General features: G+C 45.4%; 2 protein-coding genes, 2 non-coding genes and 1 pseudogene across 4 annotated transcripts; 1 reads left to right on the forward strand and 4 right to left on the reverse strand.

Moving 5' to 3' along the window:
• Nucleotides 1–22,787: 22,787 nt before the first annotated feature.
• On the reverse strand, nt 22,788–23,367 carry LOC142449248 (CGG triplet repeat-binding protein 1-like). The gene has a single exon (XM_075550877.1). The coding sequence runs from the start codon at nt 23,343–23,345 to the stop codon at nt 22,788–22,790; it is 558 nt and encodes a 185-aa protein (XP_075406992.1). The 5' UTR covers nt 23,346–23,367.
• Nucleotides 23,368–38,448: 15,081 nt separating this feature from the next.
• LOC142449348 (U1 spliceosomal RNA) lies at nt 38,449–38,610 on the reverse strand. The gene has a single exon (XR_012784547.1). It is a non-coding gene; the product is annotated as a U1 spliceosomal RNA (small nuclear RNA).
• A 4,511-nt stretch (nt 38,611–43,121) lies between these two features.
• Nucleotides 43,122–177,860, forward strand: SHQ1 (SHQ1, H/ACA ribonucleoprotein assembly factor). The gene is made up of 11 exons (XM_075549886.1): nt 43,122–43,382; nt 52,121–52,185; nt 54,191–54,313; nt 55,545–55,705; nt 62,060–62,172; nt 74,270–74,397; nt 85,855–86,009; nt 89,859–89,912; nt 92,849–92,972; nt 112,692–112,812; nt 176,451–177,860. Exons 1-11 carry the CDS (start codon nt 43,240–43,242, stop codon nt 176,989–176,991), a joined length of 1,728 nt encoding a protein of 575 aa, XP_075406001.1. The 5' UTR covers nt 43,122–43,239; the 3' UTR covers nt 176,992–177,860.
• Nucleotides 95,472–95,578, reverse strand: LOC142449477 (U6 spliceosomal RNA). Its single transcript, XR_012784637.1, has one exon. It is a non-coding gene; the product is annotated as a U6 spliceosomal RNA (small nuclear RNA).
• LOC142448517 (proSAAS pseudogene) lies at nt 157,316–158,004 on the reverse strand (annotated as a pseudogene).
• Nucleotides 177,861–288,358: the final 110,498 nt, after the last annotated feature.

Genomic DNA, 288,358 nt, shown 5'->3' on the forward strand with positions numbered 1-288,358 from the left:
CCAAATACCCGCTAGGTAACGTAGATAGTTCAAGTGCCCGCTAGTTAACCTACATAGTCCAAGGGCCCGGTAGTTAACCTAGATAGTCCAACTGCCCGCTAGGTAACCTAGATCGTCCAAGTGTCCTGTAGTTAACCTACATAGTCCAAGTGCCCGCTAGGTAACCTAGATAGTCCACGTGCCCGCTAGTAACCTAGATCGTCCAAGTGCCCGCTAGTTAACCTAGATCGTCCAAGAGCCCGCTAGTTAACCTACATAGTCCAAGTGCCCGCTAGGTAACCTAGAAAGTCCAAGTGTCCGCTAGTTTACCTACATTGTCTTAGTGCCCTTTAGGTAACCTAGATAATCCAAGTGCCCGTTAGGTAACTTAGATAGTCCAAGTGCCCCCTAGGTAACCTAGATCGTCCCAGTGCCCGCTAGGTAACCTACATAGTCCAAGTGCCCGCTACGTAACCTAGTTAATCCAAGTGCCCGATAGGTAACTTACAAGGTCCAAGGGCCCGCTCAGTAACCTAGATAGTCCAAGTGCCCACTAGTTAACCTAAATTGTCCAAGGGCCCGCTATTTAACCTGCATAGTCCAAGGGCCCACTAGTTAACCTTGATAGTCCAAGTGCCCGCTAGTTAACTTAGATAGTCCAAGGGCCCTCTAGTTAACCTACATAGTCCAAGGGCCCGCTAGTTAACCTAGATAGTCCAAGTGCCCGCTAGTTAACCTAGATAGTCCAAGTGCCCGTTAGGTAACCTAGATAGTTCAAGTGCCCGCTAGGTAACCTACATAGTCCAAGTGCCCGTTAGTTAACCTAGATAGTCCAAGTGCCCTCTAGGGAACGTCCATAGTCCATGTGCCCGTTAGGGAACCTAGATAGTCCAAGGGCCTGCTAGTTAACCTACATAGTCCAAGTGCCCGCTAGGTAACTTAGATAGTCCAAATGCCCGCTAGGAACCTACATAGTCCAAGTTCCTGCTAGTTAACCTACATAGTCCAAGTGCCCGCTAGGGAACCTACATAGTCCAAGTGCCCGCTAAGGAACCTACAGAGTCCAAGTGCCCGCTAGGGAACCTACATAGTCCAATTGCCTGTTAGGGAACCTAGATAGTCCAAGTGCCCGCTAGGGAAGCTACATATTCCAAGTGCCCGCTAGGGAACCTACATAGTCCAAGTGCCCGCTAGGGAACCTAGATAGTCCAACAGCCCGCTCGGTAACATACATATTCCAAATACCCGCTAGGTAACGTAGATAGTTCAAGTGCCCGCTAGTTAACCTACATAGTCCAAGGGCCCGGTAGTTAACCTAGATAGTCCAACTGCCCGCTAGGTAACCTAGATCGTCCAAGTGTCCTGTAGTTAACCTACATAGTCCAAGTGCCCGCTAGGTAACCTAGATAGTCCACGTGCCCGCTAGTAACCTAGATCGTCCAAGTGCCCGCTAGTTAACCTAGATCGTCCAAGAGCCCGCTAGTTAACCTACATAGTCCAAGTGCCCGCTAGGTAACCTAGAAAGTCCAAGTGTCCGCTAGTTTACCTACATTGTCTTAGTGCCCTTTAGGTAACCTAGATAATCCAAGTGCCCGTTAGGTAACTTAGATAGTCCAAGTGCCCCCTAGGTAACCTAGATCGTCCCAGTGCCCGCTAGGTAACCTACATAGTCCAAGTGCCCGCTACGTAACCTAGTTAATCCAAGTGCCCGATAGGTAACTTACAAGGTCCAAGGGCCCGCTCAGTAACCTAGATAGTCCAAGTGCCCACTAGTTAACCTAAATTGTCCAAGGGCCCGCTATTTAACCTGCATAGTCCAAGGGCCCACTAGTTAACCTTGATAGTCCAAGTGCCCGCTAGTTAACTTAGATAGTCCAAGGGCCCTCTAGTTAACCTACAGAGTCCAAGGGCCCGCTAGTTAACCTAGATAGTCCAAGTGCCCGCTAGTTAACCTACATAGTCAAAGGGCCCGCTAGTTAACCTAGATAGTCCAACTGCCCGCTAGTTAACCTAGATCGTCCAAGTGTCCTCTAGTTAACCTACATAGTCCAAGTGCCCAGTAGGTAACCTAGATAGTCCACGTGCCCGTTAGGTAACCTAGATAGTCCATGTGCCCGCTAGTTAACCTACATAGTCCAAGGGCCTGCTAGTTAACCTAGATAGTCCAAGTGCCCACTAGTTAACCTACATAGTCCAAGGGCCCGCTAGTTAAACTAGATAGTCCAACTGTCCGGTAGTTAACCTACATTGTCCTAGTGCCCGCTAGTTAACCTACATTGTCCTAGTGCCCTTTAGGTAACCTAGATAATCCAAGTGCCCGTTAGGTAACTTAGATAGTCCAAGTGCCCCCTAGGTAACCTAGATAATCCCAGTGCCCGCTAGGTAACCTACATAGTCCAAGTGCCCGCTACGTAACCTAGATAGTCCAAGTGCCCGTTAGGTAACCCACAAGGTCCAAGGGCCAGCTAGGTAACATAGATAGTCCAAGTGCCCGCTAGGTAACCTACATAGTCAAAGTGCCCGCTAGGTAACCTATATAGTCCAAGTACCCGTTAGGTAACCTAGATAGTTCAAGGGCCTGCTTGTTAACGTACATAGTCTAAGGGCCCGCTTGTTAACCTAGATAGTCCAAGTGCCCGCTAGGTAACCTAGATCGTCCAAGTGCCCGCTAGTTAACCTAGATAGTCCAAGGGCCCGCTAGTTAACCTAGATAATTCAAGTGCCCGCTAATTAACCTAGATCGTCCAAGAGTCTGCTAGTTAACCTAGATCTTCCAAGGGCCCGCTAGTTAACCTACATAGTCCATGGGCCCGCTAGTTAACCTACATCGTCCAAGTGTCAGCTTTTTAACCTACATAGTCCAATTGCCCGCTAGTTAACCTAGATAGTCCAAGTGCCCGTTAGTTAACCTAGATAGTTCAAGTGCCCGCTAGGTAACCTACATAGTCCAAGTGCCCGTTAGTTAACCTAGATAGTCCAAGTGCCCGCTAGGGAACTTATGTAGTCCATGTGCCCGCTAGGGAACCTTGATAGTCCAAGTGCCCGCTAGGGAACCTACACAGTCCAAGTGCCCGTTAGGGAACCTAGATAGTCCAAGGGCCTGCTAGTTAACCTACATAGTCCAAGTGCCCGCTAGGTAACTTAGATAGTCCAAATGCCCGCTAGGTAACCTACATAGTCCAAGTTCCCGCTAGTTAACCTACATAGTCCAAGTGCCCGCTAAGGAACCTACAGAGTCCAAGTGCCCGCTAGGGAACCTACATAGTCCAAGTGCCCGTTAGGGAACCTAGATAGTCTAAGTGCCCGCTAGGGAAGCTACATATTCCAAGTGCCCGCTAGGGAACCTACATAGTCCAAGTGTCCGTTAGTTAACCTAGATAGTCCAAGTGCCCGATAGGCAACCTAGATAGTCCAACAGCCCGCTAGGTAACATACATATTCCAAATACCCGCTAGGTAACGTAGATAGTTCAAGTGCCCGCTAGTTAACCTACATAGTCTAAGGCCCGGTAGTTAACCTAGATAGTCCAACTGCCCGCTAGGTAACCTAGATCGTCCAAGTGTCCTCTAGTTAACCTACATAGTCCAAGTGCCCGCTAGGTAACCTAGATAGTCCACGTGCCCGCTAGTAACCTAGATCGTCCAAGTGCCCGCTAGTTAACCTAGATCGTCCAAGAGCCCGCTAGTTAACCTACATAGTCCAAGTGCCCGTTAGGTAACCTAGATAGTCCATGGGCCCGTTAGGTAACCTAGATAGTCCAAATGCCCACTAGTTAACCTACATAGTCCAATTGCCCGCTATGTAACCTAGATAGTCCAAGTGCCCGCTAGGTAACCTACATAGTCCAAGTGCCCGCTAGGTAACCTACATAGTCCAAGTGCCCGCTAGGTAACCTGTATAGTCCAAGTGCCTGCTAGGTAACCTAGATAGTCCAAGTGCCCGCTAGTTAACCTACATAGTCCAAGAGCCCGCTAGTTAACCTAGATAATCCAAGTGCCGGCTAGTTAACCTACATAGTCCAAGGGCCCGCTAGTTAACCCAAATAGTCCAAGTGCCCGCTAGTTAACCTATATTGTCCAAGTGCGTGCTAGTTAACCTAGATAGTCCAAGTGCCGGCAAACTGACCTAGATAGTCCAAGTGCCCGTTAGGTAACCTAGATAGTTCAAGTGCCCGTTAGCTAATCTAGATAGTCCAAGTGCCCGTTAGGTTAACTAGATAGTTTAAGTGCCTGTTAGTTAACCTAGATAGTCCAAGTGCCTGTTAGTTAACCCATAGAGTCCAAGTGCCTGTTATTAACCCATAGAGTCCAAGTGACTGTTAAGTTAACCCATATAGTCCAAGTGACTGTTAGTTAACCTATGTAGTCCAAGTTGGTAGTTCTTCCAGTTACCACAAACAAACAATGTATTTGGGTTCAAAGTTCCTTAATCCTTAGTAAAGTGGGTTGAATAGTGTCTCCCCAATTCTCTACCTGGAACCACAAAATGTGACTTTATTTGGAAACAAAGTATTTACAGTTGTAATTAGTTGAGAATTTTAAGCCATAATCACCCTGGATTTAGACATCAGCTCCAATAATCAGGGTCTTTATCAGAAGCAGGGACACAGAGAGATGTGTACACAGGAAGGAGGCTGGGGAGGCTGCAATTGCAGTTACGCTGCTTCAAGTGCAGGAATGCCAGAAGCCACCAGAAAATGGAAGAGATGCGGAAGGAGCCTCCCTCCAAACCTTTGTGGGTAGCATGGCCCTGTCAGTACCTGGCTTTTGAACTTCTGACCTCTAAGAGAATAGATTTCTTTTATACTAAGCTACCTAGTTTGTGGCTACTTGCTATGGCATGCCTAGGTTCAATACATAGGTTCAAAAAATTAACACAGAAACAAAAACAACCCAAGGATCTTAGTTCTTGGTCTGATAATAAAAGCCATAGAACATGTAAGAAAATAAGCTACGACAGGCAAGGATAAGCATGAAAAGCAAACTACAGAAAACCTGACAGCCCGCTGCCATGACATCAGTTTTTATTTTTAAAACGTTTTATTAGGGGCTCATACAACTCTTATCACAATTCATACGTACATCAATTGTGTAAAGCACATTTGTACATTCATTGCCCTCATCATTTTCAAAGGATTTGCTCTCCACTTAAGCCCTTGACATCAGGTCCTCTTTTTTCCCCCTCCCTCCATACTCCCCCCTCCCTCATGAGCCCTTGATAATTTATTAATTATTATTTGTCATAGCCTGCCCTGTCCGACGTCTCCCTTCACCCACTTTTCGGTTTTCCATCCCCCAGGGAGGAGGTCACACGTAGATCCTTGTAATCGGTTCACTCTTTCCAACCCACTCTCCCTTTACCCTCCCAGTATCGCAACTCACAACCCTGGTCCTGAAGGGATCATCCGCCCTGGATTCCCTGTGCCTCCAGCTCCTATCTGCACCAGTGTACATCCTCTGGTCTAGCCAGATTGCAAGGTAGAATTCAGATCATGATAGTGAGGAGGGTGTGGGGAGGAAGCATTTAGGAACTAGAGGAAAGCTGTATTGTTCATTGGTGCTACATTGCACCCTGACTGACTCATCTCCTCCCCTTGACCCCTCTGCAAGGGGATCTCCAGTGGCCGACAAATGGGCTTTGGGTCTCCACTCTGCACTCCCCCCCTTCATTCACTATGGTAAGATTTCTTTGTCCTGATGATGCCTTATACCTAATCCCTTCGACACCTTGTGATCACACAGGCTGGTGTGCTTCTTCCATGTGGGCTTTGTTGTTTCTGAGCTAGCTGGCCACTTATTTACCTTCAAGTCTTTAAGACCCCAGACATTATAGCTTTTGATAGCTGGGCACCATCCGTTCCTTTGCCACATTAGCTTGTACACCTGTTTGTCCTCAGCAATCGTATCATGGAGGTGTGCACCCAATGATATGATTTTTTGTTCTTTGATGCCTGATAACTGATCCCTTCGGAACCTCATGATCACACAGACTGGTGTGTTCTTCCATGTGGGCTTTGTTGCTTCTGAGCTAGGTGGCCGCTTGTTTATCTTCAAGCCTTTAAGACCCCAGACGCTATATCTTTTGATAACAGGGCACCATCAGCTTTCTTCACCACATTTGCTTATTTACCTGCTTTGTCTTCAGCGGCTGTGTCAGGAGGGTGAACATCAAAGAATACCAATTTAATAGAAGTATTCTTGTATTGAGGGAGTACTTGAGTGGAGGCCCAATGTCCTTCTGCCACCTTAATTGTAAACCTATAAATATAGGCACATAGCTCTATTCCCCATCCTCATATATATATTTGCATATGTACATGTCTTTGTCGAGACCTCTATAAATGACCTTTGCCTCCTTGCTCTTTCCTCTATTTCCCTTGACTTTCCTCTTGTTCCACTATCATGCTCAGTCTTCATTTGGGTTTCAATAATTCCTGTTGGTTACTTACCCTTGATCATGTCCTACCAAGCCTCCCACACCCTCCTCACCACCGATTTGGATCACTTGTTGTTCCCTTGTCCCTGGGTTTGTTAACACCACTACTTTCTCACCTACCTCCCCCTTTCCCATGTCCCCCTGGGACTGTCGATCCGTTGTTTTCTCCTCCAGATTGTTCATCCAGCCTATCTTATTTAGACAGACTTGCAGAGATAATAACATGCACAAAAACAAGACAGCAAAACCAAGCAATATACAACAAAACAACAAGAAACCACTGACAAAAAAAAACACAAGAAAGAAAAGCTTGTAGTTATTTCAAGGATAATTTGTTGGCCTTTAGGAGTGTTTTCCAGTCCAGTCTGTTGGGGCACCACGCCCTGGCCCCAAAGCCCACCTTCAGCATTCCCTGGGGACCTTGCTGCTCCATTCCCTTGCTGTTCTGCTGCACTCCCCCAATGCTTTGCCTCCATGTGGTGGGATCAATTCCCACACTGATGACATCAGTTCTGACTCACACCCGCCTTGTAGGGTTTATGAGGCTGTCCATCTTTATGGGAGCAGACAGCTTAGCCTTTCTCCCATGTAGCAGCTGATCCGGAGGTCAACAGGACTATGCTTAAACTACAGAAAGCAACATAAAAGTATGATGGGTTTGAAATGGTTTGTTATTAGTTGCTGTTGAGTCAGCTCTGACTAACAGTCACACTCTGTACTGCAGAAGGAAATGCTGCCTGGCCCTTGACATTGTGGTTCAGTTTCAGCACTCTCTTGAAGGACTGAGGTCCTCAGGGAAAAACCTTGATGCAGCCTCGTGCAGTTTCCCATGGGCTTAGGGTAAGGTACAGCATTGATACCATCCATGGAGTCTAGGGCAGGAGTACAAAGGTATGCCTGCTTTATGTTGAAACATATGTTCAATGTGTATATTTGTATATAAATATCATTTCAGCATTTATACAAATGCATTACAAATCAAACTGTTTTTGTCATTGAGTTGGTCTGACTCAGCAGCCGAATGTACAACAGAACACACACACCACTGCCTGGTCTTATGCCATCCTCACAATCTGTCCTGTGGTTGAGCTATGACTGTCAACCAGACACTCCTCAGTAAGGGTAGGGGTGGAGCCCAGCTTAGCAATTAGGACACCTCCTTGGTGTCAGAAGCCATTCCCGATAAGAGAGAGACCAAGAAGAGTTGACTCTTCTTTAGCCCTCCACTTTCTACTGGAGCTGGGTCTTACGTCTGGTTCTTTGAACTCCTGTTGCATTGCCTGCCCCAGGAGCCATCACGGGACTTCTGATTCATTAGACTGACTTCAGATCTCCGCAGCCACCACCTGTGCCTCTGTTGTCTCCACTTTGTCACCATGCTTCCTGGTCATCTAGCTTCTGCTAGTCATGAGAAACATGGCGTGAACCAGACTGGACGTCACCTATTTGTACACCTGTGTAAGTCATTCCTTGATATAAATCTGTATACAACACACACAAGCAGCACTGGTTTTACGCTTCAGAGAACCCAATCTAACTCAGTCATTGTTGTCAAGCCACCTCCATGAAGATCTTCCTTCGTTTCACTGACCCTGTAATTTACCAAACATGCTGTCCTTTTCCGGGGACTAGTCTCACTTGGTAACATGTCTAAAGTATATGAGGCAGATACCACTAACTTTACTTCCAAGAAGCACCTGGCTGTACTTTTTATAAGACAGATTTGTTCATTCTTCTGGTAGTTCATAGTGTGTTAAATATTCTTCTCAACATCAGAATTCTTTTATTTTTATTTAATTTAATCATTTTATTGGGGCTTGTACAGCTCTCATCACAATCCATACATACATCCATTGTGTCAAGCACATTTGTATGTTTGTTGCCATCATCATTCTCAAAACATTCACTTTCTACTGAGCCCTTGGTATCAGCTCCTCATTTTCCCCCTCCCTCCCCACCTGCCCTCCCTCATGAACCCTTGATAATTTAGAAACTGTTATTATCTTGTCATGTCTGACACTCTCCAACATCTCCCTCAACATCAGAATTCAAGTGTATCAAATCTTCTTTGATCTTCCTTATACATTGTTCAGCTTTCACATGAAAGTGGCATGCCTTAGATTAGGATCACATTAGTTCGCAAAGTGCGATCCTTCACCCTACCACTCTAAAGAGGTCTTTTGCAGCAGATTGGTACTACATCATTTGATTTCTTCACTGCTGTTTCCATGGGCACTTATGGTAGTTACAAGCGGAATGAAATCCTTGATGGATTCAATATTTTTCCATTTATTATAACTTTATCAGTTCAGTTTCTGAGTATTTCTCAAGATGAGTGAACTGAAGGAAAAAAAGTCTCAAGTTGCAACACTGCAGGATTCAAAGGACATGGGCAATAAACATCAAAAGAAGATGGGAAGTTTTAAAGCAAAGCTGATATCAAGGAGTTCAAGAAGAAAGAGAATGTTTTGAAACTGATTAATGATATAATATTTGCATTATCTCCCAATAAAGTGGTTTTAAAGTAATAGGAAAAAGAAGAGGGGAAGATTCACTGTAGTAAAAAGACTTGGTCAATAAGTCAACCATTTCAGAAGGCTGCTTATCAAGGACTGGTAGTATTGAAGGAAGGTATTCAAGCTACACTAAAGGATTCAGCGACACAAGGCTTTGGAATCTCCTGGAATACCAACTGAGAAACGTCAACAAGTAGATGTTGTGCTGGAAACATTCACTTGTTTATGTCAAGCAATTTGGAAGTGACCTGACCAACTGGCTGGAAGAAGTCCATATTAATGCTCATTCCAAAGAAGGATGGTATAGTGGAATGCGGACATGATGGAATGATATTGATATCACACACAATTAAAATTTTGCTGGAGATGATTTTAAAATATTTGTCGCATTGCGAGCAGTACATTGACAGGGCACTGGCAGCTATTCTGGCCAGATTTAGAGGAGGATGTTGAACGAAGGACAAAGCAGGGTCCAATTGCCTTTATGGGGAACACCGAGGGAGGAGGCATGGACTAACCTTGGAAATAGACCCAGGGTTGTTTAACTTGGAAATTATGGGGTCTTGGTCACCTAGATTGCTTTAAAGCTATGGGTGGGTGCTTTACCAGGACACCACCTAAGGAGGGCTAGAGCCCCAGACTAAAAGGTAATGTCGAGTAAATTCTGACTCATGGGTGACCTCATGTGTGTCAGAGAGGAATTGTGCTCCATAGGGTATTAAAAATCATTTTATTGGGGGCTTGTGCAATTCTTATCACAATCCATCCATACATCCATCCATCGTGTCAAGCACATCTGTTGCCCCCATAGGGTTTTTAATGGCTGATTTTTTGGAAATAGAAATAGGCCCGTCTTCTGAGGCACCTGTGCTGAGCTTGGGCCTTCAACCTTTGAGTAGCAGCCAATGGTATTCATTATTCACACCAGCTGTAGGCTTCAGGGCATAGCAGGATCCTGAACAACAATGAGATCCCTCACCCAGGGCATAAAGACGGAGTAGGTTCCTGTGCCTTTAAGGAAGGACCTTAGCCAAAATTGGAATGAACTAGCTCCCAGACCTCTGGGTGACACAAATGGTTTGCTCTCAGCTACTAACCAAAAGGTTTGTTTGAGTCCAGGTAGTGGCACTGTGAAGAAAGCCCTGGAAACTTGCTTCTGGGAAGATTCTGGCCCATGATGCTCAGGTCCACCCTGTAACACAGGAGGTCACTCTGAATTGGGACGAACTTGCTGGCAGCAGCTTTGGACTTATATAGAGACCAGGTGTGTGTGTGTATGCCTCAGCAGCATGAAACATCGCAGTGCCTGAGGATCACAGAGGAGGAGTGTTTCTACAGGTCCCTGTCAGAGAGATGCCCCTCAGAAGCAGGTGGCCTCCCTTCACCCTCCTCAACACCAGGATTCTCTGAAAAGTTCCTAAACATAAAATGGCATCCTGTGAAGCATTAGGGAAGTGAAACCCTAACCTCCTGAACTTCTCCCAAAGAGACCGAGAAAATCTCTGAGAGTCACTGAGTTTATCCTGAATTGACTAGCAAACTGCAGTAAGAGAGAGAAATTAAGTTCAGATCAGGGAAATCAAAGTTTATTTTTGCACACAGTCTTGAAGCTTGAAACTCCATACCTAATCTAGGGCATGGTGGTGCTATTTAAGCACTTCACATTCTCAAGATCAGTCTCCTTTTTGGAACGGCCTCACTGGTACCTCCTGCTCCCATCACCTCCTGGACTGAATTCAAGCCTGAATAGAACCCCTGGAGGGATGACGACAGCTGGGAAGGGGATGAGGAAGGCAGGGGATGAGGAGACAGGGATTATGTATCCTGGAGAAAGGCCACCTGATGTTTCCTTCAACCAGAAATTCTCCAAGTGTCCATTAAGAAATGATATGTGTATTAAAATACATGAATTCTATCAAAATTCCCAGAACACACATTATGTTAACTAAAACTAGGCATCCTGTGATTTTTTTATTTGAAACTGAATAATATGAAACCAGATAAGTTGAAGGAAGGCCTGCAATGTATTCTGTGGCAATGCACGAGGAGCCCTGGTGATGCCCTTAGTTCAGCAGTGGGCTGATAAACATAAGGTCAGCGGTTCAAACCCACCGTTGGCTCCACTAGAGAAAAGAGCCCTGTTGTGTAGGGTTACGTTACTGGGAGTTGGAAACAAAGGCAGTGGGCTCAGCTCAGTGAGCTATAGTAATTTCAACAGGGTGAGGCTGGCACATTGAAATAGTTTGCCCAAATGGGGAAACTTTTGGCTAATTTTTACTAATGTGCTGTAAAAAACTTTTTAAATCAGTGAGGAACTTTGGGTTTGAGATAAACACACACCAACATGTATTCGAGAAGAACTAAAACAAAAAAACCTTAAGTGAACAGAAGACAATAGAAGTGGACTGTTTTGTACTTTCAAGTTTGGAGGGAGTTTTCTTCTCTGTTCATCTTTCCGTGGTGGTCGGAGGGGAAGTTTACAGAACAAATTGAGCTTTCCGTCAACAATTCGCCCACCTTTAGTTTGAGTCCACTGAAGTATCACAGCATTCTTCCCGCTTCTTCCCCATAGTCACTCTGTCCGTTTGTCCTTCCTTCCTGTCCCTGCCTGCCTTCCAACAAAACCTGAACAAAGGCTGCCTGCTGGTTCTCTCATGGCTGATAGTTCAAAGGCGTGTACACCCTAGTGTCATGGTCCACTTTAAAGGCCTGTTTGTCATTTATCTGAAAGTTGGACCATGGGGCTGAGTTCACTTCCAAGTCTGCAGGACCATCATCCCCGGTTTCACCAGTCTCTATCGGACCTGTAGGTCTGGTCCTTTCTAGTGTTTGCATTATGCTCCATAAGCTCCCTACTCTGACCAGGATCTCGTATTGTGAGCAGTTTCAAAGTGGCCAGCAGTGCTCCCCAGAGACCATCTTCTTTTTCTGGTCTCAGGTTGGTGGGCTTCACCTGGTCCATTCGCCCGTTGTACCTATTGTTCCTTGGGTTGTTTATTTCCTCTGCTCCATATGGGGAGACATCCGTAGTTTCATCCTAAGTGACTTCTCACACCCTTCAAGATCCCAGTCACACTCAACAGAGAGGCTGGAGAACATCGTGCACAGTGTTAGGCTAACTGACTTCGATGTGCTCTGAAATGATGGCCCAGGAGTTCATTCCCTCCAGGTGTTTGGTTATGGCTAAGAAGTTGGCTTAACTTTGCCACCTGTACGCTATACTATACACCTGGTTACATTTGTAGCACATACAAACGTGGGCAGACCGTATAGTCTGTTAAACCTGTCTGAGCTCATGGTGTACTCCCATGAGTCAGCCGTACTCATTTAGCTTGAGTGTCTGTCTGGGTATCTACTTGAAGATTATGATTGTTGCTGCTATTGGAGGCGGGGCGATAGCATTTACCACTGTCTTTAGCTCTTGTCCTTCCAGGGTCTTCCTTTACTTTGAACATTTTGCCCATCGGCCTTTCCCCTGACCCAAGTTCATTTGCGTCTACCCTCACTTTCCCTCCCACCCTGGTCAACTTCGGAGGAGGTTTCTTTTTATGTATAATCATTTTCTGGGCTTTTTACAGTAGTGTCTCCTACAGTGTTTGTCCTTTTGTGCTTGACTAATTTTGCTCACCGTAGCATTCTGTGGGTTTCCTCACATTATGAGTTTTTCTACAGATAACTTATTCTTGAACATTTCCTAGTATTCAGCTGTGTGTGTGCACTGTAGTTTGTTTATCCAGTCGTCTGTGATGGGCACAATCGTTTTGCTATTGTGAATGATGCTGCCGTTTGTGTCATGACGGTTACTTCTCAACGATATATACTGAGACGGAGAGCCGGGAGACGGCACTTGAGGTGGAGCTATGCTGTTTAGTTCCTGTATTAGGTAACTGGACAGTAATGGGTACAGAGGACCTGGGATCAGAGAATTGACTAGAACTAGAGCAGACCACCAGTTACGTGCCAAAGGGACCAATGTGACCTCTACCTCTCCCTTGGACGTGAGAAGGCAAGCACCACCAACGTCCTGGGCATGGCCCAAACCTCATCCTGGCAACCCCCCTTCCCAGCTGAGGATGTGCAGAGCACCAGCTGTTTTACTGAATCTTCCTTTGATGAACACCAATCAGTTACCACTCCAGAAGACCCTAATAAAAAAACCCTAGCCCAGGATTCAGGGAGCCACCTTGGCAATACACAGGTATGCTCCTTTGTTGGAACATCTAAAGTTTCTTTCCCTTTGAACTACGTTGTGTCTCTACAGCCACATGGAGCCAGGCCTGAGAGACGAAGGTAGCAATGCCCAGTAGTAGTGCTGGGGCAAACAGCCTTTCCATGTCCCACAGTGGTTGTATCATTTTGTAGCTTGACCAGAAGTTGATGAGGGTTCTAATCTCTCTACACCCTCACCACAGTTTGTTCCCTTCTGCTTTTGGAACCTTTGCTATTAATGGTGAATGACATGGTTAGCTATGAACCACAAGATCAGCAGTTTGAGCCCAGTGGCTGCTCTGAGGGAGAAAGATGAGGCTTTCTGAGAAAAATGCTAGCCATGGATATGAGAGTCTTCAAAAAGTTCGTGGAAACGTGAAACGAAAAGATGCAACCTTCTTTCTCGATGTAAACTCCACCAGATTGCAAGCACTTTTTGAAGTGATTAGACCAGACATTTAGTCCATCTCCAAAGGAGCGCGGCTCCTGGGTCTTCCCCCATGGCAGTGCAGTCCATCATCATGACTGACTGAAGAAAATGGGCCCCAGTAAGATCTTATTTTTTAATTAGGGAACAAAACGATTGCAATTCCCGACTGTAATGTGGATGCCTAATGATTTCCCACAGAAACTGGCTTGATGGGAGGGATGAGGGGGAGTATGCTGTGGCAGAGAAGGAGCTCCGTGGAAGTTTCCCAGGCCCTTTCCTGCTAACGCTCTGGCTAACTTTCTCAAAACATCCTTGTAGTAAGCACATGTTGTCATTCTTGGGTTCTTCAGAAAGTCAACAAGCACAATGCTTCGAGGATCCCACAGAACTGCTGTCATGCCCGTGCTGGCGATCGTCAGTCCACCTTTGCTGTGACCGGGCCACCGTGCACTGCTTGGTCGCCATTGCTTGCATTGCGATTTGTCTTCCAGATCATACTGGGAAAGGCAGGTTTCATCTCAGGTTACAATTCTTCAGAGAAATGCCTCCAGATTTTCATCTTGCCAGTTTAACATTTCAATGGAACACCCTGTATTTATCTGCTGCGGATTGGGCACAACCGTTTTGGCACCCAAACTGAAAAAAAATGTTGAGCAAACTGAAAAAAAATTTTTTAAATCATTTTATTGAGGGCTCGTACAATTCTTATCACAATCCATCCATCCATCCATTGTGTCAAGCACATTTGTTGCCATCATCATTCTCAAAACACCTGCTTTCCACTTGAGCCCTGATATCAGCTCTTCGTTTTCCCCTCCCCCCTACTCCCCTCCCTCATGAACCCTTGATAATTTATAAATTATTATTGTTTTGTCATATCCTACACTATCCGATGTCTCCCTTCACCCACTTTTATGTTGCCTGTCCCCCAGGTAGGGGCTTATATGTAGATCTTTGTAATTGGTTCCCCCTTTCTATCCCACCTTCCGTCCACCATCCCTGTATTACCACTCTCACCACTGGTCCTGAGGGGCTTATCTGTCCTGGATTCCCTGTGTTTCAAGTTCCTATCTGTACCAGTGTATATCCTCTGGTCTAGCCAGATTTGTAAGGTATAATTGGGATCATGATAGTAGGCGGGGGTGGGGAGTCGGGGAAGGAAGCATTTAAGAACTAGAGGAAAGTTGTATGTTTCATTGTTGCTACACCACACCCTGACTGGCTTGTCTCCTTCCTGAGACTCGTCAGTTGCCTACAGATGGGCTCTGAACTCCCCCTCATTCACAGTGATGAGACTTTTTGTTCTTTGATGCCTTGTACTTCATTCCTTTGACAACTCTTGATCACAAACGTTGGTGTGCTTCTTCCATGTGGGCTTTGTTGTCTCAGATCTAGATGGCTGCTTGTTTATCTTTAAGCCTTTAAGATCCCATATGCTATGTCTTTTAATAGCTAGGCACCATCAGCTTTCTTCACCACATTTGAGTATGCACCCATTTGTCTTCAGCAATTGTGTCAGGAAGGTGAGCATCATGGAATGCCACTTTAATAGAACAAAGTATTCTTGCATTGAGGGAGTACTTGAATGGAGGCCCAATGTCCATCTGCTACCTTAATACTAAACCTATAAATATATGAACATAGATCTATTTACATATATATATTTCCATATGAACATGCATTTATTTAGACCTCTATAACTGTCCTTCGCTTCATAGCTCTTTCCTCTATTTCTTTTTACTTTTCTCTTGTCCTACTATCATGTTCAGCCTTCACTAGGGTTTCAGTAATTCCTCTCGGTTACATTACCCTTGGTCATGCCCTACTAGGCCTTTTACACCCTCCTCACCACCGATTTGGATCACTTGTTCACTTATCCCTGGGTTTGTTAACACCACTTAATTTCTCCCCAACTCCCCTTCTCCCATATCCCCCCTGGAACTGTCAGTCCCGTTGCTTTCTCCTCCAGATTGTTCATCCAGCCTATCTTATTTAGATAGACCTGCAGAGATAATAACATGCACAAAAACAAGACAGAGCAAAACAAAACAACAACACCCACAAGCCAATGACAAAAACAAAACACAGCAACAAGAAAGAAAAGCTTGTAGTTAGTTTAAGGACTATTTGTTGGCCTTTCCAGTTGAGTCTGATGGGGCACCAAGCCCTGGCCCCAAGTCTATTTTTGGCATTCCCTGGGGACTTCGTTGCTCTGTTTCCCTTGCTATTCTGTTCCACACCCTGGTGTGGTGGGATCAAACTGGGCGCAATTCCCACACTGTGTCTCCAGTGTTGTCCCCTGTAGGGCTATGGGTCAGGGAGGGATGTCGTGTCTCATAGTGGGACCGGCCAAATGGTCTTCTCTGTGGTTTGGTTGCTCTGAGAGGGAATATCGTCCTCAAGGCTTGGTGGGCCAGGATGTGCTCCATTCTCCCTCCCCCTTCATTTGCTCCCATGTGCTCTGATAAGACATGTCCTTCTCCCGGAGCTGCAGATTCAGTGCTGTCCTCTGAAATACATTCTTCTTGGGGGAGGGGCCAGTGTGGCTATGCGCACAATTTGGAGTGAGTTGTCTGTTATGTTAATGAGGCAGGATTGAGGTAGTATATATCTTGAGTTTCCACCTTACTAACTGCTGTGATTTAAATCACCACCCTTAGTTTCCTTGGCAGTTGGATCTGAAAATTAGCGATCATCTTTGATACCTGCGTTAAAACATGAATTAATTTTCTGTTTTAAACTATTCCCTTAATAAGCAAACCACCAGCTTCCCGCTTAATGAGAAAAGCAGGAGCTTGGGGTCACAGAACTGCCTGAGACTAGACCTGGCCTCTCTACTATGCACAGAAGTGATCAGGTACCCTGTATCCTCTACCTAACCTTCTGATACCAGAAGGCAAAAACAACACCTCGAATCAAAGGCCAGGATATGGGCAAGATGCCCTTTTCGTGACTCCCTCTTCTTTTTGAGCGAACATGTGCAGAAGACTAGTGGTTAGTTGTCCTACAACAAACCCCAATCGTACAGCAGTTTTCTTAATAAAAGACCCCTGACCCAAGCCTTGGGGAGCCAAATTAGACCCCTTTTTGCTTTCTGTTGGTTTGCATACTGAGTAGGTTTAACAAATTTTGTTCTCTTGTACAGGATCCTGCATCTTGCTTGCCTTTTGTCTGACCTTCAGTTCTTGGGACTCAAACCAGTGGCCTACTGCCTGGCTGTGTTGGGCAGGGTTCTCTAGAGAGACAAACCAGATTGCTAGTAATTATATATAAATATATTTATAAAGATAGATATATAATACAATAAATGAACCGCTAAATTATATACAGATAGATAATACAAGAAATTAACAGTTAAATTATAAGGCAGTGAGACACTAGCCGTCCTTTAAGGCTTGAGAGCCGCCAGTTGCCAGACCCCTTCTGTAGAGAGAGCTGGGCTATATATAGCCAGGCAGCAAAAGCAAGGCAGGTCCCCAACTGTCATCAACTGTCGGTCCCCAGCTCCAGAGATGAACATTCCAATCGTGTGGGCTTAAAGGGACCTCAACTTACAGAGACACAGTGCACAGGCTAGGCATCCCACAGGTAGTGTACCTCTTTAAATTGAGGCACAGAACAAACAAGGCGAGGCTCACCGAGCCATTTATCCCTCTGCCCTTCAGTTAATCCTACTTGTGTTTATCGGCCAGGTTGGCACAATAAACTATCGCACTGCCTAAATTCACCAGCTTCGACAGCCTTATAAATTAACAGCCTGAATTGGCATGAAGGAGGAGAATCTTCAAGACTGCAGTCTGAGTTTTGGATTTGGGGTTTGCCAGCCTCTACAACTACGTGAGCCATTCCCTTTATTGTGCTTGAGTTCTGTGAGACATCGCAGTAAATGACAGAACCCTAGGAGGTGAGTGGAGACTTTGGGGTGCTGTTACTGTTAGACTGCTAAATGCAAGGTCATCGTTTCAAACCCACCAGTTAGCCCCTGGGAGAAAGATGAGGCTCCTGTAAAGACTGATAGCCTCAGCAGTGCTCTCTAGGGTGGTTACCAACCGGAACCAACCTGGTGGTAGTGTTTTGGATTTTCTTTTGGGGAGCAGGGCTGTGGTGAGGGAGAATACAGAAAGGAGGGGTAGTGGTTGGGAGCAGGGATGATAAAAAGGTGTAGCATTTTTGAAAAGTCAGTCATTTGGACTCTCTAACTTAACCTCACCTTACAGACACCAGCCTCATGCTAATCTTTCTGAAAGAAGTTTTAGTTGCAATGTGTCTTAGTGATTTTCTCTCTCAACCTATCCTATTTGGGGTGTGTTCAGCTTTTTGAGGCATATCTTCTTAACTTTCACGATATTAAGGAAGTTTTCTTCCAACAAATCTATAATTTTTTGGTTCTTTTTTGTATAGTCTTATTCTAGACTTATAATCACATGTAAGTTAATTCTTCTTGATAGCGTGCCACATAAACTTCAATATATTTTCATTCTGTTTTGTTCCTTTTTTCCTGATTGTTCTTCTAACAGATTACTGTCAAGAGATTTGTCTTCAATTTTGATAACTCTGTTTTCTATTGATTTAATTCTATTTCTTTGTCCTTCCAATGCTTTATCTAATTATTAAGTTTTAATATTAATATTCTAGATTTCCATGTGTTATTTCATATGGTTTCTAATTTTCATTGGTTTTGTCCATATGCCCTGGCATTCCAGAATCCTCCTAGAGCTTTGTCTGTGCTTTGTTTGTGGTTTCCTCTCTCACTTACTTTGCTGAAAGTACATAAGTATACTCTCCTGAAGCAGAGTATAATCTGATCAAGTAGTTTCTGTAGCATTTCTTCTTCTAGAAGACTTCCTGGCTCTGTGCTGTGATTACCTGATGTTGCAGTCACTTATCCTATTTTATGTGTGTGAGATTTGAAATTGCCTGTTGTTTACAAAACATTGTGTTCTATTAATTCGTGGATCGTGTGTTGGTTTGGTTCACTCTCCTTTTTATGTTGTTTTAATATATCCGGGCAACCGGACAGGTGTGCTGCTCTGTTTGCTTGTTTGTCAACACTGGGGTGGCACTACTGGGGTTAGCACTACTGACCACAGGCAGGATGGGATATGGGGCACCTTTCTATAGTTTTTAGACAGCAAGGAAGGATGTAGGAAAAAAGCAAGAGAGAAAAAAAGGAAAAAGTGGGGGTGGGTGGGTGGGGGAGCGAAACAGAGGAAAAAGAGACAAAACAGAGGCACAGTACTGGTGTGATGCGATCAGAAGCAGTGCCCCTGGAATGCGGTGGTCACTCTGTAGGGACGGGCACCATGCTCTAAACGTGTGGGGACAGTGCTGCTGACAGCAGAGGCAGGAGTGGGCGGGAATCTGCTCAGCAGTATTAAAGTATCTGCTCAGCAGTGGATGTGGGTAAGTTGGTGTTGGTGGGCGAAGATGAAAAAGAGAAAAACAAGCAATGAAGAACTGGGGAGAGAAAGCTTGAGCACGAGCACAGGCGATGCCATACCTCTGACTGTGGCTCATGGATGTGGGTGCCAGGGCAGTCCTGGGTGAGAGGCCCTGGCTCTGTGGCTCTGACCCCAAGCCCTGCTTGCACTACTTCCAAGTGGCTCCAGTGTTCTTATTAGCCTACCGATGCCTCCTTTTTTGCTGTTCATTCAATCTTTTCCTCTCCTTAGTATTTGATGTACTTCTTTGTCCATTCCTTTATTATTTTTTTATATTAAAGTTATTTTTTTTCATTGTTTTATTATGGGCTCCTACAACTCTTATCACAATCCATACATACATCAATTGTGTAAAGCACATTTGTACATTCATTGCCCTCATCATTCTCAAAACATTTGCTCTCCACCCAAGCCCCTGGCATCAGCTCCTCATTTTCCCCTTCCCTCCCCGCTCCCTCTTCCCTCATGAGCCCTTGATAATTTATAAATTATTATTTTGTCATATCTTGACATGCCTGAAGTCTCCCTTCACCCACTTTTCTGTTGCCCATCCCCCAGGGAGAAGGTCATATGTAGATCCTTGTAATCAGTTCCCCCTTTCCAATCCACCTTCCCTCCACCCTCCCGGTACCACCACTCTCACCACTGGTTCTGAAGGGATCATCCGCCCTGGATTACCTGTGTTTCCAGTTCCTATCTCTACCAGTGTACATCCTCTAGTCTAGCCAGATTTGTAAGGTAAAATTGGGATCATGATAATGGGTGGGGAGGAACCATTTAGGAACTAGAGGAAAGTTGTATGTTTCATAGATGCTACATCGCACCCTGACTGGCTCGTCTCCTCCCTGAGACCCTGCTGTAAGGAGATGTCCAGTGGCCTACAAATGGGCTTTGGGTCTTCACTCCACACTCACCCCCCTCATTCACAATGATATGATCTTTTGTTCTGGTGATGCCTGAACCTGATCCCTTCGACAACTCGTGATCACACAGGCTGGTGTGCTTCTTCCATGTGGGCTTTGTTGCTTCTGATCTAGATGGTCTCTTGTTTACCTTCAAGCCTTTAAGACCCAGATGCTATATCTTTTGATAGCTGGGCACAATCAGCTTTCTTCACCACATTTGAGTATGCACCCAATTTTCTTCAGCGATTGTGTCAGGAAGGTGAGCATCATGGAATGCCAATTTAATAGAACAAAGTATTCTTGCATTGAGGGAGTACTTGATTGGAAGCCCAATGCTCATCTGCTACCTTAATACTAAACCTATAAATATATGCACATAAGTCTATTTCCCCACCCTCATATATTAATATACTTACATATATACATGGCTTTATGTAGACCTGTATAAATGCCCTTTGCCTCCTAGCTCTTTCCTCTATTTCCTTTGACTTTCCTCTTGTCCCACTATCATGCTCAGTTTTCATTTGGGTCTCAGTAATTCCTCTTGGTTACTTTACCCTTGATCACGCCCTACCAGGCCTCTTACACCCTCCTCACCACCAATTTGGATCACTTGTGATTCCCTTGCCCCTGGATTTGTTAACACCACTACCTTTCCCCCACATCCCCCATCCCATGTTCTTTGTCCATTCCCTTGAAGGTCTAGGCTCCTTGACATCCATTTCATTTTCACTGGATTTGTTGAGTCTTTGTTGTAGAGCAGTGGTTCTCAACTTGTGGGTCAAGACCCCTTTGGGGGTCAAATGACCCTTTCACAGGGGTCACCTAAGACCATTAGAAAACACATTGTGATTAATAAAATAGCAAAATTACAGTTATGAAGCAGCAATGAAATAATTATGGTTGGGGGTCACCACCACATGAGGAACTGTCTTAAAGGGCCACGGCATGAGAAAGGTTGCAAACCACTGCTGTAGGTGGTCTGGGTACCTCGTCAGCCACCTGGCATGCTCCTCCTAGGGAGAGTGTTTCTAAGCATAACAGCTGTCAGTTTAACTGCTAATGGCAGACACAGTGAATACGTTTTTTATTAGGTTCCATTAAGTCAACTCCTACCCATAGCAGCCCCATGCACAACAGAATGAAGCACTGTACAGTCCTGCACCATCCTCATCATTGTTCTTATGCCTGAATCCATTGTTACCTCCAGAGAGTCAATCCATCTCCTTGAGAGTCTTCCGCCCCCCTCCCCCCACTTTACCGAGCAAGATGTCCTTCTCCAGGGAATGGTTTCTAAAATACATCCAAGGGAGGTAAGATGAAGTCTTAACATCCTTGCCTCTGAGGAGCATCCTGCACTTACTTTCTCAAGACACATTGTTCTGTCTTGTTAGCAGTCCATCATACTTTCAACCTTCTCCAGCACCCTAATTCAAATACATCGATACTTCTTTGGTCTTCCTGACTCAATATTTTTTATTTTCACATGAATGTGAAGCAATGGAAAATACCATGGCTTGGGACAGTCTCACCTCAGTCCTTAAAATGTCATCTTTACTTTTCACTACTCTAAAGGTTCTTGGGCAGCAGATTTACTTGGGTTGTTTGATCTTTGATGGCTGCTGCTTCCATGAGCATTGATTGTGGATCCAGGCAAGAGAAAATGCTTGACAACTTCAACCTTTTCTCTGTTTATCATGATGTTACCTTTTTGACTGGTTTTGAAGATTTTAGTCTCCTTCACATTGAATCATAATCTATACTTGGAGGTTGCAATCTTTAATCTTCCTCAGCAAGTGCTTCAATTCCTCCTCACTTTCAGCAAACAATGTTGTGTCATCTACATTTTGCAGGTTGTTAATAAGCCTTCCTCCAATCTTGATGCCTCATTCTTCTTCATATAAGCCATCTTCTTTGATTATTTGCTCAGCAAACATATCAAACAAATATGAGGGAATACAATCTTGATGCCCACCTTTCCTGATTGTAAACCAGGCAGTATGCCCTTGTTTTGTGGGCACAACTGCCTCTTATCCATGTACAAGTTCAGAATGAGCACAATGAAGTGTTCTGGAATTCCCATATTTCTCAAAATAATCCATAGTTTGCTATGATGAACACAATCAATTGCCTTTGTGTAGCCAATAAAACTCAAATAAACATTTTTCTGGTGTTCTCTGCTTTCAGTCAAGATCCATGTGACATCAGAATGATATCCCTGTTCCAAGTCCTCATCCGAATCCACCCTCTTCCCTGTCAATGTACTACTTACTGCAATAATGGTTGGATGAGCCTCAGCAAAATTTTACTTGCATGTGATATCAATAATATTGCTCTGTAGTTTGAGCATGCTGTTGGGTTACCTTTCTTTGGAATAGGCACAAATATGCATCTCTTCCTGTCAGTAGCCTAGTAACTGTCTTCTAAATTTCTTGGCATAAACAAGTGATTGTTTCCAGTGCTTCATCAGCTTGCTGAAACATTTTAATTGGTATTCTGTCAATGCCTGGAGCCTGATTTTTGCTTATACATTCAGTACTGCTTGAACTTCTTCCTTCAGCACCGGTGGTTCTTGCTCATAAGTATTGGCATTATATAAATAACTTATATTGCTTTGGTGGTGTAATGGTAATGCATTGGGATACTAACCACAAGGCCAGCAATTCAAAACCACCAGCTGCTCCACGGCAGAAAGATGAGACTTTCTATTGCCGTAAAGAGTTACAGTCTGAGAAGCCCACAGGAGCAGCCCTTCCCTGTCCCATAGGGCACCGTGAGTCACTGAGAATTCACTTGATGGCAGTGAATAATGCAACAAAATGTTACTGAGAAGACTTTTCATAGCAACATTAGCTTTTTTTAACACATAACTTTAATACTCCGCATTCTTAATCTTGATTATAATGGTGGTAACCTCCTGGTCAACAATCTCATCTCGTGAGTTGAGGAGTTGATTCTCATTCTCACATCCGTCAGGCAGAGATGCTCTTCTCAGCTGGTCTGACTTGGGTATGGAGCTTCCATTCTTCACAAGGTGGGACAGGAAAGCACGAACAGCTGGGTGGTCAGCCTTCTCCAGTGGGATGTTGGCTTCCAGGCACATTTTCACAAAGTCCTGGATAACACTGACTTTCCCTGTTTGTGCAGTACTGTTGCACTGAAGCGATGCACTCCGAGGCCTCTGCTTCTTTCTCACATTCTGTTCTTCAAATTCTGCCTTCCTCTTAGTATGAGTCTTGGACTTGAGGTGGTCACTAATGGCAGACTTGCGAACATGATTCAGAACCACATTGCAAGAAGTGCAGAAGAGTTTTCCTCCATCTTCAGGCAGCTCACCTCCGAACTCAGTGACGCGATCCAAGGGAGTCACATACAAAGCAGTCTTAGAACGGTTTCCAGCAGGTGGGGCTGTTACTACCAATCGTTCCATTCTGACTTTGAATAAGGATCCCAATTAGCTTCCTGTTGTTTTCTCCTTGATATTTATAACTGAAGGAAGGGTCTCCTAGCAAAACCAGAGACGCACCAAACCCTGGAACTTTCCGCGTGTTCTCATCCGGAGACGCCTCCAGATCAGTTTTTCAACAAGTGGTGGTGGGGAAATAGTTTCTGGGCTTGCACCCTGTTTTCCCTGCGATACCGGAAAGTCATGCCTTTACGTAGGATCGGGGTTGCAGCTAGGGGAAGTGGACCAGACGCGGCTGGAAAGGAAAGAAGAGAGCCAACGAGCAATCAGCGACGAAGGAGGCCTGGTCATAGTTGCCTTAGTCGTAATTGTCAAAGCCACCGCTGCCGATGCCCAAACGAGCCCCGCAGCGGCCGCCGTGTCCCCAGCCGCGCCCTGTCCTTCTGCACCGCCTATGGCAGTGGCCGGAACATTAACTTTAAGAGAAGTTCCCCCCAAAGTATGTATAGTTTAGTCTTTTTATTATAAAGGAAGAAGCATGTACAGGCATGATTGTCGAGAAAGGGGCAATGTTAACAGTGTTATCTCTAAGTGATGAATTTATTTTCTTTCCCCACGTCTTTGTATGTTTTATTTGAACAAAAATCCCCTTTAAAAACGGAAAACTTCTACTACACATGACCTAAGCAATCATTTTTAATTTGAAAACTTAATGGGGGGAAGGACTGGGGAGGGATGGGAAAATGAGGAGCTGATATCAAGGGCTCAAGTAGAAAGCAAATGTTTTGAGAATGATGAGGGTAACAAATGTACAAATGTGCTCGACACAATGGATGTTTGTATGGATTGTGATAAGAGTAGCACGGGCCCCAATAAAATGATTTTTAAAAACTTATGGAAGGAGTCTTATGGTCATCTAATTGATTCTATCAAATAGGGACTCTATAGAACAGAGCAGAACTTCTCCACAGGGTTTCCAAAGCTGTAAATTCTATGGAAACAGACTTGCACAATTTTCTTCTGCAGGGCAGCGACTGGGATCAAATTATTGACATTTTGATTAGCAACTGAGCATTTTAACCATTGTGCCACCAGGTCTCCTCAAACAGTAGAAGCAGCCAAATGTCTACCAACAGGTGAATGGAAACATGAAATACGGTATATCTAAGAGTACTAGTGATGCATTGGGTTAAGCACTGGGCTGCTAACTGCAAGGTCAGCAATTCAAACCCATCAGCTGCCTCACAGGAAAGATCAGGCTGTCTACTCTCATAAAGATTTAGAATCTCAGAAACCCTTGGGAATAGGGTGACCCCAAAGGCTCTCTAATGAGTCAGAATTAATTTGATAACAATGGGTTTTTTTCCCCATCCGATATTCTGCAGTAAAATGAATGACATAGTAAATCATGGATGACTCTTAAAAACATGTTATTGTGCCTATCTAAATAAGATAGACTGTATAAACAATCTGGAGGAGAAAACAATGGGACCAATGGTGGGGGCGTCACAGGAGAGGGGAAAGCGGGGGGAAGAGAAAGGGGTGCCACCAAACCCAGGGACAAGGGAATAACAAGTGATCTAAAATTGATGGCTAGGAGGGCATAGGATACCTGGTGGAGCTTGATCAAAGACAATGTAGCCAAAAGGAATTATTGAAACCCAAATAAAGCCAAACTTGATAGTGGGACAAGAGGAAAGTAAAAAGAAATATATGAAAGAATCAGGAGGCAAAGGACATTTATAGAGGTCTAAATAAAGGCATGTGCATATGTAAATATATTTATATATAATGATAGGGAAATAGATCTATGTACATATATTTATATGTTAAGTATTAAGGCAACAAACGAACATTGGGCTTCCACTCAAGTGCACCCTTAACACAAGAATACTTTGTTCTAATAACCTGGCAGTCTGTGATGCTCACTTTCCCTGACATGATCGCTGAAGAAAAAATGGGTGCATAAGTAAATGTGAAGAAAGCTGATGGTGCTCGGCTATCAAAAGATATAACATCTGGGGTTTTAAAGGTTTGAAGATAAACAAGTGCTCATCTAGCTGAAAAGCAACAAAGCCCACATGGAAGAACCACACCAGTCTGTGTGATCATGGGGTGTCAATGGGATCAGGTATCAGGCATCAAAGATCCAGAACAAAAAAAATCATATCAATGTGAATGAGGGGGAGGGTGGAGTGGAGACCCAAAACCCATCTGTAGACAATTGGATATCCCCTTACAGAAGGGTCCCAAGGAAGAGACAAGTCATTCAGGGTGCAGTATAGCACCAATGAAACACAACTTTCCTCCAGTTCTTTAATACTTCCTCCCCCCCACTATCATGATCCCAATTCTACCTTACAAATCCAGCTAGAAAGAGCATGTACACTGGTACAGATAAGATCTGGACACACAGGGAATCCAGGATAGATAAATCCCTCAGGACCAATAATGAGAATATCGATACCATGAGGGTAAGGGAAAACTGTGTGTGTGTGTGGGGGGGGGGGTATAGGGGGAACTGATCACAACGATCTACATATAACCCCCTCCCTGGGGGACAGACAACAGAAAAGTGGGTGAAGGGAGACAGCGATCAGTGTACGACATGGAAAACAATAATTTATAATTTATCAAGGGTTCGTGAGGGAGGGAGGGCAAAAAATGAGGAGCTGATGCCAAGGGCACATGTAGAAAGCAAATGTTTCAAAAATGATGATGGCAACAAATGTACAAATGTGCTTGACACAATTTATGTAGATATTATTGTGATGCAAGCTGTATGAGCCCCCAATAAAATGATTTATAATTTAAAAAAAAACACCTTTCCTCTAGTTCTTTAATGCTTCCTCCCCCACCCCCATCATGATTCTAATTCTACCTTACAACTCTGGCTAGACCAGAGCGTGTATACTGGTCCAGATAAGAGCCCACAACACAGGGAATCCAGGACAGATAACCCCCTCAGGACCAATAATGAGAATAGCGATACCAGGATGGTAAGGGGAAGGTGGGGGAGAAAGGGGAAGCAGATCACAATGATCTACATATATTGCCCTCCCAGGGGGATGGACAATAGAAAAGTCAATGAAGGGAGACAGCGGTCAGTGGAAGACATGAAAAAAATAATTTATATATTACCAAGGGTTATATATTTATATATTACCAAGGGGGAAGGGAAAAATGAGCCACCACCAAGTGCTCAAATAGAAAAAAAAAATTTGAAAATGATGATGGCAATAAATGTACAAATGTGCTAGCACAATGGATGTATGTATGGATTGTGATAAGAGCTGTAAGAGCCTCTAATAAAATGATTTTTAAAATGATTACATGAATAGTAATGAGTACAAGGAAGAAGAAAATGTTCTAGAATTGATTTTGGTGATATTTCTATAACTCTGCTGGATATGATTGAATTGTATGACGTGGATGAGGTGCCAATAAAACTGTGAAGAAAGAAAGCCTGCTATTGAAAGAGGCCAGGTACAAAATAGCACATATTATATGATTCTATTTTCAAAGTATATATGAATCACTGTATGACTCCAGAAAAAGCAAATCAACAGAGAAAGAAAATAGTTCTTGTCTAAGACAGAGGGTGGGAACAAGGATGAACTGTAAACAGACAGGGAAGTCTTAATGGGGTGATAGAAACAGCCTAAATCTGGATTATGGCGATGGTTGCCCCATTGGAGGCTGAAACTCACAGACTTGTGCATATAAAATGAGGTAACTCTCATGAAATAAATTATACCTTGAGTCAATACAAAGCTAGTGGAAGACTTAAGTTTTGAGGCGCTTACCATTATGCAAGGAGGTAGTAAAGAATGATGAATGTCGTCCTCACGCACTGCCTTGAGTGGATTCTGACTGACAGCCATCCTATAGCACAGGGTGGACAGACATGGCCCTGTGGGTTTCCCAGACTGTAAGTCTTTACACATATAGAAAGCCTTGTTTTTCTCCAGAGGAGCAGCGGGTAGTTTTGAACTGCTGACCTTGTGGTGAGCAGCCCAATGCGTACTACAAATGCAGAAACCTGGCTTTGAACATTATGGTGTCTGTAGTGTTATATAGGATGGGTAGCCAGAGCATTTTTTATGCTGGCAAGAACATTTATCTGGAGTTGAGAACAGAACAGTTGCCCTGCTTCCTGCGGGTATCTGGAAGGAAGAGACCACACTATAACCCTGTTGCCAACCAGCTAGGCAACTGTGCCCAAACCCCTTCATTTTCTAGGGTTCCATTTCCTTTATCAGTAAAAGACGTGCGTTCTACTAGATGGTGTACAGTCCTGCTCCGCTGTGGAATTATTTTCCCTGACCTTCAATGACCTTAACTGGTACCCCACTCCTTTCCAATCCTGTTGTCTGCTGCTTTTGTTCTTGTATCTTTCACATCAGATAGGGAGACCTGGCTGCACCCTGCTTATCTGCACTTTTTCTCTTCTGAGCATTTACTCAGGGCCCAGGCTTTCTTATCAGAAATGAGACTCTCTCTGGCCTTTCCAACGTCCCAGCATATCTCCATCTCTGGAGCTCTGGCATGTGTTTGCACACTCCTTGTCTTCGCTGCTTTTCCATGTATCAGTTACTGAATGACAAAGCTCTCCCAAAGCTCTTAAAACAGGGATTGCATGAATCATCTTAAAGGCGATTTGACCATGGGCGAGAGGGACTGTTCTAAAATTGATGTGGGGGTGATTGTACAATTCCCCCATGTTTGAACTATTGAATTATGTGATATGTAAATCACTTGCCAATGAAACTGTTGGAAAAATAAATAAATGAATAAATATTTCTTGCTTGTTCCATTAAAAAAAAAACACCCCAAACAGTGGCCATTTATTATGCTCACAATTTGGGCGGTTAGGAATTAGGGCAGGAATGGCAGGAGTGGTCTGTCTCTTCTCTGATATAACGGAGGCCTCAGATTGAGGGCCGAGGGACCCACAGCACTAGAGATGCCTGGGGTAGGGTTGGGTTGGGGACCGAAATCTGCAGCTGTGGCTCTTACTGTCAGCTAGATCTGTGTGGCATCTGCTAGGACTCACATGTCCAGAAAGGCTCCCTCACTGACATGAAAGGTACCTGGGAGGGGCTGACCAAGCATCTCTCGCTCTTCACACCATCCTTCCATTTGACTGGCTGGCACTTCCCTGCCGCATGCTGACTTCGGGGTACTTGCACGGATTATTTGGTGACTGGCAGATGTTCCAAGAGGATGAGGTAGAAGCTGTCTGGCCTGTTACCATCTCCCATTCAGAAATCCCGCTGTGCCACTTCTGCTGCATCCTATTGGCTCCGTGGGGTCAGCCCAGATCCACTGTGGGAGGGGACTACCCTAATGGGTGAGTACTGGCTTATTGTGGGAGGGGCTATCATTGGGAATGGGCCATCACCATACCTGCTCCTCTTTCTGTTTTCCTTCCAAACTAAATTCCATTTTGAAGTTAGGAACGATTTCACTCTTCTGTCTACACAGCATCAGGATCAGAAACCCCTGCTTTGTTGACAGTGGGTTGGAGGCAGCAGCTGCTCAGCGGGGTTTCCATCCAAAACCATGGCACTAGGGCGATCCCTCAGCTTCTCCAAGCTCACGTTTCCTCATCTATAAAATAGTCGTAATAGCGCTTTTCTCACAGAATGGGAATGGGGATGTTATATTGACTTTATTTAACCAGTTAGCAAAATGGATAACATAAAATAAGCAATCAATAAATAACCAGCTATTATTGTTGATTCTATACACCGGTTTATATAGCGCTGTAGAGCAGTGTTGCCCAGAGGAAAGGCAAGGACCCGAGCATTATTTTCCAGAGTTAAAAAAACAAAAGCAAACATGTATTCTAGGGACTGCTTTCATAGAGGCACAAAGAAGTCTCAAACTTCTGATGCTAAGAAGGCATGTTTCAATTTCCTCCTTGTTTTTCATGTCTTATTTAAAGTGAGGATACGCCTAATTAACAACCAAAACAAAAGGGGCTGCTAGATATAGAATGACCATGAGTAACACATATAAATAAGCAAAATCAATAACAAAACATTGGTAAGAAACGGAAATGATCAATATTTGGCAAAGAGTTAACAGGCTTCAGCAGAGGTCCAGTCTAAGACAGAGTCGGCTTTGATCCATGTCCCCAAATCCATCATTGAAAACCCTCCAGGGACCACATGCAGTGGGTCCCATTGTGCCTGGGTTGCCATGAGGTGGGGCAACAACTCAAAGCTGAAGGAGTGTTGACAAAGAATATGCAAATACTTGATTGGAGAATGGGACAAAGCAAAAGAAAAGACTGAAGGCAGATGCCTGGCCCAGCTATGTTTGAGCACATGTGGCTGGTAATGATGGTATAATTACTACCTGTGTTTTAAAGAGTACGTCACTGAGATGATTTGCCTTTATTTAGGAATTCTCCTGGGGATACAATATGACACAAGCCAGAGATGCTATTTTAATCTTACCGAGAAGCACTGGTAATGAGTTTATAGTACATATAATCAACAAAAAGGAACCTCATCTTTCAAATTGCAGTAAACCCCACTTTTTCCAACTCAGCGTGTATAGAGCTTCAGTTCTTGAGTCTGTAAGGGTTGTTTTGCATTTACTATAAGATTGGTTTGCTGCTGGGTGGCTGTCATAATCAGAAAGCATTCAAGAAGATAAAGAACTTCAGGGCCGTGTTTTCAAAATATGGGCAACCTCATGCCTTGGGATTTGTTGGACAGGAAAGGATGCTACTGAAAAATAAAGTGTCGAGTTAATATGACAAAATTCAGTATTGAGAGGGAGCTCAGCATTCCAGTCTATTTGAAGGGCAGCCTGGTGGCATTTGATGGTACATTAGATGGGGTTCCTGGAAACAGAGCTAAGAAGGAGTGTCGTGTGTAGACAATTTGGGTAGATGCTCTTAAGAGATACACCTTCCGGAGGGGAGGGCAGAAGGAAAAGCTGACTCCCAATGCCCGGGCAATTGAAGTGTCTGTCACTTTTTAAGGGTACTCTGATGCTGGGGTGTCTGGCTGAGTTGTCGCATACTGAGACAAGGGCCAGTCCTTGGCATCCAGCATCAGGCCTCTGAGAGGGGTCATAAGGCCGTTGCATGAATACTTTCTTTAGGTGGGTCAGCCCAAGGCTATGAGGGGGCACCCTGTGTGGTGACAGTTAAAGAAGTCCATATATACAGCTTTTCCTAACAGCTGTACCACTCAATCTAATCTCTGACATCAGCTGCTCCTCCTCCCCTCAGTAATATCCCCGGCATATTTGTTGTTATTAGGTGCTGTGGAGTCAGTTCCAACCCATAGCGGCCCTCTGTACAACAGAATGGAACACTCCTCCATCCCGCACCGTCCCCACAATTGTTCTTATGTCGGAGCCCATTCTTACAGCCACTGTTGTCAATCGATCTCACTGCGGTTGCCCTTCTACTTTACCAAGCATGATGTCCTTTTCTCCTGATATCATGTCCAGAGTATGTGAGATGAAGTCATCCTGCTTCTAAGGAACATTCTGGCTAGACTTCTTCCAAGACACATGTGTTCTTCCAGCAGTCTGTGGCACTTTCAATATCCTTCACCAAAGCATACTTAGATGCAGCAGTTCTTCAGTCTCCTTTCTTCAATGTCAAACGTTCATATGGATATGAGGCAGATGGAAAAGCCATGTGCCTTAGTTGGCAAAGTCACATGTTTGCTTTCCAACACTTTAAAGAGGTCTGTGCAGCAGATTTATCCAATGTAATGTGTCATTCCATCTCTCGACTGTTGTTTCTATGAACATATTAGGGTTCTGGACTTCACATCTGATTGTCAAGGAAAGGGCTCACGGATTTGTGGAAGCTGGCAAGTCCCAAACCATGGATCAAATGGTTGGTCTGGAAGGTTTTCCTCACTCACTTGATTTCAGATGCTGACAATCTGGCAAGTCAGATGACAGGCTTTGGATTCACAAGAATGCTGACGATGGCGAAATACGCAGCTGTCTCAAGTCCCAAGAACTGAAGGTCAAACGAGGATGAAGCAGATGTAGGATCCAGAGCAAGAGAGCAAACTTTGTGCAAGCATTCGTACACAGTGGATGCAAATCACACCCCAAGGAAGCTAAGAGTGGTGACTTGAGCCATATCTTTCAGTAAAGTGGTGTCTCAAATCATATTCCCCCTTAATCCTGTTTCCTTAACATAATGGACAATCACTCCAAATGAGGACCATGACCACAAGCAGGACAGAGGCAGGACTCACGATACATCACAACGTTGAGGACTAGGGTGAAAAGGCCGTATTACGGAATTCCCTGTAGCACAACAGTTCTCAAGGGCAATTCCTCGTGAGGAACACAGCTGCGGGGTACCAGCAGTCAATATTCTCAGCACCAAGCGGGCAATCTGGGTCTTCTGATGTTGGCTGTCATCCACAGACCTCCTTTAGGTGAGATAGAACCGACACATAATTGAGTGCCTAAATCCTAATTATACACTCATGCAGTCTCCTCAGATTAAAATCTAGACCAAGATTTTCAGCACCCAGTAGGGTTCCTTGTGCCCCTCCTAACCCCTCATCCATAACCACCCCACAAAAATCATGAGTTGTCACATTAATTAGTTTCACTGATCTTTGAGTGTTATATAAATGGAAACATTCTAGAGTATACTCTTTGGGGGCTGGCTCCTTTGATTTTACATGCCTGGGTGATTACTTTATGTTGTTGAATATACTAGTAGTTCATTCCTTTTATTGCTTTGTAGCATTTAATAGTAAAATTAATTTGCCCATTCTATGTGGGGGGAGGTCAGATGCTTACACACATCTTCCCTGAAGGCAGTCGCTGCCAGACTGCAGTCTCCCCACACCATAGGGGTGGGCCAGCTCCCTGCTGCTGGAGACAATGGATTACTTCTACCTGAAGCTTGGAACCATTAGCTTGGTTCCTGTAGATGGAGTTCACACCCTACTGATAATGATCTCTATCAGTTGAGCCAGGGAACAGGCCAAACCAGCTCTGTGACATCCAAAGCTGGACTGCCCATCTTGCCACATGTATACCCCCAATCCCTCCTCTTCCTATTACGTGGATACCCCTAGATCACCCCCTCCCATTACTGTATTACCTATAGCACAACCCCTTCCTGTGATGTATGTCTTCACCTGTAATTAGGGGGCTTGCATGTTCCCAAAGAATATAAAAGCCTTGGTCAGCATTAAAGATTCTCTCTATCCCTCCACTTGGACCACCAAGCCGGGCTGAGGTGAGCATGCTACTATGAATCGTGTCTGACTCCATTTATTTCAATATTTCTCTTCTATCTCTCATGCTCTCTATGACTTTACTGTCATCTTTACTTACTATCGCTGTACAATTGCGCCTACCGGACTCATAATGATGTGTTGGGGGCTGGCTTCCCCTGACAATTCTACACGCAATAAATATTTGAACATATCCAGTTTGAGCTATTATAAAGAATGTGTCTGTGAACTTTCTTATACGTGTCTCTGGGTGAACGTCTCCACTCACGTCTGTGATATATCAAGGAGAGGAACTGGAGGGTCCTAGGAGTACTGGTGCCACCGTGATTCCGTTTTGGACTGCTAAATACAAGGTCAGCAGTGAGAAAACTCCAGCTGCTCTGAGGGAGAAAGATGAAGCGTTACAGTCTCAGAAACTCAAAGGGGGCAGTTCTCTGCTTTACAGGGATGCTATGGGTAGAATTGCCTGGATGGCAGCGAGTTTTGTTTTTGGTTTGGAGAGTATCAGGATTGGAGGGAGACTCATGGTCAATCTGCAACATGCAGGTGGCACAAGCCTGTTTGCTGAAAGAGCTGTGGACTTAGAGTACTTACTGATGAAGATCAAAGGCTATAGCTTCAGTGTGGATTACAGCTCAGTAGAAAGCAAACCAAAATCCTCATCACTGGATCAATAAGCAATATCATGATCAATATAAAAATATTCCATGTTTTAAGGATTTTGTTTTACTTGCATCCAGACTCAACACTCATGCAAGAAGCAGTCAAGAGAAATCAAGGGATGTATTGAATTAGTCAAATCTTCTGCAAAAACCTCTTTAAAGTATTAAAAAGTGAGGATGTCACCTTGAAGACTAAGGTGTGTCTGGCTTAAGCCAGGGTATTTGCATTCACCTCATATGCATTTGTCAGCTGGACAATAAATAAGGAAGACTGAAGAAGAATTGAGGTATTTGAATTATGGTGTTTTTGGAGAAGATTGAAAAGAGCCTGGCTTGCCAGAAGAACAAACAGATCTGTCTTCTAAGAAGCAGGGAGGACAAGACTGATGCACTTTGAACATGTTCTCAGAAGGGTCCAGTCCCTGGTAAAGCAGAGGTTCAGTCAAAAAAAGTAAAGGAAGACAGTGAGATGAGATGATGCACTGACTGTGACAATGAGCTCAAATATCGCCAGGCCATCTTTTGTTCTCACTCTGTGTAGGTACCGACTCAGTAGCACCTCCCACTAATAACAGCACACACCAGGTCCTGGTGGCATGTTGATTAAGTGCTTGGCTGCTAACCTAAAGGTGAGCTGTTAGAATGCACCCATCAGCTGCTCAGCAGAAGGCAGACCTAGCCGTCTGCTCCTGTAAAGAGGTCCAGCTTTTGATACCCTCTGGGCGGTTCGACTCCGTCCTTTACTTCTGCTGAGTTGGAACTGACTTAACCACAAGGACTAAGTAAGAGGGCAGACAAGGGAGTTTCAAAGAGTTTATGGAAGAATTCCATTTTCCCACAACCTTTTTGAAACTCCCTAGTCCCTCTCTGCTTGGTACAGCAGAGGGTCAGTGAAACAGAGGAAAACCTTCGCCAAGATGGATGGACTGACACCCTGGCACAACAAGGACTCAAAATGACAGCAATGGAGAGGGTGGCGTCGGACTGGGCTCTGCTCTGTCCCATGGTCCACAGGGCACTCTGAGCGGGAACTGAGGCAGTGGCAGTAACAATTGCACATAGTTCGCTTTAGTAGGTGTCGCCAAACAATTGATCAGGATGGTTGTACCAGTCAGAATCAACTTGGTGGTAGGGAGGTGATTTTATTTTTTTAATATCACACACTTTGAAGAAAACAGAGGGGCATATAAATAATTTCTATAGGAGGGAGTGGAAATATGATGGTCACTGTCAAGAAGCAGATTAGTTTGGCTAAGGATGACTATATTAGGCTAGGTTCTCTAGAGAAGCCAAGCAGTGACATTTATATGTATTACATATAGAAAGAAATTGATCAAGAAACAGCTCATGCGGTTGTAGAAGCAGGTTCAGTCCAGCCCAGTTCCAGTCAGTGGGTCAGGCAGTATGCTGGAGTTCTTTCTTGACTCATTTAGCTGCAGGGGCTGATGGGCCAGGAAACCGGAGGACAAAGCAGGAAGACCACAAACTGGTAGGTGCTGAGCTGAATGAAAGCCAGTTTGGTCAAATGAATCCAAGATCAGCAGTCCCTTGATGCCTTCTGGGATCAGCAGGTGGTATGACGGGAGCTTGACAAACCACATACAGGAATCAGATCCAGCAGAAGTGAGCTAGCTTCCCCATAGTGTTCAGCTATACTAAGAGTAGACCATACCCTGAATGACAAACCCCAACCAAACGTGTTGCCATTGATTCAATACCGACTCATAGCGACCCTCTAGGGCAGGGTAGAGCTGCCACTGTGAGTTTCTGAGACTCTAACTCTTTACAGGACTACAACACCCTGTCTTTTTCCCAGTGAGTGGCTGGTGGTTTTGAACTGCTGACCTGGCATTTAGCAGCCCAACCTGTAACTACTGGGCCACCAGGGCTCCACACCTCGAGTGAAACCTCTCCTTAATAGTGTCAATACTGTAACCAGATACATAGATAGTGCTATGCCCTATTCTTCCTACAAGTGTGTGGCTGCTTATTGAAAGATACCTTCATAGAGTGGACCAGACTCTGTTAGGTCACATCATGGAAAAATCCTGGCCCAGTGTGTTAGTCTGGGTAGACTAGAGAAACAAATCCATGGACACACATATGTGTATATGAAAGAGATTTATGTATAAGAACAATTGAACATTGAGAAAACATCCTTGCCCAGTCCAGATCAAGTCCATAAGTCCGATATTAGCCCATATGTCCAATATCAATCTATAAAGTCCTTTTCAGACTCACAAAACACATGCAATGAATTCAAGTGCAGGGCGATCACAAGCCAGTGGGTAGAAAGTCTTTGGGTCCAGTGGCATTGTTAGCATCTCATTGCTGGCAGGGTCTCTCTGTGGCTTTCCCGTCTTTGGAGGTCTGGTTGTGTCCATGTGGCTTGTCTTCTGCATTGTCTCCCAGGGAGTAGCAGAGAGAGAGAGGTGTCTTCCGCCTTCAAGGAGGAAGTACCAGATTTCCCAGAATTCTCAGGAGAAGGCCATGCCCACAGGAGTCTCATTGGCTATCTCCAAATTGATAGCCTAGACTCCACCCCTACACTCTTAATCCTTAAATTGACACCAGATTAGGTGACTACCACACTCAGCCAGGTTTACATAAAACCTTTCATAATGAGTAAACTATAAGTAAAATTTAAAAAAATCAACCCAGGCAGTCTGTTATGACAGAGGTTTGGAAGCATAGGATTCATTGAGGGAAGTTTTCTGGAGAAACCTATATGGCTGGTCATGAAGGAAGAGGGGAAAAAGGGGAGAGCCAAGCAAGGACGCGCATTCAGGTAAAAACTAGCTTTGGCTCCATCCCACAAGGAATTCTGCAGCACAAACCACCGGACAGATCATTCTCCCTTTGGAGGCAGTCTGCTGTTCCCCAAAGCAGCCAGGCATGGTTGTAGGCCTGGACAGGTTTGGTCGTTATTTCTTGGAGGCTCTCATCAATTTCGGCAGTGATTCTCAAGCCTAGGTGACTGTGTGATCTGCTTTCCCCCAGTTGTCCTGCCCAGGACAATTGGCACAGTCTGGACACGTTGGTGGCCGCTACAACAGAGCCTTTGAGAGGATAGAGTGCAGGCATGCTCTAAATGAAGCCGCCTGCCCTGTGGGAGCACCGCCACGGCCAGACCAAAACACCTGAGTGGAAAAACCCAAGGTTAGTGCTCTTCTCTGAAGAAGGGTTCCTCAGCGATCTATGAACAACATGGTTGTCCCTGACAATAGCTTTCCTGGTTCTATAAAGCACATTTAAGTAATGTTGAAACAGTGCATTCTGCAGACACCCTTTAGATATAAATACTTTTTGATATTAAACAATGAAACAAGCATTCTAGGTTAGCACTATTAGGTGAACCTGCATTTTATCTAATTTAATATGGATTTAACTTACAATTTATGTGGCTAATTCTTGGTTAAACCACCTTGAAATGCTATCACAAAACTTACCAGGACTAACTGTTGCCATTTTTATTTTCTTCAGAGGTTTATTGAGTTTGGGTTAAGACTGGCAATGGACTCAATCCTATCTGAAATATCCCTTTAAAAAACAAAATGGAAAACAAACACCCTCCACCCTGGAGCTGACTCTGACTCATAGCAGCCTGTGGGACAGACTAGAACTGCTCCTTACAGTTTCCAAGCTGCAAATTTTGACCGGAGCAGACAGCTTCATTTTTCTCCCATGGAGTCGCTGGTGGGCTGGCAATGCTGACTGCAGTTTAGCAGAGCAGCGCCTAACCCACTGCGCCACCCTGTTCTGGTAGAAAAGTTTCATTCTCACAACCCTAATTGAATGGGTTGAAGGATGAGGACAAACATTTTTTAAAATCTCGTTGTCATGATTGGGTGCTGTTGAGTCATAGCAACCTGATGCACAGAAGAAGAAACTCGCCTGGCCCTGTGCCATTCTTACACACCTTACGATGTTTGAGCTCAGTTTTATAGCTGTGGGGTCAAGCTGTTCTGTTGAGTCATCTTCTGTTTTGCTGACTCAGCCAAGATGAAGTCCTTCTCGGGTTACTGGTCCCTTTTGATAACATGTCCAAAGTATGTAAAATGAAACCTTGCCATCCTCGTTGCTAAGGACCATTCTGGTTGTACTCAATTTTGTTCAGAAGCGAACAAAACGCCATCCTGAAGTATCCCAGTGTCAGCTGCCAATGACTTGACTCTGACTCATGGTGCCCCGTGTGTGGCGGGAGTGAACTGTGCTCCATGGGGTTTTTGGTGACTGAATTTTCAGAACGTGGTTGTCAAGTCATTCTTCTGAGGTAGTAGACCAGAATCTCCAGCCTTTCAGTTAGCCATGGAACATGTGAACCATTTTTACCACCCTAGATTGATGGGCTTAAATAGGAGGGGAGTTAAGAGACATGGGACCCAGTTTATGGGTGTGATAGAAACGAGAGGAACCCCGAGACTGTAGCCCTTAGACACCTTTCAACTCTGGAACTGAGCGCACCCTGAGAGGTCGCCTTGGAGACAAACAATAGACAAGATGGACCATGAACAATGACAACACGAGGAGTTAGCCCCTCAGAATGAGCTATGATCTAAGGCAAAAAGGGACAATTTTTGCCCTAAAACAAAGTTCAGGATGCAGGAAAAAGCAGGAGAGAAGGACACATAGAAACAAGGAACTGTGGGAGGAACTGGGAAGAATGTTGTTAAATTGCGGGGCTTGCAACTAATATCATAAACTAAAACATGTATAATTTGTAGAGTGGGAAACCAATGTGCTCTGTAAACTTGTACCCAAACCACAGCAAGATGTGTGTGTGGGAAAGAAGACATCGGAGTGATTCCTGCTGTCAGATTCGTCTGCCGTGTCTACATCCTGATAGGATCATTCCTGAAGCCTCCTCTACAACTCTGAACGTACCTGTAATTATCCATTAATTTGGCCAAGCCTTCTTAGAAAAAGTTTGTTTATGGCTTGGAATTGCAATACTCTCAAGGTGTTTGGTACTATTGTATTTACTATTGTTATATAAAATAATTTCCTTCGTGATTCAAAATGTGCCGTGTAGCTTGTATCTAATTCTATATTTTTATTATAGTTCTGTCATTTATATTGATGCTTCTACTATTAGCTTTCTTTATTTTTTCTTACAATGAATCATTACCTCACTCACCAATCCTAATAAATAAGAAGGGCCGCCTCTGGTTAAATTCCTTGTTTTTGTTTTTTTGGGTTTTTTTGGTGGTGGCTGTTAAGGGGAGAGCGCGAACACAGTCTCACTACCATAAATTCTGCAGTGGAGTTTCCCACATTTGGGGAAATCGCAGGGGTCAGCACATCCGGCGTGCAGTGGATAAGCCTCACCCTGGGAAAACCACCTTCGTGATCATGGTCTCTCCCCTGCCAGGTAAGTATTGGTTAAAATTCTTGTGATTAAAAAATAGAATCAGATGAAAATGTGGTAATACTACATTAAATGGAGATATAGAAAATATAGAGTATGATTCCCCTTATACTTAAAAACTATTTTTATGGACAGAGTAAGAATCTTTAAAAAAACAATGTGCCCAAATATAATCTTATATTAACAGTATTTCAGGTGTAGTCTTCAAGCTCCGTGGAAGATGCCATAACCCCACAAAGTGGGTTAGAGAATGAACTAGTTAGAAACCATGGTTAAGTTAAAACTGTGAGAGTATACCATCTATAGCATGCCCTCTTCTGGAAACATGGGGCATTTCACCAGGAGAGGACTTTTCGAATCATGGAACTGCCACACCAGGCCAAACTTGGAATTGCTCTAGAAACTAATTTTAACTATTTAATGTTTGACCCTCGAAGATAACAATTAGTTTTGTCAGAGCAGACGAGGGGCTAATTTGACAGAGTATATCTGTCGTCAGTAAGTCCGTGAGGCTCTCCAGCTTCCTTAGCCCGCAAACCTAAACGTGGTCGGAGTGGCTTAAAGAAAAAGGAAAGTGAAACTGAAATGGACTTGGAGTCTTGTGACCAACAAGTTGCCTTCAAACAATAATACACACATACACACACAAAGTTGGTGATGGAAAAATCCTATATGTAGATATATTTTTAAATCCTATTTGCACAACACTGAAAGGTCATTCAAAAGTAAGCCTGATGGAAATGGAACAATAACAAAATATAGTTGCTGCATTTTTGAAGGACTTAAAGATGAAAAATCTTGTGAAAATTGTCATTGTTTTTCCTCCAAAAGTTTTTATCATGAAGTATTGAAATAATGTTTTTATTTTAAAGCAGTATCTGTAGTGAGAAACATGAATTCTAGTCACACCTGTGAATCAATATAGCTATGTCTCAAAAACATACCATGTAATAAACGCACATTTCCAAGTTACAACTATAGAGCGATTCACCTATGCATACAAAACCATAAAGTTTGCAGTGTATTTAGAAATATATAGATAATTAATTATCAAAAGGCCTGCAGAGAGAGCAAAAGGGCTTATTTTGGGGGAAGCAGGAAGGAGAATAAAGTTGGATAGCAGTCAAAGGAAATTAAAATTATCAGTATTTTTTAAAAAAAGAAGAATGAATTTGTGATGTGCAATTCAACACTGACTAAAAATACAAAAATAAGTGGAACTACTGTTTGAAAGGAATCCTGGAAACGCAAAGGTTAAACACGCATGGCCAAGTGAACTCCAGGGGATTTTAACTCCTTAGCTATGGGAAGAAGAGGCTCTCCACTCCCATAGAGAGTTACAGTCTCAGAAACCCACAGGGGCAGCTGCACCCTGCCGGCAGGGTGCCTGTGAGTGGGAATCCCCTGGAGGGCAGGGAGCCTTTAGTTTGAACCGCTCTGCAGGAGGAAGCTGTGGCAGTGGGGTTCCAAAGCAGCACGGCTTTGGCCTCAGCCACTCTATAAGGTTTCAGAGACAACAACCTTTAGGGAAATGGTTGGTTGAATCTTCCTCCAGTGGCGTGGATGGTGGATTTGAACCATAGATCTGGAGTTAGCAGTCCCAATGCTTAACCCACTGTGCCACCAGAGAACCTTTTGTAAAGATTACATTCTTGGAAAGCCTTTGGGGGCAGTTTTACTTTGTACTAGAGCAGTGGTTCTCAACCTTCTTAATGCCACGGCCCTTTCATACAGTTCCTCATGTTATGGTGACCCCCAACCATAAAATTATTTTCCTTCTACTTCATCACTGTCCTTTTGCTACTGTTATGAATCGGGCGACCCCTGTGAAGGGGTTGTTCCACCCCCAAAGGGGTTGCCACCCAAAGGGTAAGAACCACTGTGCTATAGGGTGGCTCAGGGGCCTTGGTGGTGAAGTGGTTAAGCTTTGGGCTGCAGTTGGAAACCACCTGTCTTCCTCAGGAGAAAGACCAGGCTTTCTACTCCTGTAAAGAGTTACAGTCTTGGGAACCCACAAGGGACAGTTCTAACCTGCCCTATAAGGCTCACGAGAGGTCAGCATAGAGTTGATGGCAGTGAGTTTGCTTGTTTTTATTAGGGTGGCTATCAGTGAGAATCAACTCCAATGCAAGAGGCACTTGTTTGTAATTTTTTTAAAACCAGTCCTGTTATGTGTTTTTGTGATGGAGCCGATGCAATATATATTCCTTATAAATCACAGCATCAGTGAACCATATTATCTGTTGCCCAATACATAATAAAATATCTATGAAGGGCATAGGTCCAGTTTGTAAAGTGGTCTTGATTAGTGTTTAATTGTGGGTAGCATAGCACCAGTTGTGGTTAATTCTCTGGCATTAATAATTTTACAATATTAATGCATGTGACCTACAGAAATGAATTCCCATATGGATGTAAAGATTCTAGAGAATCTAATTCAGAATGATTTAACCAAAGGCCTATTTCCAAGCCCATTTGGAAGGCCTTACTAGTTCCAAGTTTGCAGCAACTCATTGTCAGTCAGTGCCCATTATAGCTAAAGAGCTGAGTGGTTTGGTTTGGTAAGGTCTAAAGCAGGTAGACCTGAGCAGGAACACCTCCGAATGTGAGATTAACAGGTAAATAGTAAAGGGAGCCCACCCTGTAGTAATTTAGAACCTCAGCGCAGAGTTTCAGTTTCATTTCCATTGCACACCACTAGCTGGGTGGCTGTAAGCCATGGGCGCACGACACTCTGCCGGGGGTGAATGAATTCATCAGAGTGGATTTGGTTTAGGGCATGTGTGCAGTAAGCATTCAAAGCATCCCAGCACATTGTGCCCCAGAGCTCCAATGGGGAAAGAGCAGGTTTAGAAAAGGAGAGGGAGGGAGGACCAGGCTAAAAGGTACTTGTGGGGAAGAATGGTAAAGACAAGCAGGAGACAGCTGGGAAGAGTAGGGGAAGCACATAAAGAGGGGGACACAGCCCAGAGAAACAAGGACAGAAACTGGGATCCTTTCTCAAGTGTAAGAGTGAGAAAAGGGACAGGGTGAAGAATACAGAAGGATCCAAATTCATCAATGCAGCTGTAAGACGGCTCAAGAGGCAGAAGTTCTGGGTTCTGATTATTGTAAGCTGCACAGCACAGATTGCTTGACTCTGGGGTCCGGTTTCCCTCCCAATTTGTTGTGCAGGCTAAATAGAATGAGTGGAATAAATGTTTTGTAAGAAAGGAAACTATTAAATAAGGGTTGAAGAAGAGGTGATAAACTTACAGATAACTGCAGAGAAGGGAGCCCAAAGGAGAATTATTGACATGGCAGGTAAGCACTAAGGAAAACAGTAAAGCCGTGGTTCTCAACCTTTGTGACTTGACCCCTTTGGGGGTCAAACCACCCTTTCACAGGGGTCGCCTAAGACCATCCGAAAACATCGCTCCTCTGTCAGTCTCCAGGCGGGTCCGCCCACATGTAGATACCCGGCATGAAGACTGGTACCCATGCTACACCATGCTTCAAGAGAAAATTTCATTTATTTGTAATTAGAAAGAAATATTTCACAATATACAATTACAGATGTTTTTGTGATTAATCACTAGGCGCTCGTGATGTTCAATTTGTAACAATGAAAATACAGCCTGCATATCAGATACTTACATTACGATTCATAACAGTAGCAAAATTAGTTATGGAGTCACAACGAAAATAAATTTATGGTGGGGGATCACCACCACATGAGGGACTGTATGAAAGGGTCGCGGCGTGGGGAAGGTTGAGAACCACTGCTGTAGCGAGACAGGTGAACAAAACCCTCACTGAATATATCTGTGCCCACAACTGAACCATTCTCTAAGACATAAATTCAGATGAAAACATGGCCAGTAGCAATTGGGGGCATGCGGCATGAGACCCAGCAATCCCTAGGCATTTTCTCCAACAGATGGAAAGCAGTTGCTAAACAGGGACCTGGGCATCGATGTTGGCTCCAGCACCACTCACGACAGCTGAAAGGCGGTGCCAGAGAAATGCCCAGCAGCAGACAGTGGACACGCGGTGTGGTACGCACCTACAGTCTACTAGGACCCAACCCGAAAGGAGAAATGAAATCCCAACACACATGGTTCAACATGGATGGATCTTGGGAACGTTATAATAAGTGAGATCAGTTAGCAAGATGAGAACAATTACAGTCTTGGGAACCCACCGGGCCAGTTCTAACTAAGGCTCGCGATGGGCCAGCATCTCAGAAGAGCTAGCTGAATCTAGAGAAGTTATGTAACTTTCCCATGGTTTTACAGCTGGAATTCTGCTCCGTGCGAAGCCAATACTGTTGGAAATACTCTCCAAAGCGGGCACTTGTTCAGGTGCTCCGATAACACGCATGCGCGGTTCAATTCCTGCGCCGCAACGCCACTCGCCAGGCCCGGCGGTTCGGGAAGCTCCGCCTCTTTCCCAATAGCGTCCCGTCTCCATGGAGATCGGCGTGAGGCGGGCCTGGCTGTCTGACGCAGAGGCACTTCCTCTCCGGCCCGGAAGTGGCGTGGTAATGGGACAGCCCGCGGCGTGTTTAGAATTCGTGTGGAACTTGTGGCGTTGAGAGCGTGGTCGACACCGGCGGCAGCCACGTGCGCCCGACCGGGACTTCCGAACCGCGCGCGGAGATGCTGACCCCCGCCTTTGACCTCAGCCAGGACCCCGACTTCCTGACCATTGCCATTCGCGTGCCCTATGCCCGGGTCTCGGAATTTGACGTCTACTTCGAGGGCAGCGACTTCAAGTTCTACGCCAAGCCGTACTTCCTCAGGTCAGTTCTGAGGGGCTGCCGGTGGCAAGAGCGACATTTGGGGGTTCACTCGTGCATTTATTTGAAGACTGCTTGTTGGGGGAATATGGAAGGGCGGGGGAGCAACGGCTCGCAGTTCTTGATTCAATCAATAGCCGACTCCGGGTTTCCGCAGCTGCTTTTCAGTGCCCAGGAAGCGACCTGTGTAAGGCGCGTGTGGTCTTAGATAAAGCTCCTTCCGTAATCACCACATTAAAGAGATTTAGGAGCCACTTGAATTTGCTGCCTTTCTAGTTTCGGCCTGACGCCCTAGTTTTCGGTTCCGTGATCATTTTTTGCGTTGTGCGTTGGCCCTGCCTGGTGCCTGCTGAGGCGCTCCCCGACTCCTCGCCCACCCGCTCTCAGTCCGGCTGACGTTTGCTCAGTTTAGTTCTGCTTCCTTTTCTCTCCAGGGAGAACCATAGTAGTAAGAACAGTGGTAACTAAAGCCGATCACCTTCAGTGAGGTAGGCACGGCCTCGCTTAACGTTGATGTTGATCCTGAATACGTGTGTGAAGCACATTTGTACATTTATTGCCCTCATCATTCTGAAAGCATTTGCTTTTTATTTGAGCCCTTGGTATCAACTCTTCATTTCCCCCCTCCCTTCTCACTCCCCCCTTCCCTCTTGAACCCTTGTTAATTTATATATTATTATTATTTTGTCTTGTCTTACACTGTCTGACGCCCCTTCACCCACTTTTCTGTTGCCCACCCCCCAGGAAGGGGGTTATATGTAGATCGTTGTAATCAGTTCCCCCTTTCTATCCCACTTTTCTCCCACCCTCCCGGTAACCCCACTCTTACCACTGGTTCTGAAGGGATCATCCGCTCTGGATTCCCCGTGTTTTCAGTTGCTATCTGTACCAGTGTACATCCTCTGGTCTAGCCAGATTTATAAGGTAGAATTGGGATCATGACTGAATACTCTTGTAATACCGACAAACCTCTCTTGTCAGTGGAGTTCCCTCACCGGGCCTGAACGCCTTTGCTTAGTTTTTCATTCTAGCTTAATCAACCTACCCGAGTATATTATACTTTCCTATTCCTGCACTCATTCATCCCTTTAATTTATTCATTGAAGGAGCCTTGGAGACACTATTTGGTAAAGGCTGAAAACCACCAGCCATTCTGCAGGAGAAAGATGAGGCTGTCTGCTTCTGGAAAGATTTATAGCCTTGGACACTTTTCTTATCTCAGAGTTGCTGAGTTGAAATGGACTTGATATCGTGGGTGGATTCCTGTACCCATTCGTCCTTTAGATGTATTTATTGAGCACACAATGTATGACAAACTGTCCTTCGTATTGGGATATATCAATGAACAAGACTAACTCCTATATCTCATGTGATTTAAATTCTAATGGATGGAAACAAACAAACATAAAGCTCTAAGTTATAGTAAGTGCTGTGAAGGGAAAGAAGACAGCTTACTGAAAGACTGAAAAGGATCCATGCTTTGTCCTTATTGCCCACAAGAAAGATGAGGCAGCCTGCTACTGAAAAAATTTACAGTCTGCGCCCAGACTGACTCCCTGGCAGTGGATTGTGGTTGCTTTCATACCCAGGGAACGTGCTCTTGAAGCCAAGCCATGAGGAATGGATTAGCCCTGCACTGTCCTCACAATTGTTGTTATGTTTGAGCAGATTGTCACAGTGACTGTGCCAGTCCATTTTATTGGGGTCTTCCACATTTTTGCTGACCCTTCCCCAGCATGATGTTCAGGGAATAGACTCAATTGATAACATGTCCACAGTGAGTGAAATGACGCCTTATCTGGCAGTCCACGGTGTACTTGCGATTCTTTTCAGTTCTTTGGTTTTTCTTATTCATCATCCAGCTTGATATACATATAAGATGATTGAGAATACCACGGGTCAGGTGGAACTTAGTCCTCAGAGTGATATATTTGTTCTTTTATACTTTAAGGAAGTCTTGTGCACCAGATTTGCCCAGTGCAGTGCATTGTTTGACTTCTTGATTGCTGCTTCCATAATAATTGACTTTGGATCCAGGTACAATTCAATTCTTGATAACTTCCTTTTGTTTCATTGTTTATCTGTTGGTCTTTCTGCGAGGATTTTTGTTTTCTTTGCATTGAGTTGCAATCCATACCCTAGGCTGTAGTCTTTGATCCTCACCATGAAGAGTTCTCATTTTTAGCAAGCAAGGTTATAGCATTTGTATATCACAGGTTAAAGAGTCTTCTTCCATATCCTCGTGCCATGTTCTGATTCATTTACCTCAGCTTCTCAGATTATTAGTTCAGTATGAAGATTTTTGTAAATATGGTGAAAGGATATAAACCTCTCTGTACCTTTCATGGTTTTAAAACATTCAGTATCCCAATTAAAGTATTTCAACAAATGGATGCAGTGCTGGAAGCATTCAGTAGTCTATGCCAAGACTTTGGGAAGGCCTAGCCAACTGACTGGAAGAGATCCATATTTGTCCCCTTTCCAAAGAGAGGTGCCCCCAAAGAATGTGTCAATTATTAAGCAGTATCATATCACTTGGAAATAAAATTTTGCTAAAGATAATTTTTAAAGGCTTGCAGCAGTACATTGACAGAGGTTCTGGCTGCATTTGGAAGAGGACATGGAACAAGGGATATCACTGCTGAAAGTGGAGTGCACCGAATGCAGTTTCGTATGCTTTATTGATTATGCAAAGGCATTTGACTGCGTGCATGCTAACACACTATGGAGAGCATTGAGAAGGGAATACTATGGTATGAAATGATAAAGATGTTTGCTGGGGTTATAGCCACTCACCATACTTATTCAAACCGTGTGCTGAGCAGATCGTCTGAGAAGCTGGACTCCATGAGGAAGAACAGCATCAGGATTGCAGGAAGACTCGTTAATAATCTGACATGCAGATGACACCACCTTGTTTGCTGAAAGCAAAGCGAACGTGGAAACATTTGCGGAGGCAGCTTTCAGTATAGATTACCACTCAGTGTAAACAAAACAGAAACAAGAAAACAAATCCTCACAACTGGCTTCATAAGCAATGTGATAAGTGGAGGAAAGATCGAAATTGTTAAGGATTTCATTTTGCTTCAATCCACAATCAGCACTCTTTGAAGCAGCAGTCAAGAAATGAAACAACATGCTGTCTTTGACTGGCCTGCTGCAAAACACCCCTTTACACTGTTCAAGATGTCACTTTGAGGATAAAGATGTGACCGACTCACGCCAGAGCAGTTCAGTTGCCTCATAAGCAATGAATGAGGACAGCGGAAGAAGAATTGGTGTTTGTGCATGATGGTCTTAGTGAAGAAGAGTGGCTGTGTCCGTCAGGGCTCCTTCCAGCTGGCACAGAAGCCGAAAACCACAGAATGTGTAATGTTAACCATGTCAGAAGAAGCAGCAGATCTGTCTTGGAAGAAGTACAGCTGGAATATTCCTTAGGAGCGAGGTGGTGGGCCTTTTGTGTAATGTAATTTGGCCATGTGATCAGTTGGGACCAGTTTTTTAAGAAGGCCATCATTCTTCAGCGAAAACGAGTCTGACCGTCAATGAGTTGAACGGACAGTGCTTGCAGAGTGGGTTCAAACAGCAGTGATGGTGAGGTGGCGCAGGGCAGGGCAGTGCTTCATTTGGTTGTACTTTGGGTTGTTAAAAGCTGGCACCAATTCATTGGCACCTAATAGTAGCACCAATGCACTGTGTTGGTCAAAACAGTCCCAGAAGCTGGCTGAACTTTTGGCTAGCTGACAGAGACCCCATGTTTGAGAGGAATGTCAACATCAGTGTTGTAAGAAGAGCATGTGAGAGGGCCCATCTTTTTTTTTGGGGGGGGGGCATCTTTTAAAACTACTTTGCTGTGGTATACCAAGGAAGACGAAAACTTGGTCCTCTCTGAGGAATTCCTAGTCTTCACAGGAGAGGTGTGTCTGCTAGCAAATATGATTTCACTGTTGATTTTATATATGTAAAGAGTTTAGGAGAGGGAAGTTGGTGATATTACACATTATGTGACTTTTCACCTTCTATGCCACGCGTCAGGCCCTGTGGTGGTACAGTGGGTTAATGTTGAGCTGAGAATGGCAGGATCTGCGGTTTCAACCTACCACCCACTCCAAAGGAGAAGAATGAAGCTTTCTGCAGCCACAAAGGCCTTTAGTCTCAGAAACTCTATGGAGCAGTTAATTCTGCTCCGTTATGAATTGGAACTGATTCTGAGACTGTGAGTTGTGGGGGTTCTTTGCATTAAGTTCTTTGCAGTATCATTGAATTCTCACAGCATTTTTTCCTCACAGCAAAACTTGCATAGGTATTTTTGCTGCTGTCATTTTGGTTTTATATACAATATAAATCTTGAAGAAGTTCATTACCTTGTTCAAAGAAAGTTACACAGCTGAAAAATGGCAGAACTGGTTCTCAGTCCAGATTTTGTTACAACATTCTCATGCAGAGCCACCCTCCTAAATTAATGTGACCACAGACTGCTTACATCTTAGTTTGGAACATACGAGGGGGTACCCCCAAAACCTGAAGGAAAAAAAGACTCCACTGGGCGGAGCTTTCATAGTATGCAATTTTCCTTCTAGGTGAGCATTGAACAACTGACTCTGAGTTAGTTCACCCAGTGGTGTCGCCTGGGAAAGTTCTCTGTGGTCCCAGTGAAATTTTTCATAAAAGCAGTTTCACTCAAACTTCATTTTGTGATGGTGGATTTAAGAGAAGAGTGTGTGGCTGTGACATTTTGTTTTCTGCTTGGGAAAAATGCTGCAGAAACTGTTGTGATGTTGAACACAGCTTACAAGGACAGCACTATGTGAAAAACTTAAGTGTATGAGTGGTTTTCTCATTTCAAAAAAGGTGACATGTCAATTGATGACAAACTCTTTCTGGATGTCCGTCAACTTCCTGAGGAGACGAAAATGTCAACTCATAGTGCATTTGGATTTAATTCCACTCCATCAGGTCAGACTTAATCAGGCTTTCTATTTAGAGGTTCTTTAACAATGGCATAACAGTGAGCTACAAAAAAAAAAAAAAGGCCTGATTTGTGTCAGATGGGGGATTCTTTTTGCTACCATGACAATGCACCTGCTAACATAGCCACTTTAGTGCCTCAGTTTTTAGCAAATAATAGCATGTCTGTCTTGTCCCACACACCCGACTCACCTGATCTTGCTCCACGTGACTTTTTATTTCTGCAATGAAGAGGGATTTGAAAGGAGAGTGATGTGATGACGTAGAAGAGGTGAAGAAAAAATGAGGGAGGTGCTGTCAGCCATCCAAACAGATGAGTTTGAAAATGTTTCCAAGAATGGAATTGCAGGGGGAGAAACGATGACACTGGGGGAGCAGGGCCCTAATCCACCCAGGGGAAGAGTATTGGTTATGTCTTCACAGAATTGGGAGAGTGCATGCAGACCCCACCATGGGACACCAAACCTTGAGGGCAACATATCCACATGGTGCAACGCATGAACAGAGTGGGCTACAGGGCTGGACCCAATCAGAGCGAAACTGACCCCCTCCCTAGAAGTATGTGCTACAGAGGACAACACTAAACTGGCCTGCCACACCCACACTGAAGCAAACCAAAAAGGAAAGAGAGAGAGAGAGAGAGGTTTTAGACTCCATATCGATACACTAAACCCTTAGGATGATGTCCCTGCACAGAGCTGCTAGGGCTGACAACATGGCATTCTGTGATGCTCACTCTCCCAGCACGATTGTTAAAGACAAAATGGGTGCACAAGAAAATGTGTAGTAAGCTGATGGTGCTTGGGGATCAAAAGATAAAGTGCCTGGGGTCTTAAAGGCTTGAAGTTAAACAAGTGGCCATCTGGCAGAGAAGCAATAAGCTCACACAGAAGAAGCATACCAGCCTGTGTGATCATGAGGTGTCCAAGGAATTAGGTAACAGGCATCAGAAGACTCAAACAAACAAACATTGTTGAGAATGAGGGGGGTTGGAGCAGAGACCCTACACCCATCTGTAGACAATGGAGCAGCCCTTCACAAAAGGATCACAAGGAAGGGATGAGTCAACCAGGGTGCAGTATAGCACCTATGAAACACAATATTCCTCTGGTTCCTTGAGGCTTCCTCACCTCCCACTATCATGACCCCAGTCCTGCCTTTCACTGTGGCCTAGGCTGGAGCATGTACACAGGTACAGATAAGAGATAAGAGCTCAGGACACAGGGACTCAAGGTCAGATAAACTCAGCAACAGAAATGGAAGGAAGACAGCGGTCGGTGTAAATATGAAATTAATAATAATTTACAATTTATCAAGAGGTCATGAGGTAAAAAGAGCTGAATCTCAAGGGTTCAAATAGAAGGTAAATGTTTAGAAAATAATGATGGCAACATATGTACAAATATGTTTGATACAATTGATACATGGATTGATACATGGTTTGATACAGTTGATACATGGATTGTTATAAGAGCTGTAAGAGCCCCCAATAAAATGATCTTAAAAAAAAGAATGGAATTGCAGATTTGTCAAATGTTTTAAGTATGATGGAGAGTACTTTGAAAGTGATAAAGGTTGCTTTGTAAAAAATTTTTAAATTCTTTTTTTGTGTACTCCTTCATACACTGCCATTCAAGGAACTGTTAGACTCAAAGGCAGTAGCCTGGGAAGCAGTGACACTTTTGGGGTCTGCCAGTTTGGGGCTTATTGGAATAGAAAGCAAAGGGGAGAGGGACAGGAAGCAACACTGTGATCATGTAGAATGGAACAGTGTGGATCTGGTCGCCACGCTGATGAGTTTAAATTAGCTAGTCAATGTCATGCAGCCAGAGAAGCTTTTGGGGGGCCTCATTGGAAGACTGAAAGTTGGAATATCAGTTTATTTCCTTTATTTCCTTTAGCATGAAAGAGAGACCAATTCTATGTTTATAGTAATGAGAATTGAGATAAACAAAAGTTTTACTTTCTTTTTAACTAGTAATTTGTCCGATATAGGCAATTGATTTTGTTGTTTCTTTGTATCCACTCTTTTTTTAAGCTTTGAGTTGTGTCTAGTTTTAAACTTTCTATTTGTTTATTACTTCAACAGGCAATTTGTGAACTTTTACTCAAGGGCTTCAAAAAGCTTCTGGGGAAATGGAAAGATCATGGTTTTTCCCATGACTTTTTTTGAAGCCCCTTCATATGTGAGCACCTGCTCTTTAGGAAAGGGAGTGATAAGTAACATTTATTATGACTTTTCTTTTTGACCATCTGTTATTAGTGACTAGGGAGTCTTGGTCCAGAGAAGATTTGCACATGGAAACCCTGTGCAGGGCCACTATGAGTTGGGATCGACTTTATTCTAGTGGGCTTGGTTTTTGGTTTGGTTTGGTGGCTCCGGGGGCTGGGGGATGGGGTCGGTGTGGGGCTGCTAACGGAAAGGTCAGTTCAAACCCACCAACCACTTTACAGGAGGAAGAGGAGGTTGTCTGTTCTTGTAAAGATTGGCACGACGGTTCCCAAACATATTGCCTACCACCCAGTTTTTAGGCTAAAAATTACTCAGCATCCCTAGAAATTTGATGTTTTTATACTGTTTCCCAGAATCCAGGATAGTGTAGATTTCTGCTTTTGCAACCCCTCTGGATCATTCCAGCACCTGCCAGGGGGCGGTATCCGCCACACTGGGAGACTGATTTAGTCTTGGAAACCAAATGCAGGGTCTCCATTAGTTGGAACTGAACTCGACAGTGGTTGATTGGTGAGGAGTATTCAAGGTCCCTAAACAAAGCAAACCAAACTCAATGCTGTCTAGTCAATTTGCACTCAGCCACCCTACAGACTAGGGAAGGGCGTACTGCCCCTGTGGGTTTCTGAGGTAAATCTTTACAGGAGCAGGCAGCCTCATCTTTCTCCCTTGGAGCATCTAGTACTTTCCAACAGCTGTTTTTGTTGTTGTTATTGTTAGCTGCCACTACACCTCCAGGACGCCTGTTGAATGTGGTGAAAAGTTGGACCCCATCCTGCAGAGGAATCAACTTTCACACTCTGCTCTTGAGTCGATGCTGACTCATAGTGACTCCATAGGGACAGGGTGGAACTGCGCCTCTGAGTTTCTGACACTGTAACTGTTTGCAGAGTAACATTATGGGATTAGAAAGTCTCATTTTCCCCCATGGTGAGGCAGGTGGTTTTGAACTGCTGACCTTGCAGTTCACCGCCCGATGTGTAACCACTATGCCATCAGGGCTTCTAGACCAGTGGTTCTCAACCTTCCTTATGCCGTAACCCTTTAATACAGTTCTTCATGTTGTGGTGATCCCCAACCATAACATTTATTTTTGTTGCAACTTCATCACTGTCATTTTGCTATTGTTATGAATCGGCAACCCCTGTGAAAGGGTCATTTGACCCCCAAAGGGGTCGCAACCACAGGTTGAGAACCGCTGTAATAGACAAAAGAAAAGGACTGGCAATCTATTTCCATAAAGATTATAGGCATCAGTTCTACAGAGCAGCTCTGTTCAGCTGCGCATGGATCTCCATGAGTTGGAATTGATTTCAACCAGCTAACTAACAAGAGGGAAATTTTCAAAAGAAAGATGAACCATCTCTGATTCTCTTCACCTGGGAAAAGAATCAGTTATTTATCCTGTCGTCTATGGGACAAAAGTGCTGGGGGATTTTCGTTGTATGGTTTATAGATTCTCATTGGTAAAAAATGTATTCTGTCCATCACTTTGGTGCTTTTTAATTTAAAGACTTCATAAGGCTTTACTTTAAATCTGCAGATTAACCCTTCCTGGAAGAATTGTAGAAAATGGAAGCGAGCGAGGATCTTACGATGCAGATAAAGGTATTATGCTTGGAATGTTCTATGTTTTTTTTCTTCAGGTTAGATTAACTATATAATAAAATGTTGAAAGATAAACAATGGAGACAGTTTCTTAATATCGAGTCAGTTATTCATAGATTTCTTGACAAAGTGCTTTTCACAGGCTTTTAAACATACTTCACTGTATTTCTCAAAGCAAAGTTAGTGAAATATTCCAGTTCTATTTTTCAAGCAATTTTATTTCCCACTTCCCCTCCATGAAGAGATATTTAAGAGTGAATGCTGAGATGTATAAGGCAACTGATGATAAAACTTGTGGTTGATTTATAAACGATTGATAGGAATTTTTATTTTAGAATTTCAAACTTTAGGTTACAAAGCATGTGGTGAGGGAGGACCTGTCCACAGACGGCCTTTAGCTGACTGAAATGCCCTGTTGTAATGGACAGAATCCTCTTTTTTTTTTAACCCTCTTTATTGTGAATTAGCTGAAGGCTTACAGAGGAGACGATAGTTTTACCTTCAGTACTTCCTGCACATTCTGGTTGAATTCATCATTGCAATCACTGTACCATCACACCCCTCATTTCGAATGGCCGTGTCACAGTTTATTTGTTCTTTATGGAAAGCCTCAGTTTCCCTTTGCCACTAGATCTAGAATGGAAGACCTCGTGTGGTTTTGTGTCATTTACTCAGTGAATATTTACTGACCTCTGTGAACTAGGACGGGGACAGAATGTAGGATGAGTTAAATGACAAAGTTCTAGCCCATAATGCCATGTAACTACCGTGATAAAGAAGTGTAATGAAACTGTCTTTGAAGGTAGTAAGCCTGCCTTTAATTGCAGATAGGCTCCATATGGAAAGAAAGTTATTACATTTTAAAAGTATGCAGAGGTTTAGGAAGATTGTATATGTGGAAATATTTGGGTTGAGTTATATTTGACATACTAGGATATAGTACAGGATTAATGAAAGATTTTAAAATGTAGTAGTAGTAAATAATGTTAATAAGTTTGCAGGGCAGCCTATGATAAACCCAAGCAAGGAAAGAAAAAGGATTACAGATAGATTTTGAGTCTTCCTTGGATGACTTTGAAGAGCCTGGTGGCATTCCAAGGTACGTGTTGAACTACTAACCTCAAAGACTGTGGTTCAAACCCACTAGTGCTCCTGTGGGAGAAAGATGAGACCCTTTACTCTGGTAAAGATTTACAGCTTTGGAAACCCTATATAGGGTTGATATGAATTGGAATTAACTTGATCTCAGTGGGTTTGTGGGGTTCTTTTGGGGGGACTTGTGCGTTTTAAAAATTGTTGTTAGATGCTCGGCTGTTTGAGTTCTTAAAGAAAGCCATAATTTCCTTAAGATTTTATATATTTAAAAACTGCTATTATCCTGACTCCTAGCAACCATATGTGATAGGGTAGAATTGTCCTGTAGAGTCTGCTTGGCTGCCGTCTTTATGAGACCAGCTGGTGGGTTTGAACGGTCCACTTTTGGGTTAGCAGCTGAGTGCCTCATCGTGCCACCAGGCCACCTCTTGATTGGGAGTTTTAGAAGTCTTGGCCTTGATTTTCAACTTTACCAGTTGACTCCAGTGACATCATAAATGATTCTTCAGTTTTAATGGAATGCTTTCTTGTAGAGGAGATAGCTGGATCAGTGTTTTTGAAGATACTGCTTTGTGCTTTTTTCTATCTAAAGTTTTAGTTACTAAATCTCCAAAGAAGGAAGAGCTCCCATGGTGTCATGAGTTACGCATTCGGGAGAAAGGCTTTCCACTTACGGAGGTAAAGACTTAGAGACTCAGAAGCCCCCAAGGACACAGCTCCCTTGTGTGGAGTCACTGTGAATCGAATCCACTCAATGGCAATGGTGCATGAGCTTAAATCTATGTTGAAGGCATAAATTTGGAACTTTGTGAATTAGAATTATGTTTTATCAAGATGTATTTCATAGATACATGAGCAAAACCTTTGAATATTTGAATCTATCTGAGCATAAAACAAATTTATTTTTAAGGAATTTTTACCATTCAGCTGCCCAAAGAAACTCCCGGTCAGCATTTTGAGGGACTGAACCTGCTGACTGCTCTCCTAGCACCCAGAAAATCCAGGACTGCAAAAGCACTTGTGGAAGAGATAGGTATGTTTGCAGCTGGAAGGAAAGAAAGATGAAAGAAATGCTTGGAAAGCTGTGGGTTTGTGGGGCAAAGGAATGTTGTGAATTGGAAAGTGGAAAAAAATTTTAAGGTGCCCAAAATCAAGTGGTAGACACATTTGAACATATCTTATTTGAAGGAATATAATTTAAAGGCATAAGGAATCCTATTGAGCTAGCTGGTCAGTCCCATTCTTTGACCAAGAACAATGTCTGTGTCTTTGGCAAAATATTTACCTATTAAGCTAAGATCAGAAGTGTACAGTTCAAGAGGTTAAAAAAAATGACATCCCCCAACCCTGGGATCTGCCCGCTGCTTCTACCCACTTATTTCCTCACTCCTCTCCAAGGCCATCCTGTCCTGCATTTTTCCTGTTGTGAATTGTAGGTATGCTTTTTACCGTATGTGTTCTTTGGGTCTTTATTTCTCTGAGCTTATCTGTCTTAGTTGCATCTAGTGCTGGGTAGCAGGAACACCACAGTGGGTGTCTTTAACAAAGTACAAGTATTTTCTTTCATAGTTCAGGAGGCTGGCAGTGCCCTAGCTCTAAGGCAAGACTCTGTTGGCTCACAGTTTAGGGGGAAGGTCTTTGTCTCTTTCAGCCTCTGTGGCCCCCTCCTTGGAGAGCGAGACATCTCCATGTACGTTGGCATTCATCTGAGTTAGGAGCTACACAGGGCAGGGACCCTGTACCTAAGGATGTGCTCTGTGCCCAGCTCTTCTTTCTTTCAGCTAGTAGGCACTTCTCCCACTTGCAGAATGTACCCCAGGGGGATTGCCTTCTCGTCAGGTCAAGACTGTGATGGATGAAGGGCATTACATCCCATCTTAGCATTTACAACAGATTGGCTCATTTGCATTATTGGGGTGGGTCGTTACTTAACTGCCAAACCACCGAGGGTCATGGCCCAGCCAAGTTGACATGTATTTGGGGGCTACTATTCAGTCCATGACTTTCTTCATATTGTAGCCAGCGGAGGTCCATTGGCTCATTGCTGTGGAGTGTTTCATTATGTAGCTCTATCACATTTATCGACACTCCACCCTTCCTGGGCATTTGTGTGGCTTCCAATTTTTTTGCTATTTTGACTCATGATGCTATGTTCTCGTTTCTGATTTTGGTGCTCATGTGCAGGCATTGGGTTTGCTGCTGCTCTCGTGGGTAGTGCCTAAGAAGGGCAGCACTTCTCTCTAACATAGTGTTTCTGTGTGGAGGTGCTGCGGAGGTTTCTGAGGAAGGAGTGGAAGATGCCAATGAAGAGCTTGACTGGGAAATTGACCAGTCCCCTTATGAGGAGGTGTCAGAAGGGGCCGTGGACCCGCAGTGCCACTATGGATTTGGCAACTTACGGTCCGGCGTGTTTCAGCGGTTACAGGTATGCTATTTTTCTAACGTGGCGCCGTCAAACCGTGCATGTTAAAATTCTGTTATCTTTTCACTTCATTTTTCAACAGACTTTTTGAAGTGCCCTCATTCAGGCATTTACCCTTTGGATCACTGCCAATTTTAATTCTGCACATAATTTGGAAGTTAGCCTAATCTTTTAATTTTTAATGGTACCTTTTTTAACATCATTTCGTCTAAAATGAAAACATTAATCGCCGGTTCATACTGTTTTGGAGGTGATATGAGGGGATGCATCAGAGCATGGGCTCAGCTCCTCACACCATCGTCGCATTGATGTTTGTTCCTGCCCTGCTCTCACGGCTCTGGCTGGTCTCTCTTCCTGCTCTCTCACATGTGTGCTTACTGCCGTTTACACTCACTTTGTTTAGTGCCCTGGACACGGAATTTTGAAGAAGATAACCCCTAACTCCTCACACTTGCTGGAAAGCTCTCTATTTTTTCCTTCTGAAAAATGAAGACCATGTGATTACAGAATGCAATTTATGGCTCTCTGTTTTATATAGAAGCGAGACAATTTCCTGTGAGAATGAAATTGTGTTTTTGAACTTGGTGGACAGAGGGCACTGTTGACTTGCTGGAGGTTGGGTGTAACCCTGGCTTCATCCTCACTTGTACAGAATATGAATGACACTGCCTTTTCACGATTCCTCAAATGATTTAGGAATCCACACTCCCTTGGAGGCTGTAGGAGGATTGAAATGAATGAAGTGGATAGGGATTTTGTATGTTCTTTTGTATACATATAATTGCATAAAAGACACACATCCTCTGCAATGTTGTGTGATTAAGGTGTGCTCCAAGTGCTGACTTGGAGCCTTAGTTATAGTTAGCTAACAGAAATGCAAGAGGTTGGTGTTGACTTGAAGGCAGCTAGTGTAGTTAGAAGAATTAGAATAACTATTATAAAAGAGCTTTGAGACCATCTCTTCTAATTTAAAGTAATGCTTTTTAAAAAATCTGTATTTTGTTACAAATACAGAGGTTTTGTAGCTCTCTCGTTGGATAAAATATCTATTGTGTTTTATTGGCTATTCAGAAATTATTTTTAGTTTTATAGCCTTTTTCCTCCTCAAATGAAAAATAAGTTTTGGATTATTTGATGATAAACTCTCAAAACCAAGCTCACTGCCACTGAGTCATGCCAACTCATGTAAACCCTGTGGAACCTGGTTGAACTGCCCCTGTGGGTTCTCAAAGTAACACTTTTTGGGAGTAGGAAGCCTGGGTTTGTCCTGCCGAGTGGCTGTGGTTTCCAACTGCTGACCTTGCAGTGAGCAGCCCAGCAACTATGCCACCAGCGCTCCTTTGATGAGAAAAGCCATACATGGTCATTATAAACTCATTAAAAAGAAGCTAAAAAATCATTCATAATTCTAGTTTACAGTTGTCTTAAGTAACTTAACCCTTTAGGAGGGAAGGAAATAACCTTTTGTGTCCCCTTTCCCCCTAAACTTCTACACAAGGTATGTTGAAACAAATTTGCTCTCTGCCCGGCCCCTCCCCCTTTCTTACCTGACCTTGCTGCCAGCCTGCAGGGTGCCCTTGGAGAGTTGCCCTGGCTTCACGACAAGCTGGAGTCTCTGGGCGCCAGCCCAGTGAGCTGTAGGGACCACTCACTGCTGCCAGCTGCCACAGGCTGTCTGGCTTGCTGGCCCCCCCTCTCCTGGCTGCACCAGGGAACTGGGGAGCGTTGTGTCCAGGCGCCTGCTGGCCAGCTCTGCACAAGGCTCTTTGTCTTCCCTCTGGTGCCTTGCTGTTTCTGCTGTTGCTGCTGCTTTGTGGTGTCAGCGTGAGGTGGTGACCCAGCATACAGCAGGACAGAATGCTCCCTGGTCCTGTGTGTCCCCACAGTTGGTTGTGGATTGGTTGTGGATTGGACTGCTGTGACTGACAGGATTCTCATTGGCTGCTTTTCAGGAGTAGCCTTTCCCCTTGTATGTCTTAGTCTGGAAGCTCCTTGGAAACTTGTGTACCGTAGTACTACACAACCTGTGTACTGACATACAGATGCCTTGAGGGCTGCACATGAGCTGCCTTGCCCGGGAATCGAACCTGCACTCTTGCATCTTGTTTTGGTTGGACACTAGTCTAAATCCTTAATAGCGCTGTAGGATACGGTACAACTGCCCCGTGCGGTTTCCCAGGCTGTTTCCTGATCATTATAGGGAAGATCACAGACTTTTCCCCACGTGGGGTGACTGGGAGGATCAGACTGGCCCACTGTTGAACCCGCCTCCTTTCTCCTGCCGGGAAAGCATGCAGAAACCCCATTTAAACTGGGAGCACTTCTACTTGGGATTATCCATCTTTGAATAGCTCTAATAACTTTTAGCCACAGCAGTGCTAGGAAAAGAACTTCCTTTGTTCCTGTTGTGGAAGCTGAGCATTTCTTGTCCTGTTTTCTTCCTTTGGTTGGTTGTTGCCTTAGAGAGAGATGTACACCCCATGCTAACTGTGCTTTTTAGCGTGTTCCAGTTGTGCTCCAGCGTCCAGTTTGAACAGGGCACTAAATATGGCTGGCTTAGTACAAGCCCGGGTGCGGGGTCGTGTTCACATGCTGTTCTGTTCACAGTCTGTGTGAAGGCCCTAAGTCTAGAAGAAGGGGAAGAGAAGGCAGGAAAGAAAGAGAGCCAGGTTGTTATTGCTCACTTCTCAGCCCGGGGAGCGCAGGGGCCTTTTCTTGTGTGTTTCACTGCATCTCTGGTACCCAGAACAGGGCCCAGCACACACCAGGCACCACGGTGCTGGGGATACAGTGGGAAGACAGATGGACAAGATGCCTGCCCTCAGGGAATCCATGCTCCGGTGGGGAGATGAGGGGTCATTGTGCAAAGGAACCCAGTGAAGGCAAAGTGGGTGGTGTGGGTGACTGGCGAGTGTTCCTATCTAGGGGGCCACAGAAAATGGCTTAGTGGAAGTGGCATTTGCACTGAGTCTTAGACCAATACAGAGGCTCAGAGTTGGGACTGAATTAGCATGTTCAAGAAACGGAAAAAAGTCCAGTGTGTGACTCATATGTATTTGAGCCCCAAAAAGAAGGACAAACATTAGTTTATGCTAGGCTTTTATTATGTATGTATCTGTCTGATTTTTCCTATTAGCATAAACCCCAACCAAACCTGTTGCTACTGAGTTGATTCCAATTCACAGTAAGCCCCTGGGGCAAGTCTGTGGGCTTCACAGAAGCAGACGGCTGTATCTGTCCCGTCAGAGAAGGGAAACTCAGATCTATTTTCAGTAATAAGATAGAAAAGTGAAAAGACTGCAATCTAGCAAAGGCAGAAAACTTGCAAGATCTTGTCAAAACGAGGCAGTCCCGTTGACTTTCTCTTCTCAGAGGGTCCGTTGTACTACTTGAAGGACCTGGACTTTAGTTGGGATGAGACATTTTTGTCTTTTTGCAGCTCTTTTGCTTGAATGGGGTGTCTTTATCCCAGCTCCTCCCTTCCTAATTCAACAGAGCTCCTAAATTGTAGTGGTTTTATGTTCAGCTGGGGTGAGGCCTGCAGTGAGGCATTGGTGTTCTGGCAGTGAACTCGCTGCCTCTTTGCCGGAGACCTGGTTCACTTCCCAGCCAGTGCACCTTTCTTGCAGCGGTGGCTGGTGTGTGACTTTGATGCTGAGCAGGTTCCAGGAGAGCTTCCAGACTAAGACCAGGAAGAAAACCCTTGGCATAGATTGCTTGCTTAAATGCTGGTAGTAAGAGTAGGATTTGAAGAAAGAAAAAAGTTTTAGGAAGTTTTGTATTGTTTAAGTTTACGTCATAATTCTCTCTGACTAAGAGAGTAAAGATCTTGTGGTATTCTAGAAAGTTTTCCTAAAACACATGGACTGTATAGGAAAGTTACATATTAATATGTTGAGATAGTTAGTTTATTGTGCCAGCCAGGAAGCTGTATACGCTCTGAACCAGCGGGTAATATGTGGTGCTGTGTCTCCAATAGCCAGGATTCATGGGGCCAGGAACCAAGGGGTGGAAGCTGGGGTGGCACCACTCACTATTACTCCTAGTGAACCACTTGCAGCACTTTTGCTTCCTGTCCCAGCAACCCTGTGTTCCTCAGACCTGGAGGTCCTGGTCCCGAAGGGAGGAATTCTCCCACTTGGAAACACAGCACGGATTCCACTGAACTGGCAGCTGAGAATGCCCCTTGGCCTCTTTGGGCTTCTCATGCCTTTGGATCAACAGGTCAGGAAGGGTGTCACTGTACTAAGTGGTGTGATTGATCCTGATTACCGAGGAGAAATTGAACTGGTGTTACATAATGGAGGTAAAGAAGAATATGTCTGGAATCCAGGAGATCCCATAGGCCGACTCTTAGTACTACCATGCCCTGTGATTAAAGTAAATGGTAAATTACAGCAACCCAATCCTGACAGGACTTATAATGACCCAGACCCCTCAGGAATGAAGATCTGGTCGCCCCACCAGGCAAACAACCATGGCCAGCTGAGTTGCTGGCTGAGGGCAAAGGTAATACAGGATGGGTAGTAGAAGGTAGTTCTACCTATCAATTATGACCATGTGATCAATTGCAAAAGTGAGGTTTGTAATTGTCAGTGTATTTTCTTTTTATGTGCTTATTGCATATCTTTCCTTTGTTCAGTTATGATATATCAGGTACAATTGGACTCTGTGTTTCATTTATATGTATGATAGATGATTGATGATAAGTATAAGTGTGATTTCATCAATGTCTGGAAATTATATAAGTATGTATGGGTAAAGAATTGTGTACAGGTGCCAGGTTGGCAAGGGATGGATTGAGATAGTTTATTGTGCCAGCCTGGCCAATAAACACATGTGGGATTAGTTAAAGGGCAGAGAGATAAATGGCTCGGTGAGCCTTGCCTTTCTTGTCTCTCACTCTTTGATCATCAGACTGGTCAGTGTGCGGCTGCCTTGCTTGTTCTGTACTTCAATTTGCAAGCTACACTACCTGTGGGACACCTAACCTGTGAACTGTGTCACTGTAATTTGAGGTCCCTTTAAGACTTGCCTCGCCAGAGAACTGGAATGTACATCTCTGGAGCTGGGGACTGATGGTTAGTGACCTGGCTGACAGTTGGTGACTTGTCTTGCTGTTTGCTACCTGTGCTGGGATAGCCTAGCTCTCTCTACAGAGGGCTACCTGACGGCCCTCAAGACATGAAGGACTGCCAGTGTCTCACAACTCTCTCACGGGAGTGAGTTGCACTGAACCATTTGTACTGCTTTATAATTTAACTGTTCATTTCTTGTATTATATATCTATCTCTCTGTATATAATTTAACAGTTCATTTCTTGTGTTATCTATCTATCTTTATATATATATATAATTATCAGCAATAAGGTTTTATCTCTCTAGAGAACCCTGTCTAACACATTTGCATACCCCTTGGCAGCAATTTCAGTGTTAGATTGTTTAATAGCTTTCAAAGGGGAAGCCATGTATATCAAAACTAACCTTGGAAATCCTTCACTCAGCTACTACAGTAGAATGTACATGGTTTTGTGTAGCTAGTTTCATGGGGTAATTATTATTTGAGGCTTGCTAAGACAGACTATTGAGGAACCCTGGTAGCCAAGTAGGTTACATATTGAGCTGCTAGCCACAAGGGCAGCAGTTCAAAACCACCAGCTGCTCCACAGGAAACAGATGAGGCTTTCTACTCCTCTGAAGAGTTGCAGTCTTGGAAATCTAAAGCGGCAGTCCTACCCTGTCCTGTAGGGTCACTGAGTCAGGATTGATGCAATGGCAGTTGAGTTTGAGTTTTTAAGAAGACAAACTATTAAGAAAACATGAAACCCGCTAGCATCGAGTTGCTTTCAACTCCTAGTGATCCTGTAAATCTTAGGGGGTTTACAGACAGACTCATTTTTCTCCCTCAGAGCTGTGCTTGGGTTTGAACCCCTGACCTGTGGTTAGCAGCTTAGCACTACCATTGCTTTGTAGGAAGAAACAAAAGGAAAGCCTCTATGTAAGTGATCGCTATTCAAACCCAGTTTGTCTTTAGTAGTTTCCACCTCTCTTCAGAAAGCGTGGAATGACTCGCAAGTAAATGTTCCTGCTTACTTGGGAGGGTCATGCCCGTCTGTTTCTGATGTTGAAGCTTTTCTAGCCTTACTGTATGCTCATTGCTTGGTTTGTTTGTTATAAAAATTAACTGAGGTGATTTATACGACAGCCTCCAAGTGGGTTTGGCGAGTAGTAAGTGGTTCCTCTCGTGGCTTACCAATCAATTTCATCCTCCCTGTATTTTGGCATTGTGTACACTGTTTGGTTTTCAAAGACTAAAGTGGGAGCTAGTCATGGTTCTTTCTTCTCTGGGTGTTCTTAGGATGAATTGAGTGATGTTATCGATCTTAAGGACCCAGATTCTACACCTGCAGCTGAAAGAAGACAGAAGCGCCTGGCTGCTGAGCTGGCCAAATTTGATGCTGATCATTACCTGTGAGTATTGAGTGCTGCCAGGTGCACCACATATACTCGTGTCTAAGCCGAGGTTTTCCAGCACATATTTAGTGCAGTTTTTGTTGTAAAATTAGGTGCCTTGGCTGATATTCGAGTTGGCTTATACTCGAGTATCTATAGTAAATAATTTACTTGAAATTTCTCATTTTGAAGAGAATGAGTATCTTTTCAAACTATTCTGTGTGTGTGCTTTTGAACTCTGGAAATTCTGAGTGCTGACTCTAAACAGTGGTTCTAAACCTGTGGGTTAAGAACAGTAGCAAAGTTACAGTGATGAAGTAGTAATGAAAATAATTTTATGGTGGGGGTCACCACAACACGAGGAGCTGTATGAAAGGGTTGTGGCATGAGGAAGGTTGAGGACCACCACTTTCTGACGACCCTGCAACAACTGGGCAGTACCTGGGCGGTCTTGCAGTTGCCCCTCGCAGCACCAGCTCTCTCTGAACAGCCCATGGCAGTGGGGAGCAGTCACTCTGTCGTGCTGTGCACGGCGATTAGAATTGCTCTGAGGTGGTGTTGAGTGGGTTCTGACTCCGTGTCCTTGAGCACAACAGAAGAAAACTCCACTGGTCCTGCGCCGTCCTCACAGTCACTGCTGTGCCTGAGCCCGTTGTGGTGGCCACCCGGCCCGTCCATCTCCTTGAGGGCCTTCCCTCTGTATGCCAAGAGTGATGTCCTTCTCTAGGGGCTGGTTTCCCCTGACAACTTGTCCAAAGTATGTGAGATGAGAATTAAAATTAGGTTTTCCTGAACACCCCCAAAACCCTGATGGCATGAGATGTCATGACTTGCAGGGAGCAGTTAGGTAACTTTAAAACATGCAATGTATTGAATTAACATAATCTATTATGCATTACATGTGGCTGTTACATTTATGGATGGGAATGTGTTACACAACTTATTTGTTTAAGAGGCTTAGGTGATTACTGGACAGATAAATAATCACTTGGGGAGATCATGATATTTGTCATCAGCCAGGATAATGACATCTTCCACAGAGGCAATTGTCAGCTGGGCCTCTAGATCCCCCGGTTATCTTCCTAAGCACTGGGCCAACAGTTTCTCTACTCTTAGAGCGCTAATGGCCCTCTTTCTCCACCTTTCTAGTTGTATACTGCTTTCTGCTGATGAGGCATCTCTTGTGAGTATTTAATTTAGTTTTCACAACTGAGGAGGAGAGGAGGGTAAGGGGCTGGCCCAAGTTCACACTACTACTAAGTGGCTTGGGCAGGACTGGAAAGTTTTTCCATCCACTATTTCGTATTCCCTCCTCACACGCACTATTTAAGTTTGACTGCTGCTGCCCTTGGATTCGCATTCTATCTTCTGTGACACAGTAGGGTACTAATTGGAATGGCAGAAATATATCTTGTGATGTGGAAATGCATTGAGTGAAGTATAATGATAAATGGTTGAACTATTCAACATCCTAAAGGGAGCTGGGTAAGAGCAGGCCATGGAATGTTTTGGAGGACATCTGAAAGATTCAGCTCCCTTTACATCGACATTTCTAATTACCTTTATCTCTCCAATTGTGGCTTTAAAGGTCCACTGAAGAGTAATTTGAAGAAACCCATTTAAAACCATGCTGAATATTTAAAGTGGAAAGTTTATTGTTGGCAAATTTCTTAGGCAAGCATTAAAAACAGAAGAAGCTTTACAAGGCTGAAATTTCAAGTGGGAGGGAGCGTAACTAGAAGTGCCTGTCTCCTCTCCCCTTTAAAAAAGTCATCTTACTGGGGACTCGTACAACTCTTATCACAATCCAGACATACGTTCATTGCGTCAAGCACATTTGTACATTTGTTGCCATCATTTTTCTCAAAACATTTTCTTTCTACTTGAGCCCTTGATGTCAGCTCCTCATTTTCCTTCCTCTCACGAACCCTTGATAATTTATATGTTATTATATATCATGTCTTACACTGACTGTCTCCCTTCACCCACTTTTCTGTTGTCCATCCCCCAGGGAGGGGGTTATATGTAGATCCTTGTGATTGATTTCTCTTGTCTCTTTTTAAAACGAGAAGGATAACTAAATGGCCTGCAAGAATTAGAAAATTAGAATTTATAGTGGGAAATGTGATATCATAAATAGCCTTATTTGTCTCTATCTTTTGAGTTTCTTTATTCAGAAGCCGTTTTCTTTAATAGTATGTGTGGCATGTTCTTTCCATTTCTCAATAAATTGTTGTTCTTACATGCATGGTTTAAATTTTTAGCCAAATTTAGTCATGGGCTAAATTAGGAAAGTAGAGTTATGAGGTAAAAGTTCTTTGTGATCTTTTTCTTTTCTTTCTTTTTTTGTAGCAATACAATTTTAGCTAATTGTAATTTTTGTGATACTTATTCATTACTCATCATGTATACTAGCTGAGTGACTCATCCAAATGTGTTAATATTAAGTTAAGCATCAGTAAAGTTCTAAATTTTTAATTAAAATTGTTTTAGTTCAAAGCCTTTTCTGTTTTTAATGGTTAACACACTGGAAGAAAAGGCATATGTTAAATACTTTATTATCTGCAATGCCAGTAATAAATTGAGTGTGTAATGCGTTTGTACACCTAAATGTAATAGTCATCTGTAATATATAATTAATGTAATATATTATGTGCTTTTACAGTATTTGACTTCTCTCTCCAAGTCATCATGTCTCATGCTGTCAGAGTTATTTTTGTGTTTAAGAAAAACTAATTTTAATTTTCGCCTAAAGCAGTTACTACTACTACCACCCATTGCTATGGGGTTGATGCCTTTTCACAGTGACTGTGTGGAACAGAACAGAGAGAATGCCGCCTCCTAGAGTGTCCAAGCCTGTAATCATTACAGAAATAGATTGCTGCATCTTCTCCTGCAGAATGGCTGGCAGATTCCATCCACTCACCTTTCATTTGGCACCGAGCACTTCAACCACTGTGCCACCAGGTCTTTTTGAACACATTTAGAGAGGTAAATTGTGTAGAAAATTAGTGTATTTCAAGTGGCCAGTGAGGGCTATTACAGCCTTCCCTCAAAGGCTCTGATTAGTATTTTTTAAAATCCTCAGTTGTAAAATGAATACTCTCTAGTTTTTTAGGGATGAGGTTAATGGTGGTGATGTACAAGGGTGTACCCCAAAAAGCCCAGGAAAGAGCGCTGCTGGGTGGAGCTAGATATCAATCATCAAGTAACTTGCTCTGCGTTAGTGCACCCAGTGGCGTCGACTCGGAAAGTTCTCTCTGGTCACAGTGAATGTTTTTGTAAAAGCAATTTCTCTGGAACCTCTTTTTTTTTTTTTTTTTTGGTGGTGGCTGATTTAAGAGAACAGTTTGCGTCTGTGCAACTTTGTGTCCTGCTTGAGAAAAAAATGCCACAGAAATTGTTGTGATGTTGAACACAGCTCACAAGGACAGTGCTATCAAATATACAAGTGGTTTTCTTGTTTCAAAAAAAGTGCAATGTTGATTGATGACAAACCTTGTTTGGGACATCAGTCAACTTCCCAAACAGAAAAAAATATTGACCTGTAGTACACTTGGAGTTCATTCCACCAGGTCAGACTTAATCAAGCTTTCTATTTAGAAGTTTTGAAAAGATAGCATAACAGTGGGCGACATAAAAGACCTGATTTGTGGCAGACGGGGACTGGTTTTGCCACCACGGCAGTGCACTTGATCATGCAGCCAACTCAGTGAACCACTTTTGAGCAAAAACCAGCATGCCTCTCTTGCCCCAGGCACCTAACTCACCTGACTTCACTCCTTGCAGCTTCTTTTTGTTTCCACGAATGCAGATTGACAGGAATGGACAGTGATTTGATGACGTAGAAGAGGTGAAGAAAAAAACAAGGGAGGTGCTCACGTCAGCCATCCAAACAGATGAGTTTAAAAAATGTTTCCAAGAACAGAATTTCAGATTTGACAAATGTATTAAGTGTAATGGAGAGTATTTTGAAGGTGATAAGGTTGTTTTGTAAAAAAATTTAAATACATAGCTTTGGATAAAAATGCCTGTTTTTTTAGGGAGGGGGTGCCTCCTCATATTCTACAGCCCAATACAGTGCTGGCCATGTAATAGACCGGGTGATTCACAAGCATTCGTTTTGACCATCTATTGCTTGCCATTTAGAATTCCTTTGGGGTATTATTTTTTACCCCTAAGTATGTTGAAGGCATCTTGAAACATTCTGTGATGATGATCCTTCATCTTTTTGCTTCAGATAACCAAGCTTGCATATATTTCCCCTTCCCAATCAAATTGTGCTTTTACCTGAACCAATTCATAAAATCTCACCTATTTTGGAGGAAGAAAACTAGAAGCATTGATTCAGCATTGTAAGTTATTTGTGACATAGGAATGGGGGCACCGTTTTAAGACGTGTTGATTTTTCGTTTCCATAAATTTGGGAGAGACAGGATATGCTGCTCAGGCTATCGGTGCCCTTTAGAAACTTGCTCACTTCTTAGGGCTAAAAGTGGCCCAGATTCCTTACAGGCCGTGGTCACTGCAATGTACGTTCTTTTCAGTTAGACCCGGTAGCGCCGTGGGTTCCGTGAGCACTCGGCTGCTAACCACGTTCTGGCAGTTCAAACCCAGCCGCCTCTTCATGGGAGAAAGATGAGACTGCCTGCCAGAGCCACGGTTTACGGTCTTGGAGCCCTAAAGAGGCCTCCCACTCTCTCCTGTAGGGTCACTGAGTCAGAATGGACCTCCAGTAGTGGGCATTTTTACTCTCCACTGAAAAGAAGGGTTTTTTTTCCACCAGTGTACCGTCAGATTTACTGGCCGTTGGCACACTATTTTCTTGGCTTAGAATATTCTCTTGCTCCACTTTTCTGGTTAATTGTTAAATATTTTTCAGCTGTTGACTTAGATATCACCTCCTCCAGGAACTTGGCCATCCCCCCCAGTTTTATTTTATCCGAGAATCTGGGAGTGCCTGGCATGGCACTATGCTCTCGTCCTTGCTGATTCTCCCATGCCCACGAGGCCACGACGGCCTCTTGAGTTACCTTCAACATGGAGCATGGAACATGGCCTGAAGTGAACAGACTATATAGTGCTTGTGCGATTTCCCCACCCCCTTGTAACAATAGTTTGTGGTGATTTGGCTGAAAGCTGACAGAAAAAAATTGGTTTTCCATTCAACAATTGATAGATATTTTGTCCTTTTCTCCTCTTATTACTTATCTTTCTTTCAGCTCCTTTCCTAGAAGAAGTTCACAGTCGAATGTCTAGTAGACGCTCACGAAGTTTCCCTACAGTGAGGAGCGTGGGCTAAGGGCATAGACACGTTGTTAGATTAGTCTCCATAGCCCCTGCTTCCTCTTCGTCCCCTACACCTCGTTCTGTGACAGCGATCGTGACTGAGAAACACCATTTCAAGATACTCACTATTCTGCGTTGCCCAATATATATTTCCTACCCTCCAGCATAAAAATGAAGTAAATATTACTGGTGAAGAGCTTGGGTTATGGAATAAGACTTAGAACTAGATTCAAATCCTGGCCACACTCTGCTGTTTCTCTGATCTTAGGGTACATACATTTTCTGAGGCTGTTTCTACCCCTGTGGATGAGCATGTTAACAACCCCTGCCCCATGGTAGTGACCGGAGTTTCAGAAAAACAGCAGGTTAAAAGCCTTCGCACAGAATCTGGCGTGTACAAACACTTCCCTGAAGTATCTGTGATCCTTCTAATTTTAAAAGTATTAAGTTAATTACACATTCCCCCCTTAAACATCTCAGTGGAAAGGGGCGAAAGTATTAAGGTCATAAAACTATCAGCTAGAAATTCAATTAATTAGAAACAATGGATTCCTTGAGTCCCAATTAACTGAAAAGTTACTGTAAATGAATTTCACCACGAGCTATATTTTTTGTCACTTGGTTCCTACGAAACTTATTTCTTGCATTGCATGTTGATAATTTAGCTTAATGTCTGAGTAAATGTCCTCCATGAGGTATATTTTGAATCTAGCTGTTATTTTTTGCGGCTAAAGCTGCAAGTAAAATATAGAAAGATTAGTTTTCTGTTCTTTACATAGGTTGCTCCCCCCATCCCACACGTCGCCATAGTTTAAAATTCAGAAACTGTTAAGGTCAGGATAGTTAAATGAAACAGGTTGTATTTTGGTTAAAAAAAAAGATGAGTAATGTGTGTGTGTTTGTGTGCGTGCGCGCACGTGCGCCTGCGCCACCTTCTGACTTCTTTTGTAGATATGCAGCAACCTGGACTTCATGTTCCTGTGCTTCTCTCTCTTTCCTGATGGCAGTGATGGCTGGCATGAGAAGGGCTGGTGCTACATGCAGTCGGTTAATCAGTGGGCTGCTAACTTACAGAAAGGGCAGCCGTTTAAGCCCACTAGCCTGTGGTAGAAGGAGTTAATCCTGTGTCTCCTATTTAAAAAAAAATCATTTTATTGGGGGCACATACAACTCTTACCACAATCCATACATACATACATCTTGTCAAGCACATTTGTATGTTTGTTGCCCTCATCATTCTCAAAACATTTTTTTTCTACTTGAGCCCTTGATATCAGCTCCTCATTTTCCCCCTTCATCCCCCACCCTCCCTCTCTCATGAACCCTTGATAATTTACAAATTATTATTTTTTCATGTCTTACACTGATCTACCAAGACTGTAACTCTTTTTTTAAAATCATTTTTTGGGGGCTCATACAGCTCTTATGTAACATTCCATACATAAATTCTATCAAGCATATTTGTACATGTTGCCTGCCATTATCATTTTGTGAGCACTTACTTTCTTTTAAAAATCATTTTATTGTGGGTTCATGCAACTCATCACAATCCATACATACATCCATTGTGTCAAGCACATTTGTACATTTGTTGCCATGATCATTCTCAAAACTTTCTTTCTTGGTATCGGCTCCTCATTTTTTTCTCCTCCCTCCCCACTCCCCTTCCTTAAGAACCCTTGATAATTTATGAATTATTAAAATTTTGTCATGTATTACACTGTCTGACATCTCTCATCACCCATGTTTTTGTTGTCCGTCCCCCAGGGAGGGGGTTATATGTAGATCCTTATGATCAGTTCACCTTTCTACCCCTCTCTCCCCTTCACCTACTGGTATTGCTACTCTCATTATTGGTCCTGAGTGGATTTATCTGTCCTGGATTCCCTGTGTTTCCAGTTCTAATCTGTACCATTGTACATGCTCTGGTCTAGCTGAATTTGTAAGGTAGAATTGAGATCATGATAGTGGGGGGGAGGAAGCATTGAAGAACTAGAGGAAAGTTGTATGTTTCATTGGTGCTATACTACACCCTGACTGGCTCATTTTCTCCTCCTGACCCTTCTGTAAGGGAATGTCAAGTTGCCTACAGATGGATCTTGGGTCTCCAATCTGCACTCTCCCTCATTCACAATGATACGATTTTTTGTTCTTTGATGCTTGATACCTGATCCCATTGACACCTCGTGATCACACAGGCTGGTGTGCTTCTTCCGTGTAGGCTTTGTTGCTTCTGAACTAGATGGCCGCTTGTTTTATCTTCAAACCGTTAAGAACCCCATATGCTATGTCTTTTGAAAGCAGGGCACCATCAGCTTTCTTCACCACATTTGCTTATGCACCTGCTAAGTCTTCAGTGATTGTGTCGGGAAGGTGAGCATGATGGAATGCTAGTTTAATAGAACAAAGTATTCTTGCATTGAGGGAGGGCTTGAGTGGAGGCTCAATGTCCATCTGCTGTCTTAATAACAAACCTATAAATATATGCACACAGATCTATTTCCCCATCATATATATATATATATATATATATATATATATATATATATATGCCTTTATTTAGACCTCTATAAATGCCCTTTGGCTCCTAGTTCTTTCCTCTATTTCCTTGTACTTTCCTCTTGTCCCACTATCATGCTCAGCCTTCATTTTGGGTTTCAGTAACTCCTCTCTGTTACATTGCCCTTGGTCAAGACCTACCAGGCCTCCTACACCCTCTTTGCCTTTGATTTTGGATCACTTGTTCTTCCCTTGTCCCTGGGTTTGTTAACTTCCATTTCCTTCTCCCACCCCTCTGTTCCCCTCTCTGTGTTCCACCCGCTCCAAAACCGTTGGTCCTGTTGTTCTCTCCTCCAGATTGTTTATCCCACCTATCTTCTCTAGATAGACCCGCAGAGATAATAATATGCACAAAAAACAAGACAGAGCAAACAAACACAAAAAACCAATGACACACAAAAAAGAAAAGCCTATAAAATAGTTCAAGGTGTGTTTGTTGACCTTTAGGAGTGTTTTCCAGTCAAGTCTGATGGGGTGCCACACGCTGGCACCAAAGTCTATTTTTGGTATTCCCTGGGGACTTCCTTGCTCTGTTCCCCTTGTTCTGTTGCACACCCTTATCATTTAGCCTCAGTGTGTTAGGGTCAGATCGGGCACAATACCCGCACTGTCTCCAGTGTTATCCCCAATAGGTTATGGGTCAGTGAGGGGTGTCGTGTCTTGTAGTGGGGTCGGCCATATGGTCCTCTCTGTGCATTGGCTGCTCTGAGCAGGGATATCGTCCTCAGGTTTGCTGGGCCAGGATGTGCTCCATTCTCTCTTCCTCCCCCTTCATTGGCTCCTGTGTGCTCTGATCAGATATGTCTCTCACCCTGGGCTGTAGCTTCAGTGCTGTTCTCTGAAGTAAATTCTTCTGGGAGAGGGGGGCTGTCCACATAGTTGGGATTGGGGCCAGGCCCTCAAACCTCTCTATTGATTCCCTGCTTTGTGCTGGCATGTTGCATTCACATCTTGGAGCACTGGGTTGAAGTGTGGTCCCTCTTTCCCTGTGGAGGAGATGTAAACAGTACCCTCCCCTTGGGTGGGCTAGTGCCCTGTTCCTCGCTACCTTTTTGGGTATTTTTCTTTTCCCCTCCTACTTAGTTGGCTACCATATGTACCCCTGGATTGGGTCTGGCCCCTGCCATACTACCTGGACCTCACCCCAGGAATGTTTGTAAACAGTAGCTTATTTCCCTATGCCCCTTTTGCATTTTTTTAAAGCTTAGCTGACTCATGTTGTCCTTGTTCTTTTGTGCTTGACTTACTTCTCTTAGCATGAATTCCTCCAGTTCTTCCCATGCGGCGATGTGCTTCATGTGTTCATCACTGCTTTTTAACGATGGGTAGTACTCCATTGTATGTGTGTACCAGTTTTTTAATCCACCTGTCAGTTTATGGAAATTTGGGTTGTTTCCAACTCCTTGCAATTGTAAACTGTGCTGCAATGAACATTGGAGCACAGATGTCTGGCTGTGGTTTGTTTCTTGCCTGTTGTGGGTATATGCCCAGTAGGGGGGTTGCTGGGTCATTTGGTAGCTCAATTACCATCTGTTTTAGATATTGCCAAATTGATTTCCAAAATGACTCTATATATCTGCAGGTCCACCAGCAGTGGATGAGAGTTCCTATCTCACCACAGCCCTCCAACACATGTTGCTTTCTGATTTTTTGAATTGGGCTATCTTTAAGGGTGTTAGGTAGTATCTCATTATTGTTTTAATTTGTATTTCTCTTATGGCTAGTGATCAGGAACATTTTCTCATATGTTTATTGGCCTTTCAGATTTGTGCCCTGTGAAACTTCTGTTCAGGTCCTTTATCCTTTATCCACCTCCTCAGTGGGCAATTAGTTTTTTTCTTTTTGGAAGCTAGTAGAGTATTACAGATTTTAGTAATAAGACTTTTGTCTGATGTGTCGTTGTTAAAGATGTTTTCCCAGTCTGTGGGCTCTCTTATTACTCTCTTGGTGAATTATTTCGGTGTACACACGTGTTATATCTTCAGTATACCCCACTTGTCAATTTGTGCCTCCTCTGTATCTGTATCCTTCCCTATCCATTAGCCTATGTATTCCCTGTGCCAATGTTCTCAGGTTTGTCCCAGTTCCCTCATTGATGGCCCTAATAGTTTGGTGTTGTACATCGAGGTCTGTGATCCACCTTGAGTTTATTCTTATGCATGGAGTGAGGTGAGAGTCTTGCTTCATTTTTCTGCAGCTAGCTATCCATTTTTTCCTGCCCCACTTGTTGAAGAGGGCATCTGCTTCCCATTGAATATTTTTGGGGTCCTTATCAAAGATCAGTTGTCTGTATGCTGATATTATTTCTGGGTTTTCAGTTCTATTCCATTGGTCTGAGTATCTGTCATTATCCCAATACCATGTGGTTTTGACCACTGTGGCTGTATAGTATGCACTAAAGTCAGTGGGAAAGCAAGCCCTCCCACTGTGTCCTTTTTCTTGAGGAGTTCTCTGTTAGTTCTGGGCTTCTTTGGTCTTCCTCCCTCTCCATATGAGGTTGGTAGTCAGTTTTTCCATTTCTTTGAAGAAAGATGAGGGTAATTGTATCAGGATTGCATTAAACTTATATAGTGCCTTGGGCAGAACTGACATCTTTACTATATTGAGCCTTCCAATCCATGAGCATGGGATATTCTTCCATTTGTTGAGGTCACTCTTGATTTCTTGTAATAGTGTTCTGTAGAGTTCCTCATATAAATATTTGGTTATTTTAGGTATATCCCCAGATATTTCAATTTGTGCTTGGCTGTTGTGAAGGGTACCACCTTTTTTACCCCCTCTTCTGTGGTCTTTTCTAATGTATATAGCAGTCTGATAGACTTCTGGTTTTTGATCTTGTATCCTGCCACTCTGCCATATTCCTCTATGATTTGCAGTATTCCCCTTGTGGAGCTTTTGGGATATTCCATATATAAAATCATATCTGTGAATAACAATAGTTTTACCTCTTCCTTCCCCAGGTGAATCCCTTTGATGTATTTTCTTTGCCTTAAGCTGTTAGCTAAAACCTCCAGCATGATGTTAAATAAGAGTGGGGACAAAGGGCATCTTTGTCTGGCCCTGTGTCTGGTATTTCACTAATACTTTATACCTAACTTCATACTTAAAGGGCCCTGGTGACCCTGTAGGATAAGCTTTGAGTTGCTAATTACCAACTCAAACCTACCGGCTGCTTCCTGGGAGAAAGAGGAGTCTGCTTTCATAAAAATCTGTAGCATCATCAGTGTAGGTGATCACCAGCGGGATGATTGATAGTGTTCTATAACATAAAATGACAATGATGTCTCAGGTGAACCAGAGACATGTATAAACTATGGATGCATGACTACATTTTCAGCTTGCACTTAATTCTAGCCCTAATCTAAGAACAATTAGTTTTTATGACATGGCCCTGCTTGATGCTCACCCTCCTGAAGAGATCACTGAAGATACGGGTGCTAAAGCAAAGTGTGGTGAAGAAACCACATGGTTCCTGACCATCAGAAAGAATAGTGTCTGGGATCTTAAAAACCTGTTTTTAAATAAGCAACTATTGCTGTGAGGTGTCAACCAAGTCCATGTGGAAGAAATACACAAGCCTGTGTGATCCAAGGATTGTAAATGATATAATCCAATTCTAAAGGAGGGAATGGTATAAGAGCTGAAATTGTAAACACCTTTATTTGCAGAAGGCTTTGGATGACAGTGGAAGCTGCAAACCCATTTGCAGGGTCTACTCATGCATTAAATCTATGGTGAATATCCTCTGATCATAGTTGAGGGTGTGAATAGCCAGACAAGAGAGCATTGTAAAGTCAGTTATGGCAGACATAGTTAGGTTAAAAGGTAATATCTTACCAGTTGATTTCTCTTTTGACCTATTTCAAAGCTGTTTTGGTTTTCAGAAAATGTTTTTATGTATATGAAATCCAGGATAGATAAATCTATACATATAGTAACTGGATTATTGATTGCTTGGAGGTAGGGCAGGGGACATTGGGGGAAATGGAGAACCAATAACGATGAGTACAAGAATGAAGAAAACATTATAAAACTGATTGTGGTGATGATTGTACAACTCTTCTTTATGTGACTGAACTATTAGGTGGTATGATATGTGAGTTGTATGCTAATAAAACTATTAGGGGCAAAAAAAGAGCCTCAGAATTCCCTAGTTTTGGTGTTTGATTGTAGTATGAATATGATGAGTTGAGATAAATTCTTAAGAAATGAGAATCATGCTAAGCATATAGCCCACTCAGTGTGTTTTCCTCCTCCGCCTTTCCAGAGCTGACTTTTTTGAAGACGAGGCAGTTGGACAGGTTTTGAAGTATAAGCCTTGGTGGACTGATACCTATTCAACGATGATGGCTTCTGCAGGGAAGGAGCAGGAGCAAGACGGTCATGGTGCACTAGGTAAGAGACTCACCTGACTCATTTTAAAGACTCCGGAGTTCCAAGTTTACTTCCCCTTATTTAGCCAGCATACAGCAGTGATCACCTCATAAAATGATCACCTGGTTTGGACTTGGTCATTTTGGAAATGCCATTCTCTGGCACACTGTTTCTGGGAAATTCTTTTCCTTTTTTGCGGGGACTACATTTAGGGATAGGTGCAGTTATTGAATGCTCTTGGGAGATTTGCGCATTCCTCCATGGTAAGGACTTTTGCGTATTAGTAATAATGGGGGGAACCCATCTCATTTGCTTTGCTTGCTTAATAAATTTGCATTGTCCTCTCCACAATTGCCTTTCTGAGGAAGCAAGGATAATTATCAACAGAGCTTCAGAGAGAGCAGGTGGACCAACTTTTACTGGTGAAAGCTGAGCTGGGGCTTTTCTGAGCCACAGAGCTGACTGTATCATGTTTATCATTATGTGAAATATCACCCAAAGATTCCTTTCTAAGATGTTTATGTTATTACCACCCCCTCTAAGCATGAGGCTGTTGGATCAGACTTATAAATGAAAAATATAAAAGGTTCAGAGAGATAGGAAGACCTACACTTTCTGTCATTGTATTTGTATGCCTTTAGATACTGATGCAGTTTCAGTTTTTAAGTGAAAGTGTGCACACACTGAGACACATGTGCACGCACACATGCTTTCTGAAGGGTATTAGAGAGTCTCCTTCAGATCTCTCCACTCCAAATTCCTCTTCCTAAACGGCTACTGCTAACACGTCTGAGTTACTTTTCAATGCTTATTGTTGTCATTAGCTGCCCTTGAGTTGGCTCCGGGCCCATGGGGGCCCCATGCTGCTTGGTCCTGTGTCACACCTGTGATTGGCTTTGGGTCAGACTTTGTTTGTTGACTGCTTTTGCGCAGAGAGATCCCGGTTGATGGCCACCAGCTGGCACTGGAGCCCTCACAGCGTTGCAGTGGAAATCACACCGTGGCTGGCCATCGACCACTCCCATCAGAGCATCTGCAGCTTCTCTTTTGCACAGCTCTCTGTTGATTCTCTGCACTGCAGTGAGCACTCTTTCAACAAGTTTTCATCTTTTGTGTGTGAATTCCCCAGGACTGCAATGCCTCCAAAGGCTTGCTTGGCTTGTCTGCTGTCTTCAGTATCCGGCTAGTGCCTGCTATATGATGCCCAACCACCTCACTGCCCTGGGGTGGATTCCCCTCAAGACAACCCATAGCGCACTAGCAGAACTGCCCTGCATGTTCTGCGGCTCTCAGTCTTCATGTCAGAAGAAAGCCTCATCTTTCTCCCAGGTGCTCGTGATAGGTAGTCAACAGATATTTATGCAGTAAATAAATACTGTGATACACCGTCTGTGTGGTTAGACTTGCCATCGCCTAGATCATCCAGAAAGTAAATCAGCTCTAAGGTAAAGAAAAAACTCAATTATGACTTATATTTGTTTCCACCAGAACGTGCATTTTATTCCTGATTCCAGTTTAATAACTTTCCAGCGACTTCACACATTATCTACAACATGTTTAGGTGTAGAGTGGTATAAAAAGCTTATTCATTCTTGAAGTCATCCATGATATCAACCTGGCTGAATCAGTTTCCCCACAGTTTCTAGGGTAATCGGTTTTTTGCAGTTTGAGTGCAAGTTTACAGAGGAAATTAGTTTTCTGTTCAGCAGTTTATACTTCAGTATTTAGTTTTGTGACACTGATTACAATCCCTCACTGTAATAAGCCCTTCCCTACTCCCTCTCGGGTTGTTTCTGTCCATCCTCCTTTCCTGTCTCTTCTTGCCTTTTGGGCGTTGTTTTGGGCCATTGCTATGCTTCTGGTGTATTGCTCTTTGGTGCTCTGTTCTTGTTACAGGACTCTCAGTTGTTTGACTGAAGGTGAGTGCCCTGAAGTGGGTGCAGGATCAGTTTTGTCTCAGGAGGTGGTGTGGGAGGGAATTGGTGACTGTGTAGTTGAGGTTTCCATCCACCAGGGTGAGCTAGCTGCCCTACAAATCAAGTTAGAGCTGGAGGTAGGTCTCATTTTTGCTTTTTCATATTATCGCTCTTGCTGCTGGTTCTCTGGGCATCATTTTAACAGGATATAGAGCCACTCTGTCTCTTTGCCCACTCCTGACCTGCCATCTGCTGTGGCATACCTCCAGACTGCTGCTTTAGAAACTGCTAGTGAAACGATGTTAGTGATTCTTTCTAGTAATCCGCCTGAGAAGCAGCATGGGCACATGATCTAAGGTAGAACTACTTGCGATCTGTAGCGGACAGAACCCACTGCTGTCAAGGACAGAGCACCGCCCATACTGGTTCCAAGGCAGTAATGTCAATGGACACTGGCTGCCACCTCTTTCTCCCATGAACTGGCCGGTGAGTCCAACCACTGGCCTTTTGGTTAGCACAGCAAGTGCTTAGGCACTGCGCCATTAGGGCTTCTGTATGGGCAGTGTATGACTCAACTAAACGCCTGCCATGAGTTGATTCTGACTCACAGCGACCCTATGGGGTTTCTGAGACTGTAGACCTCTCTGGGAGTAGACGGCCAGCTCTTTCTCGTGCAGAGGGGATGGTGGGTTTGAACTGCTTGCCTTGTGGTTAGCAGTTCAGTGCTTATTCCACAAAGCAAGCACAGTTCCTTGAGATATGGCTAAGTATAGGCTATTAGCTAAACATGGCACTCAGTTCAGCTCCTTGCTGTGCCACAGACTAGTGTGTGATCTCACAGCTCCTGTGCGACGCTGTAGAAATCCCGTAATGCCGACTGTGTAGAGCAATTGTTGTGAGGATTTAATGAGGTGCTGTACTTAAAATCCCAAGCATATTGTAAACTCAGTGGTCAGAGAGCCAGACCTCAAAGGGCTTCTCTGTGAAATTACAATTCTTTACAATTTCTAGTGAAATTTCTTTCTTTTTTTCAGTGAAATTTCTTAATGAAAATTTTCTTTTTTTTCTTGTTCAAATATTTGAGACACCCAGAATTGAAGGAATAAATTGAAGTGTGCTGAAGGATAAAATACATATTCCCAGAATAAGATATGAGAGAACAGGAATAAGCCATAAAACCCCCCTTTCCCCCAGGAGCATGATGCTACTGCATCTTCTCTTTTCCTGGTTCTCCCTTGCCTTCCACTTAGAGCAGAGCAGAGTGGTCTCTTTTCACGCTCACATGGGGCCTACCGATGTCATAGCGCGGGGGAAGGGTGAGTTTTAATTCCTCCTTCGTCATAACCTATTAGCCTGGTTTGCTTTGAGTTCCAGACTCTTTAGGTGGTGAATTTTAGTCCCTATCTTTGCCTCCGATAGGACTCTTGTCATTTTCACCACAGCCCTGTGCTGTAACCCCAAGACTTTTATGAACATCTCCGCCTTCTTACAATCTTACTTTGCTCCCACAGGCTTGTAAATGGAAGTGCTAACTGCTGCACTCCCACAGAGCTCTAGAGGGGGCTGGCCACATTCCCCAGGCTGTCTGTCTGTCAGTGGTTAATCTCAGCCCCAGAATTTGGGCACTTGACTGCTTGTATGACACCACGCAGCATTTAGAATCAGTGAACTTGCGAATAGGGATATCCTGCTTGGCACCACTGAGCCCCTCTGTGTTTGTGGAGGAGTTGTCAGTGTCAGCTCTGAAAGTTGAAGCTCGATGATGGGGTTCACTGAAGATGTAAATGCAACACGTGGCCTCAGGCTCAAGTGCACACTGGCAGAGATTTGCATTATTCTGAGGGGACCCTGGGTGGGAATGGCTTGTTGACCCAGAGAAGACAGGAATGTGTGTGTAGGAATATGTAAAAGTAGCCCAACTGGAAAATACTCAGGAAAGAGGAAGACCTCTGACTGACCCTTTGGCATTCTGCTGGGAGCCCCTTTGACGTCCGTGAGGTGCTGATGAAATTTTAATGTTGCACGGTGGTCCTGGGCCATTTGATTCAGTGCGAGGGCAACAGCTTCCTTCCCCAATGAATTGCATGTTCAGCTGGCTTTTGTGTCACTGTGGATTATTTTCAGAAATATAATTAACTGAAATGTGTACTACATAGCAAAGCTGCTTTGTAGTGTAGCTAAGTCATACAAACGCTTGTCAAATGTTATTCAGGGGGGCAGTCACCCAAGGCTTGTTGATGCTGCATTGCTGCATATTTCCAGGACTGCTCCTCTGTTAGACCTGGATGGTGCACAGACCTCCTGAGGCCGCCAGGACGGTGGTGGTGCCATTGACCGCTCTAACACAAAGGCCGTGGGAGCTCTGACTTTGGGCTCTTGGGTTGTTGTGGGTTCTTTATACTTCCTCTGTGTCTTCGCTCATATTCAGATTCGGACTCTGTGTATAAGCAATGAACAAAGTAGGCAAAACAGCACACAAGACCCCTCAGCAAAGAGTGATGGCAGTCTAAAGAAAAGCCCAGTGCAGACGAGGCCATTCAAGCCTGCTCTCCCCGGGCTTCAGCCATCACACATAACCTTACATTCACAGGTCCACAATGTAACATCACCTCCTGCCCTCTCCGATCAGCCTTTACACATCATTCAGTGTGAGAGTGGAGGAATAGACACAAGCTGATGTGTTGTTAAATGGCTATAGGCTCACTTCCTTGGTGATCTACAATTATGGAGAAGCAGAGATCATTATTAGTCAGCTAGGATATAAACCCTTTACTCTGGTGAGAAAATATCATCAGGAACACCTGGCACTACCCTATTAGCTAAATTAATGAACATCTCAAAAGTATGCCGAAGGGAATAGTCTGTCTCTAAACCTTCTTGCTAAATACAAGGGGCAGGGGGCCTTTAAAATACCTTGTCAGGTGTAGTTCATGCCTTGAGAATGCTATTGATCTGCTTCCTTAAAGTGCATCACTTAAGAGTGGACTGAAAGCCTCTGCTTAAATTTAGGGATCTTCAGGTGAGCCTTAAAGAGACAATCAACACCTTCTGTCCCGATAACTTCATTGTTCCATGTCAGCCTTTATTTGGTAGGCCAGCAAATTAAAAGCATTCTTACAACTATTTGTTATTTTGCTGAGGTTTGTCCAAAACATTTCTGTGTACTTTTTTATAGGATTTCTTATGAAAAACAGTCATGTAAATGTAGTTTTAAAATTTATTTTAACACTAGTTTATTTTAGTGAACAAAGGAAATTAGTGTATGCCAGGTTGTTTTCCCCCAGGTGCACAAACGGCCTGGGGGCCATATCTGACGTCTTCCAGCCCCAAAGCTGATTGCTGTAAGGTAGACAGAGGGCAGACATGCCTCCACCCTCCATCCTGTTTGACCGTAGTCAGTCTCCTGCGGTGGGTCCACATTCATTGCAGTGGCCACACAGAGCTCACAGTCTGTACTCACAGTGCAGGTGAGAAATGCTCAAGATATAGATGTCCAGTCAAGCCAGTTCCTACTCTGCCGTGCCCCCAGGCAGGCCTCTCTCAGCCTCTGGGCTTAACCTCTGCCCCCTCCTGCAATGTTACAAAGCTCTTTTAGGACTGGCCAATAAGTGCCCCAAAGGCGTGCCAACTCCTCCATAAGCCTCAGCCTGAAGGCACTCGCTCCAGTTCCTTTGGGCTGCTAACCCAGCTGCCCCAATTATGTGCTCGGAGGCAACTGCTCCACAAGCCAGTCTCTTGCCCCAGAACACTCAGCTTCAGTTGCTCTGTGGGCTGGGGAATCTACCAGTCTGTCTCCTGCAGAACCTGGTTCTCTGCCACTCCTGTGGTGTCAAAACTCTTCTAGAGTAAGTAGAGCACGGTCTTGGAGTCCAAGACCACTCCCAGTCTTGCTGGTAGTGAGGTTTCTTTTCTCTAACCCCGCCTCCCTCCCTGCAATGAATCATATAATCGGATCAGTATATTAATGAACCTACTTTTTATCCAGACCCATCATGAAAGTTCTTCTGTGAAAGTAACAAAGAAAGCGTTTGCTGGGTGTGTCTTCTTATCTAGTTTCCCTTGGGCTGGGGATGTGAACCCAGCAGTGGTTGTCATGTGATGGAGAAGCTGATGCCTCACCAGCCCAGGGTCAGGATAGTGGTATGAAAATCTTTATTTATGCCATGTATTTTGGGGGCTTTTTGTTATAGCAACTTTGTCTATCATTGCTTAAATAGGATTTGTAATTCTAAAAGCTAGGGCGAATGAAGTGGCAACTATTTTGATTTTACTTTGATCTGGTAAGGGTAAGCATGGGGCTGCTAACCCCAAGGTCAGCAGTTCAAACCAACCGAGTGCTCTGTGGTAGAAATATGAGACTATTTGCTTCTGTGAAGATTTCTGCCCTTGGAAACTTTTTACAGGGTTTCTGAATCAAAATTAACTCATTGGCATAGGGCTTGGTTTGGGGTTTTGAAACATTAGAACTGGTAGCTGCATGCTCCTGTGTTGGTCTAGAGATACAGATGCATAGACACTCTTGTGTATAAGAAAGAGCTTTATATAACATTAAGAAAACATCCAAGCCCAGTCCAGATCAATTCCATAAGTCTGATATTGACCCATATGTCTGATCCCAATCTATAAAGTCCTTTTCAGACTCAACAAACACATACAATGATGCCGATCACAGGCCATTGGGTGGGAAATCTTGTGGATCCAGTGGTGTTGTAAATATCTCAGCACTGGCAGGCGTCTCTATGTGACTCCTCCAGCTCACGCACTAGGGTAGCTCTATGTGTCTTGTCAGCACCAATATCTCCCAGGGAGTCAGCGTCTGTCCCTCCTCCAGCAAGCTATTTATCTCCTTTGTGCCTTCCAATGAAGTCATTAAGCTGAGACCAGATTGATAGGCTGACTAAACTCCACCCGTCACTCATAAGTCTCAAATTGACAACAGATTATGTAACTACCACAGACCACTGAATTTGTTTCTTTCGTCTCTCTAGACTAACACACTCCTTATACTGAACATTAAGTTGTTTTTTGAAAGTAGTTATCTCATAAGGCATGGAAGGAAAATAATTGACAGGAACTATGTTGAAATTGCACTCTTAACTGCCATCAAGTCAATTCCAACGCTTAATGCTGCTATCGGGCAGGGTAGAATTGCCTTTGTGGCTTTCGAGGACTGACACTCCTGGAGTAGAAAGCCACATCTTTCTCCTGAGGAGTAGCTGGTGGTTTTGAACTGCTAACCTTGTTGTTACTAGTCCAAGGGGTAACCCATTATGCCAGTTACACCAGGACTTCTGTTGTACTGGGTGTGGGGGGGGGATGGGTTATTTAAACCAGTGTTTTCCAAAGTGTGTGATACTGCCCACTCGGTATGTGTGGGGGGTGTCTTGGAACAATCCAGGGGGCTGTAAAAGTAGACACCTGTCCTTTGTCTTGGGTTATACGGTATAGTACAAAAGTTTTTAAATGCTAGGGATCACTGAGTAATTTTTCCTGAAAAGGGGCAGTAGGACAAACACGTTTGCTACTCTGTGATTTAAGCTATGATGGCACAATTAACTGTTCATTTGAATAAGTGGAAATCTTAAAACATGACAAAATAACTTTCAGATGTATTAAAAACATAAATGTAAGAAATGAATCCAAAAAGCTTAAGACAATCTAAGAGACTTCATGTGCAGTCCAAGGACGGGCTATACATCTCGACTGTGTAGCATGTATGCTGTCGTCGTTGTTGGGGCCGTCCAGTTGGCTTTGACTCACAGTGGCCTTCTGCACAGCAGAACGAAATGAAACACTGCTGGTGCTGTGCTAGGCTCACAATTGTTCTACTAGAACCCATGGTAGCAGCCTTCCTCTCTTTGCTGACCCTCCACTTTACCAAACAGGAGGAGTCGCTCCTGATAACATGTCCAAAATACTGAAAACAAAGCCTCACCATCCCCACAAGAGAGAGAGGTTTGTTCTTCGGGCAGAGTGGGATACTTTCAGCCTGCAGAGACACCAGTCCTCAGGTCAGCCTATTTGTGTGCAGCTTTCCTGGGCATCAGAGGCAGTTGAAAATCCCTGGCTTGGGCGTGGTGTGCCTTAGCCTCCCAGGGGCAGCTCTGCTCTTTAACACGGTGCATGTTGGGTGCCGCAGGTTTGCCCAGTGCTCTTTCTGTGAGCATGATGGTGGGTCCAGTAAAGTGAAATCCTTGGCAGCGTCAGGCTTTTCTCCATTTATCATGAGGATCTTGGTTTTCTTTATATTGACTCGTAATCGATGCTGATCCTCATCTTTAAATGTTTTAACTCCTAAAATATATAAATAAAAAGTTTTAACTCCTTTTTATTTCAGTTGTCAAAGTTGTGTCATCTCCATTTCACAGACTGTTAATGAGACTTCCTTAATCTGGAAGCTGCTACATTCTTGTTTGTAGTTCAGCTTGTTGGATTAGTTGCTGGGTACATAGATTGCATATATATATGGTGAAAGGATACAACTGTGACACACACACACCTTGTCTAATTTTAAACCATGCACTATTCTCTTGTCCTCTTGTCTTGAATGCCCGTTGCTTTGCCCCTGTCCAGGTTCTTCATGAGCACAATGCAGTGTTCTAGAATTCCCATTCTTCTCAGAGGGATCCCTAGTTTGTTGTGATCTTCATGCACTGGCAGTGAAACACTAGGAAACATCTTCCTGGTGTTCTGCTTTCAGCCAAGATCCACCTGACGTCAGCAACTAGCTCCCCATCGATATGCCCTAACAGATGTTTTAAAATTATCTTCAGCAAAATTTTTCTTGCTTGTGATATTAGTGATAGTGTATGATAACGTCTACGTTCTGTTGGGTTCCCTTCCTTTGGAATGGGCATAGCATGGATCTCTTTCTGTAGCATGGCCAGTGGTCCTCCACATTTCTTGGCATAAATTAGTGAGTGCTTTTAGGGCTGCATCAGTTTGTTGAAACATTTCATTCGGTGTTCTGACAATTCCTGGAGCCTTGTTTTGGCGAATGAATGCCTTTAATGCAGCTTAGACTTCTTCTCTCAGTAGAAGACTCCTTGATTCTTGGTCGTATTCTACCCCTTAAAATGGTTGCATGTTGACCAATCCTCCTTGTTCTGGCCTTTGATGCTTCCTGCATGATTTAATATTTTGTCCTTAGAATCCTTCCATAATGCAACTTGAAGCTTAAATTATTTTCTTCAGTTCTTTCAGCTTGAGATCTGTGGAGCATCTTAGTACCTTTTGGTTTTCAAACTGCTTGTCTTCACATTTCATTATAATGCTTTGTCGTTTTAAACTGTCCTTCGGCAGTTTACGTTCAATTTTTTTACTTCATCATTTTTAAAAATTTGCTTTCCCTACCCTACATTCAAGAGCAGGTTTTAGATTCTCTTCTAGCACCTACTTTGGGCTTTTTTTTGGGGGGGGGGTGGTGTGTGTGTGTGTGTGTGTGTGTGTGTGTATGTATAGTCATTGAATTCAAGGATGGAGAGAGAAAAAGAAAGCAGAAAAAATAATACTCAGTTCCATGAAAAGTAAATACTTAAATGGAAAAAGATTTCACAAAATCAAAATGGTATATGTGGAGAGATGAATTTGGTTCAGATCTGTCATATACAAACGCTCTCACAAATTGAAAGAATGGGTAAAAGAGATTGAAATGTGTTATTCACAGGAAATCAAATTTTGATTGCCAACAAACAGATGCAATAATGTTCAAAGCCTAGATGCTGGAGAAATACTAATTGAAGTTACAATGATAAGTCACTGTACAGTTTCTGTTATCGGCTGCAAACAAATGCTCACAAATTTAGCACCTCAACACAACATACGTTGATGTGGCAACTGTGTTTGTGACTGGGACACCCAGGCCTAGCTGCAGTCTATGTATTGGCAACTGCGTTGCTTTCTGGGACACTCAGGTGCTGTTGCAAGCTCACATGATTGTTGGCAGCCTTCTGTTCCTTTGACTAGAACTAAGGAAGACCTGTACTTTCTTGCTGCTTGCTATCAGCTGGGCCCACTCTCAGATCTGATCCCTCCCCAGTTCCCTGTCACCGGCCTCTCACAACAGGGCAGCTGATTTATTCAAAGCCGGCAGGCAAATCTCTGGCTGCCGTCAATGAACACAGTAGCACAATTATGGGAGTGCCGGGCCCGTCACCTTTGCCCTCTTCTATCAGGAACAAGTCCCAGGCCCAACCTCCGCCCAGTGACATAGCTCCTTTGGGACCGTCTTTGCATTGGGCAACCTGGAGGCCACCATCAGGTTCCTTCCGTCACACTGCAAGTTATTGGCAGAGAATATGACGTGTACTGGGAGGATGGGGTAGGGTGTGTGTGTAAGAGAGAAAAGATGTGTCTCACGGCTTGCGCTTTGGATATTATTCATGATTGTTCAAAAGGACGCTGCAGGGCTGGTTCTCCGTGAGTGTGAATCGACTTGATAGCATTGGGTTTGGTTAGAAGTGAGAATCATCATGGCCTTTAAGTGAGGCAAATGTACTTTTTGTCTCAATGAAGCGCTTTTAGGAATCTGTTCTATGACAATCAAGCCTCTGGTGTCCAAGGATCTAAGCCAGGGCATTTACTGCAGCAGGATTAGCAGTGGAGGACATTGTGAGCTAAGTGAGTGCCTGTTGGTGGCGGGAGTGGTTAGACACAGCAAGGTGCACCGTGGAACTTAGAAAAACTCATCTAATTACTAACTGACCTGGCGGGATTTGCGAGCGTGAGCGAGGTAGGCTAGATGCAGAAAAGTCACCTAATTCTTATGAGGGGAAAGGTAGACACTCCCTCATATTTACATGTGTATGTCTGTATTGGGTTATATAAATGTGGCAGATATGCATATATTATATAAATGTGGCAGGTACACATGTTATATAAATATTATATAAATGTGGCAGGTACACATTTAAAAATGTTTATGGGAATGTTCCATTATCTTCTAATTGCATTTTCCTGAGCTTTTTGAATGCTCCACATAGATAGGAAGGTTTTAACTTGGGGGAGGCTGTTGATGAAGATGACAGTGGGGAGAGAGTCCAAGCAAAGGAAGACAGGACAGGCAGGCTGTGTTGATACGAGGCACCCTATCCCCACTAGTCTAATGTGGGCGATGTGGTTGCACTTATGTGCAAGTTTGCATCTATGTATACAGAATATTGAAAAATAAAGATTATTCTTAATATTGATCAGTATATGGGACTATTCTCTCTGTGAATGTGTTCAGAGTTATTTACTTAACTATGGTTATTTTCCCCCAAGACATATTAATTATCTAAATTGTAATATTAATAACTGGCATTTAGATGCCTTAAACACAGAAAACTATCAAAAATAAAGAGAGAAGGGCTGGAAAGTAAGGGAAAGTTGTTTAGAAATTTGCTCTTTATTTAGTCGACAAGGGTTAGAGCCCCTACCCTCACTGTGGGGTCTAGTTAAAAGTTGCTTACATATCTGGAGTTAAATAGAAAATTTATCCATATTCTACTTTTGACAAACTTTGCATGCTGGGATTTTACAAAGTTGAATGAAATATCTAATGTGTAAAAGCATTTTCTTCTAGTGTTCTTTTCTGAAGATGAGAAATATCAACTACGGAAATTTATCAATAAATCCTACCTGCTGGATCAGAGTGCCCACCGGCAAGTGTACTATAGCTTGACTGACATTCTTCTGGCCTATTGCTACGAAACGCGCGTCACGGAGGGAGAAAAGAACGTAAGTGCACACGTGCCCGTTCCAGCACCACGTCTGTACGGTGATGGCGTCTGCTGTCTGGGAGCAAAACCTGCTGTGATTAGTTATTTAAAGAACACTTCAGGCACTGGGGCAGGTGTGTGTTGGTGGCAGGTAGGAGCATGAAAGCATGGTGCATGTGTGGTCTCTTTCTGTTCTTTGTTGGCATTCATTTCTACCAAGTGAGGAAGTTAAAGGATGCAAGGTGAGTAGAGAATCTCTCTTTGAGGAGTCCTGGGGGCACGGTGGTTAAGTGGACAACTGCTAACTGAAAGGGCAGCAGTTTGAAGTCCCCACTCGTTCCATGAGATGGAGACGTGGCAGTGTGCTTTTGTAAAGATGCACAGCCTTGGCAGCCCCATGGGGCTAGGTCTACTTTGTCCTAGAGGATGCCAGTGAGCCAGTGGTCTCCATGGCAACAAGATCTAGAAATCACCAGTTTTGAAAATGACCTTTTAAAATAACATAGGTTTTGCCATATCACTTCTAAAACCACACTTGATTTTGTAAACAAAGGGCTGCATTTGTTTCTCAGCTACATCACTGATCCAGATACAGGAGGACTGGGAAACCAAGTGGTCTTTCCAGTTTCTGTACATCCTCATGTGTTTATAATTGTCCGAGCTCAAGGAATCGTTATTAATTAATTCATTTACTACCTGACCATATTCTTCCTTTAAAAAAGAGTAGGCAAATAGTTCATGTTATTGTATTTGGCCATCAGAACTAACCTCTTTTCAAAGGTGTTGCTTCTCAGTCTTGTGTTAATGTGCATATGTACATCTATGCATGTGCATGCTCCCATCGCATCAGGCCATATCTGTATTACTGACTGCTTCCTCATCCACCATCGTAACCGTAGCATAGTGGTACAATGAGAGTTTGAGATGAGCCACATCCATTGTTGTTATTCTGAGAGTTTCTAGGGGACTCTGGGTCTTGAGAGGTTGAATTTGTCTCCCCAATGAGTTGAATAAGCGTCTCAGTACAGCAAGGGCATCTTAGGGCCTAAACATGCAGCTGTCTTCTCCTTTCATCTTTTAAAGGTACCGCCACTAGAAAGAACATGTTTCTCAGAAATAAAGTTTTTGCTTGGAAAAACAAAAACAAGGATTGCGAGTGCTTAGTTATACTTGATAGAATATACCATGTGACTCAGATTTGCATGCTCAAGATCCATGCATTTACCTATTCCTACATGCCTTTTCTGAAAGACCAAATGCAACTGTTAAGTGCCGCAGATAGCACTTCGACATTCGCTTTGATAAATTTTTTATTTTATTTATCATTTTATTGGGGGGCTCCTACAAATTCCATAACAATCCATCGTTCGGTTTTATCAAGCACACTTGCGCATATGCTGCCATCAACACTTCCAAAACATTTTCTTTCAACTTGAGCCCCTGGCACCAGCTCTTTTTTCCTCTCCCACCCGTGTGAGTTCTTGATCAAGTATATATTATTTCATGTCTTACTCTCTCCATTGTCTCCCTTCACCCAGATTTCTTCTATTCATCTCCCTGGGGGTGGGCTATGTATTCAACCTTGTGATAGGTTCCCCCTTTCTCACCTTCCTGCCCTCAGCAACCCCCTACCCTCGCTACTCCCACTACTGTTCCTGGGGGCTCATGTTCCTGCATCCCCTGTGTCCATGGCTCTTGTCTGTACCAGTGTGTGCACTCTGGCCTAGCCGGATTTGTAAGGCAGAACTGGGTCATTGTGGGGGGTGGGGGACAGGGAGGAAGCATTCAGGAACCAGAGGAATGATGCGTGTTTCATCAGTGCTACACTGCACCCTGGTTGAATCGTCTCCTTCTTGTAACCCTTCTGTGGGGGGACGTCTAATTGTCTACAGCTGGGCTTTGAGTCTCTACTCCAACCCTCCCGCCCCCATTCACATCAATATAATTGGTTGTTTAGGATCTTTTGATAGCATACCTGATCTGGTCGACGCCTCATGTTCACACAGGCTGGTGTGCTTCTTCCATGTGGACTTATTTGCTTCCCTGCTAGAGAGCAGCTTATTTAACTTCAAGCTTTTAAGAACTCAGATGCTATATCTTTTGATAGCCGGGCATCATCCACTTTCTTCCCCTCATTTGGTTATGTACTCATTTTGTCTTCAGTGATAATGTCAGTATGGTATCAAAGAGTGCAAGGTTATTAGAGGACAGTGTTCTTGTGTTTAGGGATGCCTTGAGTAGAGGCCTGAAGTCTGCCTGTTATCTTAATATGTTAGCATATAAATAGATATGTACATTGACCTCTATCCCTTTCTTTATAAATTAATATATTTACATACATACATGCCTATAGCTATACCTCCATAAATAGCTTTTGCTCTATTTCCTTTCACCTTTCTCCTGTCCCACTATCATACTTACCTTCCACTGGCTCTCAGTAATTCCTCTTAGATACATTGCACTTGACCAAACCCCACCAGGCCTCCATGCCATCATTTTAGATCTCATGTTGTTTCCTCATCCCTGAGTTTGTTGGTTCCCTGCTTCAGTCCTCTCCCAGGTCCCCCCAGGACTGCTGGTTTCATTGTCTTCTTCTCGGGATTGTTTGTCCTGCCTATCTTATATAGATAGACATAGGTGAAAGGAAGAAAAAGTCCCGATAGTTTCAGGTGTGTCTGCTGGCCCTTATGAGTGCTTTCCAGTTGGGTCTGATGAGTTCCATGTCCTGTCCCCTGAGTCAGAAGTCTATTTTCAGGATTCCTTGGGGACCTTGTTACTTTGCTCCCCTTGCTGCCCAGTTGCACTCCCTTTGAGTTTCACCCTGTTGTGCATGGGGCAGACCAGGCACACGTTCCACACCGTGTCGCTAGTGCTGTGTCCTACAGTGCTCTGGGTCAGTGAGGAAGCAGAGTGTCTCCTGGTGGGGCCGGCCCTATGGTCTTCTCTGTGCGTTGGCTGCTCTGAGCAGGGATGTCATCCCCTGGGGCTTGGTGGGCCATGATGAGGTCCACTCTCTCTTTCCCTCTTAGTTTGCACCCTTGTGGTTTTAACAGACCTGCCACTCTTCCGTGTTGTCCTCTGTATTACATTCTTCTGGGGAGGGGGATCAACATAGCCCGGCTTGGTCCCAGCCCCATTGTCCTCTCTGTTGGTTTGCTGCTCCATGCAATATGCTCCTCTCAAGCCGTGGCGCTCCAGGATGCGGTCTGGACCCTCTTTCCCTTTCCTCAGGGATGGCCATGATCTCAGCAGCCAGGTCTGAGCAGAGAGAGGGAGGACAGGACGGAAGGAGAGAGCATATCTGCTTTGATTCTTTGGATAGATTATTTTGCTTGAGACCATTTGGGAAACTAATAACTTATCTAAGAAGGACAGAAATTGAGCAATTGGCACTCTGATTTTAAAGTTTCAAAGCTTCTTATTATTTGCTCTTTAGTTCTGGTGCTCTTGTCAGTCAAACAGCTTCATTTGATAAAACTCCAAGGAGCTCTGACAGAAACTTGCCTCTGATAGCCTCTGTACCAGGAACTCACTTCCATTAAGTGTAGTCCCATAGCAACCCTGTGGGACGGGCATAACTGCCCCTGTGGGCTTCCGAGACTATAGCTCTTCATGGAAATAAACAGCCTCCTCTTTCTCTGGAGGAGTGGCTGGTGCTTTCGGGGTGGTTAGCAGTCCAGTGCTAAACCCACTCTGCGACCAGGATCCCTCAGCAGCAGGAAAGTGTGTGTTTGTGTACAGACTTGAGTACTTCTTAGTTTCGGCATGTGTCAGGGCTGCGCAGATATTCTCTGAGTGACTGGGTGTATGTATGTTCTCCTTCAGCAGTGCTACTTCTAACATGACTGCTCTTTCCAACACAACCCAGGTTGAATCTGCGTGGAACATCAGAAAGCTGAGTTCTACACTGTGCTGGTTCGAGGTATGATTTTCATTTACAATTGTTTAGATTTTATTTGCTCCTTAAGTTATTCTTGTGTCATTGTTAGTCCCTTTTGGGTAGTTCAAGAAATTCTATGATTTTCTAAAAGGAGAATTTTGTAATACTAGAATTCTCATTCCATTATTCTAATCTTAGCATGCTGGTAAAGCCAGGCTTAGTATTTTGGAAGCTGGGGAGGACCATGCAGTTGGGGGATGAGTGGAGGATGGATATTGGTAGTGTGTTTGTATGCAGAGCTCCAGGATGGGAATCACACTGATGTGATAACATTACTGGCCACTGCTTACTGTGGAGGGCTAAGCTAAACATTTCACAAATAAAAGGAGGCTTCAGAACATTTGTGGGAAAATGGAATAAAAAGATAATAGAATTATTTAACCAACTTTTAGAAGCTCCCTCCTATTACCTTCTTTGGAGCTCTAGTGGCAAAGGGGGTTAAGTGATGGGCTGACAGCCAGTGTCAGGAGAACCACAGTTGTCAGCAACTGCTGGCACTAGTTAGCAGCCCCAAGCCAGTAGCCACTGTGCAGTAGAAAGGTGAGTCTGTCTGCTCCCAGAGAAATTCCCAGTCTCGGAAACCCTGGGGAGCAGTTCTACTTCCTGTAGAGCTGCTGTGAGCTGGAATCAATCAGTGGTGGTGGGCTTGGCTCTCATCCTGGTTTTTTAAAGTTGATCACCATGACTTTCTCTGTAGTCAGTCATGGTCTGGAAGTTCCACCCAAACTTGTCCTGCCTCATAGCAACCTGTGAGGGTTTTTTCAAAATAAAACATTGATTTAAGTTGTTGCTAAATTCTGCCATCAGTTACAACTAATTTTTCTTTCTGCTTTTAATGTCAAGTGCAGTACATTTTAAGTTGTCAAAATCACAGTTGTTCCTTGACATCACTTTGTTCAAGTAATAGTTAAAAATTAAGTGACTGAAAAAATTCTTCTGCAGTGAGATTCTTGCAGTCTCCCGGGGAGCTGGTTAGAAAGCCAGTCCCACCATAGAGCCACTGACTGAGAGCCAGATCTTCAGGTGGTCCATGTGCACTCTGGGGTGGAGAAGCCTGTTCTCTGGCTCTCATTTGGAACTTACAGATGGCTGTAAGCATCTAATATCGGACACTGTTTTTAAATAGCTTTAATAGCTTATTTTGCAAACAAAGTAGTTGGTGGTTAGATAATTTCATTGATCAGTTTTACAAAGCTGACATGAAAATTCACCAGGTTATAGTTTTACTTTGAAGCATATATTGCCCTTGAGGTCATTTAGCATTGGTGGCCATGTTAATATCAATAGCTTATGTGTCAAAACCCCACCAAGCCTGCGCCATTGAGTTGATTCCGACTCATAGAAATCCTATGTGAGTTTTCACGACTATAAGTCTTTGTGGGGGCAAACGAGCCTCATCATTTTCCTGCGGAGTTTGAATCACTGACTGCAGTGGGGTAGGTGCTGGACTGTTAATGGCGAGCTTGGTAGTTGAAACCCAGTAGCCAATCAATGCTTAATTCACAAAGCCACACATGTTAAAGTCTGTACATATTTAGGTTTTTTAAAGTTCATAATTCTTTTTAGATAAACACTTTTGTGCTAAATATTGTGTTAATGATGACTACACATGAGAATTATGCCGCTCTTTTAGTTTTAATTTTATTTTCAAGTTTTATACAAACCCAAAGCAAACTCATTATCATTGAGTCGATTCTGACTCATGGTAACACTATAGGACAGGGTAGGACTGCTCTTGTGGGCTTCCGAGAGCTGAGAGCCCCATCGTCCTCCTTGGAGCGTCAGCCGGTTTTGAATCACTAACCTTGTGGTGAGAGGCCCAGTGCATGACCACTGACCCCCAGGGCTCCTCACGTTCTCCACATGAGGGCTTCAAAATGCTCAAGGGAAAATGAAATAAAAGAGAATGGAATTTTTCCATAAATTCTTAAATCCCTCTCATAAACCAGTTAGTGTTATGCTTATCATGAAAAGAATGTTAGCATGATTTTGTTGTAAATGGCCTTTCTCTAGAGCCCTGGTGGCGTAGTAGTCGATGCTTCACTGAACTGTATGGTCAGTGGTTTGAGCTCACCACGCTGTGCAGGACAGAGTGGTGGCAGTCTGTGTCTGTCAAGAGTGCTGTCTTTGCAGACCCTACCCTGCGCACCTGTTCTGCCCTACTGTGGGACCAGCTCCAGGGCAGGGGGCAAGGGTTTTCCGTGCATGGTAAATTCGTTGTCAGGTTGATACCATTCAAAATCCAACTTTTTATTGTTATTGTTTAGAAGTCAATAGAGAGATGATAAAAAAAAGAATGTTTCTCCTTGATGTGTAAAAGAACATTTTTAATAAATATCATGCATTACTCATGTCCATAACAACACCAAAAAAGGTGGTGAGCTATTGTCCCTGAAAAGTTCAACATCCTTCATCTGCCGGGTCCTGAATATTCTTAAATGGCATGAACATAAAACATAGATAATTTTAAAATGTTCGTGATGTGACTCTGTATTATATTAATGCCATGTGCTCTAGATTCTTATTTGTTATCCTTTAAAGATTAGAAAATTTATTTTTGCTGTATATGTTATGTTTTAAGGAGCATTTGTAATCTGCTGCTGTAAACAAAAAATCCGTGACTGTTGAGTCCATTCCAGCTCTTAGCAACCCCATATACGGTTTCCCAGGCGATAAGCCTTTATGGGACCAGGTAGCCCCGCCCCTCTATCGAGGAAAGACGAGGGGTTTGAATTGCTGGCTGTGGCCAGTAGCTCACCATCTAACCTACGGTGCCACCAGGCTCCCTTTTCAGGATTTTAAGATTCTCTCCTGCTTGGTTGCCTGCTGACCCCCAAATAGTTTCTATTTCCTTGTGTCCATGTAGTTGTATAATGTATTTTATGCACAAGATTACTTACTGAAATGGTCCTTCACAGACTTGGACGGACATTCATGAAATCCTGGTGTCCTTCGGGAGAAGGGTGCTGTGCTACCCACTTTACCGCCATTTCAAGCTGGTGCTGAAGGCCTGCAGAGACACAGTGAAGATACTCCAGCTCGGTAAGTCATTGCTGCGCTTGCTTGTGAGAGGGAGAAGGCAATAAGCTCTGAGTGTATGAAGTAGAAATGATCTGTTCAAAACCCCAGCATCCCCCCAGGCCAAGCTATGTAGAGGGAATAGTCTCACGGTAGAGGTACAGGATCACCGAACGGGGTGGCACTTTTCTGACAGTCTGTGATAGCAAGCGCAGTGGTCCAGGCCAGTGTGTAGTGCGGTGTATTGCCTCAGTCTGTATTTCCAGAATGCCTATCGCTTTCTACATGCCAAATAGAGGACTGTGGGGGAGAGGAAGAAATTAAGTCCATGGCATGCCCTTGTGAAGTTTACAGTTTCATGGGGGAGACAGATGATAAATAGACACGTCATTCCAAGATACTCATTGTGACGTTATGAGACCAGGTAGAACTGCCTTTGGAGGTGTCCAAGGCTGCAGTTGTTTATGGGAGGAGAAACTGGTCTTTCTCCCAGGAGTTGGAATTTATTCGATGGCAGTGAGCTTGGTTTTTTTAGTTTATTCTGAGAGAGAGATGAAAGTGCACTGGAGAAGTTGTGATGCTGGGATCACTCAGGAGGAGTCACCTAATTATTGAGATGCAGGATATCAGAAAAACTTTCCCCAAAAGTGAACCTATACCCCGGCCTATTGGCTATCCAGAAGTCCAAGCTGGAAAGACAAGAAGGTGCTCGCTTAAAGGAGGAGGGAAATTCCAGGTGCTGAAACAAAATCCAGAGTGCCCTAATAGCATCAGTGGGACTAGTTTTCATTTCCAAGATAATGGCTTTGGAGGAGACACCATCCATTTGTGTGACTCAGTCTGGCACATTGATTATTATTATTTTCAATCATTTTATTTGGGGCTCATACCGCTGTTATCACAAACTGTACGTATATCCAGTGTGTCAAGCACATTTGTACATATGTTGCCATCATCATTTTCTAAAGATTTTCTTTCTACTTGAGCCCTTGGTATCAGCTCATTTTTTTCTCCTACTCTCCCCTACCCTCGCTCCCTCATGAACCCTTGATGATTTATAAATTGTTATTATTTTTTCATGTCTTACATTGACTGATGTCTCCCGTCACCCACTTTTCTTTTGTCCATCCCCCTGGGTTACATGTAGATCATCATGATTGGTTACCCCTTCTCCCCCCGCCCCTCCCCCTACCTTCCTCTTCCCTTCCTGGTATAGCTACTGTCATTATTAGTCCTGAGGGGTTTATCTGTCCTGTATTCCCTGTGTTGTGAGTTCTTATCTGTACCAGTATACATGCTCTGGTCTAGCTGAATTTGTAAGGTAGAATTGGGGTCATTATAGTTTAGGGGAGGAGGCATTAAAGAACACTAGATGAAAGTTGTATGTTTTGTTGGTGCTATATTGCACCCTGACTAGTCTCTTCCTTTTGACCCTTCTGTAAGGGGACATCTATTAGTCTACAGATAGGCTTTGGGGCTCCACTCTGCACCCCACTTTATTCATATTGATGAATGGGTCTTTAATGCCTGATATCTGATTCCATCGACACCTCATGGTCACATAGACTCGTGTGCTTCTTCCATGTGGACTTTGTTGCTTCTCAGCTAAATGGCCGCTTGTTTACCTTCGAGCCTTTAAGACCCCAGATGCGATATCTTTTGATAGCCGGGCACCATCAACTTTCTTCACCACATTTGCTTAGCATCCATTTTGGCTTCAGCGAACGTATCGGGAAGGTTCTTGCATTGAGGGAGTACTTGAGTAGAGCCCTAATATCTGTCTGCTACCTTGACACTTAACATATAAATTTATGTACATAGCTCTATTCCCTATCGTTATATATAAATATGTTTACATATGTACATGTCTGTACCTCCTAGTTCTTTCCTCTATTTTCTTTTACTTTCCTCTTGTCCCACTATCATGTTTGGCCTTCATTTAGGTTTCAGTAATTACTCTCAGCTACATTGCCTTTGATCAAGCCCCACCAGGTATTCTACACCCTCCTCACTATCAATTTTAGATCACTTGTTGTTCCCTTGTCCCTGGGTTGGTTAACACCCCTTCCTTTCCCCTACCTACCCCTCTCTGGTGTCCCCCTCCCAACCATCGATCCTATTGTTTTCTCCTCTGAATTGTTTATCCCACCTATCTTATCTAGATAGACCAGCAGAAACAATAATAAGCACAAAAATAAGACAGAGCAAAACACAGTGACAAAAGAAAACAAACAAATAAAACCCCCAAAACAACAATGAAATCAACAACAACAAAAAAAGCCTATAACTAGTTCCAGGTCTGCTTGTTGACCTTTAGGGGTTTTTTTCTGGTTGAGTCTGATAGGGTGCCACACTCTGGCCCCAAAGTCTATTTTCGTCATTCCCTGGGAACTTCATTTCTTTGCTCCCCTTGCTGCTCTGTTCCTTGCCTTTAGCATTTTGCCCCGGTGTGGTGGGATTAGATTAAGGGGTCAGATCCCTCCCTGTGTCTCCAGTGTTGTCCCCCATAACGCTGTGGGTAAAAAAAATAAGGAATGCTTCATGAATTTGCATGTCATCCTTGAGCAGAGGCCATGCTGATCTTCTCTGTCTCGTTCCAATTTTAGTATATGTGCTGCTGAAACAAGCACTGGAAAATTGATCTAAAGTCACTTTTAATACTTTGTGGTCATTTCTTACAGTCCCCCATGGGGGAGTCTCCTCATCCTTTTGTCCTGCTATCTGCATGCTGTGGTGCCTACTTTTTCAGACAGCAGGGGAAGAAGAAGGAAAGAAAGTAGAGTCTTCCTTCTATGGCCAGCTGGCTTCCTTGACTTAAAGGGAAAATCATATTCTTAATTTTATCTTGTTTTGAGTGTAGCCTGTATGCTTCTAGTCATCTTGTCCTTGGGAGAAGTCATGTTTGAAGAAGCTTCTATAACACCTAACCAAAATACTGCCATGAGTCACTGTTGAGTCATAGCGCCCACTCAGGGGCCGACTGCCTTGTGAGTTTCTGAGCCTGTCACTCTTGGGAGGAGAAGGAGCACTGTCTTTTGCCTGCAGAGAGGTTGCTGGTTTAGAACTGCACATCTTGTCCTTCACAGCCTGGCATCTAGCTTACTACGCCACCAGGGTGCCATTAAAGTTGACATTAATTATAAAATGTAATACCATTTTATTCATCCAGCTGGTGGGACTAGCTCTTTTTTGATTTGAGGGGACTGTACATTGTGGGCCAAAAGAACATCCACCATTGAGAGATCTGCCTTCTCAGACAGTGGGAATCGGTGGCTCTGTTACTTGATACGCTATTTCTTCTTGCCTTCCACTCAAGATCCTTCGGGAATTACTGATGCTACGTTGAAAAATCAGTCTACTGCACACCTGGAAGAATAACCAGTTACACACGACAATTAATCCCTTGTTTTAAGTCATGCTGGATTATCTGGGCATTATTCATAGACGGAGAGAGTGGGAATGTAATTGGTGACTGTCCTGTTACATAATGGCTACCTGAGGGCAAGCTGTCAAATGGTGGCAACTCACCTATGTAGGCAGGGGCACGTGTGTACAAAGGACAATTAGCTTCTTTTTATTCTGGGAAATAAGTAGTTCCCTAGATTTTTATTGGAAAGGTGATCAGTTCTGTGATTGTACAACCAAAAGTAAATTTGATTGCCTTGATTTACATGTTAATCAGTTGCTCAAACAGTTTTATCTAGTAGGTCAAAAATGAAACTTAGGCTTTTCATCATTATCAGTCTTACAAGATGTTGCCTTCTCAGCTGTGTTCAGAGAGAACCCGTAAACTGGAGGCCTGTCAGCGGGAAAGGAGCCTGGGCATTCTGTTAGTCCTGTGCAGTGTGTCTAGTAGCGAACAGTGCTGAGACACAGGGCTGGAATTCACGCCAGCAGCAGCAGGTGACAAGTCGGAGTGTGCCTTGTAGCTTGTGTTTGTGCAGGTGGATGGCACAGGGATGTCGTTAGTGGCACTGATGAGTCTTGTTTGTTTGCAGCCCCCCCCCCCACACACACACACACACAGTAGTTGGGACAGATTCCATTTGGCATGTAATGGTTTCCAAGAATGAATTTGTGCCTACTTATCATTCAAAATGCAACCACAGTGGCCACACTTTTATTTTAAAGGTCAGCATAGAGCTCTCCTAGTTGAAAGTAATGAGGCACTTTCAAGAAATAATTGGTCTTACATTCAACAAGTTTCCAAACCAAAGTAAGAATGCATCTGAGTCTGTAAGATATATCTTTAGTGTTGCTTGACTAAGATCTGCATTTTCAACAAGCCATGAGTTTGCTGTACACTAGCTTTTACAAGAATTTCTTCCGTAGCCCTTGGCCTATTTTTCATTTTGCCTTCCCTCCTTCAGGAGAGGCTGCGCATTTATCTCTCACTGTTGCTATATTCAAACTCCTTCAAGGTTAGGAAACCCTGCTTGTCCCTATTTCATATTCTAGTGCTTAGCCAAGACCTTGCACATGGAATTGCTGTCCCTGGACCAAGTATCCTGGAGCATATGAATGTATCCCCCCCTTTTTTTCCCTATGGTTTCTGTCTTGTAAGCAACATTCACACCTTCTGCTTGTTCCCATCTTTGGAGACTGGGTGGAATCCTTCGTGGAAGGGTCACTCACCATTGAAAATGAACAAGGAAGGGATAGAGCAACTTTTCCTAAAACAGCTTCAGAAGTTTTCTTCTATTTAGGAATGACATCGTGTATTACCTAGTTATACATTTTTTATACTAGGCACCACATTTGTTTTTATAGTAATCGCTACATTCTACTGATCTTTATAAAGGCATCCCTCACACAGTTTCCATATTCTTGTTTAACTTTCTTATAAGACGGATTCATAATACATATTTTGTCCTTTGAGATCTTCATTGGAAATGGGTCAGAAATAATCTTTTTTTAACAGTTCTTTTGGAATATAATCCACATATCATTACAATTTAGTAATACAACCACATAAAGAATAGGTGTACAGTCATCACCACAGTTCGTTTTAGAACATTTTCTTTATTCTTGTATTCATCATTATTAGCTCCCCATTCCCCCGCAAACACCCATGCCATACCAAGGAACCATTAATGCAGTTGCTGTCTCTATAGATTAACCTATCCTGGATTTTATATACAGAAAAACCTTTAAAAAGAAAAAAACCTAAGGACTAGCAACAATACAAAGTAAAGCACATAAAAACCTCAATCAAAAAGAACAAAGTATTGAAAACTAGAACAAATTTAAAATACATCATAAGGGACATCAAATGATACAGTGTTAAATTTTAACCTAACTGCATGTGTTTGACTTGGTTGACTGGAGAAACAAATCCAGTGACATATATGTTTAAGAAAGAGCTTTATTTCATGAAGTAATTACATACCCAGAAAGCATCCCGGCCCAGTCCAACTCAAGTCCACAAGTCCAGTACTAGTCCATTAGTCCCTCTGCAGATTCATGCAGCCACATGCAATGATCCTAAATTCAAGATCACAGGCCAGTGGTACAGAGGTTATGTGGATTCATTGAAGGGATGTGGTCAATTGGAAACATGGCAGGACACTTGAAACTCTCAGGGTGGTCACCAGAGCTCTAGCAAGCAGGAAGGAGGAGTGGCAGAGTAAGGAGAAGGTACCCAGAATACTCCTTATGAGAAGGCCTCACCCCCAAGGACACAGCATCAGGCTGTGAGCTGATTGACAGGCCTGACTCCTCCCCTAGCCAGAAGTGTCTAGTTGATATAAACTCATCTAAGTACTGCATATTACACTGCGTCTGCAATGACCCTCTTTCTAATGCATTGTGCATGAGTGCCAGGCTGTTCACTTTGCTGGTCCGTGGTCAGAGGGGATTCACCAGAGGCTTCATCTGTGTGTATATCCCCTGTCTTTATTTTTTTAATGGAAACAACTTATATGGGTCAAAAGGGAGATGAAATGATATTACATTTTAACCTAGCTATGTCTATCATAATTGACTTTGTAATGCTGTCTGTCTGATAACAGGGCTATTCCCATCCCTCAACTATGATGGATCCTGCAAATGGATTTTGGGCTTACACTGTCATCCATAGCCAAGCTCTGATACCATTCCCTCCCTTGGATTTGGATTATATTATTTACAATCCTTGGGTCACATAGGCTGATGTGCTTCTTCCATGTACACTTAGTTGATGCTCCACTTAGATTGCTGCTTGTCTGAAGACGTCTTTAAGACCTCAGATGCTACTCCTTCTGATAGCCATGCACCATGTAGTTTCTTCACTATACTTTACTACTGTAGCACCCATGTCTTCAGTGATGGTGGTGGTGGTGGTAGGGAGGCAGGGAGGGCGCATTAAGCAGAGCTATGTTATAAGTACTAATTGTTCTTAGCTTGGTGCTAGAATTAAGTTCAAGCCCCAAACCCGGTCAGACAATCAGCAGCTGATGGAGCCTGGATTTGACTTCAGGTCTGTGTGACCCAAAGCCACTGCTACTGTAGGTATCGGAATCGTTTCAGATGGAATTCTATGAGGTCTGTGATTGGCTTGAAAATAAAATATGGTGGCCTGGGGGAAAGTCTGTAGGATGCAAGTGAACTCGGCTGGCCACAAGTTGATAATTGCTAAAGCTGAGTGATGAAAACATGAGAGAATTATACTGTTCTCGCTTATTTTTAGATATGTTGTAAAACACTTTGAATAAAGTTTCACTAAAAAAAAATAAGACAACTATGTTATATTTCTGTGTTCTAAATTTAATTTTACTCATCATCTTGTGGAAAACATTGTAATTGTTCTTCTGACTGTTGTATGAAACATTTTTTGGGGAGAGGGGCTCATAAAAAGTAGACACTTGAAATTAGTTTTTTTGTTTTGCTTTGTTTTCTGTTTAAAAAACTATTATATTGGGGGCTCAGTCAACTCTTATCACAATCCATCCATACATCCATTATATCAAGCACGTCTGTACATTTGTTGCCATCATCACTTTCAAAACATTTTCTTTCTGCTTGAGCCTTTGGTATCAGCTCCTCATTTTTCCTCTCCCTCCCTCATGAACCCTTGATAATTTATAAATTTTTTTCTTGTCTTACATTGACCAATGATGTCTCTTTCACCTACTTTTCTGTTGTCCTTCCCCCAGGGAGGGGGTTATATGTAGATCATTATGATCGGTTTCCCCTTCTTCCCCCCACCTTCCCCTTCCCCTCCTGGTATCGCTACTCTCAATATCAGTCCTGAGGGGTTTGTCTGTCCTGAATTCCCTGTTTCCAGCTCTTACCTGTACCTGTTTACATGTTCTTGTCTAGCCAGATTTGTAAGGTAGAATTGGGGTCATGATATTGGGGGGGGGGGGAGAAAACATTAAAGAACTAGAGGAAAGTTGTTTGTTTTTATAGTGCTATACTGCACTCTGACTGGCTCGTCTCTTCCTTGTGACCTGTTGCCATGCCCTTAGTATTTTGCCTTGGAGTGGTGGGGTCAGATTGGGCACAATTCCTGCACGGTGCCTCCAGTGTTGTCCCTCGAAGTGCTATGGGTCAGTGAGGGATGTTGTGTCTTGTGGTGGGTTCAACCCTATAGTCCTCTCTCTGCATTGGCTGCTCTGAGCAAGAATGTTATCTTTGGGGTTTGGTGGGCCAGGATGTGCTCCACTTCTTCCCTTCTCTCTTTGTTTGCTGCAGTGTGCTCTCTGATCAGACATGCCCCTCTTCCTGACTGTACCTTCATTGCTATCCTCTGAAGTGAATTCTTCTGGGGGAAGGAGGGTGTCCACAGAGTTGGGATTGGGGCCCACTACATTGCATTCATGTCTTGGCACACCGGATTGAAGTCTGGTCCCTCTCTCCCTCTCCTGTTTTCCTATTAAGGCTAATAGAAACCTCACTTTATACAGACATTTGAAGTCTTCTGAGTAGCAGATAGATGGAAGGCCCTGATCGAAGAAGTAGCTTTCAGGGGACTAGTTACTGTCACTGATTAAAAACTAGTTTGACTTAAGATCATTAATAGCAAGGTTGTTGGTTCAAACCCACCAGCTACTCCTCAGGAGAAAAATGAGGGCAGTGTGCTACCATACAGATTTCTAGACTCTGAAACCTTATGTGGGGTGTTTGTGAGTTGGAATTGACTCGCTGCAGTGGTTCGGATGTGTCTGAGCAATGATGACTACTGTGGTTTGTGTCGAGGCTGGTATGAGAGGAGGATTACAGGAAGAGGATTTCTAGAGGGTAGGAGGGGCTGGATTTCAGAGAAGCTACCGTGTTGTGCTAAAGAAATTGGGTCTTACTCAGTGAGGAGCCACCAAGAGTTTGACGTTGAGGAAGGAGAAACTTGTGAAATCAGAGTAACCTGAGAGCAGCCAGTAGGAAAGATTCATTGAAGAGGATGAGGTACCGGCTGGGAGAAGAGAGGCGACTATTATTCCTGCCCGAGACCAGGTGCCCGCACACAGGCAAGAGATTGAAACAGACCGGTCACCCAGTGACCGAGATAACATGCACACAAACAAGACAGCAAACCCAAGCAACAATATATAACAAAACAACAACCCACTGACAAAGAACAAAATAAAACACAGCAAGAAAGAAAAGCTTGTAGTTAGTTCAAGGATAGTTTGTTGGCCTTTAGGAGTGTTTTCCAGTCCAGTCGTTTGGGACACCACGCTCTGGCCCCAAAGTCCACCTTCAGCGTTCCCTGGGGACCTCGCCGCTCCATTCTCTTGCTGTTCTGTTGCTACCCCTTAGTGTTTTGCCTCGGTGTGGTGGGATCAGATTGGGTGCAATTCCCACACTGTGTCTCCAGTGTTGTCCCCTGTAGGGCTATGGGTCAGTGAGGGATGTCATGTCTTGTAATGGGGCTGGCTATGTGGTCCTCTCTGTGGACTGGCTGCTCTAATTGGGAACATCGCCCTCAAGGCCTGGTGGGCCAGGATGTGCTCCACTCTCTCCTACTCCCCCTTCATTTGCTCCGTGTGTTCCTATCATTCATATTCCTCTCCCGGAGCTGCAGATTCAATGCTGTCCTTTGAAATGAAATCTTCTCAGGGGAGGGGCAGGTGTCCACGTAGTAGTTGGGATTGGGGCCGGCCCCTCAGACCTCTTCACTGGTTCCCTACTCCACACCGGAATGTTGCATTCACACCTTGGAGTACTGTGTTGAAGTCTGGTCGCTCCTTCCCTGTGGAGATATAAACAATACCCTCCCCTTGGGTGGGTTAGTGCCCTGTGCCCCCACTACGCATTTCTTTTTTATTATTTATATTTTGTCTTTTTAGTTGTCTGCCATCTCCTTTTTAGTTGTCTGCCATGTGAAGCCCTGTATTTGGTCTGGTCCCTGACATATTACCTGGTCCTTACCCCAGGAATGTTTGTTTACAGTAGCTTTTTCCCTATGCCCCTTTTGCATACCTCAGCGGACTCCTGAGAAAGGAAGAGAGGCTCATGAATGATACGCTGGCATCAAATTTACAACATCTAGAGCTGAGTCAGCAGGACAATCTCACTAATAGCAAAAGAAATTATAAAAATCAGGGCTGAGATTCAGGAGAGTGAAAATAAGAAAACTAAGGATCTTAATTTTATAATAAAAAATTCATATAGTCTTCCATATAAATTGGGAGCTCTGGTGGCACCGTGTTAGGTGTTGGGCTGTGATCACGCAGTCGGTAGTTTGAAACCACCAGTAGCTCTGAGGAGAAAGACTGGGATTTCTCTTCCTGTAAATAGTCACAGGCTCGGAAGCCCAAAGGCTTCCTGACAGTAGCCATGAGTCAGTATTGACTCGTTCGCAGTGAGTCACCACCCCAATATAGATTAAATTTACACATAGTTAAAGATATCTAATCATTTTTAGTGAATTGTATTTACACTGGAGGTTTGGTGTTGCTGTCTGGTACGTACTGGACAGCTAACCACAAGGTCTATGGTTCAGAGTTCCCAGCTACTCTGTGGGAGAAGGCTATCTACTCCCATAAAAATGGACAGCCTTACAACCCTCTGTAGAGCTGCTGTGGGCTGGAATGGACTCGATGACAGTGGTTTTGCATTGAATAGGTGCCAATAGCTGGAGTTGATAGGTGATACTTCTGTCCCATGCAGAGATACCTCAGAAGACAGGTATGATCTGCTTCCTCAGGACCACAACCTGAGGGAGTAGTTCTACTCTGTACGCACAGAGCCGCCGTGAGTCAGGACTGACTGATGGCAACAAGTATACTATTTGAACTACTGTCATTCCAGACCTACCTGGCAGCACCATGGAAGAAAGGCCTGGCAATTTGCTTCCATAAAGATTGTAGCCAAGAAAATTTATGAGGCAGTTCTATTCTGTAATTCATGGGGTCTCCGTGAGTCAGAATGGAGTTGATGGCAGTCTTCTCTCAGTGTCTGAGGGGAATTGGTTCCTTTAATAAAACAGCCTAGCATTTGCATATAACCCGTAGACATCCTCTGTGTACTTAAATCATCTCTAGATTACTTCTAAGGGCTAATACAGGATGCATCGATATCAGTAGTGCTTCAGCTGTCCTCTTAGCCTTTGAGGGAGAGCTCGACCACTCCTCAGGGGCCATTTTCTGGCAGAAACAAAGGGCGTATGTAACACAAGTAGAGAGCGCACAGCGCCTAGTCAGCAGAACCACAGAGCCAAACTCACTGCCGTTGAGCCGATGCCTACTCACGGTGACCCTGTAGGACACGGTAGAACTGCCCTGTGGATTTCTGAGACTGTGACCCTTTTCAGGAGTAGACAGCTGCAACAGGGGGTGCTGTTGCTACATCACTTCACGTGTGTGTGGGTTCAATAACGTGCTCTGCACAGGGTGACTTTTGGGAACTTTCTGGAATTCCTCTTTCCCCCCTGAATATTTTTGATCTGGATGGTTGAGTCTGCACTTGCAGAGAGGCAACTCCATTGCTGAAATGAAGAGAAGCATGTTCAGTTCTCCCGTTAGCCGTGAACAAGTCCTGTCCCTGTAGTGCAGCGAGGGTTTCACAAGGGTCTGGTGCCTTCACCTCTTGCCTTGTCATTCTTATCAGTGTTTCACATCACTGAAAGGGGCACGTAAGTCAGGTAGAATGTTTTGAGTTCTCTTTTGATGAAGTCAAATGAGGTAACTTAGCACATACTTACACTATTTCTTCGTTTTACTTAATTCACAGTTTTTGTTTGCTGATTAGAAACTGAACGGGTTCTAATGCATTGATCAGAACTATTAATATTATCCATTGTCTATTGAGGAAAAACTGTATAATAGTCTTAGGTAAATCCAAAAGTTTTCTTTTAAATTGAACTACATGCTGTATATTCTTAAGGTAGAGAGTTTGAATCAAAATTTTACCCATAGGATTGTGTGATGTATTAGATGTCTATGGCTAAAAAAAAAAAAAATCTTGTAGATTTAGATTGCGGCTGTTTTCTTTGGTTAAAAAATCATTTTAGTGGGGGCTCATACAATTCTTATCACTATCCATACATACATACATCCATTGTGTCAAGCTTATATGTACATTTGTTGCCATCATCATTCTCAAAATATCTGCCTTCCACTTGAGCCCTTAATATCAGCTGCTCGTTTTCTCCCTCCCTCCCCACTCCCCTCACCTCATGAACCCTTCATAATTCATAAATTATTACTTTGTCATATGTTACACCGTCCGATGTCTCCCCTGCCCTCTTCTCTGCTGTCCATCCCCCAGGGAGGAGGCTATACGTAGATTCTTGTAGTCAGTTCCCCCTTTCAATCCCACGTTCCCTCCACCCTCCAGGCATCGCCACTCTCACCACTGGTCCTGGAGGAGTCATCTGTCCTGGATTCCCTGTGTTTCCAGTTGCTCTCTGTACCAATGTACACCCTCTGGTCTAGCCAGATATGTAAGGTAGAATTGGGATCATGATAGTGGGGGGGCGGGGAGTATTTAAGAACTAGAGGAAAGTTAAATGTTTAATCATTGCTACCCAGCACCCTGACTGGCTCATCTCCTCCCCACAACCCTTAAGTAAGGGAGTGTCCGGTTGCCTACTGATGGGCTTTGAATCTCCACTTTGCACTCACACATTCACAATGATAAGATTTTTTGTTCCTTGATGCTTGATAGGTCCCTTCGACAGCTCGTGGTCACACAGGCTGGTGTGTTTCTTCCATGTGGGCTTTGTTGCTTCTGAACTAGATGGCTACTTGTTTATCTTCAAGCCTCCAAGACCCCAGATGCTATATCTTTTGACAGCCGGGAACCATCAGCTTTCTTCACCACATTTGCTTATGCACACGTTTGTCTTCACTGATTGTATCAGGAAGGTGGGCACCCACTAATATGATTTTTAGTTCTTTGATGTCTGATAACTGATCCCTTCTACACCTTGTGGTCAGACAGGCTGGTGTGCTTCTTCCATGTGGGCTTTGATGCTTCTCAGCTAGATGGCCGCTTGTTTATCTTCAAACCTTTAAGACCCCAGGTGCTATATCTTTTGTTAGTCTGGCACGATTAGCTTTCTTCACCACATTTGTTTATGTACACGTTTGTCTTCAGTGATTGTATTAAATTAATTTATAAGGTATCACTTCTGAAATAGTCTAGCCAGATATCTGCTGTTATTTTTTTAAGATGATAACAATGTTGGCTTATGCTTTACCAATAAAAGACTAAGCAGTGTTCATTTTTGGGTATTTTGAATAACCGCCTCTACTTTTTTTGACTTCTTGTCTTGTGTAGCTTAAACCTGTAAAGGGCAGAACTGGATATCCAGAGAACTAAAGCCCTTAGCAGCTATGCTGCCGCAAAGGTGGAGAGAGTGAGCAAGTTACATTATTGCCCTGTGTTGGTGTATAACCAGCAAGAACACCCACTGTTCTTATAATCCCCTAGAAATGGGAGCCACTGCTTAAGTGCTTCTAACCGTGATGTGGTCTGCTAGGGAGGGCTTGTTGCTCAGCCTGGTTTGCTAATAGAATGATTTTCAAACAGCCAATTGATTCTCATTTAGAACAGCTCAATCTTGTCCTTGTCTTAAGAGGTATTGGCCAAGATGCCACATCTGTCCAGTGCAGGCAAGCACACTCTTCTGATTTACCTTTTCTTTCAAGGAAAGTTAGGTGCAAGTGGTTTATTTTACTTACATACATACGTACATACATACGTGCATCACTCTATCTCTGAGTGGTGCTGGTGGTTTGCGATCAGGTGCTCACCTAAAAGTTGGTGATATGAACCCACATGCCACTGCTGCTCAAGAACGACCTGGCAGTGCTTCCACAAGCATTACACCGAAGAATACGCGGTCCAGCTGTGAGACTCTGCTTCACACAGACGGGGTCACGGGGGCTGGAATCAGCTCCATTATAGCAGGTCTAAAAGGAAGCCAGAGAATGAGTTGGCTTTAGTGTGACTAGAGGTTGAATTAAATACTGTTTACTTTCTACCTCCTTGTACCTATCATTCATATTTCCTTCATGTGGTGGACATTGGACAGGCATTTTCCCCGAGGCTAACATCTTCATGGCACGTGTCTTTCACAAGCCAGGACTCTAGCTTTACAGTGCCTTTATGAGTGACTGGGAGAGCTTGGAAAAAAGACACCTTTTTTTCCATGGACAGTTAGGTCATAGGGAATCCCTAACTCTGGGACTGAACATCCTAGAGAGGCACTAACCTGTTAGCCCCTTCCTGCAGTGAAAATTGTTACCGTGGTTACAGTGCAGGGAGGAGCCTTCTTATCTGCCCTCTCCCCCCACTGTTCATGTTCCACCAGGCAGTTCACTGCCTGAAATTGGTCACTTTTCTGCAGTGCCTTTGAGCAGAAATAGGTCTTGGATTTAAGCCCTAGCCGTGCTTTATGCCCTTATGATATGTGAAGAGCCTTTGAGGCCGCTGGTCGTGTGACAGCCAGAAGCACTGTTAGTGTAAGTGCTTGACAACCCGATTGAGCTGTCAGTACAGTGAGCCTGGGGGAGAAAAGCTTGGTGCTCTGCGTCTTCTGTAGCCTGTGATGTGGTAATCATCTATGGTGATTTACTCAGAACAAAAGAGATCAAATCGGACCTGCGGGTAACAACACAAATCGTTGGTGAAGGGTAGCTTGAATGTATTTTTTGTTCTTTCTTATCAACTGCCAGTTTTGCCAGATTTGTCACATAGCATACTGTGAAAGTTGTTTGAATAAGGCTTACAATTAAAACAGAACTTTGGAGGAAATCTCCTGACTTTCCCTTTCAAAACTGCCAGTTGTTAGGTGCCACAGAGGGACCCCCACTGCACACCTGGAGGAAGCACCCACTCACAATTGGTCTTATGCCTGACCTCCTTGTTGCGCCATGGTACCAGTCATCTTCTGGAGACCCTTCCTCTTTTCTCGCTGCCCTGAGGGCCGTCCTCTACTTTATCAACACGATGTCCCTCACCAGGGACTGGTCGCCTTATCACATGTCCAAATGAAGTCTCACCATCTCCTCTAAGGAGCATTCTGACCCAATTTCTTCTGAGACAGATTTGCTTGGCCTTTCAGCAGTCTGTGGGACTTTCAATATTCTCTGGCACCACAATTCAAATGCATTGATTCTTCTTCAGTCTTGCTTATTCAATGTCCAACTTTCACAAGCATATGAGGTGATCGAAAATACCATGGCTTGAGTCAGGTTCCCCTTAGTTCTCCAAGTAACATGTAACATCCTTGCTTTTCACTGCTCCAAGGAGGCCTTGTGCAGCAGATTTATCTAATGCAACAGATCTTTCGATCTTTGGACTGCTGCTTCCATGAGCATTGATTGTGGATCCAAGCAAGACAGAATCTTTGACAACGTCAACCTTTTCTCCATTTATCATGATGTTATTGATAAGTTGTAAGAATCCTATTGATAAGTTGTAAGAATCTGTGTCTTCTTGGCTTTGAGTTGGAATCCTCACTGCAGGCTGCAATCCCTGCTCTTCATCAGCTGGTGCTTCAAGGCCTCCTCACTTTGAGCAGCAAGGTTGTATCTGCATATGCTAGGTTATTATTAAGCCTTCCTCCAATCCTGAGGGCGCATTCTTCAAAACTGCCTTGCATATGATTTTTAAAAATTAATTGATCTAAATATTGGTAACATTCACTTGTCAAAATTTAGGATCGGCTATATATGTATGTCTTAACTTTTTGTTAAACAAAACCAATGTTTATTGTAGACAATTTGGAAAGAGTAATTGCCAAGAAGAATGAATAGCCAATTGTAAGTTCACATGTAATGTGTGAAACACTCATGTGAGGGGCTTCAAAATGTTAATGGGAAAATCTCAATATTTTTCTGTTCCTGTTTCCATGAACTTTTTGATGCCCCTTCAAACATGTTCTGTGAACGCTATTAATATCATTTGCGTGTATATAAGTTTAGTATTTGTTGTTTTTTCCCCTTTATGTATGTGGTCTTTTTTTAAAAAAGAAAATTGTTCAATAAAATGACTATAAATTGGTGAAAAGAAAACGGATTATTTTCCATGGACAGATCATAGAGAATTCCTAACTCTGAGACTGAACATCCTAGAGAGGCGCTAACCTGTTAGCTCCTTCCTGCAGTGAAAATAGTTACCGTGGTTACGGTGCAGGGAGCCTTCTTGTCTACTCCCCCCACTGTTCATGTTCCACCAGGCAGTTCACTGCCTGAAATTGGTCACTTTTCTGCAGTGCCTTTGAGCAGAAATAAGTCTCGGATTTAAGCCTTAGCCTTGTTTTATGTCCATATGAGACATAAACCTTCCTCTAGTTCACAATAAGTAAAAAGGAAATAGCTCAAAATATGCAAATATACTTTAATCCTTTTAAGAAACCATATTTGCTGCTTGATGTTTCTTTTTGCACTAGTTTTGTGACAGTAGGAAAAGTTGGTTTGCCCGTGGCCCTTAGTGATAGTGCAGCCTCACCATTAGGATTTTCTGCTCAATGAATCTACACAAATATGTTTGAGCTGGACCCTCACAGAAAGTTCATGGAAAGATGGAATGAAAATAATGGAATTTGTCCACAAATTTGTTGAAGCTCCTTGTTGTATGTGACCTTAATTAACTCCATGTAGTTTTCATTAAAAAAAAAATCTGTCTTCTATCGATTGCTACCATCAACACCTGAGTTTAGGCCTTGAACTCAGTGCTGACCGGTTGCCTTAGTCCTGTTCCCCCCTCTCCCCCTCCCCTCCCTCCTCCCCACCTCGCCTTTTGCGGTCTGATTTGTACCAGAATCACCTGCTCATTCTCCCTAATTCCCTACAGGAACCATCTGCTCAACCAAATGGCTTCCTTGTTTCCCCCCAAACCTACCATTTTGAGGGCCCTCTATTCCTTTTCCTACTGTTCTCCTGCTGGGTGTACATAGCCTTGCAACACTCCCTAGTTTACTGGCCTTGAGGCTCGGCTCCAAGTCCTGTGTTTTCTGTTAGCCTGCTTTGCTTCTGTGAATAAGATTTGTGGGCTTGAGAGACAGGATTCTTGGGAGTCACTCTATAGAGATGTTAATAGGTGGTGATAAATGAATGGTCTGTTTTTCCGTTTGAAGAGCTATGGTTGACTTCTGAAACTTTGGGCTGATGGTTATCAAACAACTAAGCTCCTTCCTTCCCATGTACACCCACCCACACAGAGAGAGGAAAGGAAGCATGGGGGATGGAGGGGAAGAGACAGACAAACAGACATTGGCAAATCCTTGATAATTTTCTTCACTGTTGCTATTAAAATTTTTTTAAAAAACTCTTACAAGTTAATGTTAGTTCTTCTTTATTTTTCCCCTTTTGGATAACCTGGCTAACTTGCTTTTATCAATTCCGTGAATTTTGATTATATTTCCGCCTCCTGTCTCAAGCTGTGCCTTCAGTATTAACCCAAACCAGGGGCTTTTGAGGTGGTTTTGACTCATGGCAACCCCAAGTGTCTGAGTGGAACCATGCTCTACAGAAGGATTCATGGTTGGTTTTTTTCCCCAGAAATTATCACGGGGACTTTTTCTGAGGTGCCTCTGGGTGGACTCGAATTTCACTCGTGTGCTAGCATTCGAGAGGAGTAGGTGTTAGCACCATCCTGGGACTCTGGCCTTCAGCATTACTAATGTAATCAAAAGATGCCCTGGCGTGGGAGCACTGACCCTACTCCTTTGACACACTTCACCCGCCCGGGCCACGGTGCTGCCACAGCTCTGACCGTGACTGAGCAAAGTGCAGTTTTTAGACCTTCTAAGAATCCACTCCATGCAGTGAGTGAGTGAATGAATACTTATTTTCTTTAACCAACCTATTCTGAACAATCTAGTACCAGAGTTTTTAGTGTTATTTCCCCTTCTGTATCGAAGGAAGCCTCATAGTTTTAAAAAGCTAAAAAAAGACATGTTCCTTGCTTTCAAGGGCTTCCTTTGTACTCACGGCTTGAATAATCAATGCTGTTATAGAGACTTGCATGGTAGATAGCCACTGGAAACTGCCAGACCGGAATTTATATGCCCTTCTCCCCCTCCCCCCAATTCCCTGGCATCATGATTTGCTGAGTTTCCTCCCCACTTTCTTCCTTTGCAGGTTTTAGAAAAGGAGTCTCAGGACTCTGGAAGTCAGCCTAGGACTTCCTGAAGGGATGAAGCCTTGAGCTGGGAGTCTGTTAGGTGGAAGGGAGACAGAAAGGCATTCCAGGTGAGGGGACCGGTTGAGCAAAGGCAGGGAAACAAGTCCCTAGCGAGCCTGGGAACTTTAGCAAGTAGAGCTTTGCAGAACCGTGCAGGACTGAGGCGGGGAGTTGATGTCAGAGAGTTAGGGGAGAGAGAGTCTGGGATCAAACAAGGAAGAAGAACCTTGTAATCTAGGCCTGAGATGGTGACAATATGAGCAGGTACTCAGGCCATGGCTCACAAAGGACAGGTCCAAGGAAAATTCATCACACCTTGATGTGTGAGGGTGTGGGGTGAGACATTGCAAAACTCTCTGCTGGGTGATTAGCATACCATTTGTTCATTTGTAAAATTAAATGGAATGGACTGTCAGCTACCATTGGCACTCTGCTGCTGCCCTTTCTAGTCTTCTTTTCAAGTGTTAATAGTGGTCAATGTGGAGTGAAGCAGTTTGAGGACCCTGAGATGCCATTATTGAGTTTATAAGGCTCATATCACATTGTCAGAAAGTCAGGTGGGAAATGCCAGCGCCTATCCAGCGCCTCCATGAAGTCAGGCTATAGTACTGTCATGCTTCCCGGCTCTAAAGATGAGAATGAATCTGCTAGACTGAAAATGTTCTGTTTCACACATCAGAGGAGGTGGTGCTACTATACATTGAGCCATTTTCCCCATAGGTCATACATTTCAAGGAATGGCAGGAAGTTTGGAACTTCTCCAATCTGGTTCTACAGTTGTGAAAACTTCCTTTTGTAGATTCTGTATGGGATTAAAATTAGGTATGTTAACAACCAGGAGGAAGTAATTGGGTTAAATAAGACTTCGATACATGGCTTTTTTCCCAAGTGGTGGTTATTTGTTGAATTACATTTGAAGTAGTCCTCTGACTTTTTAAAGATTTTCATCTTAGTTGTCTTCATTTTTTAAGGTGTAAAAATTTGTTAGCACTAGATAATTTTTTAATGAACAATGTTAACATAGATGTAAGGATGTTTGAAAAGGATAACATCCAATCTTCAATGTTGTTTTTTTAAATGTAAAATATATATATGACACAAAATTAGCAAGTTTTTAAAATCATTTTATTGGGGGCTGGTACAGTTAGCAATTTTAGCCAGTTTTCGTTTCATGTATGATGTACATACAGTACAGCGGACTGTTACAGCCACTGGGTTGTGCAGACATCACAGTACTCTGTTCCCCAAAGCGTCACATCACCCACACGTAGACTCAGTCTCCCTGTATTCCTTGAGCAACAGCTTCCCATTCTGCCTCCGCCCTGGTAACTACTAGTACACGTTAGTCTGCACTTGCCTACTCCCAGGAGTGGGATCATGCAAAATGTGCCCTTTTGTGTCCGGCTTATCGCAGTCAGCATAATGGTCTCCCGGCTCATCCATTTTAGTCGGATATGCTAAAACTTCTTCTCTCGTACGGGTGCATAGTATTCTAGTGTATGTACATACCACCTTTCGTTTCTCCGGTTATATGGTGCCTGCCTTTTGCCTATTGTGAATAGTGCTGCAGTAAACATTGGGGTACAAATAGCTGTTTGAGCTTCAGCTTTCAAGCATTTGGGGTATATAGCTAGGAAGAGAATTGCCAGGTAAAGTATTTATAAGGTTTTCAGGATTGGGCAGGATTAAGCAGTGTTTTATTCTTGTGTACATAATGTTGCTATGAATTGGAACCAAATTGTCTTGAAGGTACCTAGCAATAAGATCGAATTGAATTATGAAATATATATATATATGCTTATATATAAAATGTAATTAAAATTAAGATGCATTTGAATATTCTTACAATCCTTGCATCTAATTAGGGAAAAAGCCCCTTCTATTGTTTAAAGCACCTGTAGTTGTGCTTCATAGTGTTTTATGGTGATCACAATTGATCAGCTGTAGTATAATCTTCCGAGTAGAAATATTATTTTTCATTCACAGTTCTTAATAAAGTAGTAAGGGGATTTGAACCTAGTTGACTGATAGATTTTCATGTACTAAAGAAATATTAACATTTTATTAAAAAATTAAAGCTGTGAGCTGCTTTAAATACATTACCACTCAAGAGTAGGAACTTCTCAGTTTAGGTAACTCAGATGGTCTTTTCTTAACGATAACTTGCTGTTTTTAAATTTCCTTCAGGTAAAAGTGCAGTTTTAAAGTGTCTTCTGGATATTCACAAAATTTTCCAGGAAAACGACCCCGCGTATATTCTAAATGACCTCTACATCTCAGACTACTGTGTGTGGATTCAGAAAGCCAAGTAAGTTTTCAGTTGCTTCTGACTTTTTAGATGTCGCAGTGCAGGGAGATGAGCACCTCCCCAGGAGGAGGAAGGATATCAAGGAATCTGGGAAACCTACATAGCTCGCTGCCAGATATGAAGAAGTAACTAAGTCAACATGGGAAGGGTGGTATATTTGCTGAGAAGGGGGTGCATGCAGCACATGGAGAAAATGTAATTTTAATAGAAAAAATTGATACAGCTCAGCAAATTAGCCTTTTAAAAATTATTTTATTGGAGGCTCTTACAGTTCTTATCACAATCCATGCATACATCCATTGTGTCAAGCACATTTGTACATATGCTTCCATCATAATTTTCAAAACATTTTCTTTCTACTTGAGCTCAGTAGACAAATTGTCCTATAACAAAGTCGTGAGTATTCTTTGCTGTTACTCTGTTGCTTAAGGCTGAGGGTGCAAACTCATGCCTGTCATTTACGTGTGTGTGTGTGTGTGTGTGTGTGTGTGTGTGAAGGTGACAGGACACAAACCTAATCAGCATGAGAGCTGTGCACTGGCTGGCTGACCACTGGCCTGGAGTCCATTGTTCAAAGACCAAGAAGCCGAACCATCCGAGCACAATTGTGTGACTCTTGTACATCTGTCTCCAGCAATCTCATGCTCCCACAGATGGGCCCCTAGCATTTGGTATGCAAAAATTTAAAATGCATTTGCTTTTGTCTCACTCAAGGAAACAGATTAACTAGTAAGTTTAAAATGCAGGGGATTTTATTTTATGAAGGAGTTCTGTTGATTTGAATCTTACTCGACATGGCCAAATTATCCTTTTCAGTAGCAAGAGACTTTTAATTGAGAACATATAAACAGATCTCTGTAGTTCAAGGATTCGTAGCTGCTGAAGTAGAAAATGATGCCGTAGTATCAATGGATATTTAGAAGAAACAAAATTAGGATACGCTCTTACTGTTCACATAGTTGGTAAATTGGTGCTTTCGGTATGGTTTTAATGCCAACTTTGAGTGAACCACATTACAGGATTTATTTTCGATTTCTGTTCCTGGAGAGGCAATTATATCGCGGAGAAAACTGAGGAAAAACGTAAGGCGACGCCTCTTGTGCGGCATGTTATTAAAGACTGTAAAGGTAATGCTTAAGGCGGCAGCATTGGTGTTGGAAATCTAGACTCAGCCAGATGGAAAACTGCATCCTTATTCCCTGAGGTCAGAATGGTGTGTCCTCCAATCCTGGGGTCACATGGGAGGGAATGAGTCCAGTCTGAACCCCCCACAGCAGGGCGAACCAAGAAAGGAACACAACAGATCAGCAGTGGGAGCAAAGCAAAGCCACAGAGCCCCTTAGGAGCCCCCATAATAGACTTCAGGCTAGGAGGGGCAGTTCCTGGAATCCGCATTATCTATGCTTTTTCATTTTTTTCCAGTTAGTTATTTTTATATGTATATATTTATCTTTTTATTTTCTTTTTGTATTGTCTACATTATTGTTGGTTTGCCTATATATATAAGATAAGCATGGGAAACAAGCTCCAGGAGAAAGAACTGGACCCAAGGTTCTGGAGGGACTTAGGAAGAGGAGGAGGCAGGGGGAAGGGAGTGGTGAGCAAACAATGCCATAGACAGGGGAACAACTAGAGAATTAATATCAACAGCAGCAATCTAGACGAGAGGAAGTACTAAGAGGCAAAAGAAGGGCGAGCATGAGAATGAAAAAGGAGAAAAGGAAACAGGAAGATGTAGGAAGCAAGACTGGAAAGAGGTATAAACATAAGTGTGTCCTTATATAAACTTAAATTCATAAAAATAGAGGTATTTGCATAGGTACATATATTTATATGGAAATCTATTGAGGAAGTGGATGGACTTTGGGCCTCTGCTCAAACCCTCCCTCAATGCAAGAATACTTTGTTCTGACAACCTGGCATTCTGTGATGCTCACCCTCCCAGCACGATCATTGAAGACAAAAGGGGTGCACAAGCAAATGGGGTGAAGAAAACTGATGGTTCCTGGTGATCAAAAGATATAGCATCTGGGGTCTTAAAGGCTTGAAGTTAAACAAGTGGCCATCTAGCAGAGAAGCAACAAGCCCACATGCAAGAAGCACATCAGCCTGTGTGATCATGAGGTGTTAATGGTATCAGATAACAGGTGTCAGAAGACCCCAAACAACCAAAACGTATTATTTTTTAAGTTACATAGATTTATTTTTTTCAATGACACTCTCCTTCTTTAAGTTTTTCAGAGTAGTGACATTGTTTTAATGCTGGTCTTAGTTTAAGGGCCAAAGATTTCCTCACCATATCAGTCTTCATAGCAGCAGAACCTTCCCATCAATTTCATGATGCCGGAAGAGGTCCATCGGGAGGGCTGTGGTCTGAGGATCTGTTTGTCCTAGAGATTGTATCACTTAGTTCACAGACCAACTTGAAAGGTTCTGAGTCTGTTTGTTTCCTGGGTAACGTCCAACTATACAACATAGAGACCCAGGTTTCCTTTGTATTTGCATCCCGTTCACTTCGTAGTGACCACTTTTGGCAAAAAAAAAAAATTGTCCCCAACTATTTGAATTTGAAGCACTTGGCTCAGACGAGTTACGTTCTGAGTGTTTGAAGTTGGCGTGTTTACAGGACTTCTGACAGGATTCACGAGTGTGCTGCATCCGCCGATGAGTTCACGCATTCTTCTGGAAGCATTTCTTCTTTGGGCCTGCCATTTTCTCGCGGCATCAAAGGCTGTTCTTTGCAGAAAGAACACGCTTGTTTGGACAAACTTGGGAGATACCTACCGGAAGATCAAAAAGTATAAGTTGCTAAGGAGCTCACTTGCTGCGTGTCCTTGCTGATAGACATCACTATTTTACATGTCCCACAAGTGGTGCCCTCATCACCTGGCAGACTGCTAGGACGCCACACATGCTTCAGTGTCGTCGTCCACTCACCGAGACCCGGGTTCAACAGAGCACACCGAGCACAGCGCCTGCAGGCCCTGCGGCCTCCTCCCAGTGGTTCTTTCGTCGAGCCCGTTATCACGGTCACTGTGTCGGTCCTTCTGCTTGAAGGGCTTCCTCCTTTTTCTTGTCCTTCTCGTTTAGCAAGCTCGGTGCTCTTCTCCTGGGACTCTTCTCTCCCGTCAGGCAAAGTCGGGCCATCCTTGCTTCAAGGAGCATTTTGGCTATACCTCTTCCGACACAGATCTGTTTGTTCTTTTGGCAGTCTCTAATGGTTGCGGTGTTTATCACCAGTCCTGTGATCAAATGCATTAAGTATTCTTCGGTGCTCCTTGTTCATGTCCAAGGGGAAATTGTTTTTGACAGTGAGAGAGGCCTGATAATGACCACATCAGTTTGGGCTCATAGACCCTTCTCCGTGAATGAAATAGATTTTGAATCCTCTGCTGTTCATAAGTTTCCAGTGACTGTGATCCCCCGGAAGTGGACAGCCTATTCCTTTTGGAAATTGTTCTTAGGCTGGAAGCTCTGCTGCAGCCTGTTCACCGTGTGTGACCCTGCTTGTCCCTGAAATACCAGTGACCTAGCTGCCAGTGTTGCAGCAACATGGAAGCCACCCCGATGAGCGGTGGGTTGAAGTTCTGGACAGGTGCTAACTTCTCACTGGAAAGAATGCACTCTAGTGTGTTGTCACTTTATGACTTGACCATGTGACCTCAGCAAGTGTTGACTCCTTTTCCATGAACGTTAATTGTGGACCAAAGTGAAGTGAAATCCTGACAGTTTCGATCTTATCTCCATTGATTAGTGCTGAGGATTTTCATTTTACTTCAGCCTAATCCATACTGAAGACTTTGCGTGGTGAATTAGGTGGAGCCCCAGGGCTCTCTCTATTCAGTGGGCGAATGACTTTGCTCAGAGAAGAATGCCTGTGGGCCCTGCACATACCTCAAGAGGATGTTGCTGTAATTCCACAGCACTATTTGAGCCAGGGACTGCTTAAAGAACAAACAGATCTGCCTTGTTAGGAGAAGTAAACCCAGAATGGGACTGCTGCTTAAAGGCGAGGAGAGTGAGACTTTGTCTCATGTACTTTGGACATGTTGCCATGGGAGATCAGTCCCTGGAAAAGGAGATCATACTTGAGAAAGGAGAGGGGCAGCAAAGAGGAGGAAGACTTTCAACAAGAGGGACTGACACTGGCTACAAAGAAGGGCTTGAACGGAGCAACAGTTGTGGGAAGGCCCTGGACTGGGCAGTGTTTCATCCTACGGGACTGCAGGGTCACTGCAAGGTGGAGCCGACTGGACAGCAGTTTGAGCACAGCTGTGGGAGAGCCCCTGGCACCTGCCATGACCCGTGTCATCAGTCTTAATAAATCTTGAGTGTCAAAGGTGATTTCAGATATTGGTTAAATTCACCATGCAAATCAATGGTTTTCAGGCCATTTATGTGGTTTTCTGCTTTAAAAAAAAGCTTTGTAGAACATCACTACTCTAAGAAAGGGTGGAATGCTAAGTCTTACATTAGCTGCTAATGATTATCATAAGAAATTTCAAGAAACCATTGTGCATAATTTCAAGTATGTTAAAGCTCTCTTGAATTGAAATTCATGGTAAGGTGCTTATTCCAGCATGTCAAGTTGCTCTTTAGTTTTACTGTTTATTTTTAATTAAATCCACAAATTCATCCTGGATGGAAGTGAGTTTTATCTCCATAAGAAAAGATTACTACATGCCAGTCTCCATTCACTTGCATCCATTCAGTGTGGTTTCATATAGAAAGGATTTACTTAATGGTTCGTTTCCTTATCACCGGTAGTTCAGCAGTGCCCACTGGGGACTGAAGCTCTTCATTAGACTTCGCTTACAAGAAATGTGCCAATAAATCATAGGATTACGGATGTTCCTACTCATTAAAGACTGAAAAATTCCTTTGTGAAGATATGAATGCTTTCTAGAACTATAACTTTGCTTTTGCTTACTGAGAAAACTGGCAAAAATCATTCTAAACTTGACCATTAAAGCTCCATGTGTTGCTTTTTGTTTAGTGGTGGTGGTGGTTCTTGTTTGCTTTGTCTTGTTTAATTTCTATCCCACTTCGCTTTGGATTTTAAAGAAATTAGCTTTTAATTTTAGAATAGGTTTAATTTACAGAAAAATTGTGACAATAGTACAGGGATCCCATTTACCCCACACCCACTTTTCCCTTTTATTAACACCTGTGGAATGGTACTTTTGCTACAATTAGTCAATATTGATCTATTGTTAATAATTAAAAACCAGAGTTCCAGGTTTCCTTTGTTTTTACCTAATGCCTCTTTTCTGTTCTAGGATCCCATCCAGGAGCCCATGTTTTATATTTTGCCTAAGAACCCAAACCCATAATGCTGTTTCTAGAGCAATTTGATTGTTTCAAGAGCTTAAATGCTATTGGACAGCAAAACAAAACCAAAAAATCCCACTCCCATTGAGCCTATTCCAACTCATGGTGACTCTTCCAGGATTCCTGAGCTTGTAAACCTTTAGAAGAGCAGACAGCTTCCTCTTTCTCCCACAGAAAGGCTGACCGTCTCCCACAGAATTGACCACCATCGAGTCAATGCTGATTCAAAGAGACCTTTGTGAGTTTCTGAGATTGTAACTGTTATGGAAGTAGAAAACCCAGCTTTTCTCCCAAGGAGCTTCTGGTGGTTTTGAATGGCCAACCATGGGGATCACAGCCCAATGCGTAACCACTAGACCACCAAGGCTCCCATGGAAAGGCAGTGACATAAAATACTAAACATGAAGCTCAAGCCCCACTGCCATTGGTCAGTCATTCCCACTCCTAGCAACCCCATAGGGTAGAATAGAACCGCACCTTTGGGTTTCCAAGACTATACATCATCTTCCCCTGAGGAGCGGCTGGTAGGTTTGAATAGCTGACTGAGCAGCTCGCAGTCCAACACGTTACCCATTTTACCACCAGGGCTCCTGTGACATGTTTGAGAATTTTTATGAAATTTGAAAACATAATTCATCTAATCAGTGATATTTTTATGTTGGACATCATGAATATGATATGTTAGTAAAAATAACTTAAGAAAATAAATTGAGTAAGGCTTGATCACATACATATGGACATATATGTGTGAGTTTATCTAGATAGAGGAAGTTACAGGAAAGGTACAAATGCTTCTTTTCAGAGGTTAATGTTTCCCTAGGTGAACAGGGAGCTCCTAAGTGGAAGAGACTGCCTTCATCCCAGAGCATTGTGCGCCTCCAGCCCATTTTACAGCTGTGCCTGCGAGGTTCAGGTTGCCTCTGTTCTTCCCAGTTCTCATCCCTGGTACTCGGCCGTAGATTTCTTGTTTGTTGGTGTTGTGGCTTTTGACAGTGTATAACTTGTTTTGGGGGAGCTTTGGTGCAATGACTTCAGCTTATTCCAAAGTCGGCAGCTCACATCCGCCGTTGTCTCTGTAGGAGAACACTGGCAGTCTGCTACCTTGGAAACCCCAGGGAGCAGTTCGACTATCCTAGAGGGTCACTGAGTTACACTTGGCTGGGTGGCAGTAGATTCAGTTTTCTTTTTTGGTTTAATTAGCTACTATATGAGCAAATGAGCAAATGGACATTTCCCTCCCACCTCCTGGTCATAAGTGCTTTTGTACCTCAAAACCCTGGCCTCTTTAGAGGAGATGCACAGGATCAAGTGAATTTGGGTGGCGATTGATTTTGTCAGGTTTTGTAAGCCAGTGTTCTCTTGCTTCACATAGAATTTCTACAGCACACAACAACAATGAACTATAATCACTGGAAGGAAAGTCATAGGATGCCTTGCAGGGCTCAATCAAGGGCAATGTAGCAGCGAGGAATTACTAAGAATGAAGGCTGAACATGATGGTGGGACAAGAAGAAAGTAAAAGGAAAGGGAGGAAAGAACCAGGAAACAAAGGACATTTATAGAGGCCTAAATACAGGCATATACATATGTAAATACATATATAATGAGAGGGGAATAGATGTCTGTAGTCATATCTATATGTTAAGAAGGTTAAAAAAAAAGAATTAAGGTTGCAGATGCACATTGAGTCTCTACTCAAGTGCTCCCTTAACACAAGTACACTTTTTTCTAACAATCCGGCATTCTGTGAAGCTCACCTTCCTGACTCAATTGCTGAAGACAAAATGGGTGTATAAGCAAATGTGGCAAAGAAAGCTGATGGTGCCCGGCTATCAAAAGATATAGCATCTGGGGTCTTAAAGGCTTGAAGATAAACAAGTGGCCATCTAGCTGAGAAGTAGCAAAGTCCACATGGAAGAAGCACACCAGCTTGTGTGATCATGAGGTGTTGATTGGATCAGGCATCTAAGACCCAGAACAAAACCATACCCAAGGTGAATGGGTGGGTGGGGGCATGGAGTGGAGACCCAATGCCCATCTGTAGACAATTGGATATCACCTCACCTAGGGGTCACAGGGAAGAGAGGATCCAGTCAGGGTGCAGTATAGCACCGATGAGACATACAACTTCCTCTAGTTCTTTGGTGCTTCCTTCACCCCACTATCATGACCTCAGTTCTGCCATACAAATTGGATTAGACCAGAATATGTACACTGCTACAGATAAGCGCCCACAACACAGGAATCCAGGATAAACCCCTCAGGGCCTACAAGGAGAGTAGAGATACCATGAGGATTAGGGGAGGGTGGGGGTAGAATGAGGGGGTGGATCACAAGGATCAGCCTAGAACCCCTCCCAGGGGGACGAATAACAGAAAAGTGGGTGAGGGGCGATGGAGGACAATGTAAGATATGGAAAAAATTATAATATATCAAGGATTTGTGAGGGAGGGTGGGCGGGGAAGGGAGGGGGAAGAGATGGGGAGGGGATATCAGAGGCTCAAGTGGGAGGAGTGCTTTGAAAATGATGGGGGCAGATGTGCAAATGTGCTTGACACACTGGAGGAATGTATGGATTGTGCTAAGAGATCTAAGAGCCCCCAATAGAAGTATTAAAAAAAATTTCCACAGCACTTGGATTGTCTTAACATCTTATTTAGAGAAGGGGCTTCTCTTGATTAATGTGGGGTGTGTGTGGTTATCGAACTTTGAGAGTGCTCTCTGTCAGGCGAGCTTTGTCAAGAGCACCTTTGAATGGAGTCACATGAAGGCTTTTTAAAGCACTGACAACTTCAAGTACAATTTCCTTTTTCTTCTGCCTATTATGATTGAAACCCAATCCTTGTTATAACATAATTATCTCAACTGAAGCCAGCAGGGAGTTGCTGCCTTCATGTGAGGGGTGCGAAGTCCCCTAAATAAATAGAGGATTAATTACATTCACAGCATGTTGCGAAGGTGATGAGACTGATTGTGATCATTTGGCTTTTCTCATTTCCTGCTCCGACTACTTTCTTGAATAAATAGAAGCTGGGAAAGTAATAAATAGAGCTGCAGTGCTCTACTGGACGCAGGGCAGGAATGATGCTGGTAACGATCTCCCTGAGGTTTATTCCAGATTTCAAGTGATTTATACTACATTTATTTTAGATACTTTTATCATTGATTTTCCTTTGACTGTTCTCAACTAAAACAGCTTTCCAGCAAATGGTTTGCATTTCAGAAAACACAGATATTAGAATTTGACAATATCTTTTTAGATGACTGTATCCCAGCAACATTCAGCTTCATCTTTCAATGTTTTCATTTGGAGTGGCCTTTTGTTTCCACCTAACTACTGAACTTGAACTGTGAACTGAAGACATTGTGAGCTGCTCTGGGTTAGGTGCCCATCTCACAGGAGTGTTTTGCTTTTGTTTAAACCTCAGATGATAAATTAGTACTCTCAGGAAGCTAATCATGTTTTCAATTTTTGTGTTATGCTTCTCCCAAAAAAGTTTTGTCTTATGCTTCTAGTATTCCCAAATTGTGATTTTGGTCTGTACATTTATTCTCCAAAGGTGCTACTGTAGTGGGCTCCAAAGTGTTCTCTGTGCTCACCCTAGGGAGCATGCAAAACAATCTAGGGTCTAGGAAGACCAGAATAGGCCTCTCATCAATGTTTAAGAAGTCCTGGTTTCGCAGTGGGTTAAGCGTTGGACTTCTAACCTCAAGGTCATGGTTCAAGCCTGCTAGCTGCTCTGTGGGAGAAAGGTGAGTGTGTCTGCTCCCATAGAGATTTACAGTTTCAGAAACAGTATGGAGTAGTTTTCTGAGGTTGCTGTGAGTCAGAATTGACTCAGGGTAGTGAAAAGGTTTGTTTGCTTGTTTGGTAACTATTTTATTTTATTTAGAAGAAAAAGATTAAGCTTAGTTAATATTTAATACATGCGTTGATGGCTGCAGTGAACAGTTTAGGAGGCCATTATCTGACCTCCTCTGGCTTCCCTATTGCCCTGAGGCCATGGGCAAGCATGTTTCACCTTCCATTCTTTAGTCTGACACCAGCTAGTCCTCCCACAATCCTCTTCTGTTCTTAGGTTAATCTTTGGTTGCAGTGGCCACACATCGCACATACAATTAAGGGGGTTTATTAAAGAAGTTAACAAGCTAATACAAATGAGGATCAAACAGTAAGGGTACAGTCATTGGTCTATAGCAACCTTCTCATCCCATAGCCAAGTCTCTGGTCTTCAACCTCTCAGCCCCATAGTCCCGTGATTTCTACCGCCATGGACCACGAAGCCTGCCTGTTGCTGTGTCCTGTCTCACAGTCACATAGTCTTGGTCCAGATGAGATGAAGATACCCTAGAGCCTCAGTGCCACTCCTCTGAATCCCTGCCCTACAATCTCTGGTGCCTCTGGTCTTGACCCCTGCCACTTCAGACAGATCTTGAAAGTGCTCTTAAGATGGTCCTGGGTTTCTCTCTCTTTCCAATATATGGTGCTTATACACAGAGGGATGGCGTTGAGATGTGCCTTTTGTCTTCAGCAGACCATACCCTCAAGGAAACAAAGAGTGATTTGGTTCACACCCTCTACTTCCACTGAGTATTAGCAACGCTAAAGGACAGGGCAGAACTGCCTTTGTGAGTTTCTGAGATGGTAACTTTATGGGAGTACTAAGTCCTGTCTTTCTTCCACAGAGTGGCTGGTGCTGTGAACTTTGGGCCTTGTGGTTAACCCAGTGCATAACTACTGTGCCACCAAAGTTTATAGAGACTTAGTCCCACCTTAATCCTGCCCCCATTAAAGTAGCCAAAACCTTCCTCCCAAATGGGATGATAACCAGATGTATAGAGTCCAGACTTAGAACAATTGTATAGGGAATGATGGCTTGAAGGGCTGTATTAATGATCTGTATCTCAGTGGCTAAAGGCCTTGTTTTGTTGGTGTTTACCTACAACTTTCAGTGATGGAAGCTGAGTCAGAAGTCGAGAGGCCAGTGCTTCATGGAGCAACCAGCCTTGCTTCACAAGGAGGCACATGCACTTGTTCCCAAGGGCTGCATTATGGCAGGAGAAGCTTTCTCTCGGGACTTTGGGGTTTTGATTAGGCCAAGAACATAGAAATTGTTGTGGCATCTGTGCAAATGTGCTTGACACACTGGATGAATGTATGGATTGTGCTAAAAGAGCTAAGAGCCCCCAATAAAAGTCTTTAAAAAAATTTCCACAGCACTTGGATTGTCTTAACATCTTATTCAGAAAAGGGGCTTCTGTTGATTAGGCCAAGAACATAGAAATTCAATTTCTGTAGCTTGAGGTTTTATGGCAGATATAAAATGTTCACTTCTTGCTTTCAGTTGCATTTCCCATTTGCCTTGGGAAGAGAAAGAAGCTTTACTTCTGAATGTAGGGCCTTTGTCCGGATGGCAGGACATATTTCTTTTGCACACCAACTTGGCTTTATTTGTTCTTGGTTTGAGGGAGTCTTAGAATTTCTTTTATAACACTACAGAAAGAAAACCAACTATCCTTTTAAGGAAGAAAATGAAATGTGATATGGCCAACCGTATGTATAGGAGTGAAGCACATACAGGATTAAGCTCATGATGTATGATCCCAGGAGGGATTTTCTGATGTCATTGCTAACTAATGATCCATGGGAAAACGACAAAGAAATCGAGATTGTGATAGGCCTGGAGGGCAAAGGTCCACTTGGTACCCCTGTACTTAACAAAGGGCTGGACATGCATTCAGTATGTAATACACCTTGGTGGACTGAATGTTTTCTTTCTAATTCAGTAAAAAGCTTCAAATGAAGATAAGTGACTTTTTACTTTGTCTATACAATGCTATAGGAGCCCTGGTGGCATAGTGGGTTACAAATTGGACTGCTAGCTGCAAGGTCATTAGTTCAAAACCACTAAATACTCCTTGGGAAAAAAGATGAGGCTTTCTACTCCTGTGAAGAGGTACTGTCTCAGAAACCCACAGGGGCAACTCTGCCTGCCCAATAGGGTTGCTGTGAGTCAGAATCGGCTCGATGGCAGTGAGTTATACAATGCTGAACAGACCTCTTTAGAGCTTTCCTGTTTCCCCTACGCTTCTTCTTGTTCTGGTCCCCAAACAAGGACGTGCACTTGTATATGCAGACATTCGATATCCAGATAAATAACTAGGAAACATAGAACTTGAGAAAGTCAAAATGGGGTGTGTGAGAGAGGGAGAAGCGTGTGGAGGTTTGGATGCTTGGATTGGTAGGTGTTTGGATCACTTACATATCACCTGCTGAATGTTGAGCAATATTGCAGCTGAGTGAGCAGCTTCCTTGGGGAGGCTCAAAACTGGCCATCCCAGGACCTGCACCCAGGTGCTGCCACCATGTTTATGGATAAAAGTGTGAGCTAGTTGAGAAGGAAGAAGGTACTTCAACCTTCAGAAACATTTCTCCAGGTCACCATCCTCTCCAAGTTAAACACCTGAGCCGAAGTAGCTAAAGGCTAATGCGCATAGCTGTTCAGTATTAATTGTATTTCCCATAACAGTGTTTTAGTTCAGGCCACGTTTATCTGAAAATGCATGATTATAAGAATATTTTTGTTGTATTTGATTTAGGGGATAAAATAGGTTTAGATTTTGATGGAATCCAAGATTCAGTGAGCAGTCATTATATTTGGTTGTAGAAATAAGATCATGGTCACCATTTCTGTCATCAAGAATCCATTCGTTTGCAGGGGAGATTGGAAGTAGTCATTTAGGAGGTGACAGTACTATACTTTCTATCATGAAAAATCATAACTGGAGAGCTAAATGGAAAAGCAGGGCATGCTGAACGGGCTTAATCACATTAAAATATGTGTATTCACAGACGAAACCCTAGAAGGAAGTAGTACATTGATGACTTTTCCTGTGGTTTGTGGAGCAGGGCAGCTTTTCTAGACCTTACTTTTCCCCCGTACTTTTAATAGTAGGCATATATTTTAGCCCCTACCCCCTCCCAACAACAACAACATATTTTAAGAAATCACAGGGGTACCAATGCTTGTTACAATTTTTTTTTCTCAAGTGGAACAAAATATTGTAGGTGTGAATGTAATGCCAACAATATGTACTCACTTGAGGATCAAATAAAGGAATCGACAAATGAAAAAGGAAGCCCTTATCCCCTGAATTGGGAGAAATATACCTAATCATTAGATAATTCACGAGTGCTTACTTGAGTTTAGCACCTAAGTACAATCGTCATGTGCCTCGGGAAGGGTAGTGGTGCCTCCGCGGTAGAATTCTTGCCTTCCAATGCATGTGGGAGACTGACGTTCTGTCCAGGCCACTGCCTGGTCAGGGTGGAGATTTTGTATGTGGTTCTGAGCTTAAACAGAGATCAGTAGCCCTTCCAGGGAGAAAGGCCTGGCCATCTGCTTCTGAAAATCAGCCTGCGAATTGATCAGCTGATCGCAGTGATTAGGTCTCAAGCTCAATTGTGGGCCTGGCAAAGGGCCAAGCAGATTTTCATTGCCTTGTGCACGGGGTCACCATGAGTTGGGAGATGACTTGATGGCAGCTAACAACAGAAGTGACATTATTTTAAAATTTGGAGTTCTCTTATTCTTATTGTTGCACATTTATTTATTTCTAGAAATCTCTATGGTGCATTTGTCCTCAGTTTTACAGCACATCACATGATAGAATCCTGTCACAGCATATGTGTCCCCTGTTTCATTGAACTGCTGTTGTCTTCTAATGGATGAGAGCATCACTTTACATGCAGATGTAGAGTTTCGTGGTGTGCTTTAAATGGCAGTGTCAAGTGTGAACCGCCTTGTTCTGACAACCTTGATTTCCCAGACTCTCTCCCAACCATAACCCCAGGCCATATGCACACTTAAGAGTTGTCCACAGGGAAGGTTATTTTTGATAACCTCACTAGAGCCCAAAGGTACTTTTTTCATGCAAACAGTAATGCCCTGCTTGTATCGTTTCACGTACTCTCGTACCATTGCAAGGGAAGCTTGCCAGCCAGTGTAAATTTTGTGTACATCCTTAGAATATTCAAGTGCTTCAGGAAGATAACAAATAGAGTTTGATTTTAACTTGAAGTTTAAAACTACAGTTGCCAGCATACTTCCTATTTGTTTTAATGGACACAATATGTATAAGGATCTCACTTACCCTAGCTAGAGCTGCCTAATAAAAATTTGGCAAAAAATTTCCCTGATTAGTCCTAGAAACCAAGCTTTCAGATCACAAGGAACTGTGAGTTCTTACTGTTGGACTAATGCAGCAGAAGCTTTATTGTAATCCATGATTTCAGGTCAACATCTAATATTTTCACATGGTAAACCCTTTTATCTGACCTTTTAAAGATCCAGCGTTGCTTGCTTCAAGGTTGTTTGCAGATAGTTTTGCTTTTGCTGTAAACAGAAGCTTCACCAGTCTGCCCATAATCTATGCACACCTTTCAAACCCCCTGAACATCAGACCAACAGCTCCTGTTCAGGCCCAGGGAGTGAGAGAGACTGCCAAGGGTTTGACTTACGTGTATGTCCTATCTTTTGATTGGCTTGTTATCCTAAGTGGTTGTGGTGGCTTTGAAATTGTGACTGTTTTAGATTTGAGCATTCATCTAGTCAATAGAGTTGCGAGTTCCTACCCTGGGCAAGGTTCAGTGCTGAGTTACCGGGTCTGGTGCTCCTGCCCTCTTGGAATTTAGGATCTGGTGGAACAGAGATTAATCACAGACATTTAAGTAAACTTGAAACCATAAAAAGTGCTGCAACATTGTGAATGAGGGGGAGTGCAGATTGGGGACCCAAAGCTCATCTGTAGGCAACTGGAAATTCCCTTACAGAAGGGTTGTGGGGAGGAGATGAGCCAGTCAGGGTGCAGTATAGCAATGATGAAACATCTTTCCTCTAGTTCACCCTACCCCAACTTTCCTCTAGTTCACCCTACCCCACCCCCACTATCATGACCCCAAGTCTACCTTACAAATCTGGCTAGACTAGAGGATGTACACTGTACAGATAGCAACTGAAAACACATGGAATCCATGACAGAAGATCCCTTCAGGACCAGTGTTGAGAGTGGTGATACCGGAAGGGTGGAGGGAAAGTGGGGTAGAAAAGGGGAACAGATTACAAGGATCTACATAAAACCTCCTCCCTGGGGGACTGACAAGAGAAAAGTGGGTGAAGGGAGATGTCGGACAGTGTAAGATATGACAAAATAACAATAATTTATAAATTATCAAGGGTTCATGAGGGAGAGGGGGGTGGGGAGGGAGGGGGAAAATGAGCTGATGGCAAAGGCTCAAGTCGAAAGCATATGCTTTGAGAATGATGAGGGCAACAAATATACAAATGTGCTTGACACGATGCATGTATGGATAGTGGTAAGAGTCATACGAGCCCCCAATAAAATGATTTTTAAAAATAGGGCTGCAAAAGAAAGGCTTCATGTTGCTCTGACATCCGTGGTTAGAAAGCAGTCGGAGAAACCTGCTCAGAAGCTTCCTCTGGGAAAGGTTCGCTCCCAGGACTGAAGTCCCAGTGGGAATTACCCTGGGGGCCGGGGTGGACTTGTAACCGGCCTGCCTCATAAGCAGTCACTCGGAATTGACTTCATGCCGTGAGGTTTGCATTTGCCCAGGGGTGAAGTCCTGTGGCAGGAAGGGATTTTGCGCATGGTTCAGGGAATGGGAAGGCCAGGGTGGCCCAACCCATAAAGGATGTGTGCCTCTGAGGGGGTTGGGGTGCAGCTGTTGATTCAGGCAGGGCTGTATGCGTCCATGAAGAGCAGTGGGAAGCCATGCTAGGGTTTATAGCTGACAACAGTCATGGGACTGCTGTGTGACGAGCTAGAGAGACCATTTTGAAAATCATCAGAAGTTTCCATGTAAGGAGTGAGTATGGCTGCCGTTAGGACAATAGGTTTTGGAGTTAAACTTGATTTGGGGAATGTTGAGGATTAAATGATACTCCTAAAATGTACTGTACACTCGAAGCCCGAGAACGTGTGGAGAAAGGCCTGGTGGTGCAGAGACTAAGCATGGGGCTGCTAACTGCAAGGTCAGCAGTTCAACCCACCAGAGGGGCCATGGGAGAAAGAACGGTAGTGGATCCTGCTTCTGGGAAACTTGCAGCCTCGGAAACCTTTGGCCTGTTCTCCTTTGTCCTACGGAGTCAGTATTGACTGGTCAGCAATGGGTTCTGGGGTTTATACCTGTGGGTGCAATCCTGACTGGGATGGTGCTTTCTGTGTGACGCTGACGAGGCCGTGTCAGTGTAGCGTGCATTTTAAAAGAACAGAGTAAGACGAATGGAGGATACAGAAATACCAGATGGAGTGCTCTGAGGGAACACCAAGAAGCAGAAACCAGGATTTCTCTTGCGCCGACAGAGAAAGCTTTCTCCTAGACTGGGAATCCTGAACTCACACTTCTAGTCTTTGAACTTGAGAAAAGAAATTCCTTTTCATGCAGCCGCTCACTAGTGGTCTTTCTGATATAGCAGTGCAAAGAAGGGACCCAGTCCTGTACATAACCCTAAATTTAATGTTCAGTTCTGCTTGTTTTGGAACTTTGTCAGTGGAGTCATCCTACATTCATTCCTCTGTGTCGCCTCTTTCACACACGCACACACACATTTTAAAGATTTATTCATAATGATACATAGTATAGCTCAGTCATTTTTTCTGTTGTGCATTATTCCATTGTGTGCATATGCTAAAATTTCTTTAACTCTTGTAGATTGTACTGTAGATGGTTTCTAGCTTGGCCTATGAGGAAAATGCTGCTCAAAACACAGTGTTCGTGTTTCCTAGGGCACTATGAAACAGTGTTAGCTCTGTACATTAGAATGAAATTACCGGAGTCTAGAGACCGGCTGTAGGTTAAGCTTTGCTAGGTCATGCCAGACTGTTTTCCAAGGTGGTTGTGACAGTTTGTTTCAATATACATACGTCCTATCAGCAGGTATGACTATTTCCTTTGTTCTACCAATGATCTTACATTGTATGCGTTTTAAGATTTGATCTTCTGAAAACCAAACCAACCAGCCAGCCAAAACCCACTGCCATGGCATCACTTCTCATTCCCACAGTGGCCCTGTGGGACAGAGTAGAGCACTCCTTAGGGTTCCATGGCTGCTAGTCTACAGGAGAGGAGAGAACCTCATCTTTGCCCACAAAGCCGCTGCTGGGTTTGCAGCTCACTGAACACCAGGGTTCCTTTGGTCATCTGAAAGGGTGCGAGGCACTTTGCCCTAGCACGTTAACTTGCATTTGCTTGATCACTGATGAAGTCAAGCACCTTTTAAATCTGCCTCTGAGCCATTGCTGGTTCCTTTTCTGTGAAATCTGTGTTTGTTATTCAGTAATGCTACCTTTTCTGTTTGGTTTATAGTGTTCTTTTAATATTCTAGATAGCAGTACTTAATTGAGCCAATACAAGGGTGTGGGAATCTGCCTTAAAATGAGCACATAGTTGGTTGGCTCCCCAGAGAAGCAGGCGTTTCTCCTTCCTGTGGCATCCAGTCCCTCTCATACCTTCTCCTAATGGTGAATGGGCATGGGAGGAGGGTTTTATCCCCCGAGCCTGGATTCAAAATGCTTGCCATAAGCCTGAATTTTTTGTTTGGCTACTTTAATATTGTCATTAAATTTGCCTTGACATCTTTCAATGTATAGAAAATAACCATGTTGTCCCTGCGGTTCTTTTTAATTTAATACATAAAACAAAAGGGGGAAATGTGGGAAACTAACAAATGTCATTCCCACAGATTTTCCCCCAACAGCGATGCTGCCTTAATGTGAGTAGATGGTTGATTGTCTCCCTGTAGAAGCAGACATTCTTTGATTATCTCCTCCCACCGAAGCACCCATCCCATCTCATTGCCTTTCCCCAATGCAGGTATTAAGTTTCCTCACCTGAGCTTAGAGACTGTACTGCGATTACCACCCACATCATGACATATGTAACTACTGAATATGCTTGTTTTTTTTAACATCTTTTTTTAACATATTTTTATTAGGGGCTCATACAACTCTTATTACAATCCATCCATCCATACATACATCAATTGTATAAAGCACATTTGTACATTCATTGTCCTCATTTTTCTCAAAATTTTGCTTTCCACCTAAGCCCCTGGCATCAGCTCCTCATTTTTCCCCTCCCCCGCTCCCCCTCTCTCATGAGCCCTTTATAATTTATAAATTATTATTTTGTCATATCTTGCCCTGTCTGACGTCTCCCTTCATCCACTTTTCTGTTGTCCATCCCCCAGGGAGGAGGTCACATGTAGATCTTGTAATAGGTTCCCCCTTTCCAACTCACCCTCCCTTCACCCTCCCAGTATTGCCACTCACACCACTGGTTCTGAAGGGATCGTCTGCTCTGGATTCCCTGTGTTTCCAGTTCCTATCTGTACCAGTGTATGTCCTCTGGTCTAGCCAGACTTGTAAGGTAGAATTGGGATCATGATGGGGGGAGGGCAGGAAGCATTTAGAAACTAGTATGTTTTATTGTTGCTACATCACACCCTGACTGGCTTGTCTCCTCCCCGAGACCCTTCTGTAAGGGGATGTCCAGTGGCCTACAAATGGGCTTTGGGTCTCCACTCCGCACTCCCCCCCTCATTCACTATGATAAGATTATTTTTGTTCTGATGATGCCTGTTACCTGATCCCTTCGACACTTTGTGATCGCACAGGCTGGTGTACTTCTTCCATGTGGGTGTTGTTGCTTCTGAGCTAGATAGCTGCTTGTTTGCCTTCAAGTCTTTAAGACCCCAGACACTATATCTTTTGATAGCCGAGCACCATCCGCTTTTTATGCACCCATTTGTCTTCAGCAATCATATCATGAAGGTGAGCACACAATGATATGATTTTTTTCTTTGATGTCTGATAACTGATACCTCTGGCACCTCGTGATCACACAGGTTGGTGTGCTTCTTCCATGTGGCTTTGTTGCTTCTGAGCTAGATGGCTGCTTGTTTGCCTTCAAACCTTTAAGATTCCAGACACTATATCTTTTGATAGCCGGGAACCATCAGCTTTCTTCACCACATTTGTTTCTGCACCCATTTGTCTTTAGCGATTGTATCATAGAAATGAGCACACAATGATAAGATTTTTTGCTCTTTGATGCCTGATAACTGATCCCTTCGGCACCTCGTGATCGCACAGGCTGGTGTGTTCTTCCATGTGGGCTTTGTTGCTTCTGAGCTAGATGGCCGCTTGTTTACCTTCAAGCCTGTAAGACCCCAGACGCTATGTCTTTTGATAGCTGGGCACCATCAGCTTTCTTCACCACATTTTCTTGTTCACCCGCTTTGTCTTCAGCAGATGTTTCAGGAAGGTGAGCATCATAGAATGCCAATTTAATAGAAAAGACTATTCTTGCATTGAGGGAGTACATGAGTAGAGGCCCAATGGTCCTGCTACCTTTAATACTAAACCTATAAATATAGGCACATAGATCTATTTCCCCATCCTCATATATAAATATATAAATACATTTGCATATGTACATGCCTTTATTAAAACCTCTAAATGCCCTTTGCCTCCTAACTTTTCCTCTATTTCCTTTGACTTTCCTCCTGTCCCACTATCATACTCAGTCTTCATTTGGGTTTCAATAATTCCTCTTGGTTACATTACCCTACCAGGCCTCCCACACCCTCCTCACAACTGATTTGGATCACTTGTTGTTCCCTTGTCCCTGGGTTTGTTAACACCACTACTTTACCCCCTACCTCCCCTTCTCCCATGTCCCTCTGGGACTGTTGGTCCTGTTGGTTTCTCCTCCAGATTGTTCATCCAGCCTATCTTATTTAGACAGACCTGTGGAGATAATAACATGCACAAAAACAAGACAGAGCAAAACCAAGCAACAATATACAACAAAACAACAACAATAACAAGCCAATGACAAAAAACAAAAACACAACAAGAAAGAAAAGCTTGTAGTTAGTTCAAGGACTGTTTGTTGGCCTTTAGAAGTGTTTCCCAGTCCAGTCTGTTGGGGCACAATGCCCTGGCCCCAAAGTCCACCTTCAGCATTCCCTGGGGACCTCGCCACTCCATTCCTTTGCTGTTCTGTTGCTACCCCTTAGTGTTTTGCCTCCGTGTGGTGGGATCAGATTGGGTGCAATTCCCACACTGTGTCTCCAGTGTTGTTCCTTGTAGGGCTATGGGTCAGTGAAGGCCATCTGGTCCTCTCTGTGGACTGGCTGCTCTAATCTGGAACATCTTCCTCAAGGCCTGATGGGCCAGGATGTGCTCCACTCTCTCCTACTTCCCCTTTATCTGCTCCCGTGTGCTCCGATCAGATATGTCCCTTTCCCGGAGCTGCGGATTCAATGCTGTCCTTTGAAATGAATTCTTTTCAGGGGAGGGGCAGGTGTCCACATAGTAGTTGGGATTGGGGCCGGCCCCTCATACCTCTCCACTGGTTCCCTACTCCATGCCGGCGTGTTGTTAATGCATGTCTAAGCTACCTATAAAGTCCCCCCAAATTAAAGACACTCTCTCCTCTGGCCTGCGCCTCTCTCCTCTGGTCTCCATCCTCCTCTAACCCCTGCCCTCTTGTTCTCCTTGTCAACGCTAAGCACTGACCTGGCTGGTGAGATCATTGCCATCCAGGAGGTGAGCATGTTACCATGAAATGTGTTTGACTCTTTATTTTACCTTCTGCTATAGCTCTCTTATTCCCTATGACTTTACTAAAATCTCTATTTTTTTAACTGTAAAATTGCACTTATTGGGCCTGTAATAGTGTGAGGGCCTGGTTTCCCCCACAAAGGGGCTTTAGAAAGTTCATGGAGAATCACAATTAAAATAATTTTGCTACAAACTTTCTGAAGCCCCCTCCCAAGTTGCAAATATTTTCATTCAGTATGTAATTTTTCTTTTTCAGTTGTCTTCTAGTGCTGTCATCAGCAGAATTGTAAAATGCCATGTTGTAGAACTTATCGATATGTTCCTTTGTGGGTTGTGATTTTTGTTACTTGTTTCAGAAAGGTTTTTTTTAAAGACTTTCGGTGGCATGAAGATGTTCTTCTATCTCTAGTGTCTCCTAAAAGCTTTATTCTTTTGCCTTTAGCATTTAGTCCACCTGGAAATTCTTCTTTTTTTAATGGTATGAGATGGGGGATCCAGTTTCCTTTCTCCCCATCAGGATAACCTTTACCTCACTCCATGTAGTCAACAGTCCATCTTCTCCCATAGCTCCTCCAGTGCTCGTTCCTTCATCAACCAAGCTCACACACACACACACACACACACACACACACACACACAGAGCCATGTCTGTGTTGGGGGCTCGGTACTTGGTTCCACTGATTTTCTAGTCTATCACGTGCCAATGCCATACTGCCTTAATTACTGTAGTTTTCTATGTTAGAATTAGCTCATCAGGTTCCATGAAAAACATTTGATTGGGATTGCTTTTTATCTGTCAATCCATTTGGAGATACTGAAAGCATTTAGTCTAAGAACATAGTATAATTGAATTTAGGATTTCTTTAATGTTTTTCAAGAAAAGTTTATGATAGTTTTTATAAAGAGTTTCTGTCTATTAGAATTGGTATCTTTAACAATAAAAACAAATTTCCAAACTGCTTGTTCAGGTGTATAGAAATACAGTTTACTTTTTAATGTTGATTTTGTATTCTCTTACCTTCCTGTTATTAATGCTTATGTGTGGAGTCTCTTCATTTTTCTCTACAGCCATTAGAAACTGCAAATCAGGACAGTTTGGATTCTATAGTACCACTGCTTATAGTCTGCATTTCTTTTTTCTCATCATACTTCACTGGCTAGGCAGTCTAGTACAATGCTAAGTAGATCATGGTGTTAGTGTATCTAGCCCTATCTTGTCCCTTATCTTCAAGGAAATTCTTCCAAAAGTTCACTTTTGCTCAGTCAGCATAGCTTCATCTGGCTTGTCATCAGGAATGTCTCACAGGGAGTGTGGGTCTGGCCTCCAGTGAGCTATTTATCTCCTTAGCACCTCCAAATGAGGTCTTCAAGTTGAAACATGATTAACAAGCTAAACTCCACCCCTTCACACTTAACAGTCTGAAGTTGACAGCAGATTATGTAACTACCATACAAGATACGATTTAAACAATGCAAAAAGTTTTCAAGTTTAAAATAGGATATTAATGAAAATTGCCCACATGCTAGACAAAATACGTCTTAACAAATTCCAAAAGAATAGTATAATACTCTCAGCAATACAATTAAGTTTTGAAATAAACAATAAAAAGACATAAAAATACACATACCCCCCCAAAAAAATCCACATACCTAAAAAAGGATACTTCTAAACATTTAATAAGAAACATCAGGAAATATTTAGAATGGAATAATCAAGAAGATTCAGTCCTACATTCCAAGATTTGTGAGACACACAGAGAACAAGTACATAGAGGGGAGTAGATAGTGTTAAATGAAACCAAGAGCTAAGTTACAGAGTTAAGTATCTACATAATAGCAAATGCCCAAGGTGCAGGAGAAATAAGACAGATAATAGCAGAGAATGAAGCATAAAACAAGTAAAAACAAAAACAAGGGCCAAATATTGGCTCTTTGACAAAACTAAACTAATCCACCCTCTTGAAAGATTAAGCAAAAGAAAATAAAAAGCACAAGTATTATGAATGTGAAATAAAGCAATTAGAGATATTGTAAAGAATATATCAGGCAAGAAAATATTAAAACTGGCATTATTCCAAAAAAGTTTTAAAGTTTAGAGAAAACGAGCAATTTGCTAAAATAATAGCTATGACCTATTGAAATAAACTCAAGGAGAAATGGAGAACAAGAACAGTCCTATAACCTTTGGAAAATCTGCATCTATAGTTTAAAGTCTTCCCTTAAAGAAAACAACCATCATGACTTTTAATGTAAATTCCACTGACAATTCAAGGAAGCAGAACATTTCAATCTCATGTAAACTGCTTCAGAGAACAGTTTGTGTGGCTTTTGACAAATCATTTAGCTCTTTGTGCAGCCTCCCTCAGTGGCATTAATAGATTGCACTTGGCTAGCAACCCAACCACAGAAGGAACAAGTGTAGCTATTGTGTTAGGCTGGGTTGGATAGAGAAAGAAAATCCAGAGACACTGAATTATGTGTAAGAGAGAGCTTTATATCACAGAGTATTTGTATCTTAAGAAAACCTCCCATCCGCTGTCTCCTTTCACCCATGTTTCTGTTCAGTGGATGGTCTAAGATAATGAAAATTATAATTTATCAATGGGGGTATGAAGGTAGGAGAATGAGGGAAGGAGGAAAAAAGAGAAGCTGCTGATACCAAGGGCTCAAGTAGAAATAAATGTTTTAAAAAATGACATTGGCAACATGTGTACAAATGTGCTTGATACAATTGATGTGTGGATTGTTTTAAGAGCTGTAAGAACCCTGGGTTGGTCTGGGTACTTTAGAGAAACAAATCCACAGAAACTCATGTATAAGAGAGTGTTTTATATAAAGGGTAAGTGCACATCAAGAAAACATCCAACCCAGTGCTGCCCAAGCCCACAAGTCCAACATTAACTCATATATCCAACACCAATCTACAAAGTCCTCCTCCGTCTCGCAAAACAGACACAATGATGCCACCTGCAGGAGGAAAACTGAGTCAGTGATTGTGTAAACATCTCAGCACTGGCAGGCGTCTCTATACAAGTGCACCAGCACCCAGGGCTGCATCTTGGTAGGTCTATGTGGCTTCTCCTCAGGGATGTCTTGCAGGAAGTGAGCCTTGCCAGCTAAATCAGGGAACTGATTAAGGCAGCTGCACCCTGGTCCGACCATCAGAAGGCAAGAGATTGAAGAACTAGAAAGGCAAGGCTCACTGAGCCATTTATCCCTCCACCCTTCAATTATAACCCCACATGTGTTTATCGGCCAGGTTGGCACAATAAACTAACTACCTCAAACCCCCAATAAAATGATTTATAAAAAAAGAAAAAGAAGACATCCCAGCTCAGTCCAGATCAAGTTCATAAGTCCAATATTAGCCCATAAGTCTACCACTAGTCCATAAATTCCTCTTTAGACTCATGTAGCCACTTGCAATAATGCCACATGCAGGAAGAGCATAGGCTGGTGGGTAAATAGTTGGTGGATCCAGTGGCAGTGGAAGTATTTCCAGGGCTCTGGCTGCCATCAGCATGGTTACATGTAGCTTGTCAACAGGAATGTCTAACAGAGAAAAAGTGCATCCTGTCTCCAGGGAAGAAGAATGTAGATTCCCAGAATTCTCATGAGACGGCCACACCCAAAAGGAGGCGTCATTAGACTGTGACCTGATTGACAGACTAGACTCCATCCTTTCACTCTTAATATCCTCAAGTTGACATGAGATTATGTAACTACCACAGCTATCTATTTCTGTAAATCTTATAGCCAATTCAACTGTAATACATTGTGTCTGTCTAGAGGGACACCTAAACAAATAAACATGCTTCTGTTAGGTATAAGATGAGGGTGTGTGCAAATCAGATGAGCTAGCACATGCAATACATGTTTGTTTAACAATAACGAGCCATAAAGCTCTACTGAAGCAACACTTGATTAACAATAGCAATGGCTGAACTGGGCAGCTGGTCCGTAGCAATAGTTTCTAAGAGTCCCTGTATCATGCACATGGCTGACCTTCTTGCTGGTAACAGAAAGGTCTGTGGTTGGAGTCCACCAGGAGGCTCCCTGGAAGAAAGGCCTAGAAGTGTCCTTAACAATCAGCCATTGAAAACCCCGTGGGGCACACATCCACTCTGACACATGTGGGCTCGCCGTGAGTCCGCATCCACTTTATGACAACCAGCTTCATAAGCTAACTCGTGCTTGGGCCCCCCCCCGTAATCAACTCTCATGGGAGTGGCAGTCAGGAAATCAAAGGGCATAAGGCTTCGGGAAGATCTGCTGCAGAAGACTTCCTTCAGGTGTTAAAGAGCAAAGGTGTTACTTTAAGGACTGATGTAAGCCTAACCCAAGGTGTGTTCTGTTGGACATAAGGTCGCTGTGGCGTCAGAACCGCCTCAACAGTACCTACCAGCAATAGTTATGGACTGCTCGCTCGCTGTGAGCCGGGCACTTCTCTCTCCTGGTCTCTTTTCTCCATGTGGTTGTAAGTTACATCCCATTTTATCAGCCCAGGTTGCATGATGGAAGTGGTGGCTCCCGAGAAGTTAAACGTCCTCCAAAACTAAACTCAGCAGCTCACAGTGACATTATAGCACAGGGTAAAACTGCCCCTTCAGGTTTCCAAGGCTGTAAATCTCTTTTGGAGACAAAAGCTTCATATTTGGCTGGTGGTTTTGAGCTGTAGACCTTGTGTTTAGTAGCCCAAGTTGTAGCCCACTGTGCCACCATGGCTCATGTATGTAACTTCAGAGCCTAAGCTTTTTACTGCCTTGCTGTGGCCAGTCCACTGCCCTTTGACATACAGATCATATGCCTTGCTGAAGAGCAAGGCACCTTCTGTTGATGGAATACCCAGCATGGTCTCTGTCATTGAGCATTAAGTCTGGTTGGGGAAACAAGATAAGCAGACGACATAATTAGTGGTGAACTTGCCCCATTCTTAGTGATACAATTATAAGAAAGGTCATTATCAAAAGAAGGGGGTAGCTTGGAGTAGTTGTAAGGCTTAGTGGACTAGGCGTCCTGACTAAGATGGATAGGATTTGCTGAGGTATAAGAAGGGAAGGGAACAGATCGTGTCAACTACTTGGTGCAGATCCCCAAAGTGCGATTGTCATGGCTCTGAAGCGGTGAGAAGCAGTATGGGCTGGGGTACATGGAACATGTCAGAGAGTTGGGAGATGGAAATAAGTCCCTACAATGTGAAAGTTGCAAATGAGCGGCCCTTGGGTCACATTTGGCAATTAATGGGTTTTTAGAACATTTGAATTAGTTCTCAACACTTAAAATTTGGAAAGTTTTATGCTGCCCTTGGGATTGTGAAATTCTGAAGTTGCTGGTCCTACCTCCCACGTGGTAACCATGGGCTGGAGCTGGGGCCAGCTGCCTCCATTATGCAGGACGAGTACTCTCCCATCTGCCACAGACTCACCTCTGCCGGGCTTCTGAGGGCAACAGGGCTGGTGACCTTGCCTTAATGGTTAAGGCTCTGATCCTGGATCAAAGGATTACATGCTTTCTTTCAGACAAGCTGCAGCTCCGTGCATGCAGGAGCCAGGCTTTCCTTGTCCACAGCTGCATTGCTTGTCGTTCGGTGCTGGCAAGTCTGTTCTGACCTTCACCAACCCTGTGTACAACAGCAGGAGACACTGCCAGGGCCTGTGCCAGCCTCCCAATTCTTGCTGTGTCTGAGTGAGCCCATTGTTGCAGCCACTGTGTCAATGTCCACCTTCTTGAAGGCCTTCCTCTTTTTTACTGACCCTCTGACTTTACCAAGTGTGCTGACCTTCTCCAGGAACTGGCCTCACCTGACACCTCTCCAGAGTGTGTGAGACAACATCTGGCTATCCTCAGTTCTAAGGAACCTTCTGCTTGTGCTTCTTCCTAAACAGATTTGTTTCTTCTTCTGGCAGTGCATGGTTTACTCAGTATTCTTTGCCAGCTCCATAATTTAATGGTATTAATTTTGGGGGGTTTTCCTTATTCAAGCACTTACTGATAAAAATCAAGGACTACAGCCTTTAGTGTGGATTACACCTTAACATAAAATAAAAGCCTCATGACTGGACCAATAAGCAACACTGTGAGTGTGTTAGGCTGAGTTGTCTAGAGAAACTACACTGGTTATATATATATGAACTTTAAAAAAATCACTTTATTAGGGGCTCATACAACTCTTTTTACAATCTGTACATATATCATTTGTGTCTAGCACATTTGTACATATGTTGCCATCATCATTCTCAATATATATATGGACTTTTTATCTAGTAGGCATCCCAGTTCAGTTCAAGTCAAGTCCATGGACCCAATGCTAGCTGGAGCTTTCTCCAGACTCACATAGCTGCAGACTGATGATGTGTAAAGGTAAAGCGGAAGCAGGGAGATCACAGGACTGTGGGTGCAGAGTTGTGTGGATCCAAGGTCAGTGGAAATATGGCAGGGTGCTGAAAGCTCCCAGGGTCGGTGACCCACATGGGGCTACCTCTGGAGACAGATGCAGAATCCAAGCAAGCAGGAGACCAAGAGCAAAAGTGACAGAAGTTCTCACTGTCTCTCTAATAAAAAGGGTACACCCTCAGGAGGCATCACCAGGCTACTCGATTCACAGGTTCGACTCTGCCCTGACTTCCACACAGGTACCATCAGGTTGGCATAAAATCTGACCACCACAATGAAGAACAAAAGAAAGATTGAAGTTGAAGGGGTTCATTTTACTTGTGTCCATAATCAACAGCCATGAAGGCAGTGGTGAAGAAATCAAACAGCATTGGGAAAATCTGCAAAAAGCAAAGATGTCACTTTGAGGATTAACATTTGCCTGACCCATATAGAAGGTGGACAATGAATCAGGAAAACTGAAGAGTTGTTGATTGTTTTATTGCTAGGGCCTAACAAAATACCCAGAAAATTGTGGGCATTGAGTAAAGGGGGCCTGAAAAACTAAGAAAACGGGGAGCAAGGTACCAGTAGCACCTGGATGGCGGCAGTGACCACATGATCATGGAGTCAGTTTTAGAAGCTACAGAAGAAGGCTCTAGAAAGCCGTGGGGAACACAGATGGAGGTGCACATCAACCAACCTGCTGGCTCGTTTGAAACTCTATCCTGCAGGCAAACTGTGGATAACCATTAAGCATCAAATTGGCTGCTTATAAAGCAGGGGGGAAATCTGTATGCATTTGTATCAAGGAGAGACCTGCTGTTCATGCATTGCTGTTTCCAGCTCCACTTACAGATGCTGACAGGCAACCCTGTTGGCCTCTTCGGACACACTGGGCACAACAATAGGAATGGAAACGGCAGAAGGAAGGCTGAAGGACCACACTTACTTGCATCACTCAGCAGGACAGCAGCTTGACAAAGATCACAGGCAGAGCTTCAGGCTCTGTGTGTTTGAGTAAAAACCTGTAACACTGAATTGCTATCCACTGGGGTGATGGTGCTTCTTCCTGTTGGCTGACAGTCGTTCTCCTGCACGCTTTCGCCCAGTTCCTGTTTTGTTTACTTTCCTGCCTTTGTTCTGCAGTTGGTATTCCACTAGGCCCTTCTGCCTGCACCTTGCCTGCGGGAGCACCCGGGAAGAAGAAAGTCAAACGGCTTCTCCCTTCAGGCTCCATGCTCGGAAAATCAAAGCCGAGCTGAGGCCCTTCTTCTCCGCCTGCAGCAGGGTCAGCGACTTGTGTAATGTTTTCCCTGTCAGCTCATCTTGGCTGATTCCTGGTGTTTTTGAGCAAGGGATTATCCTAGTGGCTGCCTTTTTAAGCTGGTGGAATCCGCGGCTATGATCAAGACCAGGAGTTGCGCTCCCTGTCAACAGCATTCTCTGCTTTCCGATCAACTGCTCCTTGGGCTGGATTCCTCTCAGCCGAGCGAGGTGGCTCCCAAACCCCCTGTCCAGATGCCCTGCTCAAGATCTTTTGCTCCATACGGGAACACTGCTGTGATCAAGCTGTAATTGAGCTTTTTCATCATGTTCTTGTCAACAGACTTGGTCCTAACAGCTGGCTAACTGTGAGGGCTTACGATAGCCACTGCATTTCTCTACCCACTAAAATAATATCTTTGAGCTACTTTTTATTTTTAGTAATCCGTCATTTTTCTAGTTAGTAATTTGGGTCTGATTGGGATGTTTTGGCAACTCTTCAGTTCTAAATTTAGAAGTGGTTTTTTTTTGGCCAAGAAGTCTTGAGGATACAGTGAACATAGCATTTTAAAGAGATGACCCACCAACTAGTCTCTAGTGCTGGTTTTGACAGGGTGCCATCTTCCAGCAGCAGTCTACCTTTCCTGTAGTTAATGCACTGCCACAGAGTGGATTCTGATGCATAGCAAGTCTCTAGGTAGTTCTACTCTTGTGGCTTCCTGAGATTCTATACGTATATGAGAATTGATGTCCACAACCTTTTAAGACTGAGAGCAAGGTTTTGTCATAAGTAGCAACATGGAATTTGCTTAAAATTAAAATAAGAAATATATTGAAAGTCAAATAAATCTCAAACTTGGACAATATCTGAGACTGAAAGCCAGCTCTTTTAAATGGTGAAGCTGTGAGAACATTCTTATAAGGGAGAACAAAGAACCTGAAGTACACAACTACTTGATTGGTAGTTACAAATGTAGATTGTTACAAGGTGGAACTTCCTGAAATGGGGCCTGATAAAGAAGTCCTGATATATAGTATCTTTCTTAAATGTGTCTTCGTATGGTAATTTCAAGGGCAGATGATAAGTGGAGTAACTTCATAATTCCCAAACATTCCTTCCTCAGAATCCGCCTGCTCAAGCAAAACTTTTCTCGGGGGTATTGACATGGGAGATTTAGATAAGGGCCATCACCAAGGTCTTAAAGACACTGTTGCTACTTTCTTATCACAGAAGAAAAACATTTTCTTAGCTATCATATGAAATCTTTCCAAAAGATGGTAGTTCCTAGCGTGAAGTAGATCTAGCAGAAGGGATTCAGACCCAGACCTCAAGCCGGCCACTTCAGATTTTACCAGGCACCTCAGTTTTCTGTTCTTTTTTTTTTTTTGAGTGAGTGAGTGTGAGTGAGTGAGTGAGTATGTGTGAGTGAGAATGAGTGAGCGCTAGTGAGTGTGAGAGTGAGAACTAGTGAGTGTGTGAGAGTGAGAGTGAGTTAGTGAGTGAGTGAAAGAGTGAGTGAGAGAGTAGTACCTCAGTTTTCATTTCTCCTACACATTCCCTCCTTTTGACTAAGGTATTGAGAGAAATTCTAGGATCAGTTTCTGACCACAATTCTGAAAGATGGCTTTCTTCTTCATGGACTTCAAGCAGATGATTATTCTGAATGTCTGCTCATTTAACAAACCTTTAAGATGCCAGGTGCTGTGCATATGAAGAGGTATATGGGCACCACCCGGCATCTTCATGCTATTACTTTAGCTTCTTGATTCTGTTATTTGAGGGTTAGTGTTGGGCAAGCCACATTAAAGGAATAACCCGGAATTTGATTCTTATTTCAAGAATGGGCTCAAGTCTTCTATCTGAAATAGAATTATTTAATATTTACATCATTCTTACCATGGTCATTTAACTTGGTCCCCTGGATAATGGTATTTATCAAAAATTTCATACTGCATGTAATAGTTCCTTTAAAAGGTCATGGGAGTCATCTTAGGAGGACCTGTCTGATGCCTTGTTTTACTTCTGCTGGACTGTATCCACGTGCAGCAGAAGGTGTTGCTAACTGCACAGACTCTTCCTGTTGTCTCTGAAGGAAATCAAGGTTAATTCAATTACTAAGTGAAATTTTAACTAAAGAACTTGAGGGTGTCTGTTGAACTTTGATGTGACTGGGAAGTTTATCACTGATTGTAGAATCGTAGCAGATAAACTAGAGTAGATTTTTTGAGTTCAGGAATACCGACAAGGGGTAAGGGGTCTCAAATGCCCATCCATCTCTAGGTCCAACTGTTTTGGGGTTATTATTAGATCTTATAACATTTTATTTTGTGATAAATAAGGATATTCATGTCATTGGTCCAATACACATTTTCATCATAGGAACAGATATCTAGAAGGACTCCTAGGAGACAGAATGTATATATTGATCTATCATATTTCTAACATCCAAGCAAGATAAAGCCCAGGTTTAGTACTTGTCATTTGGATTTGGGTTGGTAGTGGTTGGGTATCTCGATCCTTCACATAAAAATATGTACTCTTGTGGGGCACATATGCCAGTTCCAGAGCGTTGATTTCAGAAAGGCTTGGTTTGACTTCTTTTTCCAGGCCAGTTTTCTGTCAAGTTATTACAAATAGGCAGACATCTTAACCTTGCCAATTCCACATTTGGATACAAAAAGGTTTCTTTCCCTGTAGGCATGCTGTTAAATTTTATGTAAAAGCTGTTTTCCCAAATCTGGGAGGTATATTATGTGAAGCGTAAGTGCTCATTTTCACAATTTGAAGTGTTTAAAGCTGCTTCAGAACAATTCTTTAATCTGGGTTAGAATGAGACCTGGGGCTTGGTGTTGAACTAACAATCTGGAGGGAGTGTCTGGGGGTGGGGGGTGATACTACAGTTCCACACATATGGCTTGCCTAAAGGTAATAATAAAGTTGATATTAATTGTGGGGAGAGTAATATAGTTTAGTACAAAAGAAGGTAATGGACCTCAGTGGAGCTGGTCATAGAGTATCCCTCATGATAATAAGAGCTGAAAGGTCCAGGCTTTAAATATGACCCATCAACAAATAAAATCATGTCCAAAATTTGATAATGAGATTTCTTGTTAACTTGCCTAGGGACAAAAGCTGTATTGTGAGATTGAAGCAGTAATGAAGTGGACAGTCAATATCATTAAATAGAGGTAAGAATGTAGTTGAATTTAGAGAGGCGTGTAACTGAACATAAGAAGCTACCAAAGAAGTTAGTATGCTGGCTGATAGATATTGAGTTAAAGTTGAATTTAAGATAGCTGACACTACATGAGTAGCTTTATTGGCATAGTAGGGTACACACTGGGCTGCTAACTGTAAGGTCAGTAGTTTGAAACCACCTGTTGCTCTGCCACAGAAAAATGAGGCTTTCTAGTCCCATAAAGATTTACAGTTGGAGGATCGAAGATAAACAAGTGGCCATCTGGTTCAGATGCAACAAAGCCAACATGGAAGAAACACACCAGCCTGTGTGACCACACGCTGTCTAAGGGACCAGGTATCAAGCATCAAGGAACAAAAAATCATACCATTGTAAATGTGTGAGTGCAGAGTGGAGACTCAAAGCCCATCAGCAGCCAACTGGACACCCCCTTACTGAAGGGTTGTGGGAAGGAGATGAGCCAGTCAGGGTGCAGGGTAGTAATGAAGAAACATATAACTTTCCTCTAGTTCTTAAATACTTCCTTCCCTCCACTATCATAATCCCAATTCTACCTTACAAATCTGGCTACACCAGAGCATGTATATTGGTACAGATAGCAAGTGGAAACACAGGGAATCCAGGACAGATGACTCCTCCAGGACCAGTGGTGAGAGTGGCGATGCCTAGAGGGTGGAGGGAACGTGGGATAGAAAGGGGGAACTGATTACAAGAATCTACTTATAGCCTCCTCCCTGGGGTATGGACAGCAGAGAAGAGGGCAGAGGGAGACGTCAGACAGTGTAATATATGACAAAATAATAATAATATATGAATGATGAAGGGTTCATGGAAAGGGGGAGTGGGGAGGGAGGGGGAAAATGAGCAACAGATATTAAGGGCTCAAGTAGAAGGCAAATGTTTTGAGAATGATGGCAACAAATGTACATATATGCTTGACACAATGGATGCATGTGTGGATAGTGATAAGAATTGTATGAACCCCAATAAAATGATTTTAAAAAAATTTACAGTCTCCAAAACCTACAGAGACAGCTGTACTCTATCTTAGAAGGTTGCCAGGAGTCAGAATGGACTCAATGGCAGTATTTAGACACTACATGAGGCGCATTGATTTCAAGAAATTCCGTAAAATGGAGTGCTGTGATTTTAACCAGCTAGCAGTTGCAGCTAGTGCCTTATCAAAGAAAGTGGTTGCCAGAGGAGCTGAAGGACGTGCATACAGGGACCATTGTCACAGAGGCAACAGTAAGATTGTAAAACTCTGACATTGGAACTCCTTAATTTGTTTGACTTGTTTAGAAATAGTGTCTTGTGAGGACACAAACTTGCTATCTGGATGCTTTGTTTTTTAACCTTTCAAGGTACCAATTACAAAATCCTTCCTTTGGGTCCATTTAATTTGGGATCCCTTGTCTTCTACATGATTCCACTGAAATTTTAACTTATTTAAAACAAATGAGCTGTGTACTGTCCGTTGATCTTCTAAATCCCCTTGCATAACAGTGGTCAGTATCCAAGACTAGTCTAAGGCCATAATGTTTAACTGTACATGCAGCAGGAATCCCTGAGAGGACTATGAAACCCTGGATGTGGCACCCCCCCCCCCCCCGAGCTTAAGTATTTGAAACCGTAAATATGCATAAACTTTAGAGAAAGAAAGGGAATAGGCAGGCCACTGTCTGCTCAGCTTGAGAAAAATGAGGCTTTAATTTGGTAATGAAGCCACCGAAGTGCTCAGAGAACGAGCAGAAAGGGAAAGCAATGTGAAAACATAGATGAAATATCTCTTAAAGAGCTTTCTTCACAACAGTGGAAGCTGTTTCAGAAACCTTGCCTCAAGTGAACCCTGGAAGTTCAAGGAATTGGATTGACCCAAGGGGTCTGGGCATGATACTGGAAGACTGGATCATGACTTTTTACAAATATGTTATTGGGAGCTCTTACAGATATTATAACAATCCATAATTCAATTGGATCAAGCCTCATTGTACAGTTACTGCCACCATCATTTCAAAACATTTTTTCTTTCTTGAACTCTTTGATATAAGCTCCACTTTATCCCTTTTCCCCCACCCTTGTTATTATATTATGTATTATTATTGTTGCCTTATCTTACACCATCCATTGTATGTGTTCGCCCACCAGTGTATCTGTTCACCTACAATTCTGTTATTCATTCCCCTCCAGTGGGGATATACAGTCATCATTGCTGTATGCATGCCCCCCCCCCCGTACCCTCAGGGAATCATTACTCCCAGTTTTATTTCTGAAGGGTTTATCTAGCTTGGATTTCATGCATCAAACAATCTTAATTATACAAATGAACATTCGCTGGTATAACAAGATTAATGGGTAAAAGTGAGACCATCATAGTAAGGGGAGGGAGAATATTAAAAACTAGAGGATAGTTACATGTTTCATCAGTGTTATACTGCACCATATGTCATCCCTTCCATGGCTTGGAGGGACTGTTCGATTATTTTGCCAGGTGGGTTTTGGGTCTCCACTTTGTCTCCACTCCTTCACATCAATTTGATTGCTTGTTTTTGAATTGCTGATACCTATTCCTGTCAACACCTTATAATCACATAGGCTGGTGTGCTTCTTCCGTGTGGGCTTTGTTGCTTCTCTACCAGATGGGTACTTGTTTAACTTCAGACCTTTAAGACCTCAGACACTATCATTTAATAGCCGGGCACCATCAGCTTTCTTAACCACATTAGCTAATGCACCCATTTTGTCTTCAGTGATCGTGTTAAAAAGGTATCTTGTAGTGCCACATTATTAGAACAAACCATTCTTTTACTGAGGTAAGATTTGAGTAGAGGCCCAAAGTGCATCTGTTCCTTATGGTGTGTGTGTGTATAGATAGATAGATAGATAGATAGATAGATAGATAGATAGATAGATAGATAGACCTCTCTTTATATCTTTGATATTTACATATCTATATTTATACCTATACTTATAAGTTTTACTTTTTTGTTCTTACCTCTTTTTCTCGTTTCTTTCCTCCTGCCCCACTATCATGTTTGCCCATTGTTCACCTCTCGGTAATTCTCTTGGATACATTTTATTTGATCAAATACCACCAGGAATGCTATATACTCTTCATCTATTTTAGATGGGATCATGACTTTTGAAGTATACTGAAGATAAGATGCCTTTGTGTCCTGCTGAGCACACCAGAATCTGCTGTTATAAAATCTGCTCAAAGTTAAAGTGGTTTATTGAAAGTAAAAGATAGTTTGAACTGGGTAAAGATTGAATTACAGGGTAAAGCCAGCCTTTCAGAATGGTGGCGCTACTGAGCCATTCTTCAAGGGGAAGGACAGAGAGCTTGAACTACTTGTTAGTTACACACTAAGATCATCACAAGGTCGGAATTCCTGACATGCGTGTTTAGAAAGTGGCTTCCTTAAATGAGGGCTCAGAAGGCAATATTGGCTCTCAGTACATAGGAGGGTGCTCAGGATATTCATGGAAACGTAGAACTAAAAGATAGTGGAATTTTTCATGAACTTTTTAAGCCCCTCATTTGTGTCCTTAAATTGGTATGGCATGGTCATTGCAAGGGTATGAGACCAATGGGTGAGTTACCAAGTCAGTTATATCATAACTACCAAACATTCCTTCCTTAGAAACAGCCTGCACAAGCAGAACGTTTTTGTGGTGAGTTAGACAAGGTCAGCACCAAGGTCCCTTCTCAGAAACAGTGTTTCTCCGTTCTTAACTTACTAACTTGGTAACACTTGCTGAGGTGCCTCCTTACAGCTTCACAGAAGATATTGGTTGCTATGGCAGAAGCAGAATGAGTAAAAGAAGATCAGACCCAGACCTCCAGCTAGCCATTTCAATTCCACCAAGCACCTCCACTTCAAATCCCTACACAGATTGGATACTAGTATTGTATCAGTGGCCAGAAGTTCAAGGCGGGAAGAAATGGAACCAGTGAAAATGGAAAATAAAGCGAGGACCCAGGCATCTAGAAATAGTTCCTGTTGTCATCTTTTAGTTTCCCTAAACACTCTTAAAAATGTGAGCACCTTCCACCTTTTAAACACTTTTTTAAGCTTAACTTTTAAATTATTTAGTATACTAATTTATTGTCTACATTTTCCTACACAGAAATATAAGCTCCTCGAGAACAGGAATCTTACCTGTTTTGTTGACTGGGCTTTCAGTAAATATCTGTTAAATGAGTGAATCAATGAAAATAATGTAAACCGGAAGGTAGAAGTTACTCATGGGAGGTTAGTGGCATAGATGAGATAAGGAATGGGTGGAGGTTAGGGTAGGCAGGTGAGCAGTGGCCAGAGAAGGATGTAGAGGCAGGAATTTAGACCCGATCTGAGTAAAGGGCATCTAGAAGTTGGAGATGGTGCACAAGAATGCAGCTAGTGAGCAGCAATCCCACCTCTGTAGAGTCAGGGTCGTGAGCAGGAGTACACAAGAGCAGCCAAGGAGGAAATGTGTGAGCCCAAGAACCACGAGAGAGGGCTCCCTGCATCCTTTTACATAGAGCCAACATTGGTGAGTGAGTGCAAGGTAGAGTTTCGTGTACATGTTCTGGGTGTGAAAGGAATGAGGCAGAGACCAACTGCCCCTTACAGAATATGTGAAGTGCTGTCTAATGCTTAGACTAGACCTCAAGAGGTGACCGGGGAGGGAGTCGGACCTCACACCACTCCCACCCTCAATAGATATTTGATCAGATTGAGAGGCAACAACATTCAGAGTTAAAAATCTGGTAAGTGGTAATAATCACTTCATCATTACATGTATTTCTCTTGTGCACACAGATTCTCTGGAGATCTTGTTAAAATGCAAGTTCAGAGGGGTGTGGGTATGTTTTGAGATATTCTGCAGGTCTTATAAGAACCCTTGTGATATTGTTGCTGGTGGTTTTGGGATTACATTTTGAGTAGCAAACTTTATGATTAAGGCGAGAATGAATATTTGGTGTGATGTGTGCTTGTCATCCAGGCAGCTGACTTGTGATGACCAATATGTATGCACCATCTTCATTAGAATTAATGTTTGACTCCATTGTTGCAAGTAATGTGTCCGCCTGTCTCGTTGAAGATATCCTGTTTTTTCAACCTTTTCTGGCCTTTGATCTTTGCAGATGGCTTATCCACGATTTATAGATCACCCAGAAATTGTTATTTAAGGATGTTCTGTAAACAAATGCTTTTCATGTAAAATTTAAGAGAACATAGTAACATTTGAGAGAACATAGTCAGCATTGTGTTTCTTCGTTTTAATGATCTATAGTTGAGCTCTTATCAAAACTGTTGTCAAGTCTGGCCTTCAATTCCAAGGCTTTCTGAGGGGGTCATTGACTACCACCAGGCCTCAACAAAAGAGTTAGTTGGTTCTCTGCTTTTGAGAAGGTTGAGGTATGTTCACTGAGCCACAAGTTAAGCTGATCCTATCAGAGCTCTGAATCAGGACTAAAAGATGTCTGTTCTTATGGTAAGGACCAGGTAACTGTGTCTGGACCAGTACCTAAGTGACCTACTGCATTTAAAAAATATATAGTCATGGTAGATTGGGGTGGGGGGACTGGGTGTGGGAAGGAGTCCACCCCACAAACCATGAACATTTTGGAATTTGGTCTACTAGGCAAGATCTCTTATAAATAGATGCTCTTAATTGTATCTTTTCTGCCACATTCCAAGAAATTATTCCTAGTGGATTGTGGTCAGTCAGTCAGTAATATGCCCATAGAACCTGGGGATGTGGCCAGCTACCTAAAGGTCCTGGAAGCCTATATTCTAGTTGCACAGTTCTGTTGTCACAACTTTCATCCTTACTAGCCCTTACAGATGTCTCTGTTTTGATGACTTCTTATCTAGGAAATCTGTCTTTTCCTCTCCTCAGGAGCCCTGTTATGGTTAAAAGCCCAAGTTGTGGTTATGCGTTGGGTTGCCAACCACAAGGTCAGTAGTTCAAATCCACAAGCTTCTCCTGGGGAGAAATATGAGGCTTCCTACTCTTCTAAAGAGTTATAGTCTCAGAAACTCACAGGGGCAGTTCTACTCTGCCCATTGGCTTGCTATGAGTTGGCATGGCCACAGTAGCAGTGGGTTTTTGTTTTCCCTACTCTCCAGCACCACTTCAAGCCTGAATGGACTGCCCCTCTTCCCTGGTGTCATGGTCAGACCTCGGTTACGTCGTAGACCAGTGATTCTCAAACTGGGTTGTGACCCCCATTGGGGGTCGAATGATCCTTTCACAGGGGTTGCCCAATTTATAACAGTAGCAAAATTACAGTTATGAAGTAGCAATGAAAGCAATTTTTATGGTTGGGGGTCACCACCACATGAGGAACTGTGTGAAAAGGCGGTGGCATTTGGAAGGTTAGGAGCCACTTTATAGACAAACTGAACATTGGTATAGGAACCAACCCAACAAAGTGTGTTTCCTCTCAAAGAATTTTATCTTTGAAAAAAGTTTTTTTCATGCATTGAAACCGTCAACTTGGGAAAAGTAAGACTTTGGTGGATCTCTTACTCTCATTTTATAATTCATTTAAAAGTATATGTGGGACAGTCTTCTCAGTACCCAGGGTTCCTCAAGGCCCTAAGCTGGCCCTGCTCAGGTCATCCTCTGCTCATCTTTCTCAGAGACTTCTTCCATTGTGCCCTCATTGGTCCTGGCCCCGCACGGATGGAATGGTGTGGTCCTTATGATCAGAGTTTGTTTATGGTCACCATCATGTCCTCTCAGCCTAGCGCACAACAGGTGATCAAAAAGCATTTGTTGGAAGACTCTCATTGGACCTGAAACTTAGTCAAATTGCTCCTGGCTCTGGTCCACAACCCCTTTACCACCATCCTGATGTCCAGAAAGTTCTAAGGAAATTATTTTCAAGGCAACTGGTAGCACAACGTAACTGACCTAAGTGTATATGGTAACTTGAGGCTATATACAGTCTTTGTTTATCCCACTTGGAGTGATCAGTCATACATTTTGCTATAGAACTAGTCATTAGTATAATAGATTGCAGGATGCTGCAGGTGATAGTAGATAATATGTGGTTTATGTCCAAAATTACCTTTCTAAACAGGCAAAAGGCCCCCCAAGCCCTAGAGTTTTAAAACTCAGCATTTTCAAGGGTTTCGGATAAGGTATTGTTGACCTATAATAGAATTTAGTGATTTTCTATGGAAATGTTATTTGAGGAAATTGAGGGTTTAGAAGAAAATTAGCCAGAGGCAAAATGGTTACAGTGTCAGACTGCTGAGGGATTAAGCAGGAGACTCTGGTGGCCTGACTCCCCAGACAGAGCAGAGTAGAGCCCCTGGGGAAGCTTGCAGAGTGTGGTGAGCAGTACTCTTCTATGACTAAAAATCACACCCACATTTATGCCATGAAGTCAATACCGATCTTAGCCACCCCCCAGGACAGCGCAGAACTGCCCCGGTGGGTTTGTGACACTGTAACTCTCTATGATAGTAAAAAGCTCATCTTTCCCCTTTGGGGAGCCGCTATTGTTTTTAAACTCCTGACCTTCTGGTTAGCACGGGGTAACCCAATATGCCACCAGGACTCCACCTCTTTTATGACTAGGAAGCATAAATAATGAAAATTAATCATTATAAAATTTTCATTATAAAATTTTAAAAACTATTTCCTTAGATTCACGTGCTGGTATCAGCGGGTGAGGGGTAAAGTTAGTTGAAAAGGTTTCTAGAATTTCAAAATTTATTTAAAGAGTATGACCATACTTAACCAACTATTGTTCATAGAGAAATGTGTTGGTAAAACATGCTTTTCGGTTTAAAAGGAGAAAGAACAAATGTGTTAGTCTGGGTGGACTAGAGAAACAAACCCATAGACACTCGTGTCTGTCTAAGAAATAACTATATACAAGAGCACCTGAGTATTGAGAAAACATCCCAGTCCAGATCAAGTCCATAAGTCCACTATTAGCCCATATGGTCGATACCAATCTATAAAGTCCTCTTCAGACTCACAAAACATATGCAATGATGCCAGGTGCAGAAAGATCACAGGCCACTGTGTGGGAAGTCTTGTGGATCCAGTGGCATTGTAACATATCAGTGCTGGCAGGGGTTTCCACGTGGCATCTCCAGCTCCAGAGGTCTGACTCCATCAGCCTCTCTCCATGTGTCATCTCCACAGAGATGTCTTGCAGGGAGTGAGTGAGTGAGTGAGTGAGTGAGTGAGTGAGTGAGTGAGTGAGTGAGTGAGTGAGTGAGTGAGTGAGTGAGTTAGAGACAGACAGTCTCCCACCTCCAAGTAGGAAATGCAGGAACCCCAGAATCCTCAGGAGAAGCCCTCATTGGCTAGATCCTGATTGACAGGCTAGACTCCACCACTACACTCTTAATCCTCAAATTGACACCAGATTATGTAATCACCACAACAACTTCTAAGAATCTAAGTAAAATGATCCCAAACAGCTGGCATTTATGCCACCCCCCACCCACAAAGTTTTCAGCTTTAAGAACGATGGTAATAATGAAATGCCTGAGCATTTGATATACCAACCCAAACCAAACCTGCTGCCATCTAGTCAATTCCAACTCTCCGCAACCTTGTAGAACAGAGGCTGACCGGCCTCAATAACATCACAATCAATTTCCAAACATACTTTTTCTTCCTGGACTCCTTGGCATTGTCTCCCTTTTGGCACCCGCCCCCCTCCCTCCACCCCCCATCCTTATTTGACTTGCTATCTGTATAGGTTTATCAGTTCTGGGGGTCATTTACCAAAAACCAGAAAACCATATAACTTCAAGGGAATGACCCCTGATGACATAACACCTCTGAGATACTCCCTAATATGAACAAACAAAAACAAAACAATGTCCGTCACGGATTTGCCAGAATAATACACATCTCAATGCAGCATGTAGGACCTTGATGTAACAAAGCCATGCTTGTCGGCCTACCAGCAGGTCGAGAATCCCGGTACAGCTGTCTTCCACTTCCTCACACACCATTTTCTTTTCGAATTAAGTCTGCAGGTTACAAGTGTGTCTGAGGAAGAATCCAGTTTACTCAGTGGAGCATGCTGTACGAAAGACATTCCCTGCCTACTGCCCCCAAAAGCATTTTCAGTCATTCTTGCCCCCCACTGGAGGTTGATCCTGCTTCTTTTCCAACCAACAGACATGCATTTGTGTTTCCCCAGCCGTGATGTTCCCTTTCCCATCCCTCTGATAGGGCTGTCTGCCTGTCAGGGGCACCTCATCATAGATTTACATGGCAGCCACTCAGTAGACAACATCCCCTTCCCCTCCCTCAACCTTTGATCCCATGAGGTGTCCTCTGGCCAAGTGACTTTTAAAATACCTACGTAGAGTGATGATGTGGTTCATTGGCACCAGTCAGGCTCTCGACCAGACTGTCTGATGCCCCAGGCAGCAGACTCGATGCCCTCCAAGCCTGAGCTTGTGCCCATTCTGCTGCTTGTTACAGCAGCGGACTCAGACAGTGTTTGTCCTTTTGTGGTTGCCTACACTCAGCATAATGTCTTCCAGATCCCTCCACATCTTGAGGTGTTTCATGGTTTCACCGCTGTGTTTTAGGCATGTGTAGTACTCCATTCCGTGTATATATCAGAATTTTTTTATCCAGTCTTCTACTGATGGAAATTTACCAGTAGGTGGTTTCCAGCTTCTTGCTACTGTGAACTGTGCTGCAGTGAACATGAGGAAGCAAACATCTGTTTGTGATGTTTCTTATTTCTTTTGGGTGGTATTACTGGATCATATAGTATTTCAATTACCATCTGTTTTAGGGATCACCATCTTGCCTTTCACAGTGGCTGTACATAATTAAAAGCCCATCAGCAGTGGTTTAGAGTTCCAATTCCACCACATCCTCTGCAGCATTGTTGTTCTCAGTTTTTTAAAAATTATTTGGCTGCAGTTAGGAGTATGAGATGGTATCTCATGTTTTTGTACTTGTATTTCCCAGTGGAGGAGCATTCCTTCATGTGTTTGTTAGCCATTCAGTGTCATTCTTTGTGAATCGTCTGTCAGGTCTTTCGCTCACCTTCTCAGGGTTATTGTTTTGTTGTTGTTGTAGCCTTGTAAAATACTGTAGATGTTAGTAATTAGTCCTTAGTCTGCTGTGTCACTACTAAATATCTTTTCCCAGTCTGGGGCCTCTCTTTACTCTCTAATGAAGTCTCTCTCTATATACAAATGTTTATTTGAGTAGGTCCCATTCATCTGTTTTGTCTTCCACGGAGTTTGTTTCCTTTGTTATCTCTGATAGCCTGTGTATTCCCTGCACCAGGGCACTTAGATTTGTCCCAATTTTCTCATTGATGATCCTCATAATTTTGGGATTTACATCTAGGTCTTCGATCCACCTTGAGTTTGTTTCTGTGCATGCAGTGAGATATGGGTCTTATTTCATTCTTCTGCAGGTGGATATCCAGTTTTTTCAGCACTATTTATTGAAGAGGGCATCTGCCTCTCATTTAATGCTTATGGGGCCTTTGTCAAAAATCGTTGTCTGTATGGGGATGATTTTATTTTTGTTTTTTTTTCCTGATCCGTTGTTCCATGTGTCTGTCATCATACCAGTACCGGGCTGTTTTGACAACTGTGGCTGCAGAGTAGGTTTTGAGGTCAGGTGGTGTAAGACTATATACTTTGTTCTTCTTTTTGAGGAGTTCTTTACATACCTTGGGCTTCTTCCTTCTCCATATGGAGTTGGTAATTAGTTTTTTCCATTTCTTTAATGAATGATGCTGGAATTTGGATTGGGATCCCACTGGATTTGTAGATTGCTGTAGGCAGTCTTGACATTTTCACAATATTGAATCTTCCGATCTACAAACACAGGTTATTCTTCCTTCAATTTGTGTAGATCCCATTTTGTTTCTTGTAGTGATGTTTTGTAGTTTTTTTCCGTACAAGTCTTTTGGGTTTTTGGTTAGGTTTATTCCTACGTAGTTCAGATTTTGCATGGCTATTGGGAATGGTATTGTTTCCTTGATATCTTTTTCGGTATTCACATCACTGGTGTATAGTAATCCAACTGATTTTTGCTTGTTGATCTTGTATCCTGCTACTCTATTAAACTCCTTAATTGTTTCCAGCAATCCTATTGTAGACACCTTAGGATTCTCAAAATAATATCTTGTGTAACTAGCGAAAGTTTTACTTCTTCTTAACCCAATTATACTCCCTTGATTTGTTGCCATTGTCTTATGGTACTGGCTAGGACTTACAACACAATGTTGAATAAAAATGGGAATAAGAGACATCCTTGTTGGGTTCTTTTATTCTGTGGAAATACTTTCAGCTTTTCTTCATTAAGTGTAATATCAGCTATTGGTTTTCATGTATGGCCTTTATTTATTTATTTTGACTAAAAACATTTTAATTTTATTTCATTAAAAAATAATTTTATTGGGGGCTCATACATACTGCAAGGGGATGTCCAATTTCCCACAGATGGGTGCTGGGTCCCTACTCTGCACTCCCCCTCTATCACAATGCTATGATATTGGCCAAGATTTTGTTGAGGATTTTAGCATCTATGTTCATGAGAGATATTCATTTGTAGTTCTCTATCCTTGTGGAGTCTTTGCCCGGTTTTGGTATCAGTCATGCTGGCTTCACAGAGTCAGTTGGGAATTTTGTTATCCTTTTCCATGTTAGGGAAGTATTTATTTGTGTGGGATTGGTTTCAGCTCTCCTCTAATACTTGGTAGAGTTCTCCTGTGAAGCCATATGAACTGGGGATTTTTTTAGTTGTGAGTTTCTTGATAACCTTATCTGTTTCTTCTTTTGCTATGGATCTGGTCAAGTTCTTAATGTTCATATGTATTAATTTGAGGAGAGAGTGATTATATATTTGTCTGTGCCATCCATATTATTGAATGTTTTTGTATCCAATATTCATAATATTGACTTATTAACCTTTTTATTTCATTAGGGTCTGTTTTGACTTCCCCTGTTTCATTCCTAATTCTTGATATTATTGTCTGCTCCTTCTTTTTCCTTTGTTAAGTTTGCTATTGGTTTGTCAATTTTGATCTTTTCAAAGAACCAACTTTTTGCTTTGTTGATTTTTCCCCTTCCCCCCCCCAGATCATTTATATCTGCTTTTAGTTTTCATGAGTTGTTCTGCTATTGGAAGGATTATGCTGTTGACTCTTTAATTGTTGGAGGTTTTGATGTTGAACATGATTCCTTGTTTTTCATGTATGTATTGATTGCAATAAAAGTGACCTCTGATAACTGCTTTTGCTGTTTCCCATAGGTTTTGATATTTGTGTTAGGTTTTGATATTTGTGTTATCACTCAGTTTCTAGGAAATTCCTAATTTCCTCTCTTATTTGGGCTATTATCCAGGCTTTTTAGACTGGGTTTAATGTGTTGTTGAGGCTCCAAGTGTTGGTCTTTGTTTTTTTATTTTTTCTATTGTTGATTTTCAGCTTTACGGTGGTCAGAGAAAATGGATCGAATGATCTCTAAGTGTTTGAATTTTCTCAAGCTTGCCTTATGACCCAGAATGTGGTCTATTTTGGAATATGAGTCATGCATATTGGAGAAGAATGTGGGGTTTGTTGGTTTGTTTGGTTTTTTTGCTGTTTTTGTTTGTTTCTTTATTGAGTTTTTTACCTTTTGATCTTTGAAAGTGGTATAATGAAATCACCTATTATAATTGTTGATCTGATGATCTCTCTTTGGGGATTTGTTTGATGAATTTCAGGGGTCCTTAGTTGGGCACATAAAAGTTTATTACGGTTGTGAGCCCTTGGCTTATTGATAACCTTGAGCATTATGTAACGCCCATTCGTGTCTTTTGTTATATCATGTACTTTGAGGTCTATTTTGTTAGAGATTAATATTGCCACCACTGCTTTTTTAAAATTGCCATTAGTAATTTTTTTGCCATCCTTTGACTCTTAGTGCCTTTTTGTCTATGAGTTTGAGATGTTCCTCTTAAAGACAGCAGATTGATGGAGCTTGTTGTCTAATCCAGTCTGCTACTCTTTGTCTTTTGATTGGTGTATTTAGTCCATTGACATTCAGTTCAATGAAATCTAAATGTAGATTAGAAGCAGTCATCTTGTATTATTTGTGTTTGATATTTCCCTTTCTTCCCCTTTTCTATATTTCCCTTTCTTCCCCTTTTCTAGAGTGGTGTGTGTGTGTGTGTGTGTGTGTGTGTGTGTGGTGTGTTCTTGTCATTGTTTCTCTACTAGATATATAATGTTTTGAGTTCTGTTTTCAGTATGTTCTTGAGTGCTGCAGTTGATGGTTTTCTGTCCATAAAGAATGGAAAATGTTTTTTGTAATGCTGGTTTTGTTTTTACAAATTCTCTAATGTTTCCTTATTTGAGAAAAAATTCATTTCTCCTTCATATTTGATGGAGAGCATTGCTGCATAAAGGATTCTTGGATTGTAATTGTTGCCTTTTAACATTCAGAATATGATGCTCCAATTTATTTTCTGCATGGTCTCTGCAGAGAAGTCTGAGCTTATTCTTAACTACTTACCTTTATTATTATTATTTTTTTGCTTCATATCATATTTATTGTGGGGCCAGTTGATAGGAATCTTGAGATTAAGGGGCAGCAGACAGTAGCTGGGGTCGCAGCAGTTGAGAAGAAGCATTCTGTGTGTCAGAGGCGAGGTGGGTAGTTCTGGGTTACAGGGCTCCTGGCATTCCAGCATTACTCAGGGTGCCAAGAGACAGCATCCAGGCGCCTGGGCACAGGAGTCTCCAGGCGTTTCACCCACAACAGTGCACCCAGCACACCCTCAGGTTTCACCTCAGGGCCCAGATCCTGGTCTGCTGCGCGGCTGAGGCGGCAAGAGGCTGCCACGGTCTCAATGTCCCGGCTTCCCATGAGGAGCCGCCCCAGCAAGTACCTCGGCAGCTCGGGATCCACATCGGGGTCTCATTGCTGGTGTCCTCGGCGTCCTGCAGGGCCCTCGTTGTAGGCTGGGGTCCGAGTTTTGAGCACAGACCCGGGGGCGGGGCCAGGGCGGGGACCAAGTGAGTGTGGAGCAGGGCACACCCAAGCTGGTCATTGTCCAAGCCCAGCGCCGCGGGTGCCGTCTGAGGAGCACCCAAGAGCTGCTGCAGCTGCGCCTTGATGCGTGCCCACTCCTGCCATTCAGCCTCTCGCAGGTGGGCCTGCTCCAGCTCTGGCATCACCCCTGCCACCTTCTTCCGGTTTAGTGCCCGATGGAAGCGGTGGGGAGCCCTAGTTTCAGATATGGGAGGCAAGGGGCGCCCAGGCTTGGGGCTCCTTCACCAGCCTCGCACCAAGAGCAGGGGGTGGCCAAAGTAGACCCAACAGCAGCAGCACCAAGAGGCCTATGCCCCCGGCCCGCAGAGCAGCAATGACCCTGCCATGCTGCCCCAACGAGCCAGCTCCGGTTGGGCAGACTGGCTGACAACTGCACTGCACCTCGACTAGCCAGCAAGGCTGGGGTCCTCTGCAGCTGCGCGCTCACAGGAACCTTATCCTCTACTACCCCTCCCCTGTTGCCACTCCACACAGGTGCAGCTCTGGTCTCTCAATTGTTTACCTTTATATGTGACTACTCTTTTCTCTCTAGCTGTTCTCAGGATCCTTTCCTTTTCCTTGAAGTTGCATAATTTGACTACTGTCTGTCTTGATGTGTTTTTGCGTGGGGGGCTTAATGTATTTGTTCTTTGCTTAAATGGTTATCGTCTCCTCCTTTGTGATATTGGGGAAATGTTCTTCCAAGAATTCCCTTACTATTTTAACTGTAGACCTAATTGTTTCTGCCTGCTCAGGCACCCCAATAATTTGAATATTATTTTGCTTCATGATATCCCACATCTCCTCAGGCTTTCTTCAGATTCTCTTGCTTTTTTGTTTGATTGTTTCTCTCGTTTACTGAATTATGCTTCATTGTCTTCGAGTTTGCGGATTCCGTTTTCCATTTCTTCCATTCTATTGGTCCAATCTTGTATTTTGTTTTTTATTTCTGCCATGTCATTTTTTAGCTCCTGAATTTCCTTTGGGTGTGTTTTCATCTGTTTTCAAGATAGATCACCTAATCTCTTTTTTGCATTCCCTATCTGGCAATTCAAGGACTTCTACTTCTTTGTATTCCATTGTGCTTGGCATATCTTCAGTTGTTGACTTTTGTTTTAATTGATTTTTTTTGTGGTAGCTATTGATGGCTGTTATTTGAGCCACATATTGGTTGAGCTGTAGGTGATATATAGGCTTATGGATTGTGTGCTGGTGGTGGTGGGTGATGCGGATTGGCTCTAGGTTAGAGGGTCAGATAGATGCTGAAATCATATTGTTTGTTGATGAGGAGGGAATGATAGTTGGCTGGATAGGAGGAATAGGATATAGGTGCTCCAGAGTAGGTTTTAAGTGGTGGTATTCATAGGAAGCCTTACTGTTAAGTATAGTGATAAGTTGGAAAGGCGGGTAATACTAGATGTGATGTTACTTGTTAGGTTATAAGAGAGCATGTGTTACTGTGGTAAAGGTAGCAAGGTCTTGAGGGTAATGGTGGTTGGGGTAGGTGAGGGGTATATTAAATCTACCAGAGTCACTTATCAACCCTGTATGTTACATAGGGTGAGTGTAGCCCTTCTACTGTGTTCATACAGAAGGCTCTTTCATTGTGGGTTTCTGCATAAATCAGTACTATCACTCCTTGTGTCTCCCCAAGGTGGACATAGACTATTGGAGTGGGACCCAAGGTGCAGTGTGAGGAGGGACTTCCAATCAGGGGGAGGTCCTACTGTGTCCCATTGTCTGCCAGTTGCCTAGATAGGGGAGGGGAAGCCACCGAGAAACCTGGGAATGCTTGGTTGCAGGAAAGAATTTTGTGGATTTTTTTTTTCCCCCAAAGAGAATAGGGACAAACCTAATAAGCTCTTGGAGCCCACTGAAAGTTCCAAGTTGTATTCCTGTCTTACGGGGCCAGATTCCTGTTGATTTAACTGGGGGTTTCCATCTTTGGAGTGCCGCACTCTAACTAGGAGGGGAGGGAGCAGGGCTCTGGTAAGGGATTACAGCTGTGAAGCTCTAGTCAGTGGTCCACTTTGGCCTCTAGCAACCAGAGCCTCCAGTGGCCTGAGAGGATGTGGGGCCTTGGCATTCTTTCTTGGGATATTTCACTGTGCTGGTGAGTCACAGAACTAGGGGAGAGGGGAGGAGACTGACAGATGGCACCCCACTGACCGTGCTATGTTAGGCACAGGCAGGTATCATGAGAAGGGAATGTCAATGCTGTGGCAAGTTCTGCTGAGCTCTCCATGGGCAAAAATCAGAGAGGGAGGTGTGAAATAAACTCTGGGATGCTGAGAGTCTAGGTCTCGTGTCTAATTTCCCAGAGTTTCCCCCCTCATCAGTTGGTCTCCTGGTCACACAACGGGATCTCTAGGAGAATAATTCTCTGTTGTACCATCTTCTCAGGAAAAAAAAAAAATATATATATATATACATATATATATACACACACACACTCAGCTTCCCTACCTAAGGGGAGATAGTTAATAGCTGCCCTTATTAAATCAGTGAGCTGATCTGATTGTCATCTCATGGGGCCATTATGTAGAAGATGAGCAGGTATGCCCCAGGAGATGGCTAGTTAGCATAGTGGCAGGTGCTCCCTTCTCTCTCATTGTGAAGCGGAAGGTCTTAGAAGCTTGCAAGTGGCCATCCCAGGCAAACAGTTCATCTCTAATGGCTTGGAGTAGCAGAGGAAGAGAGAGTTGGGAACAGCAGGAGGATGTGGAATGTGTGGCCATTTGCCTCCATGAGTAACTGTCTCCTTTGCCATAGGACCAGAAGAACTGGACAGTGCCTGGCTTCCATTACTGAACAATTTGATTAAAGAGTCCCTAGCAGAATCCTTCTCAAAAAGGGAGAAATACAGAACAGGATTTAAAATTCTTTGAAATTTGAATTCTTCAAAAATTCTTCAGGCTTCTGAAAGCCATGAAGTTTGGATGAACCCTGAAACTACTGATCTGGGATCATTTTTAAACTTTAAATTGTCAAAATCAAGTAGTAGTTTAGTTTAACAGATAAAAAAGTACCTGCCCTGAGCATCCTGCCCTGTGAGGTAGTTACTGTACCAACCTGGCCAATACACACATGTGGGGTTAATTGAAGGGCGGGAGGGATAAATGGCTCTGTGAACCTTGCCATTCTAGTTCTCAGGTCTCATGCTTTCTGATGGTCGGACCAGGGTGCCTTAGCCCTGCTTCAGCTGGCAAGATTGACTTCCTGCAAGACATCCCTGAGGAGAAGCCACATGAACATAGCCCGATGCAGCCCTGGGTGCTGGAGCACCCATATAGAGACCCCTGCCAGGGCTGTGATGCTTGCACACTGACTCGGCTTTCCTCCTGCAGTCAGCATCATAGCGTCTGTTTTGTGAGATGAAGGAGGGCTTTGTGGATTGGTGTCAGACTTATGGGTTAATGTTGGACTTGTGGGCTTGGGCAGCACTGGGTTGGGATGTTTTCTTAATGCACTTAACCTTTATATAAAACTCTCTCCTATACATGAGTTTCTTTGGATTTGTTTCTTTAAAGTACCCAGACTAACACTCCCTGTAAGACCTATCTTTATGGGATTAAATTAATGGTAACAATTCAAGAGATGAGAGAGAAATTTAGCAGGCAGTGAGTTTCTGTTAATGAGGGTCGAACAATTCAAAGGGAGAGTGGGACTGGTTCTACCACTTGAAGAATGTCCTCGTGGTCACTGTGTAGAAACCAGTGAAACTGGTGCGAGTTGTGCTATGTGTACCTACACAGCAACAACAAAATAAATGTAATTATATATTTTAAAATATAATCAAAATGAGCAAAATTATATGTAATTCTGTATATAAGTTTATACACATACATATGATACTCAAGGAGCTATTTGTACATAGCCATGCCCTGTTCTGTCCATTTTCTCCCTAGTGAAGCAAACATTCCAAATGTTCTTTAGAGAACACATGAACCATGGTATAGAGTACGGGAAGAGAGGCAGAGATAGAGTGTTGTCAGCCACTCAATAATTCCAGAAAACTCAAGCCAGTAAGCAGCTAGTTCATTGCTTTCATTCATTTTTATAATATTGGATTGGCATTAAGAAACCATTGATTGATTCTGGCTTAATGGATTCATGTCATTGTGATAACCATTTAGGAAGACATTTCATTATGTCTCCTAATAGTGACTAGATAAATATTCTGCATTATTTAAGTTTTTGACTCCCATCACAATGTAGATAGGCATGCTTTAACCTCAGTATATCACAATGTAGTAAAAACATGACCAATACTTACTTTCCGCTCCCAATGTTGTGAAATCAATAATTTCCAAACTTTCTATGGTGTAGCTATGGACAAAAATTTAATTTAGAGGCAGCACGCAGAAATAAACACATTAAACCTCTTGACTTAGTCTTACACTTAGTGTATGGCAGGAATTTTGAACTTGTTCATATGCATGTTGTTTTCAAGATGGGAAAGTGGAGACAAAGGGGCATATTTGAAAATTTAGCCAGCACTACCTCTTCTTTCAACCTGAAAACTACCCTGCTTTTTCTAAGGTAACGATTGCTCTCTACTTATCCAGAGTACACGAAAAAGAAAGAAACAAAGACTCAAACTAGCAGCTACTTACTGGAGTAATAGTCTACATTTTAGATACCCCACACTTATTTGATGTATTACCTCTTTTCAAGAAAAAAAATTCCCAAAACTTAGCCCCCTGGCAACTAAAACCTTTTGTACTATAGCCCATAATCCAAGATAAAGTATAGACATGTTTTTGCAGCCCCCTCCCCTTTGGTCCCATGCCACCAGGGGGCAGTATCACCACTTCGGGAAACACTGGTCTATGAACCACATAGCCTCACCTATCCTGAGATTAAAGAATTAAATGGTGCATGGCAGCTACTCTTAAGTGTTCTCATCAGAACCACACTAGATGAACCCTGATAGAATGGGGGAAAATATGGAACATAGAACTTCAAATTCCGTAAAAAAATGAAATAACCAACAAAACTCTAAACCTATTAGACTGGTTGAGACCAGAGGACATCCTGACACTATTGTCCTGAGATACCGTTCAAACTGTGAACTGAAATGGACCCCTGAAGTCACCTGGTAGCTAAATAACAAATTCAGTCCAAATGTGTATCTCCTGTGGGTACTAAGCTTCTTTTTAAAAAAATCACTGCAAGGAAACCAACAGTTACAACAATTCCTTTAAAACAAAGATGAGAACAACCTGGCATTCTGTGACAGGATCACTGAAGACAAAATGGGTGCATAAGCAAATGTGGTAAAGAAAGCTGATGGTGCCTGACTATCAAGAGATATAATGTCTGAGGTCTTAAAGGCTTGAAGTTAAACAAGTGACCATCTAGCAGAGAAGCAACAAACCCACATGGAAGAAGCTCACCAGCCTATGTGATTAAGAGGTGTTGACAGGATCAGGTAACAAGCATCAGAAGACCCAAACCAAACAAACAAAAAACATACATTGTTGAGAACAAGGGGCGGGGGTTCAGAACAGAGACCCTAAACCCATTTGTAAGACAATGGGATATACCCTCACAGAAGGGTCACAAGGAAGGGATGAGTCAACCTTGGTGGAGTATAGCACCAATGAAACACAATATTCTTCTGGTTCTTTTAGGCTTCCTCACCTCCCACTATCATGATCCCAATCCTGGCTTTCAATTCTGACTAGACCAGAGCATGTATACAGGTACAGATAAGAGCTCATGACACACAGAATCCAGGTCGGATAAACCCCTCAGAAATAGAAATGGAATAGCGATACCAAGAGGGTAGATGGAAGGTGGGGGAAGGAGAGGAGATAAGGGGAAAATGATTGCAATGATCGGCACATAACCCACCCCCCTCTTGCCAAGAGAGATGAACAACAGAAATGTGGGTGAAGGGAGACAGTGGTTGGTGTAAGAGATGAAAATAATAATAAAATTTATCAAGGGGTCATGCGGGTGGGAGGGTTGGGGAGGAATGTTTAGAAAATAATGATGGCAGCATATGTACAAATATGCTTGATACAACTGATGTATAGATTGTTATAAGATCTGTGAGAGCCCCCCAATAAAATTATCTTTTAAAAAACAAAGCATGGACGAGGATGTGAAGAGCCATACACACTAGATGAATGGAAAGGGAACATCTAGGATGGAAAGTGTGAGATTGCCCCTGGCATTGTGAAGAATGTGACCAGTGTCACTAGGCAACGTGTGCAGACCTAGTTGAATTGGAGCCCAGCTTTTCACTGAAAACAATACATTATTGCTCCCAACAAAAACAAGCAGACAGACCATCAAAATGTACGTGACACAGGCCCACAATAGGAGCCCTAGGTGTAGGAGGGTAGAGGGCGAAGGGCAGAGCACCTCAGCTGATGGGTCATGGAACCCCAGGTGGCCTCCAGGTGAACACAGATATTAACCCCCATCAGCCTCAGGGATGAGCATTTTTCCTTCTGTGTCTTGCTAGCAAATGTCATTTTCTGTGTGTTCTTTGGCATGACACAGCGTGAGAAGCACTGCTCTAGATAGATTGCCTGCCCACAGTCTGCCTGAGGTGCCTTGTTAGCTGAGTCGGAGCCAGGCTGCTGAGATTTGAGGGAAGAAGAAACCAGGGCAAAAGCCTTGGACGCTTGGCTGAGTCGGTGGTCCCAGAGGCAGGGAGAAGGCCGTGGAGCTGGAGCTCAGAGACCTAGGCATGGATGCTCAGTAGGAGCTTCATCATTAGTAGGGAGTTTGGGTTTTATTCTGAGTATTCTGGGAAGCCATCACAGATTTTTAGACGGGAGTATCATGAACATAATACAGAAAAGTGAAACCAAAGCCTTTCAGTGCATCAAGAAACACACGGATCCAATTCCCCATATCGTGTGAAGGAACTTCTGCTTGCAGTGTTGCTAATATTTTGGTGGTGGTGGCTGTTTACTTGTAAAATCAGGGATGCTACACATGAAATGCCTTCTCGTTTCTGTTCATCTCTAAGATCTTGGTCGCAGTACGCCCTTCCTTTTGTGGCAAAGTCTTCTTCATCTTATTGATTGATTTCCACTTAGTTTAATTGACTCTAAAGAGCCACTGGTTAGTGAAAACACTAACCCCTATCTTTAAACAACATTGTTGGCTTTTCCACATAGAGGAAATGTAGTCATGTTGGAGCCATTCAAGCTCAGCATACCCAAGGTTGTGCTTCACGGAATCATGACAGAGCTGACAGTGAGGCTTGCCTTAGATCGGAAGTGCCCGTCTCCCAGTCGTCTTTCCTGCCCTGCTGGGGCTGCTCTTGTTTCTCTGCTTGACCACTTACTTGGCTTTGACCAGATGTTATTTATTTCCTGCTTTGTGCCAGAACCTATTTAAAGCATTTCTCTCTCTCTCTCTCTCTCTCTCTCTCTCTCTCTCTCTCTCTCTCTCTCTCTCTCTCTCTCTCTCTCTGTGTGTGTGTCATGCCGTGCCGTGCCGTGCCGTGCGTGTGTGGTGGTGTAGGTTACTTATAATGTAGCAAGGTCAGCAGTTCTAACCCAGCAGCTGCTCCAAGGGAGAAAGCTGTAAAGATTTACAGTCTTGGAAACCTTTCTTTTCTGCCCTATAGGATCGCTGAGTTGGGATTGATGCAATGGCAGTGGCTTAAGGTTTGGTTTGATGTATGTCTGTGTATTTATGTGAATGAGCAGTAGAGGTTACAAAGGGGGAAAAGGAATCAAAATTAAAAGGAGAAAAGGATCTCCAGATACATGCTGTAATGCTGGGTGGGCCCCAAAGGAAAATTCGCCAGCGGCCATTGTGGAAGGGACATATTCTGGTTGCACAGATCAGGAGGCTTGTGGGCTGTGGCCTGGAACAGCCTTGGGATTACAGTGAAGCACATTTTATTGACAGCCGTGTGTGTGTGTGTGTGTGTGCGTGTGTGTGTGTGTGTGCGTGCGTGCGTGCGTGTGTGTGTGTGTGTGTGTGAAGGAGAAGGAAAAGATAGGAAGATAGAAGAGGGCTGGGGAGAGAGTACAAAGAGGGATGGCAAAGCTATGAGGTCCACATTTCCGACTTGATTTGGCCCAAGGTAAATGTAAGTGTTTCAAAGATGTCATAGGTTGTATTGCTTTTGAACTGCTTTTCATGAACACTGAACCTTTCTTAACCTACGTATCACTCCCCGACCTTGCCATTTCTCAGAAGGATGTTGGTAAATAATACCGTCTCCAGATTTGTGTAAGACTTCACCTACAGAGACATTCTCTTTACTATGTAACTTTGCTATAGCAACTTGAGATTTTAAAAGTATACATATATATATATTTTAACATAAAGTCATCCTTTTGCTCTAAGATTGTGTGTGTGTGTGATAGCAGTGGGGAGAAACAAAGAGGGCAGGACAGGCTGTTCTCCAAAGTTACTGTTGATGTCCTAGCCTCCTGTCTCCTTACCCTCCTCAGATGCTCACCCCCCACCCCCCGGCTCTATAAGAGAAGAGATTTTAATGTGTATCTTTTTAGATATAAGACCCAGTAAATCAATGGAAGAAAAAATCATGGAAAATAGAATTGATTAAATAGTAGAAAATTTCCACAAGCTTTTTAAAGTCCTTTCATATATTTGTCAACCCAAAAAAAAGTGCATATTTAACTTTGTTGAACTGCCCTTTGAAATTTCTCTTCTGCTCTTTGACTTCATCATTTCTCCCATCTCCCATTCTACGAGCAAGTTTCAGAGGCTCTTGACATTCCCTTTGGTCTTTTCCTTCTCCCCTGCCTTTGCTTTTTTTTTCATGGATGATGTTCTTGATGTCATTCCACAACTCATCTGTTCTGGAGGGATAGACTCAAGGTCGTATTTTGGCTCTCATGCACTTGTTTGGATTTTCTTCAGCTTCAACTTGAGCAATTGATGATCTGTTCGGTTCCTGGCCTTATTTTAGCTGCTGATATTGCACTTCTCCACCTGTGTCCACATGCGTCATCACCTTTTTTATTGTTGAAAAATAGGTATTTGTGGTGAAGAAGTCATTGGTCTTACAAAATTCTATCATGTGATCTCCAGCTTCATTTCTTTCACCTGGACCATATTTTCCACTTCCTTCCTTTTTGTCTTCAACTTTTGCATTCCAACCATCAATAATTGTCGATGCATCTTGATTGTATGCTTGATCAATTTTAGACAAAAGACGGTAGAATTCTTTAATTTCCTCATCACTAGCTTTAGTGGTTGGTGCATAAATTGAAATCAGTTTTATTGATTGGATTTCCTTGTTTGTAGACAAATAATTATTCTATCACAAAAAGCATTGTACTTAAGCTAGATCTTGAAATTGTCTTTTTGACGATGAATGCAACATCATGTCTTTTGAGTCTGTCATTCCCGGCATAATAAACCATATGATTTTCTGATTCAGAATGACTGATACATGCCCAGTTCAGCTCACTAAACCAGGCAATATTGGTATTTACGGGTTCATTTTATTTTTAATGACTTCTGACTTTCCTAGACTTATATTTGTACATTCCAAGTTCCAATTATTAATTGATGTTTTAACTATTTCTTCTCATTTTGAATCATGCCTCATCAGCAAATGAGTGTTCTGAAGGCTTTACCCTCTACAATCTTTCCTTCATCCAGATCACTATGTTGTCAATTCTAGTTTGAGACTGCTGGTAGCTCTTCCTTTGTCATGTTTTGAGTGCCTTTCAACTTGAGGGGCTCATTTTGTGCCCTTCTCTCTGACGGTGTTTGCCTCCTGCTCAGGCTTTCAGTAACTGACCGTGTTTCAGTGCTATGATAAGGTTCTCAGGGGCTAATTCCTCAGAAGTGGACAGCCTATTGCTTCTTTGTGGTCTGTTCTGGAAGCTCAGCTGAAACCTGTTTACTTTGGGGTGGTCCTGCTGGTACTTGAAATGCCAATGACATAGAATTCAACATCACAGTAACACACGAGCTACCACAGCATGGCAAGCTGACAGATAAGTGGTGGAAAATACTTATGGTTGACTAATTTTTATTAAAAGAGTAGGTCTATTATTATTTTTATCGCAATATACATTATGAAGGGCTAGCACCCCCCAAGACAAAACAAAAAACCTCCACTCGGTGGAGCTTTTGTAATATGCATTTTTCCTGCTAGGTGAGCACCGAGGAATGGACGAAAATGTCAACACATGGTGCATTTGGAGTTTGTTGCACCAGGTCAGACTGTTAATCAAGCTTTCTATTTAGAGGTTCTGAAAAGCTTGCATAACAGTGTGCAACAAAAAAAAGACCTGATTTGTGGCAGATGGGACTGGTTTTGCCACCACGACAACGCACCTGCTCACACAGCCATCTCAGTGAGCCAGTTTTTAGCAAAACAGCATGCCTTTCTTGCCCCATGCATCTTACTTACCTTACCTCACTCCCTGCAGCTTCTTTTTGTTTCCACAAATGAAGTGGGACAGGACAGTGATTTGATGACATAGAAGAGGTGATGAAAATGAGGGACATGCTGTCAGTCATCCAAACAGATGAGTTTTTTAAATGTTTCCAAGAATAGAATCACAAATTTGACAAATATATTAAATGTAATGGAGAGTACTTTGAAGGTGAAAAGGTGGTTTTTAAAAAAATTAATACATAGCTTGGGGGTGGGGGATTCCAGGTTTTGGGGGTACCCTCTTGTATAACATTTCAAGAAGAGAAGACGTATATTCTTCCAGGGACGTTTGTGAAACGGCCGATGTCGTATTCTTAAAGACTGGTTTAGCATGAACTGTTTCTAGCTTGAAGGAGCTGCAGTGGTGCTGCTCGGGAAGTGTGCAGACCTGCTCTTCGGGAGAAAGGCGCGGTGTTTGCTCTTAGAAGGCACAGCCTCAGAAACCCTGGATAGGCTCGCGAGTGGTCAGAATGGACTCCTCGGCAGTGGGTTTGGTTTCTTCTCTTCAGCTTCCTCACACTGTATTTTTCCTGTCCTCACTGCATCCCAGGTAAGTTGAAGTCCCCACGGAAGTCTTCGCTGCCTTTTTCAAAGTTTGAATGATTTCTGTTGCCCTTACGACAACTGCTCAGACATAGTGAAATGGAGCAACCTTTGGAGCAAGGAACCCGCTCGCTTAGATCTATCTCCAACTCGTGCGTTTTAAGTGGCCCACATTTAGGTACTTCATCAAAGCCAGCCAATCACAATAACGCCATCTGTAAAATGAAGCTTGGAAGAGGTCATTTCCATGCTTCTTGCAAATTCAACCGCTGGTGGGCTTCTCTAGTCCAAACACCTATACGAAGGGGCTTCCAAAAGTTCATGAAAAAAATCCCATTGTCTTTCATTCTGTTTTTCCACAAACTATTTGGAGCCCCCGGGCATGCCCCATGCAGGGCATTCTTGTTTCTGAGTAGTAGTTATTGGAGTTCTTGAACCTACAAAATTACAAAGAGGAGTGACATTCGTCAAAGCTAAACCTTGCAAATGATGAAACCACCCAATACGTTTAATCTCCATTCCAGCGAATTGTTTGCTTGCTGGCCTCCTCTCTGCTTCGCCCGGTGGTGGTTGTGTGGCTTGGCCTCTTGTTAGTTGTTGCTGTTGCACCCAGCCCCCCATCACGTCTTTAGCTGTCAAGTGGAGGTCAGCTCATCAGGCAGCCTATGGACGAGAATAGAATAGCACTGCCTCCCGGGGTCCCCAAGCCGCGGAACCTCTGTGGGAGCACTAGCAGCCGGCGTTTAAGCTCTGCGCCACCAGGACTCGGGTATTCTTCAAGAAAAAGAAGTTACATCGCGAAATGACAAAAATAAAGAATGATACAGGATTGTATGAAGACAATGAGAATAAAATGGGGAGCCAGGCTGGGCTCCGAAAGGCAGCACTGACAGGCAATGAGGCCTGGAAGTGGAAGACCATTTGTCAATTATAAAAGCCCGCATTGTGCATATAAAAGAAATTATTTGACATCACATGACTAAAGCCCTTGGGAAAACTAATAATGCCATTGATTATTTTCTGTCAAAATTATCCTCTATGATTCTGCCTCAAAAGTCCACTTTGAAGTGATGGATGTCCTAAGTTGTTGTAATATAATTTTATTAGAACTATTATAATTACAATTGATGCTTGCTTCTTTATTCTGAAATTTACTACATAGTTAAAGTTATAGCCTAAATACAGTTAACATTGTAAACTATTTTATATGGTTACATTTGTAGTTTGTGGTTTTGCTTCAATGTGATGTCTTAGCCCTTTATCTATTGTTAAATTTGCCTCTATTTTGTTTATTTACTCTAAGTGACTTTTTCTAGTCATCGCTATCTCCCATTAATGGATATTTCTATTATCTATTTGTTTCAGATATAGAGGGTTTTCAGAAAATCCCTCTACTGGTGTCCATGGACTTTGAATTGACTCTGAGTCTTCCTCCACTCGGTCCTCATTGATATGTTGGGTACAGGCTGACAATAGAATTTCCGTTGGGTAATTTTTAGAAATACATCGTCAGGCTTTTCTTCCCCTGTCCTAGTCTCAAAGCTCTGGTGAACCCTGTCCACCACTAGAGATGGACTGGTATTTGGAATACTGATGGCATGACTTCCCAGCATCATGGGAACACTTAAGCCACCACAATGGGACAAGCTGACACACACGTCTGTGGACTACAGGTCTTTTTCATTGGCGAGGCCTACAAGATGACATAAAATTTAGTTAGAAATTGGGAGAAAAGTTATTTCATTGGCCCAAATTAAATATGCTTTAAATAACTTTTATCCTGTCATCTTTTCTATATTAATATCATAGTTTCTTTTTTAAAAACTGAAATTTCAATGTGAATTAAGAAGGGGAGTGTCATATTTCAGACCATTAACTGTGCATTCAACAGTTCAAATCACTCATCAGTCTCCTCTGCTCATATTACTATAGTAGCTTCTTGCTCAAAGAGAGAAAATTCTGTTTCTTTAATGGCCGAGCTAGAAATGGTATTCACTTTTAGGACATAACAGCAGATACTCTGTGTTCTTGTGTGCATCAACGAACATTTTTCTCATGGAAGTCTCAGGGACGATTGAAACTCCTGCATAAATAATTACAGGCCGTTTTCGTCTTAGACTTCTTGAGAAAAGCAGCTGGGGATGTGTCCACACCAGTCTTTCTGCCCATGGCCTGGTTTCTTAGTGAATTTATAGATTGATAACCATTTATGCCACACATTCAACTCCAATACCCAAGGGGAAAAATCCACCCTTGAATATTCATCTGTAAATGAATTTAAGGATTGTCTGACCCAAGTCCTTCTCTTTGTAAATGAGGAAACGAATGCCCAGGGAAGGGGAGGGAACTTCTCCCGGCCACAGAGGTAGGCATTGCCAAATAAGACTTGGCCCTGTTTATACTCAGAAAATTATTCATAAAGTGTGATTCCCAGTCCCCCCAAGTGATCTCACCTTGAATCTTCTTTCCATGAGCCCTGAAGAAGCTGCATAGATTCACTCAATCCACTGAAGGATAATGTATTGAGATTAGGATATTGTGTGATACAAAAGGTCTGCAATAACTACTTACTGGGTCAATATATAAATGAATATACAACTCAAAAGCCAAGCAGATATTTAAGGTTGGGTGGTATCTGTGATTTCCCCTGTCCTCTGTGTTTGTGTGCGTGTTTATACATACATGAGACTTGCAAATATCACTTAACACCCAGCGCCGGTTATCTCATTTTCCTACTCATTGGTAAGATCTTCGCAAGTAAGCATCTCATTTTTTAAGTCCCTGCATCTGGCCAAAGTCTAGTCAATAGTAGCTGCTTGGTGGAGATGCGGGGCTGGAGGGATGGATGGTTAGCTGGATTGAAGAACTGACAGAGAGATGATATTAGGTGATATTTGTGAAATATTCTATGCCACCACATTTCCCATAGAAACTGTCATGTTTCTGCTGTGTCTAGCATTGAAAGTGAACGATACTGAACAATACTGCACTGTCAAAGCCCCCTGCCCAAACCAACCAACCAAACGAAAGCTCCTGCGTAAAGCTGTGGCGTTCCCTTTTAGAGCATGCTTTCTAGATGTGTTTTGGGCAGAGGATCCTGAAGTTTGGGACCAATTCTTTCCAATCGAGACATGTGCTCATTCTGTGTCATCATCATCAGTGCCCTTTCAGAAGGAAGCCTGGCCCCAGAGAGAAGCTGAGATGGTGTGTGAGTGAGTGTGTGCCCGTTGGCATTATCTTTGGGGACTACGTGCCAAACTGGTCAGTGTACTACTCCTTCATCGTTTGGAATGTGTCTTGAATGCCTCCCTGGAGTCAGTTGCTGACTCTAGTGTCAGCATGTCATGCCTTACCTGTTAGCAGGTTTGGGCAGAGGAAATGAAACCTAGTCAGTTACTCTGAGATTTAGAGTAGACCTGCCATTGCAGGAAGTGGTGAGAGTTGATTGATAGTTTGAGACCAACTCTGCAGTGAAAAACAGGATGTGTGTTCTGTATTTCCACTCAGCTTTCTTCTTCCGGCACTTCAGGCCTCCCTCCGCACTTCGTTTCGGCTGCTTCATAAGGTTCCTCTCCCCCATCTCCCACCCCTTTTTAACTCAGTCACCGATATAAGATGATGAAGCGGATTTTATGCCGGCTCAGGTAAAATTTTCATTACAGTTGCTCTTTCATGGTGGTCGTATTTACATTGATTTGTCAGATGAAATCTTTAATTTAAAAATCCTCTAAATAGGATATTATCTCACCTATATAAACTGAACAAAAGGGTTTTAAAAAAAATTCCTTTTAAACTGCATAGTAGGATTATACTTTAATAATGTTGTAAGAAAAATGTTATCGTTTTATTAAACTATGACATTAGTATGATCTCATTGTCATATCTCCTAAGTGCTCGGTCACTTCACTTTGCAATGAGTACCTTAAGAGGGCTCTTCACTTAGATACGGACTGTAAGTACGACAGGTGAACTGGGCAGGGTGTATTCTTTGAGTGTATTAAAATGTACTTGGTTTTTGTAAGCCCTCTTGCTAAATAACAATGCCACACGACAGGGCTTTCTGACATGATCTAGCCTGGTTTATTTTGAGCGTGGCCGTGAAAAACCACTAACTACTTTAAATGAGGTGCTTTCTGAAATGGTAAGGTCATTGCAGGGCTAGCTTCTAGAATTAACAAGGAAAGAGACAGACTTAGCCAATTCTGATGGCAGTTGTTAAAATCACCAAGGGGACTTTTTCACAGTACAATTCTGCCTCCCCCACCCTTGACTAGGGGACAATTTCCTTTTTGTGTACACAGTGGGCACTGTGTAAGATGAGTTAATTAGAACAAATCCAACTTTGGTACTTCAGACTATCGAGTCACATTGTACAGCAATGATACTTGGGATATGTTAAGCACTTTTTTCCCCCTTGCATTTTTTGAGGGGTGAGTTTCAAATGCTTCTTCTATGAGCTTGTAGTTTCTCTCAAAACTTGAATATTAATTTTGGAAAGTAGCCAACTTCTGGTCATAGAGGTGGACAGTAAGAAATGTAAGGATGAGGCAGACAGTACCGCTACTAGAATCCCAGTTCATCCATGTGCTGCTCTCTCCCAAACCCAGTGTGGCTGCTGCTGACAAAGCTCTCAGTAACACGCCTGTCCGCGTCTCGTCATGGTGTCTTCCACACGAACGGGACTCTGCCACAGACGTCTTCCCAAATCCCAGAAGCTTTGAAACAAGTTTACGGAAATGCTGCCCTGCATCAAACAGGAGTGTCGTGAGGTGGACCGGGCATTTTAAGGAGGAGCTAGGAGATGGAAAGTGGCCGAGCTGGACAAATGAAGAAACTGTGCCAAAGTCCCAGAGCTGTGGGACAGGACTGTGGAATTACTGTGAATGCCATAGCTACGGAAGCTGGGGTCTCTCGTGCTTCGTGTTTTCAATTGTATGCGAGCATCTTGGCTTCAGCGAGCTTTGGAGTTAATTGGGGCCAAACATTGCATGAAGCACAGCTGGTTCAAAGAGCTGATCTTTCTATCAGTCCACTAAGCAAGATAGAAACTAACAAGGGCAGTTTTATGGGACACATTAGAACGGGCGGAATCTTACTAATTTGATACAGAAAACAAGTTCCATCCAACCAGCAGCTTCCAGGGGGGTCTGCTGGACCAGGTAAGTCCAAGGCAAAGAGTCGGCCCGGAAGGTGAGGTGACTGTTTTCTGGGATCCCAAAGGGGTTGTCTTGGTAGTTTTTCTCAAAAAGACACAGGATTGTCATGAGGGTTTATTAGGAAATTTTAGGGAAATTGAAAACTACATTGATGAGAAAAAGGCCAGGAAGTTGTGCTGAGGAATGATTTCTCTGTCATTACAATGCACCCTCTCTTCTTGAAGGGTACAACAGCTGTCCTGGGAGAATCATACCCCATCCACCCTAGGGACCCTGATCGTTCCCCGTCAATCATCATTTCGTTGCCCAAACTCAAAGAGCATTGGAAAGGAATGTGGTTTGGGTCCCTGGAGGATGCCCAAAATGCCTTTTTGACATGGTGTAAGTCAAAGAACACACAATGCCTCCAGAAAGGGTTAGAGCGGTGGTGGGTATATCGAGAAATACTGACGTCACATCTTGAAATTTTTGTTTCATGTTAATTTGAATGCTGTTTTACTTACCTTCATGGACTTCATTTGATGAAGGCAGTGCCATTAATGAGGATAACGAATGAATGTATAATTTTTATGTTGTCTTTATTACATAAGCTTGCCACTGTAATTATAGTGTCATTCTAAGAGTGGGAAACATTTTCCTGAAGGATAAACACTCAGCTGATAATAAGCACGACTTCCTGTTTGAGCCATATGGCTCATCCTTCCCACTTTCTCTTCCCAAAGGACTGCCTGGTACAGCTGACAACTTTAAAGCCCCGCGTATGTACATGCATGCATTCTGAAAAGCGGCAACATTGCCAGGGCACTGGATTTCCAAATTTATATGGTTGTAAAAGAGTACAATGCATGTATACTAGTCAATAACAAAGACCCAAATAGTTTCAACTTCAGAATTGACTTGATAGCAGTGGGTGGGTTTTACTAATTACTTGCTTGTTTGGAAGAGACTGCATAAAGCTCAAATTGTCAGTGCGTTTGTTGTTGCTAAACAGTATATCTGGATAACCCACAGAGAGCTTTGGTCTTGGTATAAACTCATTGCGATCAAGTCCATTCCAACTCATGGTGACCCTGTAGAAGCAGGTAAAACTGTCCCTGTGAGTTTCCAAGACTGGGAAACTCTTTATGGGATTAGAAAGCCCCGTCTGCCCCAACCCCTCTGAACAGCTGGTGGTTTCAAACTTCTGACCTTGCAGTTAGCAGCCCAACGTGTTGTCAGTATGCTACCAGGGCTTTTTAGGAATTCTTGGTCTAGCTCTAAATACTCCTTTGTGTAAATACACCATTTATTACTTAGCTAGTCCCATACTGATAAACACTTGGCTGTCTCCAATTGCTGGCATTAAAAACAATGCCTTTGTAAATAAGCTTGGACATACATCATGTAGCAAGCATATGTGCTCACCAGTTGCTCTTGAGATGATTCTGACTTATGCTGATGCTTGGGGGCATATACATTTTCAGTTGGGAAAGTATGGACACAATCCTCCCTTATGTGGGGGGATCTCTTTCATCTCCAAGGTATGAAAGTGCCTTGCTTCCTGTACATCTTTGCTCACAGAGTTAGCGAGTGTGTTTTCTTACCAACCTCACAGATGAAAACTGCGTGGGCAGTATGAGTTTAATTCGCATCTCTCTTATTTGACTGAATCAAGTATCTTTTCATGGAGGTAAAATTCGCCTTTTGTGTTTCCTTTTGTGGCAATTGGCTTGCTTTTCTTCTTGGTTGTTGTCTATATTTTAGGAATGATGCCTTGGCCTGTGATACAAGTTGCAAATATTTTTAACAGTTTTACATTTGTCGCTTGACTTCTCTCACTCCTCATCTCTGCCCACAATGCCCCACAGTTGATTTTATTTCCTTGGACTTCTCCATCGTTTAACTGGTGGCTTCCGGATTTTCAGTCCTTGTCGGGAAGAGGACGTTCCTCATTGCAGGCTCAGAAAGGAGTTCTCCAGTGGTTGCTGGTAGTACTTCAGTGGCTTCTTGTTTACATTTGTACCTTGATTCATTTGGAATCTATCCTAGTGTAGCATGGAAAGTATAGATCTAACTTAACTTTGTTATTTTTTAAGGCAATACAAAAATAATGTCTTTCAGAAAAATTAATATTAGTCCAAAGAAAATGGAATTTAAAGATGCCCCAAATGTACAACTTTTCCAAAATACTGTACCACATCCTGATAGCAACCACCAGGCCTCCCCTGAGTGAATTATCTCCTGCTTCAGGGGTCTGCTGTTTGTGGCAGCAGCTCACAGAGCTCACCAAGTGTTAAGGAAAATACCCCTGTCGTGATGGGTGCTGGCTGGTCTCAAATCCAAAGTTCAGAAGTCCATCTGGAGGATTCGCCCCATCCACAGGACTAGGGAAGCCGGTAAAGTCACACCATGTAACAGACTGCCACTCAAGTCCCATGAACCAACAGTCAGGTAGACAGAGGCAAACCAGATGCAGTGTCCCAAGGATACACCCCCTTCTTGCTGGTAGTGAGCAGATTCGTTATTTCATTTTATACCCAGCCAGAAGACCATCACAATTAGCCCTGTTAACAGACACTCCCAACCAAGGCATGTAATTCAGTCATTGTCTGCCCCCACTGCTTACCCAGGCCTAGCAGGAAAACAGTGCTGTCCTCAGGCCATTGAATGAACAATCCTAACATGAAAAATGTTTGTATTCATTTTTTCCAAGGTCCAGAAAATTGGCAGCTCTTGCAGAAGCCTTAAAGAAGGAATCCCTTACAAAGGCTGAGCTGGGATTAGAACTGGAAGAACTGGAACAAGCAGCGCTTCTTGTCCAGGAGGAAGAAGCTGTGTTAGCAACAGCTGGCTCCATCTCCAGGCAGCAGGCAACTTGCTCCAGTGATTCAGAGGCAAGTGATTCGGAGGAATCAGACAGTACCAGTACCTCATCCTCTGGAAGCCAAGACTCCGAGTCAGACCTAGATGAGAGCCAAGAGAATCAACCCACGACAGAGGATTGCTTGCAGCATCCTCTTCTTGAAGGAGGCAGTGCCTTGCTGTCTGATGAAGGTGGGCTCTGCAGAGGCTTGGGCCTCCTGATGCTGGAGAACTCTCCAGAGAAGTCGTCGGCAACTTCTCACGCCCCTCTGATAGAGGAGCTTGGAGAGCAGCTGAGAACCACAGTGCAGGGTTCTCAGCTCGCAGGCTCGGGTTCTGCAACCCCCAGCAGTGCCCAGGACAGAGACAACCAGCAGACACCAGCTCAATGACTCCAAAGCGTTCTGGTGGCCCTGTGGGCTAATCATCCGGCTGCTAACACGGATGTCGGTGGTTAGAGCCTATTTACTGACCGCTCCTCAAGAGGAAGGTGAGGCTGTCTGCCCTATAAAGATGGACGGCCTGGGAGACCCTGTGAAGCAGTTCTGCTCTGTCCTGTGGGGCGCTTTGAGTTGGAATTGACATGGCAGCAATGAATTGTGGTCTTACTCATTGTCAAGAATTAATATCTGATTCAGTTTCATCTGTGCATTAGAATTCCTAGTTTTTACTCTGTCCTTATTTTGGTATATACAATATTGGTTTTGGTCAGCTAATGTTTATACCTTTTGCTTCACTTGTTGCAGCTTTCAAAGTCAAAATCTAAATTATTTTTACCAAGATAAAACAAAGTATTCTACTAAAGTGATTAATATGTAAAATATGAAAATTATAGGTCTGACAGAACCTCTAGAATGTGGAGTCCATTAACATTTATAAGGATTTTCCAGGATATCCTTGACCTAGAATGTACTTCACATGTGTGCATTACTGTTATCCCAAGGGCAGTCATCACCACGGTCAAGATGATGGGCTCACCCTCAGTGCCCAGGGGACACGGATCGCCTTCCTGTCATAAGCTGAAGTTGCATTTTCTAGAGTTTGACCTAAGTTGAATCGTGTAATGTATATACTCTTTCTTGTCAGCCTTATTCTACCAAGAATAATTATTTTGAAATTCATCCCTTCATCAAGAGGATTTAGGTTTGTTTGATTGCTACATAGTATCTCATTGAATAGATTTCTCCATTCACCTGTTTATGGACATATACATTTGGGTGGTTTCCAGTGTTTGCCTCTTATAAATAAAATTCTTATGAAACATTTGTGTACAAATCTTTGTGTTGACAGGTCAATGCCTAAGAGTTAAATAACTGAGTCATCTGGTAGATCTCATATTTTACTGTCAAATCTTACCATTCAACTTTCCCCCTAATATCAGTGCAGGAGCATTTTAGTTCCTTCATAACCTGACCACCACTTGGTATGGTCAGTCATTTTAATTTCTACCATTCTAATAAGGATGTGGTGCAATTAATTAAATGTTGCATTGCTAACCAAAAAGGTCAGTGGCTCAAACCCACCAGCTGCTTTGCAGGAGAAAGATTGGTCTGGTCAGTTCTGACCCATAGCCGACCTTATGCACAACAGAGGGAAACACTGTCTGGTCCTGGGCCATCCTCACAATTGTTCTTTTGCTTGAGCCCATTGTTGCCGCCCCAGTGTCAATCCATATCCTCTTTCACTGCTCCCCTACTTTACTAAGCATGATATCCTTTTCCAGGGACTAGTCTCACCGACAACATGTCCAAAGTATGTAAGACAAAGTCTCATCATCCTTTGCCTCTAAGGAGCACTCTGGCTGTACTTCTTCCAAGACAGATCGGTTTGTCCTTTTAGCAGCCCGTGGGAACTCTCAATATTCTTAACCAGCACCACAATTCAAATGCATCAATTCTTCTTCTGTCTTCCTTCTTCAATTCAACTTTCACATGCATATGAGACTATAGAAAAAGCACATGAGGCAATTTACCGAATGCAGTGTGCCTTTTGATCTCTTGACTGCTGCTTCAAGAGCATTAACTGTGGATTCAGGCAAAACAAAATCCTTGACAACTTTGACCTTCAGTCAGTTTATCATGAAGCTACCTATTGGACCAGTTGTGGGGATTTGGGTAGTCTTTACATTGAGTCATGATCCAAAATGAAGGCTGCATGTTTGATCTTCTTCAGCAAGTACTTCAGCTCCTCACTCACAGCAAGCAGGATTGTGTCACGTGCATGTCTCAGGTTGTTCACCGGCCTTCCTCCAATCCTGATGCTGCATTCTTCTTCACATGGTCCAGCTTGTGTGATTGTTTGCTTGGCATACAGACTGAACAGGTATGGTGAGAGGATACAGCCCTTTTGCACACCTTTCCTGATTTTAAACCATGCAGGATTCCTTGGTTCCATTCTCATAACTGCTTCTGATCCCTGTACAAGCGCTGCATGAATACACTGAAGGGTTTGGGGATTCCCATTCTTATCAAGGCTACCAAAGTTTGTATTAATCCCCATGGTCGAATGCTTTTGCGTATTCAATAAAGCATGAGGAAACGATGGTGACAGTGACTGGGTTAGTGTCTCTAGGAGGGACGACGGGAGGTTGGGAGGACATTGGAAGCTGATGAGGACAAGATGGAAGAAACTGTTCTATAACTGATTGTGGTGGTGATTGGACAACTCTATTTGAATCGTGTGATAGGGGACTTGCATGCCAATAAAACTTTTAAGGGGGAAAAAGCCAAACATAAACATCTTTCTGATATTTCTGCTTTTAGCCAAGATCCATCTGATATCAGAATATCTTATTCCATGACTTCTTCTGAACCTGGCATGAACTGCTGAAAACTTCCTGTAAATGTACTACTGCAAACATCATTGGATGATCTTCAGCAAACTTTTACTTGCATGTGGTATTATATTTTTCTATTATTTGCCCATTCTGTTGGGTCACCTTTCTTTGAAATGGGCACAAATCTGGATCTCTTCCAGTCAGTTGGCTAAGTAAGCTGTCTTCTAAATTTCCTGGCATAAAGGAGTAAGTGCTTCCAGTGTGAGATAGTTTATTGTGCCAGCCTGGCCGATAAACACAAATGGGATTAATTGAAGGGCGGAGAGATAAATAGCTCGGTGAGCCTCGCCTTTCTTGTCTCTCGCTCTTTGATCATTGGACCAGTGTGCAGCTACCTTGCTTGTTCTGTGCCCTAATTTACTAGGCTCCACTACCTGTGGGATGCCTAGCCGGTGGACTGTGTCGCAGTAAGTTGATGTCCCTTTAAGACCACACGCTTGAAATGTACATCTCTGGAGCTGGGGACTGACGGTTGGTGACCTGGCTAACAGTTGGCGACCTGCCTTGCTGTTTGCTGCCTGTACTTATATAGCCTAGCTCTCTCTCTCTCTACAGAGGACTACCTGGCGGCCCTTGAAGGACTGCCAGTGTCTCACAGCTCTCTCAGGAGAGTGAGTTGCACTGAGCCATTTGTACTGCTTTATAATTTAACTGATAATTTCTTGTATTATATATCTATCTAGGTGTATATAATTTAATAGTTCATTTCTTGTGTTATCTATCTTTATATATATATAAAATTACAAGCAATCTGGTTTCGTCTCTAGAGAACCCTGTCTAACACACAGTGCTTCATCAGTCCGTTGAAAACATTTCAATTGGTAGTCCATCAATTCCTGGAGTCTTGATTTTGGCTGTTACTTTCAGTGCAGCGTGGATGTCTTCCTTCAGCACCGTTGGCTCTTTCTTACATGCTTCCTCCTGTAAGGGTGTAATCTCAACGAGTTCTTTTTGATACAGTGACTGCATATTCTTTTGGTACTTCCTGTATCAGTCAATATTCTGCCCATAGACTCAATACTGCAACTCAAGACTTGAAAATTTCCAGTTTAAGGTAGGGTGAGCATGTCCTTTCCTTTTGACTTTTTCACTCTAGGGCTGTACACATTTCATTATAATATTTTACTTTGTCTTCTCAAGCTGCCCTGTGAATTTTTTTGTTCAGCTCTTTGATTTCATCACTGTTTTCCATGTGCCTGAGGTACTCTGAATACGAGAACGTTTCAGTCTCGTCTGCAATCCACTTTGACTTTTTGTTTTCCCCCTTTCCTGTCTTTTTAAAGACCTGTTGCTTTCTTCATGAATGATGCTCTTGAATCCTCCCATAGTTCATCAGGTTTTCTGTCATGAGTGTTCAGTGCAGCAAATCTGCTCTTGAGATGCTCTCGAAATTCACGTGGGATGGACTCAAGGTTATATTTTGGCTCTAGTGGACGTCTTTTAATTTTCTTACACTTTAACCTGAATTTGCATATGAGCAATTGGTGGTCTGGTCTACAGTCAGCTCCTAGCTCCTGATATCAAGCTTCTCCATCATCTCTGCCCACAGATATAGTCCGTTTGATACTTATATGTTCCATCTGGAGAAATCCATGTGTATAGTCATCTTCATTTTGTATAAAATATTTTTGACAAAAAGTTGTTGATCTTGCAAAAATTCTATCATGTCATCTCTAGCTTCAGTTCTATCACCAAGACATTTTTCTAACTTCTGCTCCTTTCTTTGTTTCCAACTTTTGCATTCTAATGGCCAATGATCATCAGTGCATCTTGATTGCCTGTTTGATCAATTTCCAATGGAGGTTCTTGGTAGAATTCTTAAATTTCTTTCTGACTAGCTTTCCTGTTTGGTACATACATTTGAATAATAGTTGTCTTGACTAGATTTTGTTGAAGGTGGATCAATATAATCCTATCACAGACAGCATTGTACTTGAAGATAGATCTTGTAATGTCCTTTTGTATAATGAATGCAATGCTATGATTCTTGATTGTATCATTCCCAGTAGAGTAAACCATATAATTTCCTGACTCAAAATAGCCTATGCCAGTCCATTTCAGCCCACTAGCACATAGAATATCTATATGTGTTCCATTTCATTTTTGGTGATTTCTAGTTTTCCTAGATTAATATTTCTTACATTTTAAGTTCTTCTTTAGTCTATTTATACAGTGGTTTCTTCCTACACTCCGTGGTGTCCATCAGCAAATGAAGATCCTGAAGGCTCCATTCCCACAGGCTTCACTTCATTTCCATCACCGAGTTTCACTGCACTTGAGAATGCAGCTCCTCCTCAATCACATTGAGTGCCTCTGCAGACAGGCCCATCCTCTGGCACTACCTCCAACACTGTTCTGCTCCCATTCGTTGTGCTTTGGTGTTGTATCTTAGACACCTTTACAGAACCCATGCTCCTTTGGTACTACAGTTATGTTACTGGGAAATGGTTGGAACCCAAGATCACAAATATTTCCCCCAGCTTTTTCTTCCAGAACGTTATAGTTTTAGGCTTTATTACTAGGTCTGTGATCGATTTTGTTATGTGTTGAGTACACTGTGAGGTGTAAGTGGAGATTAATGTTCTTTTTCATATGAATGTTCTGATGTCATTTGTTGAAAAATGCCCTTTATACATCGAGTTGCCTTTGAACTTTAATCAAAACCCAATTTTGATCAAAAGCCATATTTTTGTGGGTTTATTGTTAGACATTCTATTGCTTTGGTCTCTGTGCCTATCCTTTTTCCCTTTGGATCAGATAAGTTTGGAGAGAATTGACACCTTAATGATAATTGAGTGTTCCAGCCCATACATGTGTTCTAGCCCTCCATTTATTTAGATCTTTAATTCTCTAAACAATGCTTTGCAGATTTCAGTGTAGATTTCTTTTACATCTTTTATATCAGGTTTATCTGGAGTCATTGTTTGATGCAATTATGCAATTACAGAAATCATTGGTTTTTATGAATGATGGTCACTTATCTTTGGTCTTGTGAACACCATGTGTGTCGTTTCCTCTGGCTGCTTTTAAAGTATTACCTCAATCACAAGTGTTGAACCATTTGTTTGTGAAGTACCTTCATGTCATTTTCTTCATATTTCTTGTGTTTGGAGTTTGCTGGGATTCTTGAATTTTTACATTTATAGTCCTCTAAAATGTGGGAGTCTTAAACCACCTTCATTTTCTTTTTACTGATAATTACATATAATTTTATTCTATAGAAAAATTTAAAATAAATTCTACATGGCAAAAAAGACCATCTGCAGTGTTAAAAGGAAATAACATTGGCAACTCTGATAATAGACATAGAGCTAATTTCCCTATTTTGTAGAGTTTCTAGAAATAGATAAGGAAAAATCTAATCCAATATTAACAGAAAAAGAAGATTCTCTCCAGGTATGGTCAGAGAAAGCTCTTCCAAGATTTATGTTCAAGTAAAAAACCAAAAAAAAACCAACAAACCAACCCAGCAAGCATATAGGGTATGCTGCATTTTTGTACAAAATAGGAAAGTCAGACACATACCTGTTTATATATGTAGCCTATGTCTTTACATATATGTGTAATTAAACATTAACTTTTATTGACATGTAATATGTATATCATATAATTCAATAGCTTAAACATTAAAAAGTTATGTGATCTTCGTAATCAATTTTAGAACATTTTCTTGTGCTCATTATTACTAGCTTCCCATTTACCCCAACCTCCCTGCCATACCCTCAGGAACTACGAATCCAGTTACTGTCTCTCTAGATTTATCTAGCCTGGATTTCATATAAGGAAACACGTGAGCCTTTTTAGTTCCTCTTGCCTCGATCCTGACTCATGGCAGCCCATGTGTGCATGGTAGAACCACATGACAGTCTGGGTTGGTATCAACTGATTTTTCTCCTCATTTAGAATACTGGTGTTTTTCTGCTGCCTTCAATGCCCTGTAGCCTTGGGTTATATGGATGCTACTTATTGTGACCGTCATGATGTCGGGAGCTGCATACGTGCTCGAATCCACGCCCCTTTGTGTGGAGCTGCAGTGAAGTTACTTGGAAATCGTTGGAACGGCCTAGGTCTTGCTTTTGTTATCTGTTAGGTCTGCAACAGGAGTCCATGTACTGAGACAAGATCTCTGGAGCACTGGGCCATGGCCATGAGAGTTGAGTTGCTCCTGTCTAGCTGCAGTAGTAGGTGCTGTACCGGGCCCTGTGTGAGGGCTGAGTTCTGGGGTGCTTCCCCTGCCTCAGGTAGTTGCCTCCTCTCAGTAATTTCTGTCTGGGTTCTCCAGGAGGCTTCTCTCTGCAGCGCTCTCCTCTCTGGCTCTCTGCTCCGTGAACTCTAGTTGCCATGGATGCCCCAAGCCCTCAGCTGAGCCCTGAGCTTAGAGCCTGACAGGTTCTGCACAGCCTGGAAGGGCCTTAGAAGCAGAAAGTAGGGCCATCATAGGTGCTCACCTGGTTTGTTCCCCATCCCTCTGTATCCTGGTCTTTTGTAGCCTGTGGTCCAGGGACTTGAAAACCGTTGAGGGCACGTGCCCAGGGAGCAGGGTGTGTGTCTTATTTTTCTACCGCTGAATCTTCAGGGCCTCTTCTCTGTGCTCCATCAAGAATGGTTGAATGAGTGAACAAATGAATTAAAGCCAGTTTTCACAGGGGAGGGAATGAAATGAAACGGGTTAAATAGTAATTTCAGTAGCATTTTATTTCAAGAAAGGTGTTTCATGTACAAAGTTTGTGTGCGTTAGAATTTCCAATGTAGATTCCAGTTTGTATGAGTGTGTTGTTCGGGGCGCCTCTGCCATCTGGCAGGTGCGTTCACACCGGGCACTCACTCAGCTTCTTCAAAATATGCAGCACCTTGCCTCATGCTCAAGAAGAGGTCGAACCCGTGCAGCCAGTGCAAAGCTACGCCTCCTTAAGCCATCTTTACCTGCAGCCCATTTCAGGGAGCTCTGGGGTCCCCTGCCTCTACGTCCACCCAACACAACGTTGACCAAATCCACTCGTCTAGGAGGGCGCTTCAAAATGTTCATTGAAAAATGGAATGAAATTATAATGGAATTTCCCCTGAACTTTTAAAAAGTCCTGTTAAGATGTTAGAGCCCTGGAGGTTTTCTTAGGAATCACTGTGATGGACTTAGCTTGAGTAGAAAACCTTATTACACCCTTAAAGAAGAAGCCAGTGTGGGCCTTCTCAAACAACCTGGAAGCAAACCCAAACCACCGCCACAGAGTGGATTCCAACTCATAGTGACCCTGCGGGGCAAGGTAGAACTGCCCCTGTGACACTCTGAGACTGTTGTCTTTACAGCAGAGAAAGCCTGGTCTTTCTGAGAAGCGACTAGTTTTGAACTCCAGAGCTTGTGGTTTGGTAGCCTAACGCAGACCCATTATGCCACCAAGGCTGACCCCACAAAATAAAAACCAAACTCACTGTCATCGAGTCACTACTGACTCATGGTGACCCCCTGTGGGTTTCCAGGACTGTGACAGTTGGCGGGAGCAGAAAGCCTGGTCTTTCTCCCGTGGCGCTGCCGAGGGTTCCAACTGCAGATGGCAGCCCAGCTAGCTTGTAACCACTCCACGACCAGGGCAGCCGCACTCCCGAGGCTGGTGTGCACACAGACAATGTGTGGAAGCCCTCGGATTCCAGGCTCCCCGGCCACAGTGTTTCCCTTACCCCCTTTGTTCAGGGTGCTAAGGCTGTATTATATCACATCGCTTGGTTTAAGGTGAGTGAAGAACATTCTACCTGGTCTGTCCCCCAAAACAGGGCCAAAGGTATGCTGCCTTTTGTTTGCTCAAACCAACACCTGCCAAGCAACTTCGGGATCTCCTGTACCAGTCGGGAGGAGCCCTGTGGTGCAAAGGTACACTACCCCAAAGGTTGGAATGCATGCGCCGCTCCAGAAGAGACAGGACCTGGTGATCGGATCCAGTAGATTTCAGTGTAACAAACAGTTCTGTCATATGGCGTCACTGTGAGCCACAATCCCCTTGATGGCACCATTTCAGTTTCCCAAGCACCCTCGCTGATGGGAGAAACATTGGTTGGCGAAGAACAGGGAGGAGCCCTGGGTGATTGCCCAGTCTCAGCACAGGGGGATGGACCCTGGCTTTGGGCGTAAGTTCAGCACCTTGGCACAGTTGAGGCGGGTCCCCAAGAGGCATGCCAGCCTCTGACCCTTTTTAGACTTCTTGAACTCCAGACCAGAACACTACTTTTCCTGAAAGTTATGTGTGGGTTTAGAAGGCTGTTCAAAATAGACTGTTTATAACAACTGGTGAGCAGCACACTAACAGAAGGAGTCATCCCTGCTATCTGACTTCCCAGAACCTAACGGGAATGGATTCAACCTCCTGGGCAACAGGTTGCTGGGGGAGCTGGGACTCTGAAGGTGTGAGTCAGCGCTGGTAATCACTTCAGAGCATGTTAGTGGTAAAAGTCTACACAGGTCAGCAGATTAGATAGCGATATTAATTATATCTGCGAATCACAGTATGGCCTCATCTTCTGAGTTTGCATAACCATTGACCTATTTTTCTCGGTCCCCTCTCTCCTATTATCCTTGAAGAATAATGCCAGGCTTAGCTGTGGGCACGCTGCATTGAGGTGCCTGTAAGTAGGCTGGTATCATCTTTCACTGGCACGAGATTAATTTACAAACGAGCCAGGGCTCTCCCCACGGCAATCGAAATAGGCTGAACAGCTGGGGGATGCCTTTCACACCTGCTGATGAGAACTCCATTTGGTCTGTAGGGATCAAGTTCAGTTACCAAGAGTTGAGCAGGAGGAGAGAAAAGGCCACACTCTGTCCACTCTAAGGTTGTCTAAGAACTAGCCTGCTGGAGCAGTGGTCCCTGGGCATCTGTTTGTTGTGGGGAGGTGTGTAGGTGTGATAACTGGAACGTGACCCAGTTAACTAATGGTGCCCACAGCAGACTCCTCTCAGAGAAATAGAAATGAGTTAACAATATAGGAACAAAAGTGTAAAAACTGTACCAAAGCTTCAGAACATATTAATTATGAAAGATTGCAAGATGCAGAACTGCCCCGGGGTATAAAATCGTCTGTATGTTCTGTGCCAGGTAAATTCACGCTTCATCCCTCCAAACCGCCCCGACTGTTCAGTCAGCCCTCGCCATGAAAGCAAATCAAATATTGTGAATGTCTCCTTAACATCATTTCATCTCAGCTCTCAAGGGAATTTTTGTTTGTGGCTGGGCTTCCTTTCCTGTCCATGTTCTGAAGGTATTACACACAGTTTCAATCCATCACGAATGGGGGAGCATTGATTAGACGTGATTTAAGGCAGCGAATGATACACGCAGCTGGGAAATTGATTCATGCCTCTCAAGTGACCGGGGCACAGCCAGCCACAGTTGACACAACTCTGGTCTCAGGCTGGAGAAAACAAACAGGGAAACACATGTCAACCAGATAAATGGCTTTGCTGTTGGGAGCTCTCGGAGGAGTCCATTTGTTTCGGAGATAAGGCAGAAGGCTCTCCAAAGCCACCCGGAGATAAGCTGGAGGAAAGAGATGAATGTGGAATCGGATGTCTCCGCGCTGGAAAAAATAAAAGGGGAGATGAGGCGTACCTGCGGGAGAGCTCTTGCGATGTGGGTCTGCAGGGTGGTGTGTGTGTGTGTGTGTGTGTGTGTGTGTGTGTGTGTGTGTGTGTGTGTGTGTCCCCTCAGACCTGCTGGGAGCGGCGGTTTTGCCTTTACCGAGTGCGGTCAAGGCGCAGACCAGGCGCGTGCAAGTGTGCTCAGGCCTCGCTGCCCTTGGCGCCCGTCCCCAAGCTCCCGTGGGAGTGTGCGCTCAGGAAGCAGCAGCAGCAGAAGGGCTGGCTTAAGAGCCACTTCCCCCCAGCTGGCCCGCAGTCAACCCCCAACTCAGGGGCTCCTCTGCCGTCTGTCTTCCGGAGTGCCTGGCCCACAAGACACGGTGAAGTAGTCGTCCCTGTGCGGGGTGCCCCTCGGGCGCTGTGGCTCCCCAGCGCACGTTCACACCCGCCAGACTAGCTTTCCTCCCTTTCCATTAGGCAGCCTGGATTTCCATTTCACCCCTCCTTCGATTCTCAACTCCCGTCCGTGAAGAACAGCCCTCTCTTCAGAACGCCTACAACGCGTGACAGTCTCCTCCGGCCTCTGCTCTCTCTGTGGCTGGGGACACGGATGTGTCCTCTCTCCTTTCCGAGAGCACCAACGTGGGTGGGTTATGCTTCGATTCTGCACTGCGATCAGCGCCCATCACAATGCTTTAGCCACTGAGCGCTTTCCAGTGCCACCTGTTGAAAGAAAACCTAAGCACCTAACCAAAAAACTGGACAACGCAATGGCTTAAGTGAACACAGGCTCTGAAGCCCTTGCTCTTTACTATGTAGGGATCCCTGGTTCCCGACAAGACCGAGTGTTTTCTTAGTACAAGTCTCAATTCCCTTGTTACTCAAAATATTCAAAGTGATGCCAGCCTGCATTCTCACCCGCAGATCCTCCAGGCCATTCCGTCTCCTCCTCTGGCAGCCCGCGGTCCTCAGGTCCCGGTGTAATGAGCTCGCTCGCTCGCAGGGATTTTCTCTCTTTCCTCTGCCTGTCCGCCCAGTCCTGTTAAGGCCCTGCGTGCCAGGCTCCGATCCTCTGATCATGAGAAGGTTTGCTCTGGGCAGTGCTCCTGACAGGAGGCTCCCTCCTGCTGGGAAAGCCTGGGATTCAAAGACTCGCCACAGGGAAGAACAATTCCAACAAGGCTATTCCTGAGGGCAGCAGATGCCAGATTCTGTACTTGGAATTGCGTGAAATTAAAACTGGGAAAAATTGAAACACAAAATGCTGGAGACGGTGCAGCGAGGGCTGTTGTCGCAGATGCAGCTTCTCCAAACGACCGCTCTTCTCCTGCGCCATCACTTCAAGAAGTCTGTTAAGATTAGAAAGTAAAACTTCCTTTAGAAAAAAAAGCTGGACACACATGCTTCATGAAAAACTCCTCTCACCAGAGGCCCACAGTTACCGTTCCAGCACCTGCATGTCCAGTCCTGATTCCCCTGGTTCTGTGTGTGTATACACCCACGTATTTTTAAAGCAAAATTGGAAGTCTGTACCCCAAAAGAGTAAACTTTATGCCACTTGTTTTTCCTTCCTAAACACAACTCCCCGAGTATACTCATTTTATTGAAAGCTTCCCAAGATGTAACCTTTCCTACTGCTGAGCTGTAAATTTGATTATTTATCAGAATATTTGGGTTGTGGGTCCGAGATTCACTTTGGCAGCAGGCTTGTTTTAAAATCACCACACCCTTGACTAAGGAGCCCGGGTGGTGCAGTGGGTAAGTGCCTGGCTGCTAACCAAAAGGTTAGTGCTTCCAATCCACCTGCTACTCTGTGGGAGAAAGGAACAGACGTCTGGAATCACAGGCGGTAGTTCTGCTCTGTCCGATTGGCTCACTGTGAGGGGAATTTGCTCAATGGCAATGGGCTATATACCCTTTGAAAAGAGACTGGACTTTTTAGACCCCTGGGGGGTACAGTTGGCTATTGGACTGGACTGCTAACTGAAAAGTTGGCATCTTGGAAGAAAGGCCTGGTAATCCGCTTCTGAAATTCAGCCATTCAAAGCCGTATAGGCGTAGTCCTACTCTGACAAACAGGAGGTTGCCATGTGCTGGCGCCGACTTAACTGCACTGGTTTGTATTTTTCTATCATTTCTGAACCATTGCTTTGCCAAGCCCTGAGCTGGGCTTCTCCCGTCCTACACCTTTCCATCAGTTTTCCTACAGGCCCGAACCTGCCAGTGGAGGCGGCTTTCATGATGTTTAAACCATGTGGCTATACCCTGAGCTGCCTGGATCCAGATTGACCTTGATCCAAGGGCAGGCTGAGAGATGGGCTGGTTCAAAAAGTCTTAATTAATCCAGGAGCTCTGAATTGAGTCTATTTGACCATTTGAGAAGAATTTTAAAATGACTAAGCAGCCTGCCCCCTCAGAGATGGGAATCTCTGAGGGTGTCTAAACAAGCACGAGCCATCAGATCTGTGTCCTCAGAAACTTGGGATTGGGCAATGTGGAGAGTCGGGCCTTTGGCGGTGGGATACTCTGAGAGCAGTCTCAAAGGTGACTTGGAATCAGGAAGGAGAAGAAATGTGAGAAGCACCTATGTAGTGGAGAAGAGATGGGAGACACCACCTTACTACAGAAAGGGGAGTGGGTGGGACAGCAGGATGCAGACAAAGGAATTAAGTCATATCAATCCCTGGACTGAGGAGTCACACCTCTACCCGAGTTCCTAAAGCGGCCTACATCCTTCTTCCACCCTTCCACGAAGCCCAGTCTCTCAAAACTTGACTCTCAACCTGCGCTTCCTTTTGGGGTTCAGAGGGATACTCGTTTCTCTTTCTGATGATTTATCCCAAGGGCTTTTCTTAGAAATATCAGGAAACCTGACAGAATTAAGAGGATTTGTTAGCTCATGAGCAGGAAAGTCTACTCAGAGGAGACTTCAGGAGCGGCATGATCCAGCTGCTTAGTAATGTGGCCAAAGCCCGTATTACATCCTTATTCTACTCTCCTCAATGTTAGCTTCCCCCAGTGGCACAGTGGATACATGTTGGGCTGCTAACCGCAAGGTTAGAGTTGGAAACCACCCGGCAGGAGAAAGATGAGGTTTTCTATTCCCAGGAAGAGTTACATTCCTGGAAACATCCATCGGTGGGTTTACCCTCACTAGGAGTTAGAATTGAATCGACAATGAATTTGTTTGTTTTTGAGGTGGCTTAAAGCAAGAGGGATTTTTTTTTTTCTCCAGTTGTGAAGGCTAGAAATCCTGGATTTTCTGATACCAAATCAGTTCCATGACCCCTCTGCTAGGTCCTGGTGACTGCTGGCAATCGGTGGCATTTATTGGCTGCTAGCTCTGTCACTACAAGCTGTTGTCACCTGGCCTCCACCTGGCCTTTGTGAAAAGTTACCTGCCATAGCATTTAGGACCCAGTCTAATCCAGGATGGCTTCCTTGTAACTCACAACATCTGCAACGTCCCTCTTTCCAAAAGATGCCACATTCATCGGTTCCAGGTGGGCAGGGGTCAGGGAGGGACACTATTCAACCCAGGATGACAAGGAAAAGTGCTGTCCCCTTCTCACCAACCCCCTTGGGGTAGCTGTGGGGGTGCACTAGTCTGCTCTCCATTCGAGGAGAGCTGCGACAAGGAGAGTATTGACCTGGTAGATTCTAGATGCCACCGTTCTAATCCGTGGCCTACTACGTGAACTCAGCTTACCCCAAGCTGCTCAGGGCCAAACACCGGTCTCTCTACGTCCTGGAGCTGAGCCATCCTGCCCAAAGTGGGGCCCTTCCAATAGGCGGCCTTTTTGGGGGGTTCCTATCGACCCTCTGGCTTTCTCAGAGTAGTACCTCAGCCTCGGGCTCTCCTTTCTCAACCTTTCCCTCACCTGTGTCCTTTTGCAGGGTCAGTCCGCAGAGTTTAGGGCCCTCCCCACTCCTGTCCTCTCCCCTTTATCCCTCACGGACAGGGGTTAGATGCTGTTGAATTGACACCAGTTTATGGTGACTCTGTGCCCCACAAAATCTGGCAAATTACTCAAGGGACACAAGCTGCCAGGTCCTGTGATGTTTGGATCGTTGTTGATTGTGATTTGGATGATTGTTTTCACTGTCTGGTTCGCAGGCCTTTCTTCCTAGTCTCTTAGTCTGGAAACCCCACTGAAACCTGTTTAGCATCACAGGCTCACTCTGACACGGGGTGGCTGTGTGTGTGAGACGCCTTGCTCAGGAACCGAATCGTGTCCACCACCGAACACCTCTCGGTGCTGCTTCCTGGACGACTGACCTGGCACGCCCTCGCTCTGAGCTGCCCCGAGGGAGCCTCTGAATTTTACCAAGGAGCTCTGTTCAAACCTACCTAAGACCTGTCAACAGAGATCACAGCCATTCTACATGAGGGGAGACTAAAGGTCAGGAGGCTGAGTCACTTGCCTGGCACCCCACTGCCCAAGGGTCAGCCCTGGATCCCAAACCCCCATCTTTGATTCGCCCCCACACTCTGTGTCCTCCCTAGCAGAGGTCTGGACACCCAAGGTCACCTAGCCTCTCTGGATATGTCAGGCCCCTTCTGGAATCACTTCGCGGATGGGAAGGGGAGGGGGCTCCTGGTGGTGGCTGGACCAGTCCAGGCCAGGTTGTCATTGCTTGTCCTACAGGCAGAGGGCAGGCTGGAACTGAGGGCCCTGTGCCTTGCACGGCGCCACTGAGACTTGCTGGGGACACTTCCGCATGAATGGTGTTGTTGGGGCATGAATCATCCTGGCACAGGGAAGAAGGTCAGATGGTGCTTGAGAGGCCTGGAAACCGACGGTAAGGGAGCGGCCAGGAGCCTCCCTCCCACCCCTCACCCCAGGCGCGCTCCCTGCTGGGCTGGGCGGGGCGGGGCTGAGCGCCTAGCTTCACTGCACCGGAGATGAATGGGAGCGCCTGTTTTGCGTTAGGCAAGTCCACCCCCTCTAATACACGGCATTGTCCATTGACTTGTCTAATTATGTGTCTTACAACCACATCACTCTCCCCAGAGCAGCGGGGGTCCTCAGGGCGGAATGGGGAGGATGATTGCTCCATCTGGTCCTGCCCGGCGGCGGCGGAGCGAAAGCGCAGGCGTGGGAATGAATGGGAGCAGGGCGCAGGGCCGGACAGGTGCCTCGGGAAAGGGGATCCCCGTGGCAGGTGCAGATGCAGGCTCGCTGGGGCTGAAGTCTGTGCTTAATTACACTCAACGCAGAAGGTGATTTTATTTAAGGACCATGGGAGGTGCTTTCAGCTGACATTACAGGCTGGCAAAGGTAGCAGTCTGGAAGCTGTTCCTTCAGAGGCGGCTTGTGGGGCTCAGAATTTCCCACTCTAAAAAGAATTACCTCGAACGAAGGGAGGTTTTTTAACACAGAGTCAGGGTCCCCAGCCTACACTACTTCCACCGTTGGTGAATGAAACCGTTTGCTAGAAATCGATCCCTAGTTCATAAGTCGTCGTCTCCTGGCTCCCGTAGCAGTGCTTCTGCTTGTGTGGACTCTCAGTTCTCAGGACTCACTGAATTAGCACCTGCAAAGAAGCCACAGAGATGCTGATCAAAATCCAGGCTCTTGGAGCTGAATGGCCCTGACAACTTCCAGGTGTCCAGTAGTTTACAGTTTGCAAAGTGCAGCCCGTCTATCTTGCCTATTTCCCACAGTGGCAGACATCGGTGGTCCCCTTTAAAGACGAGGGACCTGAGCATCATTTAGATCCGCACAGGGTGGGCAGACAGTGCAGGGAGTGGCTCAGGGAGGATCTCCCTGAGACAGAAGGACCTGGGCCTGGGATGGAGAGAACAGACAGGGACAGGGCAGGAGCATGTTCCAGATGGAAGAGGGGGGACCTGTGAGGGCAGGGAGATGGCTCAGGTTGGCTAGCACAAAAAGGCAGCCAGTCAACAGAGCTAGTGGCTTTCGGGGTCCATCCCTATAAAGTGGCCTCCAGCTGGTACCACACTTCAGAAAGAAAGCAAGGAACACCACCAGTCCCACTCCCACAATTACTGAAAATGTCTTAGAGCCCCTGGGGGATTTCATGTGTCAGGCACTGAACATCTTATGCAATTCTTCCTCACGCTCATTCACACTCGCTAGCTCTCGGTCATTAGAACCGCTGCCTCTCGATCTCACCTTTCCCTCCAAACTTCCCTAAAGCTCTCTCCCAAGCTCTGCCATCCCAAGTCCTCTCCAGCTCCCATTTTCCCACTCTCTCTGAGTGTCTGCTTTTAACCCCATGGCTCCTGCCTTCTCTTCCAAATACAAGTGTCAGTTCTACCCATTCCATGGCCCCTTTCACTCAGCGTTTAGGACAGGGGTCGGCCCACTCTGGCCTGGGGACCAGATCCCACTAGCTGCCTGGCTTTTGTACAGTCTGCAAACTGAGCGTTTATTTACATTTTCAAATTTGAATAGAATGCATGCAAATGTGCTTTCTTTCTTAATACATAAATGTCTACAGAAGATCTTTGATTTTGTCTCTTGGACCACAAAACTTACAATTTTCCATCTTGCCCTTTATAGAAAAACTTTGCCACGCTCTGGTTTAGGAGATTATGTGGGTGCCTGGCCCTGAGTTTTTAAGCGTTTCCATGCCTTCCTGAGCTCGGGAGGAAGGTGGGTGCAGATGGATGAGGCATGCGGGCTAGAGGGTACCCTAAGGATGGGACTGACTGACACCGTGTGAAGCGAACCCATTGGCGAGTGCATGGGGGTCGGCCTAGGGCAGATTGGTTTCCCCTGAGTGGGGAGGTGACTTAGACCTGCTTGGTCAGAGACAGGGAGTCCTAGAGTTCTGTTTTAAGATACCCTGGATAAAAGCTGAGGCCCTTTCATGATCCTTGGGAAACAAAGGCACATGCCAACCAGCCAAGGCACAGAAACCTGAGAGACGTCATCATCCAGAGACAGGGACCTGGCAGCTCCAGCTGTCTCAGTGGAGGATCTTTTTGACCAAGAAGCATATGAAGCTCAAGATCAAGCTCACTGCCATTGGCTCACCATGACCCGATAGGGCAGGGTAGACCTATGGGGTGCCAAGAAAGCGTCCTTGTTCTCTAAGAGCCCCTGGTGGTTTTGAACTGCTGACCTGTGGTTAGCAGCCCAATGTGTAACCACTATGCCACCAGGGCTCCCTAAGAAGTATACAACTCAGCAGAAGCACCTGCCTGAGCTGGCTTTGCCGGCTCTCCCACCTGCCACCACCACCAGCTTGTCTTCTGTGTTGGAGGCATTCCCATGCCTTCTCTTGGAGGCATTTATCGTTCAATGAACTTTACTTTTCAACTTTAGGGGCAGTTGAGCAGAGTCCCCATGGGCCTCATGATCCATGACGCTCCTTCCCCTTTGCTGGGTTTGTGAGTGTTGTGGAGTGGATTGTGGCTCAGCTGCCCAAGTGACTGAAGAGAACTGCCCTGCCCTGTCCCCCAGGGGGCGCTGTTGGTGCCTCTTCCTAAAGCACATCGCCAGACTTTCTCCCGAGAAGTCACTGAATGCCTTTTTTTTAAAGCCAGTTTATTGGGGTCTCATAAAACTCTTATCACAATCCATACATACATCCGTTGTATCAAGCACATTTGTACATTTGTTGGCATCATCATTCTCAAAACATTTGCTTTCTACTTGAGCCCTTGGTATTGAATGCCTTTATCTCAGCTGCTGAGCACTTCACTGTTCCGCCAATAGGGCTTCTGAACTAGCATCTCGCATTTGAGCGGTACATTGGTACCTACTGATGAATCCATATGGATATATAATCAGTAACTAATGTCCATTGTTTGGGATTGGGATTGACATAGTTCTGCGACCTTGGACAATAAGGTTGCTGATGGCACTGAGGAGTAAGCATTGACTGGGCTGTTCCCTGAAAGGTCAGTGGTTCAAAGCTACCAGCCTCTCTGCAGGAAAAAGAAATATGCTTTCACAAAGGTTTCCATCCTTGGAAACTCTCTGGGTCACTGAATCTAAGGCAGCGAGGCTTGTTTGACAATGGCTTTGAGCATTTTCCTACACTTTACTGGGCCTCAAGTTCTTCCGCAATAGAACCGACCTCCCCTTACACCCTGGCACTTGAACTCAAACTTGTGAGAAAATACATTTGTTTGTTAAAAATGTCCCCTTCCCCTGCCGTGATAGAGCACCACATGGCTAAGAAGGGGTGAGGGGGGTGGGGGTGGGGAGAGAACCATGTATGAGAGGTCTTCGGTAAACACTGCCACCGGGGTCCTAAATGGGTCATTATTGTGAGGTGTGAACCCATCAATAGTGTTATCATTCCCCTCACAGGCCTGTCGATTGTTTGGCTAAAAATGGAGCTACAAGGGAGAGTCAGTTCCAGACGTGAAGAGAGACCAGGGAAGGTCAAGAGACTTTTGTAAGCCACGAGAGCAGCCATCCAGTCCATTCTAGAAGAACTGAGGTTCAGGGAATTGATTCATGTCAGTGCAGTCTGTTTTACAACTTAAGATTGTTTAAGCTTAGGGAACAAAAAGAAGTGCAAAGTGAGAGAATGAGCAGGAGCATGGGGGTGGGGGGGTGGAGGTTGGGGGGGGATGTTTGATGTAACTTTCCTGATCGTTTTCCTGCTAAAGCTTTGGCTAGCTCCCTCAAAACACTCACACGACAGCCAGCTATGCTTGTTCTTAGGCCCTCCAGAAAGTCCACAAGCAAAATGCCTTGAGAATAAAACAAAGCAAAGCAACTTTGCCCTGGCTTTTGCTCTGGACGGCTCTGCTTTTGCTTAGCCTGGACCCCTTCCACCTTCCGCTGTGACTGTGCTTTGCCTTTAGGATCAGGCTGGTAAAGTCACGTTTCATCTCCTACTAGAATTCTTTGGAGAAATGCTTCAACATCTTACTCAGACTGGTTTATAATTCCCATGGAAAGGTTTGCTCTTGTCTGCAGCAAAGCTGAGCACAGCCATTTCGACACCCATCAAGCAGAAAATTTGCTTAACTTTATTTTTTCATTCAGCATTGTGTAAGCTGAGATGACGCTGGTTATTATTTTGTTATTGTCGATCCTCTTCAATCAGGACATGAACAAGATGAAAATTTTCCCTCACAAATCGATATAGATGGTCTGATATCTTCTTTGGGGGCATACATTTTTCATAAAACATTAACGATTTCATCATTCTTCTACCCCAAACTCCAACTCACTGTCATGGAGTCAATGCCCACTCATTGGGTATATATAGAACAGGGTAGAACTGTTCCTGTGGGTTTCCATGACTGTAACTCCTTATAGGAGCAGTAACCACACACACCCCTTTTTTTTCCTACAGAGTGACTGGTGGTTTTGAACTGCTGACCTTGCAGGTCACAGCCCACTGGATAATCACTGCACCATCAGAGCTCCTCTCTCTTACCCACGCTTCACCATATAGTTGATGCTTGTTCTTGTTTCAATGTTAGCAGACTTCCTGTTGCGCTGACTTTTTAATGTTGTATCCTCCCCAGTGCGTCTCACTAGATCCTGAACAGGATCAAGTCAGTATGAGCTTATTGTGGCATAAGTAAAAAAGGGAAAACCAGGCACGGTTGTTTCATAATGCACATATCCATGACTTTGTGAAGACCCAGTGTGTATGCATGTGTAAGTGCATGGATACATATATCCATGTTTTAAGGAATTTTTACAATCGTCCTTTTGAATGTGCTTGGCTATGAACAGTAACTCACTTAATCTACTGTTGGCTGCTTCCTCAGCAATCATCATGCATGCACGGGAATTCTTGCAAAGCAAGGTAACCAACTCACAAATTGCTTTCAGATGTATTAAAAAAACCCCAAAATGACGAAAGCAAAGTTAACAATGAACTAAATGGACCCACTGTTTGGTAGACATTTAATTAGATATCCATGCTTCTTGATTTTGCAATTTTCTTTAAAGATTTCTAGCTGATACCCCCTTTTTTCCATGTCTCCCACATGTTTGTAAGTACACACACACACATACACACATGCATGTGCGCGCGCGCGAATCAAGCAGCTTTGCTGGAGGGGGGGGCAGGTGGATGGGGAGCCTGGAGGAGGGGCTTTCTGGGCCAGTGGGCAGGAAGAGTTTTCTTTCCAGAGCTTATACTGGCTGTTTCCCGAGGTGGAGAAACAAACGGGCAGGGTTTGTGCTGAGGTCAAGCGGTCTTGGACGCACATTCAGACCAGCGCCTCTCGGTGAGGAAAGCTGGGCTGGGCAAAGTCGTGTGGGAACTTGTGGGCCTTCAGCGACAACTCTGTTACCTCACGACCTGGGGGCAAGGAAATAAGGGGAGGGCTCGGGGCTCTTACTGGCATGGGAACCTCCCAGAGGCTTTCTGTGCTCACACACATCAGCTTATTCAGCAGGGAGTAGCTAAAGAGCGTGTGTGCGTGCGTGCGTGCGTGCGTGCGTGTGTGTGTGAAGAACAGACGGGCTAGAGGTTTGTCGCGGTCACCCGAGTCCACCGGCTTTCTCTCACATTAGCATTGTGTTTCTTGACGCTCACCGCAGTTCGAATGCATCCCCAGCAGCTGCCTGACCTGGTTTCCGAATGGCCTTAACTTCCCCGGAGGACCTGGTGGTGAGCATAGGTGGTTAGCAGGGACCACTTTCCCTGGAAAATATGAAATGTTAGGCCCAACACCCTATTCAGCTTCCGCCAGTCTCCCATGCTGCAGCTTTGCTTTGATGCCGTCCGTGTAGGACCCCTGGGCTTGCTCCCTGGCCAGTAGACCTCAAAGGCAGCCACTGCCTTGCTGTCTGTCCGTGGAGGCCTGCATCATACTGTGATGCTCAACAGGTTCTGACTGTTATCTAGGCTGAGAGAGACGAGAAAGAAAGGCCTGGCATGCTAGTGCTGAAAATCAGTTCATAACACTCCTCTGAATCTCAACAGTCAATCCACAGTGGACCGGTTCCCGCGTGGCTGGGGTTGCCGTGAGCAGAGGCTAACAACAAAGCACCCTGGGGGGGGGCAAGCAGGAGGAGGGAGGGGAACATTAGTCACTATCCCCACAGTCAGTGTTCCTGCCGTCTGGCAACCATGTCAGCTGAGGAAACAGAAGTTCTAGGGCTGCGGTTCTCCACCTTCCTAATGCTGCGACCCTTTCATATGGTTCCTCGTGTCGTGGTGACCACCCCCAACCATAACATTATTTGTGTTGCTACTTCATAACTGAAAGTTTGCTACTGTTATGAATTGGGGGACCCCTGTGAAGGGGTCGTTCAACCCCCAAAGGGATCGGGACCCACAGGTTGAGAACCGCTGCTCTCGAGTGTTGAGGCAAACTACCCCAAGCCACACAGCTAGAAAGTGGCAGTGCCAAGATTCGAACTCAGAGCAGTCCCATTTCTAAACTCCGTGCCATTTCACCTACACTCTGGGTCTTCCCTGATTTCCTAGGAATGTTGAGATTCTCACCGGGATGGTGGTGGAATTTCTGGTATGCTTTAAAAGTGAAGTAGTTGTTGCTTTGAGATTAACTGTCCTCCGTGAAGACAAGAGGAGCGGTGATCGTGCTCAGCAAGGGGCGCGCCCATGGGTGCGGGCCTGTGGGATTCCGGGGCTGGGCAGCCGTCGAGCTGGGGAGGGCTGCTTGCAGAGCCCTGCTCCACGGGGGCCTCAGTCATCCCTCGGGTGCCCTTTTCACCAAAAGCACCGCCTTGTCTGGGCTCCTTCAGAATCATATTCTGAGGCAGATACTCCAGGCCGAGTTGTTTGTCTGGGGGTCGGTCCCAGGCAGTGGGGGGTGTCTTGGCTTCTTAGGGCGGCCATAACAAGTGGGTCGCTTTCAAGAACAGGAAGTTCTTTGCTTACTGACACGGAGGCTCATGGGCCCAATGCAGGGTAAGGTGGATAGGGAAGTCTTTTGTCGCTTTCAACCCCTAGTGGCCGTGGTCATGGCCACTGCCCTGGGGTGGACTCCCAGTAGACTGCTCCACTGCTTTCGCATGCTCTGACTTTTTGTTATGCAGACGGAGGGGCCTGTCTTCTGACATGCCTCTGGGTGGGGGGTGTGGGGGGACCCATCCTTCCCATGGATGACTTCCATCATCCAGCAGTGCCCAGCAACCCTTGATGCTCCTGGGGGCTGTGGATACACGTGCCTCCTTCTTCATGTGGCGTGTGTGTGTGTGTGTGTGTATGTGTGTGTGTGTGTGTGTGTGTGTGTGTGTCTGCCCAGCCATCAATATGACAACCTCACAACCCACCTCATCCTGGTCTGACCTCAGTTGCATAACAGAAGAACATCCTGTTTACAAATAAGGTCGCACCATGGGTGTTGGGGTTAACCATTAAAACCAACCTCACTGCTACCAAGTGGATGCCAACTCATAGAGACCCTGTAGGACAGGGTAGAACTGCCCCTGTGGGTTTCTGAGACTGTCACTCTCTATGGGAGTAGAAAGCCTCATCTTTCTCCAGTGGAGTGGCTGGTGGTTTTGAACTGCTCACCATGTGATTATCAGCCCAACTCATCAACTCTACACTGTCAGGGCTCCTCTGGTACAGGGGTTACGACTTCAATACACAGGCTAGAAGACATCGCTCAATCCTTATAGGAAGTCAGGGAAGGGAGGAAGAGGATGGAGGAGTGTGGTCCAGCTGTTACTGTGGACGACTGAGCTCTCAGGGACAGCAGAGCCAGCCCTCCGAGCTACCCAAACAGCCCAGCTGCCACCGTTGGTTGAGGGGTGCTCCTGGGGGTACTTTCCAATCACCAGGACTTTGGACTCTCTCCATCCAAGGGGTCAGAGTGTCTTGTCCCCGCCCCTGTGGTCCATTGCAGTATGGATGTAGACAGGCATGAGGTTGCCTGCACGGTTCCTTTGTAGGGTCTTTTGGAGAAAGGCACGGGGGTCACCAGCCTGGTGCTGCCGTGCCTCACCGCTGCCCCAGTGTGCTGGCCTGCCTCTCTGCATTCTCTGCCTGGCTTCCCCTCCCTCCCTCTTCAGAAGCCAATAAGGAAATTCAGGTTTCCTGGCTTTCCGCCTTCCTGTTTTGATCCTGTAGATCTGAGGCTTGTCTGGCAGAAGCAGGAGCCAGCGGCCCCCCAGCCACACAGAACTCTTCTTGAGATTTATCGCAAAGCTTGGGATGGGAGGGGGAGGGCCAAGGGGCTGGCTGGGGCGCAGGGCTTGCCCTTCAGCTGTGCTTGCTGTACCTGCACCCGATTTTTCTCGCACCGTTTAGGTAAGTGGAGGGGCTAAGTGTGCCACTGGGAATTATGTGAAGGCCAAGGCCTCCCTTGGCATCACCCCAACAAGGCTGGATCCTTGTTACTGCTGAACACCCAAACCGCAGAACTTACAACTCCGCAGATCGCCCGCCTCTGCGGCTTCTCTGTTCTCCCAGACCCACCACCCACAGGTAGATCTGAAAGGAGAGCTTGGTAGAGGTGTGAAGACTTGATTGAAATCAAGAATCTTGTTTTTTTTGAGTGGCTCATTAGGCTTTAGTTTCCTCTCGATGTGGCTGCTTCTTTGAGCTCCTCTTGGGTCTGCTTCTGCTCTCCTGTTCCCTTAGAAGAGAAGCGGTTCATCGAGGAGGGACCCCTGAACCCTGTTGCTTCCTTGGGCCCCGCTGATCTAATGAGGTGTAAATCCCACAGATGTCACTCCAGGCAGGCACAGTCATTTATATCAATTGGTGTGATTAGAGGAAGCCCTCAATCATTTCAGAGCATCCCATCACAATCTGTCATCGTCTTCTCCCACCAAGGCGCAACCCCCCACCCCTCCGCCCTCCTGAGTTTGTGCTGGGTGGGAGGCAGTGTGTCCTGGCGTCTGTTCCAAGCCCAAACAAACATCAGGGTGAGAGATGGGGCCAAGCAGGACAGTGATCCCGGCCCACAGCACGGAGGCTGCTGGCCCCAAGGGTTACCCACGAGGGCCCCAAACAAGGCTCCCTGGACAGGAGTCCTTGCTCCCCCAGTTACCGGCCGGTGCCCTTGGAGAGGTTATTCCACCCCTCAGCTTCCTCATCTGTTACAAGTGGACATATCCTACCCAGGTACTGGGAGGGTTGGCTATGCTAACCTGTAAGACGCTCAGAAATACAGGTAGCACACTGTATTTGCTGCATATGTAAATGCTCTTGTTACTTCTGCCCACTGACAGAAAGGCTCAGGGCCCTGGTGACATTGCACACTGGGCTGCTAACCAAAATTCCCAACCCCCCAGCTGCTCCACGGCAGAAAGATGAGGCGTTCTACTCCTGTAAAGAGTTACCGTCTCATGCAAACGAGAGGGGTCAGAGTGGAGACCCAGAGCCCATCTGTACACAAATGAGCAGGGATGATTCAGCCAGGGTGCAATATGGCACCAAAGAAACACACAATATTCCTGTAGTTCTTGAATGCTTCCCCCCATCCCTCCCACCAGCCCACTAGCATGACCTCAGTTCTACTTTACAAATCCTGCTAGACTAGAGCATGTACATGGGTACAGATAAGCGCTCTCAACACATGGAATCCAGGACAGATAACCCCCTCAGGAACAGTAGGGGGAGTAGCCACACCACGAAGATACGGTGGGGGTGGGGGTGGGGTAGAAGGGGGAACCCATCACAATGATGGATATATACCCCCCTGAAAGGGATGGACAACAGAAACATGAGTGAAGGGGAACCGCGGATGGTGTGAGAAATGAAACGAACAATCGTATTGAATTGGTCAAGGATTTACAAGGGTGAGAGGATGGGGGAGGGAGGGAGGGGAAAGAGAGGAGCTGATACCCAGGGCTCAAATAGAAAGAAAATGTTTTGAAAATGATGATGGCAACATATGTACAAGATGCTTGATACAATTGATTTATGGATTGTTATAAGATCTGGAAGATACCCCAATACAATGATTAATAAAAAAATCAAATAAAAAATAAAGAGTTACAGTCTCAGAGATGGGGGGTCTTGGGGAACTAATATCAAGGAGTATAAGAAGGAAGAAAATGTTTTGAAACTGTAGTAGCGATTGTACAACACTTCTTGATATGACTGGACTATTGAATGGTATGCTGTCTGGATTATGTCCTAATAAAATGGTTTGGGAGGGGGAAAAAGAGTTACAGTATCCCATATAACTCTTTTTAATATGATTCAGTGATTAAATTGTAGGATATGTGAAGTATCTGCAAATAAAATTGTTTTGAAAACAGAGTTGCAGCCCAGAAACCCACAGGGGCAGCTCTATGCTATCTCATAGCGTTGCAATGTGTTGTTTTCACTCCATGGCACTGAGAGACAGAGTCTCAGGGTCTCCCACTGAAGAGATACCCTAAAAACCTCAAGAGCTGCATGGGAAAAGGGGTAGGGAGCAAAGTTGTCAGCCAGTGTGAAGCAGGCCTTTTTGGTTTTCCAAGGACATTTACTCATTCAATTGGAGTTGAGCTGTTGACCTCCAGTTCTGCCCCGGCCACTGTGTCCACTGCCGAACTTAGAGCAGTCACTTGCTGGCCTGCCACTGGAGTGGGGGAATGCATATCAAACTCACACAAGCAAGCACATAGTCACCAAAGCCATGGGGAAGGAAACAGGCTGGCCGGAAAGGGAGGAGCAGAGGGGGGCCACCTGAGACTGGGTAACCGGGCAGAGCCTCTGGGAGGACATTGACATAACAGGAATGTCCCAGCTGCATGAAGTACTGGGAGGAGAACATCCCACACGAAGGGAGCAGCAAGGGCAAAGACCCGGGAGCACATGGGGGAATGGCAAGTGGGCTGTCCTGGCTGGAGCAGGATGCGCGAAAGAGAGAGGATGGGCATGTGGGAACTTGCAGTCTCCAGCTTTGCTTCTATCCCCAAGGACACATTTTCCAACTACTGGACCCTCTTCTTCACTTCCAGCTTTCACATTCCAATTGCCAGTATCAATGCATTGTGATTGCGGGTTTGATCAATTTTAGAAGGAAGAAGCTGGTAGAATCCTTCCATTTCTTTAGAACTGCTTTAGTGTGTGTGTGTGTGTGTGTGTGTGTGTGTGTGTGTGTTATGTGTTAGGCTGGGTTGTGTGTATGTGTGTGTGTGTGTTATGTGTTAGGCTGGGTTGACCAGAGAAAACATCCCAGCCCCAGGGCACCTCAACTCCGTAGGTCTGAAACTAGTCCAGAAGTCCCTCTTGGGACTCGCGCAGCCACGTGCTCTGATGGAGTGCAGGAGGCAGAGGCATGGGGATCCAGAGTTGGGGGAAAGCACTGCAGGGTTCCAGCAGCTCTCAGGGTGCCAGCAAGTCGGAAGGTGAGGGCAGAGAGAGAGAGGAAGAGAGAGGCTCGCCTCCAGAGAGCAATATATCTCAGTCGCCTGAGGTTATCAGGCTATGACCTGACCTGACAGACTAAATCCCACCCCTACACTTTGTTATATCAAGTTGACGTGAAATTATGTAACTACCACTGTGAGTAAAACAGTTGTTTTACTTGCTCTTCCTTGCACAATATGGATATTTTCCTATCCCCCACAGCACTGCATTTGAAGACAGATCTTGAAATGGTCTGCGTGGCGATGGATCTGCGACTGTTCTCCCTTCACTCCGGGCACAGTTACCCATAACCCATGTGGCTGTTCTAGTCGGAATGACCACCCTCCATCCCTTCCAGCTCACTTTGCCAGGGTGTTGCTCTCTCTGTGTTCCATAGGTCTTTGAAGGTTTCCAATTTTTATAGACTTGTACTTTGTCAATTCCATGTTTCAATTATTAATGAATTTTTTTATTCATGGATATTTGCAGCTGATTCTTCTGACTCTGAATCAGCAATTGAAGGTCCATGGAGTGAAAGCTTCACCCCATGATGAGCGGTTTGGCTTTGAGGAGGTAGCTCTTCCCCCGTCGTAACCTGAGTGTCTTCCAACAGGAGGAGCCCATCTTCCTGAGGGCACAATCCCTGACAGTGTTCAATTGCTGTTCAGAAGTTTTTCAGTGGGTAATTCCCTCAGAAGCCTCTTCCTTCTTCCTAGTCTGTTCTTAGTCTGGAGGCTCTGCTGAAATTTGCTCACCCTGGGTGACTGCTGGTTTTTGAAACACCAGTGGCACCGCTTCCAGCATCACAGCAACACAAAAGCCACTGCAGGACAAACTACCCGAGAAGTGGGGCATACTGGATTTAAGGGCTGGTTTGGTTCCCTTAACCAATCACCTGTGACCAGGGGAAGAGTCTATGAAATAGAATTTATTGTCACCTCAGAATTGATTAGGTGCCTCACACCTGGGTTAATCTGCTATGGCCAGAGTGGGGTGGGGTCCAACTGTAAAACCTGGTGTTCCCAAATAAGGATGGAGGTCAAGGAAAAGGGAAGTCATTCCCAGGAAGGGTGGTGAGGGCACAGGGAACAATAAATTGTGTCTAACCTGCCAGAAACTTCCACTAAAGAATGCGCTTGGCAGTAAGTTAAGAATTTAGTGCTGAGCTCCCCAGCAGCCTGGGAGAAAGAGGAGGCTTCTACTCCCCCAAAGAGTTACAGCCCCAGAAATCCACAGGGACAGGTCTACCCTGTCCTGTAGGGTCGCTATAAGTCAGCATCAACTGAATGAATTTTTGTTTTTGTGTTTTCTCTTAGCAGCCAGTAACAAAGTGGACTTCCAAGTTTCCACTGGCTGATGAAAGCAGGTCTTCAGGAAAGAAAGATATTTTCTTCCAGTAAAGCTAAGAGGCTCTACACAGAAGGGAAATGGAGGGATAAATGTATGGTTCATCCAACAACTATTTCATGCTGACTAGCACCTAACTGCTATCTGAAAGGTTGGCATTAACACCACCATCCCTCCTCCCACCCCCGGTGGGCCTGGTGATCTTCTGACAGGTCAGAGCCTTGGAAGGCGCCTGGAGCAGGCCAGCCCTGCCCCAGAGAGCGATGGCCAGGGAGAACCACCGCTAGTCAATGGTTGCCACTGAGCCCAAGGGTTTCTCTGGAGGAGCCAGAAACTCTTAATTATTAAATTGTAAATGTGAAATAGTAACATAGAAATTGTAAGGGTTGACAACTAATTTCAATCTATTAAAAAAGAAAGAAAACATGTTACAAGCGCTAAACAAAAGCTGGGCTCGAATGGTGAGCGAAGCCCGTGGGCGTGCAACCTGTTTGGTGTCTGGATGACCCGCTGGCTACATTGTCATTAGCTTCATGGGGCACAGTGAGCCAGTCAGGCTTTGGCCAGCGTTAGGCACAGCAAGGGCCTCAAATGCAGACGCCCCGTGGTCTGTGGAGAGCCACAGACTCTCGAGTCCAGGAGAGGCCACCCTTCCTTTCTCATTATCTTTAGCTCACTCTTTTGGGATCTGGGTTTGGCCTCCGCTTTCCAGAGAGGAATAAAACAGACCTATCGCTGTTCTAAGAGGAGCCCTGGTGGCGTAGTGGTTACACATTGGACTGCTAACCTGGAGGTCAGTAGTTTGAAACCAGCAGCCACTCCGCAGGTGGAAAGTGAGGCTTTTTACTCCAGGAAAGGGTTACAGTCTCAGAAACCCGCAGGGTCAGTTCTACCCTGTCCTGCAGGGTCACTGTGGATCGGCATCAACTTGATGGCCGTTGAGGGTTGTTTGCTGGCTTTCTTGTACCCAGCTCTCAGGGAGTTCATATTCCAGTCAGGGAGCCAAATTTTAAACAAGTAATTATACAATTCAGTAGTTAATCAAAGTTGTACGAAGTGCCAGGAGGGAGACCCACAGAAGGCTGGTAGAGTGTTTACAAGGAGATCTATAACTAGGTCTAGGGGGGTTAGGAAATTCCCTTGAGGAAGTGATTTAAGCTGAGATCCTGAGAGTGGGAGCTGGGGGTGGAGAGCACCGCTGTGATTTCAGACAAAAGCAGCAGCTGTGATGGCCTTGAGAGGGCAGGAGAAAGCGAACGGAGAAGGGCAGTCACCGCAGAGGCTGGGCCACAGGAAGGAAGCGGGCCTCGTTTGGTTGGCCAGGTTGAAGGCTTTGAACGGTTACTGAAATGTAACCCCACACCCCACAAACATGAAGCAAAAAGGAAGACAGCTGTTTCAATGTCTAACGAACATCAAACACACAGAAACCTGTTGCCATAGAGCCTGCTCCAAGACGCGGCGGCCTCCTGTGCTCCCGAGCAGACCTGCTTCACCGGTTCCCTGGGGGACGCTGGCAGAGCAGTGTGTCACGCTTTATGCTGGGAGCCGCAGGGGGGCTCACCTGGCCAACCTTAAGATTAGCAGCCACGTGCAGGCTGCTTCGGCCACGCAGACTCCTGATGTCACTCTTCAGTGAGCCTTATTTACCAGGCCCACCCAAACATGGCTTGGTTCTCTGTGGAGAGTGTGCCTTTGGTTTGATGTCACTGTATTTAGGAAAGTGGAGTCAACAGGTCAGGGACTCTCCCCACAAACGTTGTAAACACCGCCCCCACCCCGTTTTCTTTGGATTGGGCCTAATTGCTATGAGGAGCTGAGCAAATGGCGCCTGTAGAGATGGAGGCAGCCTCTGTCTAGTCGGAAGCACAGCCCTGCAAGTTACGCCTTTGTTGCCCTGAGGGGGGGTGGGGGCATGGAGGACGCTTGTTTCCAACTCTCAGAAAGGAATAAGTGCGTACGGATTCTCCTCAGTCCACCTTTCCGGAACCACCACATGCTCCAGGGCCAGGTTTCCCCACGAATGAGTTCAAGATGGTTTTGACTCATATGTTTTCTCTGTGTGCGAGTCCGGCTTGGTCTTCTGACCACATTTTCTCCGCTGGAAGAAAAGCAAGGAAGCCCTTGAAGCAGGCAATGGGCACGACCGACCGGATTGCAATGTGGAGGCCACATTGCAAGGTATTCTTCTGGGCAAATCAAGAGCCCCGGGCTCCTTTGCTTCCCTGCCCGCGGGGGGCGTCCCTCTGCACAGGTGGCTTGGTGGAGGATCCGTCTGCTGTTGTGTCAGCGAGGGGAGCGGCCCCACAGGGTCTTTCTCCAAACACGGGGACACTCATCAGCCCAGGGTCCATTTTGTTACGATTTAAAGCAGCAGATGGTAATTTATTGTAATGAGAGCTCAACTAATGAACTCCACTTACAATTAAAATGTTTCAGAACGCTTTCCTTTCTGCCGGGTCTTCCCAGGAGATCCAGCTCTGACAAAAGTTGGAACCACCCTGCCACCGGGTAGATTCGTCATTGACTGTGTCCAGTGTCAGAGGATGGGCCATCGCTTTAAAGTGCTTGAAAAAAAAAGAAAGAAAGAAAGAAAGAAGAGGGAAAGGAGGGGAAATACCAGCATCTATTTCCATACATTATTGAATATGAATTAAAACCATCTTGTTGAAGTGTTGGGACGGCCCATGCTAACTGAGAGCCAGGGATGCACTGCCAACAGTAGCCTGGCCTCCCTTTCTCCAGAGCCGTCTGAGGGCAGGCCGAGGGTGACCTACAGGCAGGCAGGCAGGCACAAGGACCCAGTGGGGCCTCACGTAAGAGAGCCAATGCTTGGGGGGTCTGGAATCACTAGACCCTTACCTGCTTATGTCCTTTGTTCTTTACAGCATTCTTGGGGGTCATTCTCACCTGGCCTCTGGTGAGGAACCAGAGGCTCCCAGGGGAGCTGCTATTCTAGAAGTCTCACCATTCAGAGATGGCTGAGGGAGAGTTTGGGATTCAACTCGCCGATCTCCCTGTGAGTTCCAAACACGCTTCCCTCCCCCTGTCCTTTCCTCAACTCGGCTAACCACGCAGGTGCAGATGCCAGAAAGAGCCTGACGCAACAGGATTAGTCCTTTGTTCTGTCACCTGACAGAGAACTGGGGGATTCTGATTCCCTCCTGCCCCCGTGCTAACGTCTTGTCGTTCATAAACATGTAGAAGAACTCCTTCCAACTCAAATATCATCTACTTCTTACCACCTTACTGTGACCCATACATAAAATTGCAAACTGCCCACAGACCCTGAGCCTTCTTGGCTAATAACCTATATTTATTTGTTTTTTGAATAGCACTCAGTTACTTATTTATTACTTTTATTATTTATTGCCTATATCCCCCAACAGAATGTAAATATCAAGAAGGCAAACATTTTGTGTTTATTTGAGCAGACAACCTTATCCTGCTACCTCAGAGTGATGGGCAGGTTTGAACTGTGTGGCTGGCAGTTCGTGCATAGGCCACTCTGCCACCAGGGCGCATTGATTTTACAGAAGAAGAACTGAGAATAACAGCCCAGGTTACCCAGCCAGGTCTGTAAAGTCAGCTTCGGTGAATGATAGCTTTCATTTAATAAGGCACACCTATGTCTTCGTGCACAGCTTTGGCAAACGTGTCCTTCCGGATAGCTCTCACCTTCGTGGCACTTAGCAAGCAATGCCTGTCAGCCCCTAACAACCACTCCTGGGCTCTGCTCTTTCTAGTAGTTGTCAGCTGCCGTCAAGTGGGACCTTAACTCATGGGGACCCAGTTATACCAGAACACAAAGTTGCTTAGTCCTGTCTATTCCCAGGTTTGCTTGTAGATCTATAGGCTTTGATTTCGCCGATTTTTGAAAGTCGATTTCCAGGTCTAGTCGGGGTTAGTCAGGCAGCCCCACTGCAGCCTGTTCAGCATCTTAGCAACACACAAGCCTACGGATCGATGGGCCGTGGCTGTACATGAGGTGCATTCGACTGGGCATTGAACTCGGGTCTCCTGAAGCATTCTGCTACAGAAACATGGGTGCATGAATGCCTTTTCTAGAATGTTATAAACATAGAATTACATGTCATATGCTCTTATATAGCTCGCGCTTTTGCATAGCATAATTATTTGAGATTCGCCCATGTGCATCAATTATTCATTCATTTTCATTGCCAAGGAGGGTCCTCTTATATGGATTGCAACTATTTGTTTATCTAGTTGCCTATTGATGAACATTTGAGCTGTTGCCAGTTTGGGACTATGAGGAATAAATATATAAGTTGTGTGAATAGTCATGCCTAGGTTCTGTTGTTTGTTTCGCTTTTCAAGGGAGCTTTTAGAACTTGATTTTCTATTTGAGAATGGTGCTTAAACTAAAGTTGGCGGTCTTGAGACATCCATGCTAGATAGAAGATTGAAACCAGGTGCTGGGAGGTGATGCTTCAGGCTGTAGAGCTGGAACTAAAGACGGCAGGAGGTGACGGTTCCTTGCTGCTCTACAGGCTCTCTAGAACCCCCAGTACATGATTTGTGGACAGAGGAGGGCTTCCAGCAGAACATGTACTACCCCGACGACATTACCTACGCTGTCAGAAACCACCCATCACCACAGCAGTGCCCATAGCTACGCGCATGATCCCAGGCTGCTGAGGATGGTGGGGAGATGGCGCTGGCCAAGGAAAGGCCTTGTCAGGATGCCCCTTGGCAGCCTAACCCTCTAGTTGGAGCGTGTAGAAGCCGCCCATGAGGGGCCTTATTTGATGGCCACAGGGTCCCAGCAATGTCAGAGAGACGAGGTAGCACACCTGGAACCACACTGCCACACCGGTTGGCGGTTTTGTTTTGGTTTTTTTTTTTGGGGGGGGGGAAGGGGGGAGGGTCTCACAAGGCTTTACTTCCCATGAAGACATACCTTGGAAAGACCTAGCCATAGAATCGTTGGCCTTTCCCCAAGCAGCACGCCATGGTGCAATACATGCGGCTGCGGCCCTTCCATAGCTTACCAGCATTTGGTATGACCAGTCTTTTAATCTCCGGCTTTATCTCACCGTGGCTCAAATGTTCATTTTGCAGATGACTCAATGGCACCCCACCATTTTCATGTGCTAATTGGCCGTTCGGGTATCTCCTTGGGGAGGTGTCCTTTAGCTGCAGTGGGTATCATCACTATTGAAATGAACATGTGATCTATTACTTTGAGATAAAAATCTGTTGTCAGATACATCAACCCCAAACCAAACTCACCGCCACCAATGGGGGCTCAGATCCACCCTGTGGGTTGCTGAGACGGTCACCGTTAGCAGGAGTAGGAAGCCCACTCTTTCTCCAGAGGAGCTGCTGCTGGTTTCAGACTGCCGACCATGCGCTCTGCAGTCCAACACATAACCGCTGCCCCACCATGCAGTGCAACTATTTCCCTCTAGGTGGTGGCTTGCCTTTTTTATCTCCCTAAAATTGTCACAGAACCAGTCTGGCACCAAGGTCTGTGTGCCCTCCAATCCTTTCCATTTCCCAAGTGGAGCCAGCCTGAGGCATTCCCACCTTGAGGAGTAAGAAAACCATCCTGGGAAATAGCCAAGCAATTCAGCGCCGACCCGGGAGGTGCCGCTACTGGTACAGAGGACTCAGAAACAAATGACCCTCGTGCAGTTCTTCTCAACCTGTGGGTCAAGACCCCTTTGGCGGTCCAACGACCCTTTCACAGGGATCACCCATTTCACAACAGTAGCAAAATTACAGTGATGAAGTAGCAGTGGAAATAATTTTATGGTGGGTGGGGGGGGTCACCACAACATGAAGAACTGGATTAAAGGGTCTTGGCATTAGGAAGGTTGAGAACCACTGCACTAATGAGAGGCGCAGGGAGGTAGAGGGGGGCTGTTTGCTAGTCACTAACCCATGCTCGGTGTTACTGTAACTAAACATAGTAAGAATAATGACGTGATGCACCCCTCAGGATTTGGGGGTTAGCTATTTATGTGGCACTAAGAGAGTTTAAGGAACAAATACAAATGTTTGGATCCCAGGGATTATCCTGTCCCACTTCTCTCTCCTACAGCTCCAGAGGGAGGGCTGTGACGGGGTGGGGGCAGAGAACATATAGGAATATGTTCATATACATTTACCTACCTATGGATCCATCCAGCCATTCATTCTGGAGAAAGATGAGGCTTTCTACTCCCATAAGTGTTACAGTCTCAAAAACCCACAAGGACAATTGTACCCTGTCATTCTGGGCCACTGAGTCAGAATCGACTCGATGGCAGTGGACTTGGAGTTTGGTGTGCTGGGAGTGTGCACACTCGTCTGTTTATGACGTATTTAGTGATGCAGACAAGGTGCACCTGGAGGAGCCCTGGTGGCCCAATGGACTGAGCTGCTAACCTGAAGGCCAGCTGGAAGCAGCCATTCTAGAGAGCAAGATGAGACTGTCTGCTTCCATAGAGATGCACAGTCTTGGAAACCCAATGGAGTCCTTCTAAGCTGTCCTCCTGGTTTACTCTGGTTTGGGATGGGCTAGTCAGGTGTGGGTTGGGTGGGAGTGGATGCGAATGGAAAGGTGTGGACTTTGAAACCACCAGCTGCTTCATGGGAGAAGAGGCAAGCTTCTCCTATAAAGACACTCGGGCATTCTGTGGGGGTTCCACTCTGCCCTTTAGGGTTGCTGTGAATTAGAATCCATTTGACGGGATATACAAAAACAACATACGATTTTAAAATGAAATATGCAGACTCTTAATTATGTTTATTCTTATTGTATTTCTATCATTTTTTATTTTCAAAGAATGCTTTTAAAATATTTGAATTGTGGTAAACGTGTAGGTAACGGAACCGGAACCCCTGGTAGTATAAACCATTAAAGCGCTGAGCTGATAACCCAAAGGTTAGAGGTTTGAGTCCACTCAGAGGTGCGCTAGAAGAAAGGCCTGGCGATCGGCCTCCAGGGACTCAGTCGATGAACACCCTGTGGACACAGTTCTACTTTGATGCCCATGGGGCCATGAGCTGACATGGTCTCAATGGTAACGGGTCTCTACGTAATGAACGTTTGCCATTTCGATATTGTTTACATGTACAATTCAGTGATTTAACTGCGCATCATATTGTTCACAGAGACTTTTCTTGAATTGCGCCCAGCTCTCGCGTCTGTAGCCAGCCCGAATTGCAAATAATGAATGAGTGTGGTGCTGACCCGAATGGTGACGATTTTGTCATGGGAGGGAGTCGGATGAGAGTGAAACCATGAAGACGTATATCCAAACCTTACTCGTTCATCAGAGCGGAACGAGTGATTTGTTTGCTGAGTTGGATGATCATTTGAACACACGGAGAACATTCCTCAATGGCTATGTCTTTCTCAAGGTGACAGTTATGTATAGGGTACACTTCATCATTAACATTTCACCATCCCTTTTTAAGTCTGGGTGATCCACAAGACAATAAATCAAATTCTGGCTTGTAGCACTAACCATATTCTGTGGTGTGGTGACCTGTGGGACGGGGGAGAGGCGCACAGTAGTAGAACAGGGCATACCCACTACACAGATACCCAAACCACAAAACCTCCTCACTGCCATCAGGTCCACGCGGGCTCACGGCAAGCCCAAGCGCAGGGTGGAGCTGCCCTGGCCGTTCCCAAGGCCGTGATTCGTTACCGGCGGAGGAAGTCTTGTCATTCTCTGTGGAGCTGCTGGTGATTTCGAACTGCTGGCCTTGCAGTTAGTAGCCCCATGCAGAACAGCTACACCACCAGGGCTCCTGTATAGATACGATAGTTGTAAATAACCGCAAGGGCATATGTAATATAATGTAATGGAACACTTAGGAAGGGTAGTATTTAAAAAATAGTTTTATTGCCATATAATTCACGTCATACAATCTAATAGTTCCGTCACATTAGGAAGAATCGTGCAAACACCATCACAATGCATTTCAGAACATTTGCTTCTTTCTAGAGACTGTTGTTAGCTCCCTTTCCCTCCCCCATACCTGCCCTGCCACGCCCCCCCCAAAACCAACTCACTGCCACCGAGTCGATGCTGACTCATACATAGCAGTCCCCTGTGGGTTTCGGAGACGGTCACTGTTTACAGGAGCAGACGGCCGGTCTTTCTCTCCCAGAACTGCTGGTGGTTTTGAACTCCCTCCCATGCAGCTCACAGCCCAACACCCAACCACTACGCTACCAGGCTCCTCGTAAGTAATTGTTCATCTGGTCACTCTTTCTGTAGAATTACATATCCTGGATTTCATAGGCAGAAAATCATACAAAATAGACGTAAGAAATAAACAAAACCCAGCAATGACAAAATATAACAGAAAGCCTCAATAAAAAGAAAGCAGAAAATATTATAAACTGAAACAACTTTAAAATGGATCTAAAGGGAGGTCAACTGATCAGGTATTGCATTTTAACCTAGATGCATGTGTCCTCATGGACTGTCCAGTGTACTCTGTCTGATAACAAGATTTTTCATATCCCTGGGCTACGGTCAGAGGGGATTCACCAGGTGAGGACCCCGCACATAGATTTGGGCTCCCACACTCAACTATTGCCTTCTGTAAACAGTGTTCACATGTTAGGCTCTGACACTATTTTCTCCTCTGGATTTGGATTTTATTATTTGCCATCCTCGGCCCACACAGATTGGCATTCGTCTAAGTCCATGTGGACATCCAAAGACTCACTTGGATGGTTGCTTGTTTGAAGACAAGCCTTGAAGACCCGAGGTGCTATATTTGCTGATGGTTGAGCACCCTCTGGTTACTTCACCACATTTTGCTCTAGCACCCATATCTTCAGTGGTCTCTGCAGGAGGGCAAGCATCAACCAGGGTCACATCATAAGAACTAGTGTTTCTTAGATTAGGACTATGTTTAAGTGTGAGCTTCAAATCCATTCATTTATGTCTAGTTTATATATGTCTCTGGTTCACTCTAGAGACATGATCATTTTATAAAAGAGAACATTAAAAAATCATCGCCATGGGGCATAGGGGAAAACCCTATCGATCTCACTGACATGAAGTCAGTGCTTACTCATAGTGACCCCTCTGGGCTTTTGAGACAGTGACTATACGGGAATAGAAAGTCTTTCTCCACAGAGCTGCTGGGGGTGAAGAACTACCAACCATAGAGATTGCTGCCTCATGTGCAATCATTACACCATATTGATAGTATCATTAGTTTAGCCAACGGTTTAGTATTTAAAACACTGTTGAGAAAAGAAAATTATACATGCATAGGCCAGCTTTTCAGGCTGCAAGATGTGAGTTGTTGACTTGTACATATTAAGAGCTGAAATGACTGGACAGTATTTACATGGACAATGAAGGTTGGGGATAGTGCAACACTTTCAATAACACTCATTCACGAAGGCAGAAACATGCCTGTGACAATAACGTGCCATTAAGAAAAGCAAAAACCAAAGCGAGCATGACATAGTAAATATATGGAAGTCCCAGGCCGCCATTCATTGGGCACCTTCAGAGCAAGAGATCTGAATGACTAATGGCGGAGTCCAGTGACCCCCCAGCCCCCTCACCTTGGGATAGTGGTTATCAGTTGCTTCTCACACTGGTGCGTTACAAGGGAGTCCAAGGAGTACGTCCGTCCCTTCCAACCACTACAGGGAGGCTTAAGGTAAAGCCCTGTTCACTTAGTGGGATTTCCAAATCGGATCATCTGGTGTGGCCTAAGAAGGATGCCGTGCACCTCTAAAGGACAGAGTCTAAAGTCCCAGTTGTCTAGGACTTTAAACTCTGGGTCCTGGGTCCTGGGCCACCAAGGGCTGCATAGAAAGTAAGTCACACGTGTCCAATTAGGAAAATGATACTGGACATATTCTTCCCTCAGGTTCTATATAAGTGTTTTGGTTTTTGCTTTATTTTTTTCTTCCCCTAACCCTAACCATATAAATGTTGTTAGGCATTTTTTCTCGATGGCATGTTGGTCAACCCAGTTTACATTCCAACAGAAGTATAACCACCTTCTCTGAGATAGACCTATTCCCCACATGTTTTGACTGGAGTTCCCAGGAAGGTTTGCTAATTACTCTCTGTTGATTTGGGGGTGATCTTAGAAGAGTGTTGTATGGCAGAAACTGATTGGTCTTCTCCGTCTCGAGAAACTGACCTAGGAAGGGATAGTTTTGAGATTTCATGATTTTTGTTATTTTCATGTCATTTGATTCATGAAAGTTTGTGTTATTTATTTTTAAATAATGGCTGCAAATGTCCTGTGAACCTTAGAGTCAATTCTCCAGCAAGTATGAGCCCGCTGCGGCACCAGTGGTTTGATGGGGTGCTCCCAGAGGCCTGCCCTAACACCCTCTGCCAGGCCTGCTCTCCTCAGCAGGTGCAGATACCCAGTGATGAAGGTTTCCGTTCCACTGACATTCAGGAGAAACAGGGGTGACAAGCGGTCCTTAGTTCCAGGGTTAGTACTAGAGGGTCCCTTCCTGCAGTCTCCAGAGTATATCAGGGCTAGAGATGGGTCAGGGGAGACAGGAGGGAGGAGTTTAAAAGTATGGAGATTGAGATCCTTCAGGGTTGACAGCGCACACAGTCTGAGACGGAGATATGTCCATGCCCTTGGGCTTTTGTGCCCTTGCCATGGTCAAGACCCCATGCCATTGGGGCAGCCTATTCTGAATAGGTGGTGGAACATAGCAGTCAAGGGCATGGACATCCCAGGCAGGATTCCTGGGCTTCACATCCCTGCTGTACCATTTGCTTACTGTGGTAGTTAGATGTACCTGTCATGTGGCAACCTGATGCTGCCTCCTCAGGGGTGTGCCCATTTTAAAGGAAGGGTCAATGAGGACTTCTTTCTTGCTCTGTCCCATCATCTTCTTTTTGCTTGGATTCTGTGTCTGCCTCCAGGGGTGGTCGCATGTGGCCCCTACCATGGTTCTGTCAACCTTGGATCCACACGATTCTGCACCCGTTTGTCTGTGATCTTCCTGCATCCCTTTTCACATTTCTGCATCATCAGCCTGCAGCTACATAAGTCTGAAGAGAGCTCCAGCCTAGCCTTGAACCCAGGGGCTTAACTTGGACTGGAATGGGATGCCTTCTTGATATATGAGGGGGTACAACAAACAAACAAAGAAGCAAAAAGTAGGAAAAAGCTCTGCTGGGCAGAGCTTTCATAGTATGCGTTTTTCCTGCTAGGCGAGCACGGAGCAACTCACTCTGAGTTAGTGCACACAGTGGCATTGCCTGGGAAGGTTCTCTCTGGTCACAGTGAAATTTTCATAAAAGCAATTTTGCTTGAACCTTGTGATGGCTGATTTATGAGAACAGTGTGTGGCTATGAAATTTTGTTTCCTGCTTGGGAAAAATGCTGCAGAAATTGTTGTGATATCGAACACAGCTTATAAGGATAGTGCTGTGGGAAAAACTCAAGTAAACTTTCTAGAAAGGTATAATGTCAATTGATGACAAGCCTAGTTCTGGACGTCCATCAACTTCCTGAACAGACAAGAATGTCAACTTGTAGTGCATTTGGAGTTGGTTCCACCAGGTCAGACTGTTAGTCAAGCTTTCTATTTAGAGGTTCTGAAAGGATTGCATAACAGTGTGTGACAAAAAAGGTCTGATTTGTGGAAAATTGGGGCCTGGTTTTGCCACCACGACAATGTACCTACTCATGCAGCCATCTCAGTGAGCCAGTTTTTCGCAAAGGACACCATGCCTCTCTTTCTCCCACAGCTTACCCACCTGACCTTACTCTGCGCGACTTCTTTCTGTTTCTGCGAATGAAAAGGGACATGAAAGGACAGCGATTTGTTGATATAGAGGAGATGAAGAAAACAATGAGGGAGGTGCTGTCAGCCATCCAAACAGATGAATTTTAAAGTGTAACGGAGAGTATTTTGGAAGTAATGATGTTGTTTTGTAAAAAAATGTAAACACACAGCTTTGAAAAAAATTCTTTTTTTTTTTTTTTTAGTAACCCCCTTTCTTTGATATTATGTGCTACTGGTTTTGTTTCTCTAAACAACCTGGCCTAACACAATAGCTGTGTAATTTTAGGCAACATATTGACACTCTGTGCATATTTTTCTCATGTAAAGAATCCAAACATTTCTAATGCCTACTTCAAAGTTTCCTATGGAGATTAAATTAAATGTATGTGTGTGTGCACACATATGCAGGTAGCCTTGATGGCGTAGTGGTTACATATTGGGCTGCTAACGGCAAGGTCAGTGATTTTAAACCACTGGAGAAAGCTGACTTTCTCCTCCCATAAAGAGTCATAGTCTTGGGAACACAAAGGGCAGTTCCTCTCGATCCTATGAGGTCACTCTGAGTTGGAAGCAACTTGATAAGAGTGAGGCTTTAAAAAATTTTAGTCTTACACATATACACGTGCATGTACACATGTATGTTTACACGCACAGATACAGATTCAGCGTTAGACTATGAGGGGGTTCAAGAAGCTCATGAAAAACATTTCCATGAACTTTTTGAATCCCTCAGGTGTGTGTGTGTGTGTGTGTGTGTGTGTGTGTGTGTGTCTGTGATTAGATCAGTGCCTGGCACACATTGTGATATGTATCACTTATTTTTTTTTTAAGCAAAAGGGAAGAAATTTATTGGAGCCCATACGGGAAACCCTAGGGGGGGCCCAGCATACCCTACTGTGTAGGCATGCCCAGCAAAGAGTCATACCATTCACTGTACCCCCATGTCCCAGAGGGACTCCCCTTGAGCCAAGCCCCAAAGCCCCAGGACTGGCTGGGGGTGGGGACAGATATGTGTCACTTATTATCACTGTGTCTAGATTCAGGTTCCCTCTCTCGAGTGTTTGACTTTGAGAGGGACTTTGAATTCCCTGTGTCCAGTGTCTAACCCTCAGATTCTGGCACTGTGTCTGTAACCTAACATCCACACCCAAGTCTAGTGCCATCACGTCACGTCCAGCTCAGGCGGCACCCGCAGGACAGAGGAGAGCGGCTCCGTGAGGTTTCCCAGACTGGCGGGTAAGTGTGGACCCTGGCTTTCAGAGAGTGGCCAAGTGCTTGACCGTGATGCTAACAGGGCTCCTTGGAATTTAATAGATTGCTAATAATTGTGTTGAATTAAAATGAATCAAAATAAATACCCAAGGGTACTAGAGTGATTAAGAAGCCAGGAAATAAGAATATTCATTCTTACATGGACTCATCCAATTATTTAGTTATTCATTTACCAAAGGCTTTTTAGCAGTTTCATTGAAATATAATTCACATCCCATACAGTGCAGGCACTAAGGTTTGCTCAGAGGCTGTTGGTGCCTTCAGAGTTGGGCAATCATCACAGCAGTGGATTTTGGGACACTTTCACTGTCCCGAAAAGAAACTGCTTAACAGTAGCGCCCATGTCTCCCTAATGTTTCCAGCCAGTTCCCTAGGCAAACACTCTACTTTTCATCTCGATCAATTTGCCTTTTATGGACATTAAATATAAGTGGAATCATACAACACAATGGTCTCTTGTGACTGACCTTTCTTATTTAACAAAAGATTTCAAGGTCCATATTGTAGCACGGACCGAAGGAGCAAAAATGTTTAAGCATCTACTGACTATTGTGGATAAATCAGAGAACGTTCCATTAAAGATGTATAGTCCAGAAAACATGTCTACACAGATAAACAAAGCAATTCACTGCCATTGCGTTGATGACAGCTCATAGTGACGCTATAACACAGAGTAGAGCTGCCCTGTGGGTTTCTGAGGCTGCAGTTCTTTGTAGGAGCAGAAAGCCTTCTCTTTGCCCCTCAGTGGGTTGAGCCTCACGTATAAGCCACTAGGGTGGCTACCACAGCCCCTTTGTCCGTACACAGAAGCACACAAATAACCAAGCTGAAACGACTGCTCACATCAGCTTTATTTGTGGTAGCCCCGAAGAAAAGGCCTTGATATCCACCAACTGGCAAGTATGTACACGGACTGTATTACATTCACACAATGGAACAGCACACACAGCAACATGGATGGATTTCATCAGCATGCTACGTGTAAGAAATCAAACTCAAATGAATACACGCCTCATGAGGGGAAAAAATTATAAAAGCTTCCTCAATTTAACCCCAAACTTGCAGGCAATGGGTTGGTGGGCCTGGAGGCTCAAGCCTGTGGTCTCAGGGGATACCAGGTTGACGGCCATAACTTAGTGTACACAGACAATGCTCCACATCTACTTTGGTGAGTAGTGACTACGGTCTTAAAAACATATGAGTAGCAACCTTAAGCTGCAACCATTTGTGTCTGTCTGGAGAAGAGTAGGGTGAAGAAAATGGAAAGACTCATGGAAACAACTGGCTCATTGAAGTAATGGGCCAGGTGAACATCTGTCCCACGACCCCCAAAACCAGAAGAACTAGACGGTGTTCAGCTATCAAAGGAATTGCATTGGAAGACCCTAGAGACAAAACAAAACACCCCACTGCTATAAAGTTGATTTCAACTCCTAGCAGTGCTAGGGCAGTGGGGTTTCCCAGGGGTGAAGTATTTACGGGGTAGAAAGCCTCCTCTTGTTCCCAGGAGCAGCTGTAGGATTCAAACTGCTGTCCTTGTGGTTAGCAGACTAAGGTGGAACCCACTATACCACTGCGCTCTTGGATAAAGTGGGAGAAAAAGGTGGAATAACACTCAGTCACAAAAGAGACTAGACTTATTGGCGAATTAGAGACTGGTGGAACTCTGCAGTCGATGGCCCTCCAGGTCTAGAACTGAACTCACCCCTGGGGCTCGGTTTTCAGCCAAACAGCAGCGGGTCTCTAAGGGACACAGCATCGTGAGGGAGGGGTGCACATTTTAGACTGATCAACCGCTTGAGATAAAAGGGCACCATTTATCCAGCGACAATGTTCTAACGGGTTAGGAGAGAACCAGGGTTAGGAATGGAAACAAAGGCGTATGAATTGTTGAGTGGAAAATTGATGATCTGCTCTGTAAACCTTCACCCAATTCACAACTAAAAGTTCAAAATAAAACAGACTGCCTGCCTTATGGTTCCGTGTAGATAACTTCTTTTTTTTCTTTATTTATATTTTAAATTTAAATTCTTCTTTTTGCTTTATTTATTTTTCACTTTCTTTTTAAAAAGCAAAACTGTAAAGACAGAAAGCAAGTCAGCGGTCCCCTAGGCCTCAAGGGCTCAGCTGCAGGGGCGTCAACGTTTAGGGAAGGAATTCTTCGACATCTCCATTGTGATGATCACACAAATGTATATAATTAATGAAATTCATCAAACTCTATAAAATGAGTGCATTTTAGTGTGCCTTGAAACAAAAACAAAAACAATTTTAAAAATCAACTCTATTTGTTGACTGGTACTTCCTACGGGCCAGCTACAACTCGAATTATCAGTATTCTCTGATATTAATTCATCAACTCAATCGGGTAGTTGCTATCACCTATCATAACTTCCATTTTACAGAAGAGAACACTGAGGCACAGAGAGGGTGTTCTTTTGTTTAGCCTATTTGGTGTCTATTCAGACTTCTGATACCCATTCGCTCGTGTCCGGCGGGAGGCATGTGGAAGCTGTGTCTCCTAGGGAACCACAAGGATACGAGAAGGCTTGTGCCGCAGTCAGTCATCCTTCGTCACCAGGGCCACACAGGAGCCTCACCTGGAGGGCTGGGAGGTCCCCAGCTACAAACAACGCAACAGAAAGAGAGAGAATAGAAGGTGGCTGAAGTGTGTTTGCCTTTTAAGTGATAGGTTTTCTTTCTTTTTAAAAAAATGTTGAGAATATTCATACAACAAAGCATACACCACTTCAACAGTTAAACTCTGTATTTAAAATGAGCAGTTTTTATTATTTTCAAGGCAGTCATTCGGAATTGTTCCTCCCTCATTAAAATAAATCCACTGCCCCTAAGGTTTCTGTCAGAGAGCCCTGGTGGCGTTGTGGGTGATGCAGTGGGCTGCTAACCACAGGTCAGCAGTTCAAACCCACCAGCTGCTCTGCAGGAGAAAGATGGCTTTCAGTTACTATAAGATGACTTTCAGTTCTACTCTGTCCTATTTGGGCACTATCAATCACAATTGACCAGACAGCAGTTGAGCTTTTCTGGGAAGGTTCTTCTCAAGGAGCTCTAGTGGTGCTCTCGGCTAAGTTAGCCACAAGGTTGGTGGTTCAAGTCCACTGGTCCCTTCGTTAGAGAAGGGTGGGCTCTCTGTTCAGAGGAGAATTTATAAAGCCTTGTAAACCCTACAGAGGGTTGAGAGGAATCAAAGTGAACTTGATGGCCGTGGCTGGGTTAAGGTTTCTATCTAATCTTTTAAATTGCTGCCATCAAGTTGGTCCCAGATACATAGCTTTTTAAAAAGAGCACAATGCTTAAGGCGAATATTGTTTACCTGGTTAGGTTATACCGTTGTTTAATTTTAAGATGCCTTCAGGGGTCATTTTTGATTTAAGATTTAAAGATTGAAGGCCCTTGTGGGAGTTCATCCAATCTCCATGGATTCAGCAAGTCTGGAGTCCATAGGAATGTGAAATTCTGTCCTATATCCCTTTTGATTGGGATTCTTCTATAATATCTTTGATCAAAATGTTATTAGACACCATCCAATTCGCCTCTCATGGCAAAGAAGGAGTTGATCGTGGAGGCCATTAGCCCCACCTTCCACTTTCGCCTCCTCCCCCTGTAGCTCCACTTGTGTCTTGACAGCTTGCAAGTTTCTGAGACCTTGAATCCTATGAACTAGGAGGTAGAACAGAAATACTGAACACATTCATTAGACCAATTAACTGGCATGTCCCAGGAAAGCATGACCTGTACCTCCAAGCCAAGAAACCAAATCCCATACTGTGTTTTGTTATATATAAACAGCCTTGGCAGTTACTCTTTTAAAAATCATGTTATAAATACAGTTAACCCTTGAACAACGCTGGGGTCAGGAGCACTCATCTCCCAAGTAGTAAAAAAAAAAATCGATGTACAATTTACATGAGACCCTTGAACAACACAGGTACGAACTGGGTGGGCCTTCCAGGTGGATTTCCCCTTGTGGCTAGTGCATTGAGTTCAAGTATTGCAAGTGTCCGTTGAATGCATCAGTTGTGAATGGTCATCTCAGAGGGAGCTATTCACCTCCGCCTGCTTTCTGCTCTGGAGGATGATTCACCTGCCTGGAGGTAGCTCCGGACTCTCTGTAGCACCAGTGAGCTGATTAGCATCTGGGGTTTAAGCAGATCCTTGTAACATGCATACTCACTACATGAGTAACAGAAAAAAAAAATCCTCCTCTAAGTGGTCCCAAGCAATTCAAACCTGTGTTGTTCAAGACACAACTGTGTATCTATCACACGGCTATACCTGTCACACAGGTATTGCCACTTCAATATTTTATAGACATACAGCTTATCGATAGATAATGTAATAATCATTGTGGAACCCTGCCCTTAATCAATGTGATATTTCCATTCACCGATAGCCTCTGCATTGAATCTATAGATTGAGCACTGTTGCCATCGTAACAATATTAAGTTTCCCAACCCATGAATATGAAACATCATGACATTTTTACATTGTTACACTGGTGATTTAGAGAGACTGGCTGCTCTAAGAGTGGTGGGGGGGGGGGGAGGAGCATAAAGCACCAGTTGATTTTGAAGCACAGAAATTAAATAAAGCCGCAAAAGCCCATTTCTTTTGATGAGAACACAGAAGTAACTTCCATAGGAAACTGATGTCATATATACCTCCATACATACTTGCTACAAAGATTTTTGTTTGAATAGCGATTAGCAGGGCTCAGGAGCCACCTTCAAATGACTCTTCAAATTGGAGCATCCTGTTTCACCACCAGTTGGGGAGTAAATGGAAAGATTTGGTACAGTTTGTAGCTATTTCGAGTAACACCTGGATTCTTTCCCACAATCACTCGGCTGGTCACTACCTCTTCCAAAAGCTCTTCCTATGAATCCCTCTAAACGAGAGCGCAGACCCATGGCTGTTGAGTCTATTATGACTTACAGCAACATGGTTTAGGTCATTATGTAAGGTTTTCGAAGCTATATAAATTTTTTATTTCTTACTTTTATTGGGGGAATCTTACATCTCTTATCACAATCCATACATTCATCCAGTGTGTCAAGTACATTTGCATATATGCCGCCATCATCATTTTCAAAGCATCCTCTTTCCCTTATATCAGCTTGAGCCCCTAATATCAGCTCCTCATTTCTTCTCCCTCCCTCCCTCTCTCCCTCCCTCATGAACCCTTGATAAGTTATAGATTATTATTTTCATATCTTACATTGTCCTCCATAGCCCCTCACCCACTTTTCTGTTATTCGTCCCCCTGGGAGGGGGTTCTAGATTCATCCTTGCGATTGGTTCCCCCTTCCTTTCTCCCTCCACCCTTCCCTAATCCTCCTGCTATCTCTACTCTCATTTTTGTCCCTGAGGGGTTGATCTATCCTGTATTCCCTGTGTTGGGGGCTCTTATCTGTAGCAGTGTGCATGTTTTGGTCTAATCTGATTTGTAAGGCAGAATTGAGATCATCATAGTGGGGTGAAGGAAGCACCAAAGAACTAGAGGAAAGTTGTATGTTTCATGGGTGCTATACTGCACCCTGACTGACTCATCTCTTCCCTATGACCTCTCTGTGAGGAGATGTCCAGGTGTCTACAGATGGTCATTGGGTCTCCACTCCATCCCCTCCCACCATTCATATTGAGTCTGATTTTGTTCTGGATCTTAGATGCCTGGTACCTGATCCTATCAACACCTTATGATCACACAGGCTGGTGTACTTCTTCCATGTGGACTTTGTTGCTTCTGAGCTAGATGGTCACTTATTTATCTTCAAGCTTTTAAGACCCCAGACGCTATATCTTTTGATAGCTTGGCACCATCAGCTTTCTTCACCACACTTACTTATGCACCCATTTTGTCTTTAGCAATTGTGTTGGGAAGGTGAGCTTCACAAAATGCTGAATTGTTAGAACAGTGTTTCTGTGTTGATGGAGTACTTGACTCGAGGCCCAATGTCCAACTGCAACCTTGATTCTTAACATAGATATGAGTACATAGTTCTAGTCCCCTCTCATTATATATATGTATTTACATATGCACATGCCTATATTTAGACCTCTATAAATGTCCTTTGTGTCCTGGTTCTTTCCTCTATTTCCTTTTACTTTCCTCTTGTCCCACCATCATATCTGGCTTTCATTCGGGTTTAGTAATTCCTTGCTGCTACATTGTCCTTGATTAAGCCCCACTAGGCATCCTATGCCCTTCTCTCCATTGATTTTAGTTCACCTATGGTTCCCTTGTCCCTGGGTTGGTTCCTCCCCACCTTATTTTCTCCCATCTCCCCTTCTCCTGTATCCCCCTGGAACCATTGGTCCCATTCTTTTCATCTCTGAATTATTTATTCCACCTATCTTATCTAAGTAGACATGCAGCTACATTAATAAGTGCAAAACCCAGGCAAAGCCAAATAAAACAACAAAGGGAGTCAGGACCAACAAAACAATAACAACCACACACACAAAAAAACCCCACCAAGATAATAATAACTAAAAGAAAGCCACTGACAAAATGGAAAAGCCTATAAATAGTTCAAGGTCCGTTTGTTCGCCTTTATGAGTGTTTTCCAGTCAAGTCTGAGGGGGTGCCACACTCTTCCTCCGAAGTCTATTTTTGGTATTCCTCGGGATTTCATCACTTTGCTCGCATTGCTGCTCTGTTGCATGTGCTTAGTGTTTCTCCCCAGCGTGGTGGGGTCAGATTGTGCACAATTCCCGCTCTGTGTCCCCAGTGCTGCCCCCGCAGCGCTATGGTTCAGTGAGGGATGTCATGTCTCCTGGTGGCCCCGGCCCTATGGTCCTCCCCGTGCGTTGTCTGCTCTGAGTAGGAACGTCGTCCTCGGGCATGGTGGGCCAGGATGTCCTCTCCTCTCTCTCCATCCCTTTTCGTTTCTCCCATGTGCTAATCTAACTCACCCCTCTCCCCAAGCTGTAGCCCCAGTGCTGTCCTCTGAAGTGCATTCCTCAGGGGCGGGGTGGGGGGTGTCCACGTAGTTAGGCTGGCCCCGCAGACCTCTCTATTGGTTCCCTGGTACATGCTGGTAGAGAGAAGCTGGGGTCTTTGGGCTGCAGTCCCTACAGTTAGCAGCCATACCTGACAGCCCCACCCTCCGGGATCAGGGTCAAGCGAAGACTCTCAATGAGATGGATTGAAACAGTGATTTCAACAATGAACTCAAGCCCAGCAATGTTGGTGAGGTCGATTCGGAACTTGGCAGAGTTTCTCCACAGCACTGAACAACAACCTGGGGAGTCTAAAGCCATCCAAAGTGAGAGGTGTGCCTTGGTTTACCTTCCTGTAGGCTCATCTCAGCTTGGTGATTCCAAAGAAACACCAAACTCACTGCCATCGGTCTATGTTGACTCCTGGTGAGCCTTATACAACTGGTTAGAATTGGCCCTGTGGGTTTCTGAGACTGTGACTATGGGAGTAGAAAGCCTCATCTCTCTCCTGCAGAGCGGCTGGTGGTTGCAAACTGCTGACCTTGTGGTTGGCCTACCGAAATGGAACCTACACCACCAGGGCTCCTCATGCCCAAAATGTCTTTCCAACTCACCCGCCATCTAGTTTCCCCCAAGTATTCACCACCATTTTATTTCTAAATTTCAGTATTTTTCAGAAAAGGTGACAAAATATGTGGTCATTATCAAAAACCGTAGCTGGCTATTATAGTTGGAAGTGTAAATCCTAGTCCTTCTGCTACCTATGTGTGACCTTCATCACTTCTCTGCGCCTTTGTTTTCTCAGCCGTGAAAGGAGGGTAATGATGGCCCCACCCTTGCTGAATCTGAGTGTGAAATGAGTCACTAGGGACAAAGCTCTGGCCCAGTGGATGTTGAGCACAAGGTAACTAGGATTTTAGCACCTAAATGCTAAACATTTTGCCAACCTTCTTTTTTTTCTTTTCATCTTCCCTGAGGCCAGTGTTGACTTGTATCAATGGCCCATCTCCTGGACAGCACACTGAGACTCAGAAAGCTAGGTAGCTTGCTTATAGTCACACATGGAGAAAATAGTCCCCCTGGGACCAAGATGTTGGTTCCAAAGTCAGCAATTCTCTCCCCCTGCCCCAGGGCCAAATGTCCATAGCAGGTCTAAGGTCATGTCCTCTCAGATCCACAGCAGAGCTTGGTCATCACAGCTTTGACCTTGCCTCCTCAGACTGATCCAGGGGCTAGGTGTTGGCTTTACTTGATGAAATACTTTTTAAAAAAACAGTAAGGTGTATGATACAATCGCCGAGGACAAATGGGAGCATAAGCAAATGTGGCGAAGAAAGCTGATGGTGCTTGGCTATCAAAAGAGATAGTGTCTGGGGTCTTAAAGGCTTGAAGGTGAACAAGCGGCCATCTTGCTCAGAAGCAACAAAGCCCACATGGAAGAAGCACACCAGCCTGTGTGATCACGAGGTGCCAAAGGGATCAGGGATAAGGCATCATCATAAAAAAATTTTTTTAATCTTACCATAGTGAATGAAGGGGGAAGTGCAGAGTGGAGACCCAAAGCCCATTTGTTGGCCACTGGAGACCCCCTCACAGAGGGGTCTAGGGGAGGAGATGAGTCAGTCAGGGTGCGATGTAGCACCGATGAAGAATACAGCTTTCCTCCAGATCCTGGATGCTTCCTCCCCTCCAACTACCATGACCCAAATTCTACCTTGCAAGTCTGGATAGAGCAGAGGTTGTACACTCGTGCAGATGGGAGCTGGAGGCACAAGGAATCCAAGGTGGATGATACCTTCAGAACCAGGGTGTGAGGGGCGATACTGGGAGAGTAGAGGGTGAGTGGTTTGGAAAGGGGGAACTGATTATAAGGATCCACATGTGACCTCCTCCCTGGGGGACAGACAACAGAGAAGGGGGTGAAGGGAGATGTCGGATAGGGCAAGATATGACAAAATAATAATTTATAAATTATCAAGGGCTCATGTGGGAGGGGGGACCGGGGAGGGAGGGGGGAAAAAAGAGGACCTGATGCAAAGGGCTTAAGTGGGGAGCAAATGCTTTGAAAATGATGAGGGCAAAGAATGTACGGATGTGCTTTATACAATTGATGTATGTATATGTATGTATTGTGATAAGAGTTGTATGAGCCCCTAATAAAATGTTTGGGAAAAAAAAACATACAAAAAGAAAAAAAAATACAAAACAAACAGGAAGGTGAAGCTTGCCTTCACCTTTCTTCCTCTCTGTGGAAGCCAGCTCAGGAGGACAGGATCACCCTGATTTGTGATGGGCTTGGTGCTTGACAGAGCATGCCCCCCCAGCCCCCCATCCTCGCATGGCTGGCTGAGGCGAAAATGAATGAGCGTTAATGTGGCACTTGGCGTCTTCGGAAACTCCCCCGCCGGAGTCCACTGACATGTCAGGTCAGGGAGGTAGAGGCGGGAAGTGTGTGAGTCCAGATCTCAACCTTGCTACAGTGGCTCTAAAGCCACACCAATGGCTGACCATTTTGTTCAGTTGTTGGGAGGGGGTGGGTCTCATGGCCAGGACATCAGCAGCCTGACAGGGGAGACTTAGCTCCCCATCACTAGGACGGCCATTCACAGGTTCCATGGCTTTAGAAACCCCTTCCTGACAGCCCCTGGGCCTCTGAGAGGCTGATCCCAACCAGGGCCATGGCCCCCCAGACTGAGTTTTCAGAAGCTTTCCAGCCTTTCCCTCGGAGGCACGTAGCAGGGTAGACTAACTCTGTTTAGTTAGACCTGAGTGTGTTAGCTGTTGGCACCACGCAGGGACTCCTGGGAAGCTGATGTTCGGGAAAGGGGTAGAGAATGGACACTCGCTGGCTGTCCACTGCATGCCCACCCCATGCGCTCCTAAGGGGCTCAGACTCAGATGGTGAAGGGACTGCTCAAGGTCTCACAGTCAGGAAGTGGCAGAGCTGTGATTTTTAGCCCCGGTCGATTTGACACCCTAGGGAACCCCGGGTGACTCATGGCAATAAGATGGGAGCTGGTGAGCTCGAAATGAGGGCCGTTGTGACAAATGGTGAGCCCTGCATGCAGAGCTGCTGCATTTGGCCCCAAAAGTATTTTTGCTTTTGAGCTTTTAATGTTTGGATTTGTTACCAACTTAAAACTAGAAGGTGTCTATAGAAGGCGATTAATGGCTGCTCTCGGGAAACCTGAAGATCTAGGAACAACCAGTTAGACTGACAGAGGCTGTCCCCTTGGGATGGGCAGAGTGCCATGGTCCTCACGCTACTGTGATGAAGACCCTTTCAAGGGATGGGAGATCTTGGGTATCAGTGTGCGACGGTGCCAGGCTGGCAGACCCAGCTTTTGCAGGGAGGGGCCTTGATGGCTCAGTGTTAGAATTCTCACCTCATGCAGTAGACCCAGGCTCGGTTCCCAGCCAATGCACCTCAGGCACAGCCACCACACATCACTAAGCGAAGGCTCGCATGTTGTTTGTATGCTGAGCGGGTTTTAGCAGAGTTGTCAGACTAAGAGAGACTAGGAAGAAAGGCCTGGAGATCTGATTTTGACAATCAGCCAATGAAACCACTGTGGATCACAACCGACCAGTCAGGTGGTACAGGACCAGGCAGTGTTTTGTTCTGCTATGCCTGGGGCACCCTGACTCTGGGGTCAATGGGGGAGGGTGTGGCCCCTTGGCAGCTAACAAGATCAACCTGGACGCTTGTACGAGGCAGCTTCAAACGTTGGTGGAATGAAACCATGGGATGAAAAGGTAATATAACGTCCCCATGAAATTTCTGAAGCTCCCTCATATGATTATGGGACCTCCTTTATAAAAATGAATATCAAATAATGAATGTAAAAGTAGGGACTGGCCCAGAGGCTGCTGGCAGTAAGTGACCTCTCTTTGCCCGAGGGCCACATCCCAAGCTTCTTGCCCACCACACAGGCTGGAGAAAAACCATATGTCCATCGCCCCCCATGAGCATCTCTCAGCCACTCTCATGTCCCCCTCCACCCCAGGAGGGCCCGCCTTCATGTGCAGGCAGCCCCCTTTCCCAGGATCCCAAGGAAACACGTAAACAGTAGGCAAATGCAGGTACTGACAAATTCGCTCCACATTTGCCTCATCTAATCTCTGATGGTCCCTCACTGTAATCACGGGGAAGCTGAGGCACTGAAAATTGCCTGCCCAAGACTTTTCACTAGTGAGAGGTGGAAGCAGAAATCCAGTGCTGCTTCTAGAACCTACACTTTCACCTCCTCCCATGCCGCCTCCAGCAAAGACCCCTGGTAGCCCGAACATCTAGAAGCCGTGTGACAGTACTGAGTCATCGTTGGCCCAGTGATCTTGAGAACCCCCGGTGAATGAGGTCCACATGTTTGTGTATGTGTGTGAGTTCTTGTCGGGGGGAAATGAGGTATTAGAGTGTCTTGAAAAGATTCCTTTTGATAACGAAGCCTGCTTTGTGTTACCCTCCCTGACAGGTCCCAGCAATAAAACAGGCCTGGGAAAGCAGGCCTTCCGTCCATACCACATCCGGGGTGAAGGGTGAGCCAGTTCCCACGGGAAGCTCCTTGGTCTCCTGGGCCCTGCTTGCATGGCCACCCTTTGCTGATGATTCATCTGGACTGGTACACTTGTCATCTCTGAACTCGGTCATTCCCAGATTTCTGCAGGTGTTTTGAGGAAATTGCATCTGTCGGCATTTTGTGAGGCAATTGGAGGCCAGGGTGGGCAGGTGGAGGGGGGTCGTGGTTGCCAGGGGAGCGGGGCTGCCGTGGCTCATTTCTGTGTGAACGAGCTGGAGCTGCTTCTGAGGGAGGCCGTGCGTTTCACACCCTCCTTGCCGAGAGTTTGCTGCAAGTGGGGATTTCGTTAAGGCAAAGGGAAGGGAAGGGTCAAGGGATCGCCTTGACTCCTACCTCCGAGGCTCCATTTAGGAACTGGGGCTCATCGGGGGAGGGTTCCTGGCAGAACGTGTGGAGTAGGAAAAAAACAGGTACATCCAGTCCTGAGTCTGAGCCTCACCTGACCTTAGGCCTCCCAGGCCACGTCACTGCTCTGAGCCTCAGTCTGTCCATCTGTAAAGTGGGAGAAATGTCTCGGAGGCTTTAGCTTTTCTTTTTGTCCACCCTCCTTCCTTCCTTCCTTTTCTGTATTCCTTGCGCATCCCATTTCCCCTCATTTCTCCCTTGTCCATCTTCCTTTCCCCGAGGAGGACATAAGACAGGGCGGGTGAGTGTGCACATCCCCAGCACAGAGCTGGTGCTCAGCGATAGCCAGAGAGGCAGGACCAGCCCATGGGTTCCAGCCCAGACAAAACGTGGTGGGTGAAGATGGCTGCAGATCCCCTGATACTTGTTGGAGGAGAGGTGGAGTGTATGTCCCCATCCCTGGAGCCCAGGAGGACAGCCTGGCTGCCTTAACCTTGAACCCAGCGCGCATGGAATGGAGCTGGTTGCGGGGCCCAGGTCCAGGGCTCCCACCCCTCTCTTACATCCAGTCGGTTCGAACTCACAGTGACCCTCCCGGACAGGTTTCCTGGGCTGCTAACTTGCGAAACTCTGGGTGAACTTAGAGCCACACGAGCCAGAGTGTCCTTACCCTGGAGTCGTTGCCAGTGTCATCACTGACACTGCCCCGGAGAGACAGGCCGTACTCCAGGTGATGGACATCAGCTGATGGACACTGCGGAGAGCCCTGGTCCTGGACGGCAGCGCCGTGTGCCGCCCATCTCTGCCCAAATGGTTATTCTAAAGGATGCAGCTTTGGGGTGATTACATGTGGGAGCTGCGGCCAGGAAATGAAACGGCATCACGCCGGGCAGATCTCCGCCCTGGACTTCTCTAAGGTGATATTTTAAAAAGAGCAAAACTGTCATTTTGATGACCAGGGTGCTCCTGACCCAAGCACGGCCTGCTCAGTTGCCTCCTCTGCACGCTGAAGCTGGTCGATGAAAAAAAGCGGGGGTGGGGGCGACTAGGAAAAAAACGGAGGCGTTCAAACGGTGGTGTGGGGGAGTGTGCTCAATGCTGTGGCCTGCCAGGCCACAATGAGCCGGCGCTGCGAGGACCAACAACCAGCATGCTCCTCGGAGCACTCGGGCTCACCGACATCAGGGGAAAACCAGTGGCCATAGGACATCATGTTTGGGAAAGTAGAGTGTCACCAACGAGAAAGGAACCCTTAGGAGGCGGATGGACAGGCCAGCTGCAACCACTGGCTTGGACGCACCAACAGCCACGAGGCTGACCCAGGACACGAGGCTGACCCAGGACCTGGCAGTGTTCTGTGAGCTTATCAGGACGGAATGTCACCCTGCGTCAGAGCCCACTGAGGGCAGCCACAGAGCCATAGAGCCCCGGGCCATCGGGTAGGCATCTGCTCTTTACTGGTTACCAGCCAGCTGTTTGAGCTACTCACAGTGACTCTGTAGGAGAGGCCAGAACTGTGCCTGTGGGTCCCCAAGGCTGTAAATCTCGACAGGAGTAGATAGCATTGGGATTAAACGAGGCCGCCTGGGTGAAGTGCTTGGGACGGGGCTACGTGGGTCGTGAGTATGCAAAACTGTTCTCGTTGTTCCCCTGGAGACTCCACAAGCAGGCGCACGGAGAAGGGACGAAGGGACAGAAGCCCTCAGACCATGCACATCTGAGAGCAATGGGTGGCTGTCTTTCCCCAAGTAAAAGAATTCTCTTGACTTTCCTTAATCCTGCTCTCACAAGGGCGTGTAAAGCTGGTATCGTCATTGATTTGCTTTCCTTTGAAGAAGTTGCCCTAATGAACCCGTGTAGTTGACGGGGGAATTAGGAGAACTGGCCTCGCTGTCCTCGAGTTACACAATACCTCCCGCTGCCTCTTCTCCATCAGAGCTATCCGCCCTGAGTTCCAGCGACTTCTTTTGGACCCAGGCATGGGGCAGGCATGTCCACGCAGAACAGGAGGCCAGCGGCTGCTGTGGTGGAGCGTGTGGGAGCTTCACCCTTGGTCAGCAGACCCGACTGCACCTCGCCAGCCTGCGCCTGCTCCACACAGCCCATGGCTTCTGTGTACTCTTGATTATGGACTAGAGGTGGTAGAGGCAGGGGGTCTGGGACTACAGTAGAGTCCCAGCATCAGCCTGGGAGTCGTGAAGTAATTCACTCATGACCTCATAGAGCACTGAGTTAAAAGCAGGCGTGTGTAACGCCCCCACCTTCTCTACCTGGAAGTTAGCCAACATCCACCTGGCAGGCAGCCACCAACTGTAAAGAAAGGCAATACCACGTCTTGGTGAGGGGATGGTGTGCCCAGACTGCTGGTGGGTGTGTTCACTGGGACAACCACTGTGGAAAGCCACAAAGTAGAATCTACTGAGGCAGGGCGTCACCCCTAGAAGCAGAAGGTGAGGTGTATGCATGCGCGCAGGAGCTCTGCTCAGGGATATTTGGAGTACATTGTTTCAGAGCCATCAACAGGTGACAACCCAACGGTCTGCCAACGTCACAACCAAACAGAGATCCTGCCCCTGGGCTGCACCCCGCGTGGAGGATGAAGGAGTGAAGGAGAGCTTGCGGCACCATGGGCGAGTCTCACAAACTAAAAGGGTGCAGGCAGGACAGTACGGACAAAAGGGTCTCAGTCCCTGCTGCATGCTTCCATATGTGTGAACTTTTTAAAACACAAAACAAATTTGTTGACTTGAAGTTTTTATGAGGCAGACACCCAGGCCTGGTTTAGCTGGGCCCTGTGTTCAGGGACTCACCAGGTTGAAAGCCATGTTTCAGGCAGCCTCCATCTCAGCCGAGGCTCAAAGTCCTCCCGTGCTCCCTGTGGTTCCTGTCAGCATCGAGTTCTACTTGGCTGTTAGACCGAGGACCCTCATTGCCTGGGAACCCCTCTCAGCTCCCATTGGTCTCTTCCCTGTGGCCTCCACGGGGGCTGTCCGTAGGGGTTTAAATGGGCACCAGTCCATCATGCACATCTGACCGGGGCAAGAGCTCTGCTCTGAGGAGCCTGGTAATCACATTCCACGCCTCCATCCAGGCGTTTGTTACACGCGGTGAAACCTCTCCAAAACCCAAACCAGGAGACGCACTGCCATCAAGTCGATTCCAACTCACAGTGACCTGTACAATAGAACAGAACTGCTCCATGGGCTTCCTGACGTGGGCATCTTCACAGGAGCAGCCGGCCTCGCCCTTCTCCCGCACGGTGTCGGGGAGGTGTGAACTGTTGACCCGCAGTTAGCATCCCAGCTCTCAGCCCGCCACGGCGTGTTGAAATCCCTCTATTCACTCATAGTGTGTGGACTGAATGAAAAATTAGAAAAATGTTACCCAGCTCTGATCACATTCCTTTGGCCTCTTTAGCTGGGCGCTCTCATCTGTGAAAGATGGACAATGTCGTCTTCCTCACGGGGCAGCTGCTGGCTAGGCGGTGAAAGAATGTGAACTCTGCCACGCTCTGCATCAGCTGCGTCCAAGCCCAAGCCAAGCCAGTTGCTTCCGCGTGGGCGCCCACTCATGTTGGCCCCATGTGTGCAGAGGTGAACGACTTCATCACGTGTTCAGTGGCTGGGACCTTTCAGAAGGCATGTCTTCAGAAGGGCCTGTGGGCAGGCTTGGACCACCAGCCTTTTGGTTTATAGCTAATTGCTTAACAGTTTATGCCATAGCATCTCCTATACGATGACTCCGGTTTCGTAATTATTGTCGGTAACCGTTTCTTTTTCTTAGATATAGGGTTCTCTGAATGTCTAGTGATTTTTTTAAAATCCTGGGGACAATGTCATTATTCCTGGTCTTCAGGTGAGAATGAAATGAAAAACAGCCTTAACAACAACAAAAGCTCTTTCGGTGGCTTGTGTTATTTGGTGGAGATGGCCACATCATGGCAGAAAATGAAAAATAGCTCCCTCTTTTGAAAATACTCATTTTATTTCTGTGATTTTCAGGTACCACCTCCTAAAAGTATTCTGCCTCTGAAACCTTCTGGGGAGAATGCCGACCACCTGCAAGAAATTCCCCTGCCGTCCTTTCGCCACACATCTACAGAACGTGACCGGGAGTGGAATTTTTGATTCCTTGGGAGCCCCAAGCATGCTGGGATAAAGTTTACACCTCTTAGGCAGCATTTCCCCTCACTTTTCGAAGCTCTGTGGGGCAGGAAGGGGCTTAGCAGAGTGGGTTGTGCTCCAGCACGGTCTAAATATGATCTTCAGTCTCTGGAGAAAGGCCCATGCAGCATTGCTGGGAGCAGGTTTAAAGCTGTCACACTCTGGATATCACATGACCTTGCCCACGGCAACAGGAGACAGCACAGCTGGTCGCAGCTGGGAGAAGCAAAAGGCCTCGGGAGCAGGCCTGGGCTGGGTCCTTGGAGACCCAACGCAGGACCGAGTGGCTCCAAGGATTCGTTCTGGTTGCTTCCTTCACCCTCTCCAGGGGAGACGGCTGGAGGCGGGCAGGGTGTGAAGGGTCCACAATAGAGATGCTTAGCGAGGCCACTGATGCACTTTGGCAGACATGGTTCTGAGGTTCAGGCAAGTCTAATGTGATTTAGTCAGAGGGAGAAGGGAGGGGAGGAGAGCAGGGATGCTCCTCTGCTCCATGGACAGTGTCACTCACTGGTCCATTGGAGTGAAGTGCCTCAGACAGCTGCCTAGTGACCTAAATGAATTACACTGCCAGCTCCAGGCCCTTCATGGCACCACAAGCAAGGGACCTATTAGTGGGGACAGTACCTAGCTGTGCTTACGGAGGTGAATAGGAACCAGAAGTCTTGCCATTTGTGGGTGGCTGGCATTGCACAGAGTCCCTGGGAGGTGCAAATGGCTGAACCCTGACTGCGGATGGAAAGATGGCTGCGTGAATGTGTACACAGGTACCTGGGAGGAAAGGCCCCCAGATCTGTTTCTGAAGGGCCCCAACCTTGACAACCTGTGGGAAGCAGTTCTATTCTGCGGGCACCTGGAGTTGAAGGCAATGCCTCGGGAACGGGTCTGGCAATGCCTTCTTTTCATGTCCTTCCTGGAGGGCGATTTTGTAGCATGAATTAAAAGTCGCTAAAATGTACAGCCCTTCTGACCTTAGGGATGGAGCTGAAGGAATTTAGCACCACTTGGTTCACACAGTGTTTGGTGACTTGTTGCAGTGGGATTACTTGGGATGGCTCCTCTGCCTGGAGTCTTTGTAACTCCTGCCAAATGCCTGGGTGGGATCAGGGAAATAAGGCGGGGAGGATTCTAAGGTAAGGTGACCAGATTTTAATATTGGTAAAGCGGGATACCATTGATAAAACCCATCCTGGCAAAATAGCCACATGGCAGCCGAAAACCGTCTACCCTAGCTTGTCATGGATTTTTACCCCAAATCGGGACTTTTTTGAAATGCTGCGGGATGCGGGAAAAATTGTTAAAAACCAGGACTGTCCCGCCCAAAGCGGGACATCTGGTCACCTTACTCTAAGGAGGACTCTAAGGAAGGGATTGGACAGTTTTGTCATTCTGCTCGGTGTAAAGTGAGCCATCTCAGGATCAGGAAGCCAAAATCCCACGGCTCTCGAGAGGGAAGAGCCACAGTGTGAAGTGATGGTAGCAGCGGAGGCGCCAGAGGCCACAGAACCAAGACCGTGAGACAGAGTGGTACGCTTCCTGGCCCACAAAAGGAGTAAAGTTGAGTGCCTGTGGGTAAGAGGCTGGCTTGTCAAGTGGGGTGAATTTGGGCATTTGTCAGAGCTGAAAGACCATTGTAACTTGCTTGAGCAGGGCAGATGTCAAGGGGCCACGTGACTGCGTGGCTGAGGTCCTGAAGGAAACATGCCTGCCAACAGAGCTGCGAAGGACTTCAGACAAAAGAATTGTATCCTTCATTTTTTTAATCCCGACTTGTAACCTGTAAACTTATCTAATAGACTGCATAATCCTGAGTGTTGCCTGAGTTTTGTGTGGTCACTGCAACTGGTGATCAGGCCCAGGAGAGAAGTTAGGCATTATTGCAGAGACGATGGATGGCAGAACAGGGAAAGAAGGATGGAGGGTCGAGGGCTGTCAGACCTCCTCCTGGTGGCAGTCAGAGTTGGGCTGGTTCGGAGTTGGCTTCTCCTTCCCCATGTGTGGCTGGAGAAGGTCAGAGATGATCCCTCCACCATTTCTTCAGGTGAGTAGCTGAGAAGTGACTGCGATGTCACCATGCCACAGCTAGTGCTGAGACTTCACCTACATCACTCATCAACTACGCAGGGCAGCCCCACGGGGTGCCACTATCGCTGTCCCCATTTTACGGACAAGGAAACTGAGGCCTTTGGGTAGAAGTAGAGCTGCATTTGAACCTGATGCATCTGACTCAAGAGTACAGGCTTGTAACTGTTCTGTGTCTGGGCTGGGTTAGGCAGAGACCAACCTGAGCTCACGGACTGGAACGACGGGAAGTCAAAGACCACACATGCTCACCGCTACCCAAGGAAGAGTGCCGCCCCGTGGGAGCCCACAGCTAGGCTGCTACCCAGCATGTCAATGATTGGCTTGGCAAGAAAGGAAATAACCCAAATGTCTAACAATTAGGGTTTGGGTTCAATAAATTACCTCATGTCCTCAGTGTTGAATACTAACCAGTATTAAAATGTATGTTGCAGGCTATGTTTATTGATGTGGAAAAATGTTACTGCCACATTGTTAAAAAGGAAAAGGGTGATTATCGTAAAAAAAATAAACAAAAATCTGTGTGTGTGTGTGTGTGTGTGTGTGTGTGCGCGTGTGCATAGAAACAACACATGCTGTGTTCTCTGGTTGGGGGGATTATTTATGAATAGTTATATCGTCTCTCTAGCTGATCTTCTGATTGGGGGGTGTAATTTGCATAAACTACATGCCTAATGAGAATGACAGGTTATTTGTGCTTGAGCGGAAAAGAGCTGCCTGCCTGTCTGCACGCAGGGCACTGGTGGTATCAAAGGGCCTTCAGCAAAGGCTCCGGAGGGCCTGCCAGGCAGAGCCAAGGGTCTCAAAGTGTGGCCCAGGATCTTTTAACCTTTGAATCACTGGTCTTCCGTGTTAAAATGCAGCTTCTTGGGCTCTACCACTGACACTGAAAACTCACATGTACTAGGCTCCCAGGAGCCTGGGGGGTGCTGTGGGTTAATCGTGGGCTGCTCTCCTTGGTGGTGCTGTGTGCTAGGTTGGGCTGTGTGTTAGGTTGGGTTGCTGACCACGAGAAGAAAGAGGAGGCTGCATAGAACAATAACAAGCTGCCTGCTGCCTTCAAGACTGACGGTCCCAGAAACCCTAAGGAGCAGTTCTACTCGGTCCCATAGAACCGCTGTGTTTCGGAATCTACTTGATGGCCATGGACTTGGGTGTGATGCTCCAGCCACTTTGCACTTTCTAACTCATTTCAGTCTCACAAACCTTGGTATGGATTGAATTGTACCCCCAACCCTGCAATGATGTGCCGGCATCCTAACCCCTAAACCTGCTTCATCCTGTTGGGGTGGGGTGGGAGGCAGGGCTTTCTTCGCCATGTCAGCGAGTCCAGATCAGTGCCAGCTGGGTCCTAAACCCAATCCCTCCTGAGTTATGAAAGCACAGGCTAGACTCAGCTGCACGCCCAGCCTGGGGAAGATGGATCCCAGGCCAGGGTCCCCTAGGAACCAGGAGAAACTCAGGGGACTGACAAGGAAGGACTGGTGTGGACTGTACGGAAGCACATTTCTGTTCTTCAACACCACCTGTCTAGGGTGTGTGTGTTCCAGCAGCGACAGGTAACTAAGGTTAACCTTAAAAGAGACGTACAGACTTACACCTACTTTACAGATATTAAAGCCAAGGCCCACGTGCTCCGCGTTCCAGAGCTGCTAGGTTAAAAAGAATGAAGCTGTGGCCTCCAAGCTTGAGCTCAGAGCACTACCTTCGAGAGTGCCCGCAGGGGCGGACAGGGGGCCGTCAGGTATCTGGATGGTTAACAAGCTCCCCGGGCCACCCATGCTTTAGTTTAGTATTGGTACACAAATCTTTTCGTGTAGAACGGCTTGCACTTAATTTTGTGTGTGTGTTTCTTAAGAAGCAGCGGGTCCATTTACTCCAGCTGTGAAAGGGCTGGAAGTCAACAGGACAAAGACCGTTGTATGGGAGGTTCTTGCCAGTAGGCGCGTCGTCCAGCGGAAACTGTGAACCGGCTCGGACAACCCACTAGTCCAACTGCCCTGGCTTCCCTTCCTGCCTCTCTTCCTTCAGGCTGAGAAACTGTCTTCAAGCAAATTCTTCTCCAACATCTCTGGTCGGCAGCTTAGCAGGCAGGGCTGCTGTGTCTGAAGCTGTGGGACTGGGGAGGGCTGTGTGTGCTCCTCCTCTGTCTGGTCCCACTCCGAGTCAGCTTGATGCTGTCATGGTCATGCAGGGAGGCCAATCTTGGCGGAAGGCACCCATTGACAGCAGGTTCCCCCACCAGGGCCACACTCTGTCACCCTGACTCCGACTTTTAAACATTCCTGTGGTGCTACTTGACAACCAGGGCCAAATTACTCAATAAGCAAGGTAAGCGCTGGCTTACTTAAGCGTATCCTCAGATCTGTAGGGAACTATTTCACACGTGTTTCACCACAGTTTGTGATGAAAAACATGTAAAAGCGTTCACTACTGATTAGTAAGTAAGCACAAATAAACCCATGTTTACTTTGCTTTCTGTGTACACTGTCCCTGTTGGGGATTGTAACTCTGAAAGAGTCTTTGATGAGATAAAAGTATGGAATTGTTCACTATATTAAGTCAGCAGAAAGAAGCCCATGCTCCCTGGATTATTGTTTCTCTGGCCTTGTGATGAGAAAGTTGTCCCGATGCGCGATGATGCCCACTGGTCCTCACGGCAGGGTTGCCTGTGTTCACATCCCAGCGTGGAGATGTTCTGCTCTGGGCGGCACAGTTCTAGAGAGTCCTGCTGGCACCAGATGCCCTGGAGCAGGGCTGCAGCCACTCATTCACATTACAAGGGGCTGGTGTCCCCAGCGTGGTGAGGCTCCAAAGAACTGCCCTCGCTCCTTGGTTTGGGAATCAGGGCAGAGTCCTGGTGGCCAGGCCAGGTTGGACCCTGAAGGGGCAGCTTAGATGACCTCAAGGAATTATAACTTTTGCACAGTGCTTGAATTCAAGTCTTCCCAATCCGAAGTGACCCACCACTGTAATGACCGGCTGATCGGTGGCGTCCAGTGGGTGCAGCGGGCGTGGCAGAGACAGAGAGGAGAACTAGGAGGTTCGGTCCCTGTGCTGAGGGGTGGGGAATGGAACTCGAGGACCACCATGAGCAGAGGTGTGCATTGTCTAAGATTAGCTGGTCCTGCGCCACCTTTTCAATCACTGGTCTGCTTCTGTCCATTGTTGGGGCCAATCTTCCTGGACGTTGAGACAATATTCCGTTGTGATCTGTGGGTTTTCATTAAATGTTAAAAAGTAGATCACTAGGCTTCCTAGTCTGTCTCAGTCTGGAAGTTTCACTGACCCACCATGGGCTGGGATTGAAACCCCAGAGACAGTGCTTCCAGCATTGCTGTAACATAAGTGACCACAGTAGGACAGGCACATGGTTTGGGGACTTGATGGTAGAACATGCCAGGTAGCAAATTCGCCAGCTCTGTCGTCCCCTATGATGCTCCCTCAAGACTTCTGAGGTCGGTAAATCATTCAGAGTTTATATTTTCAGTTTTCTGACCAGGAAATAGGGACCCAGAAACGTGTCCCAAAGCACATAGCTGCTCCTAGAGTGGCCTTGGGACACAGGGGTCAGGGGTGTCCTTATTCTGCATCAGTTAATGACACAGTGAGCAGGCACCCCTGGGTGGGGCTGGGAAAGAACCCGGAGGGCGTTTTCTGTCTAAGGAAACTTGAGTAAACCTACTCTGACCCTGCATGGCCAGACCCTGTATGACCCTGCATGGCCAGACCCTATATGACCCTGCATGGCCAGACCCTGTATGACCCTGCATGGTCAGACCCTATATGACCCTGCATGGCCAGACCCTATATGACCCTGCATGGCCAGACCCTATATGACCCTCCATGGCCAGACCCTGTATGACCCTGCATAGCCAGACCCTATATGACTCTGCATAGTGGTCCTTTTTTGTCCCTTCCCTGACCACTGAATCTGACTGGTCTAATTTACCCAGGGTGCAAAGAAATTAAGACGAGAAGAAAACACTCCTGGGCATGAAAGAAATCACCATCTTTCCCCAGAATTAAAGGTTTCTATAGGAATGGGATGGGGGGTGGGGAGGTAGGAAGGCGGGGGGGGGGGGCGGCGGGGACGGTTCAGTGTCTGATCATGCTTGGCAGCTTTTGAAAAAATGAGTGTTGGCAGAGTGGGTGAAAGAGAGGGGAGTGTGTGGCGAGGAGTGGAGCTGGGAGGCCTGTGCTGCCTTCTGGAACAGGAGAGACTGCCCGGGAGCGCCGGCCTCCTGCTGTGCCCGGGAGTCTGGGGGTAAGGAGGGAATGCACACAAGGAAAACGTAGCACGTCCCCTTCAATCTCAGCATAAGGCAGGATTCCCGAAGGAGGGTTGTCAGACCTAGACCCAGGCTGGCTGCTCTATGTGCGAGTCCCCTGCCCTTGATCTTTGCATCTCAGATGACACTTGTAATAATGTGTTCAGTACCTGTCACCCCACTTGACTGCAAACCCCTTCAGGAAGAGGCTGGTCCACTTCGTTTGCCACTTGGAACAATGAGAAATCTTCTGGCTGCAAGGAACAGAAAACCCAACTTAAAAGAGATTGAACAATAGGGGCAAACTCTAAACCCTGCCCCAGCACAGAGTTGACTTCAGGTGAGGCAGGAATCGGGTTCTGAATAACCACCCCATCTGGTCCTCCGGCCCCTAAGTTCCGCTGCGTCTCCTCTTTGTGGTCCTCCCTCGCAGGATCCTCATGGGGCCCTCATGGCCGCCAAAGCTCTCGCCTTGGGTGCTCAGACCCCTCATCCAGTCACTAAAGGACCAATCATGTTGGCTTGGCCTCAACAATCAACCACTGGAACCCAGAGTGTGGCACCTGATTGGTCAATGTCAAAGACATGGCTCTTTGGCCAATTTAAAGTCATTCCCTATTTCTTCCTTGCCAGCAAGTGCAAACCGATGGTAGGCTGAGCCTCCTGACCAACGATGCTCCTGGCCTCTTGGCCTGTGAAGGGTTTAAAAGTGTACACTGACCCACTTCTGGCAATCAAGAAGCAAGGCAGAGTGCACTGGGGGCTTTGGGGAGAGCAGTTGCATCTGATAAGCTGTGTGTGTGAGGGAGGTAGCCCCCCCCCTCTAATACACTCCATTTCTTCCTGTCTTGGGATATTGTTGCGAGAGAATAGGGGTGCACGGAGCTCCCATCGCCATCTTGCAACCATGAGGGGAGATTTTGGCATGTTGGGGATGGTAGAGTAGAAAAATGTCTGGCCCACTATGGCCTTTACCTGTGGCCTTCCCCGCCCCCTCCTCTCCCCCTCTCCTCCCTGGAGGCCTGCCACAGGCTACTGGGACCACGCTGCCCATGTGTACAGAGAGCAACATATGCCTGAGATTTTGTCCCACCCAGGACAGCCCTTACCAATGAAAGATGGAGAACACTGTGTGGGGGCCACATCCAACCTCCTCTGCCTTCAGCAGGGAGCAAGGGCATCCCTGACCTCTGTGTCAGCCCAAGGGTAATGGTCATCAGGACGGACTCGACGCTCCATCCAGCCCTTACCCATTTCTGACACCAATGGTTCTTGCGCGGCATTTTGCTTCCGTGCCGAGTTTGGTAATCCATTGCGTTAGCCACACTGAGCTTGTAGACAACAGTCACAATTATGGGTGTTTATTAGGGAGCCCTGGTAGCCCAGTACTTATTATACATTAGGCTGCTAACTGCAAGGTCAGCAGTTCGAAACCACCACCTGCTCCATGGGAGAAAGATGAGGATTTTTGCTCCCATAAAGAGTTACAGTGTCGGAAACCCACAGAGGCAGATCTGACATGGACTCCACTCACTGGCAGTGAGATTTTTTGAACCACAGGCATTTATTTGCTTGCTTCCACCCCATGATTTTTTGGACGGTCAGAGACTTGGATTGAAGAGTCATGTTTAAGCAATTTCACTTCACCACGACTCCCTTGCTCTAAGGAGTGGCAAACTCTGAGGCACATTGTACAGCCCACTCCGGAGCGCTGGCGGGACCAGGCTGAGGCTGGGCCTGGGCTTGAGCGCTCCCCCTTCCCTGTCCTGCCCCCGCTGCTCAAGACCAGCCACCCCTGGGAGCACTTCCTTAATCAATCGCTTGCACACAAATCGTTATCTTCTTCTGGGGACCTGTCGCATCACGGTGGCTGGCACATTTACAGCTGCTCTGTAAATATTTGTTGCCTGAGTGAATGAATACATGAATGAATGAACAATCTGGGGAAATCACAGGCAGGTGGAATCTGAACAGGTTATTATACTAATTACAGGCTGTCTACTTTTTTTTTTTTCCCTCCTTTGCTTCTGTGAAGCAGGTTAGCCCCTTGGGGAATTTCCCCAGTGCTTTTGAAGCGGACACGGTGCCGTTTGACCAGGCTCCTATGCTTTTGAGGGAGGCAGGCCATTAGAAGGTGAGGTCATCCCCCAAGGGAAGAAGAGCCTAGCACTCAGAACAAGGGGCCTGAGGCTGGGGACACAGTCCGCTTGACCATCTGCAGTGTCTGTCGCTGTGGAGTGACTGGAGGGAATGACCAGCCTGGAATGAATCCATTCACCCTTTGACTTGAACTTCGGTTTAATTCACTCTTTTCCCTCCAGTAGCTCATTTGAGGAGTGGGGAGGCAAAAGGGTAGAGAGCACATATTTTATTTTTATGGCATTTTTTTTATTATTCCAAGCGACCTGCTGGGGCAAAGCTGCTCTCCTCTCATGAATTATGCATTAGAGGAGCCCTATTGGGTTAACCTCCGCTTCCTAGAATGATCTTCTTTGTTTTTTGACCTGGAATTTCCATGGAAAAGTTCACCTCTGGCCGTATCAATTGACATGGTTTTAATCGGTAACATGCTTGAGTTTCCCAGGGGCTTAGAAACCCCCAGCCCTGGCCCTTGTGTTAGGCACAGAAAATGAAAAATGACGGACAGGAAATGAGATGCCCAAGTTCACTCAGTTGGTGAAGGTGTGAGTATCAAGGGGCAGAAGGAGACAGAAACAGACTCCATTTATCTCCTAGGTTCAAGCTCAAGGAGCCCTGGTGGCAAAATCCCCGAGTACACAGCTGCTGTCTGGAAGGGGGTCAGTCTGAACCCACCCAGCAGCTTCCCAGGAGCAAAACGCTGGCGATGCACTCCAGCCTAGAGACCCCTCTGCGGCAGTCAGACTCTGTCACACAGGGTTGCCTTGAGTTGCAATCAGCTTGACAGCCCCTCCCAATAACAACATTTCAAGTCCAGTTTTCTTTTATGTAAGGGAGCTTAGAGGGGCTTTACAGTTACCATGGCTACAGGATACAGTACTCCAAAACTCAGTGGCATAAGACAACTACTTATTATCATCATGGATTCAGTGGATTGAGAATTGAGTACAATGGGGATGACTTCACTCGGCCCATGCTGTCTGGGCCCCGGCTGGAAGGTTCAAAGGCTTGGGCTAGAATGAATCTGAAGCTTGTTCATGTACAGGTGTGGAGATGATGAGCTATGCTGAGACGTTTGCTGGGGCTGCTGCCCAGGACACCCATATGCAGCCTCGCCATATGGTCTGGGCTTCCTAACAACGTGTTGATTGACTTCTTGAGAAAAAAAGACAAGGAGAGGGAGGGAGGCAGGGAGAGAAAGGGAGAGAGTGAGAGGTGGCAGCTATTTTGCCTTTTATGACTTTATTTTAAAAACCACACAGTATCAGCTGGAAGCACAGGGAATCCAGGGCAGATAAACCCCTCAGGACCAATATTGAGAGTATCGATACCAAGAGGGTAAGGGGAAGGTGGGGGGAGAAATGGGAAACCAATCACAATGATCGACATATAACCTCCTCTCAGGAGAACAGACAACAGAAAAGTGGGTGAAAGAAGACATAGGTCAGTGTAAGACATGAAAAAATAATTATTATTATAAATGAACAAGGTTCATGAGGGAGGGAGGGTGGTGGAAGGAGGGGGGAAATGAGAAGCTGATACCAAGGGCTCAAGTGGAAAGAAAACGTTTTGGAAATGATGATGGCAACAAATGTACAAAAGTGCTTGACACAATGGATGATATATGGATTGTGATGAGTTATATGAGCCTCCAATAAAATGATAAAAAACAACCCACACAGCCTCCAAGAAAATGATTAAAAAAAACAACCCACACTTCAACAACATTCTGCTGGTCAAAATGGTTACAAAATCTATAGCGTTTCAGAGGGGGGGAGCATAGACTTCACCTCCCAATGGAGGAGTGTCTGTCCCTTTGTAAGAGGGCATATGGAAAGGGCAAATAGATACATGTCCCTTCCCATTTGCTGAATTGTTTATTTAGCATCGATCTTGGCTCCTTGGTTATAATTTCCTGAAAGGCAAGGTGTGTGTCTGCTTTGTTTGCTGGTATCCAGCAGTTTCCAGCACAGCTGCACTGATTCAGAGCAATACAGTAGTATACTTTTTTGTTTGAAAAATGTACCTGTGACCTCTACTTTCCATCAAGTTCTTGAACACCATCATCTTCCCAAGAATGCAGATGAATTGGTTGGTTGATTAATTTCCTCAATCTATGGGGCACACAAGAGAGGTATGGAGCTTAGCCGTGGGGGTGGCGTATGGATGGAAATGTGAGGGCCTCAGAATAAGTGAGGAGGACTGGGGCACCAAAGACAATGCAGCCAGAGTGTGGCAGAGACGCGGTGGTAGCAGAATCAGTAGGCCGGCGTGAGACAGTATGGGAGCGACAGAGAAGCAGAAGTTGAAGACGACAAAGGATGCAGGGCAACCTTAGGCCCAAAGGGCGGGGCCACGACCTCGAGGGATTCTAACCGTGTGACCTTAGACTACTAGGCTGCAACTTGTTTCGGAGTGTGTGGGGATGAGCCTGCTGCTGTTGCTCAAAGCAGAGAGGGTAGCACCGCCATGTTCACAGTGCTTGTTGAAACTGAGAGGGCAAAGTCACTTAAAGCCAAGTGAGTAGAGTTGCCATCCCAGTGGACCTGGAAGGTGAACCTGAAGCCCAGGGCTGAGGAGCCTCTACCCAGAATCCAGAGAACTTGGCCAACACCCCAAATCAGGAGGGCAGAGCCACTGCCTAGAGTGTCTCGAAGAGCAGAGAATTCGTTTTCAGACATGAGTTCATGCTAATTGATGCGCTGGATTTTTAACTGGCTTTCGCCGTGTTATTCCTTCATTCCCTCACATTTCTTCCACTGGTAATGGAAATGTCTACCTGGAGTCTGTTTCCCTATTGCCCTGTGGAAGCCGTAGTTTACATTTCACAGGTCCGCAGATGAAGAGGCATTCTTTCCCAGAAGGGAATCTGGGCTTGGACTTGATTTAGGACTTTGGGGTGATGTGATGGGCAGCAGTGCTCTGCACGTAGTTAGGGTGTGAGTGTTGGGTGGGATGGGGTCAACAGTGGAATGCCATGGGTTGAATTGTGTCCTCTGAAATATTTGTCAAGTTGTCTAGGGTTCCTCAGAATTATGCAGTTATCCTCAATTATATGATTGTATGCAATTATCCTATGTGTGGTAGTCTAACCTCCACAATTCTAATGAGGCAGGATTAGAGACAGTTACGGATGAGGCAGGATTAGCTGGGCTGGAGTCAATTTCTTTTGAGGTGAAAAAACATTAAACAAGCAAGCAGAGAGACCAGAGGAACCTCAATACCGCCAAGAAGGAAGAGCCAGGAGCAGAAGACACCTTTGGGATCCAGGGTCCCTGTGCTGAGAACCTCCTAGCCACATCTGATGGCAAGATTTATCAGTCCCTTTTACATGTAAGGGTCAGAATCTAACCTTGGGAGCTGCAGAGCCTGGGTTTGAGTTATGACTCCACAACTTATTGGAAAGCAAGGATGTTACTTTGAGGACTGAGGTACGTACCCCTGACTCAAGCCATGGCATTTCCACTGTCACGTGCATGTGAAAGTTGGACATTGAATAAGGAAGACTGAAGAAGAAGAATCGGTGCATGCTAGGATGGCGAGATTTCATTTTTGGACATGCTATCAGGAAAGACCAATTGCTGAAGAGGGACATCATGCTTGATAAATGGTCAAAAAGAGGACGACCAGTCAAAAAGAGGACGACCTTCGCCAAACTGTATTGCCATCTGGGCTGCAATGATGCGCTCAAACAGAAGAACAATTGTGAGGATGGAAGAAGACCAAGCAGCGTTTCGTTTCATTGCACCTAGGTCGCTATGAGTCGGCACCACCACACAGCACCTACTAACAACAGCAACGTCACCCACGTGTGATCTTTCTGTTAGGACAGCCCTAGATGCTGGCTGCAGCTGGTCGGGGATGTTCTCCCGGAGGAAGTGGTTTCGAAGAAGAGACCTGGACGAGGACTATGAAGAAGAGGAAGGGCAGAAGCAACAGTCCCCGAGTCCGTTCACCTCGTGGGACAGCTTCCTCTTTTCTGCAAGCACTTTATTTGAGCAAGCATCCGAGCAGAATGCCGTCGGCACCCATCGAGCGGAACACTAGCTGAAGCCAAGGTAGCCGCTTTAAATACAAAATGTCCAGCCGTGTAAGGCCCCAACTTCAGTGGCCAGCACACCCGTGCTGACTCTTCTTCCACCAGTGTACAGACGTTAGCTGCAATTTCTTCCTTGAGGCTCAACGGTTTCCCGATCTTGGCTCATCGTTGATGTCTTCCTACCTTCCGTCAAACCCTTGCCCTAGCTAAACCCTGCTCTTCTGTTAGGTAGTTCTAGCGCAGGGATGGGGAATGTCCGTTAGCGCATGCCCAGAGAGCCAAACACGGGAACAAGGAGTGGCGCACTGCACATGCTCAGGGGCTCAGGTTTCCCGCAGGTGGGCATGGGTGGGCGCTGAACCTGGATTGGCCCACCTGGGCCAGGTGAATTCAATTCAGCCAATGGGGTCGATCAGGGGTTGTCCATCACGCCTCCCCCTGGAATCCTCCAAAAGGCAGGAGCCCAGAGTTGGAGAGAGGAGAGAGAACGAGAGAGAGGAGCGGGACCTTTTCTGCATGACGCTGAGCAGCCTCCACCAGGCTGCACGGTCGGGAGGAGTCCTATGGGTGCCGTGTCAACCTGAAACTTCTTCTAACTCTCATAAAACTCACTTGGATCACACACCAGGCTTCGGCGTGAATTCTTTCTCGCGCGGGGCCAAGGATCGAGGTACAACTCTAGCTCCAGAGAGATCTCACAGTTCCATGCAGAGAAGTGCTCCTGTGAGTTCGTTGCGAAGCTTCAGTGATTTGGGGAAATCATCCTGTGAGTTTTGTTTAAAATTTAAAGTTAGTTCTGATCTCAAGTAATTTATTTCCCCTGTGACACAAAAACGTATCCCTTTTGTGAAGGCACCAAAGGAGACTAAGCCAAACATGTCACTGAGAGAACTTGCCTGCCACCACCCACTGATGGCAGGCACTATGTCCACACATGCTTTTGTAAGGTCTCTCTCTGCGGGACTAGATTCCAACCTCAGTCCTTGGCTCCGGGTGAGAAAGATTTCACGCCGAAGCCAGGCTTGTGATCCAAGTGAATTTAATGAGAGTTAAAAGAAGCTTCAGGTTTTTCGCGGCACCCGACCAGACAAGCCAAGCCCCCTCTCCCTCCCAGTTCCTGCCTTTTCAAGGATTCCTGGGGGAGGCATGGTGAACGACCCCAGGTCGATCCCATTGGCTGAATTGCAATCACCTGGCCCAGGTGCGCTGTTCCAGGTGTAACACCCATCCGAGCCCACCGGCGGGAAAATCCAGCCTTGTCCTATGCTGGCTCTCCTGGGCATGCGTTAATGGACTTTCCCATCCCTGATGCTAGCTACCTAACATTTTGTCAGGAACAAACCAGTTCATGAAAGACCTAGAACCTTCCACTTATCCTGCCATGTCTGGGCAGCTTGCACTGCTACCAAAACCCACTGCCATCGAGCCCAGGCTGACTCCGGGCAGAACTGCCCATGTGAGTTTGAAACTGTACCTCTTTATGGGGTAGAAAGCCCTGTCTTTCTTTTGCGGAGCAGCTGGTGGTTTCAAACTGCTGACCTCGTAGTTAGCAGTCCAACCCATAAGCACGACACCGCAGGGTCCCCGTAGGTTTTATTTATTAGTACCTTGGCTGCGTCACTGTGCATGTAATAATTTGTACCTTGCTGCCCGTGTCTCTTGTGTTCCTCCAGCACCTGCTTTTGCTGGGTCACGTGTGGTCTCACCCAAGTTAATACAAGTATCCTCTGCCCTGCCTTCACCTCCCATCTCTGGAAAGCAGCAGATCATTTTTCCTCCTGTGTGTAAAATATTCCTTGGCTTTTTTTAATAGTAGTTTTGCAAAGTATATTTATAAAAATATATTTTCATAATTATCTTTTTTTCCTGTCTTTTTAAAAAATGATTGTCTTATTTCCTCTCAGCATAATACCCTCCAGATTTATCCAGGGAATGAGGTGGAAATGGAGTCTTTCTGAGAGTTCTTGGCCCCCTTGATCCAGCCACACCTGAAACCACCTAGTCCTGAGATTCTTCAGTGACGTGAGGCAATAAGCCTCCCCCCCATCCCCCTCTTGACCTGTCTGCAAGGTCTGTGTGCATCCCAGCATGAAGAACGAGTGGCCCCAACAGGAACAAACTGCCGAGGCGTGGGTGCACAGGAGTAGGCGAGGGTGGGAGGAGGGAGAATGGAGGACATCTCACCTGCAAAGATGATTTTGGAAAAAAAAAATGTGACAAAATACAAACATGAAGATTTGACCATTTATTGCCTCTTCTCCTGTTAGTAATGGCATGGAAATTACACCTTCCCTCCTCTGGCTTCCCGAGAAAGAAGGAACCCCCCAGCTACCCACCCCCACCCCCCACAAAGGTCAGCCATGCCTCCGCCCTCGCCCTCATCTGTCTTCCCCTTCCATTTGAATACCGTCCAGCATTCTGGGCACTCTGCTTTCTGTCCGGGTTTGGCCACCCATTGCAGTGGCCACCCAGAACTCTCAGACAGTGCCCCGCGTGTGGAGCTCACGCAGGAAGCCACTGTGACAAAACGCGCAGTCCTTGTGCATGCGGCAATGCCTCTTCTCGGCTGTGCTGCAGGCCTCTTGGCCACATGGACCCTTGGCCTCTGCCTCTGTGGGCCAGCAAGGTTGCCGCCCCTCCGTCTCCAGGTCTCAGCTCTGTCTCAGGGTCTCAGCGTGGCCTAGGCTCCCTGGTGGCTCTTCTTTCTGGGTGGTTGGGGGATTCCTCCTGCGGCATTTGAAACGGCTCACTCTTGCACTCAGCGAAATGCCCAAACTGACCTGTTTCAAGTCAGCATCCGCTACCCCTTATTGACATGCTCCCACCCGTGCACTGGGTGGGAGTTACAAAGATGATGGACAGAAAAGCCATCTTAAGGCAATTTCACTTCCTCACACAGGGATTGTTCCCTCTCCTTTGCTGTCATATCGTCCATTGTTTTGGTTTTTATTCCTCTCTCTCTCTTTAATTCCTCAGACAGTGCTCAATAAAAGATGATCTGAGGAGCACTTACCAGCGCTAAGCGTGCTTTCCCAGCCCCAGAGGCATTGTACATGCTTATTACATTCAAGAGCAAAAACAAAAGGCGACCTTGCACTCCCCCTGGGCTGCAGAGCCCTGGTGGGAGGTGTCAGCGCCCCCAGTGGCCTGCTGACAGCTAAATGCCCAATCCCCTTCCCTGCCCTTCATTCCCATGTGTACAACCACTGCCAACAATACAAAGCCCTGGTGATTTGTTCGGAACATGGATTCCGCATGGAACCTCCCGGCCGCTGGAGCACAGTTTGCTGTTTGAGCCGACAGCGTCCCTTCACACTGTCAGCATGCAAGGAAAAAGCAGAGGCCGGGAAGTCTCCAAGGTTACCAAGCCACAACACATTGCCTCTTCTCCCTGCTCCCTCCCTGAGCCTGCCTCCTACCATAGCCTTCCACTTCCCAGACCCTCCAACCTGAGAACAAGACCTGGCGGCCTTTCATCCTGTTGTATACAGCGTCTCTATGAGTCAGAACAAACAACATTTCTTACCCTGCTGCCAGCTGATGGCCGGTCATGGTCGTGCATGCACGGATGGCACCTGGGCCTGGTGGGGCTCCTGAGTTTCCCTCTCATTGAGAGTGATCAGATTTAGGTGGTGGCTTAGTTTCCTGGCCCTGGTGGCAGAACAGGTTACAGGTTGGTGGCTAACCACAAGGTCTCACTCACTCACTGCTCTCAAATCAATGCAGACTCATAGCGGCCCCACAGGGCAGGGTAGAACTGTCTCTGTAGGTTTCCGAGACTGTAACTCTTCACGAGAGTAGGGAAGCCTGAGGATCAACTGGTGCTTTCGAACTACTGACCTTGCAGTTAGCAGCCCAACTCATAACCACTATACCACCAGGGCTCCAATGGCAAGGTCAGGAGTTCTAAACCACCAGGCTATCCTTGGGAGAAAGATGAGGCTTTCTATTCCCGTAACGAGTGACAGCATCTGCAGCATCTCTGAGAGCTCCTTGGCGCTGTCTTCCTCCTGGGTGTGCCTGCGTGCTTCTCTGGGGTCTGATGTGCTCTTTTTGTAACTCAGAAGGAATTTCCATTTCAAACGCAGCAGTGAAGTAGTCTCATTAACAAAACAAAGAACCCTCTGCTCTATTCTCAAGTAGGGTCCATCCAGAGGGATGGTGGTAGCCTTTGGTCAGGAGTCCAACTCCCCAGGACGCCACGGGACAGAGTGAATGTCCCCGCAGGTTTTCTAGGAAGAAGTTGTTACAGGGGCTGGGGCCAGGTGTTTCTCCTGTGGATGTGAATCATCAACCTGCTAATCATCAGTTAGCAGCTGAGCCCGTGACTTTGTGCCATGGGGGCTCCTTTCACAAGTACTGTGGTTTGCCTATGTCCCTCAAAACTGTGTTGTAAATTCTAACCTCTGTGAAGAGGCACGTGGGCAACTAGTCCAATAGACCACTCATGGGTCAGCCGCCATGACTGAGATCAGAAGACCTACATGGTGTCCGGCTACCTCTACCGACCACTCTGAAAGAGATCCCGGTTAGACTGGGAGCAAAATGGGGGGTGACACTGGACAGTTTTTAAAAGCCTAGGCTTGCTGATCAGACAGAGACAAGTGGCACCAGAGCCTATGACCTTTATTTATTTATTTTTGGAAATTTCTGCGCTCATCCCCTCACTCCATCTTCATCCAAAGGTCTATATGGGGGAACAGGGACATTAGGGAGGTACACACCCCTCAGAATAATTAACCCAAGAACAACACGTGGAGGGGTTAAGAACCAAAGAGAGATGGACATGAGACACAGGGAAGAGGTAGGATGAAGGATGTTACATTGGGGAGACCATCATCAATGTCATGAAAAAAATGTGCATGAATTGTTGAATGGGAAACTGATTTTCTCTGAAAACTTCCACTCAATTCACAATAAGCAGCTAAAAATTACAAAAGCCTAACCTCTACGCTTGCGGTTATAATCCCATTTAGGAGTGGGTTGGCTTTGTTCTGTTAATGAAAAAGGGTTGGTGTAGGGTGCTTCTTCACTTAATCCCACTCTCTTGAGAGATGGCTATTGTTAGGTGCCCTCAAGTCCCGTCCAACTCTGTGGCCCTCTGGAGAACAGGACCAAACACGGCCGGTCCTGCTCCATCCTGTGGTCATATTCGAGCCCTTGTTGCAGCCAGTGTGCGCGATAGTCAAAGACTAACAAGCAAGCTAATGCAGAGATGGGGGGGGGGCGCTGTTAGTCTGGGTACATTAGAGAAACAAATCCACAGAAACTCATGTATAAGAGAGAGTTTTATATAAAGCTAAAGTGCACATCAAGAAAACATCCCAACCCAGTGCTGCCCAAGCCCACAAATCCAACATTAGCCCATGTGTCTGACAACAATCCACAAAGTCCTCCTCCATCTCACAAAACACATGCAATGATGCTGACTGCAGGAGGAAAGCCCAGTCAGTGAATGTGTGAATGTGTAAGCATCAAAGCACTGGCAGGGGTCTCCACACGGCTGCTCCAGCGCCCAGGGCTGCATCAAGGTAGGTCCAAGTGGTTTCTCCTTGGGAATGTCTTGCAGGAAGTGAGCCTTGCCAGCTGAAGCAGGGAACTGGCTAAGGCAGCTGCACCCTGGTCCGACCATCAGAAAGCAAGAGACCCGAGAACTCCAAAGGCAACTCACTGCACCATTTATTTACTGCCCTTCAATTAACCCCACGTGTTTATCAGCCAGGTTGGCACAATAAACTAACTTAGGGGGAGAGAGAAGCAAAGCCACTTAAAGACTTGGCAGGAGCAGAAGCTCAGAGGAGACGAAGACTTTCCTCCAGAGTTGACAAAAAGAGAAAGCTTTTCCCTGAATTCAGACTTCTAACCTCCTCAACTGTGAGAAAATTTATTTCTGTTCATTAAAACCATCCACTTGTAGTATTTCTGTTAGAGCCAGGGGTTAGAATCAAGCTCTTATTTTGGCTACAAAATCCAATCCACAGGCAGCCCTCTTGTCCTTCCTCAATTATTCTTCCCATAATGGTTCCTCCTACCTCTTTCTTCCCTCCTCGCACCTTCCCTCCCCGAGCCATACTCCCTCCTGTCTTCTGTTGCACCAGCTTATTCTCTGTTCTTGTGTTCTCTCTCCCACCTATGAGCTTCCCTCCTGCCTCTCTGCCCTCCCCCCTTCCTGCCTCTCTGCCCTCCCCCCTTCCTGCCTTCCCCATTCTTTGTCTACTTGATCCTTAGTGGTTACATGTTGGGCTGCTAACTACAAGGTCATCAGTCCGAAACCACCAGCCCCTCTGCAGGAGAAAGATGAGGCTTTCCATTCCTTGAAAGAGTTACAGTCTTGGAAACTCTTAGTTCTACCCTGTTATACAGGGTTTCTGTGAGTCAGCCTTGACTGGATGGCAGTCAGCTTATCGGGACCCATCTGGTTCTCTTTCTTTGTCCCCTGCCCCTCTTCTGCCCACCAGGGCATTCATCCAACAGTTCCAGTGTAATTCGAATTTAGGGAATAATACTGAAAAGCAACCGTGTTTGACCAGTGAGTCACTGAATGTTTTTAGTAGTTTCATTTTCTGTGTGTCCACTGTAGTTTAAGAGTGTGAGCAACATCTTTGGAACATTTACAGTGAGTTCCATGAAGCCTAAACTCAAGGGACAGAGACTCTGTGCCTGTTTCTCTTTCTTCTTCCTGCCAGTTATTTCATAAATGTTTTTGAAGGTTTATTCTGTGGGGCCCTGATGACATCGTAGTTCCATGTTGGGCAGTTCACTGCAAGATCAGCAGTTCAAAACTACCAGCTGTTCTGTGGCAGAAAGATGGAGCTTTCTACTCCCACAACAGTGACAGTCTCAGAAACTCACAAGGGCAGTTCTACCCTGTCCTATAGGTCTCTGTGAGTTGATATTGACTCGGTGGCAGTGAGTTTGGCTTTGGTTTGGCTTATTTGGGGTCAGGGTCTGGGCTGAGTACTCAGAATGACAAAGAGAAAATGGACATGATTATTGCACTGGTGAGCTCACAGTCTGGCAGGACAGACAGATCTTCACCCAATGTTCAGAATTTCTATGAGGCTCTAAGGTGGAGCTGCCTCTGACTAGGAAGAAGGGATCAGGAGAAGAGGGAAGGGCTCTTTACTCAGAGGAAAGGAGTATGCAAATATTCCCAGGGCTGGAGGGCCAGGGTGGGGGTGGGGAGGAAGCAGGGGAGAGGACCTTGGCCTCTTTGGGAATGCAAGAACAATGTGGCCTTGAAAAAGAATGGAGAAGGTGAAGCCAGAGAAGTAGCTAGGAGCCAGCTATTCAGGGCTTTCACCTGAAATACTAGTTTGGGTCGTCGCTACAAAAGCGAGGAATGCCCTGGACATGTCCTGTTAGGCAGACTAGCGCAGGGCTAGAAAATGTCCATTAACGCATGCCCAGAGAGCCAAGCACGGGAACCAGGAGTGGCGCACTGCACATGCTCAGAGGTTCAGGTTTCCTGCCGGTAGGCATGGGTGGGTGCTAAACCTGTATTGGCCCACCTAGGCCACCTGGATTGGCCCACCTAGGCCAGGTGAATTCAATTCAGCCAATGGGGCCGATCAGGGGTTGTCCACCATGCCTCCCCGTGGAATCCTTGAAAAGGCAGGAGCCCAGATTCAAGCGAGACCCTTTTACGTGATACCGCCAGTTTCCATCCAGGCTGCACGGTCGGGAGGAGTCCTATGGGTGGGTGCCGTGTTAACCTGAAACTTCTTCTAACTCTCATAAAACCCACTTGGATCACGAACCAGGCTTCGATGTGAATTTTTTCTCACGCGGGGCCAAGGACTGAGTATTAGATCTAGCTCCAGAGAGATCGAGCAGTTCTACCGGGAGTGTAATCAGTTAGCATCGGTCAAGCTCCAGCCTGGCAGTGGGTGGAGTTCTTCCATGGAGCCTTTTCTAGCCTTGGGTGACCTCCTCTAGGATATAACATTGCCCACGGACATGGACAGGCCAGGCTATTCTAGGGTTCTGGGGAGGGAGCTAGTCCTTCTCTTGGGCCCTTCTGTGTGCCAGAGGATCCTAGGAGCTGAGGGAAGCAGTAGCCCCACCACTGTTGGGATAAGAGCCTGGAACCTGGAGTCCGACAGTCTAGCCTTTGCCATTTACCAGCTTTGAGATCCTGGGCTGACTCACAACTTTGCCGAACCTGGGTATTTTTCATCTGTAAAGTCGGTATAGTAATCATAATAAAAGCTGCTTTTGTTTACCTTTGACTCCTCTTACAGTACGAAATTATCCTTTTCTCTGGTTCTGGTGGAATTGGCAATCACCAAGCCCTGACTCCCTTCCACAGCGATTGGTTTATGGGAATGACCCAAGCAGAGCCTCCATGCGATACAATCTCGGGCCGTCGGAAGAGAGAATCTCTTGCTTTTAGATCATGAGCTATAGAAGCATAGATTTGGATTATTAGTGACCGACATCCCTGAAGACAGCAGCAACAACACGTGGAGATGGGTGAGAGAAAAGGGGAGAACGGCGAGAGGAGAATGAGAGGGATCAAGAAAGAACCTTGAGGCCCTGGATCCAGCGGTGCCGAAAGTCCAGAGCATACGTGCAATTCTCAGTTGGCTGAAGACAGACTGAGTTAGGTTTCATCACAGAGAGTGGATGTGTTCTGACCAGTGCATCATGCCATGGGGTTACTGTGAGAGGTAACTGAGTTCAAGAAATGAAAGTGAATGTAAAGAGGTCAGTGATCACCAGCAAACATCCTGCTCTTGTTAACAATTCTTCACTGTTACATGCATGACTAAAGAGTGTGCTACATTGAATTCATGTGCCAGGGTCGCATGCGTGTTCCACACAAAGAGCCATAAACCACCACCCTGGTCCTGCTGGTCTGGATGCCTCTCCTGCCTTCCCTCTCACTCTATGAAGTGTACCACTCTCATGTCTCAGTCCTTCCCGGAGTGACAATGGCACAACAGACGATGACCTGAGAGTGTGGCTGCTGTATTTAGAGCTACTTTTACAACATCTTCTGCTCCACAGGAATTGGGTTTTCTGTTTTCTCTTTTTACAGGGATATTAGTGATCTCTTGCTTGACTTCTCAGCTTACACACAACGAAGATTTCTTAATGCATGTCTTCTGTGGATCCAGGGTACAGAGTGCGGGTTTAAGGATCGAGCTACACGGATGGGTGGTTCTGGCTCATGGTTTCTGATGAGGTTGGAGTTAAGATATTGATTGACTAGGGCTGCAGTAATCAGAAGTCTTTTGATTAGGGCTGGAAGATTCACTTGTAAGAAGGCCCAGCCATGTTGCCATTGGCGGAAAGCCTCGTTGCTCCCTCTGTAGGCCTCTCCACAGGACAGCTTGAGCTGCTTCGTGTGTCAGCCACCTTTCCCTAGATTGAAGGTGCAAGTGACAGCAGCAAGGAGGGATTGGCCATGTCTCTTATGATCTAACTGTGGGGGAGGTCAGATGCTCACAGACATCCACCCTGAGGGAGATCAGTTGCCAGATTGCAATAGGCCCCACTCCCTGCTGTTAAAGACCATGGACTTGTGCAGTCATCTGTTTGGTTCCTGTAGGTGGGGTTTACACCCTACTGATAATGGTTCCTACTGAGATCCAGAGAACAGATCAAAGTTAAGCTGCTAGCTCAAATCGAGGCTCTGCCCATCTTGTCACATGTATATCACCAATCCCTCCTATTCCTATTGTGTATACATCCCTAGACCACCCCTCTCACTGCTGTGTAACAGTGCAAGCCCTTCCTGTGACGTATGTCTTTACCTGTAATTAGTGGGCTTGCACACCCCCAAAGGTTTATAGACCTGGGTTAGCAAGAGAGGGTTCTCTTGTGCTGGTCTCTCTTTCCCCTCTCCTCTCCTCTGTTTCCCTTTCCCCTTGTCCTCCTTCCCCTTCCCCTCTCTCCATGTGGACCACCAAGCAGGGCTGAGGTGAGCATGCTACTATGAAATGGGTCTGACTGCATTATTGTAATGTCTCTTCTATTGCTCATGCTCTCAATGACATTAATATAATATTTATATAAATCAACCATACAATTGTACTTATTGAACCCATGATCAGTGGTGGGGGTCTGGCTCCCCCCAACTCATACCACATCTAACCAGGGAAGTCATGCCCCATCTTTTCTACAATACCCCACAGATTGTACTAGTCAGTCCTATTTCCTGTGGGCAAGGACTACACAAGGGTCCAAGGGTCATTGGATACCATCCTGGAGACTGGTTGCTACATTTGCAAAGGGGTGTAGTGATGGCCTTAAGAATAGTTAAAAGGAGGATTTTCTTTTTAGTCAGCTGGAAATTCTCTTCCCTGGGAGACTTTTGGATGCTCAAGAGAACATGGCATCTCTGAGATACCCAAAGCACCCCTTTCAGCAACGTGGGCCCGAAAAAGCTTTTCCAGAGTTTGAAGCGAGCTCCTTAAATAAACTCGTGAAAAGATGAAGCTAATTTGTTGGTTTGAAGTTTCCTGGCATGTCTGGAGACTTCCTAATAAATGCTGGTGCAAGTTGGCAGTGCGCCAGCATTAACGCCCTTTCCTGAATGGCCAAAAAACAGGTGTGTGAAATGTACCTTAAAGAATTGGGAGGGAGAGGAACACAGGGTCTGGCGTCTGGATCCTTGGCTTTGAGTGGTGGTTCTACCTTTCAGGCACCGCCATATTTTGAAACTTTTCCCACTCTGAGCATTTCTGAAAGGGCGTGCGTGACCCATGGGCCCTTCGCACTAGGAGAGGTGTCTTAGTTATCTAGTGCTGCCGTAACGGAAACACTGACCCTCAGCAGCCCTCTGGAGAATGGGATGAAATGCTGCTCGGTCCTGAGACATCCTCACAATTGTTCTTATATTTGAGCCCCTGGTTGCAACCCCCATGTCAGTCTATCTGGCTGAAGGTTTTCTGGTCTTTCTCTCTTTTTTCTACTTTATCAAGCATGCTTTTTCTAGAGACCAGTCTCTCCTGACAACTTGTCTAAATTACGTAAGACAGAATCGCACCATCCTTCCCTCTAAGGAGCACTGTGGCTGTACTTCCTGCAAGACAGGTCTGTTCATTTCTTTGGCAGTCCATGGTACTTTCAATATTCTGTTCCAGCACCTTATTCGGTATCCAATTTCACATGCACGCGGGGTGATTGAAACTACCAGAGCTTGGACTGGGTACACCTTCGACATCTTTGTACTTCAGCAAGTGAAAGAGGTCTGTGAGGCAGAATGACCCAATGGAATGGGTCATTTGCCTTCTTGACTGCGCTTCCAGGAGCACTGATTGTGGAACCAAGCAAGACATCATGGGTGGAACCTGTTATCTCACCACGTGAAGGCCGGAAGTGTGAATCCAGGCCCCAGCTCTAGGAGAAGGCTAGGCCCCTCTCTGATGACTCTGGAGAAAGGTTCTTGTTTTCTTTCCCCATCTGTGACCTTGGCCGCCCGTAGATATCTCCCTATGCCCTCTGGCTCTGGCTCTAGGAGGTTCTCGGTGCAGGGACCATGTCCAAAGGTCACATGCTGCTTCCAGCTCTTCTTTCTTGTTGATACTGAAACCCCCCCCTCTCTGCTCACTTCTCTCTCCTTCTATAGCTTGAAGATGAAACGTGGTACAGGCCACACTCCAGGGAAACACAACTTACATAGGATAGAGACTGTGACCTAAGTCAGGATGATGACTTAGTGAGGGGGAAGCATCCCACTCTAACCTGGCCACATTAATATAATTTGCATAACTGAATCCTCTCCAACATAACCTAATTGTGCCTCATTAACTACAGGTTGAAGTTAGGATTTACAACATGTGTTAGTCTGGGTGGACTAGAGAAACAAATCCAGAGACACTCATATGTGTGTAATAGAGAACTTTATGTCAAAGAGTAATTGTATATTAAGAAAACATCCTAGCTCAGTCCAGATCAAGTTCATAAGTCCCATTTATCCAATACCAGTCAATAATTTTTAAATTTCTCTTCAGACTCATACACTTGCAATAATGCTGAATGCAGGAAGATCACAGGCCAGTGGGTGGAAAGTTTTGTGGATCCAGTGGTGATAGAAGCATCTCAGCACTGGCGTGGGTCTCCACAATGCTCCTCTAGCTCCAGGGCTTATCATCCCTGTGTCTTATCAGCAAGAAGATCAAGCAGAGAGAGTCTCCCGCCTCCACGGAGAAATTTATCTCCTTCGAGCCTCTAAATGAGGTAATCAAGCTGTGACCTGATTGACAGCCAAGACTCCACCCCTTTGCAAGTTGACAGGAGATTAGGTAACTGTCACAAAACATATCACAAAATTGAAGATATTTATTTTATTTTTAAAAATAATATTGGGGGCTCGTACAATTCTGATCACAATCCATGCATCCATCCATTGTGTATCAAGCACATTTGTACAGTTGTTGCCATCATCATTCTCAAAACATTTGCTTTCTCCTTGAGCCCTTGGTATCAGCTCCTCATTTTTCTCTTCTCTCCCCCCATGAGCCCTTGATAATTTATAAATTATTATTATTTTGTCATGTCTTACACTGTCCAACGCCTCCTTTCACCACTTTTCTGTTGTCTGTCCCGCAGGGAGGGAGTTATATGTAGATCCTTATAATCAGTTCCCCCTTTCTACTCCACCTTCCCTCCACCCTACAGGTATCACCACTCTCACCACTGATCCTGAGGGGTTTATCTGTCCTGGATTCCCTGTGTTTCCAGTTCCTGTCTGTACCAGTGTACATCCTCTGGTCTAGCCAGATTTGTAAGGTAAAATTGGGATCATGATAGTGCGGTGTGGGGTGGGGGTGGGTGGAGCATTTAAGTACTAGAGGAAAGTTGTATGTTTTATTGTTGCTACAATGAAAAATATTTATGTTAGATTAAGGGCAACTTCAAAACTACAAGGGAGGATAAGTGGTGTAGTTATGGAACTTCCACATGGAGAGGAAGTCTGTTCAAGATATAATAGACTGTTTTAAACTTAGATAAATTTCATACTAACCCCCCCAACCACCAAGTTTGTAAATTTACTCACCAAAATAAAGAAGCCAAAAGACTCAGTGAACAGGAAAGCAACATAACAAAGGATACAAAAAGAGCTCAGTACAGAAAATTAAACTGAATAACAATCATTAACATCACAAAAGGGGGCTCTGCAAAGGGGCAGCAGTGAATTCATACCATTGAAAATCACACTGAATGTAAATATCTTACATTTTCCAGTCAAGAGACAGAGGGGGGCAAATGGATTACAAAAAAGGTAAACAAAAACAGTATCCATCCATGTGTTGCTTACAAGAGACACATCTCAGATACAAAGATATAAATAGGCTAACAGTCCAAAGATGGGGGGAAGTCAAGCAAACAGTAACCAAAAGAGAGTAGTAAGAATCTCCAAGTGTCAATAAGACTCTTTCATATAATAAAAAGAGTGGAAACTGAATGTGGTAGCAATTGTACAATTCTGCTTGATGTGCTTGAACTATGGGATGATATGATATACGTATTAACTTTGAATTAATCATAATTTTTTTAAAAGAGAGAAAAAAAGGAATCTCTCACAAAATAGATTTTAAGTCAACATTTATTATGAGACAAAAATAACTGGAATTTTAAAGGGTCAATTCACCAATAAGGCATAATAATATTTGTGCAATGAATGACAGAGCTCCAATATACTTATTGGAGAAGTAGTTCTACAATAGTCGTAGGAAACTTCAACACATCACTTCTGAGGATGGACAGAACAACCAGAAATAAACTCCAAAAGATACAGAAGCTCTAAAGAACACGTTCCAACACGTTCCTGCAAGGTGTGTACAGAGCATGTAAGGTCTCTCTCTCCGGGCTAGATTTAAACCTCGGTCGTTGGCTCAGCACGAGAAAGAATTCACGCCGAAGCTTGGCTCGTGATCCAAGTGAATTTAATGAGAGTTAAAAGAAGCTTCAGGTTTTACGCGGCACCCATAGGATTCCTTTCGACCATGCAGCCTGGCAGAGACTGCTTGGGGTCACACAAAGATCTCTCTCCCAGGTTTCCTCTGATAAAGAGACCCCTCTCCCTCTAGATTCCTGCCTTTTCAAGGATTCGGGGTGGGGGGTGGGGGGTGTGGGGGGTGTGGTGAACGACCCCAAGTCGGTCCCATTGGCTGAATTGCAATCACCTGGCCCAGGTGGGCTGATTCAGGTTAACGCCCATCCGTGCCCACCAGCGGGAAAATCCAGCTTTGTCCTATGCTGGCTCTCCTGGGCATGCGTCAATGGACGCCCCAGTCCCTATGCTAGCTACCTAACAAGCACACCACCCACCGGTAACAGCACACGCCCTTTTCTTCTCCGGGGTGTTGGATCCTTGTCCAGAATAGATATTACTACTTTAGGCTACAAAGCAAGCCTTAATAAGTTCAAAACATCGAAATGCTACTGTGCTGAAGTGAAATTGCTCAAATATGGCTCTTCAGTCTCTGGCTCTGCAAGTCCCCCCCCTGAATAACTGGGTGGGCCTGTGAACATATCTAACTTGGGGATTGGTCGGTTCTGCCACGCTGGCTATCAGAGTGAGCCAGCTTAGAAGCAGGAGCAGAGATTCCCATCACCATCAAGAAAGAAGAGCCACCCGCGGAGTACATGCTGGATCCCTGTGTGAAGTGGTGGGGACATGGAGGCACTAGGGGGAGCCTTTCCAAGACAGGGCAGAAGAACCCCAATGATGAGACCATGAGCCAAGGAGTCAGAAGGGCAGGTGGACTTCCTGACCCCCTGAAGCAGGGTCCAAGGGACTAACTGACTGAGACGCTGAGGACCAGAAAGGGACTTGGTTGCTGCCGGGGAAGAGGCGTTGCTGTGCACCAATGACTGGCTCTTCACTGTATCCTGATCCTGGCTTGTGGTGACTGTGAACTCCACTTACGAACTCCCGTAACTGTGGGTATTGCCTGTGAGTGCTATGTGGCCATTGCAGTGGATCATCAAACCCAGGAAAGAAGTGCAGTGCGTGGGAGGAATGCTGGTGTCAGAATAAGGTACAAGGGTCGAGGGTGGCATGTTTCATGGCAGTCGACCTTGGACTGGTGTGGGGTTGTCTTCTCCTTCTTCCTTCTGAAGTTAGACAAGGCTCTGATATAGCCTCCTTTCCCTTTCTTCAAACACAAGGCATCTCTTCTGACCATAATACGGTAAAACTAGACATCAATAATGAAAAGAACAAGGGAGAATATTAAATACATAGAAAATGAATAACACCTTACTTAAAATTATATGGTAATAGTAGAAATTTAAAAGTTCTTAGAACCAGGGGGTGGGGGTGAGATTTTAAAAAAAGTTCTTAGAAGCAAATGAAAGTTAAAACACGACATACTCAAACTTCTGGGACACAGCAAAAGCAATGCTTAGCAGAAAATTGATAGCAATAAATCACACATCAAAAAAGCAGAAAGACCTAAAACCAATCACTTGACCTGACAACTTGAACAGACAGAAAAAAAGCAACAAGAGAAAGGCAGAGTGACCAGAAGAAAGGAATTGATAGAGATCAGACCAGACATAGATGAAATGAAAACCCGAAAAACAATAGAAAGAATCAGTAAGACTAGCAGCTGTTTTTTAAGAGAATCAATAAAATGGGCAAACCCCTGGTCAAATTGGCAAAAGGAAAGAGAAAGAGGACAAATAACAAATGAATGGATGATGTTACAAGAGAACCACCCTGGATAAGGAGGATTCTAACAGAATATTATGAAAACTTATATTTCAATGCATTGGAAAGCCTGGGAGAAATGGAACCATTTCTAGAAATTCACCACCACCCTACCAGAAAAACAAAAACCAAATTTACTACCATCAAGTCTATGTTGACTCAGATTGACCCTGTAGGACAGGGCAGAACTATCCCTGTGAGTTTTGGAGCCAAGGCAGCCATCTCTGCGAGGACTCTGGGCAGCCACTGGAAGATGAGAAAGAGAGGAAGGGCCTCTCCAGAGAGCCAGGCCCTGAATTTGGGCTTCTAGCCCAGAACTGTGAGAAAACGGGTTTTGTGCCTAAATGACACCAACTTGTCATATTTCTGGTATGTAACCCTAGGACATGAAAGGCAATGGCCCAGGTTCTGGGGCTGTAGACCTGGTGTTTAGAGCCACGCTGGGCACAGGGTTTCTCATTTACTTGGCCACAAAACCTCCCCCCGCCCCCTGTTTCCCTAGGGTCTCTTGCAGGATCATGGACCCAAGGTCTGCACATGTGAGCAACTTTGAGCAGAGCATGCAGTAGCACATGCATGGCCAGATGGCGTCCCTTCCTCTACATTCCTGGTGGCGAGCAAGGCTAAGCAGCCAGCATCAAGCATCAGGCAGCAGTTGGAATGCACTCAGAAGCCCAGAGGGAGGAAGAAAGACCTGGTGCTCTGCTTCTGTAAGATTACAGCCTAGGGAGCCACATGGGGCTGGGCCGCTCCGCCATGCAGGGCTGCTAGGCGTCAGAAGCTACTCAAGGGCACCTGGCAGCAGCATGCCTCAACCCTGCTTTCTAGGGGTCCCCTGACACTAGCAGGGCTGTGCAGACACCCCAGGGCCTCTGGCTGCCTCCTCCCTGGGCTCATCTATCGTGCTGGCAACTCCTCTCCAGACCCTACGGGCCAAGCCAGGGTGTCATTCATTACTCACTCCTCCTCCCCAAGCGCCCCCGCCTTAATTGGGCCAATCTGTCCCCTTGACACTTGGCTCTGGCTTGCTTTCTTCACAAAGGCCTCTCCTGTCACATGACAGATTCTCAACTGTCAGGAGCTCATTTTTCAACGTGTGCCCTGCTAATGGTCTCCTGACCAGGTTTCTGCCCTGGTAAAAGTTACTCCCTTTTATCATTTCTCTCCCCATCCTCGCCCGACCCACTCGTGCTGCTCCCCCCAGACAGCCCAGCTCTCGTTCAATGCTTTCCAGCTTCTCGGCAGTGAGGCCATGTCTGCTTCCGGGGGCTTGAGAAAAGTTCGATGGGTTCAGCCCTGTGGGATACCACGGCCTCGAGAGGAACTCCCCCAAAAGGCGGCCCATAGAGGAGGCCTTGTGGGAGCCTTTGGGTGGGAGGTGATGCCTGAAACCAGGGTGAAGGAGCAGCGAGAGTGACATGGGGATGCATAGCGACACTAATGGGTGCCTTGTTTTGCTGATTGCCCGCTGGGACCTTGCCAAGAGTGTCTTTGGTGCAGAATGACCCTGCACTGTCCCTCTGGAGAGCAGGGAGTGTGGGCATTCATCCCTGGGAGATGAACTTGCTTGCAATTCTAGGCTGTGCTTAGACCGCGGCAAGTATGGGAGGTAGGGCTCTGCAGATAGTCATGTGAGCTTCCCTGGAATGAGCCGAGCTACAGGGATATGCCTAGGTGTCTTTTGTACCAAAGGGTCTATTGTTAGCTGCTATCCAACCAGCCCCAAATGCCGTCCACGTCTATGTGATGTCCTTGATCCGTTGCTGTTCAGGCCGTTGTGATCCACAGGGCTTCCTTGGCTGGTTTTTCTAAAGTAGATCCCAGGCCTTCCTTTCTAGTCCACCTTCCTCTGCAGGCTGTGTTGAAGCCTGTTCAACGTCATAACGACGCACCAACCATCCCTTGGGGGGAGGCCACTCACGAGGTGCACTGGCCAGGAATCTAAGCAAGATTTCTACCACTGACCTACCACCCGCTCTGGCCCCAGGAAAGACCGGGGTGTTTAGCCTGGCAGCTCTGCGGTGTGTCTGCTTCTGATAACGACTCTGTTGAAAGAAGAAATGTTGACATTACCAGACAGCACGAAGGGACAGGTCTCCCCCTAACAGCCTTGTGGGTGCTGCCCTACAGGCAAAGCTGACACCAAACACACTGTATGCACTGGCCGGTCTGAAGAGGATGGGCAGGCACACATGAGAAGCAGAGCATCTTCCTCTGCTCGGTCTGCCTCCATTTCTTGTTGGCTAACAACACCCTGAGCGGATTCCATAGGCTCCTCCTCCATTGGGATATGGAGAAGTTCCATTTGAAGTGCTAGCCTGCGCTCTCTCTCTCCCTCTGCCCAGCTCAAGTTTACCTTTTGGCCTGACCTGCTCTGCTCTCAGACCTCTGCTCCCTCACCTTCCTTTCTCCTTCCGTGATGCCAGGGAGCACGGCCGGGGGTGGGGGGACGCAGCCTTCACCTGGTAGACAACGTAAATGGCATTCCCTGGAACTCACAGCCACCCTGTGTGTGGGGAGAGGAAGCAGACACTGGAGAAGAGGAACAAATTGATCTTTGCTCGACTGGATCTTCTGTTGTCCTTTGCGCTGACACCAGTTGGCTCCATTCCCTCAGGATGGTTAGCTCCAAATGGTGCCCTCAAACGGGACGGCGGTGGGAGGTGTTCATGGGGCCGTATAGTGAGGGGAGGGGGAGAATCACCCTGCTTGACCTTTTGCTACTCCCCTCGAGCAGAACACCTTAGAGTCTCAGGTGCTTGGGGTCTTCTTGTCTGGGGACTGCCTCCTTGGTTGGCACTCAGGCCTGGTGACCAACATCCTGCTACCTACAGGTAGGTTGGCCTGATGGCAGAGACTGACAGAGATAGTCCTTGTTTACTCCAGCAGTCTTACCCCGGTTCTTCATAGGATCTCCTCTGACATTTTGAACCCCCCAGACAGGAGGAGGGACTGTGGTCATTCACATGTTTGCAGTGAGATGCCCCGGCTCCCTGGGCCTCCATGTCTAAAATATCCCACTAGCCATCCCTCCGGGTTTGAGCAGTTTAAAAAGTTCTTCTTTAAAATGCAAAGTGAGTGATATGTCTTTGTGTGTATGAGTGGGTGGTGGGCGAATACAGTGTACTATAGTCTGAACCGGTTTGTCAGATTGCATTCCTAGGTGGTGGGCTGGAAGTGAGGAGTGGGCTCAGGGACAGAAAGGCACTGGGGGAGACAGTCATCGCAAGAAGGTTAAGATCAAAATCCCACAGAGACTACTTTCAAGACTGAGCTATATCCTTACCACACCGACCTTCCGGGCCCTGTGCCAGCTCCTTCCCTCCCGCCTCTGTTGGACGAGCAGGTCTGTTTAAGCCTCCATTTTCTCATCTGTGAAATGGAGGTTAATGGAAGTATCTATTTCTGCCCGTGAGAATCCCAACAGGAGACAGACGACAGGTGTCAATCAGAATCATCTCTGGAGGATACAGCTGCCAGAAACAGGAGCAGCTCGTGTAGGGAGGGCTCCCTGGAGAGTGTCCAGGAGCTTTGATGGAAGGGCAGGTCCACCATGAGGCACTTCCACAGGGAGGGAGAGGAGGATAAACACCCCACCCCTGCCCACCTGCTCACTCTGATTTCCTTTCAGGACTCTTCACTGTTGCCATTCAAGAGGGCCGGGGCCCTCACAAGGCATCTCCTTGGGCCCAGAGCAGGGTGAAGAGGGGCCAGATGGCAACCATCCTCAAATAATCCCAGGGCCGCATTGCTGAGCAGGATCTCCTGCCATCCCCACAACAGCCAGATTTCCTTGTGTAGGGAAAGGGCCTGGCACCTGGAAGGCTCCTTAAATGGCCATGGACGGACTGCCTGAATGTCTCTCCTGGCTGACCTGCTGGGAGAGAAGCCTGCCAGCTCTGCTCTACACTGAGCCGTGAAGAGAAGCACTGGGTTCCCAGACAGCTTGTGTGGCCTGCCACCAAGACAGAGCTGGGCGGGGCTGAAGACGTGCTTTCTGTGGAGCAGGGGTGGCTTGGTCATATGCCATCAAGCCACAACCAAATACTGCCTGGTCCTGTGCCATCCTCACACGCGTCGCTGTGCCTGAGCCACGATTGCAGTCACCATGTCAGTGCGCCTCCTTGGCAGCCGTCCTCTTTGCCACTGACCTGCCACTTTACCAGGGATGGCTTAGGATCGCGCGATGTGCGTTCTTGGGACTCCACAGACCCTCATGAACATGGAAAACTCGTGTTCAAAGCACTCGATTCAGAGAAAGACGGGCATTGCCATGGTGTATGAATCCCAGCAAGTGGGATCCGATGGAGTTTTCAATAGAGGCCTAGGGGCAGTGGTTAATGGGTCTGTCTGTAAAGAGCTGCAGTCTCTGAAACTGTCGGGGGATTGCGCGCTGCCCGACGCAGTCACTATGAGCTGGACTCGCCTTAGAGGCAGTGAGTGTGGTGTTTTCTGTTTCGTGGTGTTTTTCGGTCAAGGCCCCCCTCAGAGGACATGAGACTCCACGTCCTTTGCGGGCTGGTGGGGGCAGAGTGGCAGCCAGCTTGCGTTCGCTTTTCCCATTTGACTCTTCTTGCTTTTAACATGATTGAGACAACCTCACTTCATGGTAGGGAAAGAAATCAGAGATTAAAAATAGGCAAAAACAAGACAATTATAAACAATCACAGAGATGGATTTGTTGTGAATATTTCGGTGCTTATCCTGCTGGATAATTTCGACTCCAATTTCCTGTTGTCAGGCTGTGTGTCCCTGAGCAGAAACACTGGTTGCTAACACGGTTTAAGCACTTACTTCTGTGCAGGCACCACGTGAAGCCCTCTGCGTGCACCAGCTCTCTGCATTCTGTCTTCTGAGTGTGGGGCTCCCGACAGAAAGGTTAGTAGGTCGTACCCACCTACAGGCACCTCAAAATAAAGGGCTGGCTCTCTGCTCATTAAAAAAAAAGTGCATGTGAGCCAGGACTGCCTGGCTAGCAAGTTCTTCCTTCTTTAATTTGGAGGCGCAGGGAGGTGCTGGGGCTAGCCAGGGTCCCAGAGCTAGTAAGTGAAGGAGCTGGGGTTTTACTCCAGAGCCCTCGTTCTTATGCCGCGTGACTGTGAACTAAGTAAAAGCTCATTTCCTAAGAAACCTCTTGTTCCTGACGCTTAACTGGCATGGGACCAATCCCTGCAGCAAAGACTAAAAAGAGAAAACTCTTTGTAGCTACCAAACCTGGATGTGAGGGTTGAACTACGTTTCCCACCGCAGCTGCAGGTGCTGAGCCTGGGGAGCCGAGCATTCTGCCCCATCTAACAGGGATGGTGATGACTTCGAGTTGACTGGAAGTTTCCAAGCAAGCATGCGGGCCCAGGGCTGCCAGACCTTCCCATTGCTCTCTTGAGAGAAACTGGAGCGTCAGATTTTTAGATGAAGTTTCTCAATTTGTAAATGTTGACAACAAGTGCAGATTTAAAAAAAGATGCTGTATGGGCCAACTAAAACACATGTCTGGGCTGGATCTGGTCTGCAGGCGGCAGATTATGAAATCGGATCTACCCCTGAGGGATGCTCTTGGCTCCAGACCTTAGTTGCTTCAGGCAAGCCCCAAGAGGCCTTCAGATAAGGGAGGCCCATGCACTAGTCAGTGAATAGGCTCAGCTGATGGAGTACCCAAACCAAGCCACGGTCATCCCATCCGTTCAAACTCATAGTGACTCTAGAGGACAGCGTTGACCAGTGCACAGTGTCCAGAGCTGTCCACCTGTGCAGGAACAGACTGCAGAATGGCTGGTGGGCTCAAAGCACAGACCTTAGTGGTGTGCAGCCAAGTACTTTAACTACAGTGCCATTTTCTATTAAGAGAATCTCAGAAGTGTGGTTGGAAACAAAATGGTCATGCACTTCTTTTTCATGTGCCTGGATGTAGGTGCTGGGCTAGAACACTGCTCTGCTGCGTTTGGTTATACCGGAATCCCGGTTCCTTCTGTCTTGTTGCCTGGTGTTATCTTCATCCATACAGTCACAGCTGCTCACCAACCCCGTCTCCAGATTCCAGTCAGTAGAAAAGGGAAGAGACACTCGATGGTTTTCAGAGTTAGACTGGCGATTGCCCAGCTTATTTCCTTTCATATTCCATGGGTGGAACTTGATCATGTGGCCATGCCTCACTGCAAGGAATACTGGGCAATGTAGTTCTCCCTCACTCTGGATCAAATTTAACTCAGTGTGTACAGTGGAGGGTCCGATTACCATAGAATGGATGGAAGAAAGGTATTAAGGGGCAACCAGAAGGCTCTAACACAGAGCAAAGTCTAGAAAGAATGATGAGCCCCAAGTCGGAGACAAATGCTCCTGAGAAGAATCTTCTTTCAGGAAAATCACGCAAGATTGGCCTTCTCTTTGGCTCTCTTTGCGTTGGACTGGTCATCAGGCACTCACTTGAGCGACTTTACTGGAAGATCAGTTCGAACCTAGAAAAGGCCAGTTGCGATGGGGAAGACCACCTTGACAAGACAGGGTCCTAGCTTATCTCATTTGGTCTCACAGTTGTCTTGAGAAGTCGGCATTACCATCAACTTGTTTTTTTTTTTCAGAAGAGAAATTGAGGACCAGTGAAGCTGATTAACATTCAAATACTCTAATGAGGGTGGGTAGTGACCCACTGGGAGAAAGAGAAATCTTTCTGCTGCAGTAGAGATTTAAGCTTAGAAACCCACAGGGGCAGTTCTACCCTGTCCCTGAGGGTATCTTGCTGTGGCTTGCAATTGCCTCGATGGCACTGAGTTTGACGTTTTTAGATAACTGACCCCTCCGGACTGCCGTGCAGCGTTGCTCCATCAGAGCAGTGAAGGCCCTTGGCCAGAATTTGGAGCGAGCCCTGTCTGACTGCAAAGCTCGCATTCTTTCCGCTGCAATCCTGGTTCCTTATGCGAGTTGCTTCCCCAGAGACAGTGACACCAAAATCAACTAGGTTGTTGAGAGAGTAAACAGAGCGTGATGAATGAATCTCCTTTCCTCATATGAATGCATTATGATTATTATTTATTGTTATTCAGGCCCTGGCAGAGCACTTACCCTCTGGACTGTCCCTCTGTCCCTCTGTTTTTAAGGAAACTCAAAGCTCTACGGAAAGTTACAGCTGGGATGTGAGTTCGCGAAGAGTTGAAGACTCAGCAAGTAGCACTTGGCTTGGCCATTAACCTGGACAAGATCATGAACTCTCCTGTAGTTAACTGGCTTGTTCTATGCTTCACTGTAGCCCCAATGATAACCACAGGGATGCGCCCACTTTAAGCAAGTCTACTCTAGGAATACAGAGACTCGTTGAAAAGATAAATGGGAGACAAGTGTTTAATTGACCCTAAAGGACTTTGTTTTACCAAAAAGGAATTTCTGTATTAGTGAGTTTCTGAATAGGCTTAAAACTTGAATCAGGATGAAAGGGATGATAACCAAGATGTGTCAATTCCTTTCTGCTCCATCTGGGAATGGTCTGGAATAAACTAGATTTCAAGAACTAACGTGTTTTCCAAACTAAATGGTGTGTCAGAAGCAAAATCCAAACTGGGGCTAGGGATTTGTAATTAAGGCATTTGGGATGGCTGCCAAGCCCACCTGAAGAAGAAGGCCATCCAAACAGCCATATCTATACCTTGAGACTCCCCCACCACACCCTGCCACAGACTGCTGACTGGATCCAGAAAAATTCATTTCTGAACTGAGAACCAACCCAGAGGCTCAATCCACGAGGACATAAAAGAACGTAGAGACACTGCCAATCAGACAGTGATTGGCCCTTGAACTACAGAATCACATTCAGTAGCTAGAAGCAATGACTTGAATGTCAAGCACTCATGCATTCATGTGACAGTGTGCACCCCAGTCCCTAAAGGGAAAGTGTACTCAAGTAAGAGGAAGGGTCTGGATGTCTTGGCTTCCTATTGCTGGGCATCCTGGGCAGAGAGTTTGGCTTTTGGTTTGGTTGCCTATGGCATTGCCTTAGAACAAACATGGGCAGGGTCCCCACTTGGTGGGGTTTCACACTGGTCCCGGGTTCTCTACTTTGGTCAGAAGTGAGACTTATCTTTATATCATCTCCTGGCTTCCAGGGCTCAGGGGGGTTGCACTGGGCCTTTCTGTACTGGGAGGCCGTTGACCGGAAGAAGTGTGTGGTATAAGGTGGACAAAGTCACAAACCAGCTGATCAATGTGGTTGGGTGGTTCTTGGTTTGATGTTGACTCCAGGAACTCCCGGCTTCTTGGGGCAAACCTTGCAGAGACTGGGATATTCATTGTCCCCAGGTCTCCACTGTACTCCCTTCCAGCCCAAGCGCCAGTGTCTTCAAGCCAGACTGCAGGTAAATCTGAGAATCTTCTTGGAAGGCTGCAGGCCAGGGCTCTCAGTGAGACCAGCTCTAGGTCACACGTCCATCATCAACATCAAGTCCATCCTGACCCTTTGCAGCACCAGGTGTGCAGAGAGGCAACTATTCCATTGGGCTGCCAAGGCTGTGACTTCTCAGTCCAGATCGCCAGGTGTTCTTCCAAGGTGCCTCTGGATGGGCTCGGCCTGTCAACCTGTCAGCTAGGAGTTGGGTGCTTACCATGTATGTATCACCCAACGACCCCAGACCAGGCCTTCTGCCTCCATATTTAGTGTCCTCAGCCTTTGTCTCCCATGGGGTGGTGGATTCAATTCTTGTTGATCAGATTGGGCAGAAAGGTAGGGTGAACTCACCATACATGCTCCAAAATATTATCCTCCCCACGAGCCTGGGTGGGTTTCCAGTCCTTGCACCCACATGTGTTTTGGAATGGCTCTGTTGCTGTCATGCAACCTACTGGGCACAACGACTAGGTCTCCCTTCCTGAGTTTCTGCGGATAGAAGACATGCTCTCTGGCTCCCCGTCTCGGTAGTGCCATATCCAGACTTACCATGCAGCACCAGAGGCCTCGTGCTTGGGGTACGGCAACCGCGCTGTGTGTATCCACAGTTCTTCGTAGAGACAGCCAGCTTAGATTCCACTGTCATGAGGTTTTCTTATGAGAGTGGGCTTTCTTATAAGAGCCCTCTCCTTGATCCCTTTGTTGCTCCCTTGCCTCCTTCCTAATCCCATCTGGTTGAGCGAGCTCTACTGTGAGCCATTTGCCCTTCAGTCAACAGCAGCCAGTGTCCAGGTGCTGCAGGTGCTGTCTGTAGGCCGGCCTATAGAAATGGGCTGCATGATTCAGTACCACAAAGCCTCCGCGTGGTACTTACTCATGACCATGCCCCTTCTACAGATTGGGAAATTGAGAGGCTGGGACAGGTTAGATCACTTTATCTGTTTCTTATGGTTGCTATAACAAAGGACCAATAAATTGGGTGGCTTATAAGAACTGAAATTCATTGTCTCGCTGAACTCAGTCCTGGCGGCTGAGTTCAAATTCAAGGCATCTGTGGCATTTACATGATCTACTGTCAACTTGAGGAAGGGATGGAGTCCAGCTTGTCAATCAGGTCACAGCTTGATGACCTCATTTGGCAGTGTGATGGAGATAAATAGTTCACTGGGGACCAGACACACTCTCTCTGCTACCCATTCCTGTTGACAAGGTACACAGAGCTCTGCTGATGGAGCCAGAGCCCTGGAGCTGAAAGAGCCACGTGGAGACCCCTGCCACAGCTGAGATGCTTCCACAGCCACTGGATCCACAGAATTTCCACCCACTGGCCTGTGATCTCCCTGCATTCGGTGTCATTGCATGTGTTGTATGAGTCTGAAAAGGAATTTATAGACTGGTATCAGACATATGGGCTAATAACAGACTTGTGGACTTGCTCTGGACTGGGATAGGATATTTTCTTAATATACAATTGCTCTTTGATATAAAGACACATGTGAGTGTCTCTGGGTTTGTTTCTCTAGTCCGCCTGGACTAGCACAGCATCCATGTGCCATGCTCTCTCTGAAGGTCCTAGGGCTTCTGTTTGTCTCAGGTGATCCTTGGTTGAAAGCCACAGAATGACTCCATCCTCATCTGGCTGTCTTCTCTCAGTTATCTATCTGTCTCTCCACCTCTTTTACTTGGGAGTAGGACCCAGCTTACTCCTGATCATGACATCTTCACAGAGGGCAGTGGAGGTTCAGTGGTAGAATACCTGCCTTCCACATGGGAGACCCAGGTTCAAGTCCCAGCCAGTGCACCTCATGAGTAGCCACTGTCAGTGGGGTTTTTTGCATGTTTCTATAAGGCTGCATGTTTCTATAAGGCTGAACAGAATTCAGCAGAGCCTATAGACTAGGAAGAAAGGCCTGGCAATCTACCTCTGGAAATCAGGCACTGAAGACCCCATGGGTCCCAGTGGTCCCAGCTGTAAGTGAGCATGGAATTGGGGGTAAAAGGGGGTGGGGCAGACTACACAGTGCCCTGCTCCCTTGGGATCTCATTTCCAAGGCCTGCTTTCCAAACAAGGCCAAGTTAACAGGTACCAGGGGTTGGGATGAGCTATGCCCTTTTGTGGAACACAATTCCATCTGTCTGTGCCCCTTGTCTGACTCCTTTGCCCCAGACAGTTTCTGGGGCCCTGCTGGCGTAGTGAGCAACACACTGCTCTGCAGAACATAAGGTCAGGGTTGCCATGAGTTGGAATTGACTCGATGGCCCTGAGGTTTACTTTCACTTTTCAGATGTTCCCCACTCAGCATCACCGCGGCCCCAGTGTCCTGGGCTTCCTCTGCCATGCTCAGGCCTGGGAGAGGCCAGGTGTGGTGCCTGGCAGCAAGGCCAGGGGAACTTGGCTTCTTCCCTTCCTCCTTTCAAGCCAGCACAGCTGCCAAGCTGCCACACAGCCCTTTCCAAGAAAGCTCAGGAGAGAGGCCAAATGTTGACTCACCTGCCAGACTCCAGAACGCTGCTACCCAGACGCCTGGGGCCAGTGCTGGTGGATTGGCAGGGCAGGCCCCTCTGGGCCCCAGCAAGCTTGGTGGCACAGCTTCAAAGGGCCAGGCCTCCTTTCCCCAGCGCCTCAGGTTCCAGAGGCTAATGAGGTCCAGATGCATGCCTGCGGCTCCCTCTGAGCAGACTGTGCTCCACACTCCCCTGTGAAGTAGGCAGCATTCTCAGGTGCCCCTCCCCCATAAGTTCCTGTACCTTGGTAGTGCCATGGTAAAGCACTCGTCAGTGAATGGAAAGGCCTGTCATTGGACCCCATTATCTCTGCAGAAGAAAGATGAGGCAATCGGCTTCCCTAAGCATTTAGCCTGGGAGCCCCATGGAGCAGTTCCACACTGCCCCGTTGGGCTGCGGTGAGTTGGAATGGACCCGACAGCAGCAAAGTATTTGCTTGTTGGCTAGGTGTGGAGGGTGTGCAGGCTGACATCATCCCCGGGACGATGCACATGCTTCTACCACAGTTAGCCTTAGAAGCATGCCAATACCCCAACCCCCTGCTGTGTGGTTGATTCCGACGACGTAGGGCCCTAAAGGACAGACTAGACTTGCTCACGGGGTTCCAGGGTTGTCATCTTGATGGGAGCAGATGGCCACACTTTGCTTCCATGGGACAACAGGCGGGTTTGCACTGTGGATCTTAGCAGCTGAGCACTTACCCACTGTGCCACCAGGGGATTCCTCCAGTGGATCTGCCCGAATCACACCACTATCTCATCACAGCTGCTGTCATGCTGGCTCTGGCTCATGGCAACCTCTAGTGTCAGAATACAACAGTGCTCCACTGGGTTCACAGGATGGCTTTTTCAGAAATGGATCACCAGCCCTTTCTTCCGAGGCACCTCTGGGTAGACTTGAATCTCCAACTTTTCAGTTAGGAGCCCAGCACATTAACCTTTTGCATCATCCAGGGACACCGACCTGATCACAAGAGCCCCTGAAAAAGCAGCATTGTCTCCAGCTGACTGCAGAAGTCAGAGTTTCCAAGCCCGAGGAGGACTTGAGCAGCAGTGGTTTGAAGATGGAGGCTGCTCTGCGGAGCGGGATCTGGGAAGTTCCCATGAGGAGAGCAGGGCCCTCGACTGACAGCCAGCCAGGACCTGAGCTGTGCCAACAGTGAGACTGAACTTGTTTGCTCTTCCCCAGAGCCTTCGAACAAGAGCACAGTCCAGCTCACGCCTGGATGCCAACCTTGTCACCGCCTGAGCAGGGACTTGGCCGAGTTGGCCTGGGTTTCTGACCTACGCTTGGTGGCAATAGAAAATGAATACCCATCAGCTCATAGTGACCCCATGTGACAGGAGAATTGCCTCATAGGGCTTTCTAGTTCCTGAAGCAGATTACCAAGTCTCTCTCCCACTAGGTGGGCTTGAACTGGCAACCTTTTGATTAACAGACAATGGATCCTGCCACGGGTCCTTAGATGTCTACTAGGTATCTCAAACCCAACATGTCCACCTCCTCGTAGCTTTCCCAGCTGGTTAAAGGGACCTCACATCTTGACCCAGGCCTAGACTCATCAAGTCAGGCTAGACACCCCACCCCTGTCTTTCGGGTGCATCCTCTGTTGAATCCATCAGCAAATTCTTCCTTCCCACCCTCCCTTCTTGGTTTCTCCAGATCCCAGTCACTTTCCCCACTTCCACTGCTCCATCCATCCCTGAGGCCCACAGCTCAGCGCTGCAGTTGATTGTGGACACTTCCCAGGAGGGGGGAGGGAGGGGTCTTGGGCCCTGTTCTCTCACTTCCACCCTTCGTCTCCAGAGTGGCAGAAACCTTCCGATGCAAACATGAGGCGGGGTGGCAAAGGCAGGGCTCCCCGTGGGGACCTAGCTGGGGAGAGGGAGCGCCCCCACTCGTACCGCCCTTGGGCTCAGGAGGCCAGGCAGCATGTTTCTGCTGACACGGTTGTCACCCAGGGGGAGTTCCCAAGCTTGCTTCAGAATCAATTATGCTTGGAATCCACGCCTCAGGAGTATTTATATTGTTACATTTATAAAATATAAATATATTTTATATTTGTATTGTGCAAGGTTTTGAGCTAAGAAAGAAAAATTGTTGATGATGACAGAGTAAGTTACAGCGGGCCTAGGAGGACTGACAGGCCACCAGTCTCCTGGAGAGGTCCGGATTTAAAGTGTCCAAAGGGTGCAGAGATAATGCTGCTCTGTCCATCCTAACCAGATCTCTGGGACCTCACTTTCCTCCACTAGAATTAAATTATATATACATAATTGTATATTTTTATATGTATGTGTAGTCTATATATGTACATATACATATGTAACATTAAATCATTAAGCACGCTTACTCAGCATACATTGACTTCTCATTAAGTGGTAGCTTTTAAAAAAATTAATAGATCATTTTATTGGGGGCTCTTGCAGCTCTTATAAGCCAAACTCATCAATTATATCAACCATATTTGTACATATGTTGCCACCATTATTTTCTAAACATTTACTTTCTATTGAGCCCTTGGTATCAGCTCTTCTCCCCATCCCCCTCCTACCTGTGACCCCTTGATAACTTATAAATTATTGTTATTTTCATATCTTACACTGACAGATGGCTCCCTTCCACCACAGTTTCTGTTATTTGTCTTTCTCGGATGGGTGGTGGTGGTGGTGATGTGTTAATCATTGTGATTGGTTTCCCCTTCCTCCCCTGCTCTCTTCACCTTCCCCCTACCCTTCCTGTTCCTGGATTCTGTGTGTTGTGAGCTCTTATCTCTTATCTGTACTGTGCACTCGCTCCGGTCTAGCTGGAAGTGAAAGGCAGTATTGGGGTCATGATAGTGGGGGGTAAGGAAGCCTCAAAGAACCAGAGAAATATTGTGTATTTCAGCAGTGATATAGTTCACCCTGGTTGACTCACTCCTTCATTGTGACCCTTCTGGCAGGGGATGCCCCATTGTCTACAGGTGGGTTTTAGGTCTCTGCTCCTTCCCCCCTTATTGTCAACAATATTGTTTTTTGTTTGTTTTGGGTCTTCTGATGCCTGTTACTTGATCCCACCGACACCTCTTAATCACACAGGCTGGTGTGCTTATTCCATGTGGGTTTATTGCTTCTCTGCTAGATGGCCACTTGATTAACTTCAAGCCTTTAAGACCCCAGATGCTATATCTTTGGATAGCCAGGCGAGTGGTGGTTGTTTTTACTGATATGTTCTTGTTGCTTGGGGCTGTCCAGTGGTTCCAGCTCATAGCAATTCTATGTACAACAGAAGGACACTGCCCGGTCCTGCACGTCCCCACAAATTTCAATTGTTCTTATATTTGAGCCCGTTTGTTACAGCCACGGTGTCAGTCTATCTCATTGAGGGCTGTGGTAGTTACGTAATCTGTTGTCAATTTGAGACTTAAGAGTGAAGGGGTGGAGTTCAGCCTATCAATCAGGTCACAGCTTGATGAGGCGCTCATTTGCTCGCTGGAGGCAGGACACACACTCACATGGGAGACATCTCTGTTGGCAAGACACAAGGAGATACGCGAGAGCTCTGGAGCCGGAAGAGCCATGTGGAGACTCCTGCCAGCACTGAGATGCTTCCACCACCACTGGATGCACAAGACCTTCCACCTGCTGGCCTGTGATCTTCCTGTATTCGGTGTCATTGTGTTTTGTGAATCGGAAGAGGAATTTATAGATTGGTATCAGACATCTGGGCTAACATCAGACTTATGGACTTGATCTGGACCGGGCTGGGACGTTTTCTCAATACTCAATTGTTCTTGCATATAAAGCTCTTTCTTATACACATGAGTCTCTATGAATTTGTTTCTTGGTTAACCCAGACTGACACAAAGGTCTTCCTCCTTTTCACTGCCCCCACCCCAAGGCCTCTCCACTTTACCAAGCAGGATGTCCTTGTTCAGGGACTGTAATTGGTGCTCTTGTCTGTTTGGGTTCCTGTGACCCCACATGGCAGCACAGAACTAACTCACACCCCTCCCTAGAGTATCTAATTCAGCGGGTCTCAACCGGTGGGTCACCACCCCTTTGGGGGTTGAACGACCCTTTCACAGGGGTCGCTCGATTCATAACAAAATTACAGTGATGACGCCGCCATGAAAATAATGTTATGGTTGGGGGTCACCACAACACGAGGAACTGCCTGAAAGGGCGTGGCATGCAGATCGTCTCCGGAGCCCAGGTGGTGCCCAGAGTGAAGCGGTGGGCTGTCGGCTGCTAACCCACCAGCCATGCGCCCGACAGACATGAGGATGTCTGCTCCCATAACGAGGCGCGGTCCTGGACACCCTAAGGTCTGCTCTGCTCTGTATGCTGCTGGATGTCTGAAGCAACCTGCTGCCTGTGGTTTGGGCTTCTTAAAAATTAAAAACAAAACAAAACAAACAACCAACTCTGAGAGAGAAAGAGAAAGAAATTGCTTTGGTCTCCATTGCAGAGCCAGTTAGTTACCTTGGAAGGATCAGAGGTCCACGCTCCAGAGGAATTTACCCTAAGCGCTTCAATTATCTTTATCTTAGCCCCAGTGGCTCTGTTAATTGGCATAATGGATTTTAAAAATAATTTTTTTTCTTGTTGAAAACGGTAGTGCGCAGGGAAGCTGGATGACTAGCAACAGCATCATCTTGCTGCAGTTTGTGCACAATGTTAGCGCAAACAGTTGTTTATTCTTCGGAAAGCCCCACCGGTCCTGGTTGATTTCCTCACCCAACGGACCACCGGTATGTCAGGGCAGAGCTGTGCCCCGCGGGTCGGTCATCGCCCAGGTGTCTGAAGTGGTTGCCAAGTCTAGCTTCCTTCCGGAAGGAGCCCCGGTGGTGGAGCGGTTCCGTGCTGAGCGACTAACTGAGGAGGGCAGGAGGACACTGTTTTCTGCTCCGGGGAAGAGTTAGTCTCGGAAACCCACGGGGACAGTTCTACCGTGTGCTATGAGTTGGCAGCAGCTCGAGGGCAGTGAATTTGTTTGTTTTTATTTGGTTTCTGTGGGTGGACTCAAGAGCCCCACCTCTCGGTTATCTGCCGAGTGGGTTCACTGTTCCACCCTGAAGCACTAGTGGGTACACACTGTGCCAACAATATCGGCACATCTGCTTTGAAGGAACTTTGGGTGAGAGAGTATGTTCAAGCGTCTCCAAGGACAGAGAGCCACAGTGTCCCTGGGCCCACAGGAAGGGTGGAGTGGGTGTTTCCGTGCCTTCTTGCACATAACTGTTTCCTTGTGTGTCAGAATTAGGAATGCAGTCTGAGAGGTATTCTTTTTAAGGTCAGGGGAGGAGACCTGGAGACTTCCTGGACCTCTAACTTCTGGAGGCTGGAAAACCATCATCCGACACCATATCATTCGAATAGTCATGTTGCTTAGATCCGTTTGCAACAATTGCTTCCAAATAAGTAAAAGAACTGCAACACAAGGAAAGATGGACGGGGGTCCTCTAATTTAGGAAAAACATGTGCGACAGGAGCTTGGGAATTGTGAGAATAAACTAGTATGGATTTTAATGTAGAATTCTGTCTACATTTTGCAGCAGGTGAAAGTAAGTGAGTGATAGACATGTGTATGTTTGTGTATGTATGAATGTGTGTGTGTCTGTGTATGTATGTATATGTGTGTGTGATAGGTTTATTGTGCCAACCAGGCCAATAGAAACATTTGGGTGGATTTTAATCAGTTCACAGCTTGAATGGAGGACGACCGAAATAAATAAAGACAGCTGGCATCCCATCTCCCTCTTGCTCCCTGGTGATTGGGCCAGCCTGCTGCCGCTTCAGCTAGTTCTCTGCCTCAACCTGTGTGCTACACTAACTGTGGGCCAAGCCAACCTGTGGATCTTGTCACTAGAGCTTGAGGTTTCTTCACCACACTGCTGGAGCACATTGCTTGAGCTTGAGGCTGGTGGATCCTGTTGCCTTGCTCGAGTTCGAGATCCCAGCAGGGCCTTCTTTGTTAAGTTCCCCAGCTATGGACTGCTGCTGCCCCACCCTGCTGCCTGCTGCCCGTGGGCAGACTCTGCCTGCCTTGCCTGACGGAAGACTCAGTTGTCTGCCTCCTTGACCTTGGACCCGGCAGCCCGTGTGAGTTGTGGGACTCCCAGTATATTAACTGTTCCATGAAAGTGAGTTTAACCATTCCTTCTGTACTGCCGCGTGGACTAATTAGCTATTATATTTCTTCTCACTGTATAAATCTATCCTCATCTATAGAATCGTAAGTGTCCTGTTTTGTTTCTCTAGAGAACCCTTCCTAACACAGTGCGTAAGTGTATGTGTGTTTATGCGTGTATGCATATATGTGTGCATATATATGTATCCGTGTCTGTGTGTGTGCGCTTGTGAATGTGTGATATGGGTATGGATGTGTGTGCGTGCAGAGAAGCACTGAGAGTACACGAGGGGAAAAAGCTGAATGGGACTGATTCTGGCATCATTTCTGAGGCACCTTGCGGTAACTCAAGACAAGCCGTGGGGCTTTCCAAAGAAGCCTGGTTGACTGGGCTTAGTTTGTTCCTCCGACAAGGACTGAAATGCTCCCTCCCTTTTGTTAACGTGACATTGGATGAGTTCTTAGCCTCCTTGAGCTTGTTTCATCATCTGTGAAAATGGGTATCGTAATGCTTTGCCTTAAGTTGTGATTTAGACTAATGAACTGACCCCCTCAGCACAATGTCTGAAACATCATGCCACTACTATAAGCCAGGAGTCAGCCTCAAACGGAGCCAGAACAAGGTGCTGCCTGGTCCTGTGCCAGCCAGGAGCAGCTGCCCACTGAGACATTGCCATGCACAGGGTTTTCACCGGCTGGTGTTTGGAAGTAGATAGCTAGGCCTTTCTTCCTAGGAGGAGCTCTGGTGGCACAGTGGTTACAGGTTGGGCTGCTACATATAAGGTCCAAAGTTCAATAGCAGCTGCTCCATGTGGGAAAGACGTTGTTTTCTTCTCCCATAAGGTTACAGTCTCAGAAATACATAGGGGCAGTCCTAGCGCGTCCTACAGGGTTGTGAGAAGCCCACGACGACTCGAAGGCAGAGGTAGGTTTGCTTTGTCTTCCTAGAGTCTGGAAGCTCATTTGAAACCTGTTCAGCTTGATAGCAACACTCAGCTTCCACTGACAGATGGGCGGTGACTGCACACGGGGCGCTTTGGCCGAGAACTGAACCCAGGTTGCTCACATGGAAGGCAAGAACTCTACCATTGAATTACCAATGGCCAAGGGCACATAGTAGCTCTTTAGTTGATAGCTGCCCTCCCAGATCATTTGCAGAGCGTCAGAAGCTGTGTGTACTGGGTCCAGGTTACAGCAGCAAATAAAGTACAATGTTTACTGAAGTTTATGAACTTCTTAAAGGACATATCCCAATAACCCAGGTGATATAGTGGCTCCATGCCGGCTGGGCTGCTCTGTGGGAGAAAGGCAGGGCTTTCTATTCCCGTGAAAAGCCACGGGCTGGGAGCCCCACAGGGGTGGTCTTTCTCTGTCCTGTAGGGTCAGGATGGACCTGAGGGCGGTGAGTTGAGTGAAAGGAGATGCCTGGCAGTGCGAGGGCTATGGACCACAGGAGAAAGGCCTGGTGACCTCCTCCTGTCAAGATCGTGTCAGAAGAAACCCATGGGGCAGTTCTACTTTGTCATAGGGGAGGGGGGTCACTGTGAGTCAGAATCAACTGGGCAGCACCAGTCCCAGGACACCACCAACAAAGGAAAGGAGTCGGCATTCCCTGCATGTTTGTCAAACAAAGCCTCTTTCATCCGCAGATGGTTCTCCGATGGTTCTGCTGGGTGGTGGTCTTGGACCAGTGAAGGAACATGACTTCTCTATGGGGCTCCAGCGTGACTGTAGACTTGGCAGAGCTTTTGCCTCCCTTCAAGACTCGTTGCTCTTGAGTTTGAGGCAATTGCACCTGCATTTGTGGGTGGCACTGACTACTTCACACCCTGAAACACCTGCTGCCGGGGGAGGGGGACAGGGAGTTAGCCCTTTTCTGTTCATTTTATAAGCAACACTCTTCCGTCATCATCAGAAGCTTCCAACACTTGGCTGAGCACCACTTGGACAGACTAGAACCTGAGTCTGCAGTCTTCAGTAGCTAAACCTTCTCAACCTCAGACAGGCCAAGAGTTCCTTTCAGTCCTCCAGAACCATGACAGTCTGGTCTGGATAAGGCTGGCGTCTCCATGGGACCGTGGGCCCTGCTCTCCCTGGCTCTCCTCCCGCCATACAGCCACATATTTTGCTTCTATTACAAGATAACACACAATCGCAGTGGACGGTGGGTAACTGTGACATGGGTACAAGGAGCTCTGGGAGTGAAGACCTGAATTAAGCGTGTGTCAGCTAATTGAAAAGTCAATAGTTGGAACTTCTCAGCGGCTCCACAGGAGGAAAGATCTAGTGGCCTATTCCGGAAAGAAGACGACTTGGGCGTCTCTAGGAGAGAAGACAGCTTAGGTGGCTTTCTTCCCTGGCCTGTAAGGTTGCTGTGACCAGAGTCCACTTGGTGGCACCCAACAGCAACCGCATGGGCCCACAAAAGACCATAGACTGCTGCCCCACGTCCCGGAAAGAATCACCATTCTCATGGCTGATACATGTCCTTCCAGTCTTTTTCTATGTACACAAGCAATTTTTGTATATTGTTTTCTTTTGTCACAAATTTAGGGTAGTTTTTGACCTTTTTAAAAATTTAGTAACATTTTTTTTCATGCCATTGAATATTCCTCTACAACTGTGGGTTTCATCCTGAGCTCCACAAAGCCTTTGGGTCTCTTGGTAGTTTCTGGTGGTTGGTTACCTGAGGTGGGGCAGGAAGTTGGTGTGTGTGGGGGGGAGGGGGTGCACTAGAGATAGATGGACAGTATTCCAGGACCCAGAGTCCTGCCTCAGACACAGTCTCCCCGTGTCTGGTGCCATGTAGGAGTTCACTGCAAAAGGATCCATTCTATATTTTGTTACGTGTCTTTAAAAAGCAGATAAATCACACATATCCTTGTACAAACATACTTACTGTAAACACATCTGCACTCCCCACCCCAAGGAGCCCGGCGCTGCCCCAAGGACCAGCTCTAAAAGGTTATCTATGCTCCCAGAGTCCCAGTGAAGAAGCACATCTCGTTCCAGACTCTTCTCTGTATATGTTTTGCACTCGACTGAGTTACGTCCAGAGCAAACCCAGAAGCTGATTCGTTGGCAAGTGGTTTATTTGGGAGGTAAGACCACCAACTGGCCTGGTTTGCGCAGGACTAAGGGTCTCCCAGGATGCAAGAGCGGCTGGCCGCCCTATATGGAACACACTGATAGGGAAGTGGGAGGTGAGATGGGTAAGTGAACCAAAAACATCAACAACCCCAAAGCAAACTCACTGCCATGGACTGAGTCCATGCCAGCTCACCGTGACTGTATAGGACAGGGTAGAACTGCCCCTGGGGGGTTCCCGAGACTGTAGAAAGCCCGTGTTTCTCGGCAGGCGGTTTCAAACTGCTGACCTTGCAGATCACAGCCCAAGGGGTAACCACTACCCCACCAGGGCTCCTCGAGTCAGGAAAGGGAGCTGATAAGCAGCTTAGCCCCGTGGGCAATTGATGATGAGTTCTATGTGAGAAATCTGGGGTGCTCAGAACATCTGGGAGTCCCAGCGCGGTACAAATGGTTAATGCGCTTGGCTATTAGCCAGGAGACTGGAGGTTGCATCTACCTAGAGTTACTTTAGCAGAAAGGTCTGGCAACTAACTTATAAAGAGCCAGCCCCGGGAAACCTTCTGGAATACAGTCCGACTCTGATGCACGTGGGGTCGGGCGAGTTGGAGGCGGGTGGAAGGCAGTGGCCGGCTCCTTTTTAGAGCTGTCCCAACAAAGGGCTGTTGTCCCACTGACAGGGGTCTCTCACTGGTTGAAGGTTGCTCTCCAGGATGCCAAGGACCAGACCGGGCCCCTGTCCCTCTGCTCAATGGGGCATGGAAAGCCCTCAGTCAGAGAGGCTGCGAGGCAGTACTGCCTAGGGCTGGAGCCTGGCACCAGTGGCATCTTCTCGGTGAATGTGCCTGCGTTTCGAGCTTTTACTGATAAAGACAGGAGCACTCCATTCTTGACTCGCGGGCACCTTGATTTATGGAAGGCGTCTAAAGAAAAGCCATTAGAGGCCCCAAATGTGATTCTGCAGCCACTTCAAGGGACCAGGCGTGGAATGGTCCTGGGGTTAATCATATCACAAAACTCATCATGCAAATGACCAGCATTGAGTCAGATGGAATTTTTTTTAACGCTCATAATACTTCCCTGCTGGATTCCGTTCAAAACTGCTGAATCATTAGAAACCACCTGGGTGGGTAATCTTTGATGTGGTGAGCAGTCTGCGAAGCTGCTCACCACAGATGAGTAAGTAAGCACAAACACGCCCGTGCTTACATTGTTACTTCTTTAATCGGTCCATGTCAGGGATTGTACGCTTGAAAAGCAACTTTGGTTTTGTAGGAAAGTGCCGTAGGGTTGGAAGAGTGACAGGTGCCAGCCACACCTAGAAGCTGGCTCTTTGATGTGGTGAGGAAAAGATAGAACTATGTTCATTGTAGTTTAGTCAGTAAGCACAAGTAAGCCTGTGCTTACCTGGTTTACTGTATAATCCAGCACTGGAAACAACTATCAAGAAAAGTCTGGCAATTCCAGCCCTTCGGTGCCACGGTCAGGCCAGCTGTCCACAGGAGCCCACATGCTCATCCCGGCCTCACAGCCCTGGCCACAGCCCTGGCCGCAGCCCTGGCCGCAGCCCTGGCCACAGCCCTGGCCTGCCCTTGTCCGTGGCTGGCTGCCTTCCGGGATGCAGAGAGTCAGGTGTCTGCAATCCAGTCCTCCTGCTGCCAGCCTGCCTTCCTCTTCCCTCTGCGCTCAGCAGCTCCTGGAGGATTCTGTGGAAACATACAGAGGGAAGCAATCAGTTGCTTTTGTCAGGAGTCTCCCAGGTTTTTCTGATGGGCTTTTGGTGCTCTGGGAACCACTGGTGGCGGGCTTGGCTATTACGTCCCTTCTGTTAAGGAAAGAAACAGGCACAGGAATGATTCTGCTGGAGAGCCTTGGGCTCTTTCCTTAAAACTACGTGGGAGGTGTGAATTCCCTCCCAGTGCTTTTAGAAAGGAATTGCTCTGCCAATCCCAATTGTTCAAGAGGGATTCTGCTAAACATATGAACACTGATTGGCTCTCTGGTGATGTGAAGGTATTATTGTTAATTTTTTTCTATTCCCTCCTTGAATCTTATTTTTTCAATCATTTTATTACAGATTCATACAACTCTTATCACAATGCATGCATACATCAATTGTGTCAAGCACATTTGTACATGTATTGCCCTCATCATTCTCAAAACATTTGCTCTCCACCTAAGCCCCTGGCATCAGCTCCTCATTTTTCCCCTCCATCCCTGCTCCCCCCTCCCTCATGAACCCTTGATAATTTATAAATTATTATTTTGTCATATTTTTCCCTGTCTGATGTCTCCCTTCACCCACTTTTCTGTTGTCCATCCCCCAGGGAGGAGATCACATGTAGATCCTTGTAATTGGTTCCCCCTTTCCAATCTACTCTCCCTCTACCCTCCCAGTATCGCCACTCACACCACTGGTCCTGAAGGGATCATCCACCCTGGATTCCCTGTGTTTCCAGTTCCTATCTGTACCAGGCAGTCAGGGTGTGATGTAGCGATAATGAAACATACAACTTTCCTCTAGTTCCTAAAGGCTTCCTCCTCCCCCACTATCATGGTCCCAATTCTACCTTACAAATATGGCTAGACCAGAGGATGTCCTTGAATCTTATTTTAAGTAGAGTTCTGTTTAGAGCAGTTGCAGGCTTACAGAAAACATGTACTTGTGTGCTTCTCACGCATATACACCCGATTTCTCCTATTAGTAACAGCTTGTATTTTTACAGTTAATGAACTAATATTGATACCATATTATTATTAACTGAGGTCCATAGTGAACGCTGGGGTTCCCTCTTTGTGCTGCCCAGTCCTATGGGACTGCGATGCCCTGTGTGCACCAGACAGCATCCAGAATAATTCTACTGTCCCACATATCCCCATGCCCACCAAACCACTGATCTTCTCAGGGTCATACACGGTGCTTCAAAAGTTCATGGAAAAATAGAAATGAAAGGTATTGGGATTTTCCCATGAACTTTATGAAGCACTGCCCACCCCACCCCTACCCCCACCTCTAATACTTGAACTCATATAAAATATAACTTTTTCTGGGCTAACTTTCTTCACTGAGTAGTATGCATGTAAATTTCCTCCATGGTCCAATTGTTTGTTTTTGTAGCTTGATACTTGATTTCTTCTTTTTTATAGAATTGATTTATTTTTATCATTGCACAATACTCCCTGGTACAGGAGTTGTAGTGACTGCTAGCTGTAACTCGGCAGTTCACAATCACCAGCCGCTCCATGGGAGAACGATGGGGCTTTCTACTCCATAGAGAGTCACAGTCTCCAAGACCAAGAGGGACAGCTCGACTCTGCCCTGTAGGGTCACTATGTGCCTGATCGACTCAAGGGCTGTGAGTTTGGTTTTTTTTGTTTTGTTTTGGTGCAGGTGGACCAGTTTATTCATGCCCCGATTGAAGAATATCTTGCTTGCTTTCCATTTTGAGGCAATTAGTAATTAACCAGCTATAAACATTCTTGTGCAGAGGTTTTTTTGTGGTGTGTGTTTTCTTTCTCTTTTTTTTAGGGCATATTTTCAACTCATTTGTGTACATACGTAGAAGTGCGACTGATGGATCCCACAGTCAGTCTATGTTTATCTTTTGTAAGAAACTGCCAGACGGTCTTTCAAAATAGATGTTCCATTTTGCAGGCTCACCAGAATGAATGGTTGTTAATCCTTTAAGAAATGATGATAATGACACGGGCTTTTTAAAAGAGAGGATTGAATCCTTTATAAACACATTCTGGGATCTTTCCAAATGAGATGATATGATGTCTGGGATTTGCTTCAATTCATATATGTAGGGGGGCCCTGGGGCCCGGGTCCTCATTCCTGAAAGACTAGTTCGAAACCATCAGCCCTTCTGTGGGGGAGAGACGGGACTTTCTACTCTGTGAGGGAGAGCAGCTTGGGAAACCCACAGGGGCAGACCTTTCTACCCCATAGGGCCTATAGGGTGGTTGGGAGTCAGAGTGGACGGGGCAGCAGTGAGTTTGTTCGTTTTCTTGTTTGTCTTTAATATGTGGGGAGAGGGGGTTGGAGAGGGTAGATGGAGCTGACAGGCCATGAGTCAACAACGAGATTGTACGTGGTTGGAGTTTTCGATAATGCAAGAATGGTTGTAAGATATTTGCAAAGGTGAGTGACTGAACACTGACTCTGCATTCATTTTCAAAGTCAGGGTCAGGATCCAGCGACTGTATGTGGTGCTGTCAGGGAACTTTCCAGCCGGTGGACTGTGGGCACGCGCGGCTCTGGAGGGACTCACAGGTGGTGCAAGGCTCTCACCAGGGTCCCTCACAGAGCTGTCCATCTGGGATTGGGCAGGAGGGCATTTTTGATGTCCAAGGGGACTCCAAAACCTGTGTGGGAAATGGGATTAAAATATAATGGCATTTTCCCCACGAACTTTTTGAAGCCCCCTTATATTAGCCAACCCCTGGCCCACAAATGCCTAACTCTCTTGGTTGATCCCCTTGCCCCTTACTCCCCAAACCCTATGAGACCATTGGTTTGACAGGTGGGGAGACAGAGGCACAGACGGAAGCTGACTCTGGAGTTCGGGTCAGGGCTTCCCTGAAGAGCAGTGTGAGTGAATGAGAGTGATGAGCGAAGTCACGCGCGAGTAGCCCCAGATGTCCTGAACTCCAGAGTTTGGACCCAAACTGGGGAGAGTCACGGGAACTGCTCCTAACGAGAATGAGACTTTCTGCCACCTCCGGAACTGGCGATCAAAAACGACGAAGAGACGCCCGTGCCCAGCTGAGGTGGCCGCTTGCGATCGGCTCCACGAACCCAAGGGCGTTCCCGCATCGCTTTGTCATTAGCAAGATGTTTGGGAGCCATCAGGCTTGTGGACGCATTCGATTTTCAGTCACCCGAACCTGGGTTTGTTTGTCCCCTCCATTTGCCACCGTAGCTGCTCAGTGACGCCGATTGCGAAATGGGTGCCCCTGCACAGCTTCCATTTGCGCTTCTGCACCCTGCCAGCACCTGCAGGGTCCCGGGAGGATGAACGGAACACGGTGCGCGGAGCGCCCCGCTCGTGCCCGGCCCGAGCACGATACAGTGTGGCCTGTTTGTGGAAGTCTTAAGTTTTCGGCGCTATAAACAAGAAATGTTCTCATTGTCTCCAATAACTGCCTCTCTGTATAGCATATACCAACGATATAACACTTTCCACCGGGAAACATCCCCTTCGCAGCAGGGCTCTAGAGTTTACCTTTTTTTTTTTTTGTACTAAAACCATCGCAATTTCCCCCTTTCATCTTGAACTGAAAGCCCTTAAGCTCTTGCCACGGGTCAGGCTTGAACTGTGTACCCTCGAAGGTCTGGAGGAGAAGCCAAGGCGTCTGCGCTCATGCCCTAGCTTCTCTGCAGCCCCCCTCTGTGTGCTGGCTCCAGGGGGCGCAGAGGGACAGGACCGAGAAGGGTCCCTACCTGCCCATTGCTGGAGAGGCTGCCCATGTCTCTCTGGTCGACCAGAGCTGTGCTGCTCCAGAGAGCTAGAGACTTCGTGTGGTTGCTTGAAGCTCCGGCCCTGGCATCTTCCTGTGCAGTGTCGTCCCTCCTTGGAACTGGCCATCTTGGCTGCCAGCTGACCTCAGCAGAATCCTCCGTGTGGGGACGCTTGGGTCTCTGTAGGAGGTGATCCTTGATCAGTGGCACTCCACGATCAACCCTCTCAAGAACTAGGAATTGGGACCAAGTGGCCCTCTTGCAGTGCACCCCACCACCATACCAAACTTCCCCTCTTTGCTGGCCCGACAATTCAAAGTGCATTTCACCTGGAGGTGCCCTCGGTCACCAAGCGATTTCTCTCCGTGTCCCTCTTCCGTCCGTGGTGGTAGAAGCACAGTTGCGTGCCAAGGGGAGGAAAGGAAGAGGCCTCTCTTCATAACTACCTCACTGCCCCTCAAGGCAGCAGCTCTTCTCTGCAAGAGGTAGTGCAGGTGATGGTAGAGATAGGGGAGATGCTGATGGCGGTGGGAGATGCTGGTTTTTGTGGTGGAAGTGGCAGTAATGATAGAGGCCATGATTCTCCTAGTTACCCCAAATAAACCCTGAAGTGTTGTGTCTCAACCTTTTGACCCCCAAATGTCAGATCTCAGAAAGATTATGCACCAATATCCTTTGTGTCAGCTACGGACCTTAGCAGAATTTTTGGAGCAGGAAAAATCCCACCCAGCCATTAACATCATCCAGTTACAGGATCTGTAATGTTACCATGAAAACAACTCTTTTTAAGAAGTGTCACTGGAATTATGGTAGTTTCTTGTTATTTCTTCAACCCCCAGCAGTTCTCAACCTGTGGGTTGTGACCCCCAAAGGGGTGGGGGATCCCCTGATTCATAACAGTAGCAAAATTACACTTATGAGGTAGCAATGAAAATAATTTTATGGTGGGGGGTGCGGTCACCACAACATGAGGA

The sequence above is a fragment of the Tenrec ecaudatus genome, chromosome 5, assembly GCF_050624435.1.
Source record: "Tenrec ecaudatus isolate mTenEca1 chromosome 5, mTenEca1.hap1, whole genome shotgun sequence".
NCBI lineage: Eukaryota > Metazoa > Chordata > Mammalia > Afrosoricida > Tenrecidae > Tenrec > Tenrec ecaudatus.

Excerpts from the sequence above, each read along its gene's own strand:
- LOC142449248 (XM_075550877.1), bottom strand. The coding sequence starts at position 23,345 with ATGGAACGATTGGTAGTAACAGCCCCACCTGCTGGAAACCGTTCTAAG.
- SHQ1 (XM_075549886.1), top strand. The coding sequence starts at position 43,240 with ATGCTGACCCCCGCCTTTGACCTCAGCCAGGACCCCGACTTCCTGACC. Across the intron at positions 89,913-92,848 it reads CTACACTGTGCTGGTTCGAG|ACTTGGACGGACATTCATGA; the intron begins GTATGATTTTCA and ends GGTCCTTCACAG. Across the intron at positions 92,973-112,691 it reads AGTGAAGATACTCCAGCTCG|GTAAAAGTGCAGTTTTAAAG; the intron begins GTAAGTCATTGC and ends AATTTCCTTCAG.